This window comes from Micropterus salmoides, unplaced genomic scaffold (assembly GCF_014851395.1).
Source record: "Micropterus salmoides isolate LMB-PRFRI ecotype aquatic unplaced genomic scaffold, ASM1485139v1 Ms_hic_scaffold_18, whole genome shotgun sequence".
NCBI classification, from domain to species: domain Eukaryota; kingdom Metazoa; phylum Chordata; class Actinopteri; order Centrarchiformes; family Centrarchidae; genus Micropterus; species Micropterus salmoides.
The window spans coordinates 22680502-22932936 of NW_024040928.1; the positions used below are offsets into that span (position 1 = coordinate 22680502).

Below are 252435 nucleotides of genomic sequence, written 5' to 3' on the forward strand. Positions count from 1 at the left end.
AAGAGTGGAAAATACCAGTTTAGTATTTGTCGTATTTTGTTCTGTCAGATTAGAATATTACAATTTTCCGTTTTTTTGAAGATACAAGTGTTTAAAATATGGCCAATTTGTTTAAAAGATTCTAAAAATGAGATAACAAACAGAATGTGAAGTAACAGTTATGACGTTATGTCAAAGATGTCTGTGCATTGTGTTGCTGAAATATCTACTGAAGTTAGCATGCTAACCAGTTATCCTCGGACTGTCATGGTGTCGTAATATCATTGTGCCTTGTGAGACTCTATCAGCTACTAGGACCGCTAATTTATCTGCATGTCTAACTGGGCTCCGCTACCTTTTTTCTAGTATGAGTGTCACATCTGGAGAGTAGCTTTAATTCTTACACACTGGACCTTCAAGGCCATGGGTAGTAACTTGCTTGAGTTAACATATATTAGGTTTTTAAAAGCATGTTCCTTGTAAATTACTATTTCTTTTACACAAACTTTACACACGTTGGCAATTTTATTTTGCTGATTAGATTTGACGGCAATAAAATGCGTCCCAACATGCTGCAACCAAAGAATAGATACAGTATGTCACTTTCGTCTCCCAGTCACCATTCTTTTCAATTTTATATTAATGTCTAATTGGAAAAAACTATTGGCATAATTATTGATAATGAAAATGATTATTAGTTGCAGCCTACAGGTGAACAGAGAATTAAACAGATGGCATTTGCAAGGAAAAAATACATCTTCAGCTGAAATGTATACATTAAAGATATAGAAAGATACATAATGTGGTTTCTGGATCTGATCTACAATACCTTTTACCATGTCTGCTTCATGGGGAAAATGTGACTGGGCTTGCTTAATATATTTTCCAGTTTGTTGTTCATATTTTGTAATGTTTTTTTTTTTTAAGTTAGACACTGACTGCCTGTTTCCATCTTGAGAAGCTCTGGAGGAATGAATACACCAGGGACAACAATGGAAAAAAACTGGATTTTATCATTCCATTGCTGACAAAGTGTGATATGATTAAATGCAATCTTACCAAAACCAAAAAGACATTATATTTTCACCGTATGCAGAGTGACAGCAATACAATACGGAATGGAAAAAGCATAATGAAAATATGTAAGAAATTACATGTTGTTTAAAAATAAATATGCCATCATATATGCGATATATATAGTTAATGAGAATATATTATAATCTGAATAATGTAAATTCTCAGCATAGATATGCAGAAAAAGGGCTATGTTGACAATACTGAAACAGTCTGTCACATCATACAATCGTACACATCCATCAAAAATGCATGGCTGCTAGTGTAATTCCTGCAAATTGGTGAGATGGGATCATAATCAGTGTGTGTGATGCTGATTGTTTATTTCCTGTCTATTTTTCCTCTCATCCAGTTTGGCAGCCGCTCAGCGCATGAACGAGGAACACGCTCTAATCGCTGCGTATGTGAATCGCCTCCAGAGCAGCCCATGGTGAGAGAGGTTCAGGGATACAGCAGGGGTGGTTACATAAGGCAGTCAGGGAGGGTGTAAAGAGGGGAGCAAGGTGAAGTACAGTTAGGCCTTAACTTAGTCAAATGTATCCAAATGTGATAATTTTACTGTAGTTTATCATCATTGTAGTGAAAATCAAAGTAAAAATAAAATCATTGTGTAAACTATCTCTCAAAGCTGTTTGTTTGCAAGTTGTGCTGTCTACTGTGACTCCATTAGCCAATGATTTAAACGCTGTCAGCCCCAGGGGCAACATTTACACTCAGTGGCCAGTTACAGTTAGAACATCCCAGCTCATACCTCAGCATCATAGATGTGTCCAGCATCCTTTTTAAATGAATTTAGTCTGTGAACAGAAGTTTGTCAATAGCTTAAAGCAGGGCTGAGCAGTAAAGCAATAATAATAATTACAGTGATATAATTTCTCTTAATAACAAATGTTCAATAAAACTTTACTTAAATTTATTTGCATCACAAACCAGTTATCACTTAACTTTTCTATAAAGATCTTTATTTTATAGAGGAAAAGGGTTTGAAAGATTTTACTTTATTTTTTGCATATTTGTTATTTTGAATGTTCTACCTCAGAATTGTTAAGTGATCCAAGTTTGGCATCAAGTTTTTGTCTTGTTCTGACCATAAAGAATAGCCCAATTTAAAACAACAATAAACCATCTGGTTTCTTTAACTTTTCACTCAGGAGCAAAATCAGCTTTTAAACTCGAAATAAATAATGATTTGACATTTATCGTGATAATTATCGAGATCAAATTATATGAAATGTTTTATCGTGATAACATTTTTGGCCATATTGCCCAGCCCTAGCTAAAGCCGTAGCGTAAAGCCAACATTTCCAGGGTGATTTTAGGGTAACCTTTGGTTCTCTTTGGAAGTAGTAGCAGAAAAAATAGAATCACATTGCATGTTTACAATTAAACTTTAAAAATTAAACTTTTTACTTGAAAGTTTTTCCTTGTTCCATTTATTGGTTGCTTTGCTGTTGTTACAGGGATTTATGCAGGCTTGGCCTGTTACTGTATTCCTAGTTGCATAGTAACAACATTTTCTACTCTTTTGGGCTGTGTACATACCTGTTATTAGAGAGCAGAATGCACTGTAAAGTGTTGTCAGTTATAGTATTGGCTCCCTTTATCGCACTACAGTTACTCACAGTGGACATTTGACAGATTATACTGTATGTGAATATTTCACAACAGTTTTGGGCCATATAAATGCTGTTTAGTGTATGTTGCAGTCATTGAGTTTCTGTGTTCTCTGCTCTCTTTGTGTGTTAGTAGTGTGGACAGTCCCAGCAGACAAGATGAGGAGCACAAACTGATCGCCCGCTACACCTCCCGACTGGCAGAGACTGACGGTGCAGGAGTGAGTCAATAACAACTTGTTTTCTCACACATAGTAAACTGTAAATGCATAAACACACAATCAGTTACTTCTATGTTATGAGGGCTGCAACTAACAATTATCATTCTCAATTAGTCGATTAGTTGTTTGGTCTATAAAATGTCAGAAAATGTTGATCAGTGTGTGTGTGTTCCAAAGCCTAAGATGACGTCCTCAAATGTCTTGTTCTGTCTCCAACCCAAAGATATACAGTTTACAGTTTCATAAAGGAGGAAAGAAACCAGAAACTATTCACAATTAAGAAGCTGCAATCAGATCAGAAAAAATCTTAACAAATTACTCAAACCGATTAATCGCATGTCAGAATAGTTGGCGATTAGTTTAAAAGTTGACAGCTAATTGATTAATCGTCTCTAATCTTAAAACTATAGTTCTAGACAAAAAAATGTATTGATTTCTTAATAATAAATGACCAACCCACAGTCCATGCAAAACCAAACAAGATCCAGTAACTTATTTTTTTGTGTTTCTTTCAGATGATACCTAACCGAAGCATCAACTTTGATGTGAACAAACAGAAGAGGGAGCTCATTGCTCAGCTGGAGTGCAAAAACAGGTGTGGCAATAGTGGATGGGTTATTAATTTGAATTCATTAACTTTTAGTTTGACTCATGCTCTTGTAAGACTTTCACTTTTTAGTTTTAGTTGTGACTCATATGTACAGTGGGTACGGAAAGTATTCAGACCCCTTTCAATTTTTCACTCTTTGTTTCATTGCAGCCATTTTCCAAAAATCAAAAAAGTTCATTTTATTTCTCAGTAATGTACACTCAGCACCCCATCTTGACAGAAAAAAACAGAAATGTAGAAATTTTTGCAAATTTATTAAAAAAGAAAAACTGAAATATCACATGGTCATAAGTATTCAGACCCTTTGCCGTGACACTCATATTTAACTCAGGTGCTGTCTATTTCTTCTGATCATCCTTGAGATGGTTCTACACCTTCATTTGAGTCCAGCTGTGTTTGATTATACTGATTGGACTTGATTAGGAAAGCCACACACCTGTCTATATAAGACCTTACAGCTCACAGTGCATGTCAGAGCAAATGAGAATCATGAGGTCAAAGGAACTGCCTGAAGAGCTCAGAGACAGAATTGTGGCAAGGCACAGATCTGGCCAAGGTTACAAAAAAATTCTGCTGCACTTAAGGTTCCTAAGAGCACAGTGGCCTCCATAATCCTCAAATGGAAGACGTTTGGGACGACCAGAACCCTTCCTAGAGCTGGCCGTCCGGCCAAACTGAGCTATCGGGGGAGAAAAGCCTTGGTGAGAGAGGTAGAGAAGAACCCAAAGGTCACTGTGGCTGAGCTCCAGAGATGCAGTCGGGAGATGGGAGAAAGTTGTAGTAAGTCAACCATCACTGCAGCAATCCACCAGTCGGGGCTTTATGGCAGAGTGGCCCGACGGAAGCCTCTCCTCAGTGCAAGACACATGAAAGCCCGCATGGAGTTTGCTAAAAAACACCTGAAGGACTCCAAGATGGTGATAAATAAGATCCTCTGGTCTGATGAGACCAAGATAGAACTTTTTGGCCTTAATTCTAAGCGATATGTGTGGAGAAAACCAGGCACTGCTCATCACCTGTCCAATACAGTCTCAACAGTGAAGCATGGTGGTGGCAGCATCATGCTGTGGGGGTGTTTTTCAGCTGCAGGGACAGGACGACTGGTTGCAATCGAGGGAAAGATGAATGCGGCCAAGTACAGGGATATCCTGGACGAAAACCTTTTCCAGAGTGCTCTGGACCTCAGACTGGGCCGAAGGTTTACCTTCCAACAAGACAATGACCCTAAGCACACCGCTAAAATAACGAAGGAGTGGCTTCACAACAACTCCGTGGCTGTTCTTGAATGGCCCAGCCAGAGCCCTGACTTAAACCCAATTGAGCATCTCTGGAGAGACCTGAAAATGGCTGTCCACCAACGTTTACCATCCAACCTGACAGAACTGGAGAGGATCTGCAAGGAGGAATGGCAGAGGATACCCAAATCCAGATGTGAAAAACTTGTTGCATCTTTCCCAAAACGACTCATGGCTGTATTGGATCAAAAGGGTGCTCTACTAAATACTGAGCAAAGGGTCTGAATACTTATGACCATGTGATATTTCAGTTTTTCTTTTTTAATAAATTTGCTAAAATTTCTACATTTCTGTTTTTTTCTGTCAAGATGGGGTGCTGAGTGTACATTACTGAGAAATAAAATGAACTTTTTTGATTTTTGGAAAATGGCTGCAATGAAACAAAGAGTGAAAAATTTAAAGGGGTCTGAATACTTTCCGTACCCACTGTGTGTGTGTGTATGTATGTGTGTGTGTGTGTGTGTGTGTGTATATATATATATATATATATATATATATATATATATATATATATATATATATATATATATATATATATATATATATATATGCAGTAGGATTTCAGGTGTCCCCATCTGGCTGTTATACTGATGTTCCAGCCCACTTTTACCCCATGTTTAGAGAATACTGGTCTTATTTTGAAACATGTCATTGTTTACAAAATTATAGAGTAATTATAATAATATACAGACAAAATTATACACACAATAATTAAAGCAAAACTTTTGAGTGTGCTCTAAAGATGAATGTTTATCAGGTGCAAAACGTCAACTGTTGCCCTTATTTAGTACTATTCATGCACAGTTGACATGTTTTCTTTCTTTTGGTATTTCCCTTCACAATGTTTGAGTTTATGTTTCTCAAATGCTGATGCTTGTCCGATTTAAAGTATATTCCCAGAATCCAACATGCATTTCTCCAGAAAATCTGCAAACGCCTGCAGAAGTGTATGTGTGTGTTCTTGCCCTGTCATTTCACCGTCTGTTCAGTCATGTAACTCTCCCTCAGCTGACCGGTATGTTTTTCATTTCCCAGAGAGATCTTGGCAGAGATCAGACGTCTCCGTGTAGAGCATGACGCAGCGTGCCAGGCCAGCCCGGAGAAAGGCAGCACCAACCCAACTCTTTTGGCTGAGCTTCGTCTGCTCAGGTAAACAAAGCCTCCACCATAGACCAATAGACCGGACAGACCAGGGGCTGGGTAGTCTGCTCTCCTGTTGCACATACACATGCTGTAACGAGTATTTGCTTTTTTGTTTAAACTGCGGCCTTTATGAGTCACACCCACAGAAACGAGTCCCTAAAGTAATTTTCCAAAAACAATTCAAAGTTTGTAATCCCCCTACCCGGCATTTTCTACATTATAACAGTCAGATTTGGCGGGAAATCTGCTGTGTTGTTTTGCAGCACAGAGGGAGAGTGCTTTATGGCAGATGGCGGTAACAGATGGTGTATTTTGTGAAAAGCCAACGTAAAAATCACTTTCAAGATGTTTATGCTTTTTGGTAAAAACAAGAACCCCAAGGAAGAGGAGGGAGACGTGATGATGAAGCAGTAACGATCCTGCCAGTGAGAGAGTTGCAGTGTGACGATGAGGTTTAAAGTTTACTAACCACTGTTTATAGATTTTTTAGATAATAGCTTCTTTCAACTTACTCTGATGCCGTAAGTTTTTGTTTGCAAAAAAATGAGACAATCTCAGCGAAATGTTTTACAGCTTTATGCATTGCGGTCAGTGTCTTTTTGGATGGAGCCACTCGGTGGCGCCAAATTCAAAGGTTTTCAAATTCTACACATAGTGGCTTTAAGTTGTTCAAATCACAATACATACTGTTAAGTTCTTTTGACTAGAATATTCAGAATATACTGTTATGAAATTAGCATTTTTTTTTTGAAAGCTCTTAAATTATCTGAGTTGGGGCTAAATTATATGCATATGTAACTTTAATGATACACATTAGCTAATAGACTAGATTACATTTTATATTACATTAATTAATTTATCAAAAGCGACTAACAGTTGCTATTTATGTCAAAGGTTGCACGCCTCTAGAGCAACTGTGACTTAAGGGGGGTAAGTGTCTTGCTCAGGGACATTGGAGGACGTGTGTAAATTATTACACATGGGATTATTGTCATTATCAGTAATATTGATATCTGAAATTGTCCGATGGTGTGACCTATTGCAACTCGCAGTCATTGGAATCTTTCCCATCACTACCCTCCATATCATGCATGATGTTAATATGGTGTTCTCACCCTTTACAGTATCTATGTATGTGAGGGACAGGTAACTAGTCCTACAGGTAACTAGTGGTTTCTCATATATATCTACGAGTTTTGTTTTAGCACAGCCAATCTTAAATATTGCAGATAAAATGATTACTTTCTGTCACTCCTATTGTTGAAGCTTTACTTTGGGATCATACTGACTCAAATCTGGAGTTACTGTATGACTCAGACTCTTGTTTTACTTGTTTTATTTACTCATTTATCTTACCATGTGAAGAGAAGCCAAGCGGGAAACAGAGAGGCTGTGATCCTGCTTTAATGTCCCATCCAGACCACATGCTGTTTAGGGGAAAAAAGATTGTAAACACCTCTGAATGCGTGTTACTCTGTTATGTTGTTATGTACGGTGACTCCTATATCTTGGCCTCTTTTTGCTACCAACTCACTGTAAATATTAAGAATTTATCATTTGAAGGCAGTTTGGATCCAATTTTTACTTCTCAAATACTTGGTCTCCACTGTAGCATTAAGTGCATGATGAACATCCGTGCTGCTTCTGTCATCTGAGAACCAGTATACATCTGTCTTAATTGTGTTCCAAGATTTCAGAGTTTGGTTTCAGGGTTTTGTGGTCTGTTCATGATGCTTTTTCACGTTTCATCTCCACTGAGTCTCTTTCTTTCAACCCTAAAACAAACGATCACCCAGGAAAATGTCAAGGATCTCTGATCTTGTGTTCTCCTCGCCTTCGATCTCCAACCATCCATGTTTCCATCTTATTGCTCAACGATTTGTATTTTCTCTGGAAATGCTCTCACCTGACTTCTGCCGTTTGGTAACAGTGATGTCCTGGGAATCTTTGAGTCTTAGACTAATGAATTGACCATGGTATCTATTTGTTAAAATCCATATGTGCAAGTCACTCTTGGGCCGACTGAAATTAATAGACGCTTGTGTCCAGATGAATATTTGTTTATTCACTTCTTGCTTTTACAATGATTGAATAATGGAAATCAAAATATAAACTAAATACAAAAGATGCAAAATAAGCAAGCAAGATTTAGACATGTCCTGCAACCTGCGCAAGGTTAAAGACTGTGCTTTTCCAGTCAGCCACACCCCTAGCCTGCAGCACCCTTCCTCTAAGGACAGTGTACATATACTCACGCCATTAATAAATACACACAATACAAAAATATCTAATATATACATTAAGGAATAGGAATACATTGCTCCTACGTCTACATCCTTAGTCTCTTGTTTTGCTAACAAGGCGACTTGACAACTGTCTGCACAAGTGTAAGAGAGGGAGGAGTTTTGGGATTTTCCACAGCTATATTTTATCCACTCATAAACCTCATCAGACACGGTACCAAACCAAATAGCCTTGGCTGGAGTGTGTTAGGGCCTACCTACATTTACGCCAGATTTTTGATCTGGCTAACTGAGATCAATACTGTTTATGTGGCTTACTGCAAATGAATGTAACCAAAGAGTTTTCAGCTTTCTGTGCTGTTGCCTTCCTGTGTTCCTGTGCCTTTGCAACCTCACATTATTTCACTGCGTCTTCTGTGAGTCATTGCACTTTGGTTCTTGTATTGCTTGACAGTAATGGAGGGCTGGTGTGTGTTGCAGACAAAGGAAAGATGAGCTGGAGCAGAGGATGTCGTCTCTGCAAGAGAGCAGGAGGGAACTGATGGTACAGCTGGAGGGACTGATGAAGCTGCTGAAGGTGACACACTATTGTTTTCAGCATGGTGTGTTATTGCCACACACTAGAGGGCAAAGTTTCCCTTTTTCTTCACACCTCCTGTGTTTGTCCTCGCAGTAACAAGCATCACCTTTCCCCCTGCTATTTCCTACTTTATAATTTCCCTGTTTCTAGCTCTGACTGTATCTGACCTCTTCTTTTCAATCCTTTTCCGACTGCCCATGTTGTGGCCCTGTAGGATGAGGAACAACGACAGGCAGTAAGTTTATCCCCCATATGTCTGGAGTGGAGAGTGGTGTAAATGTGGGATTTACCCCTAAATGTCATGCAGAAACTTTCATTGTCAGTATAAGTCAACTTTACAAGCAATGAAGACTTCTTAATTTTTCCAGAGTGGCTTGTCCTCTTTTCAGCGGCAACTAAAACTTTTACTACATTGTGGAGATGATGTCAACTGCAACAAAAATGACAAGTTAGATGTTTCTCAAAGCCATAAATTATGACAATGATGTGTAATAACCTTTTATAAATCCATCTCTTAGGCGCAGGCGGCTGGCTCTTCTCAAGCCTCTCCTTCTCGACCGAGTCCATCAACCGTCCGCGGTGTGGGTGCTGCATCTCCCCAGGGTCACATGTACCCTCATCAAGATTCACTCGCTGGGGTGGGTGGTGACGTACAAGAAGCATTCGCCCAAGGTAAATCTGGAAATTATAGTTGTTATTACAGAAGAAAAACATCTCTAAAATAACTGCTGTTTGTTTTTGTTTTTTTACTTTGCACAAAATCCTTTTCACGTCTTTGAGACACACAGGAGAGATGTTTCTTGTAGGATTTAATCCTTAACTTAGAATGTTTACATATTGTTCCACCATTTTTCTGAGCAGCTCCACAATTTCTCTGTTAAGACTTTTAGCTTTCACATACACTCACTTTATAAGGTACACCTGTTAATTTGCTTGCTAACACAATTAGCCAATCAGCTAATCACATGGCAGCAACTCAACGCATTTAGGCATGTAGACGTGGTCATGACAACCTGCTAAAGTTCAAACTGACCATCAGAATGGGGAAGAAATGAGATTTGGGTGACTTTGAACGTGGCATGGTAGACGGGGTGGTCTGAGTATTTCAGAAACTGCTAATCTCCTGGGATTTACACGCGTAACCATCTCTAGGGTTTACAGAGAATCGTCCGAAAAAGAGAAAATATCCAGTGAGCGGCAGTTGTGTGGACAAAAATGCCTTGTTCATATCAGAGGTCAGAGTAGAATGAGCAGACTGGTTCAAGATGGCAGAAAGGCAACAGTAACTCAAATAACCACTCGTTACAACCAAGGTATGCTGAGTACCATCTCTGAATGCACAACACGTCGAACCTTGACGCAGATGGGCTACAGCGGCAGAAGACCACACCGGGTGCCACTCCTGTCCACTAAGAACAGGAAACTTACAGTTAGCACAGGCTCACCAAAACTGGATAATAGAAGATTGGAAAAACGCTGCCTGGTCTGACATGAGCAGCAAGATACAACGCAAGACATCCTGCCGTGTATCAACGGTTCAGGCTGGCGGCGGTGGTGTAATGGTGTGGGGGATATTTTCTTGGCACAATTTGGGCCCCTTAGTACCAACTGAGCATAATTTGAATGCGACATCCTACCTGAGTATTGTTGCAGACCATGTCCATCCCTTTATGACCACAATGTACCCATCTTCTTATACTACTCCAGCAGGATATTGCACCATGTCACAAATCTTAAATCATCTCAGACTGGTTTCTTAAACATGATAATGAGTTCACTGTACTCCAGTCACCAGATCTCAATCCAATAGAGCACCTATGGGATGTGGTGGAACGGGAGATTTGCATCATGGATGTTCAGCAGTAACTGCGTGATGCTATCATGTCAATATGGACCAATGTCTCTGAGGAATGTTTCCAACACCTTGTTGAAAGTATGCCACAAAGAATTAAGGCAGTTCTGAAGGCAAAAGGGGGTCCAACTCGGGACTACCAAGATGTACCTAATAATGTGTATATGAATTAGTATGTGATATCATGAGTTGAAAAATTGTTCCATATAACTGCTTTTTTAAAAGTATTAGTTGTGTAAGTGATGAATTTAAATCAAATTATACATTTCAGATACAGATAAAATGTCTCTATAACTCTAACCCTGACAAAATTGGTATTTTAACGGTTATCTGTAAAACGATTGTTTTTTTGTAATTACAGCCTTGTTTACCACATGTATTTATCAAATCTCTGCTCAGCTACAAACACAAATGTAAAGTAGTTTCCAGCCAGTGTTTCAGATTAGTTTAACTTTATTAACAGTTCATGGTGCCCTGTAAAATCTTCAGCCAAAAATATAAACCAGTTGACAGGAACAAATAGTACATGATGTAGCCCATTTGTCAAGGAAATGCTGTGTCACAATAAAATATTATGTTTAACAAGAACGTATTCTCCACATCATCAGAAAATTGAAATCAAATTAAGTTTTTATTTATACAGCCCAAAAGCATTAATCACAAATTTGCATCAGAGAGCTTAAAAGATGGTAAAAAAAAAGCTTTGCCCCAGGCAGCTGCTCTAAGCTGCACAGTGTGTTTAATAAATTCTGCTCTGTTCTAGATGTACTCAGGAGAAAATGTCATGTGTAAGAAAGGGGAAAGGAAGCAAGTTAATTTAAAGAAGTAATTAGTTATAATACAGGCAGCATAAAACTTTCATTCATATCTCATAAGATCTCTTTTGTGCAATAATGTTTAAAAACCTAATATGCAATATTCTCTGTTGCAATTCTGCTATTTATTCAGTATTACTGTTCACCATAACAGTTCTTTTAATTATGTAAATATTGTACAGATCCAAACTCATTTATATTTTCTTTGTATTTATATTTTTACTCTGATATTTAGATACTTCTTTATATACCAACTTTCTATTATTATTTCTATTACTTATGCAACTGTGACACAGTATTTCCACTTTGGGATCAATAAAGTCTTTCTGATTCTGATAAAGTGAGAAAGAGTTCAAAACATTTCAAGTCATTAGTTACCACAAACTGTCTAATTAGTGTGAATCTAATCTTTGTACTGAGTATTGTTTTCTTTTTCTCCAGGCCCGAGAAGGAACCTGAGGAACGACCTTCTGGTAGCAGCTGACTCCATCACCAACACTGTGTCCTCACTGGTCAAAGAGCTACACTCTGGTAAAAATGCACACAAATACACCCAATAATATGTCTTTAGAAAGTACTGAACTTTTGGTCTGACACGTTAAACTTTTTACTCTTTTTTGGAGCAGATGATGCTCGGGAGGAAGAGGAGAGATTGCTCAACGGGAAGGACAGAGGTGAGTTAATCTTATCAGGATCTTAAGTAATCTTTTCCACTAAATTATTATCACCTCTGTGCTCTCTATACTTGCTAACAAAACTTCACACCAACATGATAATTTCATCACCACTGACGAAGGTTGCACTGCAACACATTTAAAGCTACTTGCTATTAATATTCTTTAAATGATACCTTTTATAATGTAAAACCAACAGCAAACAATAACATGAATCTCTGTCTCTGTGATGATGAATTTTGTTTTTATCATAAAGCCAGCACCCAGACAGGGGTGAACCTTTTTTAAAAGACAGAGGTGGGCAAAGTTTTTAGATCCTTTAACAGTACCACAATGTAAAATTACTCTTTTGTGAGTAAAAGTCCTGCATTCAAAATTATGCTTGAGAGTACTCATTTAAAATGAGTTCAAAAGTACTCATTTTGCAGATTGGCAATTAGTTTTACTTGCAACTTTATCATTTTTATTAGCGACGTCATGTAAATCCCAGCAGAGCTTTACACAACTCCAACCTGAGTCGGACTGATCAGCGACGTAACTGAAAACACCTGTGTGGGTATGCAGCACCTTTATTCTATATTAGGCATCATATTTTACAAGATGATCAAAGTAGCTACAGTTTTCATTTAAATGTAGTAGAGTAAAAAGTGTTTACCTCTGAAATGTAGTGTAGCAGTGCAAAGTACCATTACTGGAAATGTTCAAGTAAAGTACCTAAAAATTGTACTTAAGTTCAGTATTTTTCTTTTGCACACATAAAAGTGGCTCTGGATAACATCATGAGCTCTTTGCTAAAATTTAAATGCACTCTGCGGCTTTTTCTGCATGTCTTTCTGTGTCTGTGTGACCACATGCACAGTCTGTATACGACTCCACTAATTCTCCAGGTGCTCTCGTCTGTACTGCAGCAAGCTTCATTGCCGTACCATCTCATTAGAAATGCTTTATGGAGCCTCTCTTTACAAGAGGACCGCCTGCAGAGACAAAGTGGTGAAACTACTTCCTGGTCTGCTCCGCTGGCTCAGACTAAAAAGTTTTTAGAAAACTAACCTGCAGTACTAACCCACCGACCCTGAACACCCAGACAGACAGGAGGCCAGGGTTCAGCCCCATATTCAACAGAGTTAAGTTTAAAGATAAAATACTGCGTTTAATTGTCCACAATAGAGTTTGTTCTCTGGAGTTAGTCAATTTGTGTAACACCTGCAAAGTACAGTCATGTTTTATGTTTCTATACTAACAACTTGTCTGGTTCTTATTACAGTTTCTGGCAGAAACCTGCAGCACTTGTTTTAGCTTCAGATTGCACTGCTGACAAAACTTTCTTTCTCTCACTAGCAGGTTAAAAATGGTCGCAGGACAAACAAAAACAGTAAGTGATTCAATTATCTCCGCCCTTTTTTAATACATGATAATGAAAAGTCAGTTTCTTGTAAAGTACAGCAGTTAGGTAAGACTAGTCCGAAGTGCATTAGATTCCAACCATTCAGAGGTCATTCATTCAAGTCAGCAAATGTTTGTTAGAAAGGCTATTAGAAATGTTTCTGACTTAGAACAAAAAGGCTGCTGCATTCATGTTTTATGGTAAAAGTAACAACTTGTTGATGAGGGTTGAACTTTTTTTCACAGGCTTCCCAGCAGCCTGTCTTTGTTTTCTTCTGATCAGCTTTTGAAGCAATTTGTGATATAATTTGTTTTATATATATATATTTTTCATTCTAGTGGTGTTTACCTTTTGAAAACGAAAGCAGATTTTCAGAAATATGCTCCAGGATTTAGATGCGAAGATTGATGCCACTTTCATGTCTGTACGGTAAACACAAAGCCGCAGCCGGTTATCTTATCCAAGCTTAAAGTCTGGAAACAGATAGTCTGGCTCTGCCTACCAGCACATCTAAAGCTCAATGATTAACATGTTGTAACTCATTTGTTTAATTTCTACAAAAAACAAAGCATAAACTTGACATGTTGTGGTTTTGTGGAAGGTTATTATGAAGACTGTTTCTTGTTAACTTCATGTAGTCTTTTTGTCATTAGGATTAGGATTAAACAAAAAAGATATTAGGTGTTAATTTTAGAGCTTTAGACGTGCTGGTAGAGCCAGGCTAGCACTTACCCTGTGTTTCCTGTCTTTATGCTAAAATAAGCTAACAGCCTGCTGGCTTCAGCTTCATATTACCGCACAGACACGAAAGTATCGTCAATCTTTTCATCTAACTCTCGACAAGAAAAAAAATAAGTGTAATCCCCAAAATGTCAAACTATTCCTTTAATCCCATATGACAGAATATAAAAGAAAATTAACTTTTGATTAGTTGCCTGACTGTTCTGTCCCTCTCTCCTCAGGCAGAGTGGTGTTTCATCACGGCCAAAGATGACTGACCCGTCTTCGATATTCACCAATAGCCAATGGGGATTAGAACTCCACTGCTAATCAACCAATCACAATGCTGGACACCAAATGGCCGCTGGGTTCCTACTGATGTATAGCTGTGATTCTGTGTGTGTCTTGTCACTGTGGTTTTACTTAAGTTCTGATCGTGCATAGCTAAACGAGGAATCTGAAACCTACTGATTTGTACTGTAGCGCTGGCGTGTGTGTGTGTGTGTGTGTGTGTGTGCGCTCTGCATTGTCAAGGTGCGAGAGGGTCGAGTAAGTGAGAGGGACACGAAAGATAGAAAAGAGACGAAAAAAGATGGGTTTTAGCAAATTTGTATAGGATTAAAGTTTAAGGATGGAGATACAGGTTGTATGGAGGAGAAAAGTGGATGAAAAACGAAATGAAAAGAAAGTTAAACAGATGAGAAGTGAGATGTAACGTTATAAGTTTCGGCACTGTGTGCTTCGTATTTATTGCTTTTGATTTTTGCCATTTATTCATTCAGTTTGAGTGTTTCTGTGTATGTGCATGAGGGTGGTCAGGCCCTGCTGAGATGCTGAGCTTTAATGGATGTTTCCTTCTGTATCAAGCCCTGCCTGCCCCCTGTTGTAGTGATGCAGGGTGGAAAGTTAAAGCCTCGTCCTGCTCCAGGTGTCTGAAACCTGGATGAGATTAGTGTGATGGGTGCTGGTGTGATAGCAGCTCAGGTTGTCCAGGAATATATGTGTATATCTGTACTGCAGTGAGACTCCAGTCAAAGAGGGAGATACCTGATTAATGTTGTGAATATGTGTTCGTGTTTGTGTGACAGAGAGGGAGAATATAAAGTGTCAGTGTAGGAACAGAGCAGCAAAGTGGGCTCTAAAAGTATTTATCCCCAACAATGTTCTTTTAAAGAGTCAGTTTACCCAAAATACAATTTTTTTTTTTTATAGCTTAGTATCCCATGATAAAGCTGAGGGTTCACAAGTTTATTGAAGTAATAACGAAGGAAAATCATTCTTTTATAGTGAATTTATTTTCTTACTTTCACCTCTTCAGGACTCAAAAAATCCTGAAGAGGTGTCCACATAAATTTTTTGTGTAGCAAATAATTTATTGCATTTCGATAGAAGAACACACTTTTAGTTCCAGTAAACATATTTGAAGTGCTTCATTTTTAAATGTCACATCTCAGAAAGCTGTGGTGGTGTCAAGTAGGGCTAAAAGATTTAGAAAAAATATCTAATTGCCATTATTTTTGACTGATTGATCATTGTAAGATCATTGTTCTCATTTTCATTGAAAAACATAATAAAATTAATTATAAAGATGTTTTCTTAAGTTAGTAGAAAGCCAGGACTTCTCTGCAGCATGATGATATTTAATTTGAAAAAAATGGTATTGTGACACACATTTACCCTTTAACAAATACTGCCTCCTGCGATTTGAAAATTGCAGTAGGCCATATTGTGATTTTGATAAAATTTTAATTAACTGTTCAGCCCTAGTATCAAGCCATGCAGATAGTTTAGGCTTGATTTTTCCATGTTTGGAGATATTTTCCTCCACCCTTGTACAATATAGCAATAAATCATAACAGAAACATGAAATTTATAATCAACGCATAAATAAATAAAACACAGTGAACACTTCTAGCTGGAACTTCTTTTTTGAAGACGTACCGTAGTGTTTAAGAAATCTGTTCCTTTTTTGATAACCTCGGTGTTCTTCAACGGTAATTTAACAACATAAATTATGGTAGGCTGTTAAAGAGTAAGTTATCGATCTTGCAAGCGGAATGTCTCTTATTACTACATTACCCATGAGCCTCTGCATCTAGTGCTATGGAGGGGATTCAACCAGTTTAATGTTCCAACTGCCAAAAATTAATGGGCTTTTACTTTCTAAACACTGCCTGCCTAAAATAACCCCTCTCACTTTGCTACTCTTTGGTGTCTTCCAAGCTTCCTGTAAAATACAGGGGATTATGGGAGTTTGAGTTCTCTGTGTCACACCCAGCACCCAAAAATGTATCAGACTGATAATATCTGTATGCAAATCACACATCAGTGACTAACTGTATCAGGTCAGGTTGATTTATTTTTACAGATGTAAGATAATTTTATTAAAAACATGTTTTTCAACAGCATTTCAGGGTTTTGGTTTGTGTTCACAGGAATCTGTACTTAACTGTATTGTACATTTTTGGATCAGTTTTCAGTTGAACAGTTTGTCTTTTCTTTCAGACTTTGCCAGCCCTCCACATTGTTTGACTGACAGCTTGCGACTGGTATTCTCAGTCCGCTGAATGATTGGACTGACTGTATGACTGATTTAATAAATGAATGAGCGCATGTTTCAGTGTGTGTGTGGAAGAGAGAGTGAAAAGACTGACAGGACAAACGTGTCCTGACATGAAACTGTAAACACCATCAGCTCTAAAACTGCTGGAGCTGACAGTGTGCGTGAAAACTATTGATCTGTGTTTCATCTGCAATAAATAATATTTAACGTCAATCTGAGTTTTGTCTAACTCTGTGACTGTTGGTCTTAATCTCTAGTACACAAAAGTTTGGGCAGCAACATAAAACCAACAGTTTGTGATGTATAATTCAATAACTTTTAAATGATTTTCCACTACTATATGAAAGCTCCTCCATGACCTCAACATTTTGCTCCCTCCTGGCTTGTTTATTTTCCTGAAAAGTCTGCTTTGCACTAGTTTGGCAAAACAGTATGTGATGTAATAAATCTGTGAAACAAGTTGGAAAGTACTGCTTTATTCATGGAAAGTGACCCATTAGTATAATTCTTTGTCTTCTCACGTCTAGAATACAGTTTTTCCAAATCCCATGGTATTGCCGCAACTCCAAAACTATTGTAAACTGAAAGATAAACGTGGGGCAAGAGTAAACTACAAAATAAGAGCATGATTTAACAGAGGATGTTTGATTGAAATGATCTACATGATAAATGCTAAATTATTGTGTTAATAAATATAAATAATTTTATTGATGTTGAGGTGGAGCTAAATTTAACATGAAACTAGAAACTATAGCTGTTAAATACTTTTAATTTGGAGTAAAAAGTTGTCTACAATATTTTTCTCTGAAATGTAGTGGAGTAAAAGTATAAAACTGAGTACAGCACTTTAGTTAAAGTACGTAGTTACATTTCACCACAGCAAAAATCACAGTTGGGGAATATTACTGATGTATTAACATGTAAACAGCATTTTATTGTTAAGTTGGAGCTACTTTTAACAACTTAATATACTTTTCGGTATTTTTATCTGTAACGCATTATATTTTAACAACTGATTGTTGTGTGTTTTATATGTATGTAGTAACTAGTAACATTAGCTGTGAAATCAATGCAGTGGAGTGAAACGTACAATATTTCCCCCTGAGATGTAGTGGTGTAGAAGTATAAAACAGCATAAAATGGAAATACCTAAGTAAAGTACCTGAAAGTTGAACTTAAGTCACTGTAGCCTACAAAATTCAACCATTTTCGGAATGATAGGACTGATCTGGGGAGAGACGCTTGTTTTTTTAAAAATATATCTTAATGTGAGCCAGTGTTTTAACCCAATTTCTATAAATAAACACCCCAGCATAGACTTTATAAATACACTCAATCTTTTCTCCTGATTGTAAGACTTTTTTTTACTTTCTCCCAGATTTAGTGTCCTCATTAGTATGGATGAGCAGTTCTCACTTTTCCCATGAGCTTCTCTTCAGAGGTCACGACTGTGTGTGTGTGTGTTGTATTTGTGTGTTTGTGAGAGTGTGTATGCAAGGTGGGGGTGTAAACTATAGACTGAATACAGCTCATTGAGGTCTGCCTGTTGTTGGTGACCTCACTGACTGCTATAAATAACCCACCCACCTATACTAACTCACACAGACACACAACACCCAGTGCAGTTATGACCCTGTTTAGTAGAGGCGTAAACACTTTCCCTTTGTCAGAGGTCAAACCGAGTTTAACCTTCACTTCAGGAGCACCAACTGGGAAAAAAAATCAACCAATCATAATGCAATAAAATACAATTTGATCAGATGAAGTAACATTAGTCGGCAATGATTTCAGTAATAAACCGTGGAAAAATTCTAAATATCTGCTAGTTCAAGCTTATTAAATGTGAGAATGTGTAGCATTTCTTTCTTTTATATAATTGTCAGTGGGATATTTTTGTATTCTTATAGTTACACTTGAAGTGCTTGGTCAACTAGTTATTATATTTCCTTTTAATGTAATACCCTCTTATTTTATTTGCTTTTATTGAGTTTTATGTTCATCCTTTTTATTCTGTTGCTTATCTATTTTTATATTCATGCTTTTATTTTTTACTCATCTGTTTTTATATTCAGACCTTTATTTTTACATTTATGCTTTTGTTTCTTTTATTGTTGTACATGTTATACTCTCCTGGCTCAAATTTCAATTTAGGATTAGTCTTGTCATGCAACTATATCCTTTTGTTTTTTTATTTAAAAGCACATTGAATCTACACTTGTTGTACGACATGTGCTATATCAATAAACTTGACTTGATTATTTTTTGGTTTTGGCCAACAAAACAAGCAATTTGAAGACATCAAGTTGGGCGTTTTTCACTATTTAATGACATTTTATGGACTAAACGTTGATTGAAAGAGAGAAACTGACAGCACTGTGTCATCCATCTTTCTATCTCTAGATGTTGGTGAGAAAGAAGTTATACATTTCCACATGTTTTACACTGAATCCACATTTTAGTACTAGGTAAAGGAAAATACTGCTCATGAATCCTCATACTGTTGTGAATACTGTAATGTACAGTGCAAAGTAGTGCAGGAGTTACTTTGTCAATTAGTCTTTAAGATTGTCCCACTCAGTCCACATTTGCTGCTTTTCCTATCTTTCCTAGAATACCGTGCATACACAAAGTTAGAGAGCAGGTTTCAACTTGTTGCAGCAGGCTTCAACTTCACCTGCTGAGGAACCTGAGGAGAAATGAGTTGGATTAGAAGAAAGGAACCCGCCAGACAAGACAACGGGTAACTGTGTTGCATTCACTTGTGGGTTGTAGGTGGAGGCAGGTAGCCAAGAGAAAACATGATAAAAAGATAAACCTGAGATGGTTACAAAGATAGGAAATAAGAAAAACAGTATATTTGCTACACCAATGATGTTACTTTTATCTGACTTTTATCAAATCCTATCTGTCATTGTTAAATTTTAAACATTTCTAGGCCTCTAAAAACTACTCCATTAAGAAAAATCTAAGAAGGGAACATCGGTCAGATTGAAAAGTTGTACCTATTGCTGCTTTTGTGATCTGATGTTGTACTTGTAAAAGAGGTTTTAGTCTCTTCCTAGTTAAATAAAGATATGCAAAAGTTTTAGGTGTGGAAAAAATGCAATGTAAAGGAAGAATGCTTTCAAAAAATAGACATGTTAATAGATTGTATTTATCAATTAACAAAATGCAAAGTAAGTGAACAGAACAAAAATCTAAATCAAATCACTATTTGGCGTGACCACCCTTTGCCTTCAAAACAGCATCAATTCCTCTAGGTACCCGTGCACAACGTTTTTGAAGGAACTCGGCAGGTGGGTTGGCTCAAACATCTTGGAGAACTACCCACAGTTCTTCTGTGGATTTATGCAGCCTCAGTTGCTTCTCTCTCTTCATGTAATGTCATGTTGAGATCGGGGGTCTGTGGGGGCCATACCATCACTTCCAGGACTCTTTGTTCTTCTTTAAGCTAATCAGATGCCTCCCTGATGGTTCTGTGTGATTAATAAGTATCTGCCTGTACTTCTCAGCATTGATAAGACCATTAATTCTGACCAAATCCCCAACTCCGTTTGCAGAAATGCAGCCCCAAATTTGCAAGTGGCCTCCGTGCTTCACTGTTGCCTACAGACACTCGGTCTTGTATCGCTCTCCAGCCCTTTGGGGAACAAACTGCCTTCTGCTACCACCAAATGTTTAAAGTTTTGACTCATAAGTCCAAAGTTTGGTACTTTTCATGTTGGAGGTTTGGCTTGTCGGTCGCAAGTCTTCCATGACGGCCACTTCTGACCAGACGTCTCCGGACAGTAGATAGGATCCCACTGTTTTCTGCCAGTTCTGAGCTGATAGCACTGCTGGACATCTGATTGCGAAGGGACATAAGCATGATGTGTCTTTCATCTGCTGCAGTAAGCTTCCTTGGTCCTCAATGTTGCCTCTCTGGAGATTTCAGAGCGAGAATTGTCCTTGAGCGAGACTTCTGTTTCTTGTTAAAAACAAACCACCGGCTGTGACTCGTAGGGATCCTTTCCATGATGTTGTCAGACACTTTGTATAATAGTCTGAGCCTGTCGGTGGCAAAAAGAGGAACTTTTTGTGGACGTAATGTTGACGTAGGATGCATTTCCCACAAAGGAACACGTTACAGTCGATGCAGGTGGTTCACAGCTGCCGGCTGAAGTCATCCACTGCACTGTTTCTAAAACCTTTTGTACCTACTGGTCAATATGTGAAAATAGGGCCCAGGTTTAAAAATACCGACAATGATCCTTTAAATCCCACATTTGTGTAGCTTGTCATTCACTCTCCGGTCAGGCTCTTGAAAGCTGGTTGAAATAATTTTCTCCGGCAGTTATCATTTTCCAGACTGTCCTCGTCATCTGTGACAACAGCAGTTCTTGTCTGCTTGACAGATGGTTCAGTCTCAGGTTTGTTTTCTGCAGTAAAGACTCATTGGATTTATTCCCTCTGTGGCATTGTGACATAAACCAGGATTCCATAGCACTTTTTTAGGGCTAAAAGACACACTTTAAAATTCTAGTGTTTAATATTTAGGAGGATATATTGCCAGAAATGCAATATAATGTACATCCCTATGTTTTCAGTGGTGTATAAAGACCTTACATACATTTTATTACTGTAGAATGAGCCATTTCTATCTACATACACCGCGGTTCGTCACTAAGACGTACAAAGAAGAAGTATTAGTAGTAGTTGTCGTCTGGTTTGTTAGAAGTAAGACAAATGGAGGACCACACGTATTATTTAGCGCAAAAGCGGCCACCGTAGCTTCTCCTGCGCACTTGAAAAGGGAGGGGTGAGCCGTGACTGAGCCTCACCACTGGACTGTCAAAAAGAAGTGGATGTAGTCATCGTGATATCCCCGGTTGGTTTGTGGAGTGCCATTTTGAAGCCTTGAGTTTGACATTTTGCCTGTCGACACTGATTTTTTGCAACCAGCAGCACCGGACGTCTCCACAAGAGAGTGGAGCTAGCTAGCTTGGTTTGCAAGGTGCATTTGTAGGGATGCTATCTTTTGGCTAGCTAAAAACAGGCTTAAAAGAAAACATACTTACCAGTGAAAATGAAGACGACTCCTAATAAGCTCTTTCAACGCTGCTGGTTAAATGTTCACACAGCACTGGATCCGCCACTTTAAGAATCCTCAATACAACTCTACGCACATAACGTCAAAGATTCTATACATGTCGTTTTTATATCCCAGTGACCAGGTAAAGTTATGGCTCTCTACCCATTCATTCAGATAGGGGCCTGGTCTTGTTAGTCCGAAATAACTGCGTTACCAAGATGGCTGCCGAGTGGCAAGACTTGATACGAGTCACTATAAATAGCATATGCTGCTTTATCGTCTATTTTACTCTAACTTTAATTAACTATATGAACATCATGCTGTGTTGAAGAAGACTTGAAAGTAACGATTGAGATTATTTCTAATGGAACCGAACTTCTTTTTGCAACCAAATGAGTCGCCCCCTGCTGGCCGAGATAATGCAGCTTAAGAAACTTCCGCATTGGCTTCACGTTTCAGACCCGGAGGTTCCTGCTTCCCCTCACCACTAGAGGCCACTAAAACTTACACACTGAGCCTTTAAACAGACTTGAAGGACCTGCGATGTGGCAGATCAGTGGGCATGCTGCAGTTGAATGTCTAAGTAAGAGATGTCCTCTGTGTACACACATCCTGTATAAGTACAATTGCAGCTGTATTATTGGGTTCCCCTTCAAAAATTGCTCATGTGAAATTTTTGGTTTATTATCCCCCCCAACTGTTCGATGAAATTTACACCCATGGTCAAGAATCAAGAGAGAAAGAGATTTATATTTATATTACACTAAACAAGGGTTCTGCTTTCTCTGTGTAAATGCAGCGTCACCCTTCATGGAGCAAATTCAACAACATATGTAAATTAATATTTTCAACATTTACTGACTCAGCAATTTCTCACAGTCACTAAACATGCTCTGATAAATCTGTCTTAGTTTGGAAATCCTACTCTTTCTAGATTTAACTGGGGTTTTAAATTTAAAACAAATGTCCCTGTTAGTTTGTTCAGTATGCGCACTTCTACACCTGTCCTCGTGCGCTGTGGTGTACGTGCGCGCGCGCGTGTGTTTGTGTAGCAGTAGACGTTAGGACCCCGCGGAAACTTTCTCTCCGGTGCGGCAGCCTCTGCGGCTCGTGAGAGAGCGAGCAGGCCGGCTGAGAGAGAGAGAGAGAGAGAGAGAGAGAGAGAAGCAGGCGGGGGGAGCGCGAGCCAGCAGCGGAGAGAGAAGACCCGGTAGAGCGCGAGAGAGAGAGAGAGATCGAGAGAGAGAGAGAGTGAACGAGAGGAGAGAGAGCAACGACCATCAGGGTCCGTGTGCCTGAGGGACGGACGACACGGTAAATATAAACATTACATTATGGCTCGTGAACGTACACCGGCACCCGTTACAGCCGTTAAGTTAGCCACAGTCATCTCCTAAAGTCATCGCTCGCGCGCTCCGGAGCCAAACCGTTGGTTCAGTTTTAGCAGATGATGTGCGCGTGAAGACGGAGAGGTTCGTAAACGGGGCGAGTGAACTTGGTGAGTTCTTTTTTTTTTTTACGGTTAGCGGAAAATTACGGCAACCGTTACATACCATTTAATAACGTATGTGTGTTAAACGTTGTGGGAGCGTACACCCCCACCTCCCAGTTCTCCCCCCGACACCAGCAGGTAACGTTAAACCGGAGCGCACCGTCCTCTTCACCCACCAGATGCAGACAGACACATCAGCGCGCGGAACCGTCGCCTCCGCGGAGAGCGAGCGGGCGGGCGCGCGCCTGCCGAGGTTACTGAGTGCATTCGGTCTAAAACGCGCCCCCGTGTGTGTTTTTTACCTGACCCAGTAAAGCTTATCGTCGCTACACACTCAGACACGTGTCTCTCACCGGCCGCCCGCCTCGCACACACCCCCGTCGGGATTATACGGCGTTTATGAGAGGCCGTCCGGTAAAGGCCGCGTGAGGTCGCTCCCAATATTAATTGTCATAAAGCTGAGCTCTGTCAAGGGGGCAGGAGTAACTACCTCACTTCCGGCGCGGTCTTTAAAAATAAAAGTCTCATTGACGAACGTTATACAATGAGCTAAACACAAATTTTGGTTGGCGATAATACTTATCAAACGATTTTTAGCAGTTCGATCACAGAGGTATTGTTGAAGTGATCAATAACTATTTCACAAATTGCAAGCCCTTAACTAAAATTAGTATTAGTGAAAGATTTCAATTCTATAGCCTGAAGATGATGTAGGGCTGCAACTCACCATTATTTTCCTTTTAGAAACGGTGATTTAAAAAAATAATATGGCTTAAACAATTAATCCATGACCAAATAGTTTCTTAATCGTTTTCTGTCAACCATCTAATAAAGTTTATTTAAGTCTCGGTTCAGTACTTTGACAGGACTGTAGCTGGAGCATTTAGGATAAGGCATGTCATGTCCTGTGTATTATTTCTGGGAATTTAAGTGGACTTTACATTATACAATCAGCAAAATCAGCAAAATTAATGATGATTTGCCCATGAGAATTTTATTCCTGGTAGTGTGGAGAAGGTTTTGAAACAGATTTGGGGACATAAAACATTCAGAAAATGTACCTGAATAAATAAAACATGGCAAATCTATATAATAAAATTAATTGTTAGTGTCTGGTCAAAGGTTTCTGAGTGTATGGGCACAATGTGAAGGTTGAATTAGACACATGACCTCAGATGACCTTATTAAAATCTAAAATCTTGGCTACTGCTCACTAACATTTCTATGAAAATGGACAGCAGATGTTAAAAATTAGATGTTTCAGTTGAAAAATAAGAGTTACCTGCCTTTAACAATTTGTTACTTTGTACTTGAGTAAAAAAACACCTTTGTATCATGTCATAATTGGGATAGTATTGCTTTTTGGTTCAGAAAATAAGCAAAGAATATCCAGCTTTCAATCAAAGTTTTTATTGATCATCAGAGGAAAATCACATATCACAGCAGCATAAAAGACTGAGTTAGAGATGAAGAGCTATTTAGATGGCATGACAAGATAGAAAATTATATATTTTGTGGTTTTATTGTGAAGTTAAATCCCATACTTTCCTGTTTTATCACTGCCTAACTCTCACTACCTTGACATACCTCTGCCGCTTTTTCTCTGCGCAACCATTTCTCCTCCCACCAGCACAGGCTTCTGCTTGGGCCTTTGACTATGGTCTAATTTAAACCACTGCTGCATGAAGACCGAAACAATTTGAATCAGTGTTTACAGACTTGCTATAGTAGGGTGAGGTGTGTGGCTGACCTAAGTCCACATAACTTGAAGGAGTTGCTTGGTCTTGTGCCTGAAGCTCGTGCAGGGAGCCCCCGGGGGTGTAGGGTGGATACTGTACACCCGTTTCTGCAAAGTTTCCACCCTGATTTTTCCGCTGGTAACCCTGGCTGGCTGCCTGTTGTCTTCGCAGTAGGTGATGTAAGGCCACGGCGTGAGGAGTGACATACTGTACAATACATCGTGAGGAAAGCCAGACATATTGGCTGCACTCACACTGTGCTCAAATCCAAATCACTGCTGCCTGAGATCCAATTTTCTTTAAAGCACGTGGAAACCTTGTATTTTAAGCTCGTTTTGTGTTCAAGTTGTGATCCGTTTCTGACACCAGTCAGAACAAATCACACACCTGAATTGACTCGCAAAGAAACTGTCACAAAAACTTCACACCCGAAGTGCTCACGCAGAAGTAAGTGAAATGGAGGCTACTTGGACTAATGCCATCATGTGTGGCGTAATGTGTATGCTAATGTGCAGCTGAGCTATGTCAGTGAAAATCAAGTGATGTCAGGCTTATTTATTTACATATAATAAAATCACAACTCCAAAAAGAAAAGGTAGGTGTCAGGTGTCAATTAAGTATAACAGGGCACCTCAAACAAAGACGTGGTCAATAGATTAACCACTGATCTAAATCAGTGCAGGGGGTGTATCAAACCAATAATCACTGTGTAGCAATTACTTTGTGGTAATTTTATTAATTACACATTTTCCAGAGGAACCTGATTTATTCTATATGAATCATAAGGATTTTACAGAGGGTTTGTTCATATAGCATTCATAGCCTGATTTATATAACATTTTATTACTAAAACTATAGTGAAATTTTACTTTTTTTGACTGTTGAAAGAGATATTTTAAATTCCCTCTCTGAAAACCTTTGTCTCCAAAATGTCAACAAAATGAAACAATTTTGAACCTGGTCTTAACCAGTGTTCAGATTTCTGTTCTGTAAATATATGCAAATTAGCACATATTTAATTTGAAGATGCATCATTTCTACACCATAAAATATCAGAAAACCTGTAATACAAAAATAACTGTCCTTATGTAAGTAATCACCTGGGGTGGTTTCATGGCGATATTTATTAGTTAAACATTTTTACCCTATTCACCTGTAGTAGGGCCTGTAGTAGGGCACCTGTGTTCAGGTGAAGGTAAAGGAAAAACACTATTCTGGACACAGAATCGGATGTAGCAAGAGTTTTAAGTCTCCAAGATGAGTAGTGTATCTAGATTTGAGTGAGCAGTCTCTACTTCATTATCTTAACATCTTTGCCTTTTTGGCAGTTTCCATGCAAACTCAAAGCGGAGCAAACTGTATTGACTTCAAGCCACCTTCTAAGTAACTTTAGGCTTCCTTGTGTGCTCCTCAGCTTTTTCATTTGTGTGAAAGACTTAAAGTGGGAACAGATATGACCCTCACAGCCAGATATAGGCTAATTTTGTTAAAGTCTGTTTGCCTGTCATTGGTAAACACCCTCTCAGGAGATTACAACCTGCCAAAACATCTGGGGGGAAAAACTGAGAAAGCATTTATCAAATTGAATGTTCACCAAATTTGGGGACACTCAAAATTTGTTCAGCTCTTACAGATCTGTCTCTGTTCCCTCCTCACAATCGATTACAGCTTGTATTTTTTTTTGCGCTTACTCAATAGTTTTGTCACTTATTAACTTCTTAACAAAAAAATGATAATGAGGGTGGTGAGACAAAAGAGAGCCAAGATGAGTTAAAGTACTTACAAGGTCACACACGGCTGACTCTCCACTGAACACCTCCTTCACAGCTGCCCTCCATTTTCTCGCACTAGCTCCATCGAGAACATGTATGCTATGGTTGCCAGGAATCATGTCAAATTAAGGGTGGCATAATATTTATCACATAAAAAAGCCAAAATCATTTGCTCGTTCTGACTTATTGAATTTTAAGATTTGTTGTTTTTCCTCTGTTTTATATCATCGTAGATTTAATGTTTGTGGGTTTTGGACTCTTAGTCAAACAAAACAAGCAGTTTAAAGATGTTCCCCTAGATTTTGGAAACTTGTGGTGGGGATTACTTTTATAAATTTTTTTATTAAACGCTTGATGATTAAACAGTTGATGATAATGGATCCTGGTAGCCTTAAAACACACCGAGGGACCTTTGTTGCATGTCATCCCCCTCTCTCTCCTGGTGTTCCCTGTCTGCTTCTACTATCTACTGTCCTAAAAGGCAAAAAAGATAAATGATACTAATCAATAAAATGAATCAGTGGTGCAAATACATATTAAATGCAGCTGTAGACTGTTAAGAATAAGAAACAATATGATAAACAGATTTAGGACCTCAAATCAAGATTAAAACAAATCTTCAATGTCTTTTTTTTCTTGTTTATACACTTATGTTATATATATATCTTATATATACAGTATGTTATATATACAATATGTGTTATGTTTGAGGGAATTCTTTTTGACTTTGGACATCACCTGCAGTTTGACAGCAGCCATTTTGTCTAATGAAATGGGACAGTTTTATCCAGCTATATCAATCACACTGTGACAGCCATATTGAAAGCTACCCAGATTCCAAGCTGATTCCTTTGAGGACACCTGTGCGTGCGTGCGTGTGTGTGTGTGTTAACCTGTTACTGCTTTGAAACTGAATATGTTATGGGGTCCGATCCCTCAAATACAGACACACACACCTGTTGTACAGCCTTGACCTCAGGGCTTTGTGTGTGTGTGTGTGTGTGTGTGTGTGTCTGTCTGTCTGTGTGAAACAGTGATGAAGAGGTGGATAGACTAAGGAAGAGAGAGAAAAAAGGGATAGCAATATGTCAGCCACATACTGAGAATGATTTCTTACTCAAATTTGACAAATCCACTCATGTCATGTTTTGTGTTTGTTCCCCCAGGAGAGGGGGAGGACTGAGCGAGCGAGTGATCGTCCGAGTGACCGACAGCCCAACCGACAGACAGACAGATTGAATGAAGCTGCACCTGGTGCTTCTGAGGGCCTTTTCCATGTTTTGATTTGCTCCATTTTTTACTTTCAAAACTTGGTTTCACCGAGCCGCTCCCTGCCATGCCGTCCAACAGTCCTGCAGCTGCCGAGCCGCCCCAGACACCAGAGAATGAAACAGCCAAAAATGTGGTGAGAGAGAGTGTAAATATGTGGTTAATAAAGTTTAAATTTAAATGTTTTTGTTTGGCAAAATCTTAAATGATTTCAATTTAAACAAATGTATCACTACTACTTACTTACTACTATACTTTTACAGCTATACAATGAATCCTGCTGCTAAGTACTGTCACTACTGCTATTATCACAACAGTAGATGAAGAGTCTTACTTGAGTACAACTAGTTGTACCACAATGGAGAATATACCCCAGAAAAAAAAATTATATAAGTATTAGCAATGTATGGAGTCAAGAGTGTGCCAAAACAATGGTGTCACTTTACATTACAGTGTTCACAACATGGAAAATGTATCAGCAGGAGACAAATTACTTATTAGTAAATAACATATGGGGATCTATGTAGGGAAATACATGTACTGTATATGTGTATTTATGTATCATCTGTATTGCTTGTATCTGCTATATATATTGAGTATATCTGTACTTTTGTAGCCATTAAAATGGGTGGATTCTATCTATAACAAAAAGTACAATTTAAAAGCCTTTTAAAATAGATTTTTTGAAATTCAATAATTAATCTTTTAAAGAATTGAAATATATATATAATTATTAATTGGCAAATCTCATGATCCTTTTTAATGAATATTTTTTGCATATAAACCAAATGTAATGAAATTCCTTTTTCACATTAGTCCATTAAGTGATTAGTAATTCATTATAATGTAAAGACGTTTAATTATTGGAGCGGCGCTCTGCAAACTCATATAAATGTATAGAAGTGTGCTGTAACTACAGCCGTCAGATTAATGTTTTCACATAAAACATGTCCTCTCCAATGAGTGTAATACATGGAAATGGAAATACCAATACTTCAGTACTAAAAAATGTCTATTTAAGTTAAGCACTTAAATAAATACACTCAGTTTTGCACCTATAACTTTTACCACCGCTTGTACCGCCACTACTATTATTGTTATTATTGCTGCTTCTATTATTATACATATTACATTACTACTACTGCTATTTCTGCAGCCACAGATACTATTACAACCACCACCACTTTTACTACATCTATCATTACCACTACTACTTTGGCTTCTAAGCTTGTTTTAGCCAACACAAACAGAAAATCTGGCAAGTGCGACTGTGTGTGTCTGTGATTATTAAACTTAAATTATTTATTTACATTTACTTCAGACCCTTGTGCATTCCACACACCTGACCACATGCAGGTGAGACAAGTATACGGTTTCGAGTCTCAAACAGCCTTTTTTTTTTTTTTTACATAAATAAGCATGCACACACACATTAAGTGAAAAATGGCTCCTTTCATTTGGGCCCCCTGAGACCAGGGCAGCCCTCGTAAATCTGTGAGAAGTTTGAAGTTCATGCAATAGTGCTACTATATAAAGAGCTGTCTTACTCACTTACTTCCACATTCACACACAGGCAAAGAGCCAACAAGTACAAGTTTCCCCATATAGAGTTTTCTTTTTTTTACTCTAGAGTTCGTTGTGCTTTTTAACTTCCCAAGACTTAGCTCTCTCTGAAAGACTCAAAAAAGCCTGGAGAGAAATCCGAGTGGAAGACATGGCAAGTGACTGTAGGAGATAGAAAGAGAATAGAGGTGTGTGAGGTTTGACTTTTTCATGTTATGATTCATCACACGTAACAGTTCAGATGTTGAATATAGAAAGACATTTATTTGGTCTTCAAGTAAGGTTAAATATGTTTTTGAGCTTCTGAAATGATGGTCAGAAATAATTTCAAAGCATGTAGTTGTATATCACCTTTTGTAAAATGTCAGTGTAATGCCTGTCAATATGTAAATACTGATTATTTTAACGATAGGATTGCATAAAAATTACATCTTCTGTACTACTGATTTGTTGTAAAACTCAAAATTAAGTTTGTGAACGTTTAGAAAAGATTTAGAAGAAGATGGAGTAAGAAATTAAGAATGTTTAATGAAAATGTTTCCACAAATAATATCAGTGGAGAGGTTACACAAAGACTTGCTTTCGGCTATAAAATCCCAAATTTGTACTTGATAAACAATCACAGGTGTGATAATTATTTATGAACATGACTTCACAAGCTCAAAAACTTTATTGGCCTTTATTTGGGCCCCTACATTTCCATTTAAAAATAAATAAATATATATATATATATATATTAGGGATGAAATGGTATGAAAATACATCTATACAGATCTGAGCATGTACAGTAAAGTTACAACAACAGCCTGTGTCATGGCGAAGCATGGCACTTCACCGCATGCCACAGCCAAGCCGTTAACCGAAAATTCAGAAATTTTACAACATGGCCTCATCAATGTGTTAAGGGTTTCCTGGGACAGCTTTGAAGTTCATATGTCCAACCTGCTCGGAGTAGTACATTACAGCGTAAAACGTATCATTCGTTAGGTTACATAACCTATTGGCCTCAGGTGAGGATGCCAACGATGGTCGTTCAGTCGGGTAGTCCTAACGACCATAATAACTGTCGTTACAACAGCCAGGAATACTAACGAACCAGCGGTATCAACAATCCTGGCAAACAACCCCACTGAGGTTAAATAACTTAGTTTCCCTACCAGTCAGGCAGAACTGAAGAAGTCCTTTAGATGAGGGACGAAACATCTTCTAGTATCTTCAACCAAGTCAAGTTACCCTTGACTTTAACCTTCTCTGGATGACATGCTGGTTGGTTGAGTAATCTGTGTAAAGTGTTATCATGTGCAGTGGACGAATAGAGTCTGCAGACACACGACGCACACAGCAGAAGAACAACGTGTAGGGTCTTTACAAGAGCAGCTAACACTGAGAGCTTCAGTTTACAAGCTGTTAGCAAGTCAGACAGACAAACCGAAGCTAAAAGTTAACTCACCCTGCGTACTACAAGGTCATTTTCTTCAATCAAGTTTCCCTCAGCGCTCTCATAAAAACTAAAATATGACCAGACTTCAGAGTGACTGAAAAATCTCGGCAGCGCTCTCTTCCGCCGTGTTGTCAGTGACCCAAACAAACCCACATTGCATACTGTGCATGCGCGCCTGCTTCTTGGAGACTGTTGCTAACTTTGGTTGATGCTGGACAGTATTTGCCGTGAGTTTATAATAGCACAGTAACCGAACCGGGTTATCATGGTAATTTAAATGTGTACGGTAATAATAACCATTTGGAATATTACCATGGTTTATCATTAAACTGGTAATAGTTACTATAACCAGATTATGTATATATATATATATATATATATGTGTGTGTGTATTGAGTTTCACTAGATTGTATGCTCAAAATTTATTCAGTTGTGTGAAGAGGGAAAAAGACGGCTTGAGGGAAAAGTTTCAACCCTGCCCTACTTTGTCACTTCCCTCTAAATGGGCATGATTGTCATATTGTCTGTTTTGGAAATGTACAAAAATAGTCAGACCCTGATTCTTAAATCGGAAGGAGGTTTCAGACGCCTTTACACCGTACGACAAGCACTTTGTTTTTAGCAAATTAGACTACCAAGTGCCTATGTATACAACATGTACTAAAAAGTACAAAGACATATTGAAGATGGTAAAATTATCTGTAAAAGCCACCATTGGCAATCTGACTGTGTTGTTTATATCTTTAAAACCCGAAAGGGACGGCGCCATATTGTTGACTGAAGTTTGTCTGACATAGCTACCAACAGTATTTATAATATAGTATAATATAACTAAGGGAGGTGGGATGGCACGGAGGTACAGTGGTTTGCACTGTCTCACAACAAGAATGTCGTGGGTTCGAACCTTGGTTGTCTCAGGCCTTTCTGTGTGTGTGGGTTCTCTCCAGCTTTCTCCCACTGTCCAAAGACATGCAGGCTAGGTTAGTGGTGACTCTAAATTGTCCTTAGGTGTGAGTGTGAGTGGTTGTTTGTAGATGTGTGACCCTGCGATGGACTGGCGACCTGTCCAGGGTGTGCCCCGCCTTTTGCTCAGTGTCGGCTGGGATTGGCTCCAGCCCGATGTCAGCTGGTCGATCTCAGCACCCACACGCGCGACACTGCAAGCAGTTGACAATAACTAGGGGAACGGTATTTGGGATTGGTCAGTCTGTTGTAATGTGAATTTGTAAATGCCTGTAATTGTGTAAACACTGATTATTTTAATGAAATGTAAATGTGTAAATACTGATTATTTTAACGATGGGATTGCGTAAAAGTGACATGTACTACTGATGTGTTTAATGTTTTGTACAGAGGCTAAATCTAGATAAATTAGTCTAATCTAGTATTTGTTCTGTTAACGGCTTTATCAGCTGATGATTAGCAGATTCAAAGTGAAATACAGAAAGAAAAGCAGAAGAGGAGGGAGATACAGGAAACAAGCCTGAGACAGCGAGGAGGACGTGGGGATAGGGTAGAAAGAAAGAGGACAAGCTGTCTGCTGCTGATGGGATCCTCCTCTGCCCGCCTGGTTTGCAGTCTGGTTGCTTAGCGACTGCAGTGGCCTAAAATAACCTGCCGGGAGACAGAAATAGACCAAAGATATATGGACAGGATGGCTAGTGTGTGGACACATACTAGAAGGGATTTGGTTGAGTGGTTTTCTAGCTCTCTCAGTTTATATTTGACTTGAACTTTCAGTGCATGATTGATTGGGCTTGTATTGTTAAGAACGTGTGTGTGTGCGCGTCGTGACACGGGCATATGGGCAGAGCATCAGGCGGACAGGCGCCATTACCCATTCTAGGTGGTTGCTATGCTGATTGTCAGGGAAGTGACATCAGGATGTTTAGTCAGCGCAGCGGCCCCGTCGGAGGCAGTTGCTAAGCAGTTTCTGCACCTTAGCAACCAGTCCACTGTCACTAAAAGGAAGGAAGACATTAGTGGAAACACAGAGGAGAGGAAGGGAGGACGACATTAGTGGAAACACAGAGGAGAAGAAGGGAGGAAGACATTAGTGGAAACACAGAGGAGAAGAAGGGAGGACGACATTAGTGGAAACACAGAGGAGAGGAAGGGAGGAAGACATTAGTGGAAACACAGAGGAGAAGAAGGGAGGACGACATTAGTGGAAACACAGAGGAGAAGAAGGGAGGACGACATTAGTGGAAACACAGAGGAGAAGAAGGGAGGACAACATTAGTGGAAACATAAAGGAGAGGAAGGAAAGAAGGGAGGACGACATTAGTGGAAACACAGAGGAGAGGAAGGGAGGACGACATTAGTGGAAACACAGGAGAGAAGAAGGGAGGACAACATTAGTGGAAACATAAAGGAGAGGAAGGAAAGAAGGGAGGACGACATTAGTGGAAACACAGAGGAGAGGAAGGGAGGAAGGAAGGAAGACATTAGTGGAAACACAGAGGAGAAGAAGGGAGGACGACATTAGTGGAAACACAGAGGAGAAGAAGGGAGGAAGGAAGGAAGACATTAGTGGAAACACAGAGGAGAAGAAGGGAGGACGACATTAGTGGAAACACAGAGGAGAAGAAGGGAGGAAGGAAGGAAGACATTTGTGGAAACACAGAGGAGAGGAAAGGAGGACGACATTAGTGGAAATACAGAGGAGAAGAAGGGAGGAAGGGAGGAAGACATTAGTGGAAACATAGAGGAGAAGAAGGAAAGAAGGGAGGACAACATTAGTGGAAACACAGAGGAGAGGAAGGAAAGAAGGGAGGACGACATTAGTGGAAACACAGAGGAGAGGAAGGAAAGAAGGAAGGAAGACATTAGTGGAAACAGAGGAGAAGAAGGGAGGACGACATTTGTGGAAACACAGAGGAGAGGAAGGAAAGAAGGGAGGACGACATTAGTGGAAACACAGAGGAGAGGAAGGGAGGACGACATTAGTGGAAACACAGAGGAGAGGAAGGGAGGACGACATTAGTGGAAACAGAGGAGAAGAAGGGAGGACGATATTAGTGGAAACACAGAGGAGAGGAAGGAAAGAAGGGAGGACGACATTAGTGGAAACACAGAGGAGAGGAAGGAAAGAAGGGAGGACGACATTAGTGGAAACACAGAGGAGAGGAAGGAAAGAAGGGAGGACGACATTAGTGGAAACACAGAGGAGAGGAAGGAAAGAAGGAAGGAAGACATTAGTGGAAACAGAGGAGAGGAAGGGAGGACGACATTTGTGGAAACACAGAGGAGAGGAAGGAAAGAAGGGAGGACGACATTAGTGGAAACACAGAGGAGAGGAAGGGAGGACGACATTAGTGGAAACACAGAGGAGAAGAAGGGAGGACAACATTAGTGGAAACACAGAGGAGAGGAAGGAAAGAAGGGAGGACGACAGTGGAAACACAGAGGAGAGGAAGGAAAGAAGGGAGGACGACATTAGTGGAAACAGAGGAGAGGAAGGGAGGAAGGAAAGAAGGGAGGACGACATTAGTGGAAACACAGAGGAGAGGAAGGAAAGAAGGGAGGACGACTTAGTGGAAACACAGAGGAGAGGAAGGAAAGAAGGGAGGACGACATTAGTGGAAACACAGAGGAGAGGAAGGAAAGAAGGGAGGACGACATTAGTGGAAACACAGAGGAGAGGAAGGAAAGAAGGAAGGAAGACATTAGTGGAAACAGAGGAGAAGAAGGGAGGACGACATTTGTGGAAACACAGAGGAGAGGAAGGGAGGACGACATTAGTGGAAACACAGAGGAGAGGAAGGGAGGACGACATTAGTGGAAACACAGAGGAGAGGAAGGGAGGACGACATTAGTGGAAACACAGAGGAGAAGAAGGGAGGACAACATTAGTGGAAACACAGAGGAGAGGAAGGAAAGAAGGGAGGACGACATTAGTGGAAACACAGAGGAGAGGAAGGGAGGAAGGAAAGAAGGGAGGACGACATTAGTGGAAACACAGAGGAGAATAAGGAAGGAAGACATTAGTGGAAACACAGGAGAGAAGAAGGGAGGAAGGGAGGAAGACATTTGTGGAAACACAGAGGAGAAGAAGGGAGGACGACATTAGTGGAAACACAGAGGAGAAGAAGGGAGGAAGGGAGGAAGACATTTGTGGAAACACAGAGGAGAAGAAGGGAGGACGACATTAGTGGAAACACAGAGGAGAAGAAGGGAGGACGACATTAGTGGAAACACAGAGGAGAGGAAGGAAAGAAGGGAGGACGACATTAGTGGAAACACAGAGGAGAGGAAGGAAAGAAGGGAGGACGACATTAGTGGAAACACAGAGGAGAAGAAGGGAGGACAACATTAGTGGAAACACAGAGGAGAAGAAGGGAGGAAGGAAGGAAGACATTTGTGGAAACACAGAGGAGAAGAAGGGAGGACGACATTAGTGGAAACACAGAGGAGAAGAAGGGAGGAAGGGAGGACGACATTAGTGGAAACACAGAGGAGAAGAAGGGAGGAAGGGAGGAAGACATTAGTGGAAATACAGAGGAGAAGAAGGGAGGAAGGGAGGAAGACATTTGTGGAAACACAGAGGAGAAGAAGGGAGGACGACATTAGTGGAAACACAGAGGAGAGGAAGGAAAGAAGGGAGGACGACATTAGTGGAAACACAAAGGAGAGGAAGGGAGGAAGGAAGGAAGACATTAGTGGAAACACAGAGGAGAAGAAGGGAGGACGACATTAGTGGAAACACAGAGGAGAAGAAGGGAGGAAGGGAGGAAGACATTTGTGGAAACACAGAGGAGAAGAAGGGAGGACGACATTAGTGGAAACACAGAGGAGAGGAAGGAAAGAAGGGAGGACGACATTAGTGGAAACACAGAGGAGAGGAAGGAAAGAAGGGAGGACGACATTAGTGGAAACACAAAGGAGAGGAAGGGAGGAAGGAAGGAAGACATTAGTGGAAACACAGAGGAGAAGAAGGGAGGACGACATTAGTGGAAACACAGAGGAGAAGAAGGGAGGAAGGAAGGAAGACATTTGTGGAAACACAGAGGAGAGGAAGGGAGGACGACATTAGTGGAAATACAGAGGAGAAGAAGGAAAGAAGGGAGGACGACATTAGTGGAAACACAGAGGAGAGGAAGGAAAGAAGGAAGGAAGACATTAGTGGAAACAGAGGAGAAGAAGGGAGGACGACATTTGTGGAAACACAGAGGAGAGGAAGGGAGGACGACATTAGTGGAAACACAGAGGAGAGGAAGGGAGGACGACATTAGTGGAAACACAGAGGAGAAGAAGGGAGGACGACATTAGTGGAAACACAAAGGAGAGGAAGGAAGGAAGACATTAGTGGAAACACAGAGGAGAAGAAGGAAAGAAGGGAGGACGACATTAGTGGAAACACAGAGGAGAGGAAGGAAAGAAGGAAGGAAGACATTAGTGGAAACAGAGGAGAAGAAGGGAGGACGACATTTGTGGAAACACAGAGGAGAGGAAGGGAGGACGACATTAGTGGAAACACAGAGGAGAGGAAGGGAGGACGACATTAGTGGAAACACAGAGGAGAAGAAGGGAGGACGACATTAGTGGAAACACAGAGGAGAAGAAGGGAGGACGACATTAGTGGAAACACAGAGGAGAAGAAGGGAGGACAACATTAGTGGAAACACAGAGGAGAGGAAGGAAAGAAGAAAGGAAGACATTAGTGGAAACACAGAGGAGAGGAAGGAAAGAAGGAAGGAAGACATTAGTGGAAACAGAGGAGAAGAAGGGAGGACGACATTTGTGGAAACACAGAGGAGAGGAAGGGAGGACGACATTAGTGGAAACACAGAGGAGAAGAAGGGAGGACAACATTAGTGGAAACACAGAGGAGAGGAAGGAAAGAAGGAAGGAAGACATTAGTGGAAACACAGAGGAGAGGAAGGAAAGAAGGAAGGAAGACATTAGTGGAAACAGAGGAGAAGAAGGGAGGACGACATTTGTGGAAACACAGAGGAGAGGAAGGGAGGACGACATTAGTGGAAACACAGAGGAGAAGAAGGGAGGACGACATTAGTGGAAACACAGAGGAGAGGAAGGAAAGAAGGAAGGAAGACATTAGTGGAAACAGAGGAGAGGAAGGGAGGACGACATTAGTGGAAACACAGAGGAGAGGAAGGGAGGACGACATTAGTGGAAACACAGAGGAGAAGAAGGGAGGACAACATTAGTGGAAACACAGAGGAGAGGAAGGAAAGAAGGAAGGAAGACATTAGTGGAAACAGAGGAGAAGAAGGGAGGACGACATTTGTGGAAACACAGAGGAGAGGAAGGAAAGAAGGAAGGAAGACATTAGTGGAAACAGAGGAGAAGAAGGGAGGACGACATTTGTGGAAACACAGAGGAGAGGAAGGGAGGACGACATTAGTGGAAACACAGAGGAGAGGAAGGGAGGACGACATTAGTGGAAACACAAAGGAGAGGAAGGGAGGAAGACATTAGTGGAAACACAGAGGAGAGGAAGGGAGGACGACATTAGTGGAAACACAGAGGAGAGGAAGGGAGGACGACATTAGTGGAAACACAGAGGAGAAGAAGGGAGGACGACATTAGTGGAAACACAAAGGAGAGGAAGGAAGGAAGACATTAGTGGAAACACAGAGGAGAAGAAGGGAGGACGACATTAGTGGAAACACAGAGGAGAAGAAGGGAGGACGACATTAGTGGAAACACAGAGGAGAAGAAGGGAGGACGACATTAGTGGAAACACAGAGGAGAGGAAGGAAAGAAGGGAGGACGACATTAGTGGAAACACAGAGGAGAGGAAGGGAGGACGACATTAGTGGAAACACAGAGGAGAGGAAGGGAGGAAGGAAAGAAGGGAGGACGACTTAGTGGAAACACAGAGGAGAAGAAGGGAGGACGATATTAGTGGAAACACAGAGGAGAAGAAGGGAGGACGACATTAGTGGAAACACAGAGGAGAAGAAGGGAGGACGACATTAGTGGAAACACAGAGGAGAAGAAGGGAGGACAACATTAGTGGAAACACAGAGGAGAAGAAGGGAGGACGACATTAGTGGAAACACAGAGGAGAAGAAGGGAGGACGACATTAGTGGAAACACAGAGGAGAGGAAGGAAAGAAGGGAGGACGACATTAGTGGAAACACAGAGGAGAGGAAGGAAAGAAGGGAGGACGACATTAGTGGAAACACAGAGGAGAGGAAGGGAGGACGACATTAGTGGAAACACAGAGGAGAAGAAGGGAGGACGATATTAGTGGAAACACAGAGGAGAAGAAGGGAGGACGACATTAGTGGAAACACAGAGGAGAAGAAGGGAGGACGACATTAGTGGAAACACAGAGGAGAAGAAGGGAGGACGACATTAGTGGAAACACAGAGGAGAGGAAGGAAAGAAGGGAGGACGACATTAGTGGAAACACAGAGGAGAGGAAGGAAAGAAGGGAGGACGACATTAGTGGAAACACAGAGGAGAGGAAGGGAGGACGACATTAGTGGAAACACAGAGGAGAAGAAGGGAGGACGACATTAGTGGAAACACAGAGGAGAAGAAGGGAGGACGACATTAGTGGAAACACAGAGGAGAGGAAGGGAGGAAGGAAAGAAGGGAGGACGACTTAGTGGAAACACAGAGGAGAAGAAGGGAGGAAGGAAGGAAGAAATTTGTGGAAACACAGAGGAGAAGAAGGGAGGACAACATTAGTGGAAACACAAAGGAGAGGAAGGGAGGAAGGAAGGAAGACATTAGTGGAAACACAGAGGAGAAGAAGGGAGGACGACATTAGTGGAAACACAGAGGAGAGGAAGGAAAGAAGGGAGGACGACATTAGTGGAAACACAGAGGAGAGGAAGGAAAGAAGGGAGGATGACATTAGTGGAAACACAGAGGAGAGGAAGGAAAGAAGGGAGGACGACATTAGTGGAAACACAGAGGAGAGGAAGGAAGGACGACATTAGTGGAAACACAGAGGAGAAGAAGGAAAGAAGGGAGGACGACATTAGTGGAAACACAGAGGAGAGGAAGGGAGGAAGGAAGGAAGACATTAGTGGAAACACAGAGGAGAGGAAGGGAGGAAGGAAAGAAGGGAGGACGACTTAGTGGAAACACAGAGGAGAGGAAGGGAGGAAGGAAAGAAGGGAGGACGACTTAGTGGAAACACAGAGGAGAAGAAGGGAGGAAGGAAGGACGACATTAGTGGAAACACAGAGGAGAGGAAGGAAAGAAGGAAAGAAGGGAGGACGACTTAGTGGAAACACAGAGGAGAAGAAGGGAGGAAGGAAGGAAGACATTAGTGGAAACACAGAGGAGAGGAAGGGAGGAAGGAAAGAAGGGAGGACGACTTAGTGGAAACACAGAGGAGAAGAAGGGAGGAAGGAAGGACGACATTAGTGGAAACACAGAGGAGAGGAAGGAAAGAAGGGAGGACGACATTAGTGGAAACACAGAGGAGAGGAAGGGTGGAAGGAAGGAAGACATTAGTGGAAACACAGAGGAGAGGAAGGAAAGAAGGGAGGACGACATTAGTGGAAACACAGAGGAGAGGAAGGGAGGAAGGAAGGAAGACATTAGTGGAAACACAGAGGAGAGGAAGGAAAGAAGGGAGGACGACATTAGTGGAAACACAGAGGAGAGGAAGGAAGGACGACATTAGTGGAAACACAGAGGAGAAGAAGGGAGGAAGGAAGGAAGACATTAGTGGAAACACAGAGGAGAGGAAGGGAGGAAGGAAGGAAGACATTAGTGGAAACACAGAGGAGAGGAAGGAAAGAAGGGAGGACGACATTAGTGGAAACACAGAGGAGAGGAAGGAAAGAAGGGAGGACGACATTAGTGGAAACACAGAGGAGAGGAAGGAAAGAAGGGAGGACGACATTAGTGGAAACACAGAGGAGAGGAAGGAAAGAAGGGAGGATGACATTAGTGGAAACACAGAGGAGAGGAAGGAAAGAAGGGAGGACGACATTAGTGGAAACACAGAGGAGAGGAAGGAAAGAAGGGAGGACGACATTAGTGGAAACACAGAGGAGAGGAAGGGAGGAAGGAAGGAAGACATTAGTGGAAACACAGAGGAGAAGAAGGAAAGAAGGGAGGACGACATTAGTGGAAACACAGAGGAGAGGAAGGGAGGAAGGAAGGACGACATTAGTGGAAACACAGAGGAGAGGAAGGAAAGAAGGGAGGACGACATTAGTGGAAACACAGAGGAGAGGAAGGGAGGAAGGAAGGACGACATTAGTGGAAACACAGAGGAGAAGAAGGAAAGAAGGGAGGACGACATTAGTGGAAACACAGAGGAGAGGAAGGGAGGAAGGAAGGAAGACATTAGTGGAAACACAGAGGAGAAGAAGGAAAGAAGGAAAGAAGGGAGGACGACATTAGTGGAAACACAGAGGAGAGGAAGGAAAGAAGGAAAGAAGGGAGGACGACATTAGTGGAAACACAGAGGAGAGGAAGGAAAGAAGGGAGGACGACATTAGTGGAAACACAGAGGAGAAGAAGGGAGGACGACATTAGTGGAAACACAGAGGAAAGGAAGGAAAGAAGGGAGGACGACATTAGTGGAAACACAGAGGAGAGGAAGGGAGGAAGGAAAGAAGGGAGGACGACTTAGTGGAAACACAGAGGAGGAAGGAAAGAAGGGAGGACGACATTAGTGGAAACACAGAGGAGAGGAAGGGAGGAAGGAAAGAAGGGAGGACGACATTAGTGGAAACACAGAGGAGAGGAAGGAAAGAAGGGAGGACGACTTAGTGGAAACAGAGGAGAGGAAGGGAGGACGACTTAGTGGAAACACAGTGGAGAGCAAGGGAGGACGACATTAGTGGTGTTATAAGACATTATAATGTACTGTATATCAATATTGGAGAATATTATATCGTGATAGTATTTTCAACCACATTGAGCAGCCCTAGTCTGAGGTGCGGTCAGTCTTCAGTTTACATTAGAGGTCATCAGTGGTCACAAAATGAGCATCTGACCTAAAAAGGACTCTTGACTATTTTACTCAAACCTAAGAGGGCCCCATCCATCCAAATAAATAAATAATTAAATACAGAGGCCAACAGCAACTATACCAAAGTCTTAAATAAATTTCAACATACCTAGAAAGTTCACAGTTTTCTGGTGTGTTGCCTCCCATTTGTTTTAATCCCGTATAGATCATGTGCCTCTGTTATCTTAACACAAGCTTTGAACAAGTTGGACAACCTCTGATTTAAAACAATATTCTTCCTAACTATTGCATTTAAATGTGTTCACTTCGGCACTACAAGAGTCTAATGTTTCTCACTTGTAACAGTGAAATTTATTTAATTTCCGCCTGAGGCAGCGATGCACATAGAGAGTGTTCAAGTACGATAGATAGGCCTATAGTTAAAATCACTGCGGCTGGCAAATTCCTGCCTCCGGTCTAAAATACAGTACTCTTAAAGTAACAGGCATCTCACATAAAGAAGCCACATTCAAATTTTGACTGCTTAATAAAAATGCTGCATGTGCTGCTTTTTTTTTTCTGCTCTACCTCGTGTCCTCTGGGGTCCAATAAAAAATTCGCACAGACCTGAGACTCTCAGTAACTCAAATCTTGCCCAGAGCCAATGTAAAAATAGAAAGTGAGGATCTGACTCGGAGATGGTTGGACCCTCAAATTATTGGGGAGGGGGTTGCATCTACCCAGAGACTACTACTGTGTGGGAAAGAGCACTTTTACTGCTCAGGGATAAAATACTTTGATTGGCCCATGTCTCTTTTCGGAAATCTCATCTTCTCAAGCCAGTATCTATAGTGGCTCTTTTTGCCTGCTTTAATTTCTTATCTTTGTCAATAAAACAATAAAACACCAACCATTGTTACACCAAAAGGCAAGGAGTGACAACGTAATTGTTTTTTCCTAACAAAGTCATTATGTGTCTCTTACTAAAGGTAATGCCATTTGTGTGTTTAAGCAGAGTGACAGCTGGTATTGAGTGTTTTCAAATACAGATACTTGTTAAGTGGATCAGATATCAACTAGAAGTGACTGTTTGACATTAAATATAGTTTCCTCATCTATGTCATTATAAAATTTTGTCTTTTTGCTATTAGTTACATTCATTTAGTTATAATAGACAGCCAAATTAAGTTTTGGTGCCACATCAGTCCCTAATGTTGCCTTATTGATATGCCAGATATCGGATCAGTTCATGGTATCAGATACCCTGAGTTTAGGCATCATAATTGGTACTCTGGAGAGAAAAAGTCAGATAGGTGCATCCCCACTTTAAAAAAACATATATATAATATTTAAAAGTAAAATGGTTATGTGCCTCTGTGTGCTGGTGTAATACAATTAAAATTATTTGTAACTTCTGAGCTGAATGTTTGGCATGTTGCCATAAGGTTTTTTTTTTGCCTTTGTCTTTACGTCTGGATATCATAACACAACGTTTTATCATTTGTGTGGCAGTCGCAATGCGAAACCTTCCTCCAGGACACGCAACGTGATTGGCTGCTGTCAGAAGTATAGTATCTGTTGTCAGGAAAATGAAGGGTTGATTTGCTGCACATTTTTTGTAACATTTTAAATTTATTTACTTGGATATCAAGTCACTCAGTGGAGTTATATATTATTTATATTATCTTTTTTGATTTTGTCAAGTCAAGTCATCAAATTCATGACTCTGGCTCCAGGCTCAAGTCATGCACGTCTGCAAAAAGGCCTGTAAACCAGTGAGCTGACATAACATAAGGAGGATTCTGTAGTTTGACAATGAAATATCAAACAAAGTAAAGACTGAAAGAGATGTAGGCAGATGTTATCTTCCCTCATACAGGCAATCCTTCTGGTTAGAAGCCTTTAAAATTTGTTTTATAACGTTGCTTTAGCCTCAACACACACGCTGTCTAGTCGATACATGTGCGGCCTGCTATTTTTGTTTTATATATATATCACTGTAAAATTACACCACTGCTATTCTACAACTCTACTGCTGTATCAGACCACTTTGTCTGTGCTGTGCTGTGAGCTGAGCAGAGGGACAAACTGCTGAGATGAATTCATTTAGGTTCAAAGCTTCACTTAAGGCAGTGCAGAATGGTATTAAGTTATTAAGGTTCCCACAGGCTTCTGAAAGACCTCAAAAGACAATAAATTTGTCATATTTGTTTATATTGTAAGAGTTTGCAAACCCACCACGCTTAGATCATTCCAGAGCAGGGTTAGATGTACTACAACATGCATCCCACTTTGCTTTACTAAACACAGCTGGATTTTATGCCTGCAAACATATAATTTACTGGTTTTGTTTCATATTTCGCCCCTTCATAGTTTGAAACTGCTTTGTTCGGTCACAACTTGACTGGGTTTTGAGATCTTTGTTTTTAAATTGGTCTTCAGTTCAGCTTTTTCTCTTCTAGTGAAAAGCTGTAAAATGTGCAAAAAATATTTGTTTCTAAAAACTGCAAATATAACTATTTGCAATTATGTGCTGCCCTTTATTCATTTAATCCTTCTTTTCCAGTCTCTCTCCCGGAGTGTTTCTTAACCACGTCTCCTTGAATCATTATTGCTTTAAAGCGACCTCACTGCTGGCATCAATTATAACTTCATACAGTCATTTGATTGGCTCAGTGTTTGATGTAGCCTCTCTATAATTGGCCAGGGTGAAGATGGAGCAGACCAGGACAGTCCGGAGGAGGGGACGCCAGCGAGCCCCCGCAACAAGCGCAGAGTGGGTCGTCCTGGCAGGAAACGCAAACAGCTGCTTCCTGTGAGTACTGTAATCATCGGCTGTCATCAGCCTTTTATTCTCTACACTGCGGCAGAGTGATTGATTATCTTTTCACCTATACAAAATTCCCTGCTCTCTATGCTGAGAAGATATGTTACACATGCATGCACTGTTTCCAGGAACACTTTGCTTCATATTTATGCATTCACACCTGCTGGCTGCTGAGTGGCAAACACAATTAGCTCAGCTGTTCCTAATGACACAGAAGCACACGCAGAAATCTGAGGACACGCTTACTGCATTAATGAAGTGTTACATTTGAGTGTGTTCACTCACTCACAGCAGATTCCATTTGTCGCTTTTCTTCTATGTTTACGTGTTACTTTGAGACAGGGATTCCCTTTCATCATTTTCACTTGTCAGTCTGCCTCCATCCCCTGACATTTTCCACATCCTTGCGGTTACCAAGTTAACATTAATGTTTTATTCAAACTAATGTAATAAACCTCTTGCTATAAGTTCTATTGGTTATGATAACATTGAAATCACCAAAGGGCAACAAGCTTCAGCAGGTCTGTTAGGTAGTAAAATTTAGGCAACCAGAATGCTAGAGTTATTACCCAAAAGGGCCGTTAGCTTACTGCTGAACTTCCTGGTTCTACTTTGACCTACTATACTTGCTTTAGTTGTTTACCCGTACAATGGGGGATTTATTAGCAATGTGGTAGCTAATCTGGCAAAACTAGTGGCTCGCTTTAAATCTGTATTATTGTGTTATTCCCCCATGTTTGTTGCCATGTTCGCAATTACTCTTGCGATGGCCGGAGCTGTGGAAGAAAAACCCAAGTTGTAATAACAGTTTTTAGCACATATTTTGTTGATTTTTTCTAAAGTTGTTTGTTGTCAAGGTTTTAGTTAGTTATTTACGTGTCATTACGTGTGAAGTTCTGTTTTTTTTCTTGTGAGAGAGACTTTAGAAGATCAACAGACACAAGTCAATTAGTTCTGTATTTATAAACATATTTATCATGAGCAAGTCACAGAGAACTTTATATTGACAAAAAAGAAACAAAGCTAACTAGATTTAACCTAACATCCATTCAAAGAATAAAATAATATACCATGTTGGATAGAAATATAGCTTATGTAGCTTATCTTGCTCAATGCCTTTGTTTTTTCCTTTGAGAGCTTTGATCACTGGTCACACATCTTTTTAAATAGGAACCAGCACTGAACACAGGGCAGAGTATGAAAACTACAGAGTGGCTATAATGGCGAGAAGGCGAAATTCATAAGTGTGCGTGTTTAGGAGCAAATGTTAGCAAAGTTTGCGCATTTTTCCCACTTCAGCTGCGTTTTTTTTTTATTTGTTCACTGACCTCATCTGCAGAGAAACTTGGGAACTTCTGTTACTTTAACACAAAGTGAAAGTGTGACTTACTTGCTCTGCGTGAGCTTAACTGGGGGTTAAAACTGGCAACCTTCCAATCCACTTTAGGCCAGCAGTAATGAGCTGTGAGTGGTGTTACAAAGCTGCAATATTATTATAATGACACCATACTGTATATTTCTTCACTGTCAATGACTTCATGTCTTTGGCAGCAACTCTCCTCCATGTTTCTTTCTCCATTCATCCTCTTATCACTCACATTGTGTGTCTGTGTGTCTTTATGCCGACTGAACTCTGATGGAATCAGCAAGTCAATACTGCTGATCAAACAACCCCAACTGTGGTATCTGTGTGTGTGTGTGTGTGTGTGTGTGTGTGTGGGCAGGTATTATTCACATTGTGGGGACTCGCCTCCCTTATGGGGACAATATTCCAGTGCCCATAATGTAAATCATTACATTTTAAGGAGAAAAAGTGTTTTAGGTTTAGGAAAGTTGTGTTTATGTGTGTGTGTGTGTGTGTGTGTGTGCGCGCGTGCATTCATGTGTGCAGGAGAGCAGGTCTGATCATGCTTTGATGTCTGAGCTCTGACAAGGTAGGCAGGATTAATGTGGGTCCTGTCACACACACTAAACACACACTAAGCACACACATAACGTGCACTAAAGGCTGACATTTTTGGGGGAAATCTGAGGGTCACGGGATTCCTGTGGGATGGGAGTCAATTTCACTAATCATCACGGGTCTGGGAGGGGACAGGAAAAATACTAAACTAAAGTGGGCTCATAGATTTAGTTTTCATACATAAATATACAGTTTTGATAATAATAAGTACTATTTTCTGATCCGGATGGGACAGGAGTGAAAATCCACTCCTGCATCACCCTCTGATATACACATATAACACCTATGGCTGCAGATGAAGTTAGTAAGTAGTGTTAGTACTGCACTACTAATTGTAGCTGTTGTAACACCACCAATCATAGTAGTACAATAGTAGTCCTAGCACTTGTAGCAGTAGTAAATCTTACAGAATTATTAGAGAATATTAGTAGAGTATTAGTAACATGAGTGATTGTAGTATAAAAGGTAAGGTAGCTAATAAAAGTAGTAGTGGTTAAAGTAGTGTTTGTTGTAGTAGCAAAATTGTTCTAGTGTAATTGCAGTAGCAATATTTGTAGAAGTGCTAGCTGTAGTGGTAGATGTACAATTATAGTAGTTAGCATAAGTGGCAGTAGTAGTGGCAGTATTAGTAGTACCAGAAGCGGTAGTAAATATTTGTGATGACAGTAGTAACAGCAGTAGCAGTAGGAGTACAGTAGTAGTAGTTTTAGAAGTAGCAGTATTGGTAGTACCAGTAGCAGTAGTAAAGTAGTGGTATTGCTAGTAGTAGTAGGGAGTGAGTAGGAGTCAGTTGTGGGGCAGTTGCATTGTACAGCTCGAGAAACCGTAATGAAAAGGACAGAAAGTTGAACACTTGTCATAATTCGGGAGAAATGTGACCCGTAAGAGGACAATGAAATTTGTGAGTCTCTCGTGAAAATTGGGAGGGTTAGCTAGTAGGAGCTAACCGGAGCTAACCTGTGTGGCTCTGCTCAGCTGCACGTAGATGTCCTAGCTAGGGGTGGGAATCACCAGAGGCCCCACGATACAATATTATCGCGATACTTATGTCACGATACAATTGCGATTTAAGAAAATATAGCGATATATTGCAATTTTTTTTTCCTACTTCAAATTGTGTCCCCAAAGGAATACTCTTTTTCTATTGGATTGAAAAAGCAACTGATTTTATTATTATTATAGTGCCAAAATAGTGATCAGAATTAATTAGAAGTTGTAGTAGTGCAGGTAGTAGTAATGTATAAAGTAGTAGTAGTGGTAATACAATGATAGAAGTAGTAGTAGCATTAGTTATATAATATTAGTAGTATTAGTAGCCATAGTAATGAGAGTAGGTAAGGTAATACTTACAGATGATGTTCATGATAGCACTTGTAGTAACATTTACAGTATAGCAGTATTCACATGTAGTATTCGTGGAACAAACTTATAATAGCCTTTTTCCCTGCAAACAGTGTGTTACCCATTAACTCCCTCTCTCTCTCTCTCTCTCTCTCACACAAACACGCGCACACACACACACACATTTACACACAATAACTCTTGCCTGTACACACATATTATTACAGTAATACTAATAGTTTCATGGATAAGTGGATTAGTTTAATAGTCCTTAACTATTTCCCACTTTTTTTCTTCACACCCGTTTCTTATTTTTTCTGGCTGCTGTTTAGTTGTTAGGATGCCTTATATCCTGTCTCCCTCGCTTCTTTCTTTTTTTGTTTTGCCACCGGAACCATGTGCGGAGCAGCTGGGTTTTTTTAGTGTGTGTGTGTGTGTGTGTGTGTGTGTTGTGCTTGAGGCTTTTCAGACATTTCAAAGTAGGACTAAGGAGATATATTGGCACCTTTCCCAACATTTATGTAATGCTTTCACATAAAAATCCCCTCATAGTAACAGTCTGATGTGATGTCAACTGATATGAATAATGAAACCTTTCATGCACACTGATAGTTAGATTGTATCCAGAGAATAAAGCTAACCTATATTTGCTGGAATTGTCATGTAAAACCTTAACTTGGACTAAGCACGACTTTCTAACCAGAGCTTTCGTTTTGATCTCGGCATACATGCAGCTTAGTCTGGTTTCTTTTGGTGTTTCCGTTTTGCGTCCAAACTACAAAGGTCACAGAGACATTGTGGAAATATTGTGGTTGTGTTTGCAGTGTTTGAAAAAAAGTGTCATGAGTTGCAGCTGGTAGATTAAAAAAGTGAAAATAGATTTTATGTTACAACTAACGCTGCAAGTATCCGAGCTTGTGTATATTAATGAACTCTATGAAGTGTACTGCACGGTGTTAGGAACCTCGCAGTTTAAAATAACCTAACAAATAATATAAAACTAGTTGGATTACTGCAGTGACAAACCTTTAATTAAACCATAATCTTAATCTGGATATTCACAAAGATTTAACTGACTTAACTATTAGTTAAAGAAGATTCTGCAATTTTTGTGTCTCGTTTTTTCTCTGTTGTATTAAAATCTAAAAACATCTCTCAAAAATGCATGAAGCTGAGGATGTAATTTAGTGTTGTTGGTTTGTATTACATTATACAAAAAGGTGTTTCTGTTATTTTGCTTACCTCATTGATATTTGTCATTTTGGCGGGCAACCACACCAAACATTTGATGGTTTCAGCTTAAATTGAGAATTTGATCCTTCTCTTTATCATACTTGATAATAAACTGAATATCTTTGACTGTTGGTCAGACAAAACATTACATTTGAAGAACGTATCTGCTGTGGGAAATTGTACAGGGCATTTTAGAAACTATTTCCTGACATTTTATATACAATGATTAATTGAGAAAATACCCCACAGATTAGGTAGATAGATATTGGAAATAATTGTTAGTTGCAGCTCCAATAGAAACACCTGTCAGTATAACACTATATAATTCTCCACACCTCTCAGTCAACACCTCTCTAGAAACAGCAACAAATCCTAAACATTTTAACCTTCATGGAGATAGCATTTATTGTAGGACTGTTGTATTAGCCTGCATTAGTTTTTGATAGGTGTACCTAATAAACTGGTCACCGGAGTGTAGTTGAGTTGAGATGAGTTGAGTCAAACCGGGACAACCGCCATCTTTGGCGTTACGGGCTTTCCCTAAAGAGTTGTATTGAGGATTCTTAAAGTGGCATGTCTCCTCTACGTCTCTGGTTGAGTGCATATATTTGCTACATCTGTTCCACTTCCCTCTTTCACTATGAAGATAATCACACCTCTGTAGACTCACAAGGAAATGGTAAAAAAAATAAAAATACAATAACATAGAAATAGCAATGCTTTGGTAAATGCTTAAGGAATCAACTTGTTTTCTTTTTCTTTCTTTTTCACCACTGTTAGGTAAGGTTGCTGACTATGTCTTTATTTACTTTTGAGAACTGACTTTGTTAGATAGTTTGAAATTAATTTTACAACTAGATATAGCTACTTTGGCCAACATGGCCAGAGTAGCTATCTCTAGTAATAACAACTGTTAGCTAGCGAAACTCAAGCAGACAAACAAGAAATATAATAAAAATAAATGAGAAGTCTAGAGCTTTAAGATGAGCTGAGAGCCCAATGGAGAATGTTGCAGCTGTTTACATTGCTGCAGGTGTTTACATTGCTAGTCCTCCAAAGGCTGTTATGCTTTAGCTTAAGCTGAGACATGTTCAGTTTGGACAGTTCTCCATATCCTGTCACATCCAAAACATAATCTAGATGAGACTAACGGCTACTGTGCCTGCTGTGCACATATGTTTTTACCTCCATCTGTCACACTGATATCGGAAACAGCTATAATACATTTTGCTATTATGCATTTATTTGCTATATTAGGTTGGTATGACTGCTTATTTTATTATTTTTGGTACACTATTGTTTTATTGTTTGCTACATCCTGTTCTCTTTTCAGCCCTCCCCCCTGGGTATCATCAAAGTTTCATCCAACCCCAAAAACTGCCCCTGATTGAACTGCTATATCGGTCACACAGCTTAGCTTAGAGTCAGTAAAGTCAGGTACTTTCCACTCTGTCTGTCATTCAAGATCAAGTTTAGATGCTGAGAGAAGAGGAAGTGCAGGTCAGCGTGGAGTTGTTTGAAAAGGTGAAAGATAACATAAACCACCAGTGTACATGTAGGAGGCATGGGTAGGAGGTACTGTCTGTGTTTATGTGTGTGTTTAACCTTAAATATAACTACAAATGTAGTCTGCGGCTGAAAATGTCTTAAAGTCTGATGCACTGTGGGCTTGTTTGTGGCGAGGTTTGACATATTTTTAAGTAAAGTTCTCTCAATACCACTTTAAAGCTGCATTAAGCAATTTCTTTTGACAGTCACACTGAATCAAGTGACTCTCGTATTATGAATCAACACTGTAGTCTGCAGCCGCATTGAGGTCATAGTTTTGGTTCATCTGCTTAAATGAAACCCAACATATGCACCTGCTCTCACAAAAGGAAGTGTATAATCAGTTCACACAAGCTGATTATACACTTCCTGTTTAGCGCAAAATGGCGGAGAGGCGAAGTGGCTGAAGAACGTCGAACAGATAGCAATCCAAAGACATCCAGAAATTTTTCTCAGGAGTTGGTGGACCAAACCAGGGCTGATTTGGATTTACATTCGACATGTGGCCAAAAAGATGACTGCAAGTCCAGATTCCTCTGTTTCTGCTGAATGTGTAAGTAGTCAGTTGTTTGCTTAAAAGTTAGCTGTAGGAGCTGATGTAGTATCTGAGTCTTTTTGCCTCCTAATGTTAAAAATTGCTTAATGCAGCTTTAATTTCATTTTGGGGTTAAAACAATAAATGCTAAGGCCATTGTGTTCACATTTAGGGCACGTGATGGAATTGCACAAGATAGATGCCGGTGCACTGTTTTTTATTTAATTTTAAAGAAACATATTACTTTTATCTTGCTTAAGTCATACCTTGATTTTGATTGTTTTGTGTGAACAGTTTTAAGATTCATGTGAGCTACTTTAATGCAGCAATTAGGTGTCCGCAAGTTAAAGTTTTCAAAGCACCTGATTGATTTTTTATGTAGCAAGTTTTACACTGATTTCAACCACTTGACTTAAGTGGTTGAATTTAGTTGACTGCTTTGATTTATTTAGTTTGAATGTGTTCTGTCTGTTATGTTCCTTGCAATTTATGAATGAAATGCTATAAACAGAAATACGTGTATCTAATGAATTTTTCCACTCACTTCACTTTTGTTTCAGCAGTTCATTTAATGTTTTGTGCCAACTTCAAGGGAATATGTTGATATATAGCAATTTTTATACATGTTTATTAGAGTTGATAGAGATGTATTAGTAGTAAACAAAACATTGCTGGAATCAAAAAGCAAGATCTGCCCCCAACTCTATAATAAAGTGCGGTTTTGTCAATGAGAATCACAAAAGTTAAATTTAGAGCTGAAGGGCTGTACTGTCATCTTGGTATATGCCTGCTGCCTTTTTAGAGCTTGATCCTGCAGTAAGTTTCAGAACCAGGTTGATGCAATGGCAAAAATTACTTTATACATGCACATAAGTAAGGGCAAGCACATTTTAATTCAAAACTTTGTCTATAGGCGGGATGTTTTGGCCACTAAAAGCCTTTGAGCCACCAAACATCCAACTATGTATAAAACAATTGTTCCTGTTTAATTACCCAGTGTTAAACGTGTGTGCTGGTATAGTTAAGTTTGCCCTGAGGCTTTTGTGTTCTCTGCCTTTTACAGCCCTTCTGACTTGCTCATTACAACCTTTGTGGGGTTTTCACCGCTAGTTAGCATGAGTGTAGCCTTTGAGCTTGACATTCACCCCTGCTTTCCACTTTCTAACTACCAATCTATAAAAGCTGTTCGCCTGTTAGCGACACACACACCTGTCCTGCAGGCCTTTTAGAGCAGACACGTGATCAGAGTTTAGCATCATTAATGCTGGTGAGCTAATGGATAAGCCAATTGATTTAGACAGGATTGTACACAGGAAATTGCTTGAGTCCATTATTAAACAAACCATGTACTGACATCTCAATATTTTAGTGTAATTACGATACCCTCTTCTTGATAAGAATGAAATTTCAAAACCATCCAACAAAGTTTTTTTATTTTCCAAGGTTATTTTTTAGGTTATTTTACATTATATGTCATTTTAACCTAATTTTATGAGTGGTAACCATAATTTCACATGAGGTGTTTCTCCCACATGTGCTCATTAATCATTAACACCGTTAACGACATCAATAGTACTCCCCTTTTCATCTCATAAGCATGTGTGTGTGCTTGTGTGTGTGTTAATGAGAGCTGGGGGTGTTTATTATACTGATCCTATGCAGACACACTCTGCTGGACGTACCAGCTCTGCATTGTACTAACAAGGGCATACTAATAAGTATGTGCATGTATTGCAGTAGCTCTTGGATTGTGTTTGTATGCATGAGTTTTATGTCTGTGTGTGTGTGTGAGTGTGTGAGTGTGTGTGTGTGTGTGTGTGTGCGTGTGTGTGGTTATATGTATATGTCTGTGGAGTCCTTTGATGAGTCTAGACAAGAGCCAGCAGCAGTTTTCTCAGACCTAGACTGTGCTCTGTCTGTTTCCCAGGAGATGGCGACCTCTGACCCTTGTGCAAACGCCCCCCCAACCCCACCTGAAGAGCCGGAGCCCTCCCCCTCCCCTCGTAAGAAGCGCGGGCGTCGGAAACTAGAGCAAACCGAGAAGAATAAGGGTATAGATTTAATACAAAGTCATATCATTTTCATAATATGACTTTGCTCATATACACAGTAATTAAAATGTCTAATTAATCTACAGAAGCCTTTGATTTAAGCTAACTTGCTGACATTTTAGATGTTGTAATGATGTGGAAAGTTACAGCCATGATGTATTTAATTTATAAAAAACCCATATTATATATATATATATATATATAACCCCCTATTTACCCAGAAGTCTTTAAGAGTACTTGTCAGTTTACCTAAAATTTTAATAGTCAAATAACTTCCAGATTGCAGTGTTTGGGGGCATTTCGACTTTAAATATGGATGCCAGGGCAAAGTGATGAAAACCATGACTTTACCTCCTCATTAAAGCTCTTGTTAAATCTGTACAAATGGGCCATTTCCTGTAACTTTTCTTCTCCTGCAGACGAGCCAGATGACAGAAACTGCGACTCCCCCAGAGAGGTGAGAAAACCAGTTGCTATCCTGCTTCTGATGGATTTATTTTACATCCAAAAATGATAGAAAACCACTCTCATAGTACAAGCAGATTTAAGAGTAATTACTGTGTATAACATGTTTTTTGTTTGTGCAGAAAGAGACTGGGAGGCTGCGGAGGAGGCCAGTCCCCAGAGTCACTTTCCAGGCTGGAGATCCGTACTACATCAGCAGGAGACAGAGAGAAGAATGGCTCAGCCGCTGGAAGATAGAGGTGGGAGAGAAATAGATCTCTTTCTGTGTAAATGTATTGCCACAGTAACATGGGGGCTTTTATTTTCTTTGGAGCACAATCAAAAAAAGGGATGATTTGTAAGCTTCTGTAGACGGGTGCTTTGTATTGTAAAGCAACCTAAATACAGTAGAAGTCAGCTGTGGTTTGCTCTGTTTAGTACTGAGATGTCACGTAGAGGGGAAAACCTTTGAGAAACTAATTCAACCTTCACAAACTGAAGTGCACTGTGCTTAGTTGTTAGGCGATATTGCAAACAAAAAAAATGTAATTATGATTAGCAGTTAAATGCTGTTTTTTTGTTAAATGTTCAAATAAAATTAAAGAGCAGTCATAAAAATTAACTAATGGAGATTATTTGTACTATTTAAAAATGATCATACATCCAATGCACACATTTAATCATGGCTGAGTCTACCTTCCCCAGGGGAGGAAGCTTATTATCGTTGCACTCCATTCCCTGCTGTGTTGAACTGGGTGTTATCTAGTCTGGAGCTACGAGGTCATGAGCCCAGACGTCAAAACATTAATGCTGTTCATATTCTACATTCACATATAATCTCTTCCACATGAGTTGGCGGATTGGACCTAGTATTCCAAAAGATATAAAGCACAGGGTATTTTTTGCAGGTCTTAAGAAGCAGTGAATTCAGTTTACATAGTTTTTCTTGCCTGCTGTTGACAGAAATGTTAGTTGTGAAATGTTTTTTTATCAGATTTCTAGTTATTGGGAGGTGTTATACAACTGTAAACTAAAAGTGGGATTGTTTTCACAGTGGATTGTGCTGCATGAAGCTGGTCAACCCTTTTATTTTGGAGTTTCAGTCATCATCATCAGACCTGATGCAAACACTTTCTAACTACTGTTAGCTACAGTAGCTCGGAAGCTCATCAACTCATAATTAGCAAAGTGTCAATTTTAGCAAAAACTTTAATGAACTTTAATGAATCATTTTGAATTGGTTAATCCAATCCGTCAATTTTATACCGCTTATCTCGGTATTATCCTTTATAATTTAAATAATTATATCATTCTTCAGAAATGTTCTTCTAGTTGTAATATACTTCTGGGTTGTACGGGGAAAAATACTCTGGTTTCCCATCATACTTTGGCTGGTATGATCGTGAAGCAGGTATTAAATTGCATTCTGTGTGATATTAAAAAGTCTTAAATTTAACTTGGTGAAGAACCACACAATGAATTTATATAGTATATTATCAAACAGTAACTAGGTCATTATATGTAACTGAACAACATGACAGAGTTTCGTTCCAGAGCACTTTATTGTCCTTAAAACAATTCAAGATAATTCAAAGTTTCTTCTATTTCTGGTCGTTCAGCCCATTTCCTGTATTTTTTGGACCACATCTTTAGCAATTATAACAAAGGACATTTGTCTATTTTGAGTCAAACCATAAATTAAAACCAAACCACTGACGTCCGATTATATTTATACATTTTTCATTTTTCCGCCTTCATCACACACTTTTGTTTTGCAGTCATCCTGCCCTTCTTTACTCTGTACACTTTATTTGTTTACTCTAGAAGGGAGTGGACTTTCCTTCCACACAGTTGACTGTTGAAAGAAGAGCTGTGTTCTTTCAAAATCATTGGCTTTTTTCGGTGACATTTACTTCTCACAGTGATGAGTCATTGAAAGTGAAAATGATGATTTGCCTGTCAGTGGCTGCAAATCCCTGTCATGTACCATTTGTCTTTTTAGAAGAATTAAACTTTGGTTTTTGACATGCATTGCCCTAAACTGCACCAGTGGTACATTTTAGCGTTTTAACTTTGCTATTAAACAATGGTTCCCAACCTTGTTTGTCCCCCTGCAGAGAAAACAGAGTGGCTGTGTTGGATCCATAGCATTTGTTCAAGAGAAAGCGGCTTGGTCTCCTTGTTCTGTTTTTAAGTTTTACGGTTTGGTTAAATTGGTCAATTTGTACCGCTACCACAAGGAGTGGCAGAAGCTGAATATTTCAGACATTTGTTCATTACTTTCAGCTATTTATTTGACCTTTTGTGCTCGTTCGCTAACCAAGGCTGTAGCTACCATCGAGGCCAACAAGGTCATGTCCTCAGTGATATTTCTGGAAATCTGGGGACATCAAGTTTACATTCACGTATCATACGTGTTGCCAGGTCTTAAATAATAGAGAGATTCTGATATTTGTGTGAGGTTAAGTGATGTATTATGCCTAACCAGAGTTACATATCTGTAGAGAAAGCTTTAAACAGAGTTTAGTTGGTGGCAAGTCAAAAATATCTTAAAATTGTAAAATCCTGGCTACTACGACCTTGTGGCTAAGAAATTTTTATATACTCTCATTTGCAATATGTGCTGTTAAGGTGTTAAAGCTGACTCAGGTCAGTGGAAACTGAGGCGTGTCATGTGCAGTCGGCCTGTTGTGGCTTAAAGGTTACTTTTTATTGTGACAGTGATTATATTAGAGAGACACTAATTCCAGTGTGTTTTTTCCTCCTAAACACACAGTTATGGGTAAAAATGGGTAAGTACCCTTAGTTGGGAATCATCAGCTGTCACAGTAACAACCTCAATTAGTTTCTCACCATATTAGGAAAACTAAACAACGGTCTGACAAAATACTCTAAAAAAACAATATTCTTCACAACTAGTATGAGAAGCAAAACACTTATAGTGATGAACCCACAGAAAGTTATCACCTGACTGCAGTTATACAAATCTTTATAGCGTTTATTAACATGTTGTTTTGTTTTTGCCCACAACTTAAATGTTTATTTTAACTGTCACTGCTCTCATCAACATAATTTTTTTTCAGCTACAAGTCCAAAAACCCACTGTAATGCTACCTGAATAGCAGCAAACAGCACACAGGGGCAAAGTTAGCGACTAGCTGGAGAACATAGAGATAGATTTTTCCCTCAGGAGTTGGTGGAGGCCAAAAATAGAGCTAAAAGAAAGTAAATATTGGATTATTGTACATCGAGTGGCCAGAAACACGACTCCAGATGAATGCTAATGTTGCTCCATGTCTGCTGGATGTCTAAATAGGCAACAAGCTCGCCATTACAGCATTAAAGGTGATAATATGTTAGTGTTGTTTTTACAGGTTGTTCTGTGGCTCCCAAGTGGCCAAAATAGTCGGTTATTAATAGTTCTGTTATTCTATGATCATAAGCAGTGTAAAAAACTAAAGATTCTGTCATACAAACATATATTAAATATTGATATCTAGCACCTGTGTTTAGAGAACATACTATAACACACTGGGAAAAATACTGGCCGCTATTTTCTGTAACCTAGAGAGGGAGTGCGTTTGTGAGTAAATGTCTGTAAGTGCAAGAAAGTGTGTGTGTGTGTGAGGACAACATGAAGGATGTGAAAGACAGATTGACTGAGAGAGACAGGAAGTGTGTGGTCATAAGACGGAGATGGAGAAAGTGATTCATGTTGATTGACAGACAGGGAGGCGGAAACACATAGGGATGTGAGTGTAAAGCAAGAGTGTGTGAGAGGAAGAGAGATAGACGGATAGACCAGCTGAGTAGCCAGCAACCACGTGAGACTGCAGTTTCCTCTTTCTCTTGTTTGAACTTGTCCCGCTGCAGTCTGTGGTGGACGGACACACACCTTATGATCAGTGATCTTTTGACAAGAAGAAAAATGCAATATTTTAGTCTCCCTCAGAGTGTCATAAAATAAATCTTTAGGGGTCGTCAAATGAATAATGGCGTTGGGGAGAGGGGGGGAAATGTCTAATATGTGAAGTCATTGTTCGGACTTCCTGAAACATTAGATTATTTTATATTGGGCCTTTAACAGTTATTTAAATTAACACATTTGAGACACTTGGGGCAGCTGTGGCTCAGGAGGTAGAGCAGGTTTCCCGCTAATCGGAAGATCGGCAGCAAGATACTAAACTCCAAATTGCTCCCGATGGCTTTGTTCACCTGTGTGTTAATGTGTATGAATGTTAATTTCTGTTCTGATGAGCAGTTGGCACCAGCGATCAGTGAATGTGACATAGTGAATAAAAGCGCTTTGAGTAGTCGGAATACTACAAAAGGTTTTTTCTTTAACCTATAATAATACATTGTATTTTATAAGCTTATTGTTTGTTTTAAAAAAAGCAGTCTTAATCTGAAAACTAACTAACAGCTGTTAAGTTAATTTAATGGAGTAAAATCTATAAAGTACCACAAAATGGAAATAGTGAAAACTGTTCTGAAGTAAATTAATCTATTTACTTTGTACCAACAGACGAGGGAAACTGAGCAAATAAGACAAAGGAAAATGAATGAATTTAGACGAAATGATATCAATAGCAGATGCTGAAGAAAAGGTGGAAGAAAGAAAGAATGGAAGGAAGAAAGACAAATTAAGAAGAGGGGGAAAGGCAAGTCAAAGGGGCTATAGTGATAAAGAAAAGAATGAAAGCAGGTAAGAAAACAAAGATAAGAGAGAAAAGGAAAGACTTAACTGAGATGTACAACAAGGAAGGAGACAGATATTGACAAAGTGAAGGAGCGAAAGACGAGAAAGAAAAACGGAGAGAAAGTGTGTGTATGTGTGTTTGACAGTGAGAACAGAGTGAAATCAGTAACAGAGACAGAGGTTAACCAGTTCCAGGTTTCTGCCTGTGTGTGTGTGTTTGCTCTGTCAGTCTGTTGAACTGCAGCCAGCTGTTAACACCCCCATCAATATCCCATCTCGCCGCTGTCTGAAGGAAACCTGGTAACTCTGCAAAGTCTTTTCCATTCTGGGATTTAAAAAAAAAAAACTGGCATCTTTTCATTTCACGTCTAAAGTTACAGCCAAGAAAATAAATACTGAGTGGGGGTATAGTGTACTGTGTATATTAGAGAGTGAACTCCCTTTAGGAAAAAAAAAACAGTTTTAACCTCATTCTGTGGTCAATTTTATTCATCTTGTCACAAACCCCGAACACACTTAGCTGTGACCTCGTTTTCACCTCTAACCACTCTGTGTGCACGACCGCGGCGTAAGTCAGATGTATAATTAAAAGAACTTTCAATAAGATCTGAACAAATGAGCTATGAGCTAGCTGTAATATAAAAATCAACACATTTGTGTTAGTTAACAAAAACAACACATTTTTAAATCCAAAAATGCGTTGTGTATTTCCCTGAGGCCTAGCAAACATGTTGAATGCATTAATTTGCTCATGATACATTTACAAAGCTGATATTTTTGAATATTTTCTAGCTTGATTACATCTTGTTTTGTGGGCGCATTGCTACGTTTGTTGGCTCAATTACATTTACATTTACTTTTACTCATTTGGCGCTTTTATCCAAAGCGACTTACATTCACCATCAACAGAGCATCAAATACAGATCTATAACTGACAATACATACTAGTAAGAGCAGCAATAAATACTAGTAAGAGCTCATAGTACACATCACATCAATGGGGTAAATACCTAGGGAAAGAAGTAAGAGTTAACAACAAGTGCAATCAAAACCAAAAGTGCAATCAATACAAGATAATTGTAGGGGATAGAAGAAGAAGAGCACAGGAAGTGCATGTTAGAGGTTAGGAGTTCGAGGTGTTGTAAGAGGAAGTTATTGCAGTCTGCAACAAAACAAAATATCAGACTGTCCATATCCTATTTTTAAGCATGATCCTGATTGTTTCATTAACTAAGTGTTTATTATCGTAACCAGTTTATTTCTATTTTATAGTAATATTAACCCAAACCATGGTCTTTCCTGAACCTGTGGTTTTTATGCGTAAACCTAACCAAATCTTAACCATAGCATTGCCACATCATAACACATATTTATTAACAGTGACTTTAATCAGTTTTGGAATGCACAGACAAGTGATGCTGTGTTGCCAATAGGGCAGTAGACGTATGTAGATAGACGTCAGATCAGAAAACACTTTGATGTGTCGTTCTGGAGGGCAGAGACAAACTACATATAGGGGACAACATTGTGAAGTGTTGATTCAAGTGTTGGTTCAAAGCATGATTTTTACTTTTGTATGAACTCTTGTATGTTTTTAAATGTAAACTAAGCATGTGCAAATGAGCCAACTTGAAGCATTCGTGTGCAGAGGAGTTGAAGTAATGTGGATTTTTTATATCTACCGAGTCCACTCTAGCATGAGCTTTGCAAATTTACAGCTGCATATGACTAACCAATTGTCTCTCCTAATGGCAGAGAAAGACAGGTCTTTTTTCAAGTCCGCTAAACTGCGGAGTGTGACCGCTGAACACGTGAGGAAGTTACAGTTGAACATCCGAACGACCTGTCCACCGGACAGCAAGCTTAACAGTAATATTGTTAAGTTTATAACTTTGCCCACTGTAATTAACCAATAATATCAGCTAAGCTAATTATTCATTGATGGAGACCAGAGGCAGCACAGTAGGCTACATGTAAGGTCTTGTTTACACTGGAGATGTTGGGGTCATGTCCCCACCACCTTTTGAAATGGCTGATTTTGTCCCCACCACTTTTTGAAAGCATTTGTTAAAGATTTTCTGAATAGCTTGCAACCAGAAATGTTAAATAACAAATGAAAATGCTTTGAGAAAAGTTAATTTGCACTTATTTGTTTATTTTACATAAGCAAAAAAAAAAAAAATCAAGCTACTAATTGTAAAATGACAATTCAAATTTTCACTAGAATGCAGGAAAATAAATGTTATATGCTCAAATTTCTCTGGGGGAGAACCCCCACCCCCCCTAACTCATAAATTTCAGCATTAATTGTTTTCCATAAAGTAGTGTTAAAATATCTTCTTGTCTTGTTCTCGTGACACCAAGATCATGTATTATCTCCTCTCGTGAGCTCAGTGTATTGTCACACCCCTAATCTAAGCCCTAATGTCCCCACCGCATTTTTAACACAAAGTGATGCCCTTGCGTGTCAGTACCTTCCTCTTGTTGCAGTACACAATTGAAAGATATCTATACAAACATGTTTGCTTAAACAGACCCCTCTGACACCGTTGCTGTATGTTTATCTGCTTGCGTATCCTTCTCACCTATTTTTACCCCTGACCAGTTTGCATGCCTGTTTATACTTTTTCTTCTTCAGCTTTTGTTTATTAAGTGCATCCCAAGATTTATCCATTGAGCACACCACTATATTTTGGACCTTGTGTCCACTTGTTGGTAACACAATAATCCCCACTTTAAAGCTTCTTTAATCAATCAAAGAATAAAAAGACTATGTGTAATGTGAAAAGTGTCACTTGCAGGGATGAGCCCACATAAAAGAATCAAAGTTATCACCAACTCTGCAGCTCTAGAGAGCTTTTTAGCCTCTTTAAGCTCATTGTGTTGGTTTTATGGTTCAGGCTCTGTGCGAGTAGTTTGTTTTGTTTTAGCAAAAAATCGCTCTGATAAGCCCAATGTATATTACCAGAAAGCAAACAGTCAAAGTTACCAACTAGCTGGTGAACATAGTGGAGCATTTGAAGCCAGATGTTTCTCTCAGGAGTTGGTGGAGACCAGAATGGGGTTAAAAGAGAGTGAATATTGGACGTAGATTGGTTCAGAGGGCAGAAATACAACTCCAAATGTATGCCAATGTTGCTTTATCACTTCTGAATGTGTAAATGGGCTGCTTGCCAACACCTTAGCCATTACTTTTGTATGTCACAACATTTTGTCTCTTCTTTTGGTTTGGACGTCTGCCCTCTAGTAGAAAAAAAAGCAAAAAAGAAATTAGTGCAGCCGTGAATACATTTTACTGGACAGAGTAGTGACTGAAACGAGTTGTCTTATTTAATACATTCACTATAAAGATATTTTGGTCAGCTTCACCTTATTTTCCTTTCTGTAACTGTCTCATATGACTCGCTGTGTAACTGTCTTTTACAGTAATATGTACTTTTTTGTGTGTACGCCTGTGTGTGTGACATCCTATCACCATGTCAACTCTGAGGCTTACCTAACCTTTGACCTCAGTGTGTGATCACACCTCAAATACACACACATAAACACTAGCATGGATTTGTGTGTTTCATCATCACCCTTAAACCACTGGTGCTACCTCTACACCACAACTCACTGTGCACGTGTGTGTGTGTGTGTGTGTGTGTGTGTGTGTGTGTGTGTGTGTGTGTGTTTGCTTGTGTTGTTGAAGTTGACCTAAACATCTGTTAGGTGAAGGCGCCAGTTAATCACACACTTCATCGCTGGCCAATCAGCAGAGAGGCAGTGGGTAAAGAAGGCTTGAGGGAGAGTGTAGCTAAGAGACACACAGAGAGGAAAGTGTGGAAAGAGGAGGAGGAGGAGGTGAGAGAGCGACAGATGAAGAAAATGACGGAGAGAAAGAGAGCCAGGGAGGAAGGGTTGCAGTTACAGAGCTGCCATGTCCGGTCTGTAAGTGATTTAATTCTCTCTTTTTTTGTGCGTGTACACGAGTTACAGAGTTTGCAAGTGCGTTAAGGTTTTCTTTTAAAACAGAAGGTGATACAAGCCGTTACCAACACTTTATTTCATGGAAAGGCTGTTTTTATTTGTTGCCTTCTAGTGGCTTTATGCCAAGTGCTTGATCACATGGGAGATTTCAGTAGCAAAACATCTAAAATAGTTTGAATAAATGCAACAGAGGTCATTTTTATTAACTTTCTCTTTGCTTGCTTGTTTGCTTGAAGATGACTCAGATAAAAAAGTGTTTCCTGCACTTTAACTGGCAGCAAAGACATGCAGACCCCTTTAGGGTTGCTCTGACAAATGAAATGCCCAAACATATCATTGTTGTGCTGCACTGTACATAGTTTTAATCAAAGACCAGTTTTCCCAAAGACTTTAAATTATTCAGTTATTTGGAAGAATAAAGCTATAATTAGAGGGAAGTCAAAAAAGTATGCAAAACAGTGTTGCATAAGTAAGTTTTTTCTGCTTTTCTCTTCTGTTAATCATCTTAAGTCCCCTTCAAATTTATCTTGTGATCTCTTGTGGGGGTCCTGACACCATCTTCCAACATAGGAACCACTATAACATATAGAAGTAAAATACAGAATATTTTTTATTTGCAATTTGGTTTTACAAAATAGTTACAGAACTTTTCTATTTCTCAATCATCATGCCAACAATCATGACATAAAATTTTATATTTCTGCACAAAAGCTTTTGAAAATATATAAAATTCTAATTTATTTATATGTGTACTTTAACAATACTATCAGTGATCTGAGAAAGGGTTTGTGCTACTGTTATAATTTTAAAACAATACTAACCACTAAATTAAGCTGCATGGTTTGGTATATTTTGCCCAAAATCAATCCGCAAACCCTTTTAGTTATTTAAAGAGAGGTGTTGGATTAAGCACTTTCCCCTCTTCTACTCACTAGTAATATGGTCACCAAATATGTTTGAAATATAAAACGTAACCAAGCCACCAAATTAGTATTCTGCAGGGTTAATGTCAGAGTATTGTGCTTAAACAGCCATCAGACCCTTGTTGTTTAGTCCATTTTAATACAAGAGATCATTTTTGTTTTTGTTAACTTGTCGGTGTAAGAGCGAGATTTGGATTAAAACTTTCCATAAAAGTCGTGCAAATGGTTTATCAATATATTAATAATTGTAAAACACAACCAAACCACCAACTTCTTATGCTGCAGTGTTAACATCAGGCTTCAGACAGACTTTGTTCAGTCATGTTTTCTGTTCATTTTTAAGGCTTTCCCTGTTTAACTGGAACAGCATACAAATGGCTTCCCAGTATGTTAATAACTGGAAAAAACACCAAGCCATGTCCTTAAACATTCATCAGACAGATGTTGTTTGGTCCATTTCATTATGAGGGACCTCCGGAGAACTTCATGGAAAACCGCTGATAGTTTTCCTTTAACATGTCCCACGGCTGCGATCGATGCTAATGAACGAGCAGTCACTTGGTGTGTTACCTATTGACAATCTGAGAGGGGGGTCTTGACTGCTTTCTTAATTGTACCCGGTGTGTGTGTGTGTGTGTGTGTGTGCGCGCGTATGTGTGTGTTGAGCAATGTTGGGTTCAACTCGAGGTCAGGGTCAGTCACGCTCATAAAGGAGGCGTGGTTTAAGAAATGGCTCATTGGCGAGGTCATGGGGTGAGGGGTCTCAGGTCAAGAGGGGCGGCACTTAGAGTGACAACACTGACCAGGCCGCGGGGTTTGTCAAAGTTCAAAGTTGTAACTCACAACATTACAGCCTTTCTTCATCTTTTTACCCCCTCCTGCTTTTATTTGTCTCTCACATAAAAAAACATTTCTGCAAACTTTGATTTTCTGTTAAAACACACAACAGTTCTTGAGATCTCTTTTATTTTAATTATAATGTTACTACATATTCTTAGGTACATAACCAACACAAAATCTTAATATACCTCAGGGTGTTTTTATAAAATGTGAGACATCTGCATTTTACTGTTGGTGTGGTACAAACTAGAGCTTGACCAATAATGTACATGGGCGTGACAGGTTATATCTGCTGATTGTAGCTACTTGGCCAATAAGAAAACAAGATAATGTAGTACAAAAATGCCAAAGATAAGGTGTGTTTGAGCTCATTTAAATCAGACACAAGTGTAAGAAGTGTCCTCCATTCTTCAGTAACCATAAAATTGTAAAATACCAAATTAATAACTAATTTATGTTATCTGTTAAAAATGTGTAGTTTGTGATTTTTCTTACCTATAAAATGTCAATGTCACAATCAGTATTCATACTGTGTTGGGCTCTAGTACAAATACATTTGACAAAAATGCATCACTGCACCTTATATCTTTCTAAAACATATTTTAAACTGATTTGAATGATCCCTCAGATGCAGTTATCATTTAGTTTTTCGTGCCATTAAGTCTGACATGCTCTTCTAGCATCTAATATTTAATTAAAAGGGTGTTTGTTAAGTGAGTTTGAAGGCAAATTCTCAAACACAGAAGCATCTGATGTTCACAAATCAGCAGAAGTGCACACAGAGCAAAAAACATTAATTATATGCTAAGGGATTGTAATATGCAAAATGTTGGTAGGTAATGTGTTTTAAGCTCAGTACTAGAATGATTTTGCCCTTGTGTTGTGGATATGACACATAATTACATGTTGAAACAGCAATGATTAATCATGTGTCTTTATCAAACAGGCATTCAACCAAATGAGAGAGGCAGTCTGTGAAAGAGAGTCTTATGACTCGTTGCAACAAGTAAAACCACTGAGTATTTATACCCAGATACAAATGATACACACATGTTGGTGGTCAGCTGTCTTGTCAGTGTGTGTAACTTTTTATGAAAGACTTGAGTTACAGTGGCAGTCAGCCTTTGTGGGAAGCTTTTTTTATAGCAACGAGTTTTAATTGCATTTTAAGTTGTGTTCTACTTGAGACTAATTACCCACTGTCCAGCTCCAATGGGTTAGACTAACATAACATTTAAAAGTCCAAGGTAGTGTGTTGAAATTTGAGAGCATACATAATGTTCTAGGGCAGGGCGATTAGTACAGATTTACGATTTGCTGTACCGCAAACAGGATTTTGGATGACGATGTAGCCAAGGATCAATCACTGAATAGATTTCTTTATTTAAGAAAATTCTCAGATGAATTCACATTGAATGGTGAACTTCCTAAGAGGAGTTTATATTCAACACACGTTTAACAATAAAGCATTTTCAAGATATTAAGTTATGATATAGGCGCCATCAAATGCACCTGCTACTCCTGTATTGCTGGCTATTTGTTTGCTTCTGTCGGGGGTGTTGTTGGGAACTCGATGAAATGCGTGACAGTGTGTGGAGCTTAGCCTAAGTGCTATAATTGTATCCATGACTATTCGGCTTACTGATGGTTGTGACGGCCAAAATTATCAGCATTGCTGAATTTGTCCTGTGGCAAATAAACAAAGCGTCATCACCACCTTCAATTTAACTGAAAACGTTTTAACAAAACTGTGTAAAGTCAGTGGCGAGATGACGTCCCTCACCAACTCGCTGACAAAGATTATGCCTGCGCTATCCGACCCCGTCTTATTGACTGCGCGTCATCAAATAATTCAGAAACATTCTTCCTCTCCTGGATGATACATGTCTCTGTCTCCACAGTGTCATCACAAGCCCCTACTGGCAGTTCCTAACCACTTGAGAGATCTTTTGAGCTGTCTTAAATAACTGGGAGAGTAAGAGTGATTCTTAGCTTTGAGAAATTTGATAAATTGCTTTTATTCTTTAGTTTAAAAGTAGGAGTAAATTTCATGAATTCTCAACACTTAAGACTAAAATGGCACTTTGAGAAGCTTGATAAATACCCGCCCCAGATGGTTAATTGTGGTTTGAAACTATTGGTAATAGTCAGAACATGACAAACACTTAAAACAGCAGATCATTAAAATATCTGAGGTAAAATATTCAAAACAGTTATGATGAAATCCTCTGTCAACAAATATGCATGAGTAAAATTAAGTAAATAAAATAAATAGCAGAAAAATTGAAGGTCCAGTGTGTAATATTTAGGAGGATCTATTGACAGAAATGCAGTATAATATGCATAACTATGTTTTCAGTGGTGTATAAAGACCTTACATAATGAACAGTTATGTTTTTATTACCTTAGAATGAGCCATTTCTATCTACACACACCGCGGGCTCTCTTACATAGACGTCACCATGTTGCGCCACCATGTTTCTACAGTAGCCCAAACGGACAAACTGCTCTACAGAGGACATTTTGTCACTACGTTCAATAAGAACGAAGAAGAAGAAAAAATAAATAGTAGTAGTAGTAGGAGTCTGTCGTCTGGTTTGTTAGAAGTAAGAAAAGAAGTGAAATTTAGACAAATAGAGGCCCACACATATTATTTAGCACAAGAGCCAACAGAGCATGTCGACCACCGTAGTTCCTCCTGTGCACTAGCAAAGGGAAGGGTGGACGGCGAGTGAGTAGTTGGTTGCAATTCCAACCCTCACCACTAGTTGCCACTAAAACGTACACACCGGACCTTTAAGTGCTAATTTGTTCATGATTCAAATTAATCAAATCAATTGTTCATTGAACATTTATAGAACATTTATTGTATTGTTATTGAAGAAAATTATTATTATTATTGTTTTATTACCCACTGAAAATGATTACAAGAGTTGAAGCCTTGAATGAGGCCCTGCAGAGTGGAAGCCTTCCTGTTAAAATGCCATCTACTGGCCTAATTAATGCACTTTAATAGGTTAGTAGGCCCACTTTCCAGCTCACTGTACAGAAAATATATATAATATATATAGTATTTGACAGGACACACTTTCTTATTTTTAAAAAGAATGGAAAAATTGTTACAGTTCATTTTAGACACTATTTTTGTAAAACATTTTTTTACTACTGTGTAAATTTAATCAGAAAGAAGTTATAAGAGCAGCAGGTTTTTTTTTGAGTACCACTCTTCGATCGGTGTGTTGTTTTCATAGAAATCTGAGCAGATGAATACAGATTCATCTGTCGTTAGTGAGTCATCGCATCCCTAAAAGCAGCAAAGCTTCCTGATGGAGCGTTCAATCATCCAAAGTCACCAGGCAACAAACAGTTTCATCCAGAAAGCAGGATTTTGGCTGATATCTCGCAGCAATACGTCCAAGTCTTCTAATGAGATGATCCGGTCCAGATGCTGACAGAAATTATCACGTTTCCTTCACAGCAACTAAGCGCTGATGATGAGATGAAGCGGAAATCAAATGATTCCAGCAGTAAAATCGGGTCCTTGATGTAGAAAGTGGTAATATTTATTAATCCATCACTGAAAAGTATAAATCAGAATATAGTAAGATGTGTTCAATTCAATTAATTATTTAATTAATTTAATTTAATGCAACTTTATTTATCACTGCAAAGGCATTGTATGCAGCAACTTTCCGCCAATGTTAACAAAAACACCAATAAGAGAAACAAATAAACCCAAAACATATCACACAGCAAAATAATTCAAAGACTGTAGGTTTAAACACTATATGTGGAATTGATAGTATATACATTAATAAATAAGATAAATATCTGAAAAACATAATGAAGCTGTTCAAAAGTAGCTGGTTTATAAACACAAGCCACCAGCATTTCACCTGTTACAGATAAAATTAATATTAAAATATAAAATTAATATCAATTAAATATAGTTTGAGTATATCACTTTTGCAGTACATACTCAAGATTTGCTTACAGTATGTATGTGATATGGACTTTGGACACACCGATACTTGAGTTGTAGGAAGAGAAAATCCAGACTTTTTGCTCAAGCATCCAGGATGTTTTAGAAACTAGTGACGACATATGGAGTTTCCCTTACAGTGTACGTGTGTGTGTGTGTATGTTTGTGTGTGTGGTCTGCCTATGATCCGTGTAACAGGCTGATTAGGATTTAATGAGGTCATAGGTCAACAGAAGCAGGGGAGAGTGACTTTGTGACCTCAGGGTCAAACAGAGGAGAGAACTGTCATGACCCAACGCTCACGTTTACTGTCTCTTCCACTTGAATTTATGCCGTCATCCCTCCCCTTCTTCCCATATGTAAATGTTTTTAGTTTGTGGAAATGCTCTGGAGGAGTCGCAGGATTTACCATCTGGGCCGCAGTGAGATTCTTGCCGTGTAGTTACTAGTGAGGTCATGATTATTTTTAAATTTGTCTCTTTTGAAGCTGAGCACTCACTGTCGCAATGTTTCCACACTGGGTTTCCCATATTTTGATTGTCAATCAAACAATGTCAGCCGTACTTCGACTTTAAGCTTTTTTTTTATTTGGTCATGATTTAGAGGCGTGTGTACTTTAATTTTATGTTACTTTATAGTAATGCCAGGTTCAAACAGGCGGTGGAAACCCTGCAAAGCGCTGTCCACTTACTTTTGGCGCACATCTTAACCAATTGGGATGTTCAGACAGCACGCGCCGTGGCTGGCTCGAGATCTGTAGCAATAGTTTCGACATCTGGTCTGTTTTCCATGCCATGAGCAAATCTGTCAAGAAAACACACTTATAATCTTCTATAAACTACATAAATTATATATATATATGATTTTAAAGAACTAATTCTGATAAAACAATCACTCTCAGCCAACCCTTTTGATTTTCCCTGCTCTTTGTTTAGCTTGATTTTTTCCCCCACGTGTTTCCGTAACTTACTTATTCCACCTGTTTGTCAGATGTGTCTAAACAGAGAACGAGAGAGACGAGCAGACGCACACACGCACTTCTGATGTGAAAAGAAAGGCTACTGCTCGTGCGAGAATTGACATATTGCAGCGCCTCCGCCTCCTCTCAGTTCAGACAGTGTTGTAGTTCTACTTCACTACTATTATAAATATATTAAATATCGTTTGCGTTCTCGTTGAGATTTAGATAAGAAGTTTGATATTACTCTCTGTCTGTCTATTAAATATGAAGCTGCAGCCACTTGTTAGCTTAGTCTAGCATAAAGACTGGAAATAGGGGAAAAGCTTGCCTTACTCCATCCCAACATGACAAAATCCACCTACCAGCACCTCCAAAGCTCTCTAATGAACCTATTATGTGTTTTTTGTGTATCTGTATAAAAAACAATGTGTAAAAGCATCAGGTTGTGGTTTCATGGGGGATTCCGTGGGAAATCACTGCACCTGGCTAAGAAATCCCACATCCATACATTTCTGTTTTTATACAGATTAAACAAACAAGCTATGACATGTTAGTTAGTGAGTTTTAGAGGTGCTGGTAGGCTGAATGTGTTATCATTGGACAGAGCCAGGGTCCTGTTTCCAGTCTTTATGCTAAGCTAAGCTAAGCTGGCTGTGGCTATGACAGTGTTATCCATTTTCTCATATAACTCTATGCCGCAAAGTGAATAAGTGTATTTCTAAAAAAAATTCCTTAAATAAAAAAAGTAAAATTTATTGCTTTTGTAGTTCTACTGATATGAAATTAAAAATGCAGGACTGTACTTTAACTTGTAATGGTGTATTTGTACACAGTGATATTGCTACTTTTACATGAGGTAAAGATTTCAATACTTTCCTAAGCGTAATACACTTAAGGTTAAATCACTATTGTAGAATAACAAAGTGGAAAAACTGACTTTAACTTGAAAACCGAATCTTTTGTAATGAATTTTCTGTCTTCCACTAAACATGATCCTCTCTCTTTCTGTCTGTATTATATTCCACAGTTTTATAATATAATCCTATTTACTCTGTCTCCCTCTCTTTGTCTTCTCTCTGTCTCTCTCTCCTTCCCTAGCTGAACCCGTTGAACTACCTCCCCACCGCACCCTTTCTCCCCACTCACTTCCTGTTTAGAGGAACAATTAAAGGATTGTTCCTCCAGCCTGGGGCACTAAGGCCTTGATCTAGAGCAACCATCACATTAGCTGGAAAGATCCACATAAAACAAAAATTGTAGGACCTCCTTTAGTGTGTTTGCCTCTAAGCAAACAGGAATAAAACAAAAAATGTTACGATAGATGAGCAACTTTTGTGAAAGCATAAATGAGGGGACAATGGCCTCAGCAGGCACTGGACAGTCAGACATGATCAATAACAATAATGTGTGGTGAGGAAAAAGTGAATGTAGCTGATACAAGAGTTGTAAGTGTTGTAACTGTAACTCATTCTTAAAAATAATGGCTCACACAGTAGATAGGTTTGATGATGAAATGTCATATGTTAAAACATGTACCTGTGGCCTTAAGGTTTGATTGTTTGTTTGTTTAGAGTAACATAGAATAAATAAGATAAATAATAACATAAAAAATACATTTTAGCATCTAATCTGAACCAATTTTGTTTTGATAAACTGTAACTAGAAGGTAAAACTACTAAAACGCAAAATAAATGTAGACGCTAAGCCTTGTGTTGTACATGTGCACCACACTTACATGCAAAATAAGTAATATTTTTAGTAGTATTTATTAAAGCTGAGGTAGGCAATTTATTTCAGATTCATTTTTTTTGTAATATTTGTTGAAATTCTCTTTACATCGGTGGGATACTTTCAAAATCTAGCTGTCACTTGCTAGTTTCTCCAACGTTTCCTACGTTAGCTCTAATACTGAGAGCTGTTTAGTGTTGATATCTTGAAATTAAACATAAAACCTACCTCTGTAGCCTGGCTTTTGATAATAATGTTTAATGGTGATTTTGTTTTTATCATTTATTTTATTGTATTCGTGTTTTACTCCCTCTTATCTATTTTTTTATCTATTATTTCCCTTTTTTTTTTATAAAATATTCATAATTTTTCCTTCTATTTCTGAAATTGTTTTATTGTTTTACATTTGCTTAGTCTTATTATCAGCTTGACAGTCATCTGTAAAGCTCTTGCTCTAACTTCTACAAAAGGCGCTATACAAATAAAGTTTGATTGAGTGATTGACTGAATGATTGATTGATTGATTGATTGATTGATTGATTGTAGAAGAAGTAGTAGTCGTTATGGTGGCATTGGTATGATTGGCATTGGTGATTAAGCCCGCAGCTAATAATAAAAGTTTCATCATTGACTTTTTCTAATTCACCAAATTCTTTCTGCTCATCAAAAGTTGCCAAAAGTATAATTAAATGTCTTTATAATTGCATTTTTTCTCTCTTTTTGTTAACTAAAAGGGTATGTATGTAGAAGAGTAGTAAATCCTCACATTTATAGAACTGTATTTTTACATGATGAAACTCCTAAATGAGTTGGAATCTATCAAAAGTTGTCAGCTCTAGTGGAGGAGGTTATGTAGTGTATGTGGAGGAGTTTTCCCTAAAGGAAGATTTGAACAACAAAACAGCCATAAATGGTGAATGCTGTGGACTTGGTGCTGGCAAACATAGTGCAGGAGTTAGTAGCATAATAAGGTATTTTGTTTGTCTTGTAATTATGTACAGATGAGGTCAAAAATGGCAACAGACTGTTCCCAGACCAAGAGTTTATTTAAGAAATCATTGCCACAGTTCAAAATAAATATTCAGACATTGTGTTACTTTGTGCGTTTTTTCAGTTTGTGTATATTATCAATTAGCTTTTAGCGGATTAATGAGGAATTACTGCCTTTTAAGCCTGATGAGCCCATGGGAGTCCTGTTTGTGTCGCCTTTAATCATTTTGTGCTGTAGTTAGCTTGGTTTCAACTGTACATGGAGTTGATTTCAGAACAGGTCCAGCCATTAGGCAAGGATCTATACATATACAATGCAAGCCTAAATACCAAAGACACATGTAAAATATATATTTTTAAAGGTGTCTGCGTTCCTGTGGTTGTTCTCCCTTCACAGGCAGAGCGACGGGCGTACAGAGAGGCAGAGATGAACATGATGGACGACCTATCAGAGGGTGACTTTCACAAAGAGGAGGAGCCAGCCAGCCCAGCACCTCCCCCTTCACAACAACACACAGACCCCGCCTCTCCAACAGTCGCTGTGACACCAGAGCCGGTTGCAAGTGGAGAACAGGCCACACCCAGCGAGGTAGAGTACCAGGTAAATTTATTAATGAGTCTGTTGAATTAATGACTTCTCTGAAGTTTCTCCAAAATAAGTAAGTATGTAGCAGAGGTGGGGGACTCGAGTCGCATGACTTGACTCAAGTCACATGACTTGACTTGAGTCAGACTCGAGTCGCAAATTTGAAGACTTGAGACTTGCTTGACTAAAACAGACAAAAGACTCGACTGAACTTTAACTTGAGACAGATGTCCTGAAAGTTGCTTGATTTTTTAAATAAATACTTTCATTCGGTCATTCGGACAACAATTGCGCATAATCCTGCAACCACGTGTGCTTCACTTAATGTTAGTGGTCTGGATCTCCGTAACAGTGGCATAGAAAAAGACCGTTACATGTAGTAAAACACAGACATTCAAGGATTATATTGTCGATGACGATAAGAAGCAAAGACCAGTGATGTGCAAGATCTGCAGCTCAAAAATCAGTGACACGACCACCACAAAATCCAACTTCATCTGTCACTACAGAACCCATAAAGAAAGGTAAGTTTCGTTACGTGACTGTGGCTTTTTAGCTAACATAGGCTGGGCAAACGCAGAGAAAGCTAGCGTCACGGTTAAAGGAGACTTTTAAACTGCTTTTCCAGACCTATATTGTAGTTCTGTGACTCCTGTATGGCAGTTTGCATGATTCAAAGTTCAAAAAAACATTTTATTTTCTTATACTGACTTCATGTAGGCCTTCATTTCAGCCTCTGTGTGAAACAAGCTGCAAATGCTTCTGTCTCTGTAAGGCCCCCCTGTCAAAGCCCACTGTCTTCTGATTGGCCAAGACCTGAAGCATGTTACCAGGCTGTTGCTGGGCCGTTGCTATGGGAGCACACGCCTATATATGGAACACCAGCTCCGTCTGGCTCTGTATTATGTAGAAGGGAGCGATGGTAGAAAAAGCAGTTTGAAAGGAGGAAATCTGAGGTTTTTGCTCACAGGGATTTCTTTTAAATACTTTAACCTCATTTTTTGAAGCTTTGGTCATGTTTAACATGAACATCCAACATTCTAACATTGTGGAAAAGTCATAAAATGTGGAAAAGCATGATAGGTCTCCTTTAAGCCACAAACAGTTGTTTGGCTGCAGTTTGGCGCTGTTGCAACTTTATGTGAAAACCTCTAAACATTCCTGGTGGTAACAGGTCCTGATGACAGCTCTCGTTATGTGCCCACAACTGCTATATGATACACCGTTTGAAAGCTAAAATCCTTGTGATTCGACCAATGCAAACCATTTTAAGATACATTCACAACAGCGGGTACAATCAGCGCCTCTGTCAGACCAACCAGTACAATCAAAATTGATGCGACTCACCTTTGAAGCTTCATAGTAACTTAATCCACCGATCGATTATATTCCAACAAAAATGGTTACATTGTCAAAAGTCCAGACGATCCAGTTAAATAAAAATATTTTGTCCAAAACACATTACACCTTTCGACTGACAGATAATTTGACCCAATAGGAGTACACATATCCCGTACACAGCCTACAATTGACCCTTCGCTAAGCCACGCCCTGAATACACGGCTGGCCAATCACAGCGCAGTATAGGACTCGCTCTAACTGAGCGACACTTTCACGGCTGCGCTCCATTGATTCTAATGCAAAAAGAGTAGTTTTCTAGCTTTTTTTGGCTGTAATTTTCCAAGATATGGTCAAACGTTGTTCCTGGGGGCACTTGTAATAGTTACAGTTGCGACCCAGAGAGGCTGATAGGAGAAGATTTATTCCCTAAAAATAAATCCAGAAAAATGTCAGCTGTGGATTGTTAATGTAATGTTAGTTAGCTAATGCTAGCTAACTTCCTACTGAATGAAAGGTAATAAATCCCTACTGTTCTGCTTTTTAATGATTGTAATAATGAATAGAGGCCTACCCAGCTTTACAGGAACAGTGTTGATCCTTAATATCATTGTCTTTTGTCTCAGTCGTCGGGGGATGCGGTGGTTCACTTGTATTGTGTGATCGGTAGGCTTTAACTTCTATCTTAAATTTTTTTCACATCCATTTGAGTCATTTTGACAGCCTGAATACAACCTTCAAATGTATAATGCAACTGCAAAACTGTCTGCTTCTTAATGAGATTGCTTTTTCCAAAACCCCCAAACCATGCATTTACTCCAAATGGTTCAAGAACTGAATTCATTTAACTTTGGATATACCTTGAATAGGCGTTTAAAACTAATTTTACAGGAATGTTAAGAGCTTACCGTTACTGACACATGTTTCTATTACTCTATTTTTCTACCCAATTTCAATAATCAGTGAAGCCAATAGTAGACTAAATAGTAGAAACACCTTTGTGTATAGTTCAATATAGTTAGAACAGAAACACTCACTACATCTTCCAAAATGATCATACAGTTGAATTGCCACCTCTCTTAAACTGTTTAAACAAACCGAATTCCTAAGAATTTTGTATGACTGAATGAGGCTTGAAGGTTAAGACTTGAGACTTGCTTCTGACTTGGACATGTGTGACTTACTCCCACCTCTGGTATGCAGGATAAAAAATGCAGGAAGTCATCTTTACTGTTTAAAAGTCCAGTGTGTAATATTTAGGAGGATCTATTGACAGAAATGCATTATAATATACCTAACTATGTTTTCAGTGGTGTATAAAGACCTTACATAATGAACAGTTATGTTTTTATTACCTTAGAATGAGCCATTTCTATCTACATACTCCGCGGGTCCCCTTACATGGAAGTCGCCATGTTGCGCCGCCATGTTTCTACAGTAGCCCAAACGGACAAACTGCTCTACAGAGCGTGTTTCGCCACTACGTTGAATACATATGAAGAAAAAGGAAGAAGAAAAAGAAGAAGAAGAATAAGGGGAAGAAGAAGAAGAAGGAAGAAGAAGTAGTATTAGTCTGGTTTATTAGAAGTAAAAAGAGAAGTGAAATTTGGACAAATGGAGGACCACACATATTATTTAGCACTGGAGCCAACAGAGCGTGTCGGCCACCGTAGCTTCTCCTTCGTGCTTGCAAAGGGAGGGGTGAGTGGTGACTGAGCCTTTGTTTGCAATTCGCAACTTTCACCACTAGATGCCACTAAAACCTACACACTGTAACTTTAAAGTAAATGCTTGAGTTAAATGGGCATTATGTAGTTTTCAGCAGCCACTAGCAGTGCAGTTTTAAGATTGCAACCAGACGTGTGCTTGTACACATGCTCTTGAACTCATGAGCGAGCATAATCATGGATATTATGTGGGTCACATAAGTTACAACGACTGAGACGGTGTAGATGCTGTGTACCTGAGTGTTGGTAATATTATAATAAATCTAAATAGAACATTACGAAGACAGGTACAGCTAATGTAGCATTAGCTGGCTGCCCTGCCTTGCATCAGTATAGGCTAGTAAACAAATTGCTACACATTTGCTTTGTACCGTTACATCCTTTCTTCCAGGCTAAATCAACACTTTGACATACAGTCATACCTGTGGTACACAGAATTGTAATATGGATCGTGTTAGCTGGTGAAGTAATGTGGAAAGCGATACAACTTTGCACCAGATAATGCTAGCAATTGCTCGCCGTTAGCCGGCGAGCTAACTTTACTCTCTCTCTACTGTAAACTCTAATAGTGACAAACTTTTAGACACTGAACCATTAAAATGGTGCTTAAAGCGACACTTGGTATCACTTTAGGTCAAAAATGGAACATTTAGTCAAAGTAGAAAAACAGGACATTACAGCCTGAATCACATCCTGATGTAGGTATATCAGGTAACGCTGACTGAAATGTCATGTTTTTGTTCTGTTGTAAATTTTCCATTTTTGGACTTGAAAAAGTGATTTTCCTTTCTTAACAAAGTTACACAGTGCTTTAAAGAGAAAAAAATAGCACTAGACAAAAAAAGAACAATACAGGGATCATAAAACTCCAGGGGACAAAATAAAGTTTATCTGTGTTTAATTAAGTAGTCTTTACATTACTTTTCATATGTAATTACTGTTTATATAGGAGATATTTGCACATCCAACTTCACTTACTGGAAACTATCACTTCAGTCTTGAGAAAAGAAGATGCCTCACACTGCTCTTGCTCAGCATCACAATTTCTTAATCATACTTGCTTCAGTCCCTCTGGACTTTGGTCAAGGGTATAAAAAAGTGTGCGGGATCTGTAATTATTGTAAGAAACACTTGCCCTTTTCAATAACTTTTGAATTGGACAGTTTCTTGTTATCTTATATCACAAGATCAGGGTGAAACTGGACTCTTTTGTCTGTACTCTCTTGACAGCCACCTTGTTTTCCGTGTGCTAACAGGATGGCAGGGGCTTCGGCATCGGCACTCTGGTGTTTGGGAAGCTGCGAGGTTTCTCCTGGTGGCCCGGAAGGATCGTTTCCTGGTGGATGAGCGGCCGAAGTCGAGCTGCAGATGGAACTCGCTGGGTGATGTGGTTTGGAGACGGCAAGTTCTCTGTGGTAAGTATTTTTTATTGAGGAGCCCCTTAAATAAATTGATCAAATCCTTGTATAATGTGTGTTAAATCCCCAGCAGAGTCACAGAAGATGCTCAGAAAGGGGACCCAAAGTCCTTCCACAAAGAGTAAGAGAGAAAGCGAGAACGTCTTATTTTTAGGGAAGTAATTTGGCCATAATGCAGTGGCTTAATGTCTTTAACACCCCAACTATTTAAAACCTCACTATTCCGATTTTATGCTTTATGCTGTCTTTTATTTTTACGATTCAAGATCACCTTGATTTTCTCTCTTTTTCGTTTGACTTTTTAAATTTAGTATTTAGTAAAAAAGCCCGTTTTTATAAGACAGATATATCCTTCACCAAAGCCCCTTGCCTTTTGAGCCATCTTTCCTAAAAAAATATGTATTTACAGAGGCCTTGTTGAGAATTTAATGATATATTTATTTGCTTTTTTTCTTTTAATCTTGATGGCATTCATTATAATTTCTTTGTTTTGCAGGTTTGTGTGGAGAAGCTGATGCCTCTGAGCTCTTTCTCATCTGCCTTCCACCAGCCCACCTACAACAAACAGTCCATGTATCGGAAAGCCATCTTTGAGGCTCTGCAGGTAACAAACCCGCCATTTTAACATCAGGGGGTGTGTGGTTTTGTGTCATTTTTGATGGCTCATAGTTTCTTTCCTGTTGCACTGAATTTCTTTCTGGATGAAGTCCAACATCTAAAATACCAAAATATAAATGTTCAGGTCTAAAGGTCATACTTTAGTCATTCCTTTCTTATGTAACAAGATTTGCAGATTTGCATTTGTGGAGGTGTTCTTCTCATCTAGCTCTGCCCACAAATGTATGAGTGGTAACATGTGGGAACATTAGTTTCAATCTCATATTATTGTGGGTTGTTTTTCAGTCCAACAATGCTTCATTTTCTTCTTGTAAGTAACACAGTACACATGGTCATTTACTTCTGCGGCATCACACTGGGTTATGATTCATTAGAACTTCTGTTAAATTATAAACAAGCAGCAAATATGTTACACTTTTATACTTCATGTGCAGCCATAAGTACCATATTTATCTCTCACATTTGACATGTTTTACTAACTGTGTGTGTGTGTGTGTTTATTTCGTCTAGGTGGCCAGTGTACGAGCTGGAAGGCCAGTTCCTTCCTGTGATGCAAGCGATGATGCAGATGGCGTAGAGATTCAAACCAGACAGATGATAGAGTGGGCCATGACTGGCTTCCTTCCCAGTGGTCCACAATCACTGGACCCTCCAGAGGGTATAAACATATTTATTAACACACACAGCGATTGCAAAGAACTAGTATCTCCTTCCTTACTTTTTTCCTTGCCTCTTTAACCTTTGCCTCCTTCTATGACCATCCCTTGGTGCAGTGATACAGATCCCTACTTATGCTTCTCTACATTCACTCATTTGCTTCTTTCTTTCCTTCCTCTCACTCCCATAATGCTGCAGGGTCACAGAATGGCACGAATCAATCTCCTCTTCCGTTTGTCATTCTCATCCTCTCCTCGTGTATTTGTTTTGGCTTCAGGACATCACAGTCACTGTGGTTACACTTTTTGCAACATGTGTATATATATATATATATGTATATATAGACATCAAGCTGTATGCCAGAATCCACACTACCAGGATCTACAGCAACAACATTGGAATGTCATTTTGACTGGACAAGTGTGGTCGCATGGTAACAAAAAGAGGGAAAATGATCAGAACCGAGGGGGTTGAACTACCAGAAGGCCACATTGAAGATTTTCAGGACAGCTACAAATACCTTTGGGTGCCACAGGCTAACGGAAACCATGAGGAGGCAGCAACGAAGTGTGCCACTGCCAAATACCTAAAGAGACTAAGGCAGGACCTGAAAAGTCAGCTGAATGGGAAAAACAAGATCCGAGCCATCAACACATACCAGTCAAGATACCCCGCTGGTATAATAAACTGGCCAAAGGAGGAGATAGAGCCTACTGACATCAAGACAAGATAGCTGGTTGTCTTTTACTATTATTATTATTTTTATTGTTTGTTGTTGTTTTTCTCCTCCCCAAGCCCCCCTCTCTGTTCTATTGTAGGTTTCGTTGCTTTCTGCAATTTGTGTTTCCCTCTGCTATTCCCTGTTGTCCCCACCTTCCATCCCCCTTCTCTTGTAGGTCTTGTCCTTTCTCTGTGCTGTCTGTTTGTGCCCCCCTATCCCTGTGTCTGCCCCCCTGTCCGGCCCGGTGACAAATGACAAAGGAGTATATTAATACTCTCTTGTTAAAGTAAAATCTCTCTGGCACAATATGGTATCCAGGTTATCATACTCTATACCAGGCTGCTGGGCAGGACAGGTTTAAAATAAATAAATAAATAAATAAAAATAACAAAAAGACAAGAAAGCTCCTCACAATGAATGGAGGGTTTCACCCCAAATCCAGCACCCTGAGACTGTACACCAAGCATAGCGAGGGAGGCCGAGGGCTAGTTAAGACCACTGTCCAGGTTGAAATGAGAAAGATCCAGGAATACATCAGGAAGATGGCCCCCAAAGATGAAGGGCTTAGTGAATACCTCAGGCAGCAGAAACCCGGGGGTGAGGACAAGGAAGACAAAGAACCTGTTGGCTGCACGGCATGTACCACAGACAAATAGAAGAAGTGGCTGAAGAATCAAGAAATCCTAAAAGGCTGGACTAAAGGACAACACAGAAGCACTAATCATGGCAGCACAAGAACACAAGATCAATAGAGGCTGGGGTCTCCCACTCCAGGCAGGACCCCAGGTGCAGACTGTGCAAGGATGCCCCTGAGACAGTACAGCACATAACAGCAGGATGTAAGATGCAGGCAGGAAGTGCCTGGAACATGAGAAGCTTGAGAAATACCAAGAGCTGAAAGAGGAGCTAGAAAACAGTGGTGCCAGTTGTAATCAGAGCACTGGGGGCTGTGACCCCCAAACTAGGAGAGTGGCTACAGCAGATTCCAGGTAAAACATCAGAGGTCTCTGTCCAGAAGAGTGCAGTCCTAGGAACAGCTAAGATACTGCGCAGAACCCTCAAACTCCCAGGCCTCTGGTAGAGGACCCGATCTTGAGGATGACACATACCACCCCGCAAGGAGGATTATTTTAATTTTTACATATATACATACACTGAAAGCGCTTCAGAGTGAAGGGGGGAAACTCTCTTCAACCACCATAGTGTAACACCCACATGGGTGATGCACAGCAGGCATTTTGAACCAGAACACTCACCACACATCAGTTTGAGGTGGAGATGAGGGAAACATAGAGCCAATTACACTGGGGGATGATTAGGTGGCCAGATGGAAAGAGTGGGACTTATGCCAGGACACTGGGGAACCCCCTTTGTGATGAGTGCCATGGGATTTTAAATGACTACAGTGAGTGAGTCAGGACCTCAGTTTAATGGCTTATCTGGAGGACGGATGCCCAGATGTAAAGAAATTGTGTTAAATGTAGATATTTCATTCATGTTACATAGGAGAGGAGTTTCTGCTAGACGATACTGTTCATCTTAGCACTTAGCTCAGTAAATACACACTTTTGGGAGGTTTGGGTGTCGCATTGAACCCCTGTTTTTCCACTATACAGTGGCTGCAAGTACCAAGTTGGAAGAAATCGCATTGTTATGTTGTTTTCAAAAAAACACAAGTTTTACATTTATTTCCTATAGATCACCTTGAGATGATAGTTAAAAAATAAAATGGCAGGACACTTTTAGTGTTTATATTTTTAATTTAAAACACTCAAGTACAGGCTGTTGATCTTGAAACTAACTAGTTCCTACAGAGTGAAAGAGAGAGGGCCAAGACACGATGCGATAATTGTTCAGTTCGTGCATTTTCTTCAAGGACGTTCAATGTGTTGCACTCTGTTGAGCACACACAAAGTGACCAAAATTTATGTGAACCAGGAAAAAAGAGAGTTTGAGAGAGAAGTTTAAATCCTGCATACTGTCTGACCTCTGCACACCTGGCCGGTCAATAAGCAAAATCATTGCTTTGGCTGTTACTTCCTTGTGATATTAATTCTGTCCTTATCCCCACAGGTGAGAAAAATACTTATAAGGAAGTGTACCCAGAGATGTGGGCAGAACCTGAGGCAGCGTACACGCCTCCACCTGCCAAGAAACCGCGCAAGAACGCAGCTGAAAAAGCAAAGATCAGAGAGGTGATCGACGAAGGGACCAGAGGTAAGCTTAACTAAAATCCAAAATTAACCACTACCTGCTTATTTTCAGGTCAATAATACATGTTCTTGTCTCTGTTGACATTGCTGCAGAGAAATTCCCAGAATATTACATCAAAAATAGACAATTGTTACATAAAAAAATGAAGGCAGGTTTTATTAATATCTATAACTTCTGTTTTGGAGATGCAAGACTTACTTATTTACTGTTTATATGAATAATTAAATTCTTAATAAACTGTCTGTATGTGTTCAATATGAACTGTTGTTTTTCTTTTGTTCCAGAGAGACTCATATTTGAGATAAAAAAGAAGACCAGGAACATAGAAGGTAAACATTTCAGAAGCATCGTTCTTAAATGTCAGATTTGTATATAATTAAAATTGACTTGACTTGTATTAATTATGTAATATTTTAATGGCTGCAGTAACGTTAACAATCACTATTTGTCAAAACCTAATAATAAATCCCTCTAAATGAATTAGAAAGGTGACAAACCATTAAATATAAGACCTATATCATTATTTTAAAAAAACATTACCCTCTGAAGCGATCATATATTGTTAAAAAAATGTAATTGTTTCTCATTATCTGGCACTACAAAACATTTTTTTTTCATTTGAGGTAACTTGGTTTGCATCCTTACATTTTATTACACTGTTTATTAGGCTGCTAATACATTATCAGCTGTGTCATTCCTGTCACGGTCAATAGGGGTTAATTTTACACATTTTGCATCAGTTAAACATAAATTTAATATCTTAAATCATTTTGGGGTTCAGTCAATGTTCAGTTTTCCACAGTGAAGGGTTTCTGTAAATCAGGCAAAACATCTCTGGAATCCAATTCTTGTTCTTTTTTTTCTTTAATTTATACAGCAAGACCTACCGTAATAATTTACTGGTGGATGGGAGTGAGGACCTGTGCATCCAAAATGCATTATGAGCTGGAAAATACATTTAAAACTTATAAATCATTATACCTGGCCAAGTCTTTGTTATTGATCATAAGCACATTGGTTTGCTGAAGGGTAGTAAAAGTCTTAAATCATTAATGTAATCAAAAGGCTAAACAAGGTGTTAAATATGATAAATACATTTAATATTCATGTCTGTGTTGTGTGTCTGTGTTTGTTCAGATATCTGCATCTCCTGTGGAAGCCTCAACGTCTCTCTGGAGCATCCTCTCTTCGGGGGAGCAATGTGCCAGGGTTGCAAGGTAAGGATTCTCCCAGTTAAAACCAGACATCTTACAAAATCCTGATCCTTACTTCATGCATTTGAGGGGTCTGGTGTGAAACAGGTCATTAGATTAAACATTAGTTTGATTATTTTACATTTGATGTTGCCTTGCCATATTGTATACTGTATGTATATAAAACATTTTCTTATTGATATTGATGGATTTCAATTGCATCACCCTGCCCTAGTAACAATAAATTAATGCAAATATTGATACACACAGGCAGGATGTGACTGCAAATACCAAACACTACTGCATACAGACTAAGGCTACAACTATTGACTATTTCACTATTGTTTGTTTTTTTTTCATCATGGATTTTTTCATGGATTATTCATTTTGTCTATAAAATATGAAAAATGTCTAACCTAATTTCCCAAGGTAACAAGATAAGATTGTTTGAATTGTTTGACCAACAGTCCAAAACCCAATTACATAAAATTCACAATGATATAAAAGAGAGAAAAGTCTTAAATCATCATATTTGAGAAGTTTAACAGAGCATATTTGACATTTCAGTTTGATAAATTGTTTAAACAACAAATATCCATGGATGCTGCAATTCGTCAATGGGCTAAATCCTTAAAAATAGCTTACTCTGCTTTTCTCTCTGTGTTAAAAGCAGTGACACTGTTGTTGAGCTTTGGTAACAGATAATACACAGACACATGTAAAACAACTGAATGAACAAACGTAGACGCTTAAGATTTTATTATGGTGGACAACAAAGACACACTCCCTCTCTGCCTCTGTTTGATCCTGTTTTGTGCTCTTGCAGAACTCATTCCTGGAGTGTGCCTACCAGTACGACGACGACGGCTACCAGTCCTACTGCACCATCTGCTGTGGAGGCAGGGAAGTGCTCATGTGTGGCAACAACAACTGCTGTAGGTCAGTACAGTAATGTATACACTGTTGAGTTTGGGATTGGCAACAGCAATTGGTTCTTTTTGTTGCCAGGGCAAAGGTTTGGATTTCACATCAACAGAAACAATTTACACATAAATGTCGAAACTTGATAAATGACTGACTAGCTCCCTTTATTGGTGAGTCAGCCAACTTGTGTGGAGCACATTTATTTATGTGAATATACAATTTATTTTGGCATCTAGTCTCTAACCTCATCACTGCCAACATGCACCAGCTCAACACAGCAGATATTGAGACTCATTAGTTGATTTATATTTCTTATTAATAATCTGAATATGTAAAGTAAGTAACATTGTCAAGCAGAAGAAGTCAGTTAGGCCGAATGCCATTAATGTAAGAATATTTAAGAACAGCAGATGATGGCGGTTCAGTGGGTATTTCAGTCTACAAAATAATAAATCAGTATTTGCTAAAACAGAAAATAAAGAAATGCAACAAAAACACATGTCTCGTGATGTGTTTGCAGGTGTTTCTGTGTGGAGTGTGTCGATCTTTTAGTAGGCGCCGGCTCGGCGGCAGCAGCCATCAAAGAAGACCCCTGGAACTGTTATATGTGTGGGTCCCGGAGCACCTACGGGTTACTGCGGCGAAGGGACGACTGGCCCTGCAGACTACAGCACTTCTTTGCCAACAACCATGAACAGGAATTCGTAAGTCCCTGTATTCTTTATATATAATACATATTAAATTATATGTTTACAAATACAAAAGTCTTCTTGAAATGAGCTCACAACAGTTTATATGTATATGATTGCATCAGTTTAGTTATGATCTACATAAACACAGACAAAACCTACCTAAATATTGAGTACAGAGTGTGTCCCTAGAACATTAATAAAGTTTTTTAGTGTTTGAATATAATCATTTATTACATTGATACATGGATTTTAGAGCATTTTTGCCTCTATTTGACAGTATTACAGTATTATATAGAGAGGGGAAATGCAGGAAGAGAAAGAGATGGCAAGTACTCAGATCTTTACTTAAGTAAAAGTAGAGGTACTCAACGGTAAAAATACTCTGTTACAAGTAAAAGTCCTGCATTCAAAAAGTACAAAAATATTAGTATCAAGTACCAAAAAGTTAAAGTGCTTGTCCTGCAGAATGGCCTATTTCAGAATCATAGATAATATATTTTTGGATTATAGTTAGTGATGCATTACTGTGTACATTGACTGGTAAAGGTGGAAAATAATTTAATTACTTTATATACTCCTAGATAGCTTACTTATGTTAATAAATGATATAGTTTGCTAGTTAATTTGTGTGTTGTATTCTGAATCTGCAAAGTAACTAATAACTAAATCAAATAAATTTAGTGTATATTACAATACTTGAATGAATGAAAAGTGACGTAGAAGCATAAAGTAGCATGTATTGGAAATACTCAAGTAAAATACACATACCTCAAAATTACAGTACAGTACTTGAGTACATATATTTTCACCACCAAAGGTTCCCCAGCAGGAATCACCATTAATCAGGAACTGTTACGGTTTGCAGTGTGTGAGAGCAAGGTTGAAGACCCAAACGCAGGACACCAGAGCTGAGCAGGTTCAGTTTAATTATTTATTTAACTGAAGGCGTACTCCCAAAACAGTGGCAGAATCAACAAGTCTAATGAAAACCAAGTAATCCACCGAGGATCAAAAATCCAAATGAAGGCTGGGAGCAGGAACAGGACAAGCACACAACACATGACAGAGCACGACAATCTACATGCAACAAACCACAGTAATCCAACTAGGCTGAACAGAAACACAGGCATTAAATACTGAGGCAAACGAGCTGGACACAAACAACTTCAGAATAAAACAATAAGCAAAGTAAGACACAGACACAAGGCGAGAACAGACAGGGAACACTGACAAACTGTAACCTTGACATACCAAGACTAGAAAGTAGAAACAGGACACGGATGAAACAGACTGACAAGTGGACAAGGAACAGAACAAATGACAATGGACCAGGATAAAAGAAACCGAACAAAAGAACTAAGAGTCAGAACAAAGACTAAAACACAGAACCAAGGACTACCACAAAGACATGAAGAAGTAGGACTGAAGACTAAGACACCGAAGCAGGACTACACAGTAAGATCGGAACGAAGACACAGGACTAAGAACTAAAATAAGAAAACAGTGAACTAAACTGAACATGCAAATGAACATGAGAATAAACAAGGCAGAACAGAAGAAACACAGAACTCCAAACCATCAAAACAGGAAAAACATGAACACAAAACCAAAATCCCAACAGGAACATAGAGTTTACATGGTAAATTTGCTTTAAAATGATGATTAAAAATAAAAGACATTTTGTCAATTAATATTTCTATAATGTAATAATGTGTTATCTTTGGTGACACTCCAGACTCTACTGCTTCTATATTTATATAGATACTTATACTTCTGTACTACAATACGTCCTTATTCCTTCTACAACTACCCATTGCACCAAACCCTGATCCCTGTAATCCATAAAACTCAATCACTTCAGTTCAGTCCAGGCAAGATACTGTAAGTCAGTTAGCTGCAGTTAATTTGATATATTATCTTATTATACTATATCTAATCTAAGTCATAACCTTGCTAGAAAAAATTGCAGTTATGATCACAGTTAAACAGGAAACATTCATATCTGGGTGGTCAGTGAGGCTCCAGGGCTTGTCACATTTAAATTATCCATGAAGTCTAATACACATCAAAAGAGACCGTGTTCACATTCAATTACTGATGCTCTTCAGCCAGACTTTTGCCGAAAGACCATCATAAATAAAGCTGATGTGCTTTGTGCTGCACTGCCCTCTTGTCTCTCTGTACATACTGTAATGCTTAGTATTGATCTAATCTTGTTCTAATCAAAGCCTCTTCTTCCTTTTAACTCTCTCTTTTAGGAGCCAGCCAAGTTATATCCTCCTGTCGCAGCAGAGAAGAGGAAACCAATCAGAGTTCTCTCCCTGTTTGACGGCATTGCTACAGGTACATATGTGTAGAATTGCAGTTAACTATTATTTTCATTAGCGATTAATCTGTTGATTAATAGATATATCAATTGGTTCTCCGCTTTAGCCCAGACTGAATTGTCTCAACAATTATTGGCTGGATTGGCAGTAAAGTTTGCCAGGACATGAATCTACTGAATTGGTTATTCCTCTGATTTTTCCTCTAGCACCATCATAATCATATCTCCCTCAAGATCTGTTAACTTTTCATTTAGCATGAGTTTAATTTTTCCAACAAACACCTGTGAAACTCATGACATTCCTTTCAGCCTCAGCTGTACCGTAAATCTTTGCATGCTAACATGCTAAACTAAGATGGCGAACATGGTTAACATTGAAGTGGGTGGCGGGGGCATTGTGGGTAAATCACTGTGCATACATCACTGGTGCACGTAAAAGAAAAGCCATTGGCAGAGGTCAGAGGCAGCAGAGAAAGCTTCATGATGGCTGTGGATCAGGAGAGACAAGCTGTGGGCTAATGCCTCTTATACACAGACTGGGACCTGATCACTCCCAGTTAGGTCACCTCGGACCGGTCTTTTCAAGGTTGAAAGACCCGAAACACCTGATGACCCCAGGTACTATCACTGACTCATGTTTAGCATTTACCTCAAAGCACCAGTACCTAAGTACAGCCTCGCAAAGCCAATAATTTATTATTTGTTTAGTATATAAAATGTCATAAAATAGTGAAAATGCTCAGCATAAGTTCCCACAGCTAAAGGTGACGCCTTTAAATTGTTTGTTTTGCCCGACCAACAATACAAAAAAATTTTAATGAAAAGGAGAGAGAGGCTGGAACCAGAGAAGGTTAAGCATTTTAATATATATTTGTTTGTGTGTGTGCACTCAGGTCTGTTGGTGCTGAAGGATTTGGGCATCCAGGTTGACAAGTACGTGGCGTCTGAGGTATGTGAAGACTCCATCACTGTCGGCATGGTTCGACACCACGGTCGCATCATGTACGTGGGTGACGTACGCAACGTAACACACAAACATGTAAGTGCATTTCCTCTTTGCCTTTGGAGTTCAAGACAGAATTCAAGTGTAAATATAGCACAAAACGCAATTTATTATTTCTTCTATTTCTTTCTATTTCTACTTCTTGCTAGTTGAGTGTTTTTGACTGTTCTTTATCACCAAACTGCTTCACTCGTGATGTGTTTTTGTTTTAGATCGAAGAGTGGGGACCATTTGACCTGGTGATAGGAGGAAGTCCTTGCAACGACCTCTCTATCGTCAACCCTGCAAGAAAAGGCCTTTACGGTAAAAAGTGGTCTTTGAATCTGGTGGGGTTAAAAGTCACAACAGAGTTGAAGGGAACATGTAAAATTAAATATATATATACTGTATATATATTAATAATAAAATGTTTAATGCTCAGAGTTACTGATGATTGTGTAATTTTAATTGAACTTTTCTTTTGAAATTAAACTGCGGAGGCTGAACTTTCTCTCTCGTTCCACAGAAGGAACCGGCCGCTTGTTTTTCGAGTTTTACCGTCTGCTGCACGAGGCTCGACCAAAGCCGGGAGATGAGCGGCCGTTCTTCTGGCTGTTTGAGAACGTGGTCGCTATGGGAGTTAGCGACAAACGGGACATCTCCCGATTTTTAGAGGTAGCGTGAACACACCCACTAAATACTAAAATTGATATGAATACAGACTCCAATGAATCACACACAGGTAACCAGCAAGCATGACTAAAGAAGGAGAAACAAGAAATATAAAGTCATTCTATTGTCTGGAAATGTTAACCGGAAATGTTAAACTTTTTAACATTTATAGCTCAAGTTAAGGTTCTTTCATGTAATGGAAAGCCTCTTTTAGATCAGGGTTATATGATGATATACACAGACCTACGGTCCTTCTCAGACACAAGATGTTCGAATTACGTGAAATAGGAAGTAACCCTGCTGTTCCTCCTCAGTGTAACCCAGTGATGATTGATGCCAAGGAGGTCTCTGCCGCCCACCGCGCTCGCTATTTCTGGGGAAACCTGCCAGGCATGTCCAGGTAATACAAACACACACACACACACTCACACCGTTGTTTACTTTCCATTTACTTTATTACGGGTCTAACTTCTTCATAGCCCAGACACCATTACATGTTTTAATATTTTATCTTCTTTTTTTTCTGCACCAATTTCAGACCTTTGTCTCCCATGACGAATGACAAGCTTGACTTACAAGAGTGCCTCGAGCACGGACGCACAGCCAAGGTATACACCGGTGCGAGTGTGTATATGTGTGTGTGTGTGTGTGTCTGTGCTTATTATCATGTGCTATATCATCACTTGTAGTAAACAAGATTGAGGCTTCAAATGTGGAAAGTATTTAAACCTGCAGTGCGGAACTTTTGTCTCCCCTTCTGGCAGTTATTACACAAACACTGTCTACGCCTGCTTATGATGTATGCCTTCAAAAATAGGCAGCTCTGACAAAACAATCACTGCTGGTTGACATAAATCATCACTACCGATGTGCCAGCGTGGGAATGATGCCACAGACGCCAGATTTAAAAACTCTGAGACATTTTCCTGGCGGTGATAGGCTTAATCAGCATTATGTGAACTGGTTTGGCGAGAGCTTGAATGTAACAGACGTTTATTTATAAGTAAAAGTCCCGCACTCCAGCTTTAAGGTTACTTTTAAACAAAAACTGACAATTTTTTAAAGCCTGGAGCATCTAAAAGTTAATGTCTGGGATATATGGAAAAATTGGACATTTACAGTATGTGTTTCTCCGTTGAGCATAAATATTCACTTATTCTGCAAACATTTACCCATAATTTGAGTTTTCCTGCTGCTACTGTTGCACTTTTGCTCTACCTGTTAAAGTCTTTCAGTTCTTTATCAAAAAATCATTTGTTCACGATGACTTAGAAAGCTGCTGTACAACAGGAGGATAGCTGTAGGATTAAAAAAGGATTTGCGTGTGTGTCTTGTCTGTGTTTGTGTGTTTGCGTGTGTTTGGTCCTGGATGCTAATTCCAGTTTGAGAAGTTGCGTACGATAACGACACGCTCCAACTCTGTGAAGCAGGGGAAAGACGAGCATTTCCCCGTCTTCATGGACAACAAGGAGGACATCCTCTGGTGTACCGAGATGGAAAGGTACGGTGATTTGTGTTTGTGTGTGTCTGCTGTGTGTGTGTGTTTCGTATGTTTACATCCCTCTAATGTTTTCTTGTATGCATGTTCACTAAAGAAAGCGATGAGCTTATGAGTGTATTTCTGGATTGTTTTGTAAAGCTCATTTGGATTGTGTTTGTATTTCTAATCTACCACAGCTACTTTATAGTACTTTATTCACTCAGTATATTTTAAGTATAAGTACACCTATTGATTAGGTGGTCAAAATCACCTGGGTGGTCATAATTTTCAGATTTGTATTTCTTACATATTGGTGCCCCAAACCAAACATACAAACTGGAGTCTCTTGTCTGTTTGTGCAAAATTTGAAGGGTTTCCCATTAAAAAAACATATATTAGAAGGTATAAATAAATATGTGTTCAAAACTTGATTAAATTTTTTTTAAATGACCAGATTCGATTTTCACTCAGACATTATGTCCCCACAAATCCAAAATCCGTTTCCAGCCCCAAGAAGACACTATATTAAATTTTAGTTCACAAAGTCCCTTTTACAGCGAGCACAGTTTAGAAATAATCCACTCATAGAAGGGGATAGGAAAATGGTGAGAAAACAAACATGAGCTGCAGATTATTCTATTTAAGTAATAAAATAAAATAAATAAATAGTTTGCACTCAAATAAATTCAAGCCAAATATTTAAATTACTGATCTTATCAAAAAAAGAAACAAAAGCTGACTATAATAACCTACATTATGTTAGATTAGGTTTGTCTGGTCAAAGATCTACTACTTTTACAATTATTTATATTTTTGATTATTTTCTGGACTAACTGAGTAACAATTTGGTCAATAAAATGTCAGAAAATAGCGACAATTTCCCACAGACAAAAAGGATGTCTTCAAATTGCTTGATTTTTTTTGTGGTTTTTAATTTAAAACAATAGGACAAAGAAAACCAGAATTTTTTGCCTAAAAATTAACCTTTAATCAATAGTTTAGTTGCTGGTTAGCTATCTGTCTATCAATTATTAATGAATTGTTTCAGCTCTACTCCACACATCCAATTCAAACTAAAATAATGAAATGTCGTGTGTGTGTTTCCAGAGTGTTTGGTTTCCCCGTCCACTACACCGACGTGTCCAACATGAGTCGTCTGGCCAGGCAAAGGCTGCTGGGGCGTTCCTGGAGCGTCCCCGTCATCAGGCACCTCTTCGCCCCACTCAAGGAGTACTTTGCCTGCAACTAGTCACACACCACCTACTCTCTCTCCCACACACACACATACAAACATACACAAACAGTATGTAATGACAGACACACACAGATAACTACATACAGTATACAGCTAGTACATGAAGGTTGGCTGACGCAGGATGACGCAGATGACCGGACATACACACATACACATACACACACACACACACACACACACACAATGTAAAGGACTGCTTCCCTAGATCCCATGTAGACCACTGGCTGACCTTAGTCCCCTGGTGCTACCTTGATTTTCACACACACACAAACACACATTGGTGCACACACAAACTTCCTGTCCAACCTTGAAACTGGTGTCTTCTGGCTTTACTGTGTCATAGTAGCTGGAATTCAAACCTCCAGAGGGTGCAAAAGTTTTCTGTTTTTAACACCTCTCTAAAAACATCACACCAATGAATCCCTCTGAACCGTAACACTTAACTGTATTCGTGCGTAATGACAGTGCTGCTGGTGTATTACCGTGCAATGAACACAAATATACAAACAAACACACACACCAGTTAATGCTCATGGTGCTGGTCAGGCAGTGTTAGAGTCCAAATGGTGCCACTTTAATACAACACTTTTAAAGTTTTTGGTGCTCTTGGAGACTGAACGGTCTCCGGTTGTTTCAGTCGCTACAGTTTTGTGTCCCCAAGTCAGTAAAACCAAATGCTTACAAGCAGGTGGAGGCACGAGAGGGCCATTTTTAAGATCTATTATTGTGTCAGATTTAGTCAGAGTTTGCAAGGGAGTGTCTAAAAGAAAACGCAAGTCAACTGTGTTGAGATAGATTCACGTGAAGCCTTTTTTAACGTGACTACAACTAAATTAGATTGTTAAAGCTGCTCTGGAGGCACACATAATTGTAATAGTTGAGTTAAACCTCACTGATCCGAGCCAAAATAACACCAAGGTCTTCATCTTCTCCTGAGGAAGACCAGTTGTGGCTGAAATGTTGTCAGTGATACTGAAATAAAAGAGTGATTTTGGGGGTGGAGGGGATGCTAAAGCAGTTTAAAGTTGTTGTTTATGTTTGTTACCCTGCATCTGCAAAATGCAGCCCATTAGCTTCCACTAATAGTCTTCCAGGGGTCCATAAGTACACACAAACATACATGGGACAAAATATGGACATGGAAATTTACAAAAAAATTAAAAATAACAACAGGAAAATAAAATAAAATGGAAGTATTGATAAAAAAAAATAATTTGGTAAATAATCTAGGAAAAAAGAGACAGCCCATGTGGATGTGCATGTGCCTTCAAGCCAAGGCAAATTTATTTGTATAGCACTTTTCAACATCAAGTGAATCCAAAGTGCTTTACATAAAACATAGAAGCAACAGAGAAATATAAAAAAAACACTGAAATACAATTTTGAAATTGAAATTAGAGTTAAAAAACTGTTTTTAAAAGAGTTAAATATAAAATAAAAACAGAGTAAAACAGGACAGTAAAAGCTACAGTGCAGTGTAAGTTATTAATCTACAGCCTTAAATTTGATTTAATTAAAGGCAGTGGTCAAAAGAAAAGTCTTCAGTCTCGATTTAAATGTTTAACAGTTTCAGCACACCTGCAGTTTTCTGGGAATTTGTTTCAAATATAAGGAGCAAAAAAACTGCTGCTTCTCAATGTTTAGTTTTGACTCTGTGGACAGAAAGCAGACCTGTCCCAGACTACCTGAGAGGTCTGGATGTAAGTAACATCAGAGCCAAGATCATAATTGAAAGCCTTTTAAATGTCCCCATCGTCAGTGTTTGTAGCGCCCTCCAGTGGCCAGAGAAACCAGTATAAAGAGAGTGCACAACAAGAAAACACACTCATGTTGGGGTAAAACAATCCTTTGTGTTCCACAGTTACTCTTAGCGATCACTGGATTAGAACAGTTGTAAAGATAAAGACAGAATAAAGTCAGATTTTATACTTAGTACCTAACCATTCTCGCATATATGAAAATATAGAATAGTGCTGCATGCCGCTTAGTTGTCAGGACGTACATCCACTGGCACTTTTTAAAAAGTACACTGCTTTGATTATTTCTTGGTGGTTTTTGCAATATTTACAGCAGTAATTGTACATTAAGGACCTGGTGGTGAAAATGCTATGGTATTTTGTACTCTAGTAGCATCTTAAGAATGGTTTGTTTTCCTCGTGTTTAGTCCAAAACTGGTTTGTAATATTTACTCCATAACATTTGTGAAAGTGCTGTTGTATTGCATTGATTACTGTTAACTGTTTCTCCAATGCCTGTGATGTTCATCTTAAGGGTGCAAAGTTGGAAAAATACTTTCTGTCACTTTTGTAATTATGGCCTGCTTAATGAGATCCTTTCATTAAGTTGGCAGTGGAAAACAACACTATATTTAAGCCTTCAGGTCATTATGTTGGCGTACCGGAGGGAGGTTTCTGCTCAAATAATCCTTTGACAAAGTACTGAAAAACAGTTATACTGTGAAATGACAATGTAAGGTAGTTTTTCTATGTTGCTTGGTTAAGTTTGTTGTAGCTCAGTTTGCTTTTACCCATCATGAGAGTGGCTTTCATTTTGTATGACGCATTATTCACTGGCTCTCTCTAGCTGTCTGGGTTAGACCTTCTAAGAGTTAGTGCCAACCAACATCATGAATTTTGAGTTTGCTAGCTTTTTTAAAGGATTGGAAATTGTAACTTCATTTTATATCTTTTTTTATGGAGCTAATATTACATTTTATTTGCTTTTGTTTTAAAAACATTTTCAAACCCTTTCTCACACCCACTTCTGGATGTTATTGGCTTACTTTACCAAGACGTGATGGTTTCCTGTCCCCTTAAAAGTCTGCTCTAAAACCAATCTTCGGCTCCACCAAACTAACTCCTCCAGTGAGATTATTTCTGCCTCCAGAGCAGCACACATTAAACTAAAACACCAACGGTCCTTTTTGGAGTTCAGTGTCTTGCTCACACTAGGATTTCAAGTAAAAGAAAGTCAAGGGGGGACTGAACCTGAACCCTTCCAGATACCATACATCTTCTCTTGCGTCTCAGGCCCAGTGTTGTCCTTCTTTGTCTGGTGAACTAGTCACAGTTCACCAGCAGTCACACTCTACTCACTCTACTTTGCTTCATTGGCATCCATTTATCGCAGCGACATCCGCTGGAACCAGAGGCCGACCTTTAATCTGTAGAAACAATGCTGATTTTCTACTTCCTACGACTGAAACAGATAGCCCTGTATAAATAAGTAGAAACTTCCTGATATCACACAGATACAATTGTACAATCTGTCTCGGGTGTTTCTTCTGCCTTTTGCCCCAATGCATGCTGGGATAAACTCAGCCGCTGTGTGACGCTGAATAGGAATAAGCAAGTAAAGAAAATGGCTTGTCATCAAAGTGTGGCAGATATGTAATAAAATGTTTCCAAGACTATTGTATACGCAGACACTATGTGCAAACGTCACGATACACTGATGTTTTATTTAGACAGGGCTGTCTTTCAAGAAAACATCAGTCTGGTGCTTTTGGTCCTCAGATGACCATCTTTTTCCAGGAAGCCTTCTGATCCTCTGACCTTCCTCAAATACCAGCTAACAACTGGACACATGCAGTCCATGCTGACATGCACGCACACACACACACACACACACACACACACACACACACACACGCACGCACACAGACACTCAACTCAACAGTAACAAAAACCAACAATAAACCAGCAGGATCAACATTTTTTCCATCATGTTTACTCTCCGTTTATACAACCAACCTTCAGGTGCTTTTTAAAACTCTTTAAACTCTTTTTTACAGCGCTCTTGCAGGTTACAGACATACATACATACACACACACACACACACACACACACACAATTGCTGGAAATCCAGTGACTTTAATGCTTCTCCAAACTCCTTTCGCTAAAAAAAAAAAAAAACACAGCATCATTAGATACACATGCATACACACTGTGTTTTTGCCGGCCGCCTGTTGCCATCAGGCTTCCCACGGCGCCGCCGGGTGTGACATCCTGCGTCGCTTGGTGCTCCCCAACCCCCACCACTCCCAAACCCCCGGGTGCTGCATGTCAGTCAGTCAGTCAGTGTAATCTCCGATTCCATGTTAGATTAGGGAGTAATGATCATAATAATAATGGTAATAATAATTACAATAATAATCTGTTATTGTGTGTGTGTGTACTGTTCCAGGTTGGTGCTCAGTTCAGTTCAGTCTCAGCCTAGAGGGGAGAGAGAGAGGCTAGAGAAAGCATATATTACAGTTAGTATAGTGACTTGTTCTATTGTACCCAAGGATGCCAGAAGAAATTGTTAAAGCGATGAGCTTAAGGACACTCTCAAACAAGAGCCAGTTGAAATAACTTCGAATGTGGTAACAGAGGTGGACGAGGCGAGTTGAGGTGACCGACTTCATCAATAAATACCCAGAAATCAGGCCTAACAGGATCTGGGTGATAACTTTTTCCTTTAAGGGAAAATGGATGTGAATTTCCCAACACGAGATGAAATCAGAAATTTCCTGCAGTTCCTAAAGTTTTGGTCAGATCCTCCCGACTGCAAGACCATCAATAAAATAGGAACGTAAAAAGAGAAGAAGTCTGCTAAACAAAATTAAATTTACTTTTTCTGATTTATCGTGAAATATTGGACAATTTTACCTAAGGCTGTAAGTGACGATTATTTTCTTGATTCATTGATCTAGCTACATTAAAATATCTATTACAAGTTCCCCAGCCAAATGTGAGGTCTTTAAATGTCACGTTTTGTTCAACCAACAGTCCAAACTCAAATATTCAGTTCACTGTCATAGAAAACTCAGACAAAATATTCACATTTGAGAAGCTGGAGTTTGAGGTTAACCTTTAAATATTTATCACTTAATATGCAACAGCCGTTGTTGTTGTTGTTGCATTTTAATTTTCTGTCGATTGACGAACCAATAATCGACTAATCGTTTCAGCTTTAGTTTTACCCCTCTGCAACGTCTGCAGATAATTCAAATAAAACAATCTGAGAAGGGAGAATCTGAAGTACATAGTGTTTGGTTTAGCTTTGTTAAAATAGTAAATAAATAATCAAAGAAATTATGTTATATAAATTATTACATAATTTTTATAATGTATAGTGGCAAAACCTCCCCAAGGGGTCCTGGGATAGCTCTGAGCAGTCACCAGAAGATTAGAGAGCCAAAGAAACAAATATGGCACAAACTTTTCTTACTTTCACTCAAAAGATTGCTTTATTTTGCAGAATATGAGATACTCTGAATTTCTAATGGCCTCTGAAATTCTCCTAAGGGAAGAATAACAAGCAAAAATATGTCTTTAGTGTATCTGCTCACAAACAGCATCTATTTGTGATGAGGGGTAACTTCATTTTAGGGGTCACAAGCCCAAAATATTAAGAACCACTGGTGTGTAATGACATGACAAACAAATGAATTTCATAAAACAAACTTTTTAAAAAAAATATGCGCTGTAGGACTTGAAAGATGTTTGTGAAGATGAAGATCAGATGTGAATTAGTTTGAAAATAAGACAAGAAATGCTTTGATGAATGCATTTTGTGTATAAAAGTATGCATTTGGAAAACATTAAGATCGAAGTTTACCGAAATGACTGGTAATACTTCATACTTCAACATATACAACAAAGTAGCTAATGCTTCATTGTAATGCCCATAAAAGTTAAAATGTGCAAAATGTGCAAAATGTGTTGTCCAGCGGAGTCATTTCAACGTGTGTCTGTTTGAGAGTGCAGTCGGACTAAAGCGTGAGGAAGGGAGTTGATATTTTAAATGATGGGTGACACGGTGATGATGTTTCTGTTCGCCTATCGACAGCATTTGGGCTGAGTGACGCGTTGTTTTCAACACTGATACACTTATTAACACATCCACACGAAACACTGTTATTAACACACCGAGCAAAAATGACGCTCGGACGCAGAGATACATGCACAACACCCACAAATACAATGCTGTGGCGCATTCAGACACTCATCTCATGGACTAAATGAAAGATGAGCTTTTAGGAAAAGGAGGACCTGGTGGTGTTTCAAAAGGTGCTAAAATTTTATCTGAAAATAAGAAAAATATATTGTTAGGAGTATAAATCAAGTTTGTCTTTACAATGACTGTATTTAAGTTTGTCGTAGTAATGAAAAGGCACTATTATTATTTTACTCTTGTATGAATATGAACTAATTAAAAAGGCATTTTAACTTTGTACTTGAACAATGTAAGAAATGAACCGTGAATTAAAAAAAGGACTGTTTCTTGTGATTTTGGCTCAGTGTTGACTCCCTTCATGTCAGTTAAGCCTGTAACTTATCAAATCCAAATCATAATACAGTTTGAGTTCACAGCTAGTATTTGATGTCAGTTCTCTCTGTTGAGGCTCTGCCATCAAATTTCTGCCATCAAATCATTTTCCTCTTCTGTTGTTTGTGTGTGTTGAGAACAGATCAAACTCTTGTGAGTGACAGTTTGAATGAGAGGTTGCTGAGGACAGCAGGACACCAAAAACTACAGGTGCATCTCAAATTGTTTTCGTATTGTGAAGTTAATTTGAACTTCACTGAACCAAGCTGAGAGATTAAAAGCTCAGGAAACATTTGCAGGTGTTTTGAGTTAATTAGCTGATTAGAACTACATCTTACATTTACATTTTTTCATTTAGCTGACGCTTTTATCCAAAGCGACTTACAATTGCTATACATGTCAGAGGTCGCACGCCTGTGGAGCAACTAGGGGTTAAGTGTCTTGCTCAGGGACACATTGGTAAATGGGTCACAGTGGGGAATGAAACCCGGGTCTTCTCAGGCTGACATTTCTGTTTTATAAATTCTTTATTCCACAATTATGTGGATTATATTTTGAGATACTGCAGACTTTTGATATCCACAAGCTGTAAGCCGTAATCAGTTAAAAAACAACAACGCTTGAAATAGTTACTGAACTTTTCCACGACAGTCCACTTTCTTTAGTTGCACCTGTATGGCTATTTTTAATAACTGAAATTAAACAATAATTTGATTTAGAAGTTAAAATTCTTACACCCCTCATGTCAGTGTATGTGTTTAACATGGTGTTTTTTTTGAACGAGGTAAATGCCCAGTGTTTCCAGTGTTTTAGAAAACAGAATGGATTGATAACTTCATGCCACAAATGTTATTTGTAATAAGCTAATTTACCATCACATCAATGACAACAGGGTAGTTTTGCCCTTTTTTATGATAGAAGTATCTCAACACTGTTGCTGATTGTGTGTTTTATTGACAAAACGTTTTTCTGTTTCACCTCTGTGTGGAGTTATGTGTATTTATACTGCCAGCAGGAAAGTGGAGTTGAAAGCTTCAGTTTTCACAAAACAAGTACAACCACACACACACACACACACACCATATTTTACTGAGCTACCAGGGTTATGTTAAGTCTCAAATTGTGTGCTCAGTGAGCCCTACCTGCCTTATGTTGGGTTAAGTCATGGTGTAAATGGTCACTATTAATTATGCCAAGGTTCAGATAGTGAATTAAATGCCCGAAGCAGCTAATTAAGTCACTCTATGAAATGCACACAACCTGCTGCATGCTTCATCCATGATGGTAGTCTGCAAATCTAGACACAAATTATTTATCATACTAGTAAATAATATTCAGTAAATCCTCAGCCCTTGCTTTAATGTCCCCACTAAATAGATTTAAGACAGGTGTCAACTAGACATCTGTAACAAACCTCTGTTCACGCAGCTCTCACTGTCTTCGTTCCCACCACAGCACCGGTCATGCTGCCAAAGAAGGAGGGCCCTGTCTTCATGCTGTGGTCCTTCAGCAACATATTTTCGCTTTCAAGTGCTCCTTGTAAACTCTTGTGAGGGGAAGAGCAGCATTCAAGCACACCGGGTCAGAAATAATATCACCCTGGGTGCTGTTGTGGCTTAAGACCATTTAATTTTTTGTTGTGAAGTAGCTTTTTATTTTGTGATGCAGCAGCAGAACATAGCTGTTTTCCATAAGCAGGTTTAGTGTAGGGTACATTAATCTCCTTTTGGCTACCTGCCTTTAAATTATTTTTGTAACCAGTGTGTATCATAGTTTAATATTTCCGTAATGTAGCTTACAGAATACATTATTGTAAATCCTATCAAACTGATATACATTTAATTTGCAAAGCTTGAGCAACAGTACCGATGTGGGCCCATAAAGCCCAATGGGGTATTGGACAGTATGTATTGATGTATTTTACCAAATACTATTCACTTAATTGTAAAATAAGATTTTATTGGCCCCATTTAGGAAATTCATGTTACAGCAGCACAAGAGACAAACAAATGGGTAAGATAGACAGGTGAGTCATTAAAATAATGTGAATAAAAAAATAGACAAAGCATCAAATTAAAAAGCATCACTACCTTAAATAAATGTTACCAATATACCATGTATGTGCAGAAACCATGTTCTTATTGATGTAGTAGAGTGACTAGTTAGTCTTACGGAGTAAATATTATTATTATTATTATTATATCTTATGTAAATGTGAAAAGCTCAATCACTGCTCACTATTTCAATATTGCAGTTTCTCTGTAGATACAACAATTATTTACAATGTCTTGATTTAAAGTTTAGTATTTGCATTTATCTGTTCTTAACTGATTAGATTTAGTCAGTAAATTAGTCCCAATTTGTATAATCAACTGGATTATCACCTCACCGGGTGCTAACGCATATTTTCCCGACAGCATTGAAGGCAGCATACGTCTCTGGAGGCAGGAGGCACGCCCCTGTCTTCTGAGAGACCGCCTTCTCTAGTAACATCTCGTCTTCTATTGGTCAGTCTTTCCGTTGATCAGGTTTTAACGGCTCCTGATTGGCTGTTTTCGGACTGTCGGCAAAGAAGCATCTGCGGCTCGCGCCGTGCCAGCTGTCCTCGAGCACTCGGCTGGTGCTGGGCAACGGTGAGAGCGGCTCCAGAGGAGGAGGATCTGGGAATCTGTTAAAAAAAGGGTAAGAAGCCAAAAAGACGTTTTTTAATTAAGATGTCAGGGGTTGTAATATAAAATCTAGTGTTGGTTTACAAGAATGGAAGAATTAATCATCAATATTCCTATTTTGGCAGTTCAATTCTTTATTTTATCTCGTCTAACGTTAGTCCCAGGTTTAAACCGTTAATATCCGTTAAGTTTCCACTTTTCACGTTAACGTGATATATCAGAATGAGCTTTCTGTGTCTTATTTTACATTTTCAGTCGCGAAATTGTGCAAATGGTTCTATTACATGTGAATGGGAATTAATAAATGCGAGCCTTATCTTGACACATGAATGAAATTGTATGAATTTCACATAAATCAGGATAAAAATGTAAGATTGGTCGTATGTTGCACAAGCTAGCATCGTGTCCTCTTCGGCGACGAAATATGGGTGAGATGTGTGAGTGTGTGTAATGTTATTTGGCGTGCCATCAGTGCAGTAAGGCTGTGTAATGTGTGTGTGTGTGTGTGTGTGTGTGTGTGTGTGTGTGTGTGTTGGCCGTTATGTAAGTCTGTAATTCGTTTATAGGTTATTCTCAGATCTCCCAAATATATTAAGTCATGGTGATGATAAAGAGGAGGATGTGGAGTCATGCATACAAACAAGCCTGCTGGTGTGTGTGTGGTTGAGAACATAATGTGAACTGAACAGGTGATTTGATCTCCAGTTTTACCTCCTCCTCCTTTGTTGGACTCTGTCTAAAAGGGTTTTGCATGCTCTGATTTTGTGGATCAGCGGATATTGAGGACTTCATTTGGTTTAAGGATCCTCAAGGGGTCTTTAGGGGTCCTCAGTGCAGCACAATTAATTGAATATATTAGAAAGCATCCTTACTAGATGATGTAACCTGTTTGCCTACACATGGTATATTCCAGTAGGGTTGCATCTATTCTGTTATTATCATATGTCAGGAATCCTTTTTTAAGCTTTTATTTTGCAGCAAATTGAAGCAGAAGAAAAAACAATTACTCACATTTTAGAGAGTGCAATTTGATTTGGCTATTTGCTAAATGCCTGTCTGTGTGACCTCGCCGAGCCTGTGTAGGTTTCCTCTGGCGGCTTTAGTTTCCTCCCACAGTCCAAAGACACACAGGTTAGGCTGCTGTAACTGAGACTCTATATTGTCCGTTAGTGTGAATATGTTAGTTCTGTGATAGATGGGTGATGCACCTGTGGTCCTGCAGAGGAAAAGAGGTTTAGATAATAGATGGATGGATTCTTGATAAATTACTTAAACAATCAATGAATGTCTGTTTTCTGTCTGTCAGCTATTGCCAATCTAATATCTGTTACTCTGACCATTTGTTTCAAACCATACACGGTATAGACCTTTGTATATTTCAGTCAACAAAGTCCTGGGGTCAAACTCACAAAACCGTTTAAGGAAGAGGGTAGACTACATATATGGATGGATAAATGATGAAAAGATGTTGAGGTCTGGGTATGCTTGAAACAAACTAGTTTGTGCCACATGCCGTTGTTAATGTTAACAGCTGGTCTGAATGGCCATCAGTCAAAGGTGGGGTGAAAGCACTGTATTATGCAAATGGAGATAAGGGTGCACACTTTCAGGCAGTCTTTCCTCGATGCCTCTCATGGTGTTGCACCCCTACAACAGAAGTTTAAACCAAGACTACTTTCTCACATGATTGCCTGATTGTTGGTTTCGAAAGTGACCAAAATCGTCAGATGTAGACGCTCCATTCTGGGGTTAATTAAAATCAAATGGGGTCATCCTCTGAGGAGCATGAATGTGCTCAGTAACTTCCATCAGATAAGGAGATATCTGTTTGCAAAGTGGATGTTTGGCGTCTTGGTGGCTCAGGCGAAAAAAGGGCGAAGGTCAGACAAAACAAATACTGCTAAAGCAAAAGAAGTTCTTCCGTGATAACTTCCTCAGTTGGTACAAGAAAGAGGAGAACAAAGCATAAGAAATATAAAAAATTACAATAAAATTACAGCCTTATCAGAGATTATTTAGAGAGAGGGCCCATAATCCTCCGAGTGTTGGCCTAGTTAGTTACGCGACCGTTGTTGTTATTGTCTGTTTATCTGTGTGTGATTCACTAATGGCTTATTCATCCATGCACCTCCAGCAGCACCCACGACTTTTGAAACCTCATCCTGTGTTTAATGTCTATTTTTATCTCCAATCGGTTGTAAAGTTGTCTGATGCACGTTTGTTCTTTTAAATAGCTCCACAGTTCACACACACATGCACACACACATACACACGCACACACACACACACACACACACACATATACAATGTAACACACATGACTCTTGCACACTGCACACACACTGTCCCTCCCTGTGGCGATTACTCTCCAGATCAAGCAGGAGTCAGCAGCTGTCTACTCCTTTCTTCTCACTTACAGCATGCATCAAGACACACACACATATATTATTTCCATGCCACACATGTAGCCTGCACTTGTCCAGAATCAGACATCTGAGCATGTCAGCAGCCACTTTGTCAAATTTCAAACTGTTTCTAAACTTGCAAGCTTTTATTTTCTCCTGAAAATAGATTTGACTTTTCATCATCACAAACTGGAGGTTTTAATTTCCATCCTGCTTTTTGTTCGCTGACTGCATCTCTGCCTCTGTTACGAAGATTTAGACATGTTTATAATTATATTATATTGTATTTTCTTTATTAGGATAGTGTTTTTAAATTATTTTATATAGTTTTCAAGGTGCCCTTAGCTTATATCAGCATAGGCATTTACAAAGATTTTTAAGAAAGCATTAAATTGAAGCTCAAAATGTGAGTTTTGTCTTATAAGATTGTCATATGCAACTTGGTCAGTTAATGGTAAGCAAAACCAAATGAAATCACTTCATCAACTTGCATTAAAGAAAGCAAAATTCTCTTTAATCTTATTTAAATTTAGCTTTTTGTTTACATTTGGGATATTTTTACCAGATTTTTTCTAACCATAGTTTCGGTGTTCTTTTGCCTATTTTTATTAATGACAGTAACACTACAGAAATAGTTTGGTTCCTCAATGAAAGACTTAGACTCTTTTTTTATTGTTTATGATACAGAAACAGCTCACACCTGAAAGACTAGTGTGCAAAGTTTTTCATAGTAAACTGGCTGTGACTTTGTGTCTTATAAGACCACATGTGTCTGTGTGGAGCTGTGATGATGTGACATTGGGAGTCTGCACCAAATCTGCCTGCTGCTCCTCATTCATTATTAATTAACACCCCCATTAAAAAGAGGGAGAGGAGTCAGGGTGTGTCTCGGCATCTGTTATAGTGAGCAGTGTGTGCTTGTGCATGTGGGAACTCATTGTGTACATGTGTATCTACACTGTGAGAAACTCTGCCTGGTGTGTCGCTGTTTGTCTGTCTGTCGTACTCGCTATGTCCAGAGATGTTTTATAGAGCTATGACACAGCAGAAAGCAAACACACACACACACACACACACACACACACATACACACATGCACACACACACTGTAGACCTGCACTGCAGAAGTCTAAAATAGATCTGGGATTTTCAGCATGGTGGTCTTTGGAGAATTTTGGATAAAGTTGGTGAGGCCACACAAACATTGGGCTTAATTCATTTGAATCAGAAACGAATTAGCACTTAATTTCCCTATTAAGATTTATTTTGTTAAGAAAAAATTGATGAAATAAGATTTTACTTAATTTTACTCATGCATATTTGTTGGAAAAATATTTTTTCAGAAGTGTTTTGTATATTCTACCTCAGATTTGTTAAGTTATCCACCGTTTGGCATAAAGTATTTGTCATGTTCTGACCACCAAGAATAGTTTCTTGAAATACTTTCACTCAGGAGCAAAAACAATCCTTTAAAAATAAAAGAAATAATGATTTGACATTTAGCGTGATAGGGGCCTAATTATGGATATATAAAGGTACGAAATTTTTTATTGTGATAACATTTTAGGCCATATCGCCCAGCCCTATGCAAACACTATATCAGGCAGCATCCACATTAAGTTGTCTAAGTTGAAAAGTCATCTTTCCCTCTCGTTTTTGACCTCCTGAGGAGTAGCTGTGGTGAAGACTGACAGTCCACTCCTCATGGCACTTCATCTCGTCGCATCACGTCACACCGCTTCACAGCACCTTACGCTGTCTTATGTCCTACAGCACAGCGTCTCTTCAGTCACCTCATGACGCCTTATGTTGACTCATATCACTTCAAGATGCCCCAAATCTTCTGTAAAAACTGTATTTCTAATCCAGGACTTGACATATAGTGTCACAGTGGATTGGCCACATTCGCCCCTACAGGGAGGGGGATGTACAACAGTCACTATGATTTTTATTCTTCACTCCTTTGAGCACGTGGTCTAATGTGTATGTTTGTGAGTATTAAAGGTGTCTCTGTCTAGAATGTCAATAATATAAGTCGACCATAATTTCCTTTGGCTTTACAGTCCTCACAGACACACAAAGCTCCCAGTGTCCAGTCTAGATTATTGTTTAGTCAGCATTCCCATTCCCACACACAGTCAGTCGGCTGTGTGGGTTTGCACGGAGATGACTGGAAAATAGTGACAACAGCAGCTTCAGCCTTTAAATATCAGTAAGAGAGACCAGAATTTCATGTGGACATCGCTCTGTGGGCCATTTGTCTACAGATTTTGAAAGCAAAAGGGCATTTTTATTAAACTGAAGCACAATATTAACATAATAATGATTGATTTTTCTGAAAAATTATTTGCAACCAGAGGTGCAAAATGTAATTTCACTACCCATGGGTGCATGGGTTGGAAACAGTCACAAATGTGTACACAAGAGGCAGACTAAATGAATAGACTTTTTTGACAAACTGTGATCGATTCATTTTGTGTGTGAGATTGAGGCATGAACATTTCCTGTGATTTGAAAAGAACCATAGCAACAATTAGACACGTTAATAAATACAGTACATTCGAAACATCTTTAGTTTTTTTGTGATGGTTACCAAAGACTTTTGTAATAGAAAATAGTTTAAATGGACCAACCTGCATGAGGGTGCTATAATTAAAGGTCAGAAGGTCAGGCATGTTTGGCTTTTATTGTAAATGATCCAAATAAGAGAAGGAAACATTTTTCATTACAGTGTTACTTTAGTCTTGGTGTTTTAATATGCTTCACCATACTATGTTGTGTGTGTGTGAATGTGTATGTGTAGGCTTTTTCACTGAAAGCACTCCAGTTCCCATCTCCTGGGAAACCAATCTTTTATTCTGGCTGCCGGGCCTTTAGGGTGCTGCTTTCCATACAGCAACCCCCTCCACCATGTTTACCATGATCATTCTCTCAACACAATCACCCTCTTCTATTCTTCCTCAATTACTCCACATCAGTGGAGTCTGACCTGGTGCCAAATGATTTCCATTCAGGGCTATAGGATATATGAAGCTATAGGCTTACGGTATGCATTAGAGTGAAGGCAGATAGTACGCATAATTTCTTATAAAAATCTCTTTTTTTTCATGTAATCTTTTCTTAGTCTCGTCTTAGATAATCATATACTGTAGATCAGAAATTGATCTGTGTTTAGAGCAATAAATATTGTGAGCAGTGAGCTTAATGTCAATGGAAAAAATATTAGGATGGAGCCCTGAAAGTCAGTTGATTAGGCAGTAGGCGTACAAGGAAGATTTTGGTATCTACTGTATGTTTTAATTACTTAAAAAGAGGAAAACCAAAACTAATGTATTCATTTAAGTGAGGATGTCTGCCCAACCTTTCTCCATCTCTTTGAACCAGTTTTAGTATAATCTGGTTGGGGTTACAAATTTCAGGCTCTAGATCTTTTCTCTTCTCATTATTCTGTTCACTGTTTCATCCCCTGTCGCTCCCCTCCAACTCTCCTGTCCTTCTCTCTCTATTCTCCTCCATCTCTTTGAGTTGATTCTGTGTGACTGGGAGGGCATTGTGTCCCGCCATCAAACACATTGCATACAACCATCCATGCAGAACACACACAGAGGGATGTTTGTAGAAGGAGCTCTCAGTTTGTTGATCCCATTAGACTCAATAATCATCTAAAGGTTGAACATATTGGACCAATAGCTGGTATAAACACATTTGGCAAAAACACATCGTACAAATCCATACATTAACTATATGTTACATCCATTCAATTTATTTATTTTATTTGGTGTAGGAATTTGGAGGTGAAGCTGAAGCTGAGCATTCATGCCACATAGAATCTTTTATTCTTATCCTTGCTAGTAAACTACCTCTCATTAGATGAAAGTGCTTTGAACAAGCAGACAATACTGCAAATTATCTTAAAATCCCAAACCACAAGACTCAGCTTCATTACTGTAATTATAAAATGTGTTTTTAAAATTAAACATCAGGAACCTATATTGAATAGGAGTTTATGACAATTTCACAAGCACATAAAGTAAACTGAGTGTAACATGTGCTGTAACTAACACAGTGGTTCTCAAACTTTTTCTGTCATGGCCAACTCCAGAAGCAAATAAAGGTTTTTGTCTGCCCCCACCTCAGAAAAAGTGTATTATTAATTATGAATTAATTATTAACAACACAAGCGGTTGAAATAAACAAGATTCAGGTTAGAAAAAAATAGCCTTGCTAGCATCAGAGTGCTTAAATTGTTTTTGTCACCACATGAATCATATTCATGCAACTTTAGGTCTGCTCGACATCCTCGACCCCCCTGAAGTGGTTCTACGCCCCCCAGGGGGTCTCGCCCCCCCAGTTTGCGAAACCACCTAACTAACACAACAGGACATTACCATTGCCAGAAGTTATCATTATCTTTTGTAAAGGCGGGGGCACAGACAAGAAATGTTCACAAATACCGGCAGGCATTCATTTTGAAAAGTGCTTGTTGTCAACGCACAGCAGACATGCTTGAAATTAGGTTAATTAGATGCATGTTTCTTAACCAAAAGCCATGTAGGATGATTAAAATTCACCTTGCTTTAAATATTTGTAGAATGTAGGGCTGCAACCAGCAGTTATTATTATGGATTATTTTAATTATGGATTAATCTGTTCATTAACATTTTATGAAATGTCAGAAAAATGTCCATAAAAGAAGAGTTTTCTTTTCTGTTGGAAATAATTCTGTTCTGCTTGGAGAATGTCTTCCAAGTAAACGATAAATTGATTATCAAAATGTTGTTTTTAGTTAGTTCTTTTTCTGTCAATTGACTAATCGATTAATTGACTAATCGTTTCAGCTCTAGACAGTTGCATCCATTATTGCTTGTCTAACCTGTCCACTAAATACAGAAGCTATATCAATCTTTAATAGGAAGAAATGCAAAACAGTTTAAATATCGGTATTTGAAAACCAGCCTGAGTCGGTTCATAAAGTTAAAGCTTTAATTAATAAGTAAGCAGGTATGTTACTTTAAGAAGCCTCTACTTTCCGTGCAGAATAAGTTATATTCCCGCACATGCTGTAATAGATTTGTAAATAATAAATCCCCTGCTGGCCTCTTAATATTTCATAGACGGAGCTGATACACTAAAAGCTTGGAGGAAGTTTTCTGTCTCCTGAGACAAAAAAAGATAGAAAATGTGTCAGAAACTGTAACTACAAGATGAGCAGACTGGTGTAATTATGGATGATTATCCCCTTATGTTTTAGCAATCAGGCAGCATCATACTAATCATTTTTTTAAGGAGATAAAACAATACCACTCAGGATGTTTTTCACCATTTTACATGAATTCTGTTTGGCAGTGGCTTTAGGTTTGTTGTGGAAGGACTATGAAAAGGATCTTTAGAAAGGTACCTGACCAGAGAGGTTTTTGAAAGCAAGTATACAACTTGTGTACTTGTTTGTAAGGTATGGTAGGGAATTGGTTAACCTCTGAAACAACATTTGGATAGATTTAACAATACAACATCACTTAAGGTCCACTTACTTGCCATCATCACAGAGCACTAAAACATGTCCCTTTTTCTCCTCTCTGTCAGGACTATTTTTGTTTGGCTGGATTGATCTTCCTATCTACTCTTTGTTGCAGAGTGATGTTTATTTTTCAAATAATTCAGTTTGTCTATCATGACGATAGCTGTTTCAAAAGTCATTTTGATGTGTCTCGATTTGACCAATACCTATTTAATAAGGCTCAATCTTCTCGTATTTGTTTGCCGTATCTATCACAAATGGATGAAATCAGCAGTGGAATGCACAATTTATTTTAACTTTGTGGTGAAATCCATTAGTGCATAGAAACATTGGAGAGTCAGACAGAGTGGTTTCCAGTTGGGCTGCCACTCCAACATACCAAATGGGACATGAGGCAGTATTTCTTAGGTTATTTCCCCATTATTTTCATACAAGAAGCTGCCAGTACAAAACTCAGTGTCTACCTTTGTAATGCAATATTGATGTTAAATGTCTTTTTATGTTCCTGGCAGGACTATGGCTGCCAACATGGGGTCGATGCGTATCCTCATCAAGGGAGGGAAGGTGGTCAACGATGACTTCACCCAGGAAGCAGATGTTTACATTGAGAATGGCATCATTCAGCAGGTAGACTACATTTACACATTACACATCCACGCATTCTCACAAAATACCATACAAATGTTTCTCTACATACTGTATTTAGATGTCGTTCACACACACACACACACACACACACACACACACACACACACACACACAAATAACCACTTTGACCCACACATTCACTGTCTGCTGTTTCCCCAGCTGTTACTGTGACTCATTGCACAATAATACAGTATGAAGAGAATGAACCACCCAGTGAACTCTGTGGCTCTGCATGATGGTAGTGAATGCTATAATTAGTTCACAGAATGTTGTCATGGAAATAAGCATTGGTTTATGTCTTTATGCCTACTAAAACAATCACATGAGCTTTCTCATGCACTATGTCGATGCTTATTTTCATCACAACAACAGTAGGATCATGCTATTGGGTGCCATCCCTTTAACAAATGAAGGTTCATATGTTACTATTAAATGGTGCCATAGTTCAGAATGATACTTTAGCTGAAACAATACTTTTAAGAAGGTTTTAAGAGTAATTTTAAGAAGGTTCTGTACCAAGCTCAGATAAACAACACTCGTGCTGCAAAAAAGAAGCATTTAAGGATGCATAAGATGCTAGCAGTATTGGAAGAACATAAGAATATACACATGCTAGGTTGTTTATTCTGATTTACCAGTATTGCTATACATTTTGCAAGGCATTATGTGGGTGATAATACGCTACAATGTGTCCAAATATAAAGATTTAATGAATAATGACAAAGAGTAGGAACAGTACTAGTAAACTGCAAAGTACAGCATGTGTTGGCACTGTCTTTCAACTTTGCAGTGAATATTTACTATTCAAACATGTAGGAGAAGCCATAGTCTTAACAGCTAGCATCAGCATGCTAACATGCTCATAGTGGGAATGCTAACTTGCTGATATTTAGTAGGTATAATATTTACCATGTTCACCAACTTAGTTTTGAATTTAGCATGTGAGCTTTGCTAATTAGCGCCATATACAAGTACAGCTGAAAAGTTGACAGTATTTGGTCAGAAACGAATGTGCTTTTAATAACATAGAGGATGAGAGACGTGGACAGAGCGGATCAATTAACCTCTTCTACATGTTTGCTAGTTTAATGGATGTATCGACAAAGTTGTCTTTTACTCTTGAGGTTTTGTTGCACATACTGCAGCGGCTTGGAGTTACCTTCACTTCAGCGTGTCCACGACCTATCTCTGCGCTTGCCACTGTTCGTGCGTGTGAGCCCGCATGTGTGTGTTCGTGTGCGCGAAGCGACACAGAGCAGCAGAGGCTGCATCCTCATAATAAACAGTATGGTCTTCAACCCCAGGCCTGTTTAACACCAGGCTTCAGTGCCCATCTAGTATCTGGTCAATCATGTAAATTGCATGTCTGCTCTGTTCTGTGCAGGGGTTCTTTACTGCAGCTCTCTGCCTTGGGCTTTCCATGTATGCACATGGATGGGCATGGAGGTGCTCTCCCTACCTTATGGCTTTTCCACAAAGTCCTTGTCATTATAATAGTCATTATATATTCAGTGGTTCAGATGCATGTAGTGGGGACAAAATGCAAAATAATAAAGTTGTGTAATTAGTGTCCTTGTTTTCTTCATGACAGGTTGGAAAGGAACTGATGATACCTGGTGGAGCTAAGGTGATTGACGCATCTGGAAAGCTGGTGTTGCCGGGCGGAATAGACACCTGTGTACATCTACAGGATACTTTCATGAACGCCAACATTCAGGATGACTTCTACAGTGGGACCAAGGTACACACACACACACACACACGCACACATGCACGCACGCACGCACACACACGCGCGCACACACACACGCATGCACGCACACACGCACGCAAACATACACACACACACACATACCCACACACACACACACACACACACAGGACTGTGTTATGATTAGCCTCGTCAACATGCCTGTGATTAAACACATTAAGAATTCATAGACAGCTGTCATACACAGACACATACTTTCTCACTCTCTGTCCTGTCTACATGCAAATCTTCAGCTTCATACGTTCATCAAGACTAATGACCACATGTGTTCTCACACGGGTCCGATAGGAACCAAACAGCTGTCATAAGTTTCTGGTTGAAAGCAAAGACTTCTCCTTTTACACTTCCATACACAGCTGTTCTGTCTTTATTCTAGGTTTATTCGTTTATTTCCTATGGATGCTTCGCATGTTTTCCACTGCTCCCCTGAGACTCAGAGCAGAGAGGATGATATAATAATTAGGAGACTTAGAAATTTAAAAAACGGAGCGTAATTGTTGCCTGCAGCAGTATGTGTCGGAGGATGTTGTGTTTTTGTTGTTGTTGCCTGAAATACTTTTATCACTGGGAGGTTTAAGTCCTGGGCTTCATACCCATATGAACATATGTACAAAGGTATTGTAGTCATCATACATAGTGTGAGTTGGGAGTAAAGATCAAACAAATGGACAGAAATCCATTTTGTCTAAAAAAGTCAAACAACTGCAACTGTGCATTTAGGACCAGTGTTCCTTCTTGATTTGCTTGTTGAACTACGTCTGACAATTCATTGCATTTTCAAAATGATCATTAGACTGCCGCGTCCCCAGAAGATTATTGAGTTTACTTTAATTGGATAAAGAGAACTTTTTGATGCCAAGAGATGTTAAAAGTGCTGGGCAAAATGTTCCTTTTATCGTCTGTCATCTTGAGATTTGTTTAGGCAAATGCAAAAGTAATGCAGTTAAATTCCAGGCCTGCATTGGTGATAATATTATACAAGAAATGTTTCAGGCAAAATAATAAACATATCTTATTTCTTACAAAAGATAATGAGATAATATTAAGTAGTTGCTTGTTGTTATTTTGGGGTAAAAGTAAACCTAGAAATATGTTTAATTTTCTGTAAAAAAAAAAAATGTATGTAATGTGCTGTATTTGACATCTTTCAATTTAGCTAAGAAATAATGCCAGTGGCAGTTCATTGTAACTATTCAAAACTGTTGTCTTAGCCTCATACAGCGTGTTGAGACATGTTTGTTTTTTTATTTGTATCTATTTGTTAGTTTTTTCAACAAGGACAATACAGATTGTTACATATGTACTGTAAGTATCTGTATTGTTTTGTACATGTCTGTATATGCACTGACATATAAGTGCAAGAGTGCAAGAACATATGTGTACAGTTCGTAGGCGCACATATATGTGACAAGTAAATCCAAATGTAATGTAATGTTAATGATGTATAGAAAGATATGAATAGCAGCTGTTGTGGTTTGAAAATTGCACTTTCTGAAATTTTGATTTAAATTTCAAAAGATAAATTGTTCAGTCCTACGTGCCAGTGTAAGGCTACATCCACACTACTGTGTTTTTGTTTTAAAACGAAAACGATCTCCATCTACACCAGCATTTTTGCTGCATATTAGAATTGATATCCGTCTATGTTAAAACAACTGAAAATGTCTAAAAAATGTAGTGGCCATTCATGTACACTGGGCATGCACGTACTGGTGTGTTGTCTGCTCTGCAGTTGCAGAAGATTCGGCAAAAGAAGAAAGTACTACTACAGACGAACAAAAATAGCAATGGCGAATAACCACACCAAAGTTTTTTTGCATGGACCGACAACGAGATGGAAATATTACTGAAAGTAACATTAGAGTACAAAACAACTAATAATTAACATATCAGCTAGACCAGAGGTTTTCAAAGTGGGAGGCGGGCCTCCCCAGGGAGGCTTCAAGCAGTTTCGGGGGAGGCTCAGTGAATGGAAGTGAAAAAATATTACATTATTATGACATTAATTTCAAAAGAAGATCACATAAAATAGCCTAAATTTGTGTTATTTGGTCAGAGAGAGTTCACAGATACAGAAAACAGAATTTTACTGTTTTCCCTACTTTATCAGAGTCAGAAACTAATAAATGTATAATGTAAAACTAATAATGTATTTGGTATAGTCTGAAGCTATGTCAAACAGCAATATTTTGGCTTAACTGTTGAATGTCTAAAACATCAAATAACCTGATCATGACCCCATATGCATCCAGGAATTGGACGAAACTAAGCAAGTAAACAAATGGTGGGTGCCTTTTTTTGTCTGATGGTGGGGGACCCACAGTGTCAGACTTTGAAAACCCCTGAGGTAGACCATTTAATAGAACTTTCAATACTGAAATAAAAACCATCATGATGTCAGTATATCAACGTTAAAAAATCCTTTAGGCCATCATGGTACATTACAGTACCATACTCAGTACCATTACAGCCCTCCAAGAAAATTTTCTTTTTCCCCTTTAATTTTTTATTATCAATCTTTTACATGTCAAATAAACAACTGTACATGTACTCAGTCATGGGTAACAAGGCAGTCCAACTGTATATAAAAGAAGCAACAAAACAAAAGGAAACAAACAAACTAATCATATAAATAAAGATAAGGAAGAAAATGCAGTTGAGAGTTATATTTTCATTAGTTAGTCTATTCCAACCGTTCCCATTGAGTAGGACTGAATTGGATTGAGTTGGTCTTCGCAGTATTTTTCAACGTTGCCCTCCAAGAACAATTTAATGTTTAAAGAAGCACTTCAAGTGTCTTTCTCCTTCTAACACTGCTGGTGCGTTTGGAAGAGATACAGCGGTATGAAATGAGGTCTGAGCCTAATGGAATGCCAACTGAAGACGGGTGAGAGGAATTTGGGAGGGATCGAATCATCTGTATGCCAGCTTTACCCCAGCAAACACCCATTCACCAACCCTTATCCACTGACCTTGCTGCCATGGCAACTAACCCCGACTCTTAGCGTGGAAATCAGAGGGAGAAAATGTGTGTGTGTGCACACATGACGCGTTACTGCAGCAACGGCTCATGTGCCATTGTGATGAACCCCAAAACTATTTCTCCAGGCGTCCTCTTCCCCCCCTCCCAACTCTTTGTAACAGTCCGCTCCCTCACTAGATTTCCTTCCTTCCGTCCTCCTCTCTCCCCTCCCCACTGTTTCCTCTGCTTCACCCCCATCTGTCTCACCCGTTTCTCTCCTCCATGGCAGACTCACACTGAGCTGCAGTGGGAGGTCGATTTAAACAACAGGGTGGAGTGGTATTTCATTTTAAAGAAAGAAAAAGCAGTTTTAGATACAGACCTCTTTATATATGCATTTGTGCAACTTGTATTGAGGTGTATTGTATGTTCACTTAACATTAATAGATCTCAGATGAGATCAGATATACACACCAACAGAGAATTTCCTGAGGGTATAATAATAATTTAATAATAAATAAATATATTGCACTCTGAAAGACAATCATAGAAATGCTTATTTAAACATCTAAAAATCTTCCCTTCAAGCAGATTTAGGCTGGCTTTAACCCTCTTATATTTATATTTTGTTGTAATAGCTTTTCAGTTAGACTAGAATTCCCTAGACTAGAATTTGAAAAAAACATTTAGACTATTTAAATTACAAACTAACACCAGAAATCTTCATAACACTACAACAGCATTTGTACTCTTTACTACTTACAGAATCTAGTATACACTCTACTTATGTTTGATCTGCTCTCACTGTTATCCATAATCAGTCTTTACAATGCAGCAATCACATCCATCAAATTAGATGTCAGATTGACGGCACTGGATCAGATCTGATGTTTTCAGTAAGCACAAATATACAGCTCAAATATTGGCAGACCAGCTCTGTATTTCTCCCAGCAGGCACCACAGAGGCCATTTTAATGTCTCTACAGGGGCAAAGTGAGAGGAGAAGAAGGAGGAGGAGGGGATGAAAGAAGGTGAGGTGTTCAGTTGTAATGTGACGTATGAGAGGAGCTGATAGAGGCTGATCAGAGAGCTGCAGTGGTAATCTGTCTGACACTGATAGCCTCTTCCAGAGTCCAACATACAGGGATCCTCTCATCCTCCCATGTCTCACTCACACTCAGCGTCTCCCTCCTCTCTCCCTCTCTTTCATACATACAGGAATTGTAACTTTTTTTTTTATTCCTGTGTGCTTATTGGTTCTTGATTATTGTACCATGAAATAATTTATTTTCACTGCATGCTGGAAACTAAGGCATAATGAGTATTTCCCTTCACAAATAGTCTCTTTATTAAATTTATGATTCAGTCTATTAAATGTTTATTATCATTATCAATTAATCTGGGAATTATTTTCTAATTTTAAACAGTTAAAAGTTTCAGTTTCAATCCAAAACCCAAAGATAATGTAATAGAGTACATTTCTGGCTCTATTGCTTAAACAATGAATTTATTATCAATATAATGCTAGTAGTAGTACACAGTTGTTTTCTTTCCATGGACTTTTAATTAATAATAATTTTAATTGCTTGTTTTGACTAACAGTTTAATACCCCTAAATGCTTGGTTTTAAAACATGTTATTGAATAGTTTTCTGTCCATATCATACCATATTGACTATTTTGTTCTGTCATAAAGCAGTGATTTATGTCTGTGCTTTACGTTCTGCAGCCCACACCAACACACACAGATGCACAGTTTCACTCTCTCTCCTCCATCTTTCCCCCTCTGTGTCTGCCTGTTTTACTTTGTCAGAGGATTATCTTCACAGTAGGGGTCAGGGGTCTTTAACAGAGTGGGGGATTCATGTTAAAACTGTTTGGGGTTTGTGTCACCACCCACTTTATCTGTGCTGTCAAAGATCAGTAATATGTTTAAGGAACCAATGGGAGGAGTACAGTATGTCGGGTTTACTGCAGCTTGAGAGCTTTTAGATTAAAACCACGTACAGTACTGTGCTAAAGGCCGGTGTGAAAAAATGCTGTAAAATAAGAACGCTTTCAAAAATAGTTCATGTTAATAGATTATATTTATTAATTAACAAAATGCAATGTGAATAAACAGAAGAAAAATCTAAATCAAATCAGTCTTTGGTGAACACCATTTAAAATCACATCCAGGACTCCTTGTTCTCCTCTTTACACTAAAGATAGTTCTTAATGACTTTCGTTGTATGTTTGGGGTCACTGAGAGACCATTCATTTTGACTACTGCCAAATATTTGACTCATCAGTCCAGAACATTGGCTGCCATATTTCTGTACCCCAGGTCCTGTGTTTCCGTGCATAGTTGAGTTGCTTGGCCTTGTTTCCATGTCGGAGGTATGGCTTTTTGGCAGAAAGTCCTCCATGGAGGCCACTTCTGACCAGATGTCTGTGGACAGTAGATGGGTGTATCAGGGCCCCATGTTTCTTTGTGCTTCTTCAAAAGAGTTTGGACAGCACATCTGGGAACCCCTGCCTTGAAATGTCTGCCTGGGAGAGACCTTGCTGTGTCTTGTTGCTGCGCTCAGTCTTGCCATTGTGTATGACTTTTGACAGTAAACTGTCTTCAGCAACCTCTCCTTGTTAGCTGAGTTTGGCTGTTCCTCAGCCAGTTGTATTCCTCCTACACAGCCGTTTCAGTTAATGATGTTTCAACCTACATATTGAATCTGTGATTATTAGCACCTGTTTGGTTCAGTTGTTTAATCATACACCTGATGATATGCCTACAGAATCCCTGACTTTGTGCAAGTAAACCTAGAAGATTTGATGCTGTTTGGAAGGCAAAGGCTGATCACACCAAATATTGATATTGAAATGCTTCACATCAGGCCTGGTTATTCTGGTTTCTACAATGTGTCCGAGGGTTTCATCAGCCACACCAGTTACAAACAGTTTCATCAGAACAAACTGATTACGTATTACGAACTATAACTGCTTGTCAGTGATGATTTGGTACTTCTTAGATCTCTTTGGCAGATTTCTAATTTAGAAGAGTCTAAATTTAGATGTTGATTTGGTGACTGTAGTTACAAATGCAGCCGAAAAAGAGGAAACAGGGCAGGATGAAGGACATTTCATCCTGCAGACAGTTTCTTTATTCCAGCTTGGCAGAGAAAAGCCTGCTACTAGCCTCTGCAGCTCAAACACTAAAGAAAATGCATTATAATGTTCAATACACCATACACACGGACATGGCTTTCCTTCTTTAGCTCTTTCTCTTAACGCTGTTTCTTTCTCTTTTTCTGCTTTCACATTGCAAGTGCACTGGCAGTAAATTTTAATTAAGGCCATGCTGTCAGCCAGTAGTAAATCCCACAATCCCCAGCTGTGTCCATGCCCCCTGATCTCTGACCGTCTCTGACACACACACACACACCCACTGACAGTGATCAATGACACCTTTCTATGCTGATGCTGCAGATGATTCGGACTGGTTACTATGGTAATAAGAAACCTGATAGCTTGTTGGCTGGTGGTGCTGTCACTCAGGAACAGATGACCCCGCCCATGTCTACTACACGTCTGGGATCTGGAGGAAAGGCTCAATGCTGGCACAAAAATCAGAGTTGTGTTCAAACTCTTAATTCAGGCTATGTTGTAGAAATTATATTTTATTTTGACTTAACTGAACTGAAAATGAATCAAAGAAAGTCTGTGTAGTGCAGAAACAGGGCATGTTACATGTTTTTTTTTTTATATCTGTCTCTGTTCATTTCCTGTTTCATAAATGATTATTGCCTGTTTTCCCATCACTCCTCAGTGCAATATCCCTGTAGACTCTGTTAGAGGATATTGAATGGGTGATTGTCAGTGCAATTTTGGATGGAGAGAGGAAGAAGAGGAGGAGGATGGGGACATGCGATAGGCATGGCTGAGCAGTATGTGTTGTCATGGCTACACAAAAAGTGCATTTACCATTCAGCCGACTGGGACGAGTCGCTGCAGACCGCTCCCTTCACTTCATCAGTCATCCAGCCTGTCATCCTCCTCCATCCTTCCTCTTATTCTCCTCTGTGTCTTGTCCTCCCTAACTTTCCCTTTTCTCCTCTGCCTCCCTTTCTTTATCAGTCACATCCTCTTCTTCTGCTTTCCATGTCTGTGTTGGAGTTGTTATGAAACAATTAATATTGTTTTCTTAGAAGCTCTTACAAATCTTCTTGAGTGCTCTTGCCTAATCTGTAATTTTTTTTTGTAACCCAAAACCTAGGTTAGAGGGAGCAAATCAACAACATTAACTAAATGCAACACAATGGAGTATCATAGAGGTTTTTGACATTGTTGTGATTTTAAGAATCACATATTATCAATAATCACTAATGATATTGCAGTTTTCTGGAGTTGTGATTTAGAAAAAGGTAGAGTCACTCAACAGAACATTACTTTTATCAGAGTGTAAACCCTTAGTGTGGCAACAACAGTACAACAAGACAAAACAAACATTTCAAATAAATTGTTCACAGAATAGCAGAGCAAGAAATGCTACAGACTTCAAGTTTATCCTCATCTCCATGACTTTCTAGATAGTAACTGGTAACTAGCAAACTTAATTGTTTTGTATGTGAATAGCCAAGTCAGTCTTTGTGGATCATCCTTGTTTTAAGAAATCAGTTTATACAGCTTGTGACAAGTAGACCATATAATGATGAGAAAACAGTTCATGAAGACAGACTGGTGCTCATTGTCACCGGGACAAACAGTGTCTATGTGCGTTACAGTGGAATCATTGTTCTCATCTCTAATCAATCTCTCTCTTCTCTTCTCTACCTCCCATTTTCTTTCTCCCTCCTTCCTTTCCTTCCATCCTTACCCAGGCGGCTCTGATGGGTGGTACCACCATGGTAATGGGTCTGGTCCTGCCTGAACAACACTGCTCCCTGCTGGACGCCTACGAGAAGTGCAGAGCTCTGGCTGATGCCAAGGCATGCTGCGACTACGCTCTGCATGTCGGGGTGACTTGGTGGGGACCGAAGGTAAGACCCAAAGAGAGGTCAACATGTGAGCTGTGTCAGGACCCCATGGAAACACGTCCACTTATGTCTTTATCTTTTATAAACTGATATCATACTTTGCTGTTTTGCTCCTCAAGGTTTTATCCTCTCCAAATGAATAATAAACCAGCCAAATCATTTTCATTTTATGGGTCAAGTGTGTAATGACCTAGATTAAACCTTTCAAGAAGTAGGTTAACACACGTGCTCACTGGGCACATTAGGCAGATTGTATGAGTCAATGTGCCTCATTCAGCCTTTGGCTTCAATTTCTGTGCTTTATCATCTGCTGACTTTGTGCATCTGCCACATCTTATTATATATAGTGAAATGTTTAATGCCACAGTTAATAACATCCTTGTGAAACCATGATACAATGGAAACTAGGGCTGCAACTAAAGATTATTGGTTTTGTCAAGTAATCTGGCATTTAATCTTGATTAAGTGATCAATCGTTTGTCAGACAATATTTAAAAAGCTCATCCCAAATTCCCCAAACCCAAAATTATGTTGTCAGAACTCGTTTTTGTTTGATCAACGGTCCAAAAGGTGATGATCAATTAATCGTTTGAGCTTTAATGGCCTCATGTTGCTGTTTAACAATTTTATGATTGCCATTTTCTCCCGAAAATCATCATTATTATTTTTTTTAATGTTTAACATTATACTATTAAAAGTTTTATTGATCTTTTATAATGCCCTGCCAGTGTTTATAATAGCTCACACATATTTATAATGTGACCATTAACCTTTCAGTCAACACATAATATTACTATTACTTTAGTAGTATTACTGCAGCTGTGGAAGTATATGGAACTTGCAGCAAAATGTTTTTAAATCCTTCTGATTTTATAGTATAACAGCTAATTACAATAAACAAAAACTTCTACATGAAGCTTATTTTGCATTGATACTGTACCTTGTGATCATCCGTAAACCCTCACTGATGACGGTATGGTTCATGTGTTCTGCATCAAGTCGGCTCCAAGGTATAATGGCCTTTTAAATGAAGGAAGATACTGCATGTTCAGTACTTCTTTCATGGATGAAGTGACAAACAATTCTCCTTCATTTGAATTTTACGTCCAGTACCAATTTTTCCTTAAAACTATGGTATGCATATACCTGCTATTTATATTCATATGCTTTTATATGCCCTTTAAACCCCTTCTACTGTAGTATATTTAGAATATTTTCCCTGATGTGAATGTCTCTGTGGGACTGTGAATGCAATATGATGTCATTCTGGCTGCTCCCCAAGCTCATTTCACGCACCATATAACAAACACACACACACACACACACACACACACACACATACACAGTATCTTTCCCTCTATCTATAACCACATTCACACTGGCTAACGCACTTCACTGTCTGCCTTTACTAAAACAAACCAAAATGTTGTGAATCCTACAAAGGGATTGGCTACCAGAACCAATTCAGATCCTTGACCCCTGACCTTTGTCCTGTAATCAGGTGCGTAACGAGATGGAGACCCTGGTAAGGGAGCATGGAGTAAACTCTTTCCAGATGTTCATGGCCTACAAAGATATGATGATGCTGCGAGACTCAGAGCTCTACCAGACGCTGCAGACCTGTAAGGACATCGGGGCCATCGCTCGCGTCCATGCTGAGAACGGAGAGCTGGTGGCAGAGGTGCATATCCCACAAACACTCAAATAACCACAACCAAATAGCTACACTTCCTCCATATTTTCCCTTCAATAAGAGATGTTCAGCATAGTGAAGACTTGTGATGAGTTCCGTCTGTCATGAAAATGTATTTATTGCTGAATACTTTTACATTATTGTAATAGTATGCTTGACATTAACTATTTTGACCACTTCCGTAGAAACATTGTAGAAGCTGTAATCATCTGTGTGTTTTAAATAGTGAGGAAACAATTTCAAAATTGAACTTGTGTTGACGTGTGTGTGTGTGTGTTGTTAAGAGTGCCAAAGAGGCTCTGGATTTGGGCATCAGTGGACCGGAGGGTATTGAGATTAGTCGACCAGAGGAGGTAATTATACATCGGAGGTTATTTTACTTATTTATGTTTCATTCAGACATTGTCCTGCTAAAGTTGAAGTTAAAGAAGCATTTTGGATTTTATTTACTGCTTTTCTTCATACAAAACTTGTATGGATGATGCATTCTGGTGCTCTATTTAAAAACACTGACTGGCTGAATGTTATTATTAAGATGATACATTTGATACACAAAGATCCAACTTTCCTCAGTTATTGTTTTACAGTGAATTCCCATCAGGATAAATATACAACATATACATATTACAGGTACAGGCCTAATATCTAAATGTCTATTGAATACTTATTAAACTCTTCATTTTGTTATTCTGTCTCTGTCTTATTGTCTACAGCTGGAGTCTGAGGCTACTCACAGAGCTGTCACCATTGCCAACAGGGTAAACAGACACAAAACCAGATTTTAACATCCTGTCTGTGTGCAGGTGTACATCTCTAATAAATTAATGAATGCACTTGTGATTGCAGGCTCGCTGCCCAATCTACCTGGTGAATGTGTCCAGTATGTCTGCTGGAGACATGATTGCTGCTGCTAAGATGCAAGGTGAGTTGCAGTAAACAAAAAAACACCAGCATTACGATTTTGAGATTGATAGATGATATGGTGAAGATTATCTTGTAACAAACCACTTGCCTCTTTTGTTTTCTTTCTGTTCTGTCTCTGCAGGTAAGGTGGTCCATGCAGAGACCACGGTAGCTCATGCGGTGCTGAATGGGATGCAGTATTACCACCAGGACTGGGCTCACGCTGCTGCCCACGTCGTTGTCCCTCCCCTCCGCCTTGACCCCAACACACCCAGTTACCTCATGGGCCTGCTGGGCAAGTATGTGCTAAGTACAGATGTACATGTTCTTGTAAAAAGTGCCCCAAAAATATATATATTTTTATCATGCAGAAGATAATTGATTAGTGTTAATATACACAATATGCATATCTTGTTTTCAGTGACACTCTGAGTGTTGTGGCATCAGAGCACCGTCCATTTAACATCAAGCAGAGGGCTTTAGGCAAGGAGGACTTCACAAAGATTCCTCATGGAGTGGCAGGAGTCCAGGACAGGATGAGTGTTATTTGGGAGAGGGGAGTGGTACGTACTCACATACATACATTAATGTTGTTTATACAGTAACAGGAAGGGACCACCCTAGGTTTTGTTGCAGAGCAGCAACTGCAAATACTTTCACAGTATAATTTTATAGTAAGGGAAAATATTAAAACTTTGGAAAGTGTTTTGAGCTGATAACAGAAAGATGTGTAGGTTGTGATTTTATACAAACTGTAGACGACTACGAACAACTTCAGCTTTATTTTTTTGGGTGCAGTGTCCTTTCACTGTCAATTTGTGTTTGTGTTTGCACTGCTTATATTTAGTGCCTCCCTCTAAGACTACCCCTAAACAATAAAGTCCAAACCTGAGCGTTGCCTAAAACAAGCAGCCAAACCAAGCCCCACAAAATGATACTGCAAAGTATCTTCTGACATGAACTGAAAATCCAAGATTAATAAATTTATCAATAATCTTTTTCAATGCGTTATTACCTGCAGGTTACAGGAAAAATGGATGAGAATCGTTTTGTGGCAGTGACGAGCTCTAACGCAGCAAAGATCTACAACCTGTACCCACGCAAGGGTCGTATTATCCCCGGGGCTGACGCCGATGTGGTGGTCTGGGACCCAGATGCAACAAGGTACGCAATTACAACCTAAAGAAGTGGCTCACAAACACAGATTACTGCTTGAATTAATGCAGAACAAACACACTGGTATTAAATGGCTCTTCTGTCTGTGCAGGACGATCTCTGTGAGCACTCAGGTGCAAGGCGGAGACTTCAACCTGTACGAGGGAGTGCGCTGCCACGGCGTTCCCCTGGTCACCATCAGCCGAGGACGTTTGGTGTGTGAGAACGGTGTGTTTATGTGTGCTGAGGGCTCCGGAAAGTTCTACCCGCAGCGCACCTTCCCCGACTACCTCTACAAGAAGATGGTGCAGAGAGAAAAGGTGTTCACTGTCATTCATTCACATCTGTGTTTCTGTCCTCACTTTATAAAGACTGAATCAAAACATGTGACTGAAAGTTTCTCTATAGTCTTAGTAGTTCTGACAAAAAAACAGGACTCACGCTGTGCTATGCTGTGTCAGCCTACAGCGAACCTAGTGTAAACATGCCCATCATGCTCTTTTTAACTGCACTGATTTGACAGTCTATATAAAGGATTTAATGCTCATCCTCTCTCTGCACGCTGACACAGTTTTTCCACTGCTGCTCTCTGCAAAAACATCCTCCATCCCTGCAGAGGGTTCGGTTCTGCTTTGTTTTAGGTACACTGGATGGTTTATTCTGCTAACTTATGGGTCTTACTTTCCTGTGCTTTTTTGTGTCTTCATATATGTGCTGGATAGGAAGTGTACTCACAGTTATATATCCCAGAATTACAGATTTGTCTCATCCCATGTTTTTATACATAGGGCTTGTTATTTATAAAGAATTCCTCACTGTTTCAAATAGGGAAATTAAAATTTTAGGAAGCACACGCTGTAGTTTTCTATCTATTTTTAATTTAAAAACTGGGTATTTTGCAACAGAAATGCAGCAGCGTATGGGTGCATAGGGATAAAATATCTGGGTCAGCTGGTCTGCTCCTTATTAATATTTTTCTGTAAAAGCCAAAAAACTATGAGCTTTAGTCTACTCTTGAGGGATGCTTCTTAAGATAAGAACCAACATAACTGTCAAGTCAAATAAGGTTATTGTCATCTCCATTTGCAACTAATGATTAGATAATTATTGACAGTTCTATTATTATCAAATCTATTACTCAATACTCCCCTCCAAAAACACCAGATGATAAAGTTTGTGCTCATGTTCCTTCATGAAAAGGACAGCTCCCAAAAGTTAAACCAGAGATCCAAGTAAAGAACCAGTTCTAGTTTGATCACGACTAGGATGATTAAAAATATAATTACAAATCCCTTTTCCAGGCATGTATCTATGTGTGTGTTCTGTAGTTATTCTTTACCTTTCACCTCTTTCCTCTCTGTTTCAGACTCAGGCTTATAAGGGGGTTGCCAGGGATCCCTACTCTGGTGATGTGGCTAAGGTGGCAAACACTATGAAGAAGGAGCTTGGTTTGGGCCCCATAGACGGAGAGTCTCCCAACAAAGCCTGTCTTCGGGTGCACCAGGGAGTCCGAGACCTCCACGAGTCCTCCTTTAGCCTCTCAGGTAGGCTGGATTAAAACTAATAACATTGTAGTTGATTAGTAAAAAACCCTTATTATATATTAATTATAGTTTTGGTGATTTTTGTGTGGTGAAACTGAAGGAGGAATTTTTCTCTCAGGATCTCAGGTTGATGACCACATCCCGAAGAGGTCCTCGGCTCGGATTCTGGCCCCTCCTGGCGGTCGCTCCAGCGGTATCTGGTAATCACTGGTGCTGGAGCTTCATCCGTCCGACCCTCCTTGTTTTGTATAATTCTGAGCAACCAGGAAAACTGCACTGATTTTCAATCACAGGATTAAGAGGGAACAATAAATTCAAGCATGTGTCTGTGATCGGTGAAGACCTAACTGACGATCAGTGATCTGCCAAAGTGACTTTTGTAAAAATCTAATTTGTGTCTTAATTGGAGTGACTGACCTGATTAATTCCACGAGAGTGAAGGACTGTCTTTGAATTTAAAATGTTTTGCCAAATTCAAGCTGATCATACTAGCACTGACAAAGTCTACTCATTATCACCCTGCTCGTATCCCGCGAAGAAACACAAACTTAACAAACTGTGAAAGATCAAAACCAGTACAGTTTTTGATGGTTTGAACTGGTGATGTTGACTGAATTATTTAAACAGTAGAATCAGTGATATATCTATTATACCCCTGTCACACACACAAACATACAGTACACTGTAGACACAATAGCTTTAGACTCATTTGAGGATGTGTGTGGATTCTGTTTGTGATTAAACACCCACTGTGCTTGGCTTCCTGCTGCACCGTGGGTTCCTCCACTGTTTTTATTTCCAATGGATGAACTGTGCTGTGTGGTGGTGAAATCCAACTGCTTCGAACACCGTGTGATCTTACAGCTACACGCTCTAAATAGAGTCAGACTTGACCTTATCCATCCTTATGCTTTCACTGCCTCTCACAGAAACGACACTCACATATCCCAGAAACTGGGATTATAACTCTGTTCCCAGTACTGATCCCACAACAGCTAAATGTAGGCATATCTGTGATGGAAACGTGGTATGTATAAACCTTGCAAAGTGCTGGAAGACTGAAGAGAAGTCAGTTTAGTTTCTTAAAGGAAGGATGAAGCGTACATGATTTAAAGATCACAGTGGGGATAACAAGACGGATAAGCTTTCTATGACTTTGCTACTGATAGCACAGAACATAAAAATAATTCTTGATACAATTTACATCGCCTTCTTATTCACCAGATCATTTAGAGCCTTCTGAGTGAAAACAGCATCTGTTTGAAGACACCAGGGAGCTAATTTATCAAAATGTGTTTTTAAAGGTCCAGTGTTTAATATTTAGGAGGATCTATTAACAGAAATTCATGTTTTTAGTGGTGTATAAAGAAAAGTGAAATTTGGACAAATGGAGGACCACACGTATTATTTAGCACAAGAGCCAACAGAGCGTGTCGGTGACAATATCTTCTCCTATGCACTTGGAAAGGGAGGCTGAGACGTTGGTTGCAATTTGCAACCCTCAACACTAGATGCCACTAAAACCTGGACACTGAACCTTTCACAAGTGGCTTAACAACAAAAGACTTTCTTTTAAGAGCAAGAACATTGTTAGATGTATGTGAAACTCACTTGAAAATATTGGATAATCCTATATATTAACTCTCAGTATTAGACAGATTGGATCTAATTTGGCAAGTGGCTTACCACAGGGAACTTGTATCAAACACAAGAAGCAGCATAAATCTGATTCTGCAAAAACAAAAACGAATTATATAATGTTGTTGTGTTTCAGTAGCATCTTATGATCTGCATTTTGAAAATAAAAATGAAGTGGGATTGTTTTTAGAGCAGTGTGTCTCTACAGAGCAGGAAGATTGAGCTGCACAGTTAAGAAAATCACTGATCCTCTCACCTCCTGATGATGTCTCATTCCTGCCTAGCAGTATTATATTTATACATGATCACGTCTTCTCGTCTGTGAACTAAATATTTAGGGTGTTTATTTGTTTTTTTTTTAGTTGAAAGAATAAATGTGCCAATGTGAATCACCCGTGCCACACCCCACACCCATGCATGAAGAGCACCACAAGGAGAGGGAGGAGGGACATCTCTCCTGAATGCTGCAGGCTCACAACAACTGGTGCTGTTTTTTTTACGATTACCTACGATGACGTTATTTTATTGTTGGATGGTTTTGTTGTTATGAAGGCACTGTGACTGGTCAGTGGCTGTGTGTTTGTAGATTCTTGTTGTGTTGGACAGTGAACCTGTTGAATCTGTAAGTGGCTGCTTGTTTCTTACCACAAGAGTAACAGCAAAAAAATAAAGTGAAAAAAACCCATCTTGAGTCGTCCTATGTGTTACCTGTTCCTAAAATGCCAAGATTTGTTGTCACAAATGCAAAAGAAAAAGTACAATAAGAGATAATAAAAGAGACTCCTAAATAAAGGTTATTCTAAGAGTGAGTGACATGCTCACTACTGACATTATTGTTCTCTTCCCTGATAAAAAAAAAGAACATATGAAGAAAGTTAGTGACAAGATCCCTCTTTACAAGCAAATGTTACAAAAACTAAATATTGAAGATCATAATAATAAGATATTTCTCTGTGGTAGCCTTTTTTGCTGAATTATATGACCTGAAAAAGAAGCAAAGAGTATACATACACTCACTGGCACCCAGTGGTAGAAAGTAACTAAATACATTTACTCAAGTACTGTACTTAAATACAATGTTGAGGTGCTTGTACATTACTTGAGTATTTGTATTTTATTCTCCTTGTGCTTCACTGCATTTATTTGATGACTTTACTTACTAGATACTTTGCAGATTAAGATTATTCATACAAAATATAAGTCAACTAATATCATATATTGTTATAGATTAAGATTAGATGAAGATGAAAATTTTATATATATTACACACAATCGAATACATTTTGAGCATACAATCTAGTGAAACACTGTATATACATATATATATATATATATATCAGTATATAAAACATGAAAGTGAGGTACACATAAATGCATCAATATTTATCATCGCAAATATATATTTTTCCTAATGGGCCATACTGCACAATGAGTACTTTTACGTTTGGCACGTAAATGCTAATGCTTTTGTACTTGTATGCAGGCCTTTGAGTTGTTGTAACCATAGACTGGGTGGGACAGATATACCAACCCTGTGGTATTACTACTTTTAAGTAAAATAACTGCGTACTTCTTCCGCTAGTGCTTATACCTAATATGTTGTTGATATTTATTATGACACATGGGCAAAATTATATGTGAAATTTGTTTTAAAGAAAGTGAATAAACTGAAGCGCTTTGGGTCAGATTTAACCGTCGGACCTTATCTCCGCCATGGCTGCTCACGAGACACCAGTGTCACTGAAACTAATGTAAAAACCTGCAACTATACTGCGCATGCGCACTCCTAACGGCTTAGGCGTGCTCAGTCTCGCGCAGCTTGCCGAGGCACAGTCGGGGTTATAGCAACAGAAAAGATCATCATCAGACACAACGGGACGGCACAGAGAGGGACACTGTCGCACTTCAGTGAGTAATATTAACTCAACCTAACTTAAAATGTGCTTCTTTACGTTTGAAATCATTTGATTTAAGGGCCTGTTTGATTTATGTCTCACGTAAATACTTTGTATTATCCCGTAGGTGGAGATAATTCTTCCACTGGTGATGTGCGTGTGTATTATCGTAAAGGCCTTCAGACGTGAGGCTACTGAAAGTCCTGATTACAGTTAACTACACTTGGATGTATTTTGAGCTCGCTAATATCGCTGCGGGGTGAAATTAAATTGGAAGTGGAAAGTGTTTACATTCAGAAACATCAGCCAGTCGCAACCAGCGTTAGCGGTGTAGTTAGCTAGGAGCTAGCAGCTTTAACGTTACAGTCACGGTGTGTGTCGCACTGACCGCGGCTGCTTGTCAGATCTCTGCAGGCTGAAACAGACACAAAATAAACACACAGGAGGGTTTACACGCGTTACTACACACTTTTATAATGACTGTATAACGTTAATATTATATCTGATGACACTGAGTGTTACAGTTCAATTCAAAACAAACATGTATACATTGTTATCAACAGAAGGCTGCTTATTGGTGCTCAAATAAACATGTTTGTTTGTGATAAAACTTTCAGATAAAGTAAAGGAGGCTCACTTAAAAGAAATACAGCGCAACTTTAATCAGTTATTAAGATGATGGTTCTTTATGCTCTCTTTGTAAATCTGAAATAGGATCAGTATGTAGATCAACTTTTCTCATGTGATATCAGCCCTGCTGAGGCAACGCATATGTTGACACAGAAGTTGTTAAAGTTACTGATTGGTGCTGCACGTTTTTGGGTCATTTTATAATCAGAAGCTTGTTTTTTTTTTAGCTTAAGTCACTTTTTTTGGACAATGCACTTTTGTTTCTTCTATATTTTAATTGCATTGTATATTTTCTTAATGTTCAAATAAACCTTGCTAAAGGCATTTTCATTTGTAATTTAACTGCAAGCTTCTATATATATCAAAACGTATTAAACAAATGTGATGGGGACAAAATCAGCCATTTCAGAAAGTGGTGGGGACATGTCCCCAATGTAAATGACACCTATGCTGCTACTCCAAAAACAGATTTATGTCAGATTATTATTTAGTTGCTTTAGAAAAAAAACATTATTTTTTATGTTTGTACTGATAATAGGGCTGATCCTCAATAATTTTTCTATTAAGATATTTATTTTGTTGAGGAAATATTGTACTTAATTTTACTCATGCATATTTTTTGAAAAAAGATTTTATCATAGTTGTTTTGAATGTTCTACCTCAGATTTATTAAGTGATGACCACTGTTTGGCATCAAGTGTTTGTTATGTTCTACCACAATTAACCATCTGGTTTCTTTAACTTTCACTCAGGAGCAAAATAGATATGAGAATAGATATGAGATTGTTTATTGTGATAACATTTTTGGGCATATTGCCCAGCCCTAACTGATAACAGAGCGGTTTATCATTGTGCATATACCTTTTTTGTCTGCTAGGAAGCTATGATTTTCATAAATGAAGCCCATGTCAAACGTTTTTCAATTAACGTTAATGTGGAAAACATCTATGCATCCTTTAACAATCTGTGTAATCTTAATTGACAAGAAACTGCTACTTTGTTGTTGTTTAATCAACTTTCTAAAATCATTATTTATTTAATACGTTATAATTCTGGTCCATTGACACACTCAGACATTGTTTTTTATTGGACAAAACCAAAGATGTTCAGTTTAATATCATAGAAGACTGAGAAAACTTCACATTTGAGAAGCTGGAACTGTTGAATTTAAGGATTAGGCAACTAATTGATTATCAAAATAGTTGGCAGACACTTGCTGTCAAGACTAACAGACTAATTGTTTCAGCTCTAATTACAACAATAAGTACAATACAAACATAAACCGACTTAGACAGTGTTCACATGCTATAAAATATGTCCGGTTAAAATGTAAAAGCAGGTTATTTCTAAAACAACATACATTTATAGTTTTATAGTTTAGTTATTGTACAGATCCCTTAAAATCTTTATTTGTGTATTAATTGTTTGTATCATAATCTGGTAGCGGGAACAGGAGGAAAGAGAAAGATTTTAGGAACTGCATTTTTATATTATTACTACATGCTTGTACTTCAATAAGTAGTAGTCATATGCTTAAAAAAAACAGTTGCTGTGGGGTGTTGAAGATCTGGGGAACGCTCTGGAAATAGGGTCAGTCAGTTGGGACAGTCCAGGATTAGGGTTACATGTTTACATTCAGGTGTAATCATGCATCTTATAATAAATCACTGACACAATCCTCAAAGCCTGTAGAGATAATACATGCATTATGACTCTCATCAAAGACAAATTATGATTCAACTGTAGTCATATTTAAACAAAGCCAAGCAGGCATTGTTTGTCTATGAAGCATTCTTCTTAAAACTAGTGCTGTTACCAACCGGTCGAGGCAGATAGCCGCCTGCCTGAGGCTAGGTTCTAACTGCTAAAAGGAAAGATATATTTTCCTTGCCATTGTCGCCAAGTGCTTGCACACAGTGGGAATTCTTGGGTCTCTGTAACTAATATTACAAACAGTAAAGTCTAAACCTGCTATGTGAAAAGTGCAATGAGAAAACGTTTGTTATGAATTGGCACTATATGAATAAAACTGAATCAGTTACTTTGCCAAATACCCTGTTGTTGATAACGTACATCTATTATATTGTTTGAAAGTGACAAGTTCCCAGAGTCTTCTGTGATGTCTTATTTTGTCTGAAGAACACTTTAAAGCCCAAGGAGATTCATTTTATTATCAAATAAGACTAATTAAAGCAGGGAAGCTTCACATTTTAGAAGCTGGAACTGGCATATTTTTGTCCTTTTTGCTTGGAAACCAAACTTTCTGTCAATTATCTTTATTCGTTTCGACAAGTGTTTCACCCTTTTTGATAATTATTTACTGAAAAAATAACTTAACAGCCTGTAGTTATTGGTTGTACTGGGTTAATTTGCTAATAATGGACTGTTTGTCTTGTCACAAAGAGGTCTTTTAGTGGCTTGATAGTTGTTTCTGCTAATGTGTGTGCAGTTTGCTTCACATGTGGACGAGACAGTCAGGGAGAAAAATAAACTCTTACATAAACAGTGGCTTTGCAAATTCTAACCTACAAAATAGTCACCGTTGATTTCTGAGCTAAGGGGACACTGTCTGCCAGCCACCAAAAGAACTGGTGTAACCAGTAGCTTCACCAGCCACAACCAAATTATCAGCATTTGCCTGGTAGATAGTGAAGTGCTTTGTTATTGTTGGATTTTTCAGTGTGCTGAATTGTGTTGTTTTTGATGCCTGTTGGAATCAGATACTGGTGATCTCAGCTGTGTTAGTGAACCATGATGGGTTGCAGCATGTTGGACCTTTGCTAAAAGGATTAACTGAGGCGGAGATTAGTGGCCAAGTGAGTGAACTAGTGACTGGCTGCTAGTTTATCCATGGTGTCTCTCTTTTTAACCCTGTGGAGGAACTGGTAAAGAGGATATTAGGTTGGTTTTATATGTATATACAAATACAAACGTTGGCTACCTTTGGGGAAAATTCTGATTTTTAGAATTGCCAGAGAAGCAACTTTGATGTATGATTATCTTCATAGTGGTGATGGTAGCAGGACTAAAATAACTCTGTCTGCAGGTCTTTCTATAACGTGGTCCACCACAACCTGATTGAACAGTTCAGACCGAACACATACACAGCACAGGTGAGTTTTGCTTTTATATATTTTTTTGCTGGATGGATGGATGGATAGAGGGATGTTTTTTTGCCTGGCCAGGAAGCGGTCAAGCAAACAAGTCTTGTATAGTAGCCGCATACCAGGATTCCTTATTTAATAGCAGTATTAGCACAAAAACTCTTACATTTAAAAAATAATTTAAAAACTTTTTAGAACAAAGTTGCAAAGTGTTTTACATAGTTGAACCAGGATTAAAAAATGTCAGGGCTGTAATGAGGCAATTAAATCAGTCAATTTGAAAATAATGAAATTAAACACCCAACAATACTGTGAAACACAGTATGTGACTCTTATCTTACGGTACCAACGCTGTGAGAGTGGCAGTAGATTAAGTGGTTGAAACATGTACAATTTTAATGAATAAATGATGCAATGTTTTAAATGTGCAATGTGTATGAATTTAAGGGTTAAAAACATTCAAAAAGTCTGTAAAATTATCCGCAGAATCTGGAGAAGTAACAGGTCCGACATTATGTTAAAGGCGTCTATGTATTGTGTTGCAGAGATATCTACTGAAGTTAACATGCTAATGAGCTAGCCCCGGCCCGTACTGTCTACTTTGTCCCCCCACGAGGTGATAGTATAGCCTACGCCCTGTAGTTTCAGCTGAGAGATGTATGCGAGCGGCGAGATCTCTACATTACACAAGCTCTCTTAGCTTTTTTATTCTAATAAATCCACAAAATAAACTCACAAAATGTCAAAAAGGAAATATTCTCAAACCTATTTTTCTTAATTTACATTTTGAGCCGTAAAACCATAAAATACCTCTTGACAGGCTGGACAAGTGGGTGGGATTATCTGATACAGTCCTCAGTTGGTACAGATAATATCTCGAAGGCAGAGGCTATGTTGTTTTCACTGGTGATAATAAATCTGAGCAGATCATCATGACATGACATGCTTTTCTTTGCCTATGTAAAGCACTATGATTTGCCTCTGTGTTTGAAACATGCTCTATAAATAAAGCTTGCCGTGCTTTGCCAGGAGGATGGCGGTGAATGTCTACTCCACATCTATGACCATAGAGAACCTAAGTCGTCATGACATGTTGGCATGGGTCAACGACTCTCTACAGCTCAACTACACAAAGATCGAGCAGCTCGGTTCAGGTAAACACACAAATCTTTTTTTATGTCGAGCTTGAAATTAAATTAAAAATTAAATTTAAAAAGTTCTTAAAGTTAACATGTGTGTTATTTTCCCCTCTAGGTTTTGCTTACTGTCAGTTCATGGACATGCTGTTTCCAGGGTGCATATTGTTGAAGAAAGTCAAATTCAACGCTAAATTGGAACATGAATACATCCACAATTTCAAGGTCTTACAGGCTTCATTCAAGAGAATGAGTGTGGACAAGGTCAGAGCACATACACACACTCATGAACATGCACACAGTCGACTCGATGTGATTAAACAGAGTTAACAGAGAGTTATGTAAGTTGACACAATATACATCAAAGAAAAAGAATGAGATCTTTAAGCATTAGCAAGGCTGGAATTACTATCTTAAGGTAAACCCATTATTGGGGATGTTGCGATACTAGATATTTAGTAGTCGATACCGATACCCGTAACATTCCTTGTTTCTCAATACCAATTCGATACCGTGGTAAAAAATAAAAACAACACACTTAATCCCATGTACTTCAACATACACTCTTTTAATAATAACATATGAACATTACAAAAAAACACTCACCGCTGTGAAAGTTGATTTTAGAGATGATTTAATGCCAATATTCACAAATGAGCAAACTGTTGAAATTATAGCCTTGCACTGTGCATATTTAATTATTAAATTAATTACTTCAAATTCTTTACTTTACAATCTCACAGGTGTGAAATGTTTAAGGGTGGTTACTATCTACACTGAACAACATTATAAGCACAACACTTTTGTTTTTGCCTTTCTCTATGTACACAAAAGGCCTGTTTCTCTCAAATATTGTTCACAAATCTTTTCCAAGATAATCCATCCCTCTCACAGGTGTGGCATATCAAGATGCTGATCAGACAGCGTGGGTATTGCACAATTGTGCCTTAGGCTGGCCACAATAAAAGGCCACTCGAAAAAATAAAGCTGGCCGGCTGTCAAACATTTGATTTTGTTTACGGAAGACTGTAACCGGAAGGTATTTCTAACCACTCTTTTGCATTTACATTTGTGTTCAATGTGGTCACAATGCTTCCCTGACCATCACAGGAGTTTTTGACTGATCGGATCAAAATCTGTCCTCAATGCGTGTTGGGTACACCTGTACTTTCATGTAGTCAAGCACTATCTGAAAGCAATCTGATCACCCAAAACGCATTTTAATGCCAGGTGTAAAGGGAGCCTTAGATCCATATGCAGGGGTCGTCTCTTGAGCTGTTTAAATAACATTATATAGGTCACAGCAGCTCTTCCTCAACACTTTGTCCTCCTCCTTGTATCTCTCTCAGATCATCCCTGTAGAGAGGCTGGTGAAGGGGAAGTTCCAGGACAACTTTGAGTTCCTTCAGTGGTTTAAGAAGTTTTTTGATGCCAACTATGATGGGAAAGAATACGACCCTGTACTGACACGGCAGGGCCAGGAGGGAACGCCACCTCCACCTAACCCAGGTACAAAACTAACACACATACACACTTGTGTGTGTCAGACACAAGCAGCTGTGTGTGAAACACAAAGGCTTCATTTCATTGCTGTCACCTCTTCATGCAACTACATCCCCACCTCTAACCCAGGTGAACTCATTCTCCACAAACCTAAAAGGCCCTCTCGCTCAGGTAACATCACCTGCATCGAGCATGTGTGTGTGTGTGCTTGTTAATGAATGTCTAACCTACATTCAAACTGTGAGTGACTTGGTTCATGGATTGGTCTATTCTGGCTTGATGTGGGCAGCTGCAATTTTTCTAACAAGCACAATATACTTTTTTAATATTTTTCCACAAAATCACAAGTCTTCTGAACATCGGCTCTCGAAAAGCAGTCTTCTCAAGATATCCTGCCTTTTCTCAGTTGATCAGAGTAAGCCAATCTGTTTGGAAATGTTGCATGTAAATAAGTCTGAGAATAGAGGAAAAATTAGGAAGGAAATGTCGCACACAAGTTATCATCAACTGTCTGAGGCAGTAGTGCTCTCAAAAGTATATGTAACTATACATTGTCGAGGTTTTGGTTGCAAACTGTGGTCTTCAACTTTGGTGGTAGGCAACACAAACAATGTTATGGCAGTGATGGGAAAGCCTACATGTGTTGCAGTAAATTGTTGTTCTTTAAGATAATAAAATCAAAGCACACTGCAAAGACATCCTGATGAATCTGTGTGTGTTTGTGAATGTGCGTGTTTTCTTTTGTAGTTCTATGTTTGTAAAAAAAAAAAACAACAACAGTAAGAGTTTTTAAGGCCATGATGCTGAGGAAACTTTGCAAAGTGAGGACATTTTGGCCAGTCCTCATCCCTAGAAGGGGCTTGTTGAAGGCTAGCACCTGGCTTTAAGGTTAGAAGTTAGCTTAGTTTAGAGTAAGATTTATGGTTATTCTTCTGTCTACACTGGCCACACAGCAAAAGCAGCAGATCAGCGGCAATGGCTGTATGTCAATGTCTACACTGCTTCTATTCAGCCACAAGACTTCTGTGCTCTCAGAAGTCTTTGAGAAAACTCACAGCCCAATATAAACCCATCTACTTAAAGCATGAAAATATGCTTTGGGTCACATTTACGTACAAACTGCAAGTAAAACATGTGGCATTACAAGCCCAGTGTAGACAGCTATACTGGTTAAAATGAAGCAAATCTGTTAATGCCTCACAGACTGGTGGCCGATTGAAAACAAAACACCCCAAACTCTTCCATCCAAACATAGAAATATAATTTTGTGTGTGTGTTTCTGTCTCCCAGGCCCCATGAGAACATCTCCCACAGTACCAAAGACTGTTCACGCCCCTCCGAGGCAAATCAACTTAGCACCAGCCCGCAGGACCATTCCCATGGCCCGCAACGGAGGAGACGCTGAGCTCATGGAGCTCAACCAGCAGGTAACACTGCTGTGATCTGATCTGTTCAGCCATTTTTAAAAACACCACACCAAGGTAGCATCTTCCCTGTACAGGTCTCACATTATGCCAAATGGTTCGACACTGCTCTCTCAAAATGAAATGAAAACGCACAGTCACTGTAAACGGTCTGTGCCATGATGAAAACAGGGTGCGGGCGTATTAGGACTGACTCAACAGATTCTCACATTGTTAAAGTCTGATGGTAATTTTAAAAATCATATAGACAAATAAGACATTTTAAAGCTTTATTTGATGCTGTAATAAAACATATATTTCATATTAATAGGATCAAGACTGAGGACATTAGCTCCTCCAAGGACTCCACCCTAGCTGACATAGTATGAATTTGGTGCAAACACACCAAGGCCAGAGCTTATAGTGTTCTCTTGTAATTTTTTATCTTCTGTTGTTTGTCCTATAAATCTTTGCAGTGCTTAATTGTCTTTATTTCTATCTTTGCTCACAGGTGCTCGACCTGAAGCTGACTGTAGAGGGACTGGAGAAGGAGAGGGACTTCTACTTCGGAAAGCTGAGGGACATCGAGCTCATCTGTCAGGAACACGAAAATGATAATAGCCCAGCCCTCAGCAAAATCATGGATACACTGTACGCTACAGAGGTAAATACAGTCACATCACACGCATGGCGCACCCACATCCGGCTGGGAAGTTTTGCATTATAACTGTGTTTACTTGCATGCAATAACAGCAGCACAGATCAGATATGTGTATGAGTGTGTGTATGTAATCTTTACAGTTGGCCCAGTCTTTGATGATATCCCCTACTAATTACTGTGTAGTGTAAATAATAGCACACTTCACAGCATTAGGATGAATCAGTTACTGTACCTTAACAAAACAGTAGTGTTGCACTCAATAACAATTCAGTGAAGGTCATAATCAACACATCTCATATACACAAGAAACCAGGTGACTCAGAGGAGTTACCTGGTTACTGTATACATGCTGAAGGTCAGTAATTTCTCCTCTGACCTTATGTTAGAATGCTAGCACACTTTATTCAACTGTTTTAGTGGTAGAAGACGCTGTTTCCTGACTTTTTTCCAGAGTGAATGCATCTGAATTTTGCAGATAGTCAGACTGTGAGAAGTTTTGATTCAGAATCGGAATCAGCTTTATTGGCCAAGTATGTGTACACATCATAGACTGTATAGGTACACATACAAGGAATTTGACTTGCTCTTAATGTACTTACACAGAACTAGACATACAGCTAAGAACAAGGACAACAAAGCTGAACAAAGGTAAACTTAAAAGCAACAATGAACAACATACAATGTCTATATACAAGTCAGACTGTTTCTGTAAATTGTAATCAAGATAAACAGGGCTGTACCGAATGTCTTGAGGTTTTTGAATGTCTGTCATTATATTTTATGACGTCATCACCCAGTTGCTGTTTGTAAACACACGATTCAAAGTTGGGAGAGAGAGACAGAGGGAGAGAGAGGGCAGCGGTGGTTGAGCGAGCTAGGGAGTGAATGGAGAGAGGGAGCAGCGTTAGCGAGAACAAAGCAGTGAGTCTCAGAAGTAAAATGTGAAGAAATCCTACGGAGTCACCACTGAAATCTAATTCTACAAACAGTGTAATACTAATAATATAAGTGTAGCCTAATCCTTCTCTGCAACTGTGCAGTAATAATGTGTTTAAACAGAATGAAGTCAACATTACGAAAGAAGCTTCAAACTATTCGGGACAGCCCTTAATACAGCTGAGCAATGAGTGTGAAGAGTGTTGGAATATTGAATGATTAATGTAACAGGTTACTTTATATACATGAAGTAGGTGGATATGTCAACTCTATAATCACATTTGGGCCTTAGTTTGTTTCATTCATTCATATTCATTCAAGTGTCTGAGATGATCCTCTTATCCTGGTTGTGGTGTATCTAGAAGTGCTGAGTCAGGAGCAACTGGACATCTTTTAGATTCCTTGAAGACATTTTGCCTTTTATTCAAAAAGCTTCTTCAGCTCTGAACTCTTTGCACTTATAGATATCCCTCTAAGTGTTCTGCAGTCCTTATTGGTGAGCATCTGTGTATTATCAGTTTCCCTCTTTGCGACTGCAGTTTCTTCAGACTTGTCCCCTTGAGCCATCACAGCATTTTACAGTGTTTATGAGGTGTGACAATCACTGAAACTTAAAGTGAACTGTTAGAGCAACATAAAGCATCTCACTGAGGTACGAAGAGCACAGGTAGTCACTGCCTGAATATATGCTTTATCAATACCGAGTAGCATTATGCAAACTCAACAAGGAGGCAAAGTTGTTGTGAAAACACCCTCATTAACATCAAAAAGAAGAGAGTCAGTGGGCTCAAAATCCTCAAAAAACAAATATAACGACTGCTCATCCTGCTGTACACTGACCTCAACCTTCTTTTGCAGGAGGGATTTGCACCACCAGAGGACGAAGATATTGACGAAGGAGCACAAGGAGACCAGGACGAGTTCTGAACTCTTCTTCCTCTCTTTATCACCTTCATCAGCCTGCCCCCACCTCTTACCCTTTAATCTACCCCATCATTATTGTCATAATCCCCCCTTTATTTGATTTTTTTTACACTCCCCCTTTACTTCTCCCATCTTGTCTGCGGCTGTACATTTCCTTACTAGCAAAAGACACTAAACCCAGACCTGTCTGGACCCAGCAACCTGTCTTGGCATATTCGACTTATTCTAACCCGTTCCCAGATGAGTCATCTGCACTGCAGGGCTAGTTTAGCCTGTTATTTTCTGGAAAGGTTTAAAGGGTAATTCTGGTCATTTTAAACCTTGGTCCTATTTTACATATTTTGGGGTCTAATTGAATAATATGTACAAAAAGTTCCCAGGTTTCACACTAAATACTGGAATTACCCTTTAAGGTTAATAGCAACGAGATTACGGGGATCCAGTGCTGACGGCCTGGAGCCAGCAGTGCTATCAATCTGTCTGTCTTAAGAGGCAGGTCACTTTCTCTCACGATGCACTTTGATTGGTCTCCACATATAGATGCAGGCATGCATCTGGGTGTATGCAGAGTTTATATATGAAACCACACAATGTTTTCCACATAATGTGATCAGTTTTTTGGATATTTTGGCTGGAAATTCCAGAAGGTGAGATTATAAATGGTGTTAAGCCTGTTAGAAGAGAGGCCTGCACATATATTTTGAACATTTTGCACTTGTGAACGTACATTTAGCCCGCAGACATATCGCAGACTTTGAACTGCTCACATGTACATGCATAAAGAAGTCATCATTCAAAGATAAAAACATCACAGACTATGCTCTTATCCATCAAGTTGTCCCATCAGAGAGGGTTTGCTCATGAAACTGTTTTAACATTGTGTTTATGAGCCAGCATGATGTATTTATTATTTTATTTATTTATCTTTTTTTTTTAAATCTGTTCTAAACAGTTTCTAGGGGACAAAAATGCGATTTTGGATTTAGAGAAATGTAAGGTCTTGCACTAAATGTAGCGAAACAAATGAACATGAAGTGAATGGTTGCAACCAGAAAGATACAAGAAGATGCTATTTTATATTTTGTAGATTTGTTTTAAAGAGGTTTGTTTTTTATTTGCATTCGATTCCTTAATGGCCAGGTCAGAGGCGTCAGTGTAAAAGTTATTTATCAGACAAGTGTCAAGCTTTGAATACTAAGAATGAACAAATGTAAAAAAACAAAACAAAAAAAATTAAAAACAAAGGTAAGACTAAAGACAGACTACTACTAACACTAATGTTTGACTGTTTTAATTGAGTTAAACATTGTAGCTGCTATAATTTTTTTTCAGTTGCCGTATTTAATTTGTTTTGTTGCAAAGCGTTAAAATGCCACAGTGGCTGCCAAGGATCTGGTTTACTGTGACCAACAGCCAGGCTGAGTGTGATTGACAGTAGTCGGACCAGTCTGAGAGAACAAAAGATCAAACCCTCTCCGTTTGTTGCGATAGCAGCCATGTAATAAACTTGCATCATTTGGAGTCACTGCTGGAATGAAATAAAGCTCTAAGGTTCAAGAAAACTAACAAACCTTTCTGTTGTATGTGTGTGTTTTATCTGCCATATTGCTGCTGTATTTCTTATTTATCAGGACCGGTATTGTATAGTTCTTCTTCCTCCAGCAAACTGATCACATCATGAACACATGCTTGTAGTGCATACACAAGGATGTTAAGTCTTGCCATCATGTTGCAGTGAAATCATTTGTACTAGAAAACATACTTTGGGACCAAGAGAGAGGTGTATTACCAGAGAAAGAAAAGTACAATTGACTTGCATAAGATGAACACATTGACCCAGTAGGACGTCCACTGTGGCCAATGGTTAAGCTTCAGCTCAGATCCAAAGGAGGAGAGAGAGATCCATAGGTTTGTGCCAAACACTAAGTGATTCATTTGAGCGACACTAAGTGCCTCTTTCGAGAGACACTGGAGCCAAAACTCACGTCTGTTCCACAGACTGCAACCAGACAGAAAACTGCAGCATGGTTTAACTTGAGCTGGCTCACTACAACAGAGATCTTTTAGATGAGATAATATGTTTGTTGTGCAGTAGTATATAATTTTTTTGTGTATATATATATATACATACATACATATACACACACACATAACATCAGCTTTTTGTGAGTAGCAAAAGGGAATTGCAACTTAATTTCATTACCCTGTGTGACAATAATAAATAAATTCTACCATGTACCCCTTTATATGTTTGGGACAAAACTCCCAATGGAAACTAGCTTAGTTATTGTTTTGAGTTTATTGATAAATGCTGGTTCAAAACAGACTGGGTTTGAACTGTTCACACGTGTAATTTTTAAATGTATTTTTAGACAAAACTGATTCATATTTCACCCATCACCTTGTTAAATTAAAAATACATACAATTTTGACATACAGGAAACTTAATTAGTTGACAAAAATCTTTTAAGTGTTTTTTTAAGAAAGTCTTGTCCAGTTCAAACTAATGGTCCAAACCATAAACTGTATAAAAAAGACCCTACGGTTCAAACCATTCAAACTTATAAGAAATTTTTGAATGTATTTTTAGACAAAACTGACTGTATATAAAAAGGTTCAAACCTTCAAACTTGTAAGCAGGCGCCATTTTAAAATGTTTTTTTACACAAATCTATGATTCACATTTCACCCATGACCGTGTTAATTCAAAATACATACAATTTTGACATTCAGGAAACTAACCTGCCCAGTAACCAGTAAATGAAACTATACCCCATCAAACCATAGACTTTATCAAACTGGTTTAAACTTGTAAGCAGACGCCATTTTTACTTGGGATGAATCTTTAAGATGTTTTTTTAAGTTCTGTAGAAACGTGTCCAGTACAAAAAACTGTATATAAAAAGGTTCAATCAGATAAATGAAACTAAAGGTAACTAACTGTTTAAAAAAACAAAACATTCAACGCATCACTCTGACGTCATGCCGACAAAGAGACGTGGCACGCGGACGTGTAGCTCGGAGCAGTTGAGCGAGCGCCCAATCGTTCAGTTTCTTTCAGCTGGGAGGAAGTAATCAGGGAAGTCACGGTAACCCGAACTAATAACACCCCATCTGGACCAGAAACATGGCTTCAAATAACGGCTCAGCCGGTAAATGGGAGGTAGTGAAGAAAGGGAAGAAAAGTAATAATAGCGCAGGAGGAGGTAAGAACGCGACTGAGAAGAAACCCGGGGGAAGGAAAGCCCTGGGCGAGTCTAACCAGCCATCCAGAGGTAAGTGAACACGGCCCCTTGTGCTGCTGCTAGCTGCTCCGTGACCCTGAACTCACTTCAAAAGTTCAAATAAAACCTGTGTAGCTGTTTCCACGAAGTAAATTGTCTGTTTTGATATTTACGTTCAGTGTCTAATCGGTAGTTTTAATAATAGATATTAATGATGATTTGACACGCTAGCCACATGCTAGCATAGCATCGCGCAGTGACGTTACTTCCAAGGATATTTTTTTGTTGACCTGTTTGAGGGTTCTTCTTCTCTGCTGTCGCGTTAATTTAAAAATAACAGATAACTGGCCTTTTTTGGTGCATGTGCTCCTGCCACATACGAAGGAAGTGCTAGTCAGTTAGCTTGCTAGCATCCTTGGTGTCAACACAGGCAACGTCATCATTAAGGAGCCGTATCTCTGAAGCATGTGTTAGCAGCTTTGTGACACTTTTGTCTTTCTGTTGCTGTTAAATGCACCTCCAGGGTGTTATTGTCACATGGTAGCTGACCTGTATAACGTTATGCTAATGAATTAGACATGAGCTTAATTACACTCAGCCTACAGAGTCAGCTGCCACTGCTCTGAGCAGTCATTTGTCTACGTGGTGATTTAAATCTAATGTTCCCCCCTTTGCATGAGTTATTAAAGAATTAGGCCGACAATATTCTATATGTTTTTATTGTCAACAACTGCAATGAAAAGAACAAACAAGACATTTCACTGATCATACTAATAAGTAACTTTTTGATTGTATACCTTAACCCCATCTTGATAATTGATTTAACTTAAAAAGGAGCCACATCATTGCGCTGGGTGAACTGGTCCCATAAAGATTAATGCACTAAATGTGTAATAATTTGTTGCTGAAAATGTACTTCATGTTTGATTAACATCTGTTCAACATACAGTCCTCAACTGCTGAATAATATATATTCATGACCCATTTTCCAAGTGTTACGTCTTCAGTTGGAATTAACTGGATTCAGGCAGAGTGCCACAGAGAGTGAAGGGAAGTTGGGAAGTATTGAGAGGCACACTGAAGCATTTCCAGGCGAGCCTTACCGTTTAGTAAAACAGTATAATTATCCATACTCTAATTGAAGTTCTGCACTGTTGCAGTATTGGGTAGATAGAGGTAATGAGAGAGAGAGAGATAGATAGCTAGATAGATAGAGAGATACTTTATTTATCCCGAGGGAAATTCAAGTATCCAGCAGCATACGAAACATACATACATTAAACCTATATTAAAATAGAATTAAAATAACTTATAACACAGTAAAACAGTGCAAAACGGAGTGCAGATGGAGGTAGAAATTGTTCTTTTGTCTATTGTCCTCCCTGCCATGACTAGGAGCTGTTGTACAGTCGGATGGCCAGGGGAATGAAAGAGTCTTTAAGTCTGTTGATGGAGCTGGGCTGGGACAGCAGTCTGCCACCAATGAAGGTGTTGTGCAGAGGGTGGTGGGCTTTGTCCAGTATGGACAGCAGTTTGTCCAGGGTCCTTCTTTCTGCCACTGTCACTAGAGAGTCCAGCTCTGAGACCACCACTGAGCCAGCTCTCCTCATCAGTCTGTCCAGTCGACCGGCGTCTCTCTTCTTGCTGCTTCCTCCCCAGCAAACTACAGCATAAAAGAGGACGCTGGCCACCACAGACTGGTAAAACATCTGCAGCAGTTTTTTGCAGATGTTGAAGGACCCCAGTCTTCTCAGGAAGTACAGACAGCTCTGCCCTTTCCTTTTCTGTCCAGTCCAGCTTGTCATCCAGCTGCAGCCCCAGATATTTGTAAGTCCTGACCACCTCCACATCGACCCCCTCAATGGAAAAAGGTTGGAGATGTGGTTTCTTCCTTCTGAAGTCCACCACCATCTCCTTGGTCTTGGAGGTGTTTAGCTGCAGATGGTTGGTCCTGCACCACCTCACAAAGTCCTCTACCAGGCTCCTGTACTCCTCCTCCTGTCCATCCTTGATACAGCACACCTAGCACACCTAGTTAGTTTTCACCTGTAGTCACGGTCTCGTGACAGACCTAGAGCAGGGATTTGATTACCATCTGACGAAAGTGGGCGACCCAAAAACGCCAGACTTAACTGCTCAGCTGTACGTTAATCAATATGAACCAATTAACCACCACAACTAAGCACAATATCAAAAAGGGCCTGCGGGTGTGTTCTGGTTAATTGCCTTATTTTGAAACCCTATCTTGAAGAGTGGACCCTGTGTTAAAATCTAGTTCTATGTTATCATTGTTGATTTCGTATGTTGCAGATTCTTGAATTCTTTTTAATGAAATTACCATACAGCAAACCTGGAGCTTGGTAGTATAACGCTAGGGCTGAATGTTTAATTAACTGAAATTAGAGCTGCAATGATTAATCCATTTGTTGTCAACTATTACATTTATTGCCAACTCTTTTGATAATCAATTTATAGTTCTGAGACATTTTTACATTCCATCTTCTTAAATGTGAATATTTTCTGGTTTCTTTACTCATCTATGACGGTACACTGAGTATCTTGTGGGAATAAACTTGTTTGATTACGACCTTAGCAAAAATCTATTATTATATTTTTTTCAGTGAAAATTAATTACAAAAATTACCATTCCCACTAAAAACATGACTCGTATATAGGGACCCCATCAGGTTAATCTGCCCATGGAAAAACATCACAGTAAACTTATTAACTCTGGCTGTTTATTGTGTGATGATTTCTTATTGGCCCAACCTAGTAGAACAAAATAGACCTACGACCTCTCATATTTAGCTTACTTGACATTCAGTAAAGCCGCCAGCAACTACCTTCAACTACTGCACCCTCTCCACAGGTATGGCTGCGACTTAAATAATGGGTGACAGAAAAGGTTAGATCTCACTCTGCCACGGCTATTTATTTATGCACCAGTTTTATCAGAACCCGTCCAAAGTCTGTCTTTTCTGATTACAGTGACCATGACTATGGGAAGGTGCTGTAAAAGTTTTGTCTAGAAGAAATACAATGCTGCATTTGGTGTAAAAACTCTCTAATCACCTTTATTTATGTGAGGTATTTCATCTAAATTGCTGTTGACCCAGTGTAACCAGGCTCATTCTTTCCCCTGAAAGTGTGCTTCAGCTTTGCCAGGCTCTACAAACTCTTAGACACGATCAGTAAAGGCTTGTTAGATTATTTCAACAAGCCTTTTTTGCCAAATCTCAGTTCCCTTCCATACTTGAATCATGAGACTGTTATGGTTGAGTTTGTGGTTTTTAACTTGTTCAAAATAATCCTTCAGCCTCATGTTCAGCTTGAGGCTTTTGTATGTGTTAGAGCAGGCTCCCAACTCTTTGTGGGTGGTGTCTTCACAGGGACACACCAGAAAGAAAAATGTTACTCTGTCATTGAGCCAGGACCCTTCTTTTTAAATCACTCAATCTCATAATAAAGGAGAAAATATAAGAGGTTTTCTTTAGGTTTGCCCTGCAGATTTGGGTCTAGTTTATGTCTGTCATTGCATTTTACATAAATACCTATGCCTTGAGTTCACATTTAAGACATGATATGATGCTTATATTGGACTTCTTTCACATTACATGCCTCATCACGTTAAACGATATCTGATAAGAGCTCTTCTTTCAGAACGTCAAGAATGTCAAGTCCAACGTATTATTTGGTGTTTTTTTAATATACATAAATGCTTTGTCATTTACCTCCCTTAAATGAAGGTACCCTCAATGTCAGTTTTTGCATCCAGTTGTGTTTTCAGCCACCTGTCTTTGTGTATTTTCAGTTTGCGCATAATAAAACATGGGTGGAAACAAAAATAGCAAAACAAGATTTACATCCATTTACCATTTACATTTAAAAAATAAATGACAAACACATAAAACAGTTAATAATCTGGAAAAGCAACCGCAACCGTGAATGTTTTTGGATGCCAGACAAACACTGGTTTGTGGCCAGCACTAGTCCGCCATCAAACAAGTACTGATTAATTTGTTGTCTGCTGTTGTCCGTTTGTTTCATACTACATTTTTATAAAGTTGTCATTTACATGTTTCAAAAATTCCTAGTCTGTAGTCACATTTTATTGCCCTGTTGCTGTATTTCACTGTAGCAGATGTTGTCTCATGTCAGGAGCTGCTGCTGGAAATGACCGACTTCCTGACGCTTTAGCATATTTGTTTAGTATCAAGACATCTGATCAGATTACTGCATTTATCTTCCTCCCTGTTCAGATCTGGTTATTCTTACTTAGCTGAAACATTTATAGAAATAACAACTGTTAGGGGGAAAAGGACTGAGTCAGGCCAACCAAAAAAGGCATTACTGTGCGCCTAGTGTTTTCGAACCTGCAAAACGCTTTCTGTCTGATCGGGGCCTCAGTCTGCTTGTTGTTGTGGACTTCAGTTAAGGGAAGTGAAGAATTATCCTGACTGACAAACGTTTGTATTGGGAAATTTACTAAGATGTTGAAAGACTCGCACTGTGATGAAACAAGTCCCTTCTTTGCATCACAGACCTGTGTTTTGCCAACACACACACACACACACACCCGATATAGATTTAGGTTCGTCAGCAACATGTACAGCTGAAAGATCAGTGAACAACTGGTGACTTCTGTCAATGCTGAAGTGTGCGGGTTGGTCCAACTGGGATTCTTGGTTGCAATTCTGTTTTCAGCAGCAGGTGCGCCGCATGAGGAGGTGGCTTGTTAATGACGTAGCCTAACAAAACGTTAAAAAATAATGTGGTACCGAATGACATCTGCACTGACTGGTGTGTTCACCGTTCACTGCTGCTTTATAGATCAGATAACGTTTATCTCTGTGTTTCTCTGCTAAATGCAAAATGGATCGCCAAATGTACATTGCCGTTAATATACCTGGACGGCCCGACCAAGTAAAGTCAGTATGTGGGGAACACTGCACATACACCGTCCTGCTGCCAGAAATGTTCACTAGAGTGCAAAATATGTATTCATCCGTGGCTGAAAATAGTTCAATGCAGTAGTTTCTCCTCTTTGAGTAAAGTTTACTAAAAATGTCAATGCTTAGCTGTTTGTTAAAAAACAAAAAAGGAACTCGATATTTTTATCCTGTTTTTTAGGATTCCTGTTTTCCCTGGGAAAGAATGGGATGGGAAGTCAGAAAGTATTGACGGAGTAACACTTTTTCAGTTTTGATCTTCACATGGGATTTGTTGACAATGAACGAAAAATAGTATGACATCAGCCTTAACCTTTCAGAGGCTTTTAAGTCCTCTGAAACAAAAAATAAAAGTTATGGGGTTTACCGGATACTTGAAATTGAAAAGAGGATTGTTTAAATATTTAATAGTATACAGGTCTAAAATATCTGGTACTTAGCTGCCTCAGTACACACAGGATATTGGTATTGACCTTCCAAACTTAAAACTGGTCAATCTCAGTTTGTTTACGAATGGGGTCTTAATGAGTAACACGCAGGGAGTTACTTGAATGCTGCTGGTGCTTAACTTTATTCTTTTGTGAATTGTAATGAGTGAATATTGTCTTGGATAATATCAGCTCATTACGCAAGCCAAAGAGGGAGGGTGGAAGCACTGAATGTGAGGGCAGCAAGCAACCGAGGAGGGGAATGCCTTGGCTTCATGGATTAACTTGATTTTCAAGACACAGGGTGGGCAGAGCTGTGTCTAACTGTTGCTGTCTTGTTTCCTTTAGAACCCCTGAAGATGTCGGAGACACTCTATGACGGCTTTGAGAAGATGGGAAAGAAACAGAACAAGGAGCAGGTTCCTCCACCAGCGGAGACTGAAAGTAAAAAGCCCTCAAGTAAACCATCCAAGAAATCACAATCTAGCAGTACTGTCGCCCCCGCAACTCACAAGACTCTCGAGGAAGCCTTCAAAGCTGTGAGTAATGCACATACTTCTGCACCGTTTTTTTTTTTTTTTTTTTCCCATTTCCTGGTTGTGGAGAAATTGGACTTAGAAATTTGTTAATTTTAAGAGAAACAATTATTGTATTAACTGTGTGGTTTTTATCCGTAAATGCATTTGTTGGTAAACTTTTATTTTAAAATTCAAAAGTGGTGTAAGAATTTTGCTGATCTTTGTCAGCGAATGGAAAGGCAAAAATAAATGTAATAAGCTTTGTAAAACCTCTAAATTTCTTCCTACAAACACACAAACAGTGCTACATTGTGGCATCTTTAAAGAAAACTATCACATGCTCAAACGCAGTCTCATCTTTGCATAATGGACGTGTTGTTTCCGAGTTAACGGCCTTAATGTTTTCTCTGTCTTGTTCTCTTTTTAGTTGGATGTTGGGGATCTGAAGCAGCAGTTGGCTCACAGTCAGACCCTGTTCCCAGAAAACCCATCAGTGTGGGTCAAAGACCTGGCAGGATACCTCAACCTCAATCTGACTGCACCAGAGGCTGAGCCCACACTCAGCAGCTATGCTCACGGTCAGTCAGACTCAGCGTTTATTTAATTTTAAAGCAAGATTGAGAAGAAAATATTGTGCACATTCAATATAGCCCGAAAGACGCTTATCTCATGTCCACTTTGTTTTGTCCTTTCTCCCCAGATTACCCATACTGCCTTACAGGAAAAGAGCTGAAGGGCGTGATCAAAGGCCTCATCGGACGTTGTAGTGACATACTGCCAGATTTCTTCGACCACTGTGTTTATACTATGCTCAGGGAGCTGGACAGGCAGTCAGGTAAGAGCTCACATCAAGGTTTGTGCTGCGGACCAAGACATAAGACGTTTGCAGTGTACGTGTGGAATGTACAATTGAGTGTTGACCAGGTTTTATCACCTGGGTCACCTCTGAAATTAATTTAGGTTGTGTATCATGAAGTCACATTAACCATTTAGACACTGCTGTTCTGTGAAGAGCATTGGAACGGTTAATCTGTGAATATTTCTCAGTATTTTATGTTGCCTTTATAAGACAGCAGACAGTAGAAATGAGGGTAGAGATAAAAAAGGTGACTTGCAACAAAGGGCCAGCTGGCCTTGAACCAGCACACATTGTAATTGCATGGTCAGTATCTTAAGACTCCTCATCTTATCAGTATTTTACCTTGATTTCTGCTCGTGGTCAAAATATGAGAACCACTGGGGTCAAAGAACAGACAGAAACCCAGCAGCCTTTTCTCTTGTGTTTCCAGGAGAACCTCTGCATGGCTACAGAGTTTGCATTCAGGCTATCCTACAGGACAAACCCAAAATAGCCACCCAAAACCTGCCAGAGGTGAGTGTGTGTTTGTGTGTCCTTCAGATGACTGTCCGATTACTGCTTCACTGCCCTTGTCTGCTCAGAATGTAGCTGTTTAGAAATTAAGTAACAATACAAGTTGTACTTTCTTTTCTAAAAACTTAATTTAACTTTGCTCTCGTTTCAGTTCTTTTTGTCCAGTGTACTGGAGATTTTTCTTTTGCAATAATATGTTGTAATGCCCTTCTCTCCTTCTACACTAGTATTTGGAGTTGTTGCGGTCGGTTCAGAATCGTCCAGTGAAGTGTCTGACCATCATGTGGGCTCTAGGCCAGGCTGGATTTTATGACCTCAGCCAGGGACTAAAAGGTAATAGGCAGTCAGACACTAACCCAAAGAATTTAAACGCATTCTCACACATCTACAAACCATTATACTTCTTTTAGGTATGTAGAATATGTGTCTCCCCTTTCTCCCACTTTCCCAACAAAATGTGCTGACAGACATTCTGGGTTGGGGGTTAATGAAGCAACAGTTGCACATTGGTGCAGTAACACATTCACTGACAGACATCTGCGAGCAACTCAGCTGCTGTGCTCCAGGTCTTTGCCTTGTGTTTGGTGAGGCTGTGAAGTGGGTGTCAGTATGTGGGCATGGTAGGATGAATATTCTTGGAAGAGTACATAACAACCTTCATCTGCAAAATAAGGCTATAGAGTAGAATTCGCCCAAAGCAAGGAAAAACATTATTTGACTCATTATCAGGCAGTTTACAGAAAGCTACAATGTAAAATGTAATGCATATAATCTTGCACTTGGGATATTTAATCAGAATAAAACACAAGAACGTGTGTGTGATCTGTGTAGGAACACTCAAATCGAGTTATCAAAGCAGTCAAGAGTGTCCTGTCTATGTCCTCTTTAGTCAATAATTAAACATGCAACAACACAAATTGAAAGAGAAAAGGGCAAACTCTTGACACATTTAATGCCAGAACAGAAGGTTCTGGTTCGATCAATAAAGTTCTTTATTTCTGTTTCAGTGTGGCTGGGTATCATGCTTCCTGTGCTGGGAGTGAAGTCCTTGTCTTCGTATGCCATTGCATATCTGGAGAGACTTCTCCTGTAAGTCTTTCTGAGAATTTGTGGCTCACTATATTCCATATTTCCTTTTAGGTATTAATAAAAACAATACAACAATATGTTTTCTTATTACATCTAAAGTGTGACCGCAAAGTACTGTCTCTCATGGGTAAAACGTTACATTTCTTTTATAACCTTAGTCCAAAGTTAAATTAACCTTTCATTATTATAGTATATCCATCATCTTGCCTTTCTTTTGAATTCATTTTGTGAGTAGTTAATAATGATATTTTTTACACTTGTAACAGTTTAGGTATATTTTTATAAATTAAATGATTTAATGTTTCACTATATGGTGTCCGCTCCGGTAAAGGTCTCTGTGATTGTCATCTACCGTCCACTGGGATAAGTGGGCAACTTTGTGGACGAGCTAGACACACTGCTGTCTTCAATCCCAGATCATGACTGTCCATTACTTGTCCTCGGTGACATGAACATTAACTTGGACAAATCAAACTCAACAGACTTTATGTCTCTTATTCTGTCCTTTGATCTAACTCGGGTTCTCAGCCGCCCGACCCACAAAGTTGGCAAGGTGCTTGACCTTGTTCTTGTCCAAAACTGTCCCACCGAGTGCCTAACTGTCACTCCTCTACTCATGTCTGACCACTTCTTCATTCATTTCACAGTCTGCCTACAGGAACAGCCCATTGTTCCAGCACCGTTGGTCTCTCACACCGCCGCAACCTCCGTAACCTGTCTCCCAGTCACTTTGCCTCAGTGGTAGCATCCGCTGTACCTTCCCTCAACACATTTTCCTCACTCGAGGTCAATGATGCCGCACAATCTCTTTGCTCTACAGTGAGTTTGTGCCTGGATAGCCTGTGTCCTCTATCCACCAAGCCTGCCTGCCCGAATCAGTCCCACCCATGGCTAACTGATACCATCCTTGGGCTACGTACTGATCTCAGAGCCGCTGAAAGAAAATGGCGAAAAACCAAAGACCCTGCCGACCTTAAGGGCTACCAACTGCTCCTATCCTCCTTCTCAACAAGCATCAGTGCTGCCAAAACTGCGTTCTATAATGACAGAATAAACAGTGCCACTGACTCAATGACATTATTTTCTACTTTTAAAACGCTACTAAATCCTCCTGCACCTCCTCCACCCACAAACTTGTCTGCTGATACCTTTGCTGCCTTCTTCACAGGCAAAGTGGCGGCTATAACTAGCCAATTCTCTAAATCTCTCAAAATCAACCATTCTATTCCCCCCCTGGTCAGTTCCCACTGTGTGAGCCCGGTACAGGAAAACCTATCATGTAGCAGTCCTACTACATCTGTTCCTATGCCCTCCCAGGACAACGGCACTTCACTCTTCTCTCGGAGAACGAAGTATCAGAACCTCAGACCCATAGCCGTCCCACTACATGCCCACTGGACCCGATTCCTATGAATCTCCTACTGTGGTCCCGGCAATCACTCATGTGATAAATACTTCTCTGGCCAGGAACCTTCTCGACCACTTTCAAAAGGGCTCGGGTTACACCCTTGCTTAAAAAGCCCTTACTCGACCCAACTGAAGTTGAGAACTATGGGCCAGTTTCTCTTCTACCATTTTTATCCAAAACTATCGAACAGGCAGTCTTCAAACAGGTCTCAGAATTCCTCTTACGGAACGACCTCCTAGATCCATATCAGTCTGGTTTTAAGAGTGCCCACTCTACTGAAACGGCTCTTCTGTCTGTAACAGAAGCCCTAAGGTTATCTAAAGCTGCAGCCCAATCCTCGGTTCTTATCCTTCTTGACCTATCAGCTGCCTTTGACAGTCAACCTCCTATCTGCACTCTCAGCAATGGGCATCTCGGGTAAAGCACTTCTGTGGTTTGAATCCTATCTCTCGGCGCGTTCCTACAATGTTTTGTGGCAAGGACTATTATCCTCCTACCACTGCCTCTCCACAGGGGTACCCCAAGGCTCAGTGCCAGGGCCCCTTCTCTTCTCAATTTACACCACCTCACTGAGGTGGGGCCTGATCATTTGCTCGCACGGCTTCTCTTACCACCGCTACGCAGACGATACACAACTCTACCTATCCTCCTGGCCAGACGACCCCACCGTGTCGGCGCGGTTCACGAACTGTCCCTCAGAGACATCTGCATGGATGAAGGCTTGCCACCTTCAACTAAACCTCGCTAAGTCTGAACTCTTGGTCGTTCCAGCCAAGCAATCTATCCACCATAATATCAAACTACAAATTGGCTCCTCAACCATCACTCCAACAAGGGTGGTGAGAAAATTGGGTGTCATGATTAATGACCAGTTTTCCTTTTCAGACCATGTTGCTGCTCTCGGTCGTGCCGCTTTGCTCTATACAACATCAGAAAAATCAGGCCCTACCTCACTCAATATGCCACCCAGCTTCTGGTACAGGCCATGGTTACCTCTCGCCTCGACTACTGCAGTGCCCTCCTAGCGGGTCTTCCAGCTTGTGTGGTGAAACCCCTACAAATGGTTCAGAACGCAGCAGCGTGTCTTTTTTAAAAATCAGCCCAAAAGGACGCTTGTCACTCCATTGCTGTGTGACCTCCACTGGCTCCCCGTGGCCTCCAGAATCAGGTTTAAGTCACTAATGCTTGCAAACAGAGTGACTACTGGGTCTGCACCCATCTACCTAAACTCCATAATACAAGTTTATGTTCCTTCTCGGCCACTCCGCTCCTCCAACGAACGCCGCCTGGCTCTGCCATCCCTTCACACAAAGCAATCCCAGTCCCGGCTGTTCACATCTGTGACACCACGATTGTGGAACGAGCTACCACATGCCATCAGAGCAGGGGCGTCCCTCTCTAATTTCAAGAAGCTCTTGAAAACTCATCTCTTCCAAGAACACTTCCTCTTACACCTCGAACTCCTAACATCTAACATGCACTTCCTGTGCTCTTCTTCTTCTATCCCCTACAATTACCTTGTATTGATTGCACTTTTTGTTAAACCTAACTTCTTTTCCTAGGTATTTACCCCATTGATACGATACGTGCCATTAGCGCTTACTAGCATTTATTGCTACTTTTATTAATATGTATTGTCAGTTGTACATCTTGTGCTGTATTTTATCCTCTGTTAATGATTGTATGTTGTTCCTCAAATGTAAGTCGCTTTGGATAAAAGCGTCTGCCAAATGAGTAAATGTAATGTAAATGTATATCTTGACTCCTGTTCTTCTTTTCCCAGACTTCATGCAAATCTGACAAAGGGATTTGGCATCATGGGTCCTAAAGAGTTCTTTCCTTTACTGGATTTTGCCTTCATGCCCAAGAATGCCCTGTCACCAAGGTAAATGTAGCTTAATGCATACACCAATACCAAGTCCTGTTTAACCCTAAATTACATCTAATCCAACATCCACAAGATGGGACTTTGGGACGAGAGTAGCAGAGTGACAGCGTGCACTGTAGCCATTGGAGGGGATTTAAGAAGATTATTGGGAATGTCACTTCTTGTCCGACTGGGGAAATGACATCATCATTTGCAAATGACAAATGTTTTATTTCAGTAAAAGTATTTCTCATGTGTCTATTTGAACACATTGACCAAAGCTTAGTGCGTTTTTTTTTCTACCTCCCAGTGACTGTCTGTAAGAAAGCCATTTTTGTTTGTGTTCAGTCTGCAGGAGCAGCTGAGGCGTCTGTACCCTCGACTGAAGGCACTCGCATTTGGAGCCAAACCAGAGACCACCTTACACACATACCTGCCATCATTTCTATCAAGAGCCACGCCGCACTGTCCAGATGATATGAAGAGAGAGGTAAGACCCACACACGTGTACACACAGACGCACTTATGTGTATCAGAACTGATCTTTTCTACGTGATACTGCTGCTAAAGAAGTCTGATTGTACTTCAGCTCAGTGCAACAGCTTAAATCATACTTATAATTGATCAAACAGTATGTGGTTAATGGCCTCATTATAGTGACCAGTGTCATAAAGAGTCAAGATAGCATAACGGCAAATGTCTAAGCATAAAGGAAAGTAAACTCTTGAAACCACTATCCAGCACCTTCATTTAATCGATAAACAGATTAAATATTTTTGAGGACCGTATTTCCTGGTCACCTTTTAATGTAAAAAAAGATGATGTTTTAGTCTCTCTCAAAATGAAAGGACATTGTCTTCTGTAGCGGCCATTTGCCAATTATATACCAACCAGAAACCATCATCTTCTTCAACAGTAGTAGCATTACTTATGCAATATAGCTACAAGACATATTTTTGAGTAGGGTGTGATCTTGATCTTCTTCTGTTTATCGCTATTGATTAATCGTCATCTTCATCAAATCAAGAATTCAGTACTTCAGTGCCATCTCGTTATCACAGTCAGAATTTGGGATGATGAGCTGACAGAACAGTAACCACCTTAGGAAAGAAAAGTAAATTAAGTAATAATAATAAATAATTAAAACAAGCATTCCCATGGTGATGCTGTCAGTACTACAACCTGCTAAGATGTATACATGCCCTTACAGTCAGGGCATTAATTATTTAGAAGTTAAGGATGGGTAAGTGCTGTTGCTATCCTCACTAAAAGAAGTGAGGAAGTTAAAAAGATGATTAGCATGATGTTCTATAGTCAGTGGTAGATTTCAGCAGGGGATGGTACCTCCGGCCCTGTAGTGCATACCAGATGTTTTCTTGTTCAGCTATGCTCTGGGAGTTGAAAGAAGGACTTCTTGAGAATTATAGCCTTAAAAAAAACAAGAGAATTTAAGTCTTTCTTCCCCTCTGTCATGTTTATTTTGCAGCTGCTCAGCAGTATGACGGAGTGTTTGTGTGTGGATGTACAGAGTCTAGGAGTGTGGAGGCAGCTCTATACCAAACACTTACCCCAGTCCAGGTGAGTCATACACCTGTTTCTTTCCTTTGAAATTGTGAGAATTAGAAAGAATTTGTGTTGCTCTGTGGCAAAAGCATGTGAAATGCAATTGAAAATCAAAATGATTCCTGTGTTTTCAGCCATTTATATACTGATTGATAGAGCTGATTGTTCATTGTTCTCTCTGTTCATTGTTCCCTCTTTTCTTCTCCAGTCTGCTGTTGAACCATTTATTAAAGTCGTGGAATATCCTGCCACCAAAGGTACGACTCCTCCTACCATGAGGTCTGACGGTCCATAAACCAAACTCACCTCCCTGTTGATTTAATTTAGACTTTAATTGGAGCATTAATACACTTCTGCTGGAACAGAGAGAACTCTGAACTCTGTGTGATGCAGCAGGCAGATTCAGAGTTTAGAATAAATGCTTGTATCTTAAATCATCTTGTAGTTGTGCTTTATTTTCCATATTTTAGCTCCAAAAGAACCTTGAAGAAACTATCCAGTCTTTTAAAGTGACCAATGAGGAGATGAGAGACTCTGTTGAATCTCAGGAACTTCAGGAGTGCAATAGCCTGTGCCAGGTGAGACAAACAGTCACTCTAAAAGCTGAATTAAGTCACAAAACATGTTTAACAATAAGATGTTCGGAATTAGATCAGTTAACGATTAAAACTTGTATGTAACCAAATGTAGTCTGTTTAGTGTGGGTTTGATTTAAGACAATATTTGACACAAAATGGTCTATATATGTATTTATTTATTTATTTATTTATTTCCTCTTCTGTCTCCAGAATCTGCAGGTAAAGATGCGTGGTCATGGGTTCCCCTGGTCCAAACTGCTCATGGTCCTGCTCGTGTTTGCTGCCGGATTCATTGCTCATGACATCAGATCCCACGGCTCCTTCGCAGGTCTGTCCGTGTCCTGTTTACTCGTCACAATCACTAGTTTTCATTTTTATGGCAGAACTTGCAAGGCTGCTTCCATGGACCTTGTTTTAGTTTTTTTTTTTGTTTTTTTTTAAGGTCTTACAATGTGTGTTGTGTGTTTCAGATTCCACCACAGCCAAGTATCTGCGCAACTCAGGGGTCACAGCCGTATCTCAGCAGGCCTGGGGCAAAACAACAGTCTACTCCAAACAGGGTATCAGGTACGACCTCACCCTCAGACATTCATGCTTTACTCCTAATGTGTGTGAAGCAAGCCTTTGACCAATAAACTGTATATTTAGTAACTTTATACAAAGCATAAAAATAGCTCTGCATTAATCGGATTCACTTCCTGTTAGTGCTGCTGTACAAAGCACTTTGTCAGAGAGCTGTTAATTAATTTAGATGGTTTTATGTCAGGGCTGTTATATTGGATTGTATAAAATTGTACAGATGTACCTAATACAGTTGCCACTAAGTACACTGCTAATTTATAGGTATTGTAAAATATCCTACAAGACTTTATTCAGGTGATGATTGTAAATGCATTTACATACTCTACTACAAACCAGCAGGTATGTATGTGCAGCTGTGTGTTTTGTCTTGAAGCACTAAATAATTTAAACTTCCTGATGACCAAATGGACCATGACAAATCTTTAAACTCCATGACTGTTATTATTATTGTTGTTGTTTATGCATGTTTTTTACTTGTTATGTATTTTGTTTTTTATTCTCTGTAGCTGGTTGGAGACAAACACTCCTCATTATTACTCTGAGTGCGTGCGGGTTTTGGGGCCACTAATGGAAAAAGGTTTGGAAAAGACAAAATCAGCAGCCATCTTCATCTCTGAAAACACAGCACAGTTTATTCTCTGGGTCAAAGAAAAGACGCCACAGGCCATAGAATGGGTAAGACTGTTGCTTGCTGATTTTAGGATTTGATGAGACAGATTGAATGTTACTCATATTTTATATGATTGACTTGTGTCCTGCCCTCTGTGTTTTTGCCCAGGTGAACAGCAATACACCAGACAGTGTGTTCGAGATGTTGGAGTATTTAAAGGAGCTCCTCCTCTTCCTCTATCAGAACTACATTCTGCCAGCACTGGCGTACATATCTGACCTGCTACAACGAGCATGGACCAACCTACAGGAGTCCTGCAAGTCAGTTCTTGATAGGCTTCGTTTTCACTTTTATGTTGTATCACTTATTTCCTGAATGTGAGCTGGTTGGATTACATTTACATCTGGCATTAAAAAAATACTACTTATTCTGATACACACCTTTCACCCTTTTATGTATGAATAAGAACTGAAAAATGATTAGTCGATTATTTGGTGTTGATTGAAACATTTATTGGCAACAATTGTGCAATTGGTTAATCATTTTTAAGCAAAAATACCTCTGGCTTAATTAGTCTTTACAATTGTTTTATTTTAAAGCTGTGGTAGGCAATGTTGGAGAAGCTAGCAGCAGCCAGATGTTGAAAGTATCCAACTGAAAAAATCCCACCCTGTCCCTTCAGGCCTCCCTGCAAAGCCACTCCCCCATATTTTCATGCACAATGAGTGCACAGGCAGCAGGTAGGTAGGCCAGCCAATCATTTCATTCGGACCAAATAAAATGATTGGCTGTGCTTATTACAGTCCTGTGACAGCCATAGATAACAGATTTTTTAAAGCCCCATTTCCACTGCACGGTACCAGCTCGACTCGCCTTTTTTTGATTGTCAATTGTGGAAAAGTTCTACCTGTTTCCAGGTACTTTATTTTTTTTTTGTATCACCTCCGTCGAGGTTCCAAGCGAGCTGAGGCGATACTAAAACAGACTACTGATTGGTCAGAGAGAATCGTCACTATTCATTGCATCATCATTCCGCTCGCCAGACAGAGGCGTGTGTGTATGTGTGTGTGTATATATATATATATATATATACACACTACACCAGCTTTAAATGACCAAGTATGAGAATAATTGGCAGTTTAATCAGTAATGAAAATAATCGTTAGTTGATACCAAATTTATATAAATGGGGCAAAGTCATACCAACATTTACAAAGGATTGACAGTTAAACCGATCTTTACTTGCTAAAACATTAATCCAGTTGATATTCAAGTCAAAAAGCTGCATTTAGTGTTTTTGTTTAAGAGCAAACTCTCAAAAACATGCTTTCCTTTTTCTTTGTTTTTCCTGTAGCGGTGAGGTGTCAGTATCATGTCTGCAGGGCCACGCTTTGTCCTTCACCAACTCAACGTGGCAGCTGCTTCAACACACAACCTCGGCCGTCAAGACGTGGGCTCAGGAGCTGCTGAGACGAGCGTGATCACAGATGCTGACTAATTTACATACACATGAAGTTACACACGTATATACACACACTCACACTGTCCCAACCTGAGGCTGCCTTTCAGTGCACCGACTCCCCTCTAAAGTCGTGATTGGACACTGGGGTCAGACGAACAAACTGTCATTCAAAAGGACCCTTCTATCTCTTGTTTTGGCAAAATTTTTAAATCAGTTTGCTCTTGTATAGATGTTTTTTTTTTTTTTTTTTTTCTACCAATCCTTTTTGTCACTACTGGGCGCAGAGGACCTGTCTCTCTTTCTCTGAGTTTTCTACTGCAAATTTCAGCTATTGCTTTAACCTTTGGGTTAAACAAAATGTGTAATTTATAGAAAATCTATGTTTGTAGATGATTTATAAACTGTTTTTATTTAAAGATGTAAAAAAAAAAGTGTTATGAAACTTAAAAGGGCAGTGAAAAGACCAAAAAAAAAGGTATTCCAGACTTTTCCAAGCCACTGAAAGCTTCATCAGCTAAGGGGGCCACTACATCTCCCAGGCTTGGTCCAGCTCACTATGAAGTCGGATCAGATGCAATATGGTCGTGTGTGTATGTGTCAGCCTCAGTAAAGCCTTCAGCAAACCTGAATAGCTGTCCAGTGAGCAGCTCACACTGTAAAAGCCTTCATCAGGAAAGATGTGGTGGGAAAAGACTCTTTCAGAAGATTTGGTGTGGACCGAACGGGACACGAGGAATCTCACATCAGTCCAGAAGAAGAAATCTACCTGCTGTCTCGTCTGTCCTGCACATCTCCTCGTCTTGTCTTTTCTGCTTCATCATCTGTCTGTCTCATGTTTTTTCATTTGCCATCAGTAGCTCAACATGAGCCAAAAGCAGTACTCGTATGTGAAGGCTGGTAGCATTCTTTGTTGTTTGTGTGCGTGCCTGTGTGGATCAACAAGCTTACTGTCAATAACGGGATCGTGATTAACCCCGTTTAATAAAATAAAAAACCTCTCCTCTGGCCAAGCCAAACCTTTCTGACCAGCTGATTCACTAATCCCTCCTTGTAAACAAGATCTTTGGGTGGAAATGGCAATGACTGATGTCTTAATTTGTAATGTGAGTGATTTATAATAAAGATTTAACCCTGTTCACTGTTGTGGGTTGGTTAGTTAATCTCTTCCACTCGAGTAAGAAAAGTGGTTAAGAAAACAGTCCGATAAATCCATGACAACTCAGCCGATGAGGAACATGTATGATCGAAAGCTGACGAACAGCCACTACTGTTTTTAAAATCAACAATTAACTGTAATGTATTTAGGCTCAACAGTATTATAGCTTTCTACCAGGATTACGATAAAGCTTGTGAATATAAGATAAACGTATGTTGTTTTACTTCGAGTATAAATACAAAGCTGGACTACCAACTAGGAAATGCAGCGTCCCCAATTGGTTTTGACTGAATGACCACCACCAAAGTACACTATAAACCAGGGCAGCTACTGTCTTGCAGAGGGGACACAAATCTAGATTTCAAGGCCTTTATGGTTTGTTTATATACAGTTAAAACCTGGGGATTGGTTGTATTATTTCATCAAAGCCGTTGATTTTGGGGTAAATGGGTGTGTAGCCTAGTGTGTGTGGTCTGTACACTTGGGAACTTGGAGGGTAGCAGGAGGATTACGGGTCTGGGTGGTCAAAAACATAAAATCCCTGCAGCATGACCCCCAAACACACGTTAATCTGGCCATGCAGTCTAGTTGCAATGATGCAGTGCGATAGGGTGCACCAAGCTGAATGAGGTGGAAGTATAGTACATTTTTAGGTTGTGGATACAATCTGCAGGTTGCCCCACAGCACTATAAACCCACTGTTGCACTAGCTGAGATTAGCTGAAAGTTTAATGCATCAATTTCATCATCAGAAGGGTTCAAGGTTCGATTATAGTCAGAACTTTTTCTCCTGTAGCACCAGCCCCTTCGATAGCTCAGTTGGTAGAGCGGAGGACTGTAGAGGAAACACACAAGACATCCTTAGGTCGCTGGTTCAAATCCGGCTCGAAGGAGGTTCCTTTTCTATCTTTGACAGGATAATACGGCACCAAAATGCGTATGACCTGAGGGGGTATCGCTGCCGCTAACAAGCTGCAGTTACCCTTGGTTACATTTAGCTTCACTGTGCAAAGTTAGCAGAGAAACAACTGTAGTTTTAGGCTTTTATTTTAAAGAAAGACAGAAAAGAATTGTGAATTAATATATGTACGCCTACCTAAATACACCTAGTTTGGTAACATATACCAATAAAAGCGTTAAGTGTGTGTGAGAAGATACGACAAAACTTTTAACTCAAGTTCCTAATCAGACTGGAGACAGGATTCAGTGGTTCACCAGCCCCTTCGATAGCTCAGTTGGTAGAGCGGAGGACTGTAGAGGAAAAACACAAGACATCCTTAGGTCGCTGGTTCAAATCCGGCTCGAAGGAGGTAATTTTTTTCTCTTTAACGGGATAAAACGTAGTCTAAAATTCCTAACGGTAGTTGTTGCAGCCGTGCTAGCAAGCTATCGATACCCGTGTGTACTGTGAGCTGTGCCAAATGACCGGAGAAAAAGCTGTTTGCTCCTAAAGGAAAATGTCAGACCCTATCTAAATATACCTTTACTAAATAAGTTAAGTGTGTGTCTATGGTTAAAGTACAAAAACAATCAGACTGGTTGCAGAGGCTGATGTCACAGCAACCCCTTCGATAGCTCAGTTGGTAGAGCGGAGGACTGTAGAGTACAAATATCAGACATCCTTAGGTCGCTGGTTCAAATCCGGCTCGAAGGAGGGAAAGTTTTCTATCTTCAAAAGAGCAATAAAACGTCAATAAACAAAACGCACACTTACTGCAGTCGTATGTCAGGCAATCTTAGCCGAGCTACCACGCTATCGTCACGCGGGTTTGCTGTTAACGTTATTTTAGAGTTTACCTTATTTATTTTTAATTTAAAAATACCTTAAGTTATATAGTTATAGTGCTAACGTTACATTACAGATACTCACATTTTGACTTTACTACGGTTAACGATGTTGCCTTGTTGTTGTGTAACAGATATTTATCCGACCATAACACACAAATACCTTTGCTGTGTAAGACACATAACTTGACGTGAATGATTTGCAGTGCCTCATGGGGGATTAGCTCAAATGGTAGAGCGCTCGCTTAGCATGCGAGAGGTAGCGGGATCGATGCCCGCATCCTCCAATACTTTATTTTTTTCTTTCTGTGTTGATCACAATGTGTTAAACTGCTTCTCTGTTGAATAGTTTATTGCATAAGTCACTACATGCAAAATGGATTAACATATTTTCTATAGCCTACATGTCTATTTGACTTTTTGTGGAAATATGTCCTATGTAATTGATGAAGATATAATGTTTAAGCTTTACCTAAAATGTCTGATGAATGAGGATCTGTCGTTTAGTGCTGTAAGTTAAATTTCCCTTAACTTTCCTATTTCATTGCTGAATCAGAAGCTCCAGCATCATCAGAGAGGGAGACATCCTTTCTCAGGAGACAGAAAGGAATAAAGCAAGCAAGCGGGATGGAGGATGCGGATCGAGGATCGCATGCTAAGCGAGTGCTCTACCATTTGAGCTTAAAAGGGGCTTTATGTAGTTTTCAGCGGCCACTAAGATTGTGCATCCAGATAAGAACTCATGAGCGAGCATAATCCGAAACTCAACCAGTTTCATAGTGAAATACCACAATAAACGTGCAGCATGCAGGCTGTGGCTTTTCTCCAGACATGTTCAGGCTCTGTTAATTCAACATTTCTGTCGCAGAGGCAGATCAACTCCGGCGCCGCATATCAGCATAATACTCCCGAAAAAAGGCAGAGTGACAGCGGTTATCTGACAGGGAGAACAGACAGAGCTGGAAACTCAGGTAAACTCCCACTGCAACGTTAAGTTAGTAGTTTTATCAACTGTAGGTTGAACTAATCCATGCTCGTTACATGATCACGTTACATTTACTGCATTTAGCCGACGTGCTACATCGTTAGCTCGCCTTTCAGTAACGTTAAACATCTTTATCTTTAATCTGTCTCCGGAGGCTCAGCAATGTCAGCGCAGCTACATGTATTGGATGATAATGAAACGGTTAGTGAGCTGGACTGAATATTATATTGAGATTGTGTCACACTTTGTAACAGTTAGACCGCAGTAAGTAACTTTACTGTAACTAGTGTTAGTGGATGGCTCTTCCTCTGTGTTGTTGTGACCGTTTTGTTGCAGTGTTTTATGTTATGTGGGTCACGTTAGAGAAGCTTTGTATCTGAATCTATATCTAAACTGAACGTTAAGCAAACAGCTGCAGGTCCGAGCTAGTGTAGCGTAATAGCTAAATCAATAGTGGTACACAGGATAGTAATATGGGTCGCGTTAACTGGTGAAGTAATGTGGAAAGCGATATATTCAGAGCTGAATCCGACCCGGAGACCTCATATTAAAAGCAGAATAGTGGCTGATGCGAGCAACGGAGAAAACAGGCGTGTGCTTCATTTCTAAGTGAGTTTTGAGGCCACTGACAATAAAGCAATGATTGATTTATTAATAAGTAATCTCATTGAAAAACTTACATATAGCCCCATCACAATAAAAAAGTAAACCAACAGCTAACTTTTTTTTTTTTTTTTTATTGAACTTTTTCTTATTACAATAAACAATAAAGACGTCTGACAAAGAAGAAAAATTTGACATCCTTATTGTATTATAAACTAAGAGTCACACCTCCTGCAAATCATCTGAAAAGACATTTTCTATACTGTTCACATGACAAGGGAGAACAACTTAGACTGAAAGAACTCAAAACAATAAAAATAAACTAAAACAAAATAATAACATAAACAAACCAAAAAGAGGGACTCAGCTCATCTGAAGTGATATTAAACGATTATACAGTTTTTTAGCCTGGGCATTCTCAACCTTTTTAAGACGGTTTTGAAACAGCAAAAGTTCATTTTTAAATGCAGACCATGTGGGGGAGGACTTGGCAAATCGACATTTATGTATATAATATTTTGTAGCTATAATTAGATTATTTACCAAAAATTCATCATTTTTATTTTGTAGAATTACACCCATCTGAATATTTTGATATGAAAAGAAATCTATGTTTATAGATCTGGAGGACAACATGCTGTGAAGAGATTTCCATAAATTCTGAGCCATTTGACATTCATAAAACAGGTGTTCAGTTGTTTCAACATAAATGTTGCAGATATGACAATTGTCTACCTCAAACTTGAATCTTTTCTTTACAAACTCATTAGAGGGATATATATTATTTATTGTTTTAAAATGTACTTCCTTAAATTTAGGAGGAATTGGATATCTTATCTAAGGGGCATCAGGTGAAATCTTGCCTAGGGCAGCAAATTGGCCAGGGCCGGCCCTGCTCCCCAGATAGGCTTTATGATGCCAAAAAATATAGACAATATATACCTACTTCGGAGGCGAGGAAACCTTTTTATATACAGTTTTATATACAGGAAGCCTGTGCCAACCCGCGGGAGGAGCGTGTGAGGCCGGCCAGCCGCCCGCTCACAGAGCTGTAATGGAAAACTGGTGGTACTGGTAATGGAAAAACAGCATTATTAAGTCAAAAAACTTTGCCTCCTTCGAGCCGGATTTGAACCAGCGACCTAAGGATGTCTGATATTTATATTCTACAGTCCTCCGCTCTACCAACTGAGCTATCGAAGGGACAGACAGTAAGATTTTGTCTGTAAGCAGTCGGATCTGGACCTTAGCCCATAAAGTTATAATTTTATCCATATTGCCATAAAAATAGATGTAGACGTCCTACAGCAGCTTCTGTGAGGACAGCTGCATTCTAACACAGACCAGGGTGAGTTATAACAATGACAAACCCTGGTTCACAGCTAAACTCAGACAGCTAAGGTTGGAAAAGGAGGAGGCATTTAGGAGTGGAGACAGGGCCGGGTACAGGGCGCTGAAGTACAGGTTTAGCAGGGAGGTGCGAGAAGCTAAACGACTGTACTCAGAGAGACTAAAGAACCAGTCCTCTGCAAATGACACCACTTCTGTCTGGAGGGGGTTCATACAGATCACAAACTATAAACCCAAAGTCCTCCACTCCATAAACGATTCTTGCCTGGCAAATGAGCTGAACCAGTTCTACTGCCGCTTTGAGAGTCAATCGGACACCATCCCCCGTGACTCCTCCGATTAGCTTCAGCCTTGGTCCACCACTTCTCCCCCCCTCTTCAGAGCTGGCCAGCTCCACCCCCTACCCTCCTCTCTCCATCACAGACAGTCAACGTCTTTTTAGGAGGCAGAAACCCCGTAAAGCAGCTGGGCCGGACTCTGTCTCCCCATCCACCCTGGAGCACTCTGCTGATTAGCTGTCTCTGGTGTTCACAGACATTTTTAACACCTCACTGGAGACATGCCATGTGCCAGCCTGCTTCAAAGCCTCCACCATCATCCCTGTCCCCAAGAAACCATGGACCACAGGACTAAACGACTACAGACCCGTCGCCCTGACCTCTGTGGTTATGAAGTCCTTTGAACGCCTTGTGTTGTTCCACCTAAAATCCATTACAGACCCACTCCTGGACCCCCTGCAGTTCAGCTACAGAGCCAACAGGTCTGTAGATGATGCAGTAAACATGGCCCTTCACTACATCCTCCAGCACCTGGACTCCCCAGGAACCTACGCCAGGATCCTGTTTGTGGATCTGCTTTTAACACCATCATCCCGGCCCTGCTGCAGGACAAGCTCTCCCAGCTGAACGTGCCTGATTTTACCTGCAGGTGGAAGCAGCACGTGAAGCTGGGAAAACATGTCTCTGATTCCAGGACCATCAGCACCTGTTCCCCTCAAGGCTGCGTTATTTCCCCCCTTCTCTTCTCCCTGTACACCAACAGCTGCTCCTCCAGAAAAGACCCCAGCCCCACCCTCCCCCATCATCCTGTGTGACTCCCCAGTCACCGCTGTGGACTCCTTCCACTTTCTGGGCACCATCATCTCCCAGGAACTCAAGTGGGAGCTGAACATCACCTCCATCACCAAGAAGGCCCAGCAGAGGATGCTCTTCCTGCGGCAGCTGAAGAAGTTCAGCCTGCCAAAGACAATGATGGTGCACTTCTACACCGCCATCATTAAGTCCATCCTCACCTCCTCCATCACCACCTGGTACGCTGCTGCCACTGCCAGGGACAAAGGCAGGCTGCAGCGTATCATTCGCTCTGCAGAGAAGGTGATTGGCTGCAATCTTCCTTCTCTTCTGGACCTGTACGCCACGAGGACTCTGAGGCGAGCAGGAAAGATTGCAGCTGACTCGTCCCACCCCGGACACAAACTGTTTCAGACTCTCCCCTCTGGCAAGAGGCTGCGATCCATCAGGACCAAAACCTCTCGCCACAGACCTGGCACGTCGCACATATTTGTTGTTGATTTTTGAGTTTATATATTTATATGTACACAATATTCTCTTCCGCTGCGTTACTTCTGCACGGCACAGACCCAGAATAATGCACATGTATATATCTGCAACGTTGTTCTTCAATTCCATATTTATATTTCCACATTTATTTATGTTGACTGTATGTTTGTCTATGTGTAGCACCTTATCACCACAGCAAATTCCTCGTATGTGTAAAACACTACTTGGCAATAAAGCTCCTTCTGATTCTGAATCTGATTCAAATATAGATATAGATATATATATATATATATAGAGAGAGAGAAGTAATGCAATTACAGTAATGTATTGCGTTTAGCTGTAAGGCAGTAATATAAGGCATTAATAAAACAAAAACGGTAATATTACTACCCCTTTACAATCTCAGCGTTACAATGCATTTTATCCCGAAATTAATTATCCCAGAAAATTTTGAGCATTTAACACATTTAAGACATTAAGGCAGACATGTTCCCCACCAATTTATGATTGAAATGTCTTCATAAAGGGAAACACAAAATTCAGGTGGCAGGTGACAATTCAAAATATCTATCTCTCTAAATAGGATCTGAAAACAAACTTCAGAGGTGGATGCATAATCGGCAAAACTGATTTGGGTCTGTTGTAGAGAGGAAGGGATGCAAATCTCGGCAGGGAAAAGCAACGTTTCAGTTTGGATCCTGAATAATTAAAGAGGTGTGGACCCGGAACCCAATCTCACTTGAAGTCCGTACACAGCGTGAAAGAGGGGGGATTAGCTCAAATGGTAGAGCGCTCGCTTAGCATGCGAGAGGTAGCGGGATCGATGCCCGCATCCTCCAATGTAGCATTTTTTTCTTTTTCATTGTTTCTTTTCTCGGCCCTCTAACACAACACAACCATGCGTAAAAATTTTAAATATTCTTTAATGAGTTTTATTTTCTAAATAAAGAATTTTTGCGAATTTCTGATTACAATAATATATTTATATTATATTTGCCAGATTATATATTTATGAGTGTGAATTAATTAGACCTCTTTTTCCTGTTTTAAATATTGACCTTTCAAAATAATTAGAAAGTAGATCTATCACATTTTCCAAAAATGCTGTTAAATTATTGTATGTATGTGAGTCTGATAATCTGATAATGTACAAAATTACCTCGGCACAAAAATATTTAATCCAGTATTCTTTGCCCTTTGCTATCACTTTTGTCACTATTGTCTTGCTGTCTCGCTGCATACACATGTTGTTGTTTTTGTGTATTTAACGTGTGTGCTCCTTGCCGAGTATTTCATTTACGCTTGTTTGTTTACGCTTGTCCTGTATATGTTCACTTCCGTATATATCGCTACGTCACAACGTACTGTGCATCACGGGGGATTAGCTCAAATGGTAGAGCGCTCGCTTAGCATGCGAGAGGTAGCGGGATCGATGCCCGCATCCTCCAAGTTATTTCTTCTTCACATCAGAGACGACACACGTTTCATGGGCGCAACGCTGCACTTCTACGGTGAATGTTACCTACATTTGTTTACATACAAAGACCGAAATATTACAAAGAAATTAATGATGTGGCCACCCTTACAATGGATGTTATCATGCTGTTATTGTCATCTTGGATCAGGGGAACTGAAATCTATAACATATTAACAACAAAACCTCTGGAGAATGTCCTCTAATTAATAATGCTGAGCCTCATAATACCAGTAAAGTAGAAATGCTAATCCTGGGCCAGTACACAGCATGTTTTTAACTGTATGTCTTCAGGAAAAACTACATTTTGTGATTTATTTTCATAAAGCAAGATGTGTTTTGACTTGCATTTAAAGTCAAGTCAGTGTGTATAACAAAATATACAATATTAATATTAATATAATAACACTCAAGGTCACTTTACGTTGGTTCAAAAAACATTCAATAAGCATATAATGGACAACAAGCAGCATTTAAATAAGTGCATATTCATGTACTACAAATAAAAGTTTCTTTATTTACATGTCTACATTAATATTGCTTGGTTGGTAGATGGAATGGGTAGTATTTAATAAAACATTATTTTATTTATTTTCTAGCTCATTTCTTTTAGGATTGTCTTTAGGAGAAAAGTATTATTGAACCATGCGATAATGTGACCGTGCAATACTGTAGATTTACAATTAGATATACTTGTTTATTTATTTATTTAGATATACAATTATTCTCCTTACTTATATCATTTATTGTTGGTTTGTTCTCGTACATTTTACACTATGCCCTGCTGCTGCTGTAACACAGTGATTTTTGAATTGAATTGAATAAAAAGAGCATTACAATAATTTAAATTAACATATATGGTTGTATCAAGTGCCCTCATTAATTTACAAACAAAATCAACTGACAATACTAAGGCCCAGAAATATGCACACAAATTGAAGTCTAGTTATTTGTCCATTGATTATAGATATTTATATACATTTTTAAAAAAGTTTATAAAAATAAAGGGGAAAGTGTTGTATTTAATTCCAAATGGCAGCATATGTATTCATAATAACAAAGCTACAGTTCAGATGTTCAAGACAAACATTTATCCGTAAAATGTCAAGACGTCGCAATATACTTTCCACAACTCATTATCAAATCCTGACCATATATTCTGCTATACGCTTTACAGGAATCCTGATTTATTATCATCATTTCAGTAATACGATTCAGATTTTCAACATTGGAGACCAGAAACAAAACATCTTGGCACTGAAAGTAAACACACTAAAATACAGATATTACCTCAGAAGTTAGTATGATGTTGTCACAGGAAACAACTGGCATGCAAAGCACCTCGCTTAAAAGAAAGGTTAAGTAACAGCATCAGCATTTTAGACCTGCAGACTCTGACATTAGATTAGATTTGACACATACATCTGCAGGTCTAAACTGATGCGGCCGTCACATTCCTCAGTTGTTCAGGTCCAGTATTGAACAGGTGAAAGCACTAGCTGTTTTCATCTTTACTCGAGGTCCACTTGCTGACTCTTAACTGTGTTTCAAATTTTGTGTGCTTTGTTAGTTGCTAAAGTCATTTATTTCTAGCAGAAATGCCAAACATTTGATTGTTCCTCCTCTCTGTATTTCATCATTGTAAACTGTGTCACCCTTTACTCCAATCACTATGGTGCTGCAGTTGAATGATAGTGGCTGGAACTGGTTTGTGGTGCTTTACAAAAGAATATAAAGGGCTTGTCAACATAAGTGATTTTAATAGATACACTGGATTGTATTCAATAAAATCTGGCATGCAGAGAAATGACAACATGAAGAAAGTGAGCAGAAGGGTTCGCAGGGTTATTAAACACCCACACACTCATTTTAACAAACATCACGATCTGTCGACATGGAAGTGAAAACCCAATCAAACAGTTCTGCTACTTCAGTGTTCCCCCCCCCTCAAAATGATCATCAGCATTCTTCATGTCCTGTGTTTCTCCCACAGTGTCGTCCATTGATGAGGAGGCTAGCTTGGTTTGGTGGCAAGTGTCTGAACCAATCAGCAAGTGTGGAATAAGACCCAGCGCTGTCCTTCATTGGCTCCCTTTCTGCTCCAAGTGTCCAAAAGCAAAAAAAGGTAGCCATTTGTCTTTTTTTATTTCTCTCTCCAATGTCAGTGCAGAGGTGCAGCAACAAAAAGCAGCAGGGGAACGTCCTGACAGCAGATCTGAAAGGTGGAGGAGGATTCTGTCTGTACTCTGCCTGGTGTTCACCGCTTACATGAAGTCGTCTGAATCGTAGCCGTCCTGCAAACGACAGACAGAGAAGCACAAGTTAATGTGGTGAACATGACCAGAGCTGGCGTCAAATACTTTTCTTTTACCAGGTGAAGTAGAGTCAGGCCACTGTGCCCCTGTATAATCCAATAACTCTTGTAATCAAAGCTCGTCCACGACCTAAAAATATGTTTTCATTGTGGAACATCGGTTTCATCAATCTACCTCATACTGAAAATTATTCTAACCCTGACTCTTACAAAATAAAGCTGTCTGTGCTCACCTCATTAGTCTTCATATTTTCACTCTTCATCAGTGACGTGTAGTTCCTGGAGAGAGAAACAAAAACATTACAAATTAATAAACATGAAGGACTTCATAAAAATAATTTCCAAAAACAATTTGAAATGTGGACTTGTTGATGTAGCAACGACCTGTATTAACTGACAATGGTTTTCTGAAGTGTTCCTGAGCCCATGTGGTGATATCCTTTATACATTGATGTCGGTTTTAAATGCAGTGCCTCCTGAGGGATCGAAGGTCATGGGCATTCAATGTTGGTTTTCAGCCTTGCAGCTTACGTGCAGAGTTCTTAAACTGTTGGGCTATTTGTTCACGCAGTTGTTCACAAAGTGGTGACCCTCACCCCGTCCTTGCTTGTGAATGACTGAGCGTTTCACTGATGCTCCTTTTATACCCAATCATGACACTCACCTGTTTCCAATTAACCTGTTCACCTGTGGAACGTTCCAAACAGGTGTTTTTTGAGCATTCCTCAACTTTCCCAGTCTTTTGTTGCCCCTGTCCCAGCTTTTTTGGAACGTGTTGCAGGCATCAAATTCAAAGTGAGTAAATATTTGCAAAAAACAATAAAGTTCATCAGTTTGAACATTAAATATCTGGTCTTTGTAGTGTATCCAATTGAATATAGGTTTGAAAAGGATTTGCAAATGCACATTTTCTGGTTTTATTTACGTTTTACAAAAACGCCCCAACTTCATTGGAAGTGGGGTTGTATTTGTAAAATCAAAACTTGAAGCTGAAGAGATTAAGACATTTTTGTAATAATTCATCATGTTCTCGTCTTTGTTAGTGATGCTCATGTTTTTTGATTTGCAAAACTGTTTGTGTACACCAGGAAAAAAAAAAAACTTGCTTACTTACAGACTAATAGTTACTTATGGAGGAATATAAATCACTGTAAACTTTCTGCAAGACTGAGATTTTCTATTATTTAGTTCAGTCCCACTTCACTAAAACAATGTCACAGGGTTGTGGACCTACTTGAGTTCCTCCATCTCTTTTTTCCTCTTCTGCTCGTCCTTCTCTTTCTTCTTCAGGTCTTGGAGCTGAGCTTTCTTCTCATTCCTCTCCTCTCGGTCTCTCGACTCTTTCTCCGCCGCCAGGTCAGGGAGCCGTTCTTCTTTAGTTTTCTCCAGACGGTTTATGATCTCGTTGATCTTCCTCTCCACCGACACGATCTTTACCTGTGAAAACACAGAGCAAGCATGACACACCTTAACTGATGATCTGCCAGCGATGAGACTCATGATGAAGCTCATTGCTGCTGTTCATTTATATACAAGTCTAAAAAAACAACTTGAGAAATAATCCATCAGAGTGAACATGAAGCCTTCATCAGGTTTAATCAAACTCTGTTTTATACACGTTATACCCATTATCCACTGCTGACCTCTTTCTGTCGATGGAAGCCGATCTGTCCTACGTCCATGTCTCCGGTTTTCTTCAGGTTTGACCACGGTGTGTAAACCACATTGATGTTGTTCATCTTGCAGCCTGACAGCACACAACATAGTTTGCTTTAATACACACCGAACAACAGGTACGGCAAGTGTCACTCACAAAAACCAGCAGAAAAGAGCAGGATGCACTTCGATCAGCTGTTTCAACCACACCAAGATCACAGAGAGCTCATTCTGAAACCCTGTGCTCATGACTGATACCTGATCCCAATCAGAGAAATCATACAAATGATATGACATCATCAGGAAGCAGATCGTTACCTTGGATGCTGTTGTTTTTCACCAGCTGTGCACAGTCTATCAGCACCTCCGGGGGGATATCAGCTATTGTGTGACCCTAGAAAAGACACGCACAGAGCAAACTAAGTGCTTGGTTGGTCATTGAACAGTATCACCTTCCCCCACACACTTTTCCGACGTCAGTATTGGGGGGCAGCGTCTGACAATTAGGCAACTTACTGAAACCAACGATGTGAAAATCCCGTCTTTCTGTATGCAGTGATGGGCTATGCAGGGTTCTCTTTCAAGCTCTTTATCATTCTCTACAAACTACTTCTGTCACTTTGTGCGTGTACAAACAAGTGCAACACTCTGAATGACTTTGAGGACAAACTGCAAGAAATGTGGTGCATAATCCCCATTTGTATTTGTAAATACAAAATCCTGAATCAATGTGATCTTTGCTGAAAGCAACAGCACACCCTGAAGGCGGTTCTGTGAAATGTCTTCTGTGTTCAAGGGCTAAACCATAAACACAAATTAGATCATCAGTGTTGTCTCATTTTTGCTGTTTTGCCCTAGGCTAGGCTAGGCTACATGTAAACTTAGCAAAAATAAAGGAAACTTAAATCTGTAGTAAATAAAGCAAAAAAAATAAATGTGTTCAATATAGCCAATCTCAATTCTGTACTATCAGATAATGAGGACTAAAGCCATGATCGTGTACTTAAATGTCAGTGTTTCAGGTACACGGTGGTACTCCTCACCTTTGGCAGTCTCAGATAAACGTGAGCCGAAGACAGTTTGTCCACATGAAACCTGGACGTGAAAAAGAAAACACAGTTGTTTAGTTCAAACAACAAAACATCATCAACTCTTGTAAGACAAGTTTATTTGTATAACACATTTCAATAACAACGCTTTACATAAAAGCAACATATGGCAACATAAAAACACACATTTCACAGTTTTCTGTTTTTTTTGCTATTGTAATTCAGATTGATATTCCTACTAATAGTGCTGACAGATTATATTATTTTATCTATTAAACAGTAGCAAAACAAGTCTCACCAGATGTCTTCAGGCCATCCATACTTAATTAGATCCTCATCTGCGAAAACAATCCCAACAAGTTAAGATGTAGCATCATTTATGACAGATATCAATACAAACGAGAGAGACAGCAGAAGTCGAATAGTTTACAAAACGCAGTAACTTAAGTGTGTGAAAATGGGCGTTTGTCTGTGATCTACAGATAACAAACTTACTTTCGTATTTGTCTTTTCCCATGTAGATTGTGTAGTGGGGGTTCACCACTGATAGATAAACCACAAACATGTATAGTTACACGAGGAAATAGTAATATATAAACTGGCAGAAAACACATAAAAGCACAAAGAACTTTCTTATGAGCTAACCAGGCTAACAGGTACGAGCTAACGCTGCCGTTAGCCGTGCTGTGGCTTCACTCACCGGCACTTGTGAAGTAAAACACCATTTTACGGGAATTAAAACTCGCCACTCAAAGATGAAGAAGTTTGAAAGCAAACCCACTGATTATGAAGACAATGAATAACCAGCTGTTTGCCCGCTGATCGCTGCTGCTGCTGTCACTTCTCGCATGTATAAGTTGACCCGGGAAGTTGTTAGCTAGCTCCATCAAGCTACAGACAGTTAGCATGAGCCAGACCGGAACTACTCACATCTGGTTTACAAAATAAAAGCTTTTACGTTCCATGCATTTGCCACCATAATTTGTTTTTACCTTTTATTTAACCAGAAGAAGCCCATTGAAATATTATCTCTTTTTCAAGGGTGACGACAACATAAAGGCTCACTGGCAAAGTGCCGTTTACTGAACAAGGATGCTTTATTTTGAAGGCAAGGGCCAGAAGTCCCTCCATGCTTTTACTTTATTAACTCGATTAAGAAAATACAGTTTCCGGTTCCGGTCCCATCTGGTTGTGCAATTTTTTTTAGAGACTAGCGCGCGCTGTTCAAAACACATAGAAGAAACGCGGGCAGAAGAAGCAGGAGATCCGCCTGCAACTCAAACCTTAAACCAACATTTTATTGATTTGTGCAGCTCGACAGAAGCTTGTCCGGTAAGTTTCATTATACGTGTATGAAACGTTTCTCTCACAAATGTCTTATTTATTTACGTTGACGTTACGTTAGGAAGCGTCCGCCCGTCAGACAGAACTGCATTATGTTTAAGGCAGATTTATTTATTAGCTGAAAAAAACGCGGACAAACAGGAAAAACGTTCGTCTTAGATCAAGAAACTGTTGATCGATAACAAAACGCCAGCTAGTTTGTATTGAGTCAGTTTTGTGTGAATCATCCCGCCAATTATCCATTGATCTCGACTTTAGCTGTTAAATTAAATAAGCGCTTCGTTAGCTTACATGTAAATTAACGCTAAGCTAACATTAGCTAACGTCGAGATAATTTTACATTTGTGCATGGACACGATGAAATTCGGCGTCGTGTTAGTAAATTGAGAAGGCTGATCAGTATCCAGTATCAGTAGCGCTACTTAACAGTATATAATACAAACTTAAGTCTTTTAAGACTAAATTACTTACCTATTTTCTTGTGTTCAGTACAGTAAACTGTGAAATTACAATTATGTTTGTGGATAAATGTAATTGAAGTTTAAAAATGAGAGTAAGTAACATTTTAAAGCTGAAATGCTGATATTTTATGTTAACCTGTTAACCTTGAAGACCTGCTAATGTTATTGTGTGTGTGTGTGTGTGTGTGTGTGGAGGTAAGGGTTTGTGAAAATGATGCCAACCACTACCAGAAAGAGAAAGCTCTCCTCTCTGGACTCTGACAGGTGAGTTGTGAACACACTGGGTTTAATCATTGAGAGTTTACTCTCAAAATGTACTTCTGTTTGTGGTTGGGATGTAACAAACAGCGCTAGGTATTGAACCACAATCCTGACAAACGTTTCTATAGAAGAGATGATAGAAAACTCAATAACTGTAAGCTAGTATTGAAAAATTGGTCAGATTTTGTCATTTTATTTACTTATTCTTTGACCAGATTGGGCCAGATTTAAGTCAAAAGTTAGCCAAATTTAGACTCTCTTTTTTTATTATTATTTTTTAATGTAAGGCAAGGCAAACTCCTGCAGCACTTGGTTCTCCCTGTGACTGATCCTCTTATTTAACTTTGACTCCAGTCACCCGGCTAAGAAGGGGGTGAGCGAGGCGATGTCCCCCGTGAAGAGGAGATCGCCCAGGAAGAAGCCAGTCAATCTTCTGGACAAGGAGAACTGTGCCTCACCACAGAAATCCCCATGCAGACCAACAGGTAGGGTGGGCTAGTGAAAAGTATGCTTTGGATCAGTCAGTGTTTAAAAATATGTTTTTAGGTTTGAAGTGGAGGGTTCTTCCCTTGGAAGATGCATTGAGTTAGGACATGCTGCAAATTACTTATCTTCCTCCTTTTTTCCACACATACTTTCTCTCAAGTCTTTGTTTGCGTATCCATGTTTTGCTTCTAGACTCTCCAGCCAAATCACCCCGTAAATCTACGTTCAAACCATCCATGGTTACAAGCTCCTTCTACGGGAAGAAGAAGCCCATCTATCTGACTCCATTAGAGAGGAAGGCAATAAAGGAGTCTATGCCATCTCCTCCTCCTACTCTTCCTCCCCCCCCTCCCCAGGAGAAAAAGAAGAAGAATGTTAAAGGAAGCAGCAAGCCGCGAAAGGTGGCTGCAGGATTTGGTAACGCGGGGAAGATGGGTGTCAAGGCGATCAAGCTGCCTAAACTTAACAGCAGGTTTGTTTCCAAATAAGTTATAGTCCATCTACAGCTGTTTTGTTGGTGCCGCTGCAGCTTTCTGAAACCCCGTTCTATGTCTAGACATCATGTGTTTTTCATCATAAGTGCAGTTTTAGTTATAATTTACCTTTTTGTTTCTGCAATCTTTACATTATTTAATTCAACAGTTTCACTGCTAAACCGGCCTCCGCTACAACCGCTGCTCCCTCCGCCAGCACCAAGCCAGCAGAGTCCAAGAAAGCCATCACCATCACTTTCAGCAGCCTGAAGCCTAAACCGAAGATCTTTGTTGGAGCTGCTTTCTTCAGTACAGGGAAGAAACCTACATCCATGTACAAGAAATCTGCTCCAAAATCCTCAACCAGGCCAGCTTCAGGTCCAGTGAAAAGCAAAGCCGTCCTGCTGCAGACGAAGAGTGAGAAGCAGCAGCAGCTACCACCCGCCCCGGTGATGAACCAGCAGCAGAAACATCCCCAAGAGGTGAGGTGGAGCTGTTATGTTTGTTTATACTCTGCAGGTCAGAGATTAAGTTGTCACCAATATGTTTAACATTTTATACCATCTCTTAATATTGTTTACTTGTTAACTTTGAATTGTGCCCCAGCCAGAGCGTGACGTTAAGCAGTGCTGTTCACACACTTTTTTCAAATTATCAAGTGAACTTGCAGGCAAAGCTGGATTGCCCACTGAAATTCCCAAAGTCCTTCCCTTTTTAGTGCTGAGGTTTTGAGTGTTTCAAAGGACTTGCAGCTTGCAGAAAAGAAAATGTCTTAGTATATATGATGTTGGAACCGTGCAGTACCGCAGGGAATAGATATCTATCTTCCACAAGCAGCCTGTTCGTTAAGCCGTTAGTGGAGTCATGTTCGGTCAGATTTTAGTTTGGTTGGTAATCTCAGATTCATGTCCTGTGAGACTTGTATCAGCATTTATTCAAGCTTTCTTTAACTTGTCCAATCTGTCCATTGCTGCTCTGACGGTCAGTTTTTCTGACTGCTGAGCTCCTGAAAAAGGTCCCAGCCAGAAAGCTTATTGTGTTGTTATGACAACCGGCAGTCATGAGCTGTCATGTCATTAGCTGCGGCATAACTGCCTATTAAACAGTTTTGAAGACGCAGAGTTTAATATTTATTGTGTTTTTCTTCTGCTTTGATACATTTGAAAAGGTAATGTAAAATGTTATTTAATGTAAATGTGGGACCAGTATTTTATTTTATTAGCATTTCCCAACAAGTAGAACTGTTTTAATTTTTGTCTTGGCCATTTTAAGGAGTTAAAAAATAGTGAGTAAATCTTTGCTTTGTGAAAACATCATTGACCTCGAAAGGGGGATGTTTTAAATTTCAGCATTTATTTGCTTTTCTTAATATTATAGTGACTGATGACAACTCGTGCCACATCTGATTATATTAATGGTTGACTTGAGTCGTGCACAAGTTAAAGTCACGCCCCAGAGCACTTACAGTGGTAATCTTCATCTTTTTTTCCAGGAGCAAATATTGTCTTGTTAACATAACATAGTATTTTGTCCTGGTTGTTTCCTGCAGACTGACGTCCAGCCGGTCGAGACAGAAGTGAACAAGTCGGGCGCCAAACAGAGAGCAAAGTTTGATCCGACCGACTGGATGGACTCTGTTAATGAACAGCCTGAAACGCCAAAGCCATTAAGGTGCTTTATTGTATTACCTTTATTTCTTCTTAATTCTAAATGAGAAGAAATTTTTCATTCTACATTTGAAGAGAACAAACATGGCCAACTTACCATATTTATTTTGCCACGTTTAAAAGTTTTGTTGTCCTGTGTACGGTTCTATGTTCTTGGCTGAAATGTTGTATACCAAAGTCAGTGACCGTCATCTTCTTCCTGCAGCTCTCCTAAAATGTTGAAAGAGAAATACGGGATTACCAAGGAGCTGACGATTGTGTTGACAAGGACCCCGACACCAAGTCCTGCTTCCACAGCAGTATCACTTAGTACTCTGGTACAGCAGAAGTATAATGTTCATAGATATCGCTGTGGCGGTTTTCTTTTTTTTTCTGATCCTTCATACGTTCAAAACTTTATTATCTCACTTCGGTGTACGATAGCCCAACTTCAGCTGCAGCTTTTAATCATTACTAGACAATTGTGGCTGAATAAGGGTAGTTGATCTCAAATTATTCAGAGAACCATAATTTCTGCTTATGGTGCTCATAATATTCAACTTTCCTTCCTGCAGGATGTTTCTCTGACCGATGACGGCTCTGAGCCCCTCTTTGACCTGAGTGATATAAGTCCCACCAGTGCTGCTGCCAGCTCGCCCAAAGGTACAGACACCAGTAATCCAGTTCAACAATGCAACTGTAGCTGAGACACTGACTAGCACACATCAAATCCATCAGATTTCAGCAGCTTTTAGTCCACTCTCTTCATTTTAAAAGTTGTTTAAAAAAGTCCTCGTGTTCCATGAAGGCTTTATTATTTTTTATATTTCTTTACTTTCTCCACAGAATCTGCAGCAGTGTATCCCATCTTTGGCTCTGCTTCCAAGAGGTAAGACGGTCTGTTTAATTATCAACAGTTAACATGGCACAGGGAGGAAAGTTGGCTCTGTATTTTCCAGCATATACAGAGGATAAGCTTTGAGATTCCTGCAAAAGCAGAGAGTGGATGACAGGAAGATGAGAAGCAAAAGGATGAGCAATGAAAAGTTCAACATTTAGAAACAACGATAGCACTGGTGTGAAAATGCAGCTAAATCATCTCTCCCGTTGTCTTTCCTTTTTATGTAATCTGGGATAAGTTATGGCAAAAATAAACAAATTAAAACTTACTTCAGCCACTTTGAATGCCATGTCAAAGTCTCTTTCATTAACCTGGTCAACTCTACAGTATGTTTTGTTGTTTGCTGTCCTTTACAGGTTGAGAAAAGCTCTGCAGCCACCAGCGTCCTGCAGCACCCCCTCCGGACAGTTAACGTCACTCCAGACTTCTACCTCGACCAAAGAGCGACCTGCTCGCTGGAGGAAAGAGAAGCAGGATGACGACCAGCTCATCATCGTAAGTTAATATTTATATTCTGATGTGCAGAGTGCTAGATGTTGGCGGATACTCGAGGCTAGCATGTATCACATTTTGAAGGCTTCTGCAGATATTTTTTATTCATTCTGAGTTTTCCTGATTCAGAATGAGGCAGAGTTGGGATCATCCTGATCACGTGCATGTGTACCGTGCCTTCTGCTGTCTCAAGCAATGTATTGTAAGACTTCTAATAGACGATTAAAGAAAATCACAATTATCACCGTGCTGCATATTTTATTTAAAAAAAACAAAACGAAGGCGCCCTATTCAACATTAAATTAAATACAACATAAAACAGCAGGTTGTTTTAATTTATAGTTCAGGGTTCTTGCAGTGTAGCTGGCTGATTTCCTGGATATTAAAAGTTTATCTGCAATCATCTGTTGTAGTTCTGGTTGTTGTTACTGAAAGATGTCACGTGATGCGGTTAAGCTCTGTTTGAGACTGAGAACTTCAAATACTGATGTACTGAATATCTTGTATTCTGCTGGCAAATATTATTTACACAAATGTAGACCTCCTGTTTCAGTCCCACATGTAGAGGCGCATAGAGCAGCGTTCACAAACGTTTTTAAATTCCTGCAGGTGATATAAAACTATATTAAAAGCGGTGAGGAAAACAGTGTAGTTGTAGTTTAGATTGAAGCTGATCTGTTTTTTGTGCCAATGCTCAATATCTTGCTATAATTCTAACGCCAACTACAGTGTGTGCAAAAAGTAGGCTGGAAGATTGGAAATTCTAAGTAAGTCACACCAGGTTTTGTTATTTGTTGGTGAACGTTTGTCAGTTTCCCTTCTTTTACTGGACCTTTGTCTTCCTGTGTGTGTTCTCCTCTAGGACGCAGGCCAGAAGCAGTTTGGAGCGACGACCTGCAGCTCATGTGGGATGGTGTACAGCGCAGACAATCCAGAGGACAATTTTCAACACACCCAGTTCCACCAGCGCTTCCTCGACGCCATCAAATTTGTGGTAAAACCTCCTTCCTTCAGTCTCCCTGAACTCTCTAGAATGGAGACTCCAACATAAAAATAAGTGCACAGATAGTGAAGTTATGAAACCACATCATGTGCGAGTAGTTATTTGCGACACAGAGAACCATCATTGCAAGTAGACAAACAAAACAGTTGTTCAAGATGGGTTGAGCAGGCTGATGAAAGAAAATACAAAATGGATTTAGTTGGTGTTTCTCACAGAAAAGCTACCTTTTGTTAAGAGTAAATAGACCGGTACTAATCCTGATCAGCATCCTGATTCCTATGATGGTAATTTACTTTAGCCACTGAAATGATTTACTGACTCTTTTTATGAAGTATTTTGCTGAGATCTTCCGCCAAGGCTGCTGGCAAAAGTTTGTTTCACGGGGAGGTGAGTTTGCTCAGAGTTTTTGGCTTGTATCTGCAGCTTCTTCTCTCTGTTGTGTTTCCAGGGCTGGAAGAAGGAGCGAGTGGTGTCCGAGTTCTGGGATGGAAAAATTCTCCTAGTCATGCCAGATGATCCCAAATATGCCGTCAAAAAGGTGTGGGTTTGCACTTTAGCTTCTCGGTGCATGTGTTTTATATAGTGATCGCAAATTAAGCTTTTGTGAAGCACCGAACCACTTGAGCCAATTGTTTCGAAAATGGTTTCTTTACTCGAAGCTTCAGTTACAGTGACCTCTCCTGGCAAAGTTCAAGGCTGCAGGCGAATTAGACAGGCTAGCTGGTGGACAGGAGGCTTTTAATTACACACACGCACGCCCCTCGATGAGCAGTGCTGGAGAAACTACTTTACTTTTGTAGAAAAGACCATTAGTTATAAAGCATCTTTGCTTTATCACCCTTGAATTTACTTTGAAAATTCTTTGATGCGAATGTGTTAGATTGGGTGCACAAACTCAAAGCTTTCGAGACGATCGAGGCAGTGCCAGTGAATCACGTGACTGGACCGTGAACCAGTTGGTGATTCATTCAGTAAGTGAAGTAGTTGCTGCTTCGGACGTCATATGTCGCAGGTTTTTTTGCCATCAGTAGTTTTATAAAATATGTCGCCACTTTAGTCTGTAAAAATCTGTTCAGCTTGCCTGAAATTTGAAGTCAGTCAAACATATCACTGTTTGTAAAGTTGTGTTTCATATTTGATGTGTTGTGAGAGACACCAGCCCGTTGTTGCTTGTTACAGGTGCCCAAACTTGGACTTAAATCTTTCTTCCTCACAATGTGTTTGTGTGATTGGTTTCAGGCTGAGGATGTGCGGCGTCTAGCGGACAATGAGTTGGGTTTCCAGCAGATGACTCTGAGCAGACCCTCACAGGCCAAGACCTACCTCTTCATCAACACAGAGCGCATGGTGGTGGGATGTCTCGTCGCTGAACCTATACGTCAGGTAGGGATGGGGATGTACATGTTGCATTTTTTCTTGGCAGCATTTTATAGTGGATTCACCTCACTTTGCCTGCAGTAAAGATCACCTTAATTAACATCAGAAGAAGTTAATATATTTACTATGAAATATATTACGCTTCAGAGAAAACAGAGGTACAAATTCTTACAGCTAAGGCCTATTTAAAGAGTGAAGCAACTAAGACCATCTAGTATCTAAATGAATGGCGACAGGAAACACATGTCTGATTCAGTTTAGCAGATCACACCGATTGATCATATTGTTCGCTTTGCAGTAAATCAGAGCAAAATGCTGAAGGAAATAAGAGTTTTTACTAGTGGAGTTGATCCAAATGGTTTAAGGGGCAAATATACTGGGGGTCTGCACGAGTGACAGCACTTACCAACTCTGCTAACGAGTTTTTTGGACCTTGATAAGCAGTATGAATAACTGTTGCAAATAAAGTACAAAAGCTGTGAACTGTTTATAAAGTAGTTTCTTTCTGTTGAAAGCAAACATTAAAATAAAATTAATGTGAATACTTTGTGTTTACTTGGAGCTAAAACAACCCTATTACCTCATGAACTGTCATGAGTTACTTGGGCTTGTAGGTATTGTTTACGTCGACACTCTGCAGGAAACTGTGCTTGTTTATGCTGATGGGATCATTACTTGTTTTGTTTTTTCCATCCCTGCAGGCTTACAGAGTCCTTGAGCAGCCGGATCAACACAAAGACATGACGAAGGACAACTTCATGGAGCGGCACAGAGCCTGGTGCTGCTCAACTGTCCCAGAACAAGCTCTGTGTGGGATCAGTCGGATCTGGGTCTTCAGTCTGGCCAGACGACAGGGCATCGCAACCCGCATGCTCGACACCGTCAGGTACAATGTCGCACTTATGTCGACAAAATCTTATTCTCTTCTTACCGATATTCACATTGTTGAGATCTTGGAAGAAAGCAATTAAACTGATGACTACAAATGTTTTAACCGATATAACTGAAAGACCCCTATAAATATCCTTATTTACACCATTTCATATACAGTTTGTATATGACTAATAGCCAGTGGCACCAAACTGGCGCTCTCGACCGGAGATGGATGTTGACCTGTTGTAAATTTGCTCAACCAAAGTAGTCCTAACCCTTGAAACTTTTTCTGTTTTTAAAAGTAACACTTTGAATAAAGCATACATTTTAGTTTCATGTTCACTTGCCCAAATAAAAACTTCTTCACCTTCAATTACTAGACTGTCAGGACATCAAAAAGTGTTGGAGCCAGTGTTATTCTTCTTTCTCCCCTCAATAATGACGTTTCCATGTTTGTTTTTGTTCAGGAGCACCTTCATGTACGGCAGTCATCTAACAAAGGAAGAAATCGCCTTCTCTGACCCGACACCTGATGGCAAACTGTTCGCAACAAAGTACAGCAACACGCCAACCTTCCTAGTTTACAACTTCATTGCATGAACTTGGGGAAAAAATGTAACGGAAGTATCACAGATCACCAGATCCTCGTATGCAAAGCCATAACTGTTCAAGGTTTGTATGTTGACTAGGCCAGACTTTAGTTTATATTGAGGAGTGTTTAAGTTTCAGTTGTATAATTATATTTCATTCTTTGTCCAGGATTAAGGTCTAAAGGTTTTAAAGGTTCATGATACACCTGTTGTCACTCAGTATTTATATTCAGTACTGCCTAATTAACAGTTGAATGTTGTGTGTGTATATTAGCAGTGTTCTATTCAGATGTTTATATTGGGTTTGAAACTACAGTGACTGAAAGTATTTCACAAATCTTAATATACCCACTTTGCTTGCTTTGATTCATCTTGAATTGGAGGACTTGTTTATAATTTTTACTTTTGCAAAGACAACTGGTAGCGTCTTGATATGTTCATTTAAATGTTCCTATTTTTTTTCCTTCATGCTACCAGCTCTTTTATTCTTTTTTTTTTTTTTAAAGTGGATGCCATCATTGTTTGGGGCACTCTACTTTGTAAATTAAACATATTGCATTTGTTTTATGATCCTAATCATGTTTCTTAAATGTTTCAAAGACTGTATGTTTACCGTTAACTTAAAATAGAAGTACATCATTATGTTGTTGCTTTAAGATGAGGGGCTGTGCAACTTGAACTGCAAACAAAACTGAAAGCTTTTAAATAGTTTGACATTTTGGTAGATGCTCTTACTCCCCTTCTTGCCAAGAGTACGATGAAAATATTGACACCACTCATGTCTGTATGGTGAAGATGGAGTTAGCAGCTGGTTAGCGTAGCATAAAGACTAGCCTGGCTCTGTCCAAAGGTAACAAAAGTAGTCGAGCACAAAACAAGTATTAACGTAGTATTACAAGTAAAACAGTGTTAACATTGTGGTTTTACAGGGGGTTGCATGCAGGACTATTTCTTGGACAGTGAGGTTGCTAGAAGTTGGGATTTGTTACTTTCTGACAGAGCTAGGCTAGCTGTTTCTAGGCTATTCCTTTAACTACAACTTACATAGGATAATGTCTTATTAGAGAATGGCCTTTTGTATACTACAAAACCTAACCTTACTAGATGGTTGCAGGTCTCAACAGCACAGTATATGGAATAACGACTGTTTGTTTCTCTTGCTTAAAAAGAAACTAAATCAATCTTTAAGCTTTTAAAATGACTTCTACCCATCCTAAGCTTATTGCAAATTACTGTAATAGCATTTCTATTTTAGCATCTGGTTTCTTTATTCTTGAATTTTGTTTTTATGTCAGGAGATGATCTGGGGTACTACATGCTAATAGATTTACAAATAACACTTCTACAGTTCTTAATGTTCCCAATTTTATTTAGAAAACATTTCAGACTTAAATCTACCACTAAACCTACAGTTATCATAACCACTGAAACATCAGCAGAAATAGATCAAATAAAAACAGGATAGCTCGAGTGACCAAGAAACAAAGTTTATACAAGTGCAGAAACAAACACACTCACGAAAAATCAAGAGGTAAAGAATGTAAAAACATTTAGACAATAAAAGTTGACATACATGGGAAGGAAAAAGAAAATACCACAAAGACAACATCCAAATAAATGACAGATAAAGATGTACAGTATAGGGATTATAGTGAGCGTTTGGAGCTCACTCATTCTATTCAACTGATATTTTCTGCGTCTAGGCAAACTATGTCCTCAACATGGTTTTCCTGAAGCGTATATAGTTTATATATTAATGCGTACAAAAGATCCTCCCAGATAAACTAGTAAATAGGATGAACTAGCAGGAATTCAGGTTGTGTTCATATGGTCTGCAATCTCTAAAATAAAGTATAGTCTGAATCCTAAATATTCCTAACTTGCACCTCTAAGATGAAAATGCAGAATTGGTTGTGTAAATCAGTCAATCAATCACTATCACCTCACTGGGCGTTTTATCCAGCGGGGCGTTGCTCTCTAAAGCCTGGACGATCTGGGAGGCTGAGGGTCTCTTCCTGGGGTCTTCCTCTGTGCAGAGGTAGAAAAGCTCCACCATCCGCTGGTACGAGCTGCCCAGAGCCTCAGCATCTAACGCCGGCCTCGTCCCCAACTTCTCGTAGTAGGCGTCCTCATCAAAACTCTCCTCCATCGAGTCCTCTGAAATACAAACACACTAAGTAAAACTCGTCTGAATGTAGCTGCTTGTAATGTCAGAAAATCTGCAACAGGAAGTTATGCTTATTCTATTTTTGAACAGCAGGACTCAAAGGCCGTGGTTCCTGAACATTTAAGCTTGTGAACTCAAAGAAAGCGTGACACATTATCACAGGTTATGACGCTGAGTGCAAACAGGATTTGTACTCAGTTTAAGCAAAGAGGTAATTCTTCTTTCTCTGATTGTTTCATTTGAAGGACTTTTACAGACTGGAAGAAGTGAAAGTATCCTGTATTTTACATGAAAACAGGTAAATAGTGACGAGGACGTCTTGCGGCCGTTCATATGGCATCCAGTGCATTTTAAATATCTGATGGTGATGTTTGTAAAATAGTAAAGGATCAGTCCTAAGTACCTACGTATTTTATTCCTACGGCTATCAGCGACTCTCTGAAGGAACAGAAGGATGTAAACTGAAGATAAATTAACTGTCTGGAAACTTACTTCTTGCATCTCTACATTTGCAGGGACATGAACATCAAGAATTACAACAGGCAAACATCATAAAACTAATATAGACTTCTATGAAATATAATGCCATTTTTGTCAGGGAAAAGGAGGTGCTATATCACACAGCAAAAGCCACTTATTCAGTGGGTGTGGTCATTGTTTAGGCCATCATCTAATTACATTCATCATGGGATGATGTGTATCAGGTTTTAGATGGGTTATCACCCCTGCTGTACAATCCTCTGGGGGAGACTATGTAGTAATTTGTTGTTTACTACTTTACTAAATTGTTAATGTAGTAATTTTACTTTATTTAAACACTTTTTTTAGAATTACAAAATGGCTAACTTTGGCAACCCCAGGAGGTACAGTAGTTCCTTGTCGCGTCGGAGCTTTTAATTTTAAAAGTCAGTTCACAATGGTTCATTTTAGGTTGAATGTTCTCGAAGCTGGACATATAGCTGAAGATGCTGCTGCATATTTTGACATTTACCACACCTATACTGCATGTTACATATCAGGTATTTTGACTAAATGTCCACCGGATCCGGCTGTGTTGTATTTCCATGTTCCACTTGTTGTTTATATTGGAGCAGCTCATCTGAGGCATGATTCCCACGTGAATGTCCAGTATAAATGCCTGTATTGCCAAGCGACTTAAAATGAATATTTAATGATGCACTTGTCTTCACACACAGACAGCAAAACTAATTTAGGTTTGTAATTAGTGAGAGAGCTCCGTACTGTGCTTTAATGTGTGTTTAAAAATGAGTGGTCATAGAGAAAGTTATTAGTGAAAAAAGTTTTTCAAATTCAAAGTCACATTAATACACTGCTCAAAAAAATTAAGGGAACACTAAAATAACACATCCTAGATCTGAATGAATGAGATAATCTCATTAAATACTCCTTTCTTTACATAGTTGAATGTGCTGACAACAAAATCACACAAATTATCAATGAAAATCAAATTTATCAACCCATGGAGTTCTGGATTTGGAGTCACACTCAAAATCAAAGTGGAAAACCTACACTACAGGCCAATCCAACTTTGATGTAATGTCCTAAAAACAAGTCAAAATGAGGCTCAGTAGTGTGTGTGGCTCCACATGCCTGTATGACCTCCCTACAACGCCTGGGCTCCTGATGAGGTGGCGGATGGTCTCCTGAGGGATCTCCTCCCAGACCTGGACTAAAGCATCCGCCAACTCCTGGACAGTCTGTGGTGCAACGTGGCGTTGGTGGATGGAGCGAGACATGATGTCCCAGATGTGCTAAATTGGATTCAGGTCTGGGGAACGGGCTGGCCAGTCCATAGCATCACTGCCTTCCTCTTGCAGGAACTGCTGACACACTCCAGCCACATGAGGTCTAGCATTGTCTTGCATTAGGAGGAACTCAGGGCCAACCGCACCAGCATATGGTCTCACAAGGCGTCTGAGGATCTCATCTCGGTACCTAATGGCAGCCAGGCTACCTCTGGCAAGCACATGGAGGGCTTTGCGGCCCCCTAAAGAAATGCCACCCCACACCATTACTGACACACCGCCAAACCGGTCATGCTGGAGGATGTTGCAGGCAGCAGAACGTTCTCCACGGCGTCTCCAGACTCTGTCACGTCTGTCACATGTGCTCAGTGTGAACCTGCTTTCATCTGTGAAGAGCACAGGGCGCCAGTGGCGAATTTGTCAATCTTGGTGTTCTCTGGCAAATGCCAAACGTCCTGCACGGTGTTGGGCTGTAAGCACAACCCCCACCTGTGGACGTCGGGCCCTCATACCACCCTCATGGAGTCTGTTTCTGACCGTTTGAGCAGACACATGCACATTTGTGGCCTGCTGGAGGTCATTTTGCAGGGCTCTGGCAGTGCTCCTCCTGCTCCTCCTTGCACAAAGGCGGAGGTAGCAGTCCTGCTGCTGGGTTGTTGCTCCTACGGCCTCCTCCACGTCTCCTGATGTACTGGCCTGTCTCCTGGCAGCGCCTCCATGCTCTGGACACTACGCTGACAGACACAGCAAACCTTCTAGCCACAGCTCGCATTGATGTGCCATCCTGGATGAGCTGCACTACCTGAGCCACGTGTGTGGGTTGTAGACTCCGTCTCATGCTACCACTAGAGTGAAAGCACCGCCAGCATTCAAAAGTGACCAAAACATCAGCCAGGAAGCATAGGAACTGAGAAGTGGTCTGTGGTCACCACCTGCAGAACCACTCCTTTATTGGGGGTGCCTATAATTTCCACCTGTTGTCCATTTCATTTGCACAACAGCATGTGAAATTGATTGTCAATCAGTGTTGCTTCCTAAGTGGAAAGTTTGATTTCACAGGAGTGTGATTGACTTGGAGTTGCATTGTGTTGTTTAAGTGTTCCCTTTATTTTTTTGAGATGTACAACGCAATTCAACTGGATCCTGAGTACATGAATGTGTAATTCAGATTAAATACTACAGAATATTACAAGAACTTCTGCAGTCAGTAAAAGTGAAATTTAGGGCTTCCTGAGGCCACAGAGCATCTCACCTTCATCCTCCTCATCGTTGTGATCCTCCAGCATCTCCAGATGAGGCATGGTCAGCGTCATCATCTCCCACAGAGTCAGACCGAAGGCGAAGACATCAGCTTTGTCTGTGATCTCTCCTCCCTCATCCAGAGCTTCCTTCGGTTTCCACGGCTCTGTGCCGATGTACTCCGCCTTTGGATCTGACACTGAGGACGGAGAGAGAAAGAAGAAAAACATTTTTATTAAAACCCATATTGATGGATGACAATTTAATTACAAAAAACAGTCAATTTGTCTGTTTTGCCCCTAGAACACAATGCTCATTTATTTTGGGCCTTTTTAACAATTGGAACAACAAAGCAAGAACCAGAAGTTTGCAATTAGTTTAAATTAAACCCAAAATGGAAGTTGAGATCTCCACTGGCTGATGACATGTATGCACAAGAAGAGTTAAAGCATGAGAGACTAAAGAAGTTATGTTTCTGCCTGGGCACAGAAACAAAGCTAATCAACTGTTGTAAACAGCTGTTTCCACCCCAATGTTTTCTGCCAATTCTGTGCTTTAATCCATGATTAGTCCCACTTGTACACCCACACACACACACACACAGCCTTGTGGCACTAACTTCATGGGAACCCGTCATTGACATAATGCATTCCCTACCCTACATCACAACCACATGCCTGCACTAATTCTAACCTGAACCCTAAAACCAAGTCTTGACCCACAAAAAGCCCATTTAACTTGTGGTGTCCAGCATTTTGGTCCCCACAAAGCTGTCAGACCCCGCAAGTATAGTGGAAACACGATTTTTGGACCCCATGAATATAGTAAAACTAACGCGCGTGACACACATGTTTGTTCTTCTATGCCTGTGGGGACATCTCATTCTCATAATGCTTTCCCAAGCCCCTTACCCTTAGCTTAACCATCAACTACATGTCTAACAATAACCCTAAGCTTAACCTAATTGTAACCTGAACCCTAAAACCAAGTCTTAACCCTCAAAAATCAGCCTCTACCCACGGGGACCCGCGGTGACATGAGTACCCATTGGTTAGTATGCATTCAGGTTAAAGTTCCCACCGGGTTACAAGAAAAACACACACATCAACAGTCTGAACTTGTTAGGGTTGGGCTACAAAATTTTCATCAGACAACGTCTAGATTGAAACATCAGGGTGACATTGGGGGTGAGGGCACGCGCACGATCAGTCTTATGTGCACGTGTCCACTCGCACAGACTTCAACCGGTTAAAGGCGGGGCAAGCCGGTTTGTTTACTGTCTGTCAGTCATTGGCCCAATGATACATTTATTGTAGAATTAAATTTCCACACTGGTTGTTTAAGGGAAATCCTGAACCTGAACTAGGCCTAATGTGTAATGTTAATCAGATCGATTTTAAGTATATGTCTTCATATTAGTAAGTACAGGTGATCAAAAAGCTGATGCTTTTTAATGGCACAAAATTGTTAAATTTTAAAAAGGAAAGTCTGGTGATATTGTATATTTTTCTTATTGTCAACAATCCTATAAAAAAAGACCAAAACCACCAATGAATTGAAACAATTAACATGCCTGTGTATCCAAAGCCTGATAGATTTACAGTAACTTTTTCCTGTGTGCACATTAACAAGCCACAATGTTGATTCATTACCATGGACCAGGGAAATACTGTGAAATAATCTGCTGTGAAATAATCCACAGCTGAAAATAGTCCCCAACACTCAGAACACAAATGCACTCTGTATGCACGGTTTGAGTACTGCGGGCAGCATTAGCTCAGTCTTTTGGGACTTGGTTTGAGAACCAGTGGATAGCCTGATCAAGTCCAGCATGGACCACGGACCAAAGTGCCCCTGAGAAAGGCCCCGAACCCCTAACTGCTCACCGCCACCCTGCCACCCTTTTCAAGAAGAATTTCCTCTCTGGGATCAATTAAGTATTAGTAACGTTTGATAAAAACTATAGTGCCCGACTGTTTCAAGTTATTACTGGGTATTTGAAGATGTCTTCAGTGGGAAGCAATGGATTTGGGGCTGAGTCCCACAGACAGGGTGGGGGAAACTGAAAAGCAGTGAGAGACGGACAAATGCATTGTTGGTTTTGTTCTTTTCATGAGATTTGTTGGCAAAAAACAAATCAATAAACAACAATATCGGCCTTATCTTTAACATAAATAGTGGTACGAATGCATCTGAGTCAACCCTGAACATTTGTCCAGCTAAATATGATATATCTAGTAACTGTAAACCTCGTTGGCGGATTGTCTCGGGTCTGACTTTCAAACTAAATCTCTAATTTTTATTGTATTTTCTATTATTTTAAAACTCAAAACTAATTTCTCTACCTGGACTTAGAATTTCATCAGTCATCTGACAACAATGTCAATATGACTGTGTGACCTGGGAATTAAAATGTAGATACTGGGCAGGCAAAAAATCTGTTTCAAAAACTGCAGGATTTCTCTAATTTCTCTGTTCACATACAGCAGCTGGGGTTTTCTAAAACTGAACAACTATTTTCACACTTTCTCAAATTGAAATTCTTTTGAGGAGACAGGAAAAGCCCCCCCCCCCACCTATCACACACAGTACAGTGCTGTATTTTTATACAAAAGCTAGAGTGGTTGATTTCCCATCATAAATGCCATGAACTCAATAACTACCTCTCATGTTCTCGTCCAGCTGCAGAGAAACACCAACATCACAGATCTTGACGGTCTCAAAGTCGCCCTTGATGACAACATTACATGACTTCATGTCGCCGTGCAACAGCTTCTTCTCATTGTGAAGATACTGTAGAGACAAACAAACAAACGATTTCCGATACATATGGCTTAACAATGTCCTTCTGCGTTTATTGTTCATTTCTAAAATTTAATTAAAAGATGGCTGACGCTGAGAGGGAAGAAATTTGATTTGGGAAAGCATGAACCACAGACTGTGTGAGTGGGTTTGTCATGGTTTCCCATGGATACTTTATTAAATCATATTATGAACAGGAATATGTTCTTCTAGTCTTGTAACTCATGAAAATAACAGCAAGACATAAAATAACACAAAAATATAATTTTTGCATATTTAATTCATATATAAATTTGAAGTCAGTGCTGAAACTAGTGAGTTTCTTAGCTTCATACTTTTCAGGTAAGACTTTAGTCAAAAAATAAGTTGTCAGAATAACAGAAGATGATAAAACAAGCAGGACAAGGTGATTTTTACTGATGTGTACAACGGTCATGTGAAAAAGCTAAATCGTTGCCAACCAATAACTGATGGGTTCCAAGATTACCCATTGTTCTTCTGCTTTTGTTCTCTCCATGCACTTACCTGCATGCAATCTAGGGCTGTCGCGGTGAATAATTTCCTCTGTGGTGATTTATTGTGTGGTCTGTTTATAGAGATTAATCCAGGTGTAACAGTAACTAATCCTGATATGACATCAGGTACAAGAGAAACCATGATTTACCTGAAGGCCACGCGCAACATGCAGTGCTACTTTTTCTATGTTGGCAGCAGGGAAGGCTTTCAGGCCATCCTCCCTCCTCTTCTCTATCAGGTCATTCAGAGACTGCTCTCCTCCGTACTCCATGGCCAGACACTTTGATCCATCTTTGGCCGTGGTGAAGGCACGAAACCCTTGATGTTGGGAAAAGGACACAGATTTACAAACCTAGATTCTAAAACAATATTACATTTATACTATGAATTATGACAGAATGTAAAATTTGATTTATTCTATACACCTGTCAATACAGTACTGAGGTAATTTACAGCGGCTCCGACCAGGAGTCTGACTCCGGGGACGACGAAGACATGGTGGGTTTAGGAGAGTCATCCAGTGGGAGAATAGCAAGTTTGTAGCGAAGTCATTTGTAAGTATAAATCATCCATCTTGTTGACAAGTCTACCAGTATTTTTTCTTGTGAAGTTGGAAATGATTTATTCCTGTGCTTTGACCAACGAGACTTGTGTGATGTTATACTGTGATGAAATAAATTAACAAAATGGTCAGTCTTCTTGCTGGTTGTTCAGACACATTCATTATCATTATTGCCTTTTCTGTTAATTTAACAGGCGGCTCACCTTGTGCGTACGCTTGTTTTAAAGGCTCATTACGGTTTTGTATTTCTCTGTAATATAGCACAGTGTTAACACTGTAAATTATAACATCCTTTCTTAGCCCTGGAACTCAACCATTTCTGATATTTAAATAATTTCATTAATATCTAATGTCTTGAAATGTCTTGAACTAATGACTACTAGTCAACTATTAAAATCTTTAGTCGGGGGCAGCTCTACTTAAAAGTATTCCTGTGGTTTACATTGGTGACTCAAAGAAACATAAAATTATTATTAAGTAATATCTTCTGAAGAACATAACATTGTGTCTGTTACACGCTGTAAATATCTCCATCAGTGAATGTACCGTAAGCCTGCTGTCATGTCTTACCAACAATGTTTGGATGATTGATTCCCTTCAGGACCTTTGCCTCCTCATTCAGGCGCTTCTGGTATACGGCCACCTGTTTCGTTGCACACTTAGTGTTGATCTTCTTGACAGCCCAGGGAGACGCATTCAACTTCCCCATTCTAGGATTAATATTTAACAACAAGGGTGATTTTAAAAAAATATTATTTATACACAGACATGAAAACTTTCCCATGCAGTAGCTTGTAAAACATATTTTCTATACAAATAATAAGTCATTTATACTTAAGATGGATTATGGTAAACTTAAAAGCTATTTTAACTCTAATTATTTTTTATTTAATGCAATAAACTCTATGCAAATATTTTTGCATTATTTATTATTTTAATATCATGATGACTTAATGTTTAGCTTCTCCTCTGTCATCTAGTATGCATCCACAATACACCAAGAAACTTAATTTTCAATAAAATGTGCATTTACTTTCTTTTTAAATTAAGAGCTTTTTAGGTGAACTACCTATACCATAAACCCTGTTTGATATTTTAAGATACAGTCAGTCTGTTATGTTCCCTATGAACAAAGCAGTCAACTGGCAGAAAAACAGCACAGATTAACACAGCACAGATGTTAGATTCAGGGTAGGGAGGGAAGAGAGAGGAGAAATGAGAAGATATAATGTCTATGATGTGTAAACCAATTTATCAAACAATTAATTTGTTAATCAGAGGACACCACAAACCTGTTCATGAGGTAAACGTTGACTCCAGTCCCACATCCCAACTTCTTCATGAAAGGTGAAGCTGGGATGGTGACTGGGGTCCCTCCATTGCTTCCAATACTCTTCACACGGACGGTTTTAGGGGTCTTGAACGCGCCCTCATCATTGCTTGTGGCAGGGGAGGCCATTCTGTCAAAGGAAAACACACATTATGTTACTGCTAATAACCCAAACACATAACATTTAATTATTCTGAGCAGAACTTAATTTACTGATTAGCACTATCGACCTACCTACACATTAGATAAATTAAGTCAATACATAGTTAAATTAAGACAGCATGACTCAATTTCTAAGTTTTATAGACGCATGTTTGATATATGTAATACAAGCCGAATTAAAATCTGAAGTCTGTCATGTTCCACTTACTATGAATAAAGTTATTTTATCTATTGTCTATGTAACACTACAATAAAACGCCAATTTTTGTAATGGAGGCTGGCATAAGGCTTTCAATCATGGCGTTGGTAAAAAGCCTCAAACTTTTACATTAAACAGTGAAGTGGTGCCATTGTTTATCACCTGCAAAGTAAGAGGAATTAAAATTAAAGACGACATCGACTGTTTGTCAACAACATATCATCATTTAATGAACATTTCACCAATGGCGGAAACATAGTAACGTTAGAGACCAAACTTAACATCAAAACAGCTCAAATTAACGTAGACCGCAAAGTTAGCTTCTTTGACATTAGCTAAACCATCAAATTATTGATATTAATATGACAACAGTCCGATTAAAGTTAACTTTATTGTGTTTTGAGTAAGACATCTCGATACTTTAGTAAATAAGTGCAACTTTACCTGCGTTTTCTTTCACTGTTGTTACTAAATTGCTGCAGTTAAAACGCGCCGAACATTCAAACCGCTGCTTGCGCTCGTGTCTCACCAGGCTGTACGGATGCCGCAGAGGAACAAACTGAACGCCTGTAGTTTGCGATATGACAACAAGCGTATAAACACAGTTTTATTGGTTTTAATATTGTTTAAGGGGGCATACATGACATAGTGTGAATATAAAGAGGGCACGACGTTACACTAAAACGGTTTCAACACAATTTGTTTGTTGGTTGTTGGTAATGTTACAGTTGTAATGCGGCTTTTTAACCAACTGAGGTCAGTCACGTTACAAAATTATGCTCTATTATGTTAGTGGGTTGCAAGGTGGTGTGCAAGACTCAATGTTTATTAATTAGGATAGATAGATAGATAGATAGATAGATAGATAGATAGATAGATAGATAGATAGCATATGTGGGCAATAGGAGCAAGATAAGAAGAGATTCTCCCATCAATGTCAGGGGCTTGTCTGAAAGAATTCACTCACTCACAAGTTGACCTTAAACCCTGACTCTCATGAACCCTTGTAAAAAAAATCTTCTTCACATACTGCAGATGTTTCCAGTCCACTCTCCTCATTGTGTGGAGGGATAACTGTTTCATTATGAGGAAAAAGAGTAGGAATGTGGTCCAATGACAAATGGACGAGGATGGGAAAGACTGGGACAATTGCTCAGTCTCTCTCTTTCTCCCCATTCCTCGTTCCCCTGAAGGGAAGTGAGATCATGTATGTGGGCTTTGCTGCCACATGTTGTGGTGCACTTTATAGAATAAGGATGGGTTACTCTCTGGTCACACCACAGAGAAACAGACAGAAAGAAAGAGTAGAGGATGCTTACTGTTATGATCAAGTGAAGAATAAATACATATCATGATTCAAATACAAATTTAGGAGGACTATTGCATGAGTTAACTCCTCTTTATTATTTAATGTATATGGATCGTTCTTGCAGCTTAAGGGTTAATAGGCTACTCAATTAATGAATATACTGTGAATGTATTGCATATTGTTCTTTATTTAAAGCATATTTTACTCACTTTTTAGGAAACTTCTCTGCTTTTCTGTGCAGTTTGTCTTCTGTGTGTACTTGTGTGCTAAATGCTTACATATTGTTGCATACATCAATACATCAATACAGAAATACGATGTCTTCCTCTCAGCACTGAGTAACGCCTGTGATGGCTCTTTAGTAGTCAGGATTACCACAGTTTTTAGAAGAAAGAAAAACATTTTTAAGAAATGATATTCAGGAGCATCTCATCATATTAGAAGTGATTTGTAGATGATCAAATTTCCATTTTTTCTGAGCACTTCTTGTCCATGTTGGCTTAATAGTTGAGGTTCAAAAGTCCATCCTTGACCTTGGGGACAGTAGATTTCATTAGCTGAGAAGATCATGTGATATGACTGAAAACCCCAGAACAGCTAAATAGACCTTGTGTAGACCCAACTGACATATCAAATGTAAGCTCTGAAACAAAATATGTACACTTAAAGACAAACAACATGATTAAATTAGTATGACATCCAGAATTTTTCCTTAGTGCAGATGCAAACCACACGCAATCCTGTCTGTTTTCCTCACTATGGGACAGAACAAGTATTTATAATTACCATCTAAACAACAAACAACAGAACTGATCTGGAACTTTCATACACCTCATGGCAAAAAAATTTATGAATACCCGGATATTACAGCTATGTAAACATCTTATTTTATATTCATTGGCATTAATATTCTGCTATAACAGCCTCCACTCTTCTGGGAAGACTTAATTCAACTTGTTTGAATTAGCGTTTTTTTAAGGTCACAGATACAAGAACATTTGAGTGCAGGACCACCCAGGATTCATGTATCAGATACACTTAATTTTTTTCTCTATCTGGTTGGGTTTTTCACACAGAACTGCAGCCCATAAAAGACATTTTGCAGTAGTGCGAACATGCAGCATCTGCCCTCCAATCTGAAAATTTCTTCTCGCCTGCATGTACAAAACAATGAAAACAAAAACCTCCCTATAGTTATACATGTCCTATACACCTAAAAAACACAGCCTAACCAGTGATCACACATGCCAAATTATGGGATAAGAGAAGGGATGGATGGCAGCTGCCTTCATATGGAGCTGATGTTGAGGAGAAACTACATCATCTGATGTCCTTCTCTTCTGTCTTTGTGGGGGTCAATGCAAAAACAGGACCAATGTTTTGGCTAATTTCATGCCTCATGGATATGGTTCTTATAGGATGTAGAAAATCATCAAAGTTATAAATAGTATCCTCACATGTAAGGATCCAAATGCTGCCATTGGTCTATACAGTTGCTTAAAATTTAATTTCAGATTAGCCAACGGCAAAGCTGAAAGAAGTTAACATACTGTGGACATTACATTTTCATTGATTCAATGAAACTATGGCAAGTAACTATAGTGTACTAGGGAGAAAATAGAGAAGTTTAGACCGACCCAAAGGGATACCACAATTTTAAAGCAGCTATAATCAATAGTTTTATGTTAACAATGGGTTAATGTGAAAGTTGCAGCAAACCCACCTAAGCAGTGATTTAACTTCTTTCAGCTCATTGGTTTTATGGCCTACAACTTTAGTGTTGTGGTTCACTCTTACCTCTCTCCTTGTTTTCAACTGAAGCAGGCAGCTGTGAAAAATCTCTGTTAATACCTACTAGACACCCGCAGCACCAAACAGCAAACAGACAAAGTTAGAAACCATCTGGTGAACATAGAGGAGTATTAAGCAGCTAAAGGGGCAGATATTCCCTTCAGGAGTTGGTGGAGACCAAAAACAGAGCTAAAAAGAGGGTAAATTTTAGACTGTATTCATCAATTGGACACAAACATGACTCCAAATGAGTATAAATGCTTCTCTGCGTCTGCTCAATGTGAAAATTAGTTTTTCGCAATTTTACCATATCAATATAAGGTGATAATGTATTGTTGTTTTTAGAGCTTGTTGTGCTGCCCCAAGTGATCAAAAAATTTTTATTAATGCAGGTTCAAAGCCACAAAGTAGAATTAGTAAACTCTGGTGCCTCTCAATGGTTGTCTCAAGAAAGACATATTGGTATCTGGGAAATTGAGATTTACAGTTGTAAGCATTTTCAACACACTTACTTAATCTTTAAACAAAGAAACATAAATTTTATTATATAATCACGTAATATTTTGAAAATACATCCTCAAGATGGGTTTTCCTTTCAGCTACCTTTCACTGTAATGAGATATCAAATCATTTAAGATCTATCTATCCAACCATCTATGTGTAAAAGCAGTTCGACTTGCATACCTTTATATTATACTGTCTCATATTAATAAAGTCTTACCTTCCTGGAGGATAAGTGAAACCACGTTGACCTGGGTCAAACTGACTTCATAGACTTGCTCTGACTGTCTGCCATGCGTGTTTGAGATCATGTGATTTTTCAGCCAATTATTTTTACATCCGCTTCACATGTGGAAACATTCATACTTGTAATCACTGTTCGGTGCTGTCAATCAAGGCCTATACATGTAGTACAAGTCCACTTGCTTCAGCGCTTGTGATTAATTGTGTAACTCACACACACATACGTCCAAGTAAACTTCCTCCTTCTCTCTTCACCTGTTGACGTCTTAAAAGTTTCAAATTCACCTCCTCTAAATGTTTTCAGGAATAACAGAGTTCACCTGTTTAAACAAATGTACATTTATTATTTCAGCAGTGCATATACAGGATTTTAGTGGTACAAATCAACAGCACATAAAGTAAAAAGTGTATTTTCTTAACGTAAACGTAAAGCACTGTATCAAGTATTTCCTTGACGTAACCATGTTTGATTTAGGCATTTGTTTTTGTATGTATCTTGCTCCATAGCCCTTATATGTGTTATGACCAGCACAATGTAATAAAAAAACAGACATGTATATGCATATGTGTTTAGAGCCATTATGCCAAAGTAGCATAGTAGAGTCTTTGTACAACCAAGTACACTTTAAATTCTGTACACTCTGTAAAATATGACATATTTAAGTAATTAAGTGCACTTTGCAATGTGTTCTGTCTTTCATAGGTTATGAAATTAGACTGTGTTACATTTTCAAAGTCTAAGTATTCTAATTATTTGAGCCCATGAGGCAAAAGCATTGATCTGAGGTCAGAGGAGCATAACCAATCAGCAAATTACATCACAACACTTTTATCATGCTGAAATCTGATAGGCTGCAACTTCGCCAAGAAGGAACATTTGTCCAAACACATTTAGCTGTGAGAAGACGGTCAACTGGAGGTGGCAATGGCATCACATATTTTTTCTGGTTGAATTGCGCCCATAAGGTTCTAATGTGTGACTGGTCTGTCTACACTTATTTTGCCCGTTAAAGCCTCCAGAGCCCATGTTTACCAGAAAAGTTTTACTTTTAGTTTAGATTTCTCTGAAGCAACTTGATTATACCTTTAGGATGAAGTATCTACATCCCTCCAAAAGTAACAATATTACACATAGAGGTGACAGTCAGTAGTCATGAATTTTAATCAGATTTTAACCACTACTTCAGTTTCTTCATCTTTAGGTAAGGATGCCTGTAATTTGATATGCAAAGGAGTTGAAGGAGATTATGTGAGCACATGTGTTGATATTTGCTTAATAATAGGCTTAGTAAAAACATATTCAAATATTATGATAGTAGAACACAAACATCTGTAATACTTTCAGTCTGTGTGACTGAAATTTGGGAACTAGAAATTGAGTCACAGGTGAAAAAAGGGTTACAATTTTTTTTTCTCCTGTAGCTGCTTGGTCAGTTTTTTAAAGTGAAACGGCACTAATCTACCTTCCTAATTCATCTGTGTTTAAACTACCTATATATGTAGATAAGCTACTGTAGTTAGCTGAGCTGACCATTCAAGATCATACAGTACTGGTCATGGATGAGAGAAGCCAGAAATATGTTTTAATCATATTTTGCCAGTTAGCGAAGTTGTGCTCTAAATACTTGACTCTGCTGTCCAATCTGCTGTCAAATACCTAGCATACTGTATGATATGAGCGAGATCAAGAACCTCCCCTCTTTAATTCTTCCACTTGGCACCACTTCAGGTAAAAAGGAAATGCCAAAAAGTTGATAAACTCTCTCTCTTCAGTGGCAGACAAGCGTAGAAACAAAAGCTGGGAACGCTGCCATATCTTCACAGCTGCTTCTATAAAAATACGTTATTGTTAAATATTGCTTTCATGAATATCAAAGTCCTGTTCAATACTGTAGAATAAAACATACCTAACCCTGTGTAAATACAAAACTATTTTTTGAGAAAATGTATCACAGGAATTTCGATCAAAAATATTTAGTTTGCTTCTCTGGTTAAAACAAATAAGCAGAGTGAAAATATACTGAAGGAGCCCTGGGTGTTATCTTTGGCTGTTGTTTTAGAAAGGCAGAGTTTACAGTAATAAGTCCACGGCCAAAGTGCTGAATGTGACAAGATGAATGAGAGTCATCAAGACCAGACACACAAACCGCCTGGCTGCCACTCAGTCGTACTTTCAGCTACACTTTGGTGAGCAAGTGCGTGAGTATTACACTCAATCATGCACACATTAGTTGGAAAGTATACAACTCCATGGCCTTGTACATTTCTAATTTGTTCCATTCATAGAACATTTTCAAATAGAAAAAAACAAAGTGTAACCACAGTGTATATCAAGTTGCGTTCAGACCTGTGTGTATAATACTAAACTAACAAGTGAGTGAAAACCATAGAATCTCCCCTTTTGGGATTAATAAAGTATGTCATCTTCTTCTTCTAATACTGTATTTATTAAACGTATATTGACTGTTTTTATGTTCCTGTTGATCTGCATTATGTAGGCTACCATGTGCACCATTCACCCAAGACAAATCATTCTGTATTAAACATGCCTGAATGATAACTGCATTGTGGTGTCATACTAGGTAACTTTCTACTTTGGCAGCCCTAAGTTGCAGTGAGAGATCTGTCATCGGTTTCTTTAATCTGTTGTTAGATTTGAAGAGCTCGACTGCCCAGAAATCGTTTGAAGTTGGCATCAGAAGCAACGAACGTGGTGAGGAGGTTCTGTCGCTGTGAGCTGCTGTATTCCACATGTCATATTTTGTTTTATTGCTTCCTGTGCTGAGAAAAGAATTTCCACAAATATTTCTGTCTGATATCTGAGAAAAATTTACGCAAATATAAATGAATCTTCTGCATTTCTTTATCTTTCAAGGTCTACTTTGCGATTTATGCAGATGTATGCTGACCTTGTCTCTATGAGATATTAAGACATGTATGTGTTTTAGGTCTGCAAGTAATGATTATTTTCTTAATACATTTATCTGCTGATTATTTTCTCGATTAAATATTCATCACTTGGTCCGTCAAATTTGCTAAAATAATTAAAGAATGTCCATCACACCAATGTCTTGTTTTGTCCAACCAGCAGTACAAAATATATGTCCACTTAACAGTTACATTAAACAGAGAAAAGCAGCAAATAGTCTAGATAATATTTGGCATTTCTGTTTGAAAAATGACTTAAACAATTACTTAGTTATCTAAATTATTGCAGATTAATTTGCCGTTGGCAATAATACTATGAAAGATACAACTGGGATACATTAGTTGGCCACATACTGTCATTAAATCCTGATAGTCACAGTAAGAAACATGTAGGAGTATTATTGCCTTTATAAAACAGTTTCCAAACCTTGTGAACAAATATTTTCAGGCCTAAAGATAAGCAAACTAAAATGAAAAAGATAAACAACTAGCTTTCTGGTCGGCCAACAAGTTGTCAATGCTCATTAACGGGTGTATTAACATTTGTGTTATTTGGCAATGCTAAAAGGTAAAAAAAACAAAAAAGTTTGTGGTTATACCAGAAGTGAAGCTAGTGAGGGAGTTATTCAACTATTTAGGAAAATGTACTAGAGAAACATGTTACCCACCAACAATTCCCTTTAGTGTTGCTATAGCGTCTTTTGAGACACATCCGTCTATTGAGTCTGGTTTCTCACCTCATTTTCCCTTTCCCCAGACTCCCCTTTCCCCTTTTCCTTCTTTAATTTGTCTTCTTCTGTGGCAGACTTGTGGTTTAAAACAGAAACCCTCAACAAACACCAAGGCACTTGAACATGACGATAAAATAGAAGTATTTTCTGGCTGCACTGTCTTAAAAATCTAATTTATATTCAACATCTTTCTTCCTCCCTCATAGGAACACACTCTGGGTGCAGATTCATTTTCATGAAAAGACAGTGTGCTGGATAATTCTTCTTTGAACTAGGAGAGCTTATACAGACTGATTTCACTACAGAATATTGGGGCAGGGGGAATTCAACTTCAGGTCCTAAGAAGGGGTGGGGCATATGAAGTTTGCCAAATTTTAAGGTACAAAACATGAAGAGACACGTTCCTGCCTGTCTCCTGTTGGCTTGGAAGGAGAGGTGACACTTGGGATGTACCAGCCTTATTAGATTTGAGGGCAGCCATAAAGATTAAGCTCCACTGAGAGAGGCATAAAACTCAGAAAAGGCTTGTCTTTTATGGTTGGTTGGTTTGGTGTGTATGTGTGTGTGTACATACAATATGCATTAATACTGAAACAAGCCAACGTTTGGCAGTAAACACTGACAGACCGACCATTGTAAATCAAACATGGCAGGCGTCCATGCAACCATCTGTTTATACTCATCTCTTCTCTCTTCTTCATAACTGCTTCATCTGTTAACTGCAGTGACTGATAACCCTTTAAAGAATCTTTCTTAGTTGCCTGGTTGTTTTTTTTTGTTCATTTTCATTTATAATAGAAATATAAAGCAAACACAGATTTGATGATTTGCAGGTTAAAAGACGTTGAGATGTTGAGGTTAAAACTGTGCTAAAAAACTGCAAAAATTGATTTTTGAAGAACTTTACAACAGGCTGAAAAACAGACATCCAGCAAACACAGAACAACATTAGCATTAATCTGGAGTGGTGTTTGTCCACCTGATGGATGAAAGCCCAATAATTACGATCCTTTTAGCCCTATTCTGGTCTCTACCAACGACTCAGAAAAATATCTGGATCTTCAGATGCTAGATGTTCCACTTATTTCTACTGCTTGTCTCTAACTTTTTGTGCCTTAAGTGCTACACAGGTAACATACAGTGTGGCTAGATATAAGATTGATTAATTTGTGGGTCGGAACACAAAACTAAAACTACAGAGGTATTAATCTCCCTTATGTACACTGTAGCGCTATGTTTTCACAAATGGAGCCCATTTTGTTTGTATAATGCACATAGCCGAAGCGATACACAGTAATGTCACTGGTTTCACACTATTATGGTGATGTGCAAAAAAAAGTAGTAAGCTAGCAAGTAAACCTAGAGAAACTATAAACATGTTTTAAAATATTTAAAGAATCAGCTTTGCAAATTTGGTCCAGTTTTAACTGTCGCAAGCTTTTGACCTGCAAATGATCAAATGATTGCTTACTGGGTAATGCTATACGATATATGACAAGGCAACACGGTGTATGTTTAGCATCACTCAAAAGCCATTCCTACATAATACTGTGAAGAGCAGCTGCCATTAAATGAAAAATCAGTTTGTCGATGACGTAGTCTCGTCGGTTTCTTTATGTGCCGTTTCAGCTCCTCAGCAACTTGGGAGAACTCAGCTGACAAACGAAGGCCAAGGGATGATGAAGTTGTTGGATTGGCTCCTCTGTGGGCGCGGGCCCCTCAGAGGTCAAAAACAGCAATCCTGACCCTAGACGAGCCTCTGAGGGAAGAGGGGCCCTACGAAAGATGACCTTCGACCTTCATTGAAGACTCTATAATTCAGTCTGATGGAGCAGTCCTGATGAAGAGTCCTGTCGTGCGATCACCCCCATGGACCAGCTCATGTTTGAACAATCTTTTTAAATTCGTGACACTCCTGGCAACGATAAGAAGTTGTGCACCTCGTAGCTTCTTGAGAGTTTAAGGAACTATTTAAGGAGATGCTCGGCCCCTGCAATGTGTCGGTATCGTAAAGGTTTTAGACGGCGCAGGTCACACCAGCATCCTCCACGTGGCCGCAGTTGGTTTTGCCCCAGCCAGGAAACTTACACTGGTGGATGGTGTCTTCAGTCCCTGTACACGCCACGTCATCCATCCAGATCAGACCAATACCTGCGCAGAAAGGAGAACTAAATGTATTATATTTTTTTTAATGTAGGAATAATTTCTTAACCTTGAAGACTCTGATGTCTTTGCTATTATGTAGTATGGCTTTACATGAGCTGTCTTTTTGCACATTCTCATCTTCTTTATTTCAGTCAATCAGCTCATTTAAAAACGTATCTTTACATGGGAATATAGCACAAAAAACTGTTGTATATATCAAACAGAGTTTGGCAGATATCTTTCCCCTGGCACTAAAGACGGAGACTGCAGGTGGATACTGAGGTGGTGAAAGGGACAGCTGGGCATTTCTGACAACTTATTTTATATTATGCGCCAAATTGGAAGCGTGTGTTAGATAGGTTCTGCAGAGGGTGAGGCGTATCACGTGTGAATGTAGCAGTGCAGCTTGAGTTGATAGCCTGACCTGGCTTCAGGCTTCACTCTGTTACGCATGTTTTCTTGTTTTTGTCTTTTTTCTCCTCCAATTTGTTTTCCTTTATTCTTTCCTGTCCTACTTTTATAATTCCTGTTTTGTTTATACTCTGCCCATTGTTTAGTGAAAATTCAATAAATATATATAAAAAAGTTCATAAATTCCAAGTGTGTAGTTTTTATTTCGGAAGTGGGAGGGGGAACGAAGAACAAAATCGCGCAAACAACAACTTGTGTTAGTGTTATTGTGGATATTAATGGTAGTATAACAATATATTTTACATAAATATCTGTACTGTAACCCTACTTAGTTTCCTTTATAGACACTTGATACTTTACTTTACTATAAAGAACTCTGTGCTTAATTACTTGATCTTTGACTGATGTTTAATTCTAGCATATTTTGAGGAAACTATTAACTGTTAAGAAAAATATAGATTTAATTACGTTTTTAATCCAGAAAAATTTTGCTGCCAGTGGCTTTTTAAAGCCCTGAATAGTGCCAGCAGGTATCCATCGCCAATTTTTAACACAAATTTTAGACAATATTTTGCGTATTCCTTCATTTCAAAAGCTGTACAACTATTATCATTTTAAAAACAGTCATATTTTACATATTTGTTTTTATTGGAAATTCTATTTCATATCTTGACTTTTGCAGTAGTTTTGTTTTTGTTTTCTCATACTATATTTGTGACTCTTATGCAACAAAACACAAATGTATGTGAAAAAACAAATGTATGTGAAAACCTTCTTGGCAATAACCCTGTTTTCTTCTGATTCCGATTCAGTATGGTGGGGCAGTCTGTGTGTACCCTGAGAGGTGAAATCCAGTGCAAAAAAACCTGCAATAATAACTGAAGGCAGTGTGTGTATCAACATGTTTTGACTCAGATCTTCTCTGGTTTGGACTGTGGTGGCTGAATAGTAAGACAACAATGTTTAGAGAGACTTCAGTAAGACAATCAACCTGTAATAATAAAAGTGAGGGGGACAAAAGAAGAATAGAATTGATGAATTCCCTTTTCCAAAAAAGTCTACATCTACAGTGCAGTAACATGGGTAAAATGTGGAATACAATGATATGAGATCTCTTTATGATTATAAAGATCAGTGGTCCAGCCAAGCGCAAGTATTGAACAAAAATTACATCTGGTCTTCAACACCAGCAATCCAACTTCGGCGTTCCCTCCGGCGGCTCATTCATGCATCACTTTCCCTCTCCTTCATGTCCACAGTCAAAATGATGCAACCGAAGCCAAAGAGAATGAACATATTGGCTCAAGCTGCTTGTGAGTTTAGTAACTACTAGAAGTATGCGAGTGCCACACACACACGTTATAAACTATAGAAATCATATATATAAACTCAACATAAACACACGCACTATGATATTTGGGATGTCTTGTTTTGGGATGTAGAAAGCAGAATTCCCCCCACAATCATTACCAAAGTAAGAAAGATTGCGTTGTTGTCATGTGAGAAGAAGGTTATATGGAGGACACATAAGCAGCTTGTGTTCTTCTTATCTTCTTACACTGTATGAACTAGTTGATGATTCTTGCTGAACTTTGTGTTATAACTTCTCAGGCATGCAAATTATCCTTCACTTGTTGATCTAAAGGCAAGTGGTATTAGATGCAACAACATAAATCAAAGTCCGAGTCCAAAGAATGGTGATCATTAAAAGTGTGTGTGTATCAGTCTTCTTATTGAGACAGCAACTACTCCCAGTGCTTCCTCACAGAATTGTTGATCAGATAATATTGTATCCGGTAATAAAACACAGTTCCAGCTGGTGAGCAGAACTTTTGGCAGTATTGTTTTCACTATAATCCTTCGTTCCTGTTTGTAAATCCAGAATCACTGGAGGTTTTCAGAAAGTCCCTGTTTTGCAACAATTTTAGATGGTATGTGAGTGAATAAGAGGAAGATCAAGTAACATTTGGTTGCACTGATAATCCGGTTTAAGGATACATAAGCGTTTCTGTGCTGTAGGTAAGAAGAGAGGCTGACTCATCAGTAATGCCCCTAAAAGCAGCATCTGGAGTCGTGTCATCTCTGCGGCTCTCCTTTATACCATGACTGTTAATCACTCAGCTGTACAGAGCTGCCAGTGATAAAGAAGGGAAACCAACAATATTCCAATATATCGTATATATATCATATTGGTAAAGTCACAGACGAGGAAGATAAAAAGCACATCAAAATCACATAAAACAAAGAACAATAATCAAAATCCTAGTGATTTTGATTCAGCTTCAGGCTAGCAACTGGCATAATGTTCAAGGCACTGTCAAGATCAAAACGACTTAGGAGTGAATTGTCGCCCCATTGGGGCATCTGAAAAATTATTGCTGTTGTATTAAGGAATAATGGGAACAATGCATTGAACCCATTTTTTAATTCTTGTCAGTAAAGTTTATTGTCCTTAATTTACAACAAGACACAGACCAAGAGTTTGCAAAGTTCATTAGTCCACACTGATGCCAAAGGAAACAAATGTTACTGCTTTCTTGTGTTAACTGTAAGCTCTTGTCTTGTATCATACAAGCAGTGGTGGACAGCTAAAGTTACTTTTCCGATTACGTTTTCCATAGTCTTCCTGTCCACTGAAAAACATATATACCACATTTTTTTCAGATAAACTAAAGGATTAAGTGTTCTTTTATGGGTTGATCTACCAGTATTTCTTAAACTAAACCACAGAGACAAAGAATTGTGGGGGACCCTTCACATCCCCTGTTGAAACTGACAAGCTCCCCTCAGGAAGGCGTTATAGGGCAGCACAAAACCTTTTTAAAAATTATTTTATCCTGGGCGCAATTGTTTTGATAAATTCACAAGTGATGGATTTTTTATTTGTATTTTGATAACTGGTCTATTGAAACTCTTATTGGTTTCTGTGTTCAAATGTGTTGGTCGTATGTGTCCTGTGTTGTGTGTATTTGATATGTTTTTAATGAACCTGGTGACGCCAAAGACAAGTTTCTAGAAATGGATAATAAGTTATGAAGTTAATTAAGTCATCTTATGTTATCTTATCTTAAATAAGCTATTTAAAAAACAACATTGGTTCAGCTGGACAATGCATTATCACAAAGCTGTAAAGAGGGCTGTTTTTTAGAGATAAATTATTCTCACAGGACAGCGACGCTACAAACATATATTGATCTTGTAGAATATGATACATTGCTGTAGATTAAACTTCCCAACAGGATATAAAGTAGTTAAAATGAGCTCAACCATAAACATACAGCAGTAAAATGCAACATACACATTAATGTAACTGTAATACTCAATAATAATAAAACCATTTTGTCTATGCTTATACCGCAGATGTTTAGTCTTATGTACAGGACTCATGAAAACAGATCCTGATGTCAGTAAGACTTCCTATGTAAATAAAGGATCATTCAAGGAAATTCACAAATCACTGAAAACTCCCATCACATGTGTATGAAACCGTTAGTTAAATTAAGTATTTTAAATTCAAGCTGCATGCCACATCTCTTTGATAGAGGACAATGGCATCATATCACTAACCTGCTCCTCAGTTAACTGACTGTTTGGTTGAAAAGCCTTGAAGATAAGTAAAAAATTCCTTTGCAACCTCAGGTGTTTTCTGGAGAGATGTTTCCACTCATTGGGACTGTGACAGCACACACTTCCACTCAAGTTGTGTTGTTTGATTAAGGCTGTGCTCAGTTTTGTGTTTATTTTCCAGAAATTCCAGTCTCTAATTATAATCCTAGTCAGTATCAAAAACACTGCAGCTCTGGTGCTACACTGGAATGAGACGTGATTGTGTGTTTTTGAGTTTGAAAGATTTACTGTATGAAATGTATTCCCTAAAAATGCTGACTAGGGTTTCGGAATTGGTTTGTTTCCAGTCCTGCCAGTTTCAACTTGGCCTGTTTTTGTGTTTTTACCACATTAGACTCAATAAGAGCAACTAGAGCTGGAAAAAGTACAACGTTTTCAAGACTTTAAATCATGATTGGACACAAACTCCCCACTGAAACCCAGACTAATAAAATGGAGGTTGACTCAGGTCAATGTTATTTACATAGTCCAAAATCATGTGCACTTCAAAAGGCTTTACAATCTGTACTACAATACTACACTCTATCCTCTATTCTCTCCATACTACACAGACAATGTGTGTGTCTTTAGAAGTTGATATCTGAATAAAAACAGAAAGAATCTGCAAACAAATATCTCAGTCACAACATATGCTTCCAACATTTCTGCTCTGCTTCCCAACGTAACATAGAGAGAAACTGGCTGCAGATTTGACATCTTCAAAGCAGCATATCACACCAAGCGCACGTGTCTCCATGTAGGCGTGCACAAGATGGAAATGAGGTATGCACTCGGGAATACATGAGCCCCAGCTGTTCTGCTGCTATGCCTTCTCAGGGTTTGCTTTCATGGACGCAGACCTTTAAACTGTTTACTCTGGATCTCAACACACTTTTACAGCATGTTTGCAGGCTGGGGGGTATCCACTCCATAGACTGTGTAAAAGAGGTGGACGTAGCCTCCGTGACGTCAACCACTGGTTTGTGCACTACTTTGTGGATTTTAATATTTCATTTGGGTTTTTATTATTGACTGCCTCAGCCTCATGTGGCGACGGTCACTCAGTTTGTATAGCAGGGTGGCCACTAATAGCTGGGTGTTAAGTCCCGTATTGCTCCCAGTGTATGTGTATGACAAAAAATAGCAGTTGCTTTGGACAAACGTGTTTATCAAATAATGCCACTTCATGTAGTAATATATATTTCTACAGGAAAATAATGAGATTTAGCCATAACTTAGTAAATGTATCCCCAATAGTTTTACCAGCTTTATTGACTCAAAGCAGTGCTGACCTTCTTTGCGCACACCTAGTTAATGTCTTTCACATTTGGTAATTTTGGTGGCATCCATTTGGTGTGTTTTCTCCAGTCAAATCCGGGTCTGAGAAATGCTTTAAAAGCGTTAAAAGATGTTCAAGTCCAAATACAAAAATCCAAAAGGTAGATGACTCATCTGAAAAGATATATTTGAATTCCAGATTGTTTTAAATTGAATCCAGCCATGATGTTAGTCACTGCTGTTGTCTGGAGGTCGTCCCTGGAACAAAGGCATGTTTTCCTCCAATTTTCCAGACTTGTTGGTAACAACTCTGCCTGGACAAAGACTCTGAATGATGTAAGGCTGACTTGGTGAATGAAATAAAATGGAGAGAGAGAGAAAAAGAGTGAGATGGATATGACCTCTGAGACTCTTTCTTGACGACATCTGGCTCACATGACTTTCCCCATAAAACCTTAATATTAATCCCTGCAGCATTTTAGGGCACTGTTCAAGTACCACTCAACAAAAAAACAGCACAGTTAGTAAAAATCAGAACTGCTTCCATCAGTAAATTTCACCACGGATATGTGCTGTGGGCAAAAAAACAAAAGTTTACTGATTTCCTGCTGTGACATCTTTATTCTACAAAATAACCACTGACCCATGAAGAACAAGCTTAAAGGGAGAGTACCTTCAAATTTACAATCAAAATATTACTTTACTATTACTGTTACTATTGTTAAAACACCGGTGAACATGTCCACAACATACTGCCATTTTGTATACTAAGACAGCTGATCCATTTATCCAATTTTGAACTTTGTTAAATTCTTACCATCCAGGGATCCTTTGGTTTCTGTTCATGTCTCTATGGTACGAAAATCACCAGAAACTATAAACCTCCCTGAGATAGATAATCACAATTTGTTATCTTGTACCTGTTTTTTAATTGTTTTTAATTGCAATACAGCTCTGTACATACTACATTGGGTGTCTACATACTGGTAGACAACCAACAAGTGCAGTTGAACTTGTAGGAGTGTACAGACCGTGAAGTTCGGGCAGTGTAGCACATGGCACTGGCAAAATGTATATTACATGGATTCTCTTTCTCTCATTTAAAGTAAATTTCCCTTTGCTTTGCAGCTGTAAGTCTGTGCTCTATACATAAAGGTTATTATCATTATATTCATATATATGTTTTTTTCAATGTCCATGTTTGCATGTTGTTTGTCTTGAGAGTTTGATTTTCCAAAGACTTTGCATGAATGAATAATACCTTGGATGATGAGGCTAAATGGTAAATAGACAGCATATACTGCATAAAGGGGCTTTAGACCAAAATGTTTTACAATGTGCCTCTAATTCACTCATACATACATCCAGTATGCCATGTAACACGCTGGCCTGGCCATTTCAAGCAAGTGGGGTTATGCAACTTGTTCAAGGATACTTTGACATGAAGATGGAAAGAACAAACGTCCAACAGTGTATAATGGACAACCTACTCAGCCTCCTGAGCCACACATGCTTCCTTGAACCCTTATCATGTAACAATAATGTAATGTACCTTAGATGGCTGCATGTTTTGCATTGAAGCAATCTACCAGTGAAGTAACAGTTTGTAAATGTGTGCGTTGATCATCTCATACCCTGTCCAAAGCGTCCAGTCTTATGGACCTCAGTGGCTCCTTGGTATCCCAGCATTCTACACACCACGTCTCCATCCTTTTTATCCCAGACGTCGTCACACACCGTCCCCCAGCGTCGTTCATGGAAAACCTCCACGCGACCTTCATGAGGACCTGATCCGTTCACCAGCCGCACCAGGGTCTCCTCCACTGCAACACACACACACACAATCATAAATTAATATTATAACCTGTATGCAAATATACTTTTGAATGGGCGGATTTCTTTTTTCTTCCATTTAATTGTGTTTGCAGAGAGTTTTTATGCATTTTTTGGAGCTTCCATACAATAAAATGTTTGTAGCAAACAGCATAAGACTTAATATGAAGTACTAAAGTGTATTATTTAGTCCAACATGACTACATCGATAGAACACAGGACTCTCTTTTATCCTGCGTTTGTTGGCATGGCTTTGAACTCACACTGGGCAGATTACTTTCATTGTGAGTGTTTATGAGTTTAATGAAGCTCTGTAAATCAAACCAATATGAAAACAAACAGAGATGAATTGGTTGTTTTCAACATGCTGCAACAGAATTCTTTCCATAGACCACAGCAATAGTCTTGGATTCAACAAAAGTGAGGGAACCTTTTCTTTCTTCCTCTTATGCGAACCCCCTCATATAAAGTTGGTGTTACAAAAATGTGTGATTGAAGTTGTTTCCAAACGTAATTTTTAAAGGATCTGAGCATCATGACCTATAGTCTGGCAGTAATCTTGTGTACCTGACAGGGTGATGTTTGAAGGATTTTGAAATTGTTAACTTCTTCCTTCTTTGGAAATTCACTGTATGCATCTGTAAGCATTTATCCTCCAGGAAGTCACTACTCCTGGTAAAGAAATAGTCCGGTACACAATCCCTCATAAAACTGAAACTTGTTGTTTAAATAAAGTGAAGAGATAAGAAAGTTGCAATCACAAATTGAATACAAAAATTGTACTGTGTCTTGTGTCTGCATGTAGCAGACCGTTAGTCGCATGAAACAAAGTTATTGCACCTGCAGAAACCAGAACACAAAAAGAGTAACAATACAGAAAAGCTGCAAATTAACGGTTTCAGCTGTCGGGTTTCTGAACAAAAAGTAAGTTTACCCACTTTTATAGTTAGCAAGCTTCAGACAAGTCACTGTTGGACATTTGCAAATTTATTGAATCTATAAATTTGGTAAAAACCATAGAACAAAAATAAAGCAGTTTTATTTACACTGCTGGCATTTTGCTAGTAATATAAAATATAATAACTATTAAAATATAACATGTAAACTCTTCACAAGCTTCGGTTTGAGCATCTTTGCTGGATTCAGGGTTGGAGTGCCTTGCTCAGGGATACTATGACCAACAACGTACACAAGAAAAAAAAGAGTGTGTATGTGCATGGCGTGCATGGTGTGTATGTAGGTATGTGTACGAGGGGTGTGTTTGTCTTAGCAGGAGCTTCATGGATTCACAGTACATCTTGTATTCCTGAAACTATGCAGCAGCTGCACTCGTATAATTGACTTGATTTATCACCTTTCAGACTGCAGAGAGAAAACGAGAAAGAAAGGTAAACACACGCACACAGCTATATTCTCTAGCTACTCTGGACTGCTCCTCTGTGTTAAGACCTGCGCAGTGAGCGAGACTGTTGACAAAGTGCTGGAGAGTAAAGCCAGACACATTATCTAGACAGGATATTAGTCTCATCAGACCATCATAAATTTTAACTGTGTACCATTTAACTCTCATTATACAGTGAAGTACTTTGCATTCACTAGCCCATCATAATTTAATATCTACCATAACATTATACTATCATATCTGCTGTACATATTTGTATCATATTCTTGCAGAAAAAACAGAAATTAGATGTTCTTTAACCTCCATGCTCTTATTTTCAGACTGAAAGAGAGGAGTTAGTTTTTTTTTTAGTTTTGAACAAGGGGTGAGAAATAGAATACTACCTGAAACAGATGTTTAAACTATTCGTCCGCCCGTCAAATACAAAACAGTCTCTCTTTTTGAATTTGCTATGAAGTTAAGTAAGTGACCCTGATGGCATGAACATCAAAAAGTATTACAGTAAATAATACTTGTTAAAGTGGTTAACTACTTTTCCAAACAGGGCATTTTTCTTTAAATGAACCTCTTTGGCGACCAAAAAAAAAGTCTGCTCCAGGAAAAAGTCATGATGCAAAGTCTTGCTAAATAGTCATCTATAGTTACAGTAGCATATAACAAAAAAAAAAAAAAAAAAATTTCTTTAGCTGCTTTTTATTGTAACATATTTTTGTCGTTCTGGTGAATCTGGATACAGACAAACACAATATAGTTTATTTTAATTGGTTGAGTTGACTGAATTTGTGTTTATTTATTATTTTTATTTAGAAAGAACTGCAAGTAATGGTGGCTTAACAGTCATTTTCCCAATGGTTTGTTGACCTGTCTTTAGTTCTTTAAACCACATGGGTCAGAAATCAACAATATCTCCAACAATAGAAAAAATAACTAAGACAGATGTGATCAGTTTTCCCATTTGGCTACTCTAATTATACGTACAGTCCGTACTGTGCAGTCTGACGTGAATGCAACATAAAATGCAGACAAAAACACCTGAAAACGTTCTTGTCTTTGGACTGTAAACCCACTTAGAAGTAGTAATAAAAAAAACAAAATAAATTACATTAAAATTCCGTCCCAGGACTTTTCTATGAAACAGCAGTGCTAATAAATGCATCATGTCGACAAACAGCATATTTAAAACCAGGTACAGGTTGGCCTCCTTGATTACTCTTTCTTAGTGTTTGCTTAATATGTATTTAAGATAAAAATTAGAAGGAGCAATACTACAGTGTAGAAATACTCCTAGTCTTTCATTAAGTAAACGTACAAAAGTATGAGCATCAAAACAATTGAAATACCACAATTAAAGTACTAATTATGCAGAATTGTCCATTTAAGAATCATTTATCTTATATTATTGAATTATAATTATTGATACATTAATTACATTATTTTAATGTTGCAGGTGGTGAAAGTAGGGTTTATTTTTACTATATATAATAAAGGCCTGGTAGCTTGTGAATTTCATCTGGGGATTATTAAAGTCTTATCTTTGTCCATAATAATACATCATAATTTATTTGTTAATTATATTTGTATGTCTGTATTATTAATCTGAATCTGCAAAGAAGGTAGTAACTAAAGTTGTCAAATAAATGTAGTGGAGTACTTGAACAGTTCCACGTTTTATATCCATTGACACACAGTATTTGTCTTTTTCTATGCTGCAGTTGTTTCGGTGAGTAGCGTATTTGAGTAGTCTATACACTAAAAGAACAAATATTATTTCAGTTCTGAAAAACTAGTATATTTCATTACATAGATAATCAAACAAACTGTATCATATCACAGACTGGCACATATATGTGATAAAAGGCCACTACTCCTTCCCTATCATTCTTCACATTTGAATACGCCTGAGAATCCACATGACTCAGCACTTTTCCACATCCTAACTATATTCATCTTTTTCTACCTTAGCCCTTCATCCCCTCCTCTCTATAAAATGCCCTAGGCTCCCCTCTGTGCAAATGAGATACTCTGGGGAGAAGAGGAGGAGGAGGAAGGAGAGGAAAGGTTCTGGATGAAGGCAGCACATGTAGACTTCAGTCTTCAGAGATAATGAGAACCATACAAGCAAACTTCACAGACATACATATCTCTACCATCAAGAGATGGACTGTGAATTGTTGGAATTGTGCTGAATTATGTTAAACTGGTGGAAGTGTACTTTATTTATTTTTGCGTAAACTTTGGTAGAAATCAGGCAGATGCATGGTGAGAGTGTTAAAGTAAATCAATCATTTTATTGTGAAAAAAATCGTGTAGCCAAGATGTTGGATGACAATGCAGTTTCTCAACACTACAGGCAATTAGTTCTGTTCTGCATCATGAAAGCAGTGTTGGCGTTGATGCCTTTCATGCTTTCAATTAAATTTTTTTCAAATTTAAGAAACACTGCACTATGGTTAGATCCAATATTTTCTGATTTCTGAGGCTCATAATATGTTCTCAGAACCCTTTGGATAATGGTGTACATGCATTGTCTCCAAGCAGAAATTAGGTTTTCAAGAAGGTTTTCATCTGACAACAGCAATGTGGTTGAAAATGCATTAAACAATAAAAGCAACGCAATCTCCTGAACAGCAATTGTCCAATCATAGTTTAGCAATCATAACTAGGCACTGCAGATGCTGAAACTGTGTGTATGAGGCTGTAGTTATTTAATATTTTAGATAGGTCGTATTTAAAGAGTTTGAAGGGCACTTTCTCTTTAGCCTTTCTAAACCCTTAGACAAGCAGAAGTGTAAGGAATGGATTAGACAGTGTAAATGTTAGCAGGTCTGGCAAACTAGCTTACTACTTACAGTACCTACATAATCAGTACTACATTATTTGTAGGGTTTCAAATTATGTTAGTAAAAGTTGAGTTAAGGAGTCAGCACTGCTCCTGTATTTCTCCAATGTGTGGAAGCCAGTCCTGGATGCTACTATATACAGGTTTAGGCTAACGTTAGCGACTTTGCTCTGTTCTTTATTGTTCTTTACAATTCCAACCAAACCTGAGATTGATTGTGTCAGACACTTACAACAACAATCTAAGCCTGTCAATAGCAAAAACAAGCACTTTAGTGGATGTACGCGCAATTGCCGGCAAGCATCACACTCGCTCAATACTGGATCAGTTTTAAAAAAATGTTGTCCCAATTAGTCACAGAGACACAAAACATGGGAAAATAGTGTCCCTTTTATAGACATAGCAACTGTAGGGCAGGACAAAATATTTTCTGGTGTTATTCACTCTTGTTTCAAAACTGTGTTATATAAATATCACATAATAACAAATGTCAAAACCACAAATTTCATTTTTGGATCAAAATATAAGAAAATTAATTTATCTGTTATTGCTGTGGTGGAAACTAAGCTTCAAGAACCTGAATCCAACTTATTACTTAGAACTTATTTATGTAGTCAATGACTTTTTCTATCAAGAAGCTTGTGCGCAATAACAAAGTTAGTGATCAAAATAAACATGTCTTTAAGTAATTATGCAAAAAGTCAAAGAACCCGGTCACTAACTTATCCAGTCTCTCCACAGTCTGACAGCTACCAACAAAGTGGTTCACCATAAAGAAGGGAGAAACTCCCTAATTTGGATAAAAATACGACATTTCATAACAAGCCTTGACCCTTTTTTTGTGAAAGTGGGGAAATGAATATGAGCTGCATGAGTTTTTGTCCAGGGAAAACTAGACAAGTGAGCTCCAAGTGTTGGGGGTCGTCCAAGTGGTTCAAGCCTCAGAGGCCAGGGGACCTGCAGCACCAGCTTGTCAATACCTGAAGAAGGCCAGAACATGGAGTGATCCTGTATTACTAATGTTTATCTGGCAGACACGAAGAGTTTGGACTGGACAGAACTGAATGGCTTCAGGATCGCAGTTAACTAGCTCCATCTGTTCATAAAATGTTTTCCTTGAAACTCAGATGTTTCTGTCTTTCACATTGTTTGCTCTTCTAGTCGCTTTAATGTTTTCTTCTTTTGACTATTGCAATGTAAAGGTGTAGTTGTTTCTAATTAGATTTTCTCGGCTAGTGTACATGCACACTCAAAATTTGGCAAGCATACAAGAACAATTCGAAATAGTTCTAGTTTGTGCCTCTAATGTGATATTTCTTTTTACATTCAAAATGATTTGGAAATACCCTTATTTGCTTTTCTGCCAAGTGTTAGATGAAAGGGTCGATACCCCTCTCACATCTGTTCGGTAAATATAAGGCTTCAGCCAGCTACCACTTAGCTTAGCTTAGCATAACGACTGGAAGCAGGGGGAAACAGCTAGCCTAGCTCTGTCCAATGATGATATCACCATGAAAGGGTCCAACTGGGTCTGATTCTGAAATTGTAAAATCAAAGCAAAGACTGATTCATCACCATACTGTTTTATTGTGTTCAGCGTGAGTATTAAAAGCATGAAATTACAAATGAATAAAATTAGATTAAACTACACTGTGGGGGAGCTGGGTTGTTCTGTTCCTGCAACGAATAATTGGATTCAACAAATAAAGTGAATATAAATAATAAAAACTAAGTAAGGGGTATTTCAACATAATTAAGGGAGAACTGAGGAGTGAAAAATAAATATATTGTCTGATCTGTTCATCACTATTGGTGCTGGAGGGTGACACGAAGTACAGCCTTTAGCTTGGCGTCAGATGAACCTCCATATAAAAATAATAATACAGTGTTTTCATGAACCCCAATTCCAGGGTGAAAATAAATTTCTTACTAGAGTTTAAAGCAATCAGTTAAATCATTTATATTTGGATCCCTGTAGCTGCACAAATCCACTGTAAAAACAGCCTGTAAAACATTAAACCCACAACACTTAAAGTTGGACCCTGGAGATCAAAGTGTCAGCTGTCCTCTGAAAGTATAAGCGCTGTGTGTATGTGTGTGGTTGTGTGTGTATGTACTTATCACTTCCAATCTCTCTTGTAATATGTCAACTGTCAAGTGAAAATTACACAAAATTTTGCAATGCCCCAGAAATGAAAAGCATATTAGGTGCTTTGTTACAAGTCAAATACACATGGGAAAATGTCTTTCAGGAATTATAATAGACAAATTGTTGAACTTTAGCCTGAGCTAATGTTGGACATATTTCAGGCCATGATATGTTACAGCTTATGATATTCTTATCTGTCCATGTGCCATGTTGAGGGAATAATGGAAACATTCACAGGAATATACACCAATGTTAATGGATTAAAGTGTGTTGCTCTTATATCAGCCACTTTTTTTGCAGGTCCAGCTAACTAAACCTACAGTAGTACTTCCAAGTCAAGGACCACCTTACATTACATGCATTAGTTTGTGGGGTAGGTTACATTAAAAAAAAGCCCCGCTAACACCTAGCACTTCCATCAGTTAGTATTATGGATTTTGGTTTGGAGCTGCAGCATCATCTTTATCCTGCTCTTTGTTGGATTTGGGGATGTTTACATGGCGAGCTCCTTGTTGATGTTTGGCTCACTGGTCTGTGGGAACCCCAAACCAATCGTTTGTTTTTCTGCCTCCTTCCAAAACTCACTGATAATAAGATAACCAACTTATTTATATATTTATAAAGACCAGAAGCAAGTAGAAAATAGTACATCTGTGTTGACATACAGCCACTATAAAAGTTTAAACTACTACTTCTACAGCAGCCCGTGCTTGCTGTCGACTGCATTTATTAATAGTTTTTACAGCCTTTGGAATCAATTCAATGAACTGTTGGACTTCCTTTGTGACAAAAAAAATGTTTATTTTTAATTATGTATTTATGAACAGGAAATGCAGCCCATTCAAATAAAAAGATTTGTATTTGTATTTGTAAGTATTTAAATGTTTGTGATACTTAACAAGTCTTTTTTTTAAGTGGACTTTGGCATCTTTGCATGTAATCAACCCACTAAATACAGAAAATCCTATTTAGTTCTATCAGCTAATTGATATTATCAGTGGACTGGCCGCAGAGCTTGGTATAACACTCTTATCACACCGCCATCTTGTCGGACCCCCCACGTAAACTAAATGTGCCGTGTAAGAACTGAAAGCTTGACATACAATTGTAACTGGTTTGAAGACTAAAGACCATGCAGTCAATATGCAGTTTATAGACTTTACATTGGATGTAAACTGCTACTTATTTATTTACATAAATATGGAGACAAATACAGAGACCAGAAACACTGCATGTCAAGAAATCAGAAATACAGATTTTGCTCGAGGCATTAGAGACAATCCTCTACAAGGTTCGCATGGGTGAAGTAAAAAACCTGTTCTTTCTCTATTTGTTTTCCTGTTTTTTATTTTCTCCTTTTCTTCCTTTTCACTTTAAGTATGTTTCTGGTGACTTAAGAGACTTAATTGTCAATTAAAAGATCATTAAATAGAAGAAAATTGTTTTACACAGATGAAAGACCTCTCTCTCTCTCTCCAAGTATCACAAATGAATTCAATCTGGGGTCCATTTGCTCTTTTTTACATGTTTTTGCGCTGTCGAGGCTTTCAACAGAGCTAAAGATTCTGATCCTTTCAGTGACATCACGTCCTGTATGACAGGATAATTTTGTGGTAACACCCAACATGTGTGGACAAACGCAGACAAAACTTTAGTGGTCTTGGGTCACTCTGGTGCTCGTTCTGGTAAGGGATCATACAAGTATGCACTGCATGCTTTGAAGTGTAAAAAGATCTGAGGCATCCGTCAGCCACATAAAGTTTGTGACAGAAAGGTGCACGACATGGAGGTTAGATATATCTAACAGCCAACAGCATGTGGTTGCAGTCAGTCTTTCTTTCTCTGAAACAGATCTGTGTCTTGTAAATGATGTGACAGCTCTCTAATGGGGAGAAACAGCATTTAGATGGTCGAGAGATTGAGTCTATTTGATGTGAACACCACTCCATTGCTCATCATATGGAGAACAACCAGGGTGATGTAACAAAGGAAGAATAATATTTGAGGTTTCGGGGTCATTAATGTTCTTTTCTTTCTACCTGATCCAGATTTGGGGTTTTGCATGAGGTTTCAGCTTACTACCATGACAGATGCATACACACAATGGTTTTTCAATACTTTTGATGTACGTTAAGCCATGTGGACCTTCATCGTGTGTCGGAAACTGTGAGAAAAGAAAAGCAGATCTATTGAGCCTTTAAACTTTGCACAGTTCTTTGCACAGGATATCAGGTGGGGCAGAGATGTATGAGGCCCATAAAGTCATCAGCTCATAAATTTTTGTTCTCGTATTAACTGTTGGTTTTGGATCATATGCACTGATATATGTGCTTGCATTATAGCAGTGGTGCCCTGGAGGTTTTTCTTTACTTTGAGTGACAGTGCAGCCGGACTGCATTTTACTTAACATAACTCAATATAAACTAAATTTTAACAGTAGATTATTCATAGAATTTACCCATACTGTTTAATTAGATGGTGCTTCGAATAATTTTTGTAAAATCAACTCAAATTAACATACTTTCAAAGCAATCAGTCTACAACGTCTGTATGAAGCTAGCTTCTCCCCAAACCCTGGTTTGTGCCGCTCAAGTATTTCAATTGCAGCACATTTCAGTCACAGATACATCATCTAATTTTCCTAAGAAATAAATCTTTGGAATACCCAGAGGGCTGTTTAACACCTCTGCTTCTTACGGTATTTCCAAAATTCTCAGAGATGCTTCAGAAGATCCATATAAAAAATGTTGTCCACTGCATATTTAAAAAGATTTTCCAAGTTGCACCTCTTTGTCCTAATCCAAACAGAGATGGTAGCCATATATATGATCTACAGTATCTATTCTATATGACATGTTAATATTTTTCTTGCGGTTTACAAATAGCAAAGGTATATGTCATTACCAGCTAAATGGGTTAGGAACTACAGTTGCAACTTGATGAACAGGTTTAAATTGTTTTTATTTATAGAGCAAGTTTCCAGATCGAGATGGCTAGAGGAGTCTGAGGATTCTAAAAATCAGAACAGCTGTGTGTTGTCAAACAATCTTCTGGGTTTTATATATTTTTTAGAAAATTGCATGCTTATCTTTTTGATGTATGTTAATACAGGAGAGAAACAACTGGGACTACTTTTCTCCCACTACCTCTTATCGGTCATGGACAGAGAATATAACTATTTCAGACATCTGCTGTGGTGTCTTGATTTACAATATATGTAAAATACATTTCTGCTGATGTTCTTCTTTACACGAGGATACCATCACTTAAAATGCATCCTAAAGAAAGTTGTGAACAGTCATAAAACTGTGTTGGGAGTGGAAGCAGAGAAAAAGCCTCAACATTGTTGTATCTTTAATACCCAAAATACATTTTCAATGTGTATTTGAAATTTCTATGTCTGTGAGCATTGCTGAAGAATAAGACAGTGGAAACCCTATAAAACAGTGTCACTGGAATTGTAACAGTGCTTTGTTACAACACTAATTAGTGGGAATAACTTAGGGCGTTCCAACATGCTTTTCTGCAATAAAGTCTATAAAACACTTAATTTCAGAGTTGAATCTTTTAGCAGAACATGTTCACTTTACTGTTTAACCATATTGGATTAACTGACTCCATACCAGTCTGTCTGCAGCGGGAAGCAGCACATTATTTAACCAAAAGAGAGACTTGGCATTCTTTACAGGATGTTATTATTTTAGGGAATTTAAGTTGATAAAAAATCTTCCAGCTTTGCTTTTCTGTTTTGTTGTTATTAAGCGTGTTCAAGTCGAACAGTCAAGAACGTACAGGTGAGAGAAAAATGGCGAGAAAAATGTACTATTAGAATAAAATTGGGGTAATTTATTTTTACTGTTCCTCATTTGAAACCCTGTCAAGGACCGTGGAAGATCCCAAACCAAGGTGAATTGTAACTATTCACTGAAAACATTTCCAATGCAAACTATGCAGGCTAACATAACTCATACGCGTATTTTATTTGTTCAAACAGATGGAAAAATTTTATTAACTAGGAGAGACTCTTTGTGGGCAGCTGAAGAAGAGTAAATACTTTTGCCCTTTTCTGAGACCGTTTTCACCCTAAAAGCAGCACTGGTCCAGTCTAAAAATGTTTGAAACAACCTTATATTTACCTGACAAGGACCTCTTGTGGCCATGTGAATTATCATATTAGGAAGTTCATGTCAGGTCAGAAAAGCCATTGAGTGAGTGATTTGGACATGAGTGACAGTTCCTTAAAACGGTTCCTTAATTCAATTGCCCAAACGTAACCAATCCTTGACCAAAGTGGCAAATTAACAATCAATCAAATAAAATACTTTTTGTAACCTAAGCATTTTGGAAGGCAAAGGCAAAAATGTCGATCTGCTGAAAGGGGTGCAGGAACAGAAACACTGTTTTTGAATGCAATAACAATTTCCATTTCAATACGCTCAGTTCTTTTTCAGCTCTTACCTGTTTTCTCTCCTCGGTCTCCTCGCTCCCCCTTCTCACCCTTAAATCCTCTCTCTCCTCTGTCACCTGCAGAAAAAAAATTAAAAACAAAAAAATCATACAGACTTCACCGAGCAAAAATAACATCTGAATTGGCAAAATGTAACTCTTACCAGAACTTGGCCTGGGCCTAAGGACACAATCAATGTATAATATGCTGAGTACTGAAATATCAGCGTCAAACATGACAAAAATGTGAGGTTTATAGTGTTTTTCACTCAGTTTGTAAGTAAAAAAAAACTCATGGCACACAAAGTAAATGCTCCGTATTTGTATAGCGCCTTTCTAGTCTTTTCGACCACTCTAAGCATATTTACTAACATTCACACTCATTCATACACTGGCAGAACAGCCGCCAAGGGCAAATCGGGGTTCAGTATCTTGCCCAAAACGCAACCAGGGGGAGCCAGGGATTGAACCTTGGTCCTTTAGGATGCAACGTGATTTGAGCTGTGCCTGCCACTGGTTTCAGCACATATCTGACTAGGTGTTAGGGTAAGTCGCAGAGGACTTAAAAACTTGTAGCTATGTTTATCATTTAGGCCACACATATTACCTGTGTACAAGCTACCTGTTGAAACACACCTGAGTTGCCTACATGGTTAGAAACATGTTACCAAGATAGGGCTTTCCTCCTGAGGTCTCACAACAAGAGTACAACTTGTATTATTCAATTAAGGTAATTCAGACACACACACACACACACACACACACAACATAAGCTTTTCCTCAATTTTTCCTTCCGTGCCTGCCTGGAAGCCTCGTTTCTATTGGCCATGTGGGTATTTGTCACAGGAAAGGTTTTGGTGTGACCTTGAAGCAGTGGTTCCGGTGTGTCTGAATGGGTCTTCGCAACCAAAAGTTATGTGTACTACAGTGAAAACCACGCAAAGGGGCAGAAATGTGTGTGTAACTGAAATAACAGAGGAGCAGCTCAACAGGTTAAAATTTTAAAACCTCACACCCATTTCCTCTCCTTTGTACTCCTTTGTATATTTTCAGAAAAGGCCTCTGAAATAGTCAGTCCTGTAATCTTGCTTTGTGATATAGGCATAAAATGTAAAATTAGAGGATACCCACCCTGGTGCTTAATTTACCTCTAAAAGCTGTAGTTAAATATTTTTTCTGCGGTGGCTGGAGGTGAATGAGGTTGAAAGAGAGGAAAAAGAAAGAGAGAGAAGACGAAGTATTGAAAACAGATATTTGGGACTGAAATAAAGGTACCAGTGTCAAGGTAAATTCTTGGAGCAACTTTACAGTGTAGCTGTTTGCATGTTGGAAAGTTAATACGATGCAAAGCTAATAAATCAACGTAAGTAAAAATCCTCTCATTTGTGGTTTCTGCTAAATTACAGTACGTTTACGCACAACACCTCCCTCCAATCAGTAGCATGGATACGACTATTTCTCATATGTTTTCATTTCAAAATATGATTCTATTCCAAACTCTTAGAAATAACCTCCAAAACAGGAGAGTGTCTGTTTCAGTGCCAATTGTTGCTAATTTTCAGCCATGAGGATTGAAACCACAAGTCTGTTTTTGCCATGAAGCTATAAGAGGATCAATGGAGCCTCAAGTGGGCATTTATCCCACCTTTAATTTGACTTTTTTTCACGTCAAAGACCACAGGGCATTTGCCAGCCGAAGTGGTAGTCTGTTCCATTAACCATGTGTTACTGTATGTGTGTGTCCATTTCTGAGTAGTGTAGCTAACGCCACACCCTGCATGTGACGCCCTCAGTTGTCAGTGTCACCTCCATCTTGACCACATCCTTAACAACTAAATAACACTGCGTGAAAAACCCAAACACACTGGTAAGCTACTGCTGAGCCACAAGAGACAACAGATGCTTTTGATTTAAAAGTAATTTTAAATTGCATGCTGTTGGCTCTGAATGCAGCTATGGATAACTGTAATTTAAGTACTTGAAACTTCACTCATTAACAGTTTTAGCCATATAAGCGGCATGGCTGTATGGATGGAAAAGTGAGTCTGTTGATCCATGTATTTTGTTCAAACTGAAATATCTCAACAACTAATGGATGCACCGCCATTACATTTTGTACAGGCATTCCTAATGACTTTGGGTGAATATGATCAGGTAAAATTTTTCTATTAGTAAAGACTATCAGGATATCATAAATGCCTGCAAAAATAATCAGCCCAGGCTGTAGGCTACTTTGTTTTCAGTGCTAATTAGCAAATTCTGGTATGCTAAAAAGCTAAACATTAGTATTTGTATACTGTAGCCTCTTAGTCTTGATGTCAAATGACTGTTTATTCTGGGAATCACCAAACTCTGGAGCTTTTTAGCTCATTGTTTTTGTTTTACAGCTGTTTACAGTGAAAAGCTCTGATAAACCCAGTGTACGCTAAGGAACAAAGTTAGCAACAGGTGAACATAGTGGGCAATTTAGCAGCTGAAAACCCAGATGTTTTTCTCAGTAGTTTGTGGAGACCAAAACAATGTTAAAATGGGAGTGAAAACTGGACTTATAATCATCACCTGAATATAAAATTAATCAAAAACACGACTCTCAGTAAAGTTGCTTGATTGGATGAGAAATTATTCAACTGGCCAAGTGACCAAAACATTAATGCAGCTTTGAATAAGAATTAGGAGATGACAATATTTAAATTTTTACAATGAAAGTAAAAGCATAATGCACTCCCTGCTTAGTCTACCCACCACTCACCTATAAAAAGAAACCTTGAAGCTTCCCAGTGCTGTTTTAACAAGCTTTCAGTATCCCTCCTCCCTCCGCAGCTGAGAAACTGCCTTTCGCTGAGGCCCAGTTCACAGCAGAAATTCTACAAACTCGTCACCCTTCACTGGTTTGTTAAACCCGCAACCAGACCCCAGATGGGTGAAAGCACACACAGACATTGTTAAAAACTGCCAGAGTATAGATGACCAAACATCCACAAAGATTCTTGTTTTCTTAAAAAAAGCTTTCTTGTGTGGCTACTCTTCACATAATTAACTTGTCAATCAAACATTGTTGCCATTGCTAGCATTGTTTGTGGGTGGCACTCTTTTCATGTATGTTCAGCCATGGTGGCTATTGCTGCTGCTAATTGTCCATGTTTTCTTCTGTTTACTCCAAATAAATCTGAGGCCTCCTATACCAATTACAACATGCAAGCTCTGATTTGCAACAAAAGACAAATTCCTCTTGCCCGTTTTGACACGTTACACTGATCAAACCAAACACAGGTGTTACACAAGTTTTTTCATTAAAAAGCTAGAAAATACAAGTTGTTTGGAGAAGAAAAAGTTTTCAGTGAACTTTCTGTTGCTAATAGCAACCACTACAGGCAGAGTTCCTTAACAATTGACCCTTCGCTAAGCCCCGCCCCCCTTAGTTGCTGTTGCTAAGTCAGACAAACTGACTGCGCTGCCACTGTCTATTACTGCACTTGCTGGAGAAATATTGTCTAATTTGTTGGAAAAAGTGATCTCAGAAAGAAGCAGACAGTTTTGCAGTTGCATTGTACATTTGAAGGTTGTATTCAGGCTCTCAAACTGAGTCAAACAGAAGAGAAAAAAATGAAAGATAGAAGCTAAAGCCTACCTACAGTACAAGTGAACCACAGCATCCTCCGACGACTGAGACAAAAGACAACGATATTAAGCATCAACACTGTTCTTGTAAAGCTGGGTAGGCCTCTGTTCATTTTACAGTCATTAAAAAGCAGAACAGTAGGGCTTTATTACGTTACATTCAGTAGCAAGTTAGCTAGCGTTAGCTAACTAACATCACATTACGAACAATCCACAGCTGACATTTTTCAGGATTTATTTTAGGTTTTGGAAAGAGAATAAATCGTACTTCACCTTTCAACCTCTCTGGGTAGCGACTGTAACTATTACAAGTGACCCAGGAACAGCGTTGACCATATCTCAAAAATACAGCCAAAAAAAGCTAGACAACGACTCTTTTTACATTATAGTCAATGGAGCGCAGCCATGAAAGTGTCGGACCTCAGTTAGTGCGAGTCCTATACTGCGCTGTGATTGGCCAGCTGTGTATTCAGGGCGTGGCTTAGTGAAGGGTCAATTAACTGACATTGTTACATCCACAATTTTGTCAGATCTGCGACAAAGCAAATATTGACAAGCGTCTTTTATCTACTCCCCAAACGCCCTTAGCATTTAAGTTATCTCTTTTATCATAGCTGTTGCTGTGATTATTGACTTGTTGTTTCTGTGATCACTTTACTACTTTACAACCAAGCTAGCCATTATGCTAGCCATTATTAGCTAATGTGTTGCCAATACAACATTGTAGGTAATTGTTAATTAAATACTGTCTTTCTATGTTGCCTGGATTTTATATACAGTCTATGCTGTTAACACATCAAATCACCCCATGTTTGCAGTGATTTCAATTGATTTCAGTGGATTTGCTTGCAGGGGCAAAGTCTGCACAAGCTTTTTGTGTTTATTTCAATAACGGTAATCTGAATTGTGAATTTGCACCATTGACCAATAGCAAGCTGTCTTGACAGTGCTAACATTCAAGGGAGAAGATATATGAGACAGGAGCAGGGCTCTCAAGTTTTATCAAAAGTTTGGAGTGAGATAACTCATCACATCAAGATTTTACTAGCAGTTAAATTTTACCTATAGTTCATAATTAACCCAAACAAACAGAAAGTATAACAATAGTTAAATCTGATAAAATAGTATTTATATATATATATACACTTGCATTTCAAAAATACAAATGTATCAAACATTGTACACACAGGCCTACATTGGGATGGCAGAACTTGCCCTACGCATGTATGCCAAGCTGTGTGTGTCAGTAGGCTACACATTTCAGCTTATGAATGGTGTTTGTGTTGTAATTGTTTGTTGCACATTTAATGCCTTGATGACAGGGGTAGGGGGCTCCCACTTAGAGCCCTGTGGCTCTAAAAAAATAAGCTTTTTACACATAAAACGTATGAAGAGTTAAAAAACAACAGTTTATACAAGTCCGGGTAGTAGAACTACATCAGTTAGGCTAATAATTAATTGGCAACTGTTTTGCTATCAGTCATTTTTGTAAAAACATTTCATGGTTCCAGCTTCACAAATGTGAAGATTTGCTGCTTTTACTTGATTATTTTAATGTATTTTTAACCATTTTGAGGTTTGCACTGACAAACAAAGCATTGTGAAGGTGTCACTTAGGGAACTGTGACAACATTTCTCACTATTTTCAGAATTTATTACAATCAATTAATGGGGAAAATAATCAGCTGATTAAAATAAAAAAAAATCATTAATTGCAGTCTGATACAAAATAGTTCAACCTCAACCAACTACATTAATGCATGAGGAATAATAATCTGATGATATAATATATAACAATATACAGTCATATGGGACATTTTTCTTTCTGCTTTGGATACTTTTATTTTTAATTGGCCACTTCAACATTTTCCTGTTTATAGCCTACTTACATACTTTTACTTAACTTTTTCAATGCAGTACTTGCAGAGTATTTTTACAGTGAGGTATTGGTACTTTTATTTTTTTTAAAGCATCTGAATAGACCTATGTTACTTTGCTCACCACTGGCTAAAAAGCCAAAGCTTCTGGTTGCAAAGAGGTTGAAGAGTTTTTGACTGCATCAGTAATAATTTAGCACGTATTTGGCTCTTTTTATATTCAGTCTATGATTTGGCTACACTCCCCAACATCAGCCGCTCTCACTCATTGATCACAGGAAAGTGATTTCATCCAGGAATCTAAAATGAAAATGCTAAAAAAAAACCAACAACCTACAGTTACCGCATCCATCGGGTCTTGCGCTTCCAACTTCCACTCAGTGTGTGTACGCGCATCCATGTTGCCTGGTAACGAACGTGTTTCCAGGTAGGAAAGAAGACATTTTAATTTTTGATCGACTTAACGGCTCTGGCATTTAGTAGGCTACAGAGAAAGCTATGAACTCACCACAAAATAATCTTCCATTAATTTAATATAGCGGGACAACTTAGAGGACGTTATCTCCTAACTTAGCGTGAGAAATACAAGGCATGGCAAGTGAGCGTGTGACTAGCAGTAGTAGTATGTTCATTTCATTATGTTAGCAGTTAGCTTGCCGGCTACAACAGTGCACCAACTACGCTGTGCCCCTTTCTGGTGTGACAAGGCTTTTAAAGTTGATCTTTTCTGATCTTGATACTTGCTACTTTTTTTCCTGTCATAAGGGACAATGTAACAAATCTAACAGCTATTTCAGTAAATCCAGTTTCCTTATTACTGTACAAATTCATTTCTGCAATACCATTGGTTTAATTCTAATGGTATCTTATCTTTTTCTGATTTGTAATCAATAGTTGAATTTATTGTCCAATACTGTTTTCACAGTTTCACAATTACTTCTGGTACAGTCCAAGAGCTGTCTTCTTATTGGAAAATCACTGCACCTACATGCCGAGAAAGGGCAGAACACCAATCAGCAATAGGTACCTCTTTTTAAAAAATGCACCAAAACTAGAGTGGAGTCTGGTGATGAGCCATAACAACCAAGTGCATTTGCACACTTAGCAGACAACTGATCAGCCTGGTCCAAGATTTTGAGAGCTACTGGCAAACATAGGGACTGTGGGACTCCAACAGTGGACATTTCAGCCAAACCAAACTCTGATCGGCAACAGCTGTTGGCTAAACACACAAATGCATACACATAAAAAAGATTGCAGCGCCTTATCATATTAGTCATGGCTGTGTTACAGTACCCTGTGTGTGTCAGAGTTTTTGTTATCGTTGGCACTGTCCAGCTGGTGATGCCAGAGTGGAAACATCAACACCCCAGGGATTTATGTAGATGTTGACTTATCTGGAAAAATGGATGGAAGGAAGGGCAGAGAAAACGAGAATAGAAAGAAAGAGATCGCAGCACTAGGTCATCAATGTATCGAGTGTTCAGTGAAAATCTGAAATTCCATCTGTGTTGTAGCAGATTATTCTCATGTTGACTTGAAAAATGTGAATGCTTGTGTCAAAGAAATATATTTATAGTGTAATGGAAAAGAATGAAGAATTTGCTAATACTCTTTTACAATGTATAATGGTATAGTCAGCTGTTTTAACACCATTAAATACTCATTATGGATTTTACATCATACAGAATATAAAAATGATTGGCCTACTTACACACTCAGTGAGGCATTGGGCTCACTATGTTCACACACACACACACACACACACACACACACACACACACACGGCATTCTGTTACCTTTAAAAATGTGAGGAAAATAGTAAACAACTGTCCTTCGGTGTCCTTCCTCCGCTGACTGTTATTTATCAATCCATAGTGTGATTTAAACAAATTTAAGGCCTGTTTCTTGAATCACAAGTGACAATGATATATGGATAACTTTAATGGTAAATTCGGAACTCTTTTTCATGGAAGCTTGATGAAAGAGGGCCAGTGAGAAAAAATGACACAAAAATACTGGTGATCCAACTCTTGAAAAGTTTAAAAAATGTCTACGCTGTTTTACAGCTGAATGACTATATGTGGGTAAATATTTTCTCGCACTGACTCATTTAAGACAGCTGAATACTGATCTAATTGGCACAGACAGCTGTTTCCTTGGAATAAAAAAGGAAGATATGGGCAGCTAAGCAATTATAGCTTCCATGGCAAAACATAAAAAGAAAACAATGTCACCTGTCACCTTAGTGATGGAAGATGTGCAAACGGTTTGTTTGTGTTAAAGAATTCTTGGTATGGATTTTTCTACTCCGCAGAATTGTCTCATGCAGCCGTTTGAGAAGTGAGAAGAGAGTTTCTCAGTTTGAAATTCTGAAATGATTTAAGCTGTGAACACGGTGACAAGATTCAGCTGTGAGCTGAACAAGACTGCTGGGAGTAACAGGCTTTTTCTGCTGACTTGTTAATGATATTGTTGGGTGAGTGAGTAAATGACTGTTGCCCCATAAAGTACACACTCCCTCATATTTTGTGATTATTATAATGTCCTCTGATTTTAATAACAAGTCTGTGTTGTTAATGTTCTTGTTCTTCCATACGTTTTCTAGATGAACGTTCTTGGCCATGACCTCAATGGATCAAGCCAGAAATGAGCAAAAATATTTTGATAGAGTGCATAAGCTATAAATATGAACATTTAAAACATGAAGTGATTATGTGAGATAAAAGACATACCTCTAGGACCAACAGGTCCAACTTCTCCTTTTTCTCCCTGAACACCGTCGGCCCCAACAGGCCCTTTGACTCCCCGAGGGCCCTGGATCCCCTTTTCTCCTGTAAAACCTGAAAGACAAACACAGATCGTAACACAGATCATAATTATAATCGCTCTCACATCTTTGTTTCCTGGCAGTTTTAGAGTAACTCCACTAAATACATCAGCGGGAGTTGGTTCTGATGAGTGCCACTAAATAAAAAATTTCTGAACTCCTTTTAATTAGCATCTTAAGTAAAAATCCTCCATTCAATAAAATGGCATGTTGTGCCAATAAGGAAGCAATATAGTAATGATTTTGTCTATATCATTGCAAGCCTATACTACAGCAATTTGATTTAAAAAAAGTAAGCATGTGATGTCTTTTTGATCATGTTTCCAATAAGCTTTGTTGTTTCCTGTCCTCTGTCTATCCCCGACATCATTAAATTTAGATACAAGGAAGTGATGTTAACATTAGTCTTTCATCTGTCACTGTTTAAACCTCTGAACGCTTGCAGACACTGGAAGAATTGCATCTTTAATTCTGTTCCATAAAACAATCCTTCAGATTTCCCAGCAAACTCCATTGCCTGCGGCACACAACGGGCACTGTTAAAGCAAGCACAATCTTTTTCAAATGTCACTGTACACTGGTACGCTCTGATTACACTGTTGTGACTACTCAGCAATCTGAATGAAATAATTAGACTGAATGCATTTGAGCCAAAACTCAAAATAAACTAATGATGGATGAATGTTTTATATGGTGTTCTGTCTCTTTGCTGTAAAGGGTCAATAACTCCCTCCTCAGACACCCACTGGGAAAAAGGTCAATCAATCATATTTTGGAAGGAGTGCAGAAGTGTTCTTTGTGTTCTGCAGGACAGTCCAACCATATCGTTCAACAAGTCCAAAGGGATTTTAGAGCCTGGATATAATGACAGATTCTTTTGGCTTCACTGCAAATGGAGTAACACAAGTACATGCACTGCATTCAAACAGATTATGTAGACCTGTTAATAGCATGGGTCATTTTTTTAAATCAACATTTAGTTTTGTCTTCTACACATCATCACAACTTCCCTTTGTCCTTTCACTGCAGCTTTTTCAATAATCTGTACACCAGGCCTCTTCAGCTAGGCCAACTCCGGCCCGCCAATCAGTTCTGTTTACAAATGAATAAAAACTTTACAACATTTTTGCTAAAATAAATTCTTCAAACCAGCAGAGCAGTCCTGTGTCAATCACAAACATGCATTATTGATGATGAAAGCCCTCCTTTGCATGCTGCTGTTTTCGCCTGAGAATCCAGCTTCTCTCACATGAGTGCCATAAAAATCAATGCTTGTGCCTCGTTGACAAGCGAGAATTTGTATCCCTGTTTGCGGATTGCCCTCACTTCTTACAAACCGGCCTTCTCTGCCACTGCCCAGTCAAAGAATTGCAGTCTCTCTCAACACAGCAGTTTTCTGATTTGTGAGTTAAAAGTGAACTGGAGAATGTTGAAAGGATGTAGTCCAGGTAAGCCAAAGTCCAAGTAGACAGAAAACAAGATGTAGCCAGGTAAGCCAAATTATGTGCCAAATGACTGACATGATGTGTTTACTTTGGGGGCTATATCAGGGGTTGTGTTGAAAAGGAACTGAAATTAAGCAGTTGGCTGAATTCCTTAAAGAATGCCTACTTATTTTCTTTTTTAGTTCATAATTAAGCTACTTTTGCAATGTAGTGTAATAAGTTTTGAATGAAAATGTGGTGGCGTGTTGTGTGAAGTATACATAGATAATGAGAATAATAGTTTAGGGAAATGACTGGCCCCTGTATTTATTTGAATGAAAATGAACTTGACTTTGAATTATGTGTGTCTTTCTAAAAAATTAATATATGTACATGGGACTCGTACTTCCACAGGTCTATGTCAGATCAGGTCCAAACTTCTGGACCCATTTAGACCTCTATTAGTAAGCACTTAACCTGAATTCTAATGTTCTCTTTGAGAAGATTGCCTATAAATAAGCATTAATGTGTGTATTTTTTGCCATTTATCATTTATTTTTTCATGTCATTTTAACTAATAAATAAAATCATATTTAACCAGGATTCAACAGAAAGGTTGACTGTCCCACTGCTTACATGCTGTTTTCGAAGGTGTTTGTGGGTTTCCACCGGCTAGTTTGAATTCCGTTTTACAAATATATGGTGATTTTCAAGATACAACCAAACAAAAAATGAGCTACGTACTCCTTGTAGCTTCAGTTCGCTATGTTTTCCTGCTAACTATGAAACATGCACTTTTCCTTCTTCCCTGCAGTTAGAAATTATTATTTTTCACTTGGAAAGTGATGGTGGTGGGGTCCCTTTCAGCAGGAAGATAATGCTTCTTGGAAATGTCATGTGAGAGCTGCAGTTCATCATCCCGTGAATGTGGGATAGATGATGACAGGGGAGGAGCTGAAGGGTGATGATTCAAGAGGTTCCAAGGTAGAAAGGGTCCCAAAATCATCTGGATTCATATTGTCGTTGTTTGTATCTCACATTATGTATGAAAAATAGTCAGTGTGGTGCCAATTCTGTCTGGATGAGGGATCATGTTGTGATTTTTGGTGGAATTACCTGCAAGACATAGACAGATGACCCGTACCACTGGCAATGTCCACACCCCATCTGAAAATAAATCCCCATCCAAAATCTGGGTCCTTGTTTTCTTAGGGGGGTTTCTAATTTTTATTCTCTGTGCTCACTGCATTATTAATACAACTGAATGTAGTCACAAAAGCAGAGGTAAGAACACCGCCAAAGCCTGTTTTGTGTAAAACGTAGCTAGATTTTCACCTTTCATGTCACTTAAACCTAGAACCTCTTGCATATAAAAGGCTAACTCAAAATTTGGTGTTTACATTGGACATGTATAGGCTGAGTACATTTTATGTCCTGTGGGCTTATAAAACCTATCCAAAAACCAGTGCAATGACACAAAGGAGTAAATTAGAAATCCAGACATTATTAGACACTGTGCTTGTGTACCTCTGATTCACATTCATTAAATCAGAAATTGTTTTACCAACCAGAAATTGCAGATATTTCCTTCCTTACATGTATTACAAAGATTTAAGATACTTCAATAACTGTAAGCACAGCATTTCCAACAACTGTGGTTGGGGATTTCTTTGCAGTGGGTGGCATTTTTGTGGCTTTTTACCACGTTTTTCTATCTATCTATCTAGATGGATTGAACTGAATAATTCACTTTCTTGCTGAGTATTAGTTGAGCCACTCTTATATGTGTCCATCAAATATATAGCTAGAGCCAGGCATGGGTTATTTATATAACAGTATAAACAGCTTCAATCAAACCAAGGACGTGCGGTCGTGTGCGCCTAAACCTTAGGGCCATCAGAATGCTCCCCTCCATCTTCACAGACAGACACGACACGTGCTGCATTTGATAATCTCAACTTTTTATGCAATTCAATAACTGATGAATGGTAGTCTGGTTGTGTCACCTCTCAGGCCTGTCAACCCAGGAGCCCCGGCGGGACCCAGTGGTCCAGTGTCACCCTTCTCTCCCTTTGGCCCTGGAGGACCTGCAGAAAGAAACACAAATATGGTCATAATTGATGACATGATGCATTGGTGATACTAACTCAGTAAAGTTCTACTTTTCAGTAAAAGAAAAAAGGACACTTAATGCAAACACATAAATCCAGCTTTCCTAATTGCAGAATCATTCATTCATTAGGATTTAGTAAAAGTCTAGTTGAAGTTGCAGCAGTGTACAGTTTTATATATATAGGTTTCAACAAAAAATGGAGTTTCTATAATGGCTGCATCTAGATTCTTAAAAATCCATTTACTTTAATAAGTAATAACTGACAACCATGACAATAATTATTTTAACGTTACTTTTCCTGTTCTGAATAGTCCTCCCCTGGAGAGAAAGAGAAGCTGCTACAGGGATTTGTTTGGAATGAAAAAGTAGAGAAATAAAAGCACTCAGTCCACATTGAGTGTCTTTATTGTTACAATCAAGGAAGGAAAGAATCGTGTAGATTCTCCCTTGAAAAGGAAACAAAATGGGCCTAAATAAGTTTCAGAGAGCAACATGTGAGCCTATAATTCCTGCAGATAATTTTATCATCATTATCAAATGCTAGTCATATTTAACATTTTTCACATTTGTCTTACTAGCTAACCTTAACCATCACAACTACATGCTTAACCCTCAAACAGCCCTTTAACCTTGTGGGGTCCAGCATTTAGGTAGCCACAAAGCTATTCTGTCCCCACAAGTATAGTAAATCCTAGTTTATGGACCCTTCAAACATAGTAAAACAAAACACACACACACACACACACACACACACACACACACACACACACACACACACACACACACACACACACACACACACACAAAGAGTGACATAGCAGCCAAAATGATGGCCAACCTGGGTCTTACAATCCAACAGTTTGTTGTACTTGGAGAAAGTGAGTGAAAAAAGCCAAATAGTGAGTGAAATAGAGAGAGAGTAAGAGAGAGAGAGAGAGAGATCTGGCTGCAATGGGAACCACATGTTTAACAAGGTGGACCACAACACAGCTTGTGGGAATGCATAGAAATTTGGTGTTTGTTATTGTCCAGCACATGTCCAGTGGTCCTGATGCTTCAGAGCTCAAATGTTCTTAATTTTCAAGTTTCTGATACTGAGAAGCTGCTGACTGGTTTTGAGATACAGATCTGCCTACTGCTGCCTCGAGTGGCTGCGCAACTGCACACACTTATCTGGTGGTTGCAGGTCATGACACTGTGAAAAGGTCACATTAAGGGGGAGGCTGGGTGTGTACTACTCCTGTGTTTGTGTGTGTTCTTGTATTTGTTTGCTTGCAAGGCCAGGAGCACAATCTGATTGTTAAAGTGAGGACTCTCATGGATGTCAGGTTATGGTTAGAATTAGGGTTAAGTGTAGGACTGAAATCATTAGTCGAGCAATAGAAAAACAATCAGAAACAATTTTGACTAATTAGTTTAATCATTTTCAGCTTCTTCATTGTGAGGATTTTCTAATTCTAGAAAACCAAATACCTCTGGATTTTGTGATGTTGGTTGGACAAAACGTGGTGGGAATGATTAATGATTAGTCAGGAAAATAACCGGCAGGTTCATTTATAATGAAAATAATCATTAGTTGCAGCCATAGTTAACTTTGTATTATGGTTAGGATTTAATCTGCTTAATGTAAACCCATGACCCATGGGGTCCAGTCAACAATATAACATGAACAACAGATGTTGCAGTTGTAGTAGGTTGCATCTGTTAAAACACAACAAATTATGTGCTTCATGTGTGAATCTTTGTGCCTGTTACTTTAAGAAAGTTGCAAGTCACTATAGGCAATTTTATACATACAATATTATACTGTGTATGGGCACAGCCACGCTAGCAGCTGAGAGGTAAGATCTGTTCAGGTCGGATAAGGTCAGGTACAAATTTTGTGGCCCATGAAGACACCTGTTTCCACTTCCCACTGATTAAGACGCTATCGTTTTCTCCCTTGTCTTTTCTTTATTTATTGTGATGTTAGGTACGGACACTGGCGCAAATCATCTGTGGTGACAGGAATTAGAACATAAAAACATTGTTTTGAACATATTGCAAATGCTTTAACATATTGATGCAAATGATTATGTACAATTGTCTGCTGTTTCCTACATTCATCATGCTGATCACAATGTATGATACCGGTTCTCTGTTGAATTATCTTACCCCCCAAAACATAGGCATTAGTTCATTGCAAAAGTCACTACATGCAAAATGGCTGAACATGTTGTCAGTGTTGTTTTGTACAGACCATGGTGCATATACAAAATATGAATAGACAAAAACAAATCCCAACATACTACAGTAGCAACACTGCCCTTAGACCATATATACCACTTATATATGTGTGTGTGTGTATATATTTATAGCTGAGAGAGAGATCTTCTATATCTTTTGATCATATTTTCTATACATGTGTATTAGACTTTTATTTTGTAAATGTCTCCTTACTGTAATTGATGAAGATATCTACTATGCTGTGGATAAGAATCTGTGACCTGACAGACAGGAACATCAGCCGAAGGAGTGTTTCACATGCTTACATTTCCATTTTTGTGCTATGCAGTGCTGTAAACCTTTTTTTCTTTTCTGCATCATAATGACATAGTCTGTCAACAAATTACAGTACGAACAGTAAAAACGTAACTGTGAATCCTGTCCAATCTCTTGCAATGTATTACTTTATACTGTTGAAATTGATATGCCATATTGAAAAAGTGCATAAGAAAACACAGAGTACACTGTTATATTGATAACATGACTAAACATTCTGACTATCTTGTTCCTAAACAATGACACAAGGACTTGTCCTTCTGATGGCACTGACATGTTCAATAACAAAGATTTGCTTTTGAGAGATAGACAAAGGATTTTGAGCAAGTTGTGGGCTTTTGCACGTAATCCACTCTGTTGTGCTGTTTGTTCGACATGTTTCGAGAAATGCACTTCCTGTTTTGCAAATGTTCGGGATGATTTGAGAAATGTACCAAAGCAAGTGAGAAAAACTTTAAATAACACCCCAAAGTTTGTTTTCAACAGCAGTGAGTGAGCCCTTTGTGGAGAGAAATCTGGACTCACAATTGACCTCTGAACCTCTTTTAACACGTTCACTCAAACCTAAATTTACTGGCATCACTTTACAAAATCTCTGGCTATTTAAGTCCTAAAAACCCAATTATCTGCTTTTAAAGTTATAGTTTGGAGAATAAATTTGCAAGGTTCTCAAAAGTACTGTAATGTCTGCATGTCTCAGCTATGTAGAAGACAGTTCACCCTGGTGGTCCTGAAGAAACTGTGTCCTTGGTAATAGTTTGTTTTAGCAAAGCTTCACATTATTAATCTCCTGGCTTTCAGAGTCCCATGTTGGTCCAGTTGACAGTATTTCAACAATAACAAGCCCATGGCTCCTCCAGGATCAGTCTGAAAACATCTGACAGCACTGAGTCCAAGAATGCAACAATAGAGTAGAGTGCAGGCGCCTCCATCCAACATCGGAGACCATGTGTAAGGTGAGATAAGGAGTGTGTTGTAAAATTAATCACTATGATGAATGACACAAGGCATTATCAGGGTTTATGTTGTTTGAGGATACAGCTTTTATAACAAAAACAGATGGACAAAACTGTGGTCAGAAGGAGTTCGATGTATGTCCCTAATGTAAGATGACAGATTTGTGTTGAAAAGTGATTCATTCTGATCGAGGATTTAGAGCAGAGGCTTTCTACAAAGTGCCTTGGCTTTACAAAGTGATTTTGTAACACAGAGATATTTACCATATTTGTCAAAATAGAATACAACATTCTTTCTGGAAATTATGTTTAAAAGGTGGGTGTCATCTTATATTTCAGGACTAGACAATTTTTCAGATCAGTTCTTTTTAAATGCAGAGAGTACTACAGAGAGTGTTGCGTTATGGGTTGTTGTTTCTAGTTTTAATATCGCAAGGCTAGCAACTTTGGTTGAATTGAAGAATTCAATTAGTTTTTTCTTCAGGCTACATATTAAAAACTCCATACTTTATACTACACATACATGCTAAATATTCTCACATCTTCTGGTAATGTGATATTGTGGAAGACTATGTTGTTTCTTGGATGAGAAATGTTCTGGGTTGCCTGCAAAAATAACAAATCCTAAAAAACAGGTATAAAAATGGAATATCCAAGTCTTAAAGAATGAATCAACATAAGCGATATAGGGGTTGGAAAGCTAACAATTTCCTTGAGAAGGTATTTCCCAGAAAATGTGCTAAATTGATCACCTTCACTGCAAACAAGAGGGACATACAGTCAGCAGACCAAGAAAGGTATTCCCCACTTGGTCTCTATGCTTTGTTGATATTTGTGTTCCTCTTTCTTTTATAAAATACATTTAAGTGATCACAAAGTATAAGAAAGGTGCGTGAATCTGGGTGTGAGTGTGTGTGAGTCAGCCTTGACTGAGCTATGGGGCTCTTCACTAGTAAAGCAAACATGTCACTCAGAATGTACAGTAATGGTCATCAGGCGACACAGAGGCTGTAAATGTTTCCAGGCCTCAGCTCTGCTCAAATCAGCTCGTAACATATGCCTAACTCAGCACAAACCCCAGCAGCTCTCAGCAACAACAGATCATCCATCCAAAGCGGCACATGTCACCATTGCTGTATGGAAACCCTTGAAGCTGTTTTCAGACAAAAGGTCCAAAAAAAACTTCTGTACACTAACTGTTCAGCACCAAACAGCAAACAGACACAATTAGAGACTAGGTCACTTGCAAGGATCACACAATCAAGAGATACAATTAAATGATTTATTGATGATTGAAGCAGAAAGATGTATGAGTCTTGCAGTTGCTGAATAGACATTCGAAAGCGTTGTGGGGAAGCTACGATAGGGAAATCTCCTGTAGCACCCAGGCATGACGGACCCCTTATAACCCTCTGGAGAGGAAGAAGGAGATCAGGAGGCTGTCCAGAGAAAAGGGTGGAGGTGAGGGATGCAGAATGTGAGAGCGAAGAAGAGGAGCTGGGATGTGTGGGTATTTATGGAAATGCTGGTAATGATGTGACTGAGGTCCTGCTCCTGAAACTCTGCTAATACGCTCCACTTAATGAATGTAGTGAAAAATTTAGTAGTCAGTTGGTAGAGACCAAAAACAGCTAAAAGAGAGTGAATTTTGGACATACATTCACAAAGTGGACACAGACAGGACTCCAAATAAATGATAATGTTGCTTTGTTTCTGGTAATAAATTAGAATCTGTCTCTTTGCTTACAACAACAGATGTTGCAGTTGTAGTCAGTTGCATCTGTTAAAACACAACAAATTAAGTGCTTCATCATGTGAATCTTTGTGCCTGTTACTTTAAGAAAGTTGCAAGTCACTATAGGCAGTTTTATCCATACAATATTATATTGTGTATGGGCATAGCCACGCTAGCATCTGAGAGTCCGGGTAAGATCTGTTCAGGTCGGATAAGGTCAGGTACAAATTTTGTGGCCCATGAAGACACCTGTTTCCACTTCCCACTGATTAAGACGCTATCGTTTTCTCCCTTGTCTTTCCTTTTTTTATTGTGATGTTAGGTACAGACACTGGCGCAAATCATCTGTGGTGACAGGAATTAGAACATAAAAACTCAAGAGTTACAGTTTTTCTCAGTCGCTTTAGTACATTTCTCAGATCAGAATTGAAATTCTCAAAACTGCATGTTCAACCTCCACATCATCTTGTCACTTGCACACATCATAATAGCAATTTCTCATTGTTTTGAACATATTGCAAATGCTTTAACAAATTGATGCAAGTTTGCCATATCAACATAAAAACTGTGTTCACAACTTGTTTCCTCTGCCATTAAGTACCCCCACCGCCAAAATCACTTGTTGCACACTAAACTGAAAATAAGCATGTCTTCTGTGAGGGCGTGGTTTGATCAGATTTGATAGACAGTGGATATGATTGCAACAGAAGCAAACAACTCGACAGCGTAATCAGATTCAGATTTAAATCTTGCTAAATGTGCACACAAATACAGAAACCTCTCATATGGAATAACCACAACTGTGTCTTACTGTGTTTATTGAGAAGCTGGGAATTTAAGTCCTTATCCTATGTTCGATAATCTATAAATTTCAGTGTCTACAAAGTATTATGTTACTTAAAAAACTTAATCAGATCATGAAATCAATTGCCTGTCACAGAACTTCAGCGTATAACATGTTAAGTAACACATTCAGCTACGGCTACTGTTGCTTTTCTCTGTGGAATAAGGAACTTATTTTTTTTCTTCATCAAAAACCATTAGATAAACTTGAAAATACATGGTTGTCCAAAGAGGGTGTTTTCTTGGTTCCTTCCTTAATAGTTTCCATGTTGGAAATACACGAGTTTCATCTTCGGCATAGGAGCAAGAGATCAAAAAACCAAGTGAGTCATTTCTGGAAGGCACTGACAAAGGACCTATTTCTTGTCTGTGTCCTTACATAAAAGTGTGTGGGCCTATTCATAAATGTCAGCAATATCCACACACGAACAGAGGGAACTCAAATGCATATTTCTCTTTCTTTCTCTCACACACATACTGCTGTCAAAATGAAATATAGTCGTGAAACCCTAGTCGAAGGCGTTTGCTTCATGCTAATTAAACACTTAGACCAGAGCAACATGGTATCACACATATAGTAGAAGAAGTAATGAAAGAGGGATCTCTGGAAAACTGGGTGGGACTTTGTACTCCCTGTCTTCCTCATATTTGAAAGACAGGGAGTACTTTGTGTCGAGTGGTAATTACACATGTGATTGGACGAAATTGACGTGAAGTTCCCCAAGGGTCCATTTTTGTGCCTCTTCTGTTCAACATCAACATGCTCCCACATTATTTGATCATAATCATGCAGACGACACACATATTTATATAACAATGTCACCAAGTAACTGTGATCCCATACCAGCACTGAGTAGGTGTAGTGAAGAAAACAGTGATGTGCCAAATTCGTCTTAAATTAAATTAAACAAAGAAAAGTCATACAACACATAATTAATAAAAGGCGAACAATTTGATGTCAGTGCTCAGCTTCAATCGGTGGCATCAAGGACCACAAACTAAGCCATAAATCTTGATGTCATGGAGACCTAAATTTTAACATCCACATTAAGTCGAATAAAAAATCACCCTAAGAATATATCAAGAATTTAAGGACATAAAGCTCAGCAGGATATAAAAAAATAAATTCTGACAATGTGGTTATTGAAAACATCATTCCCTAAAACATTGACATTGACCTTTGAAAATCCAAATGTCTAATCACTGATGAGACACCAATTGATAATAATCTAATAAACCCAGTATTTCAATATGTAATCAAAATCATCTTCCCTTAGTGGGCACGTTACTGTAAATCATATCATGTTGTATTGTAAGGTAATACTTAAGCTTTTTGCATCCCCCAAAAAAAGACTTGAGGCGATATTTTAAACAGCTTCTCATATGTCTTTTATCATTAATACAACAAGTAACATGTGTGGCATGAGCATCACTGTGTGAGTCAGAGAGGAATTAACGGCAAATAAACTGAATAAGAAGACAAGAAGGATGGAGAAAAAAAGGAGGCACGAGAAAGGAACCGAACAGAGGAGGCAAACGTGGATAGAGATGTAAAACTTTTCTTGGCTAAGGTGACTGCGAGCTAACAACAAACAAATGGGCTGCAGAGCTAAAACTAATGACAGAGCTGAGTGGTTGAGTTTTCATTCTGCATGTAGCGTCTAAATTTAACCCACAATTGTTTCCAGGCTCAGGAGAAACGGCATCCCACCCACATGTGAAGCAGACACAAGATCAGGGGTCTCATTCGGTTTTAGTTGCCATCAATCAGAGCGGGCTGCGTCCCCTGCCAGCATTACATCATAGCATACCTATTCTGATTTTAACAAGCCAGGGAAGTCATTTTGTGCCCTGGCAGCGAGAGTCGGACCACGTCGGGACTAATCACATCTGAACAGATTGGAGGAAGAACATTTAGAGTTGCTCAATACCCCGGGGTAGTAATCCCACTGTGTAAAATCACGTTTGCATGCTAGGGTCACTTGCATTCAATCACACTGCAAACATAAATTGGCTCAGATAAGCTATTGTTAATGATCTTTTTGGAGCACAAAGTTCCACCCAAAGGGATTCATTATACTAAGAGTTACAGTTCTCATGTTCTCCATCTGTGTTCACATGTTTTTCATGTATTCCTGCTCTCGTTAGTCATACACTACTTATCATATTTCCAAAGGGAATAGACATGTTTTGTAAATTCCACGATGTATTTCCATGAAATGTATTTTCTTTGTACTTTATGTATGCACACATGCATGATCTTGTTATCCTAGTCACTTGTTTATCTATTATTTTCATGTTCTTTGATGTATATAATTCTTCTTTTCTGCTGCATCGAGAAAATTCCTGCAAAGCGATGAGTTTTGTAAAAAGTCTTGTCATAACTGAGACCTTTGACCTTCACTGAATTAAAGTTTTAAGGTATTTATCAACTTTGGACTTTGCAATTACTATTTTATGATTTTTATAGAATTATTAATATATCCATTTTTTTCTGTTGCCAAACTACTGCACTACTTTCCATCTTACAGCTCACTGTGGTCATCTCTGCTTTCAATAACATTTCTTTTTTGACTTATCTGTTGACCAAATAACGCAGAACACAGACATGGCTAAATCTATAATATGTAACAGCAGCAGCAAATGTTTGCATCAACAGTAATAGAAAACTGCCCCAACATTGCTGAAGCTTGTTGAATCATTAAACATCTACAAAATTGGCGGACACTTGAAAGTACTGACAGGTATGTAGGAGTGAAACTAAACTCCAAACCAAAGAGATTCAGATAGAAGTTACGAAAGTACTGAAAAGCTGAACACAGAGACTTGTCTCCTTGTAGCCTATAAAATGTCTCTGCCTTTAGTCACCAGCACAGACATATGTGTTGAGTCAGTTGAACACAGGACATGGCTTTGGTTAGAAGGAGGATACCATCATAGGCTAGCTGTCTAGGTTCAAACTGGGCTAAAATGTCTATACCTATCACCTATAGCCATTGTTTGGATATGCTTTGAAGTGTATTTAGGACTTGCCTCACATTGATATATAGTAAAAGATGTTGAAAAAATGTATGAAAAAATGTACAACACTGATGCCTGAAAAAAATTCCAATCTCAACCCAATTCAGTCCAGTTCTAACTTAGACATCAAGACGCCTTTTGACCTGCAAATCATCAATTCAATGCCTACTGGACAGGAGTACTAAAGCTCACCCCAAGGGCACTTAGGGGGAGCATTTGTGCTGACAAGAGACGCGCTTGGATTTTTCAAGCACCCTTCTGGTGTCACATTTGGGCCAAAATTAAGCATTCCCTTTGGGAGCAGCCAAATTCTGGTAAAATACAAGTTTCTTGAAAAAAGGTACTCTTTTGCAACCAGAGAATTAATCCTTCTTAGCTGACCTTCTAATATGGTGAGGTTCTTCAGGGCCATGGAGTGCTCCCAATCCTTTAGGCGGAGGTCCTCTGTAATTGTGTTGAGGATCTCCATTTCATTCCTCAGCTGGGCCTCCGTGTGGACATGGGTCACCCATAAACTGCTGGTGTCCTCTGTTATGTTGCTGATCTGGATCTGAGCAGCAGGAGTAAAGGCGGAGGGAGTGTAAAGTGCAGCAGTTCATCAGTATGGTGCAATACAACGGTAACAGTAAGATTTCCTCACTGTGTAGGAAAAGTAAGCTTATAAAATGTATTGTGTATATGCTCTACTGTAAGTGTTAACTTTGTGTCTTAAAAACATTTTAGATTCAATGTACAGGCAACCTGCAAGTCTTGTATCTTCAAGTGGTGAATACTGATGTCATTGCTGAAGGTGTGATTGACAGCTCCCACAGTCCAATTAACCTCGTCCAGTTTTTCAGTCAGCCTGCTCATCTGTCCTGAAGTTTCCCTGAAAGAGAACAGAACTTTATATTTGATTTCAAAGCTTCACTGTTTCACTGCAATTACACTTTCACGCTTTGGAAATGAGGATCTTTTCTTCACTGTCATATATATGTGTACCTGACAAGGATGTCCTGGTTGCGGAGCCAGGTTGAGGTTCGGGACACCTCTGCAATTAAGCCTGTCAGGTTCCTGCCAGCAGAGCTGCTCAGAGAGGACAACCTGTCATCCAGCTGCACCAGGTAGCCCTCTGACTGAAGTGATTGAGCCTGGATGGTTCTCAGCTCCACCTCCAGGCCCTGTTGGGGAAGTATTTCATCATTACTCTCACATGTGACAATAACTTCAAAAGATCACAGTTAAACTGCATTGATTGTTGAGTAAATATTAAATAAGGCTACTATAGTGATACAACAGATCAACAGTGCATCTGGCTCAACTTTTGTCAGACTGCAATACAGTGGTTGAAGAAGTATTCATATCCTTTACTTAAGTAAAATTACTATGACACTATGAAAATACTCTACAATAAGTAAAACCCTTCATTCATTAACTTACTTAAATAGAATTATGTAAGTATTATCAGCATTATTGACTGCAAGTATCAAAAGTAAAAGTACTAATTCTGCAGAAATTGTTCGTTGTCAGTGTTTTACTATTATATAATAGTTTATCCTGTGAGAACTTAACTTTTGATGAGCTCAGACAGCCGTTTTCATCTTTGTGGCAATGCATTTTCTGTCTAGTCCAAGTAAAAAAAAAGTTCATTTAGCTTAAGATGTAGGAGGATTTTCTCATCCCATAAAGGAACATTTAATCCTTCAGTTTATCTGAAAGATCAATTCATTAGAAAGAAAAAATTTTTTACTGGACAGAAAGGGTATGGAAAATGTTATCGGAAAAGTAACTAGTAGCTAAAGCTGTCAGGCAAATGAAGTGGAGTAAAAGGTACAATTTACTTGAGTGTGCTTGAGTAAATGTACTTAGTTACATTCCTCCCCTGCTGTAACGCAGCTGCATCTGGCAATCCTGCTCAAATATGTACAAATTTACATTCCAGGTAGATAACTTAAACTTTAAAATGAACGTGACCACTGTGAACAAGAAGAATGATTACAGCTAAACCTGTTTCAATGTTCATACAGGCACACTGTTTTCAGACAGACTTGAAAAATGTTGAACCTTTAATGTCACTGAAAACCTCATCATCAAACTATTTATGTCCCATAAGTCAGTTCCCACGTCTCAGTCCGTAGAAGCTCCTGTTTCCTCTCTTTTAGTCTTGTGTCGTACCTTGATGAGGATCTCCAGCCTCTGCAGCCAGTTGCTGTGGTTCTGGAAGAGGTTCTCCAGTTTCCAAATGTTCTCCAGCAGGTCAACCTGAGTAGACACCTCGCCCAGGGTCTGCTGGAGCAGCCGAGAGCGCTCCGACATCCGGGTCACGTTCTCCATCAGCACTTCCTGGCTCTGTGAGGACACCTGGGAACGAGAGACTGTGGAGGGAGATAGAAAGACAGAGAGTGAGAGATTTGTTCTGGGTGTTGATTAACTGATCCTTCAGCTACAGCAAAGTCCCCAAATCATGTATCATTTACTATTAATCACTACTGTCAGCTTGGACCGAGCCAGCACTGTAATGCAGTGCAGATGTTGACTCAGTCGCCTGCACTAACTTTGGATGTCTCTTCTTGCTAAATGTATTGTTTTGTTATAGCAAGACCTAAATATTTTATGACTTCAAAACCAGCTTGGCGCACTGTGAGGTTCTCTGTGCTGTGCTGACGACACATTGTGGAAATTCTGCCTTCATTTTGACTGATGTTGAAGTTGGCCTCTGCATGCTGCTGTTTGTCCAATACTTGCAGGAGAGAGAGCATCAGCCCAAAGTGTTTAAAAAAAACACACGATGCATGGATTCGCAATGATGGAAAGTAACTATGTGTATTTTACTTGAAAACTGTACTTTTGAAGAACTTGTATTTCCATTTTATACCAGTTTATCTATAGGGACCACTACATTTATCTGACAGCTATATTTACTAATGACTTTACAGATTAAGATAACATGTAAGATTGTAAAATAAAACACATTGTTAAATATTAAAATCAGTGGTTCCTCATCTTTTTGGCCTGTGACCATCTTTGAGGTCACATTTCAGATAAGTTGTTAGCAGTTCCTCCAAAACGTAATGACATCAGACGGTTTAATTTAAATAACTGTTTTTGAGGGCCAAAGAGGTAAAATCATCCAACATTTCATAAAAGAAAGCCATCTGTCAGCTCAGGAGAATTTCTAGGATTTGATTTTTTCTTTCATTTTAAAGTCAAAAACCCTTATTCCTCCTTTGTTTCCAGCCAACTGGACTACTGTAAGTCGTTATTTAGTGGCCTGCCCCAGAAATCAATCCAACACCTCCAGCTTGTACAAAATACTGCTGCCAGGTTACTCATGAGAACTAGAAAAAAAAATACCATGTTTATCCAGCTTTGGCCTCCTCACACTGGTCACAAGTATGTTTGTTACACTGTTGACGTTCTCTCTCCATCCCTAGGCTCCAGTTGTTATTGACTCTCCCCTGATCCCCAGGTCCAGGCTGGGGACACAGGGTATTCAGGTGTTTGCTCCCTTGTGATCTAATCATTTTAATATATGTTTTGTGTGCTCCCATGAGTGTTATTTGTTTATTTCTGTTTTTATCTTGTGACCCTTTGGAGGAGGCCAGACCCCAAGGTTGAGAACCAATCTAGTATTGTAATACCTGATAAAATATCAGTCCAAAAGGACACTGTTCTGCAGAAACAACACTTTTACACAACACTTTTACTGTTGACAATTGTGAACAGAATTTTACTTGTAATGGAGTATTTTTACATTGTGGTACTGCTACATTTACTAAAGGATCTTTTTTTTTTTTTGACAAAAAGTAGGATATTGGTTTTGTTTCTTGTAATAATGTTCAAAATGCTAATTTGACCTTAAAAATACATCAACACAATTGGGACTTTTTAATGATAAATTGTAAACACACCAAACTTAAACAGAAATAAAAAGAAAGATAGACAAGATGTTTCCCTTTAAGAATTTGTTGAGAGTATTGGAACAACATGATCTGAATTACACACGTGTTTATTTTGCTGTAACATCACATTCACTGACAGTTAACATATTACTGATGAACCTTTCTTGTCTTGTTTTTGGCTGTGGCTTAAAGGCCACTTCTTTAGTCTTTTCTCTGTTCTCGACCGTGTCTAATGAGAAAAAGCTCCTTGGTTTCATGTTATGTTGAGAGCACGTTGGCATGGTAACGGCTCGATAGCCCGGGAGATATTTTGAAACCAGATCCTCAGCATTATGCCGTGACGACATCCTCTCTGCAGGACAGCAGGGACCCATGTGTGCAAAATACCTCAGTGGGCGAAAAAAGGGATTACTTCAGAAACGAGAGGAAGCTGATAATTCCCTTCACACATGCTCTTTGTCCCTAACAGCCCAATATTACACACTCTCTGAATGTTTCTATTTCCACGTTTCTGAGAGAGCGATAAAAGTGTGTTTCTCTGTGTGTGTATGTGTCTGTGTGTGGCTTCATGTGCTAGCATCAAGGCCAAGAAATGTCTGCATGACCTCAGAGCAAGAAAAGTGCTGCAAAGCTACACTACAGCAAACAAACCATCTAAATTCCCGCTAATTATCTGTGTTAGGTTTATTCCTAATGACCTGAAAAACTAAATAAGCCGACATCTCTCCACTACACAGGGCTCTTAATTGTTAAATGATGGTCTGTCAGCAGCAGTGTTTTTTTCAGAAGAACACACACACACACACACACACACACACACACACACACACACACACACACACACACACACACACACACACACACACACATACACTAATTTAAGATCAACCAGAACCTGATAGTATTGAATTTCTTAGCATTACTACAAGACCAAGGAGATGATGAATAAGAAGAGAAAAATGAACAACTGAGAAAATACAAGATGAAAAATTAAAAAGAGAAGAAGTACAACATTGGTCGGTACTACTTTTTCAGACCATTTTTGCTACACAATCCCTGCTCTTTGCTTGACTGGATTGGAAAACAACATGGAGGAAAGCCCTAAACAGCTATTGTGAACTAAATGTGAAGCTTGGTTTGCGTAGCTTTGCTCACATGATTAGAGAAATGGTCAAACAATGACAAATGTGAATGTATCTACAGTATGTGATCATGAGCAGCAAAGCCTCCTGATAATGATTTTGGAGTAAAGGAGTTAAAAGAAAAGGCGTCTTACAATATAAATCATCATTAATTCCCTATTATTCCCTCAATCTTTACCAACTAACTTCAATAATTTCTTCATCTAAACCATCAACCTGCTTCTTAGACCCCATACCGACTAGGTTGCTTAAAGAATTTTACCCTTAGTCAGCACTTCTATACTAGATATGATCAATCTATCTTATCAACAGGCTATGTACCACAGTACTTTAAAGTAGCTGTAATTAAACCTCTTCTGAAAAAGCCCAAACTTGATCCGGATGTTTTAGCCAACTATAGACCTATATCTTACCTTCCATTTCTCTCTAAAATCCTTGAGAAAGCAAACAGCTGTGTGACTTTCTACAGAGCAATAGTTTATTTGAGGATTTTCAGTCAGGATTTAGAGCTCATCATAGCACAGAGACAGTACTGGTGAAAATTACTAACAACCTCCTTATTGCATCAGACAAAGGACTTGTCTCTGTACTGGTTTTATTAGATCTTAGTGCTGCATTTGATACCATTGACCATCAGATCCTATTGCAGAGACTGGAACATCTCATTGGCATTAAAGGAACCGCTCTAAGCTGGTTTAAGTCCTATTTATCAGATCGATTTCAGTTTGTACATGTTAACGATGAGTCCTCCATGCATGCCAATGTCATGGAGTTCCTCAAGGATCTGTCCTCGGACCAATCCTCTTCACTTTATATATGCTTCCTTTAGGCAATATTATCAGGAAATATTCCATAAGCTTTCATTGTAATGCAGATGATACTCAGTTATATCTATCGATCAAGCCAGATGAAACTCATCATTTAGCTAAACTTCAAATGTGCCTTCAGGATGTTAAAACCTGGATGACCTGTAATTTTCTAATGTTAAAACTCAGATAAAACTGAAGTTATTGTTCTGGGGCCTAAGCACCTCCGTGACGCATTATCTAAAGATATAGTTTCCCTTGATGGCATCGCCCTGGCCTCCAGCACCACTGTGAGGAATCTTGGAGTTATCTTTGGTCAGGACATGTCGTTTAAGTCTCACATTAAGCAAATTTCAAGGACAGCCTTTTTAACACCTCCTGTCTAAAAATGATGCAGAAAAACTAGTCCATGCATTTGCTACTTCTAGGCTGGATTACTGCAATTCCTTATTATCAGGCTGCTCGAAAAAGTCCATTAAGACTCTTTAGCTGATCCAGAATGCTGCAGCACGTGTTCTGACAGGAACCAGGAAAAGAGATCACATTTCTCCTGTTTTAGCTTCTTTGCATTGGCTTCCAGTAAAATCCAGAATAGAATTTAAAATCATTCTTCTTACCTACAAAGCTCTTAATGGTCAGGCACCATCTTATCTTAAAGAGCTCATAGTACCTTACTACCCCACCAGAGCACTGCGCTCCCAGAATGCAGGGTTACTTGTGGTTCCTAGAGTCTCCAAAAGTAGACTAGGAGCCAGAGCGTTCAGCTATCAAGCTCCTCTCCTGTGGAACCAGGTTCCAGTTTGGGTTCAGGAGGCAGACACCATCTCCACATTTAAGAGTAGGCTTAAGACTTTCCTCTTTGATAAAGCTTATAGTTAGGGCTGGCTCAGGTTAGTCCTGAACCATCCCTTAGTTATGCTGCTATAGGCGTAGACTACCGGGGGATTTCCCATGATGCATTGAGCTCCTCTCTCCTCTACTTTCTCTCCCTCTGTATGCAACCTCATCCTATTATTGCATGTTACTAACTCGACTTCTCCCCTTTCTGGTAGTCTTGTGCTTTCTCGTCTCTCTCCTCTCTCCTATCACTTCCTGCAGGTTTTCTGGCTCTGGAGCTGTTGAGTCTGGATCTGTGGCTGCGGGTCACCTGCTGCCCCCGTGTTCCTGCTCGACACCCTCTGCTGCAACGACTATTGTTACTAGTCCTATTGTTATTATTGTTATTATAATCATTAACATTGCGATTGTTATCATTAACACTACTATAAATATCTGTACCATTTTTCATTTAGTCATTTAGTCTATAGCAACATCACCTTTACTGTCTGTACCATATAACTGTTGTTGTGATTTGACGCTATATAAATAAAATTGAATTACATCAGCAGGATAAACCATAATTAAACTTTCTGTTGTGAAAAAAAGTTACATTTGTTATCTTTTATATAAATAAAGCCCCCAAAACTTTCTACTGCCAGTTGTAGTGAAAGATTTGTTCCAATGCAGAGCCAGCAGATTCAATGGCTACAAGTGTGCACTAGTACGTTACTCTGTTCGTCATTCACCTCCCATTGGAATGAATGATTTCCAGTCTCCATTAGTCTACGATGTGTGAAGTTGTGTCCTAACAGCGCTTTGGACCAGTGTTCCTGCTATCCTACAATTCACCATGATCTACTTTACAACACAAGTCTCCACAGATAGATGTCACTTTTTATACAAAAAAAAAATCTTCTTGATATGACTGACAAGAATGACCTCATGAATGTGTGTTTTTCATTGATTGTAGCCATAATTCTGTATAGTAAGTCATGTATATGCGAGAGACATGGGATGGCCTAATTAACCAAGCGTGATGCCCAAACTCAATTTACTCAATTTACAAACTTACAGAATTTACAAACTCAATTTCACTCTATAATCTGTTGCATTTTGACAAATAAATCAACCTTGTACCGCGTACAATAAACTTCCACATGTTTCAGTCTTAACTGGCACTTGGACACTGTGACAGGTACCTGAAATATGTCATACAAGCATTCACCTGCCTACTCACAAATACTGGAACTGTGGGTCAGAGGACAAATCCTAAGAAGATGATGAAAGGAAGAAGAAGAGGATGAGGAGTCGCTAAACCTTGATGAACTCAAGCAAGAAAATCTGGCTTTTAAACTCAATTTTCTGAAATGTTGACATTTGTGAAACAGTTTTCCCAGAAGTGACAAAATATATGTGGATACCACATCAGTCAGATAATCTTGTAAGGATAACTTAAAAGTTACAGATGGAGTGGCGGTACAGAGCTTAGTGTTAATGTAATTCAAGAATGTTTCCAAATTTTCAGAAATTTGTCAGGGGAACCACAGTGTGGCTTTGCTAGTTTAAGGTGTAGAATTACATTTCTTTACCACAGACTGTTTGGGGGCTGTGGTTCTCACAGTTCAGGACAACTGTGGCCTATTAGAGTGAAGACATACAGTATAAACTTATAATCATCTTGTTGCCAGAACACATTTGAATAGATTTTCCACCATGTGTCTCACTTTGTTTCCTCTGGTTTCACTGCCTAAAGGAATAATCAATCAGCATTAGAAATCTTTCTCCACTAACTGATTGTCTGTTAAACTGCTGCTCTGTTAACCTGGAGAGCTCTGCACATACAATCAACCAAACCACAGAGGTCAGTGTCAGGCAACTGAATGGAGATTCAAGGCTTTCTGAATCACACTAACATTCCTGAAGCAATAATGATGGATTGTTTTGGCCACTTGGGGGCAGCAGAACAAGCTGTAAACACAACACTGACATATTATCACTTTACATAGGTGATATGTTAGCAAACAGTGTCCTAATTACACATCCAACAGATACAGAGCACTGAAGTCATGTTTATGTGTACCTGATGAATGAACATTCACTTTTCTTCTAGCTCTGTTTCTAGTCTCTGCTAACTCTGCTGTGATCACAAGTTCTTTTCTCGTGTCTAGTCTGGTGTTTGTTTGTTGTTCCTAGACAGGTATAATGTACAGTGGGTTTTTAAAGCTTTGTTGCTGAAAACAGCTGCCTGTTTCTGTTGGAACCAAGATGGTAAAAATGTGGGCCACTAAACATGGGCTGAAAGATGCTTCACAGAGCTGTGGGGAAATGCAGAGTCAGGTGATAATTCTTTAATTTGATCCATTATTAATATGACAAAATCGATTAGGTCAGCTTCTAACTATCATTTATGTTTCACACTAAAGACTCCTTGGTTTACATTCACAGATGCTTTGCTTTCAATGTAATTTTGGTAATGTAGGATTTGATTGATACTGATTTGTAGTTATTTATAGCACACATGCAGCATATCAGTAACATCCTAGATACTAGTGCGAATGAGGATATGCTCAAAGACCAAACGTTTAATGTACTATAACTATCACAATGAAAGAGAAAATAAGTTTGTTATGTTTTTCCCCATAATGGAGCAAAATTAAGCCACTCTTTACATGCATCTACCTGTAAGAAGGCTGCTGTGTGACGCTAATGATGAAAACTCAATTAATCGATCATCAGAAAATGAACGACTGATCCTGAGGATTTGCTACTTTCCTCTGTTTTATATAATTTTTAATGTAAATATTTTTTTGGGGAGGGGTTGGACTATTTTAAGACAATTTGTGATTTATTTAGCATTTTTCATTGTTTTTACAGACTAAACAAAAACTTAAGAAAAATATTGATAAATGAATCAATCATTTAAATTATTGTTAGTTGAGGCCCTTGTTTAAAGACCTTGAAGGATGGATTAATTTCATTTAATTTTACTTGATATAACAGAGTGAAGAGGCAGTGAAGTGTCCTCAGCTGTTAAACAAACTGTAGGGGGTTAAAATGAATAGCTTTATCCAGAATATCTGCGGGATCTCACTAGAGAAAAAAACATACATGAACATATTAAAACATTTAACCCACAGAGCTGTAATTGCACTTCTATTTCAGTCATCAACAGTCATAATGTCAGACTGCTGTTGAGTTACAGCAGGAGAAATGAGTCTTCAAGGTGAGCGCTGTGTGATTTCAGGTGAGGATGATGAGAAAGAGACTGAAAGATGAGACGTATGCCTGACAAATCCATTTCAGACCTCTCATTCTGTAGCTCAGTTCTGTAGGATGGGAAAGTCATCTTGTGTCTTTTCCATTTTCTTACTATTGTTTCCACACACACACATACACACACACACGCACACACACACACACACACACACACACACCCAGTCATATTCAAAACAGATTAGTTCCAAATTCACAGCTTCATGGTCTTTGAATTATTCTGTGGAGAATAGGACACTTTCCACTCATGTATCAAATACTGGGAGTGCAGGCCAGCGCAGCAGCTGGGCTTCAGTGTGTAATGTGAATGGATTCTGCATTTATGCTTCAGTCCTCACAAGGTCCCTATATATAAGCTTGCAGTGGGTTCACATTGCTTGCAGCATTTCATCTGCATAATTGACGAATATAGGGTAAACACTAGGGTAAAACATTTGCAAAGCAGATTTTTTAAAATATTTTAAATCGTGCATCTACTTTGTTATAGGATATATGCAATCAAAGCGATAAAAGTGTAGCTCTTCTAAAGAGTTAGCATGGCTGTGGGTCAGCAGGTAGAGCTGTCCACATTGAGCAAGACACTGTAAAATTTCTCCCGATAGTAAGGCCAGTGCCTTGCATGGTCTGTCCTTCAACTCTCTCATTCAGTCAGCTGGATTTCTAGATGAATAAAATAGCTAAAGGGTCCGACTAAAAAAAGAAGGAACAAACAACAAACCTTTGTTCTGTCTGTCTGATGTTCTGCCCCCCCTCCCACTTTCTCTCTCTCTCTTTCACACACATAAAAACTTGTTGCGCTATACTTGTGAGGAGTTTCCACAGACTACATTAATTTACATTTACAACATTTCATTTTCTAGCCCCTTACTGGGGTAGGTCATTTATTGTTTGTTAAATTTGAAATTCTCTTTACATCCCAACAGCAATCAATAAATCAAATGCTCTGACACAAAGCTGAAAAGAAATCTTGTATCTGTTGCTGTCACAGGACTGTGCATAGTCATTTATTCCATCTGAATGAAATAGTTGGCTGGCCTACCTACCTACCTGCATGCACTCTGCCTGTGCACTCACTGCATAGGAAAATGTATTTTGGGGTAGTGGCTTTAAAGGAAGGGGGTGGGATTTTTCAGTTGGATACTTTCAAATCTAGCAGTCTCTTGCTAGTTTCTCCAATGTGGTCTACCCAGCTTTAACCTAATCAACCTTGAGTGTAAAACCAAGACTTACCACCAAATAAACACACACACACACACACACACACACACACACACACACACACACACACATACACACACACACACACACACACAGAGTGAGACAGGCTGGCTGGACAGTGTCATGGCCAGGTCAGAGAGAGGACACAGAGGAACGTCTATCAGAGTTGCATTCCTCTGTGGCCAAAGCCAAAGACAACATGGTGCCTTCATTTATCTCTTTATCTGTAGTCTGTGTGGTGTTTGCAAAAAACAACGATACAAAAAACTGTATACCGCTAACATGTGTCATTGAAAACAACAAGGAACAGTTTTGTTAGCCACATGGCCCTAAATAAATTAACTTCATTAATTCTTCCACTAATTTAAGTTGGACGCAGTAGTAATAAGCAATGGCCTCGTTATGTACTTTACGTGTTTACATGTTAAGACATTAATAACAATGTCATCATCGTGTTTCTGTTTTTAATGATATTTCCTTAAGTTTAAATTTTAAATTGCATTCATGTTATGTTTCATAAACACATATGTTTGATTGTTATGTTTCTTTAATGTTATTTTCTGCTTTTACAGCATGACTCAAGTCCTTCTAATCCAGTATAATCTAATTCGGTCAGTAAATCATCAGTATGAATGTGCTGGGGTCTGTACATGTTTCCATTTACACACATTCTCATTTTCTATTTTTTTTATTATCTTCCAAATTACAGGCCTTTCATGATCCATCCCTGTGTTGTGTTAATAATGCTGTACAAGTCAAATATCCTGCAGTGCTCTGCCTTGTGGCCCTGCACCCATGGTTACTAATCTCACTGCTTAGCTCTCTGACAGGATTTCTAATAAAGTTACCTAACAGGATGTATGTGTGCATCTGTGTGTGTGTGTGTATGTGTGTTACCAAGGAACGAAAGCAGCTTCATTTAGCTTTAAAGGACCCTTACCTTAAAATCTGTTTTTCCACAGAGTACACTATAACTAAGTTTTGCAGTTACGAAATATTCAATAGACTCATGACTACTTTTATTTGCATAACTTGTTAACACTTAAAATTAACTGTCACTATACAAAGTCCATTTCTTTCTAGCTTAATAGATTCAGAAACTAACTTAAAATTGGACATAATGTAATGTTTGGACCCTCCTAAAGGAAACTGGTGATGCATCACCCAGCACAAGCAGCATGGTCAAGTATCAAACAATAAAATTATATTTCTTTCACTCACTACTTTTAGCAAATGTCTCGAATGAAACCATAATTTTAAGCAACATACACACATACAGAATCAGATTTTACTCATTGCACATGTTTCAAGTTCCACAAAGCTTTAATTTCAAGAAACTTGTTGCGTGTTTGTTAATTTCATGTAAAAGGCTAGATTGTATAAACCTATACGACCTTCTGAAAATGTCAGTGCTATTTACAGACCACACTAACTTTGAGTGGTCAGTTTGAGCTTCTTTGTGTGTGGTAGTGTTTGCTAACATTGAAAAATTGTGTTTGAAAAAGGCTAATCTTTTGTATTTGTGATCTAGAAACACCATTTTCCATGCAAAGCTTGACTCAAAACAACTGTAGCCCTCAGTTGCTCAGAAAATGAATGAGAGAATGTAAACATGATTACTATGATTATATATGTCCATATTTCATCATCTAGAATGATCAACTATAAATCAATACCTACGCTGTCCAATTTACGGTATAACCACCAAAACACCATGAGCAAACAACATTTTGTCGAGCGTGACTGGGTAAAATGTTGTTTGCTCACAGGTCTTTCATCACTGGACCTCCATGAAGGAGTCAGAGATGGCTGATAGATCTGTGACACAACTTCAGAGCCTCCACTGGCCTCCTCCTCTCTTATGTTGGCTTTCCCATCTCTAGACAGACATGATAAGCAGATGTCATGGAGGTGGTTTTGACTTTACTTTAAGCAGAACATCTTGTTGGAATCAAGCTTCTGCAAACATGTGACGCTCTTCCGACCAAACACAGAAACAATAAAAAGCCAGAACAAACAGTTCTCATATGTTGAGTCTGGTCTATGGAGTACCCGGAATGACCTTCAGAACAAAGCAGGAATCAGACTCTGACAGAAGACAGAACGGACGCATTTTTATGGGCTAACGAATAATAAATCGTGCCTGGTTCTATCTGAAATGCAAATTAAAATCTTGAATGTTGATTAGGTCGGTTGTTCCCAACGTTTGACTGTTGACCCCTTA

At 38.9% G+C, this 252435-nt stretch overlaps 9 protein-coding genes, 1 long non-coding RNA gene and 7 other non-coding genes across 43 annotated transcripts in view; 12 read left to right on the forward strand and 5 right to left on the reverse strand.

Annotated features, from left to right (window-relative positions):
• Positions 1–16979, forward strand: part of LOC119908468 (dystrobrevin beta-like) — a 37062-nt gene extending 20083 nt beyond the window's left edge. For 3 of the 15 annotated variants that reach the window (XR_005445286.1, XR_005445281.1, XR_005445285.1), the window contains exons 12-23: positions 1406–1483; positions 2800–2887; positions 3403–3482; positions 5828–5941; positions 8659–8755; positions 8973–8993; positions 9277–9430; positions 11867–11956; positions 12052–12099; positions 12570–12655; positions 13438–13471; positions 14446–16979. Coding sequence is in view for 7 of the 15 variants with exons in the window: in XM_038726165.1 (XP_038582093.1) it covers positions 1406–1483; positions 2800–2887; positions 3403–3482; positions 5828–5941; positions 8659–8755; positions 8973–8993; positions 9277–9430; positions 11867–11956; positions 12052–12099; positions 12570–12625 (826 nt within the window). In the remaining 8 variants the exon portion in view is untranslated. The other 12 variants (XR_005445287.1, XR_005445283.1, XR_005445282.1 and 9 more) reach the window with 12 other exon arrangements.
• Positions 7980–9394, reverse strand: LOC119908469. Its single transcript, XR_005445289.1, has 2 exons — positions 9255–9394; positions 7980–8966 (listed from the first exon to the last, which is right to left on the reverse strand). It is a non-coding gene; the product is annotated as an uncharacterized LOC119908469 (long non-coding RNA).
• Positions 16980–23004: 6025 nt separating the features above from the next.
• On the forward strand, positions 23005–90995 carry LOC119908932 (DNA (cytosine-5)-methyltransferase 3A-like). 7 transcript variants are annotated; one of them, XM_038726881.1, is made up of 24 exons: positions 23005–23151; positions 28007–28245; positions 43717–43824; positions 52384–52507; positions 52927–52964; positions 53095–53211; positions 71441–71644; positions 75951–76109; positions 76183–76233; positions 76609–76716; positions 77241–77388; positions 80182–80325; positions 80607–80651; positions 81460–81539; positions 82342–82454; positions 82960–83143; positions 85390–85474; positions 86351–86496; positions 86673–86763; positions 86966–87114; positions 87426–87511; positions 87650–87719; positions 88494–88612; positions 89699–90995. In XM_038726881.1, the coding sequence occupies exons 2-24, from the start codon at positions 28177–28179 to the stop codon at positions 89838–89840; spliced, it is 2580 nt and encodes an 859-aa protein (XP_038582809.1). In that variant the 5' UTR covers positions 23005–23151; positions 28007–28176; the 3' UTR covers positions 89841–90995. The 7 variants fall into 7 exon arrangements, with proteins under 7 accessions (XP_038582809.1, XP_038582812.1, XP_038582813.1 ...); XM_038726884.1 differs by having other exon boundaries at positions 71441–71632; XM_038726883.1 differs by lacking the exon at positions 23005–23151 and adding an exon at positions 23194–23335.
• Positions 90996–98695: 7700 nt separating this feature from the next.
• Positions 98696–124763, forward strand: LOC119908934 (dihydropyrimidinase-related protein 5-like). Of its 2 annotated transcripts, XM_038726889.1 has the most exons (15): positions 98696–98844; positions 107267–107381; positions 108994–109143; positions 116991–117149; positions 118648–118827; positions 119124–119192; positions 119553–119597; positions 119686–119761; positions 119885–120041; positions 120164–120305; positions 120764–120906; positions 121010–121217; positions 122264–122441; positions 122560–122641; positions 124442–124763. In XM_038726889.1, exons 2-15 carry the CDS (start codon positions 107271–107273, stop codon positions 124443–124445), a joined length of 1704 nt encoding a protein of 567 aa, XP_038582817.1. In that variant the 5' UTR covers positions 98696–98844; positions 107267–107270; the 3' UTR covers positions 124446–124763. The 2 variants fall into 2 exon arrangements, with proteins under 2 accessions (XP_038582817.1, XP_038582816.1); XM_038726888.1 differs by lacking the exon at positions 98696–98844 and having other exon boundaries at positions 107271–107381; positions 122560–122651.
• Positions 124764–125866: 1103 nt separating this feature from the next.
• Positions 125867–137842, forward strand: LOC119908935 (microtubule-associated protein RP/EB family member 3-like). 4 transcript variants are annotated; one of them, XM_038726894.1, is made up of 10 exons: positions 125868–125987; positions 129651–129717; positions 130738–130862; positions 130963–131108; positions 132194–132353; positions 132477–132518; positions 133638–133774; positions 134262–134414; positions 135015–135059; positions 136206–137842. In XM_038726894.1, exons 3-9 carry the CDS (start codon positions 130742–130744, stop codon positions 135018–135020), a joined length of 765 nt encoding a protein of 254 aa, XP_038582822.1. In that variant the 5' UTR covers positions 125868–125987; positions 129651–129717; positions 130738–130741; the 3' UTR covers positions 135021–135059; positions 136206–137842. The 4 variants fall into 4 exon arrangements, with proteins under 4 accessions (XP_038582819.1, XP_038582822.1, XP_038582818.1 ...); XM_038726891.1 differs by lacking the exon at positions 135015–135059 and having other exon boundaries at positions 125867–125987; positions 130720–130862; positions 136206–136274; XM_038726890.1 differs by lacking the exon at positions 135015–135059.
• A 1453-nt stretch (positions 137843–139295) lies between these two features.
• Positions 139296–157057, forward strand: tmem214 (transmembrane protein 214). The gene is made up of 17 exons (XM_038726704.1): positions 139296–139546; positions 145221–145411; positions 145818–145968; positions 146091–146225; positions 146680–146762; positions 146990–147095; positions 147770–147851; positions 151043–151144; positions 151475–151616; positions 152613–152704; positions 152898–152946; positions 153160–153267; positions 153478–153595; positions 153738–153834; positions 154356–154524; positions 154628–154779; positions 155814–157057. The coding sequence occupies exons 1-17, from the start codon at positions 139399–139401 to the stop codon at positions 155938–155940; spliced, it is 2052 nt and encodes a 683-aa protein (XP_038582632.1). The 5' UTR covers positions 139296–139398; the 3' UTR covers positions 155941–157057.
• Positions 157058–157881: 824 nt separating this feature from the next.
• Positions 157882–157970, forward strand: trnay-gua. Its single transcript is given in 2 exon segments — positions 157882–157918; positions 157935–157970. It is a non-coding gene; the product is annotated as a tRNA-Tyr (tRNA).
• Positions 157971–158297: 327 nt separating this feature from the next.
• Positions 158298–158386, forward strand: trnay-gua. Its single transcript is given in 2 exon segments — positions 158298–158334; positions 158351–158386. It is a non-coding gene; the product is annotated as a tRNA-Tyr (tRNA).
• Positions 158387–158642: 256 nt separating this feature from the next.
• trnay-gua lies at positions 158643–158731 on the forward strand. Its single transcript is given in 2 exon segments — positions 158643–158679; positions 158696–158731. It is a non-coding gene; the product is annotated as a tRNA-Tyr (tRNA).
• A 345-nt stretch (positions 158732–159076) lies between these two features.
• trnaa-agc lies at positions 159077–159149 on the forward strand. Its single transcript has one exon. It is a non-coding gene; the product is annotated as a tRNA-Ala (tRNA).
• Positions 159150–161564: 2415 nt separating this feature from the next.
• On the reverse strand, positions 161565–161653 carry trnay-gua. The gene is given in 2 exon segments: positions 161565–161600; positions 161617–161653. It is a non-coding gene; the product is annotated as a tRNA-Tyr (tRNA).
• A 2472-nt stretch (positions 161654–164125) lies between these two features.
• Positions 164126–164198, forward strand: trnaa-agc. Its single transcript has one exon. It is a non-coding gene; the product is annotated as a tRNA-Ala (tRNA).
• A 536-nt stretch (positions 164199–164734) lies between these two features.
• trnaa-agc lies at positions 164735–164807 on the forward strand. Its single transcript has one exon. It is a non-coding gene; the product is annotated as a tRNA-Ala (tRNA).
• Positions 164808–165858: 1051 nt separating this feature from the next.
• On the reverse strand, positions 165859–170754 carry ccdc25 (coiled-coil domain containing 25). Of its 2 annotated transcripts, none has more exons than XM_038727195.1 (9): positions 170634–170754; positions 170348–170395; positions 170151–170190; positions 169847–169898; positions 169122–169197; positions 168791–168894; positions 168382–168584; positions 167381–167426; positions 165859–167127 (listed from the first exon to the last, which is right to left on the reverse strand). In XM_038727195.1, the coding sequence occupies exons 1-9, from the start codon at positions 170737–170739 to the stop codon at positions 167098–167100; spliced, it is 705 nt and encodes a 234-aa protein (XP_038583123.1). In that variant the 5' UTR covers positions 170740–170754; the 3' UTR covers positions 165859–167097. The 2 variants fall into 2 exon arrangements, with proteins under 2 accessions (XP_038583123.1, XP_038583124.1); XM_038727196.1 differs by having other exon boundaries at positions 170553–170728.
• Positions 170755–171052: 298 nt separating this feature from the next.
• Positions 171053–180335, forward strand: esco2 (establishment of sister chromatid cohesion N-acetyltransferase 2). 2 transcript variants are annotated; one of them, XM_038727015.1, is made up of 15 exons: positions 171053–171184; positions 171853–171921; positions 172273–172403; positions 172597–172876; positions 173047–173359; positions 174427–174548; positions 174750–174861; positions 175099–175186; positions 175370–175412; positions 175781–175919; positions 176779–176910; positions 177368–177457; positions 178159–178302; positions 178998–179182; positions 179637–180335. In XM_038727015.1, exons 2-15 carry the CDS (start codon positions 171869–171871, stop codon positions 179767–179769), a joined length of 1965 nt encoding a protein of 654 aa, XP_038582943.1. In that variant the 5' UTR covers positions 171053–171184; positions 171853–171868; the 3' UTR covers positions 179770–180335. The 2 variants fall into 2 exon arrangements, with proteins under 2 accessions (XP_038582943.1, XP_038582945.1); XM_038727017.1 differs by lacking the exon at positions 171053–171184 and adding an exon at positions 171470–171749.
• Positions 180336–181225: 890 nt separating this feature from the next.
• pbk (PDZ binding kinase) lies at positions 181226–191050 on the reverse strand. The gene is made up of 7 exons (XM_038727018.1): positions 190947–191050; positions 190104–190271; positions 189382–189521; positions 188398–188567; positions 187595–187724; positions 184945–185130; positions 181226–181916 (listed from the first exon to the last, which is right to left on the reverse strand). Exons 2-7 carry the CDS (start codon positions 190268–190270, stop codon positions 181684–181686), a joined length of 1026 nt encoding a protein of 341 aa, XP_038582946.1. The 5' UTR covers position 190271; positions 190947–191050; the 3' UTR covers positions 181226–181683.
• Positions 191051–194665: 3615 nt separating this feature from the next.
• Positions 194666–241446, reverse strand: scara5 (scavenger receptor class A, member 5 (putative)). Its single transcript, XM_038726505.1, has 9 exons — positions 241227–241446; positions 240054–240232; positions 239814–239940; positions 239454–239622; positions 229870–229950; positions 226345–226452; positions 218127–218192; positions 207080–207268; positions 194666–200156 (listed from the first exon to the last, which is right to left on the reverse strand). The coding sequence occupies exons 1-9, from the start codon at positions 241383–241385 to the stop codon at positions 200023–200025; spliced, it is 1212 nt and encodes a 403-aa protein (XP_038582433.1). The 5' UTR covers positions 241386–241446; the 3' UTR covers positions 194666–200022.
• Positions 241447–252435: the final 10989 nt, after the last annotated feature.

Coding starts and splice junctions, on each gene's coding strand:
- LOC119908932 (XM_038726881.1), top strand. CDS start 28,177: ATGCCGTCCAACAGTCCTGCAGCTGCCGAGCCGCCCCAGACACCAGAG. Junction 82,455..82,959: donor GGCAACAACAACTGCTGTAG/GTCAGTACAGTA, acceptor ATGTGTTTGCAG/GTGTTTCTGTGTGGAGTGTG. Junction 87,720..88,493: donor AGCACGGACGCACAGCCAAG/GTATACACCGGT, acceptor TGCTAATTCCAG/TTTGAGAAGTTGCGTACGAT.
- LOC119908934 (XM_038726889.1), top strand. CDS start 107,271: ATGGCTGCCAACATGGGGTCGATGCGTATCCTCATCAAGGGAGGGAAG. Junction 120,042..120,163: donor CTCATGGGCCTGCTGGGCAA/GTATGTGCTAAG, acceptor TCTTGTTTTCAG/TGACACTCTGAGTGTTGTGG. Junction 122,442..122,559: donor GTCCTCCTTTAGCCTCTCAG/GTAGGCTGGATT, acceptor TTTTTCTCTCAG/GATCTCAGGTTGATGACCAC.
- LOC119908935 (XM_038726891.1), top strand. CDS start 130,742: ATGGCGGTGAATGTCTACTCCACATCTATGACCATAGAGAACCTAAGT. Junction 130,863..130,962: donor GATCGAGCAGCTCGGTTCAG/GTAAACACACAA, acceptor TTTCCCCTCTAG/GTTTTGCTTACTGTCAGTTC. Junction 132,354..132,476: donor GCCACCTCCACCTAACCCAG/GTACAAAACTAA, acceptor CCTCTAACCCAG/GTGAACTCATTCTCCACAAA.
- tmem214 (XM_038726704.1), top strand. CDS start 139,399: ATGGCTTCAAATAACGGCTCAGCCGGTAAATGGGAGGTAGTGAAGAAA. Junction 147,096..147,769: donor CCTCAGCCAGGGACTAAAAG/GTAATAGGCAGT, acceptor TTTCTGTTTCAG/TGTGGCTGGGTATCATGCTT. Junction 154,780..155,813: donor AACCTACAGGAGTCCTGCAA/GTCAGTTCTTGA, acceptor TTTTTCCTGTAG/CGGTGAGGTGTCAGTATCAT.
- ccdc25 (XM_038727195.1), bottom strand. CDS start 170,739: ATGGAGCTAGCTAACAACTTCCCGGGTCAACTTATACATGCGAGAAGT. Junction 169,899..170,150: donor GGATGGCCTGAAGACATCTG/GTGAGACTTGTT, acceptor TTTCACGTCCAG/GTTTCATGTGGACAAACTGT. Junction 167,427..168,381: donor AAAGAGATGGAGGAACTCAA/GTAGGTCCACAA, acceptor TTCTCTCTCCAG/GAACTACACGTCACTGATGA.
- esco2 (XM_038727015.1), top strand. CDS start 171,869: ATGATGCCAACCACTACCAGAAAGAGAAAGCTCTCCTCTCTGGACTCT. Junction 174,549..174,749: donor GAAACGCCAAAGCCATTAAG/GTGCTTTATTGT, acceptor TTCTTCCTGCAG/CTCTCCTAAAATGTTGAAAG. Junction 178,303..178,997: donor TCGCTGAACCTATACGTCAG/GTAGGGATGGGG, acceptor CCATCCCTGCAG/GCTTACAGAGTCCTTGAGCA.
- pbk (XM_038727018.1), bottom strand. CDS start 190,270: ATGGCCTCCCCTGCCACAAGCAATGATGAGGGCGCGTTCAAGACCCCT. Junction 189,522..190,103: donor AACGTTTACCTCATGAACAG/GTTTGTGGTGTC, acceptor TATTAATCCTAG/AATGGGGAAGTTGAATGCGT. Junction 181,917..184,944: donor CAACGATGAGGAGGATGAAG/GTGAGATGCTCT, acceptor TTTGTATTTCAG/AGGACTCGATGGAGGAGAGT.
- scara5 (XM_038726505.1), bottom strand. CDS start 241,385: ATGGAGAACGTGACCCGGATGTCGGAGCGCTCTCGGCTGCTCCAGCAG. Junction 240,233..241,226: donor GGCTGGAGATCCTCATCAAG/GTACGACACAAG, acceptor CTTCCCCAACAG/GGCCTGGAGGTGGAGCTGAG. Junction 239,941..240,053: donor AACCAGGACATCCTTGTCAG/GTACACATATAT, acceptor GTTCTCTTTCAG/GGAAACTTCAGGACAGATGA.